The 288,358-nt window shown below is 42.1% G+C and overlaps 1 protein-coding gene and 1 pseudogene across 1 annotated transcript; both read right to left on the reverse strand.

Moving 5' to 3' along the window:
• Positions 1 to 15,209: 15,209 nt before the first annotated feature.
• LOC126456060 (acetylcholinesterase-like) lies at positions 15,210 to 209,955 on the reverse strand. Its single transcript, XM_050091815.1, has 11 exons — positions 209,923 to 209,955; positions 200,313 to 200,478; positions 186,715 to 186,896; positions 109,060 to 109,197; positions 86,786 to 86,917; positions 86,470 to 86,620; positions 83,843 to 84,028; positions 61,440 to 61,621; positions 47,236 to 47,368; positions 30,753 to 30,876; positions 15,210 to 15,366 (listed from the first exon to the last, which is right to left on the reverse strand). The coding sequence occupies exons 1-11, from the start codon at positions 209,953 to 209,955 to the stop codon at positions 15,210 to 15,212; spliced, it is 1,584 nt and encodes a 527-aa protein (XP_049947772.1).
• On the reverse strand, positions 115,456 to 115,573 carry LOC126459467 (5S ribosomal RNA; annotated as a pseudogene).
• Positions 209,956 to 288,358: the final 78,403 nt, after the last annotated feature.

Raw genomic sequence — 288,358 nt, forward strand, 5'->3', positions numbered from 1 at the left:
TATAAGATTAAAAATAATTAAAAAAAACTCGCTTCACACGCTTCAGTTAAGCTGAAGTTCTTAAGTATTTCACCAGTTAAACATAACAAAGTCCTAACTCAACCTGCTTCCTATCACCTGAAACCCCCCTTAAGAGCTACGATTCGTACTCACCAAGCGTCCACCGAAGAGTGCCGCTTCCTCTTTCGAGATTACCTGGCTCCCCGTGCAGCAGAAGCTACCAGAGGGGTAGCCCTCCGTCACCAACCTCACACACAAAAACAGCCTTCGACTAAGATGGGTAAACCTCTCCGTTCAGATATTAGAAACCTAAGTTGGTCATCCTGTGCCTTCCTGCGAACGAGAAGCAACATCGTCTGCTCCCAGCAGACGATGACCAATTCAGCGATCCCCACAAAACAAAACCGAAACCCCACATGAAAACATGTATATAATAATCAATAGGCCTTATTTTAGTGCTCAGTCTTTCTGGAAGAGTTTCGTGCTCCACATCAAAGCCTTTTTAGACCAATGGGAGCATTTCTTTCATTTCGTAAAAAATACCCCCGCCAATCGCAAGGGGCGTACCTTCAAACTGCCCTGTAACCTCCCAACTTCTACTCCGCCCGAGTTTATTTCAGCCAACCGGATATTTTGTGCCCATTCCTGATGCCTAAAAGTTACACACATATGTCACAAGAGCACCACGGACCTTTCACGTAATCAGTAAATGCGACTCTCTTTTAACCACGTCTCAGGCCTATTTGTATCCATCGGCAAATTCCCCAACGGAATTTTCTAAAGAATTTCTCCATTGCAGGCAGCGCTGGGCTGTTACCTGATACCTTCGTTGTATCACCTGGTGCATTCATTGTCTCCCTCACGATGGGTCACCGACCCTCTGTTAAAAGCCTTTCTTTGTATGTGACCCACGGCTGCATGGCCCGAGTCTGTCCCACACTAAAGCGTCTCTTCCAGCAGCTTTCTCCACATTTTCCTCATTGACATGCAGGATTTAGGTTCAGTGTATTAATACCGTCGAATCGAGTGTCATACCTTTTTGCATTACATAAAATACGTTTTGATAGGCAAATCTGCTCATTATCACCAAAGGATGTCCCGTGACATATCAAACTACTCGGTATGACATATAAACTCTCATGTAAGGTGCAAAATTAACATTCATTCAAGCTGCCACCTTAAAACTTGTTCTAATTGGTTTATAAGCAGCTCGAGCGGCGGTATACACTGACGATGTCTTCCTAGGAATGAAGAAGGAAGTAGTTTCATCACTTTAACGTTTGTCAGCATGGTTATAGGGGTAGGAAACTTGTGGGGTGGCTATTTGTCTGATGATGGACAAATATATCCTGCATTAGCGTATTAAGAGCGTTGCAATCCACGTGAATAATACTTTGGAAACCACAGGGCTTTAACAATATAGCATTTTTAGTTTCATAACAGCGAAACCATAGGATTCTGTGTTTATGGTCTACAATCATTTCTCTCATGCCGGTAGCTTCCTGGTCCTGACTGCAGACAGTGGAATAATACTTCAGAATTGATAGCACAGTTGATTTACATGGAGTGTTTCAAGCTCCATCGATCTGTAGCTCGATCAGTATAAACCACACATTTCTTCTTGACCATCTGTTATATCGCTGCAGCACTCTCTTGTCTACTACACACTAATAAGAGCAGCTAATCTCCTCGGCATGTACGCACCTGGAGAGATATTGTGCATTTGGATGGGTGCCATGGGTAGGATTGGTGCACGACAGTCTTCACTTAAGAGCAGTTACGGACACAGGCCACCTTATTCCTTCGCAGGGCATGGAATGTAGTGAGTGCAGGAGTCTCACACTTCTGGTCAGCTTCAGATTAAATGACTACCGTGTTGCAGGGAGGATTGGCCAAGGACAATATGGAAGGGATCTGACAATCTCCGACTTTACGCCACAAATGCGAGAATGCTCGGTGACGCTCATCCACACAGGGAAAGGTGGTCAATGCTAATCTTAAATTCTGCAAGATGACCGATGTGCTGAAAATATGTAGATAACATAACTGCATCGGTATAAGACGCTGTCTGGTATACTTTGGTGTATATGGCCAAATGGACATACTGCTCAGTCAGCTATCTTCATTCGTAATCTAGTATATGGTATTTGCAAAGTAGTGAAGCTGTGATTCAGCGATGATACTAAAACTGGGAAGCATTCTGCTGTGTCATTGGATGGCGTTCAAATTAGGGAACAACTGGTAAACTTTGATCTATATGACCCAATGTACGTAGTGCACTACCATCTACCTGCACTCGCAGTCTAGTATATGGTACTTGCAAAGTATTTCATACTTCATAACCTCTAATTATAGACACCAATTTAATTATGGCTCATTGTGAAATCTAGAAATGATAGTATTTTTTCCCGACATCTGAGTACATTGCGTGAAACAGCCTGTGATGATCAAATTGCTATAAAACTAGAATGCAAGAATCTGCTGCAACTATGATTGATTGTCTTCTGTATGACAGAAACATTACAGACAGTCGGTAGAGGGGAGTTAGGAGAAAAAATGTCAAATGTTAGCACTCAGACGGTATTTGATTTCGATGTATCGGAAGAAAGAGACGGTAAAATCTTATAGGAGGTTCTATTACTAGACAGGCTCTCACCATTTGTTTCGTAATCGCCAGTGTGATACAGCATTGCACTGATAAAACTTTACCTGACGTACTGTACAGAACAGCAAAGTCCTTTTGAATTATAGCTTCTTGTTGCCAAATATAAAATAATTGTGTTTTTTTTTCCGACATGTGATCAAATGGTGTGAAAGTCTCTATTCTGTAATGTTATTTCACGAGCCCGAAATGTCTGTAATACACATGTGTAGGACAGTTTATTTACAGACACTGATTTGAGTGCGAGAGGCGCTCCTATGTCGTGTAATCCCTCCATTAACCTGAAAGAAATTGCTTAAAATACACACATCAAAAAACGTTTTGCCTACCCCGATTCCCGGAAATCCTGAAGATGGACGTTGACTTTGGATATTTTATCACAGACACAGTGCCTGTGACTGTTAAGAGATGTCACTAAACCCCCCAAAGATGTAAACAACCATGGTTGAGCATCGTCTTTTAGAGGAAGGGGGTCCGACAGCCGTTCAGTTCCAGTCATTCCACCAGGAAGGAGGTGCACGGCTCGTGTTGTCTGTAGCTCAACCATGCCTAGACGGCCGATACTGTGCCAGGAAGGGCTGTCAACAAGGGGAGTGTCCAGGGGTCTCGGAGTGAACCAAAGCGATGTTGTTCGGACATGGAGGAGATACAGTGAGACAGGAACTGTCGAAGATATGGCTCGTTCAGGCCGCCCAATGGTTACTATTGCAGTGGATGATCGCTACCTATGGATTATGGCTCGGAGGAACCCTGACAGCAACGCCACCGCGTTGAATAATGCTTTTCGTGCAACCACAGAACATCGTGTTACGACTCAAGCTGTGCGCAATATCCTGCATGATGCGCATCTCCACTCCCGACGTCCATAGGGAGGTCCATCTTTGCAACCACGACACCATGCAACAGGGTATAGATGGGCCCAACAACATGCCGAATGAACCGCCCAGGATTGGCAGCAAGTTCTATTCACCGATGAGTGTCGCATATGCCTTGAATCAGAGGTGTCGGAGACGTATTTGGAGGCAACTCTACCAGGCTAAACACTTTGGACACTCTGTCGAGCGAGTGCAGCAAGGTGGAGATTTCCTGCTGTTCTGGAAGGCATTGTGTAGGGGCAGACGTTCTTCGCTGGTGGTCATAGAAGGCACTGTAACGGCTGTACAATACGTGAATGGCATCCTCAGAACAATAGTACAACCATATCGGTAGCATATTGGAGAGGTATTCGTCTTCATGGGAGACAGTTCGCACCTCCATCATGCACATCTTGTGAATGACTTCCTTCAGGATAATGACATCGCTCGACTAGAGTGGCCAGCATGTTCTCCAGACATGAACCCTATCGACATGCCTGTAATAGATTGAAAAGGGCTGTTTATGGATGACGTGACCCAACAACCACTTGAGGGATCTACACCAAATCTCCGTTAAGGAGTGGGACAATCTGGACCAACAGTGCCTCTGAACTTGGGGATAGTGTGCCACGACGAATACAGGCTTGCATCAATGCAGGAGGACGTGCTACTGGTTATTGGAGGTACCGTTTTGTACAGAAATCAGGACCACCACCTCTAACGGTCTCACTGAATGTGGTACAACATGAAATGTCTGGTTTTCTTGAGCAATAAAAAGAGCGGAAATGATGTTTATGTTGATCTCTATTCCAATTTTGTGTTCAAGTTCCAGGACTTTCGGAACCGAGGTCATGCCGAACTTCATTTAATATATCTTTTCTTTGAAGTTTAAATTCTCGCTTTTTCTTTCCTTTGATGATGCTTTAGAAATAACGAGGAGAGTCTGCTGTAATCGGTAGTTTTCACAGCGAAATAGTTGAAGTTTTTTGCAGAACCTTATGCAGTGTGAGCATGTATAGGCCTCGGCAGTCTGACAGTTTGTAATCGAAGGCGGTGCTATAGATTTAGTGTTTTTTTCCACTTTGTTGGATGTCTCAGAAAATGAGATTAATAATTGATTCTGTAGTTCAACATAAAAAAACTAAACCGATATTGCTCATAAAACTAAAGGAAAATGGACTCCTATCTTCGTGGAAAGTGTAAGTTTTTATAGTTGCAATTTTGTTTTACCTTTTAATAGATGCTTGATTATAAGAGATGCGTTTACATTAAATACAATTCTTACAGTGCAGTGTTTGCACACTCAGAATGGCGGGCATTTGTGGGTGCGGTGTGGTGACGGTCCAGTGTGTGTGTGTGTGTGTGTGTGTGTGTGTGTGTGTGTGTGTGTGTGTATGTGTGTGTGTGGTCGCCCTAGGCAGCTGTGCCCCGATCAAGTCGTGGGATATAGGGCGTGGCAGCCTTCATTTTTATCTCGTAGTGTTTAGTTAGTTTTACATCCTTTTGTGTTGGCGAAGGGCCGATACTGAACCGGGTGCAGCCAGCGACTCCGCTGGGATGGCGGTATGCCGCAGATGAATGAGCTGCACTTGCAGCCGTTCACCGTTTGAAAAAGCCTGTTTCGCCCCTCAGGTGGTTGGCGAGATGAGGGTACGGATAAGGGCCTCTAATATTTTGTTTACTGTGTGTGCTTTGCTAACACAGGCGCCTTGTAATCTTTGCACCTCAACTTATGTGCCACTGAAATAATTTGAATTTCGATGTTAACTAATAGCTGATCCAATGGAGCTTTCTACAGAAGTGTTGCATAGTATCTCCAGTATTACCATCGATCGTGTCACGGTGTACTTTCCAGTTCTAAGTGGACAGTGAGGATGTATAGACCTTTAGTACAGGAGCCAGATTTCACTCATGCCACATAACGTGACTGTCATGCGATTCGTCTTTCGTGACAGTGCTTGGGCGCACACTGCAGGTGCAATAACGAGGCTCCTGCATCGTTTGATCAGCCACCATACAGCCCTGACTTCGCTGCCTCTGATCTTCATCGCTTCGCTCACATGAACTGTTGGCTATGAGGGCAGCATTTTCGTACAGAAAGCGAGCTCCATACCAGCAGAGGAAATTGGTGGGAAGCGCCGATGGCTGCCTTCTATGACGATGGTACTGGCAAGTCGGTACCACACTATGACAAATGTCTAACTTGGAGCGGCAACTATGTAGAGAAACTGCTGGAAGGTGTAGCTGCATGTTACAAGCAAAGTATATTTGATTTTCACTGTGGTTTCCATTTCGCGACTAACCAGGGATTGAAACACAAATATCCCTCGTACTGTGCTATCTTGTTTTTATGATGTTTGTTGTTCCTTTGTTTTTCATCTAGCTTTTTGCATTTGTACATCTTCTCAAGCATTACTCAGGTAACCACTCGAAACCTGCCTTGGTGGCTGACACCATCTGCAGTGTTACATTGTGCTTATCAGAATAATAAACCTGATGTAAACATTACACCATGTATTCGTCTCCATTTTTTTTCTCACTAGATTTCGTTTAAAGTGAAGCAGAAACCAAGCCAAGATCGAGTACAGTCAAGTACGATAGTGAGAATAAGTTGTATTCTGTGCGTTAGGTGCACATCGATTGAGCAATAAAATGAGTCAACGCCTTACCGCCGCATTTACAGTAACTTGGACAGCATTGGCCAGCCAGCTGGTCCAATTAACATGCAGTGATGTGAGCACTTGCACTTACGACTTAGGAAGAGACGAGCAGAGCATTAATACGAGCTTCAAATGTCATTTAATTTTTAAACGGTATGAAATTACATTTGGCAAAACACCAATACAACACGTTCCTTACGAGACGATAAGAAGGATAAAACATGCTCTCATTCATAGCTAACATAGTACCATAATTAAAAACAGCAGTGATGGAAATTCCTAACTTAAATGCAGGGTAATTTTTCTGTGCACTATATGTGTTACACAAAAGCATATTGCAAAGATTTCACCGTGTAGTTAAATGTAGAAGTACTGAACATACATATAGTCAGTCATCCGGTAATGTCTGAATTCCATTCACATCCAAATCCAAAAATACATTTCAGTACTGCAACTGTCGTCTGCTATGGGGTGACAATTATTGAACTATATGAAATAAAGTTGGTTTGCGTTTGGACGTTCAAAATGCGCAGCTGGGTGCGGGTCAAGATGGGATTTGGTATGCGCATGCTCGGTTTGGTTTAGCGACGAAGCCCACTTTCATTTGGATGGATTCGTCAGTAGGCATATTTGAGTCATTTGGAAGACTGATGATCCGCACTTCGCGATCGAGAAGTCCCTTCACCCGCAGCGGGTGACTGTGTGGTGCAATTTCCAGTCATGGGGTAATCGGTGTGGCATTCCTTGATGGCAAGGTGACTACTGAATGGTACATGAAGGTTTGGGAAGATGATTTCATCCCCATTATCCAAAGTGACCTTTGTTTCGACAAGATGTTGTTCGTGCAAGACAAAGCTCGATCCCATCGAAGCAGGAGAGTATGTGATGTCGAGGGGGAGAACTTTGGGGACTGCATTCTGGCTCTGACGTACCGAGAGGCCACTGGCATGTGCCTCAATTGGCCGCCATAGCCTTCTATTTGTGGGGCTACGTTAAAAACTATGTGTACAGCACTAAACCTAAAACCATTTGCTGAGCTGAGAACAGCTATTCAAGAGGTCATTGACAGCATCGATGTTCCGAAAATTCAGCGAGTCACGCAGAATTTCACTATTCGTCTGCGCCACATCATCGCCAATGATGGCAGGCATACCGAACATTTCATAAATTAAATCCGAATATCTGTAGTGACTTTTACATGTTGAATAAACAGTGTGTATGCCACTGTAGATCATAACAATTCACGAAGCGATCTCTTCTTCTAAGATGTGCCATTCTTCATCCAGCCAGCGTTTATCTGTGCGCGTGACAGAAGTTTTGTCCATTAGTTCCAGTACATCCAGCAGCTTAAATGCCTTGATATTTCTCGCGACAGATCCCTTAACTTGCCTCCAAATCAGTTATATTCTGTTCGTTCAAGTCAAAGGCGATGTCTATAATAGTGCAACATTCGTCAGTAGAGAATATAAATAATTTGTACGCTGAAGCTGGTAAGAAACGACCGGGAAACAATATTGTTTAAACAGTACCGAATCAACCAGATTATGATTGTCATTTAATCAAACAAATGCCTGTCTGACTTTGGGAGCACTCTGGCCTGGTTATATAGGTTGATGCAAGGGGATAATTACAAACGGCTTCTAAGCGAGCTTTGTTAACAATGCCACACAAATAATTTCTGTCCATCATATTGTTGTGCAAGTTCATAATGTGCTGCCGGAACAGAAGTGGAACACGCTCAAGGACATGATCACTTTGTTGAACTAGAGGTGACAGGTTGTTCTTCATTGTAGAAGCATATAATAGCAAATTCATCAAATGAAGCATATAATGTGACACTAATAGGCGTTCAGTTAGTCACATTAGTAGAGCCCACTCTAAATACCGTGGCTGGTAGACGCGCAAATGGCAGGGCACGCGTAAGGACAGAGGTAGTGGTTGGTGCTGTAGCCAGGTGCTGTGGGGGAAATACCAAGCGCTGGAGGGGAAGTGCCATTCTTAACTGAAGGGTACCTATCCTACCTCACATTTTTTGGAAATATTAAGTGGGGTCACTCCATGTTCACGCTTACATGGTGCCCATTCAAAAAGATCTGTCACCTCTGCTTTGGTTAGTATCTACAAAGAATTCCTCTGAAAATGCAGCGGTTTATTTTCGCCTGGCTAATTAAACATTTGTCGCTTTCAGAGAAACGTAATGCGTGCCGAATTTTGAATAAAACCTACACATTTCTCTGATTGCCTTGTTAAAAATTGCTTCTTTTGTACAAACGCAGCTGAGTTTACACAGCCTCATCTCACTAACATGTTGTGGAGATGCAACTGCGAGATAATTCTGAAACGGTGGATTATGAAGTTTGTTAACTGAGGAACTGAGGAAAAGCAAGATCAGTAGCTTATAAAAAGCACATCCTAGCACAAAATAAGGTGTAGAATGTCTTTACTTACGCTGTTCCTTTACACATAGAATTTCTCGGTTCAACAACTATCGATGGTCATTAAAAATTACAGTCTTTTATTTAAAAAGTCTGTAGGTAGTGTAATACATGTTAGATAATGAAGTTTTGCATAATAACTATACGTCAAAACACTCTCATCTTTGCTTGTTATCATTTCCCAAAATCTCATTTCTATATCTCCAACCGTTTATGAAATATGACAAATTTTGTGGATATTTCATTCTAAATTTGTCGTTGGCGCGGTGCGATCGCAAATAAGTGTGCTACGTCAGATCAGTTTTCGCGAGATTGGTGACGGACAGAGACCTCCACATTAATCTAAAGAAAAATTTCATTATGTTAGCTAAATTTCATATGCAGTTATTTATTATGTAATATGCACCAAATGCCGGCCGAAGTGGCCGTGCGGTTAAAGGCGCTGCAGTCTGGAACCGCAAGACCGCTACGGTCGCAGGTTCGAATCCTGCCTCGGGCGTGGATGTTTGTGATGTCCTTAGGTTAGTTAGGTTTAACTAGTTCTAAGTTCTAGGGGACTAATGACCTCAGCAGTTGAGTCCCATAGTGCTCAGAGCCATTTGAACCATATGCACCAAATGCAAAATCGTAGCGACCTCTAATTTTCAATGCAAACTTTTTCGAATTTCGCGCAGTGTCTTACTTTCACCTAAAGATCACAGTAAACATGACCATTAACGAAATGATTGGCACATCATCATGAACGAGACACATAAAGATATAAATAAACCAAAAATGGAATAGTTTTAACCAATAGTTACAACGAATGTAATAATTCGCCTTTTATCATACCGACACTCAGTTTGTTTATAGTATCAGAACAAAACAATTCATGACACTGAAGATTCTTTCCACATAGCCATTATTACACGTAACCGCCATTAACCACCTGACTATTTCTTATGTTGGCGTTTTTCCTCCTCTTAAAAACCTTTTCCTCGAAAACGAATTTAGGAGCGTAGAAGCTTGAATTTGTAATTTTTCCAAATTTTTAGTTATTATAAGGATGTCGTTGTTGTTGTTGTTGTGGTCTTCAGTCCTGATACTGGTTTGATGCAGCTCTCCATGCTACACAATCCCATGCAAGCTTCTTCATCTCCCAGTACGTATTGCATCCTACATCCTTCTGAATCTGCTTAGTGTATTCATCTCTTGGTCTCCCAGTACGATTTTTACCCTCCACGCTACGCTCCAATACTAAATTGGTGATCCCTTGATAACTCAGAACATGTCCTACCAACTGGTCCCTTCTTCTAGTCAAGTTGTGCCACAAACTCCTCTTCTCCCCAATTCTTTTCAATACCTTCTCATTAGTTATGTGATCTACCCATCTAATCTTCAGCATTCTTCTGTGGTACCGTATTTCGAAAGCTTCTATTCTCTTCTTGTCCAAACTATTTACCGTCCATGTTTCACTTCCATACATGGCTACACTCTATACAAATACTTTCAAACGACTTCCTGACACTTAAATCTATACTCGATGTTAACAAATTTCTCTTCTTCAGGAACGCTTTCCTTTCCATTGCCAGTCTACATTTTATATCCTCTCTACTTCGACCATCATCGGTTATTTTGCTCCCCAAATAGCAAAACAACTTTATTACTTTAAGTGTCTCATTTCCTAATCTACACTACTTTTTGAGTCAAACGGTGCTTGGATGGCGTGTACAGGTGAAGCTGCCCATGCAGCTTCAGCACGATACCACAGTTTATCAAGAGTACCGACTGGCGTATTGTGACGAGCCAGTTGCTCGGCCACCGTTGGCCAGACGTTTTCAATTGGTGAGAGATCTGGAGTATGTGCTACCCAGGGCAGCAGTTGAACACTTTCTGTATCGAGAAAGGCCCGTACAGGACCTGCAACATGCGGTCGTGCATTATCCTGCTGAAATGTAGGGCTTCGCAGGGATCGAATGAAGGGTAGACGCCCGGGTCGTAACACATCTGAAATGTAACTGATCAAAGTGCCGTCAATGCGAACAAGAGTTGACAGAGACGTGTAACCAATGGCACTCCATACCATCACGCCGGGTGATACGCCAGTATGGCGATGACGAATACACGCTTCCATTGTGCGTTCACCGAGATGTCGCCAAACACGGATGCTGTAAACAGAACCTGGATTCATCCGAAAAATTTTTTTGCCATTCGTGCACCCAGGTTCGTCGTTGAGTACACCATCGCAGGCGCTACTGTCTGTGATGCAGCGTCAAGGGTAACGGCAGTCATGGTCTCCGAGCTGATTGTCCATGCTGCTGCAAACGTCGTCGAACTGTTCGTGCAGATGGTTGTTGTCTTACAAACGTCCCCATTTGTTGGCTCAGGGATCTAGACGTGGCTGCACGATCCGTTACAGCCATGCGGATAAGATGCCTGTCAATTCGACTGCTGGTAATTCGAGGCCGTTGGGATCCAGCACAGCGTTTCGTATTACCCTCCTCAACCTACCGATTCCATATTCTGTTAACAGTTATTGGATCTCGACCTGCCGGCCGGAGTGGCCGAGCGGTTCTAGGCGCTACAGTCTGGATCCGCACGACCGCTACGGTCGCAGGTTCGAATCCTGCCTCGGGCATGGATGTTTGTGATGTCCATAGGTTAGTTAGGTTTAAGTAGTTCTAAGTTCTAGGGAACTGATGGCCTCTGGAGTTAAGTCCCATAGTGCTCAGAGCCATTTGAACCATTTTGGATCTCGACCAACTCGAGCAGCAATGTCGCGATACGATAAACCGCAATCGCGATAGGCTAGAATCCGACCTTTATCAAAGTCGGAAATGTGATGGTACGCATTTATCCTCCTTACACGAGTCCTCACAACAACGTTTCACCAGGAAACGTCGGTCAGCTGCTGTTTGTGTATGAGAAATCGGTTGGAAACTTCCCTTTTGTCAGGACGTTGTAGGTGTCGCCACCGGCGCCAACTTTTTGTTAATGCTCTGAAAAGCTAATCGTTTGTATATCACAGCATCTTCTTCCTGTCGGTTAAATTTCGCGTCTGTAGCACGTCATCTTCGTAGTGTAGCAATTTTAATGGCTAGTAGCGTAGTTTCCTCAACATCACCCGACTTAATTCGACTACATTCCATTATCCTAGTTTTGCTTCAGTTGATGTTCACCTTATATCCTCCTTTCAAGACACTATCCATTCCATTCAACTGCTCTTCCAAGTCCTTTGCTGTCTCTAACAGAATTACAATGTCATCGGCGAACCTCAATGTTTTTATTTTTTCGCCTTGGATTTTAATACCTAATCCGAATTTTTTTTTGTTTCCTTTACTGCTTGCTCGATGTACAGATTGAATAACATAGGTTAGAGACTACAACCCTGTCTCTCTCCCTTCCCAACCACTGCTATCCGTTCATGTCTCTCGACTCTTATACCTGCCATCTGGTTTCTGTACAAATTGTAAAAGCCTTTCGCCCCCAGTATTTTACCCCTGCCACCTTCAGAATTTGAAAGAGACTATTCCAGTCAACATTGTCAAAAGCTTTCACTAAGTCTACAAACGCTAGAAACATAGGTTTGACTTTCCTTAATCTATTTTCTATGATAAGTGGTAGGGTCAGTATTGCCTCTTGTGTTCCAACATTTCTACGGAATCCAAACTGATTCTTTCTTTGGCATTGGAATTATTATATTCTTCTTGAAGTCTGAGGGTATTTCGCCTGTCTCATACATCTTCCTCACCACACGGTAGAGTTTTGTCGGGACTGGCTCGCCCAAGGCTGTGTCCGTTTAAAATTCCGAAGTCTTATATCATTTACAGATGTCTTCGTAGAAACTATCTTTGTCAATGTCGTGTTCAGTTCCCGAAATTTTTTATGCTTGTACACATATTTAGTTTAGACACGCATACGATAGGTCGCACAACATAAACCGAAAACTGAACTGTGTTCAGCTATGAGGTAGGGATGGCAGCTATCGCTAAGACTACCTGTTTTCAGTTACGTCGTTTTTTTTTTCATCCCCAGTTTATCCTGACTGTTAAAATCACTCAAAATACCCGGTATCTGAAATAACCGACCTCAGCTTTTTATTCCTATTACTTCCTGTAATAAAAGCCAAAATCGAACAAAGAGTGAAAAGTTTTGACTGCCTTAGTTTCAAGATATAAAATATTAAATTATATAGGCAAATAAAACAAAACTTACTCTGTCCACCGCTGGCTGCTTTTCTCGAAAAGTGGTAAGTGATTGAACACTACAAAAATTACCAACATTTTGCTATTGATTCTAATTTTTTGAAAGTCTACTCGAAAATCACGTTTAATCGAGAATCATACGTGTATTTGCGCATTACTAATGGTCAGTGCTAAAAGATGAAAACTGAGGGTGAAGAAGTTTCGCATGTTAATTTGTCAATTTTGAAAGGCTACAAGTAGATAAAGGCTTTTTATGTAGACACAGGCAGCAGAGCAGATACTTCCTATTTTCATCGTAAACTATGAATGAACTGTTGTAAGTTTTCTCGTCGCATGACGTTAAATGTTCTTGAGATTCATCCCGTTTTCCATCTTTTAAAGCAAATGGAGCACTGTACTTCATTGATACTGTACTTTGTAAAATAGTTGCAGACAAGCGATGGTGCCATTTTGTAATATAACTCATGACCGAAGACTACAGTGAGAAACTACCATACAGACAAGTCTCGCATAACAATACGTACGCAGTACCGTCTAAAGGGACCACGCCACATGGTAACAGGTACATTATTGTCTCAGTAACGCTGTACAACCCTTATGCCGTGTGTCTGTTGCTAATTTCTGTTGGCATTTTTACTAAAATATCACTGATCGCTTTTCCCATTTTCTATTATGACTCAAACATTTCAGAGGAATGGAAATTTTACCAAAAAGAATTAAGTAATATTTAAAAAAAAAGATTCATTTAAAAACCAAAAATTTCAGCTCTGCTTCAGTGGCTAATTGACATTTCGTTTTTTTACCTGGTTATTAGTAGAAGTTAAAAAACACCTGTTGTAACTGAGGCCAAACAAATAGCGAAAAATAACGGTTAGAATTAAAATACCGCTGTTCTGTTAACTGGTCGGTTTTACCCCTCCCCACTCTGGGGTTCAACTGATTAATGGGTGTGCGGCGTGTACTGACGGTCGCGGGCGTGGGCACCCGAATACAGAGAAATAAGGAGACGGACACCTATCAGTCAAGATCATGCTTGCATCACTCACCGTCTGACGAGAGCGCACCAAATGCGTATTGAATTGAATTTGTAATTTAATAGATAAATTAATGATATGAACGGCATTCTACATATACCGAACCACTTATATTTCTGTGGCGCACACCTAACACAGGTTTGAAATACGGAACCGTTGGATGAATAACCGAACTCTTGGAAACACAAGTGGTAGCATGGCCGGAGGCGCATTCACCACAGCAGGTGCAACATGTGCCAGGATTTCGTCCCTGGATGGTCGGCCGTCGCTGCTCACACAATGCGTATTATTGACATGTGTCCGTTCCAGACGTCCAGAACCTGGTCTACAAGTGTGCCGCTGCCGCCGTTACCTTGTGTCTAACAAGTGCAGCGATCCGTCGATATGTCCACCCAGCTTCTCGCAGGCCCACAATACGATACTGCCCAAATGGCTCAACCTATTGGACAGTTGTACGTCTAAGTGGTGGACATGATTGTACCCTACAATGAGTGTTGACAACATTGTTCAATTGTAAACTCACCACAGTTAGTGCCCGCAAAGTCAAAACAGAGGGTGCACAGACTAGCCTCCTCTGTGCAATCTCATGTCCCATGGCCATGCAAATTGAATAATTAACACTACAACCCTCAGTATGGACATATTGCACCCTGATATCAGTCAACACAGTCCTTGTGACATTGCACCTTTTAGAAATAAAACTGGTGTACCATGTTGTAATATGCAAAATGTAGTTTAGGGAAACAGAATTAGATAAAATCAGCCGGCCGGGATGGCCGAGCGGTTCTAGGCGCTACAGTCTGGAACCGCGCGACCGTTACGGTCGCAGGTTCGAATCCTGCCTCGGGCATGGATGTGTGTGATGTCCTTAGGTTAGTTAGGTTTAAGTAGTTCTAAGTTCTAGGGGACTGATGACCTCAGCAGTTGAGTCCCATAGTAGTCCCATAGTTCTCAGAGCTATCTGAACCATTTGAACCACCTGTGAAATACTACTGTAGGAAAATTCTACCATAAATAGGAGAAAACATTTCCGTTACCTAAATAAATTTACAACGTTATTTTTTTAAAGAAAAAGAAAATATCAGAGCAGTTGATGAATTCGCCCTTGACGAAAATTTCGCCAACAGTGATTTCCGTTACTTGCTGAATCGCCTCTGCGGTGTACTAAGGAAGAATGAATATAAAAATAAGAGGAAAAAAACTTTGTATTTATTGTGAAACGTGTTCATATAAAAGCTAAGGGTACATTTTAAAATGTGGAGGTATCTACCGTTTACATGTTTTTACTTGTGTTAGAGTTTGATTGGATAACTGAAGATAGAATTCTGAAGCTAATTTCAGCAGCAGCTTATATTGGACTGACATGGTCAGGCTGTGCATTTACGACGGCAGCAGATTCTGCCAGAAGATCATGTACGGCTCAAACAAGTTAGTTTTTAGGCGAAGAGGTCTCGTTATCTCCAAATAATACTGGGACGATTCATTGTATTCCTTCCACACTTCTGTCAGCAGAGAAGTCTGTTCCGGCGTTGGATTGCTGAAAAGACAGTAATTGCAACAGTTAATTATTATTCTTTGTTGATTTTCTTATGTACTAACAATGAATGTTCTTAGCATCATTAGAATTAAATATAGAGGAAGATGGCTGAAAAATACAAATGAGGTTTCTGTATTTTGAGGATGCAGCATAGTGTCAGCTTCTATAACTAGGTTTCCCAGATTATGCTGACATAACTACAAAGCATAGTCTGGCGAAAAGACTTGTGAGCTGCGGCCTGAAGGTAAACGCAATAAAATATTTACAAAGGAAATTCCCCATAGCACCTTCTTCACATTTAGTGGTAAGATGCTCCAGTGGATTGCCCGTCAAAAAGTGGCCACAGATCAAGCGTGAAAACAGGAAGAAGATGTATATAACTGTTAAAAAGGAAACAAAATAGAAACAGTGAACGGCCCAACCTTAAAATGTGCATCATCGAGGGAACTACAAGAATCACAGCGTTTTGATTGTGTGGTCACAGAGATGCACTGTAAAGCAGATCAGTATTCAAATCCCCCTCATGTATCATGTTTTTTCCACAAAATTGTGAACTTTCCGTCCGGTCATTGACGTACGTCTTTATATCTTCTGGAGTCGTCCGCTGTAAGGAAATGACACAAAAATTCACAAAATTTCTTACGTAACTAGTGGGATACTTGGGTACTGGAGTAGTGCTAGTTAGTGTAAGAAAAACATGAAACTAACGAAAATTATTATTTATTTTTTTGCAAAAATTCTGGGGAATCACAATGGCACTTTTGGTTATGACCTTAACACGTTATTTCCTGGTTCTTTTCGGAATGTGAAGTTACCTCTCAAGAATAGCATTCGAAAAGGTTCCGCAACAGACGCAACTGTACCTGCTAACACAAGACATACACAACAGAGAGGGCAGATGCGGAGTTGTTTGCGGCTCGTAATTGTTCAATGACAAACGCAACTAGTCCTCAAACACAGACAGCAGGGGTTATTCCAGTTATCAAACTTAGAAACGCCACGGCATAGCCCAGTAAACGACGTAACTGACCGAGTAGAAAACAATAGATCGAGAATACATAGTTTAGCAGTAGTTAGTGTTACAGGACAGGACGCGATAATAGAGATGTTACATAAAATGAGCGCTAGTATGACGAAACAGAATCAGTATATTAATACACAGAAAACGAAACAAAATACACAGATGAAAAAACAGTATCAGGAATTGAAACAGGATAATCAGAACTTGAGACAAGAGATTAAGACACAGATCCAACAGGTTAAAATCCAGATGGAAGAAGGGATCGCCAGAATTGATAGTCATATCACTCAGTTAAACAAAGACGCGAAAGAAACCAGAGAGAGAATTCAGGTACTAACACAAGGTCAGCAGCAATTACGCACTGACGTGGACAAGGTCCAATTGGACATCGTTGGTTGGTTGTTTTGGGGAAGGAGATCAGACAGCGAAGTCATCCGTCTCATCGGATTAGGGAAGGACGGGGAAGGAAGTCGGCAGTGCCCTTTGAAAGGAACCATCCCGGCATTTGACCGGAGCGATTTAGGGAAATCACGGAAAATCTAAATCAGGATGGCCGCACGCGGGATTGAACAATTGGACACCGTAAACGTTGATAAAACGGTGGAACGTTTTACGAAAAAAGCCACTCGAACAGCAATACAAATTTCGGAAGAACAAGCAATTCAAAGCAAGGTCAAAAAGGTTGCACTGAAAAAATATGATCAGCAGATCAATAAAATAGGACTTAAAAACAAAGATCAGTTTGAAAAGCTTCGAACAGAGTTGATACAAATTATCGAAGAAAAGATCGAGACCGATTACACCTGTAGCGAAGCAACTGACACGTCAAGCATTCATTCAGTACACGAACACGCGCCGTATAAGAAAGTTCAAGTTGAACCAAGGCTAGATGTAACACTCACGCAGTTATCGAAACAGAAAACCCCGATTAATGTAATACATGACATGCCACAGGACCAGGCACAGTATCTAGGAAAACGGAACACATACATTTAGCCGATACCAATCGAAAGACAGGCAACTGAACCAGTAAATCCAGTGACACAACGTAATAGCAGCATAGGTACTATACCACGAACGACGAGAGTAGAAACACACGAACAACACTTTTGTTCACCAGTGATACGATATGACGAGGATATGAGTCCGGAAATTGAGAATAGGCAGACAGGCAGTAGACTACCAGAGATTAAACACGACGACACAAGCAATGGCAGATTATTTGAGTCCATGAATCAGCCATAAACCGGATTTATGAGTAGATATGATACTTCCTTACAGTTAGAAAATTTCAACATTTCAAGGAAGAAGGCGGTAGCTTGCATGCACGCACATTCATCGACCAGTTTCAAGTAGGCTTACCAAACCACTGGAGCGTAGCTCACAAACTTGACTTCATTTGTGCACACATGTCAGGGACAGTAGCAGAAGTGATGCAAAAGATCGCGGCTACCTGTACGTCTTACCCACAGTTCAGAACAGCATTTCTCGAAAGATATTGGTCCAAGGAGGCGCAAAACAAAATTAAATACGAGTTACTTCAGATATGAAAACTCAGGAGAGAAAAGTGTGGTAAAATTCTTTGATACAATGGACAAAAAGAATCAATAATTAGACAAACCACACAGTAACGGAGGGCTGATACGTCTATTTAGAATGAAACTACCGGTAAAGTATCAACAGACGACAGGAGGAAAAAATGAAAATGCAGAAGAATTCAAAGAGGTTTTAAGGGAACTTGAATTTATGTTTAAAGAAGACGAGGTGAAAGAAAAAAGAAAGGAACTGGAACAGCAAAAGGAGAGGACTAGGAACGAATATTCCAATAATAATAATCGTAATCCTAACACCAATAATGTCAGGCAATTTAAAAAACAAGGACAGTGGCGCAATGGAGACAAATGGCATAGAAACAATATCCAGAATAATTGTTACCGAAATAGGAACGGTAATGGACAATCATAGAGTGGCGGATATGGGTTTAGGAATCAAAATGCTAACGGTCAAGGGTAATTCGAAAGAGGTCACGATGTTAGAAACAGCAACTGGCGAGACCAGGACGCGAATAATTATGGAGGAAATTATGGTCCACAGAGACAAGAACAACACAGCAAAGAGAAACCAGATGTAGAAGTTTGGCCACCGAATACTGCAAAACGTAAAGATTGAATTGAAAAATGCAGAAGAGGATAAGCAAACTAATGTCCATCCTATCTTGTACTAACCACTAAATCAAAAAATAAATTAAGAATCAAAAAATAACACATTAATTAAAAGAAAAAGGGACACAAACAGACTAACAATCCCTTGTAGTATCAAGTACACTACAACATGCACACAAACAATAAATGGTACACAACAATTAAAAGAATGAAGAAGTGGTAGGACATAATTAGAACAAAGAAAACAAATCATATATATACAATAATTTTTGCCACTATCAGAAATTTTTTGCAATATATAGAATCAGTTTTTTTGATAAATAACAAATATATGTAAAACAAAAATTGTAAATATTTCTACGCGTCAGATGGCCGTCGCCACCGACACCCATCACCAGCTCCCTTAACACCAGATGCTTCGAGATAGCGACGGAGAGAGTACAGAACATGAAGACCAACACCACACTGGAAATGCAGGTTGCAACCAGGTTGGACTTCAGGAGGACAACGCGCAGCATGGACATTTCATATGTCACGACACTACTACACAGCGGAAGAGCATGGGGAGAATCATAATACGACGAGATGACAATGAAGGTACAAAAAAGTTACTAAAATCTACAAACTCATCAAGTAACATTTGGAAAGGCAGTCAGATCCTACAAATCCTATATCATTCCTACACTAAAATTCACATATTCCTAGCCCAAGAAGAACAGAAGAATGCAACAAAGAAGAGAAGAACAGAAGATGCAAGATGAAGAAGGGCAGAAGACAGTAAGATACCTTTCTCTCCTATCCTACAAAGCAAATTGCTACATACGTCTTTCTATGAACTTTGAGGCATGGCAACTACTACAACCACCTCTCCTGAATCGTCAAACAAATACAAGCGAACGGCAAACGGAATATTAAGTAGTTCCAACGAACATTATCTAGAAATAAATTCAGCAAAATGAACAGTATACTCCCTACCACATCATCAAATTGCCATATCAAACCAGGTGTGAAGTACCAAGGCGTCACAGCACGACATTGGGTGAAGATCGTCGGTAGTCAACTACAATCATCGAACTGCTATACCGTCCCAGGTGAGACAGCAAATGAGTACCAACACATCACTGTTTATGCAGTAAACCACAGTCATCATCATCGGTTAAAAGTACCACTCCATGATGACAATATCAACAAGTAAGACCTTGCATCGCATGCTAGAGTGCTTCTCTCATGATTTGTGACACCCATACAAATGAGTCGACGCCTTCCAGTATTTCAGTGAGGACCGTCGAGCACAGAAACTGACGCAGCACAAAACAAAAAAAAAAAAAAAAAACTAATAAAATACAAATGTTGAGTTAAGAAAATGATATATTTGTAAAAATATTTTTTTTCCGTTTTTGTAAAAGTAATTATTTTTTCATATATGTAAAGTCCATGATTTATAGATACCTTAAAACCTTTTGTTAAGAAACTCAGTTAGTATAGTTATATAATCTCACAAACTCATGGAAAGTCTATTTATTTCTTTTATATGTAAAATTAGAAAAGGGTTTATGCAGGTTTTTTCTTCTTTAAGTAACATTCAAAAACACCTTTTTGGGGTAATAATATTAATACCGAGGATAGAATTAAGAAGAAACACTTCTTCACTCTTAAAACAGTGATACAAATAATGCCTAAATAAATAAAACAAAGTCACACAACAGAGCTTTTGCGAACATTCACGCAAAGAAAAGATATAACCACACTAAAACATGATACACTGTACACTAACGAGTTTAGAAAAATTAATATTGCAAAGACAAATTTTTGGAAATGAAAAAGAAAAACAGAGACACGTGCTGGCAACGACCAAGAATAACAACCATTGTAAAGTCTATATTTGCCTAATAACAAAACATAAATTGTAGAATTAAAAAAATAGAAACAATAGCTATAAAGAAATCATTAGAAAAAAAATGTTAAGAATGGATGAGAAAAGATTACTGGAAAATCTAAAAGAACAATTTTTGCCTTACTTAATGTTTTCCTCGGCAGTGACATACCCTAGACAAAAATTTGGTCAGAAGGAGGTAGGTATGTAAGACGTTGTGGTCTCCTGACCTTCATTGCTTACATATTCCGCCCTCGCAAGCACATCAAGACGCTTCATTCAAACCCAACTCGATAAGATAAAGTCAATGTTGTACGAATTCATGTAAACGATATGCAAATAACTAATAAATCACAAGTGCGCACTTTGGTTGAAATACTCGAGGCTGGCGTACACACATACATTCCAGACACAACGGCCACAGGAGGTTTTAGTTCGAGAGAGGCAACCGCATGCCAGGAGGCCAGTCCCAAACCATCTACGTCGGCCGGAGACTGCGCGTAGAGCAGACAGCATTTGCCAGAGTGAAAGGATGACCCCATGTTTGGCTTAAAGGCAAATTCTGCTACATTGTGTGGGAGCAGCCAGCCTACGCATTCTTTACACATAGCACTCAGTTTCAGAGATTTTCACAGGGAGACAGCAAACGCCAAACGCCGATGCTACAGATTTCCAGATTGATCGCCTTAAACGAAACGTTATTCTCCCGTTTTAGAAGAGCAATGCTGATTGGCAGACGATATTTCGGACGCCTTGAGCTGAAGGATTAATGGAAGAGACTGAAAGATATACCCCTTCATGTCTGGCTTGTAGAGGGGGCCGTTCCGTTGTCGCTCTTGGAGCGAGAACCCGTAACGAGAGCGTGCGCGCTCGTATGTGTACTCAAAGAGCGAGGAACAAGTCTCTCCTCAGTACTTCACTGGGAGAGCACCTCTGTCGAGAGCGAATCGAAGTGCCACTCTATATTGAGACCTTGCGATTAAGCGTTGTTCACTGTGTTGGCTGCATTTCACATGCGACAGCCTCGACCGTACCTAGCAACATTCTAACGGATAATTATTCAAGTTGAGTAGAAGTGGCTCTCAGCCATTCTGCCAAGTCAATAACAATCTTAAACTTTGTATAGAAATTTCATTAGCGAATCCTATCCTTGAGAGGTAACTTCACATTCTGAAAGGAACCAAGAAATAACGTGTTAAGTTCATAACTAAAAGTACCATTGTGATTTCCCAGAATTTTAGCAAAATAAATAATAATTTCCATTAGTTTCATGTTTTTCTTACACAAACTAGTACTACTCCAGTACCCAAGTATCCCACTAGTTACGTAAGAAATTTTGTGAATTTTTGTGTCATTCCCTTACAGCGGACGACTCCAGAAGATATTTATTGCTGAAAGTTTTTCAGGCATTTCTCTTTAGAACGTTAGGAGCGTCTATCTGACTTCTGTGGTAGTGTGGGGGTGGAAATTGCATCTTGCAGGACCCACGGGGTAAAGGTTACATCTCAGATTAATCCGTTGCGCAGAACAACAGAATAGCAACCCTACATGCTCACACTGAATATGAATCATTTTCTGTAGTCATGTGATGTAAAGTGAGAGGAGGCGAGATGCCACATAGACCTCTCACAGAAATGAAAATAACAAATAAACTATGTTACAACAATGAAGTTCAAGAGTCAAAACTTCCCAAACGGACGAAAAAGTCATAAATTTTGGTACCTGCGCAGATCAAATATGAGCTGTGTACGTCTGGAGATCCCTTCTTTACATGTCGTTGTTGCTACACCTGGACACAGATACAAATCGGAATACAGCGAACAGACACGTCAGTCACCGGGCAGATAGTTAATCATTTTTTGGGGGGCGCGGGGGGGGGGGTGAAGAAAGGGGGCACGAGGGAGGTTTGAACACAAATCTACCCCTTTGCAGTCCAACACCGTGACCACAACCACGACGTCAGGCCTATCCAACTATGCTCTACGTTGCATATCTCGAGCTTGGATCGTTCACAGTTTCTATTTTGTTTCTTTTTTCACAGTTAAGTACACCTTCTCCCTGTTTTCATGCTTGATCTGTGTTCAGCTTATGATGAGCTACTCACTGGGCCACCTTGCTATTAAATCTGAGATGGGTGCAATGGGGATTTTCCCTTGTTATCATATATTAAAGATTTTTTTTACTATCGCTATATACCGCTTACAACATTCTTTTTACCTTTATACACTCCTGGAAATTGAAATAAGAACACCGTGAATTCATTGTCCCAGGAAGGGGAAACTTTATTGACACATTCCTGGGGTCAGATACATCACATGATCACACTGACAGAACCACAGGCACATAGACACAGGCAACAGAGCATGCACAATGTCGGCACTAGTACAGTGTATATCCACCTTTCGCAGCAATGCAGGCTGCTATTCTCCCATGGAGACGATCGTAGAGATGCTGGATGTAGTCCTGTGGAACGGCTTGCCATGCCATTTCCACCTGGCGCCTCAGTTGGACCAGCGTTCGTGCTGGACGTGCAGACCGCGTGAGACGACGCTTCATCCAGTCCCAAACATGCTCAATGGGGGACAGATCCGGAGATCTTGCTGGCCAGGGTAGTTGACTTACACCTTCTAGAGCACGTTGGGTGGCACGGGATACATGCGGACGTGCATTGTCCTGTTGGAACAGCAAGTTCCCTTGCCGGTCTAGGAATGGTAGAACGATGGGTTCGATGACGGTTTGGATGTACCGTGCACTATTCAGTGTCCCCTCGACGATCACCAGTGGTGTACGGCCAGTGTAGGAGATCGCTCCCCACACCATGATGCCGGGTGTTGGCCCTGTGTGCCTCGGTCGTATGCAGTCCTGATTGTGGCGCTCACCTGCACGGCGCCAAACACGCATACGACCATCATTGGCACCAAGGCAGAAGCGACTCTCATCGCTGAAGACGACACGTCTCCATTCGTCCCTCCATTCACGCCTGTCGCGACACCACTGGAGGCGGGCTGCACGATGTTGGGGCGTGAGCGGAAGACGGCCTAACGGTGTGCGGGACCGTAGCCCAGCTTCATGGAGACAGTTGCGAATGGTCCTCGCCGATACCCCAGGAGCAACAGTGTCCCTAATTTTCTGGGAAGTGGCGGTGCGGTCCCCTACGGCACTGCGTAGGATCCTACGGTCTTGGCGTGCATCCGTGCGTCGCTGCGGTCCGGTCCCAGGTCGACGGGCACGTGCACCTTCCGCCGACCACTGGCGACAACATCGATGTACTGTGGAGACCTCACGCCCCACGTGTTGAGCAATTCGGCGGTACGTCCACCTGGCCTCCCGCATGCCCACTATACGCCCTCGCTCAAAGTCCGTCAACTGCACATACGGTTCACGTCCACGCTGTCGCGGCATGCTACGAGTGTTAAAGACTGCGATGGAGCTCCGTATGCCACGGCAAACTGGCTGACACTGACGGCGGCGGTGCACAAATGCTGCGCAGCTAGCGCCATTCGACGGCCAACACCGCGGTTCCTGGTGTGTCCGCTGTGCCGTGCGTGTGATCATTGCTTGTACAGCCCTCTCGCAGTGTCCGGAGCAAGTATGGTGGGTCTGACACACCGGTGTCAATGTGTTCTTTTTTCCATTTCCAGGAGTGTATTTTTGATAAAAGTTATTAGTAGCTGCAAACTTCAAATTACAACGAATACTCGATTCCCCTTTTTCTTTAACAACATCCAGTTATGGACTTGATCTTGCAAATGAATAAGTTAATTAGTGATACGAATGAAATCGTAAAAAAATCCGAATTACTTATACTTCGGTACTGAACACCGAACTCTTGGCTGAAATACCGAACACTTCGGTAAAAAATCAAACACCTGGCAACCCAGGCTGTATCCGACAGTAAAACCGATACGGAGAGCGAAGCCTGCGCAGTCAAAGAGTCGCGCCTCGCTAGAGTTCCAATGTGGTGCCCGACAGAGATGCCACACGAGAAAGCCGCCACGGGATATAAGGTGAGGTCCACACTGAATCGATACGATATTCAATGATACGATATGTGATGCGGTGTGCGATACCACTCGTCATACGACAAGCAATAGGACAGCACAAATCATGTTCTTGTTGCAGTTTCAACTGCAACCAGAAGCTGTTCTACGAGGACGTTTTGTGGCTGATTATTGCTTGACATATTGAGTGCACAAGGACGATGCTCTAAGTATGAAAGTTGGGTCAGCTGGGGTTCTTCGTGACCTCTCCCAATGGGAATACAAATTCCACCAATTCTGCAGAGTGAGTCCAGACAGTTTCCATGTTTTGAAGCAACTAGTTACTCGGGCAAAGGACGAAACAAACTTCGAATTGCTGCTTCTCCTACTGAGAAGCTGTTCATTACAAAAGCTTTCGTCAGAAACAAGGTTATCGTCAGGAGTGCCCCAGGGAAGTGTGACAGGACAGCTATTGTTCTCTACATAAATAAATAATTTGATGGTCAGGGTGGACAGAAATCTGTGGTTGTTTGCTGATGATGCTGTGGTGTGCTGTATGGTTTCGATGTTGAGTGACTGTAGAAAGATACAAGACGACTTAGACAAAATTTCTAGTTGGTGTGATGAAGGTAGCTATCGCTAAATGTGGAAAAATTTAAGTTAAATGAGGACGAGTAGAAGATGAAACCTGTAATGTTTGGATACAGTATTTAAGTACATGGGATTAAAGTTGCAAAGCGATAGAAATGGAACAAGCATGTGATAACTGCGGTAGCGAACACGAATGGTCGACAGCTGTGCATTTCGTTAAGCATTCACCGGAGCAGGCGAAATAGCCGCGTTTTTGGCGTCTACCTGCCAACCACGTCGCTACAATCTACAATATATCTACGTATATTTTTTTTTTTTAGGCAGATCGGTTGACTTGAAATTCCACTCCCTGTGCATCTTACGATAAGAGTGATGCAACCAGCACGCTCAGTATCGTATGAAACACAGAGTGTGCAATTTCAAGTCATCCAATTTGGTTTACGTAGATCAAAACTGGGCCCGTCGATGCAGATAGTTTCTCAGAAAAAGTTTTGTTTTCTGCGTGAAGAAAATAAAAACAACTGTTTTGCCACAGAGGTGTGTGTCGGTGTTGAATCGCTGTCGTCCCAGTGCGAACCAGCTCAGTTGCTTCTAGTGTGTGTCCATGCGCTCCGCCGATGAGGATTGCCTTTGCGTCGTATCCTATAGTCTCTGTGTGACCCCGCGCAGCCACAAAGCGGGATGCCTGCTACCATGACATTGGGGACTTGCACGTGACCCCATGTACCATCTGCAGGATTCCACCATCCAATCACTGTCCGATCGCCGACCTAAAACAACGCCACTCCGTGGCGGCGAACACAGATTCTGGTTGAGAAGTCTATGCCGACGGGCAGTAGTGATAGAGTGAAAGGCGCGGTGGATCGCCGTCCGACGGATATCGCTGTGTCGGTTGCCCCCTCCGGCTCGTCACGGAGTAAAGAACTCCAAGGTCTACGGACAGTCACATGCGCATACAAGCGATAGATATCACCGAAGCATAGGGTTTTCCTGATGTACCGCTACGTCGCACCCATGCCAGAAAGATGTTTGGAAGCGCGAGATGTAGCAGCGATGCTGTTTCATGAGAGAACCATTCATTTGGTTAACTCCAAACGCGAGTCAGGTATCAACACGCGAATTTATCAGTCTGTACTGAAATTCCATTTAACTGCTGTATTCAAATGAAGTGTCCAGTCTGCTGATGCTACAGAACAAAAGATCATATTTTATACGTACAACGCTAACCTAAACGCATCTGGTTCATAAATAATAATAAAATATCAATCATATTGCTAACTATCCATAAATTCGGAAATATTATAGACTGGCCAAATCTAAGACTGGTTTTGAAATCAGCATAAAAATTCCTTCAATATGAGAAATTTCACACATCGTTTCGCTGTCGTTTTAAATTATGTAGAAATTACAATTATTTTATTTTTTTAACGTGGAAGAACGAAGGGTGCGTGGAACATCTGACTCGGATATTGTTGCTACTACATCAATATAGATAAGGGTTAATTTAATATACAAAGGACAAACTCCTTTACGTAAAACCTAATATAAATTAAAATGCTGCTTGTCATCAGGCAGCTTAACTCCACATTTTTAACTTAGTTTTTGTGACCTCACATCCCTTAAACTGATGGGAACTGGCATGCTTGTATATAGAGTGAATTGGGGGAAGATGGCGGTAGAGTAAGATGAATTATTTCTTGTAGTTTCACATTTAGACTACAGAAAGCGCCACGCATTGCTGCACGCTATTAGTGAGTCAGTTGTGTATCGACAAAACTAAAGGTACCACAACTGCTCGTGTTGTTAAACGAGAATAATCTAGGAAGAAGCACTTCTCACTGCAGTGAATTTTTCACAGAGACGTGCGAAAACTGAAATATGTACTCGTATGTTTGAAATCTGGAAATATCCATTAATGCAGAAGTAGATTGAAATTCATATTTTCTGTTATCGTCAACAACAAATTACGTTGTTGATCTAAGTTTGCTCACGTGAAACCTCTAGGCACCCAACCCCACTACTTAGGGAAGTGCTAACTATACCGGAAGAACATTTTTCAATTTCGGTCGCTGTGCTGACAAATACTACCAGCAGTTCCGGTATAGATAAGCTAGGACGTTGCAAAGAGGCAGACACCATGGCGTCTGCAGGGCCGAAGAGCAGAAATGTGAGAGAAAGAGTAGCGACATTCGCTCCAGATCCAAGTTCATCTGGCATTGAGTCAGAATTTTACGACATATGATCAGTGTCAGTTCTGACACCCGTTTCAAAACGAAGGAAAGAAAGCGCAGTTGTAGTGACACAGAAAGTTAGGATCAACTCATTGCTAAAAACGAAAAGAGCGGAGAGGCTGTAAGCAGACTAAAAGAGACAAATTGACTGAATATCTATTCTGTAAAGTCTACGAGACTTTAAAATAAGAAGAAGATGCGTGTGAAGATTGAAAAAACGCATGACTGCTAAGACATTATCCTAAGATTTAGTCTAGAGCCTTTTATGTCAATTATATTTCAAATAAAGTTTTTTATATTGTACGGGTAAATGTGACATAAAATCTGCCACCTTACCCCGATGTCAGGATAAAATAGCAAAACACGATAAGAAAGAAATGCTATACATATAAACACATTAAATGGACTTTTATTTACGTATGCCGAAATACTTCTTCTACTATCTTGCAAAGAATGTTCTTTCAGTCTTAAACACAAAATTAAGTTGATTGTACCAACATCAGAATTTTAAGAGACGCAAAAGGGAATTATAAATGAACTGAGGTTGAAGTAGCTCGTTAGAACTCCAATTCTTTATTTTTCTTTGTGACAGTCGACCAGAGTTAGATTGGCAACACTGGATGGACTTGACAAACTCCTCTTGATATTGTGACTGTGTATGTAAACTGTGTTTACATAGTAAATGTTACTAACGGAGATTTGTTTTGACTAATCACTTTGTCGTGTAACACAGTTCCAGCGCAATGGAATCCTGCCTTTTGGAATGGACGGCAAACAGGTTAATTAACTGTAATCTATGGAGGCTCAGAGTCTAACTGTTTATTGACTTCGAGTTTAGGAGACGACACCAGAACTGCAGCATTCACAGTGAAGTCTGCGAGAGTTGACCAGATGAGAGTATCAGCCATGGAGGATTTTCGGAGGGCCACGAGCGATCAACTCTGGTTGATCTATGAAGGCGGCCTTTCGGTGCTTACCTCACTGTGCGAATCCATACTGCGTCCGTGAAAAGGGGGAAAATGTCGGTTCTGGTTTACGTCACTCGCATCATATATCCCAGGACCCAGATATTTTTCCCGTGTATGCAAGCAGTACTTGCAGACAAAGGAAATAACAGCAGAAACTGACAAGTGACAGGTAGCTGACACCGACGTCATAGAGGACGCTCTGAAGCACAATAGAGGACCTCCGCAGTACTTCAACTGCCAGTCGTTACGTCATGTGCGCGCCACTGTACTCTCTCTGTAGGGTGTCGGCGACAGTCCCGGCGCGGTGAGAAAGCACCGCACCCAAAGTCGCACGATGCGCTCCTCGAACTGCGATCGCGACAACGTAGAGAGACACCGCAGCTACGTGAAGTTTAAATCCTCAGCAGCATGCCAGCACGGCTTGCAATTCGATCAGCATGCTGTCACCAGCAAAGCGCGCTTTCACCAAATGCTACAGTCCCACGAGCATTTTTTCCAGCGGGATTTGAGCTGGATAAAACGCAGCATATATATAACAGCATTTTCTGAGTGAGGGTGGTCACTTAGCGCTGGAGTTAAAGTGGCTGCTGCAAAGACGCACCGCGTTTCCAAGGTCCCATGCATCAAAATGCACCCCGGCCTGTTCCACCTGCCTAAGTGCCGTCATGAGCAGTTTTTCACACAGCGTTCAGTCAGTCGCGCGCTGCCGACCAGAACGATATTATGGTGTGCGACATGGAGTATGTAGAAACTAAGCTCTTAGTTCTGGAAGTGCAAAAATTTCTATGTATTTATCATATCAGATGCCCAAACTACAAAAATAGAAGTATGAAGATGAGTCATGGCAAGCAATTTCCGTGGTACATGTAACAGAATAATCCCCAGACGAAAGTAAATTGGGATCTGGGTGGATACTGATGATTCTGTCACACTATTTAAAAAATTGTAACTGTAGTATGGCACCTGTCATTGTAATAAATATTGTGAATCTATTCATTTGATTCTATGTGTTAATAAAACTTATATTAAACTAACTACTAGTCTCTCTTATGCACTCCCATAATTCCTCATTAGTGTGTTTGTTTTACAGATATCACTTTCCACCATAGATGAAAGAATTAAGTGACATTCGATAATACTAAAAAAATTATCTGGATATTCCTTTAGTTCCTTTTATAGGAAAATAAACTTTCCCCTTTGTTGACCAGTCACTCAGAATATTTCATTTATTTATTGCTTATTTAGCCTGATCAGATAAAAAAATGGTTCAAATGGCTCTGAGCACTATGACTTAACTTCTAAGGTCATCAGTCCCCTAGAACTTAGAACTACTTAAACCGAACCAACCTACGGACATCACACACATCCATCCCCGAGGCAGGATTCGAACATGCGTACGTAGCGGTCGCGCGTTTCCAGACTGTAGCGTCTAGAACCGCTCGACCACTCCGGCCGGCTCTGATAAAAGCATTAAGGCTTGCTGTTACATCTGGCCAGGAACAACACATAAAACATGTTACATAACAATAATAATAATAATAATAATAATTTCCAATATTAACATAAGTAATATTTCCCAGTAATAATAATTATTATAAGAATAGCAAGAATAATACTTATGATAAAACACTGGTGGAATTAAGAATGATATTAATCAGTTATTGCATATCAAATTCACTAACAATAATTTTAATTTTTAACAAAAGTAATAATTTAATAGGAACAACAATGATAATAATAATAATAATAATAAAATAATGAAGGCATTGAGAACGATATTGATTAGTTTAGCATTTTGAATCCCTGTCCGGTGTTAGAAGAGAAGGAAGGCATAAAGAAAGAGGATATGATCAAAATGAAAGTGACGATGTTTGCTAGGCAAGATGAGACTTCCAACAGAGAACTCTTTCGCCAAGGGAACAGAGAAGTGGTGGCTGGTTTTCACGACAACAGTGATGCACGAGTAACAAAGACAGTGCAAAAACTGAATTGTTATCTCACGAAACGTTGCCCATTATCTTTCTTGCGACGTCCTTTGTTTGGCAAGTTTACTTGGCTAGTTGTCTGCCACTACCCGGCAGCTTTTCCTGCTCTATGTGGCCGACATACTTGATGGAATTCTTGTCACGTTTTCAGAATTTGTTTCTTCAGTTGCCAGGTTTCGATGTAGACTGAATACCGATTGTTGCAAGGATTAAGGTGATGGTACGAAAATAATTTCGAACTCATGACATTGTGGCTTAGCAAAATAAGTTTTTTTCCAGCTGAGAGCTCTAAACTTGTTGAACATTCTTTCAGCCCATGGCTTCTTGTTACCACGGGGCCTTGCACGCTACAATCTTTTAGTATGTACTTGGCGTATATTTTCATGAGATTGTCGACGTGACACCACTGTTCAGTTGTTGGCTACAAAAATTACTTACGTGTTATTATCAACTCTCAGTAAATTTTTTAAACAATTTTCATAATGGACAATGAAGCTGCATCTAAAAAACATGTTTCGGAAATAACCTCCAGAGCAAATAAAATAAAAATTAAAAACTAGCAAAAGATTACTTACTCATATTTGGCAAAATTAGCCCACATTTCTATCATCTGAGCTCTGATAATGCCTCCATCTGAATTAGGATTCAGGTCCGTGGGTGTTGTGTACATGTAGCGCATATCGTCGGCATGTGCTGCTCCTGATAAATATAAAAAGGTAAAAAGCATAAAAATAAATAAAAATTAGCACGCAGTGAAATGCAGTTAATCTTTTGAGACCTGAGGAATAATTTTCCCCTTTTTATAATTATTTTTCTTGCTATAAGAATGAGAATCATTTTCGACCGTTATCCTTTCCAGTAACATCTATGGCGTGAAATTGTTCACAGACAATTTCCACGAGAAAATATTAAGAATAAACTGAAAGTTCTGGATGCAGGAAGCACCTAACGATAATCGCTGTACAGATATGAGGGAGCAGAGGGACGCATCCCAAAAGTTGCCCCCCCTCCACCCCCCCCCCCCCCCCCCCCATCCCCGATAGAAAGGAAATTGCCAAGTGGTGATGAGTGCCACATGTTAATCTTCAGACCGTCTGCTCTAATTCCCGAATCATGGACGTTATGACCAGCGTTGGTGGTCTTGGGTCAACTTGTTATTACCTACGGTATTTCTTACTTAGAACAATAATAATACTGTAAAATACTATAAAAGTAACTCCTGTAAGCCGGCCGCGGTGGTCTCGCGGTTCTAGGTGCGCAATCCGGAACCGTGTGACTGCTACGGACGCAGGTTCGAATCCTGCCTCGGGCATGGATGTGTGTGATGTCCTTAGGTTAGTTAGGTTTAAGTAGTTCTAAGTTCTAGGGGACTGATGACCACAGCAGTTGAGTCCCATAGTGCTCAGAGCCATTTGAACCATTTTAACTCCTGTAATAACGTCAGTAGTTAAGAGCTACTTAAGAATTGTTATAGGAATTACAGTTCATTACACATTTTAACTCTTTGTCTGCCCTCTAGATAAAATTCTTGTTTTTTACTCGACGGGGTTATGGGGAATAAGAATTTGAAAATAAAAATTTCGCGTCACTTACCTTTTTCCGAAAGAAAAGATTTTATTATTTATGAAAAACCAAAGTTTTCAGGCTTGGAAAGGCGAATATTTCACCCCAGGATAAGTTTAGAAGACTTTTTTTTTCAATTTCTTTTGTATTCATGTTCTGCACTGTCTCTAAGGACCAAAAATTCTCTGCAGACATGCTGCAGTTCCACCGCCCCACGAAACGCTTTACCATAAATACAAAGTCCTGGTCCTTGTCCCTATCATGTATCTCCCAAGGTATGAGAAAAAACTAGTTCGCAATCAAAGGATTGTACCTTTGGTGACACGCGACACTTCATACGTTGGAAACATCATGTTATTCACAATCTCTTTACAACCTTGAGATTAGCGATCTCCAAGAAAGTGCGTATACACTGACTTGAAGGTACTCCGTGCATCTTTTTCAGTCTCACCAAACGAGTTAGTGAAATCTGTATCTTGCATAACCTGTCGTATCAGGTTATCTTCAGATGTGCAAAATCCCTTTCTCTGTCCAGTGGTGTCACTAATATCTTCATTACCGCATCTTAATATGTAAGGGTGGAAAACACACTTCAGGGTTTATTAACGCCTCAAACGAGACACACATTTCACCTGGAATATCGGCGTTTCACTTAGACCATTATTTACGTATGCGATGTTCTTTCTTGTTGTGACTGTCCTACGCACACAGTACTTCGTGTAAACTATTTGCATACCAGTTCATACCCCTATGACATTCTGATCTGCACACAATATCCAGTTATACATGTCATAGTGTAAGTAACTGAGCAAATATCTTTCCTGTTCACCGAGTTTTCGACTGGAACTGAGGGATTTTTGTTACAATTATGAGGGAGGACTGCTTGTAAACTTGATTTCGAAGAATCAACAAGCAGTCTCCATTCCTTAGCGTTGTGAATGTGACACAGTGCTCCAAACAAAACACTGATGTCCCTACAGTACTCAAATTCGTTGAAGAAAAAGAAAAAGGTTTCAAACACATCCTGGAACCTTGTACGCGAAGTAATTTTAAGTCCTGAGCAAGAAAATTGTACGAAGCCAGTAATTCAGATTGTGCCTGTGACAGATTCAAGTCCCTGAATAGGTCGTTACGTTTTCCCAGCGAAATACAATGAGGTAATGTTGATTGTGGTGGCAAATACTCTTACTCTGGATTTGGACCAACACGTGCTGTGCTTTTTGCAGTCTGATAGCATCTCTAGAAGTTTTTCATCAATGGTCCGAGTACTTGATGATTTGATACGTGATAAAGCATCGAGAGGAACTGGCCTCATGGGTGAAGGCAGATCTGGATACTGAACAGCCTATTTTGATTTTGCAGAATGCCCTTTCACTCTGGTCAAGCAAAAATACCAGCCAATGGCATGATGTGCCTCTACGCGACTCAATAGGTACCATAAATGGCACTGATGCTCTAGAACTCTGCAACCAATTACGCAAGTTTATTGCACCTGTGCCACAACAAAGATGAGGAGCAAAATGATTACCTTGGTCCCCTATTCCGGCGCCAAAAAAGCAACTCGTATGCTTTCTTAACTACATGACTATGACCAAGCCTTCAGCTTTTCACTGTATATGCTTCACATGTACAATAAGATCTACTTGGATTATTTTGTACGATAGTTTCTGACAGAACATACTCATATATCATAAAACTCACACGATCACAACACAGAGTACAGCAATAACAATCATTACAGTGTAGCACTAATACTATTTCTTCGAAACTCAATAAAAATTCATGAGGTGGTAGCACAAAGCAGAACTGACTCGTGTTCACGACAGCTAACATGAGATGGACAAACACAGACGTCAAAATACACATAGAAAAGGACGTTTCCCTGTTTCACGTGAGCAGAAACTTATTTCATTTAAATTAAAGTATATTTTCGTAACAGAGGACAAATTGATATCCAGAAGAAACCATACGTGATGGAGAAAAACTAAAACCAAATCTGAATTTAGCATACGATAACTACTCAAAGTGAGCAGAGTGCGAAAAGTGTGTTGTGCAATGTAGTTAGGGTATGAAAAATGCGAAAATGCTTAGTTCTAATATTCTTGTTCTGTCCTTGCTAACGGCGAACGTTCTTAATTGCCACCCACCCCTGTATCACACGCTCTCCATCCAGGATCTCATCCTCCAAGCCACCATATCTCCGCTGGCGGAAAAATGAAGTCTTTGTCCATAAAGCGCTTAGCTATATTGTGCAGAAACACATACGACAAAATAACCGAAATTACCAGAATGAGATTTTCACTCTGCAGCGGAGTGTGCGCTGATATGAAACTTCCTGGCAGATTAAAACTGTGTGCCCGACCGAGACTCGAACTCGGGACCTTTGCCTTCCGCGGGCAAGTGCTCTACCATCTGAGCTACCCAAGCACGGCTCACACCCGGTACTCACAGCTTTACTTCTACCAGTATCTCCTCTCCTACCTTCCTTTCTTTCAGGAGTGCTAGTTCTGCAAGGTTCGCAGGAGAGCTTCTGTAAAGTATGGAAGGTAGGAGACGAAATACTGGCAGAAGTAAAGCTGTGAGTACCGGGCCTGAGTCGTGCTTCGGTAGCTCAGATGGTAGAGCACTTGCCCGCGAAGGGCAAAGGTCCCGAGTTCGAGTCTCGGTCGGGTACACAGTTTTAATCTGCCAGGAAGTCTCATATCGGCGCACACTCCGCTGCAGAGTGAAAATCTGATTCTGGAAACATCCCCCACAGGCTGTGGCTAAGCCATGTCTCCGCAATATCCTTTCTTTCAGGAGTGCTAGTTCTGCAAGGTTGGGAGGAGAGCTTCTGAAAAGTTTGGAAGGTAGGAGACGAGATACTGGCAGAAGTAAAGCTGTGAGTACCGGGAGTGAGTCGTGCTTCGGTAGCTCAGATGGTAGAGCACTTGCCCGCGAAAGGCAAAGGTCCCGAGTTCGAGTCTCGTTCGGGCACACAGTTTTAATCTGCCAGGAAGTTTCATCTCAGCGCATACTCCGCTGCAGAGTGAAAATCTCATTCTGGAAACATCCCCCAGGCTGTGGCTAAGCCATGTCTCCGCAATATCCTTTCTTTCAGGAGTGCTAGTTCTGCAAGTTTCGCAGGAGACCTTCTGTAAAGTTTTGAAGGTAGGAGACGAGATACTGGCAGAAGTAAAGCTGTGAGTACCGGGTGTGAGTCGTGCTTCGGTAGTTCAAATGGTAGAGCACTTGCCCGCGAACGGCAAAGGTCCCGAGTTCGAGTCTCGGTCGGGCACACAGTTTTAATCTGCCAGGAAGTAACCGAAATTACTTTTTCTGGAATCCATCTTATTTGGATTGCGTTATTGGTAACTGTTCTGACGTTGGTGTGTTATAAGATATAATTAATGGAGTTAGTGTATAATTTCTAACTCAAATAAATAGCGCCTCTCACTGTTAGAGACCATAACGTTGCATACACCAAAATTTCTAAGTATGCTTGAACCCCGAGCCACGCTATTTGTGGTGACTCGCTGTTGGATTGCAAGTATTTTGATCGTCGAAGCTGGCAGCTCTTTTTCTGTTTACATATTCGTCGACATCAGCATGTTGGTTATTAACTAATACACAAGTGCAGTCGATTGCCACGTTGGCTGTTCCAGCTCCCATTTGTGCTTGACTTTCCCATGTGCGATTGTAGTGGTAAGAAATTTGTTCTAGTCAAACGTCAAACTTTTAGTTGTTCACGAAACATCCCAATGAGACTTCGTAGGAATTCTTCGAAGAAATTCTGACTTGTTCATCATTACACTGAAAACCAGAGTCGTTTACGAAAATCCTCTGTTCAGGCTCACATCTTAATTGTGTTCCATGAAGAAATAATCAGGAAGCTATTATAGTGTTCCAACGTGAATATGTGCGGTTCTTTACAGTTTTGTGTTCCACGATCTCTATATATTTTATCACTATCAACCTTGTGAAAGAAGTCTACGAAGGAGTATAGCGTCTCACCCTCCTGTGCTGCCATACCAATTGAGCAACGAACTTCGCAGCATTCCCAAATGCGTTAGTTGGATCTTTATTAATACCGAAATGTGCGTCGCGTCTGAGATAGACGTGTGAGAAGGTGGTGTTGAAGATACGAGTCACGTGGTACAAATGTTCATTGGTGTTGAAAAAGCCGCAGCTTACTTTTATTGATACTACGCGTTTTGTGGACTCAGTATGCGCATTCACGACGCTACTCTATTCGCCAGCTCCACTCACGCATGTTTCATGTGACATTTTTTTTTTTAGGAGAAGCGAGAGTAACGGGGTCATTTGACAGGTTTGATGCGGACCACCACGATTGCCTCTCGGGCTCAGTAACATAGCCGACGTCCTTAATTATTAATTATGTATATTCCGGTGTCAGTCTTCCGCACTCACTTTGTGCTCTCGGGGGCTTCTTCTCATATCGTGACAGTAATTTACTCATGTCTTAACACACTGTCATCATGTCGGCTCCTCCAGCGAGTGTTGTCTAGGTGTAACTTTCCTCGTCGATTGTAGAGAGAAACGCTTTATTTGTTATGTTATCGTTTCCATTGCATTGTCAACATCCGTCTGTAGCATCCTTCCGTATGGCCTTCAGATAGAAGAACCTCCTTCTTCGTCAGTTATGAATTATTTTGCTTACAGCTATCAGAATTCTTTTCACTACTTCTGCTACATGGTACCAAATTTTGTTATTAAATGCGATGGTAATCTAATATCTGCGGCTCCTCAATACTTTCGTGTTCAGTGGCTAACTTTCAACCACATTCTACGCTCAATATGTTTCCCACTCCATTTAACCGCTCCTGTATGCTTCCTTGCTTTTATAGAGAATATCGATATTGTCAACCAATCTCATCACTGATATTCTTTCACGACTAATTTTAATTCCTCTCTCGAACCTTTATTTCCGCTTTAGCCTCTTCACTATGAACAGTAGAATAGAAAGACTTTATCTCTAACTCACTCTTTTCTTAATATGATTTTTTGATCTTGCATTTTTTTTGTTCCCTCATGGGTCTTGCGCATATTGGATGTTATCCATCTTTTCCTGTAGCTCAATCCTACTTTTTTAAACGACTGCAAACACTTAGCTTACACTTTTAGGTGTCGAAAGTTTTTTTTCTTACGTCAACTAATTGTATGATAGTTCCTCCTCCTCGCAGAGACTCCACTGTACTCCTTCCACCTAACTGTTCTCATCTGCGCATTTAATAATAATATTCTTTGTGTAACATTAATGTTGACACCTCTGCTATAAATGATGTGAATGCTGCTTTTGAATTTTATATATGTTGCATCTATCCTACCAACGATACTGTTCTTTTTTATTACTTCACGCTTTTCTTGCAGTCATTTCGTTTTATGATCAATGATAAAATTCGCTACAGCTGTATAAATTATTTATTTCTAAAAAGGAAAGTGTGGTGTCACCGCCAGACACCACACTTGCTAGGTGGTAGCCTTTAAATCGGCCGCGGTCCGTTAGTATACATTGGACCCGCGTGTCGCCACTATCAGTGATTGCAGACCGAACGCCGGCACACGGCAGGTCTAGTCTAGAGAGACTCCCTAGCACTCGCCCCAGTTGTACAGCCGACTTTGCTACCGATGGTTCACTGACAAAATACGCTCTCATTTGCCGAGACGATAGTTTAGCATAACCTTCAGCTAAGTCATTTGCTACGACCTAGCAACGCGCCATTATCTGTTACTATTGATAATGATTCATGTACCGTCAAGACCGACGTTCTTCATTAACGGATTAAAGTTAAGTATTCCACCAGCTACGTCCGTTTTTCTAAATTCTAATTTCCTTGTCCTGTTCCAGACCTCACGCCAGCCTGCGTGAGCAAAAACGCGTGCCTTTCGGCCTCCTTTATTAACACGGTGTTGGCTCTCCTGTCAACGAAAACAGAAAGTCCAACCCGGTTTCATACCATGTATTCCGTCTTCAGGTGCGTATTAAATTGTGTGTCCTCAAACGACGCATAATGGAGGTTAAAATAGGTTAAAGTATGTCAGAATAGAGCATCCGGACCGTTTCCAGTTATGTACCCTTTGAGGACTCATTTTAATGCGTACCTGAGGATGGGCTACATTTCCTGAAGCCGGGTTGTCTTTCATTTTTAGAAATAAATAATTTTTACAACTTTGGCGGATTTTATTACTGATGAGGAATAAAAGTTATGGATGTCCTGTGAAGAAAAATTTCATTTTAGCTTCCTTGTGCTTCGATTTGTTATCGTTACTGCAGGACTTACATTGTCGTGTTCCTTTCCTTCCCTGAACATGTTTCTCGTTCCTCTTTTATCCATCAAATGAAACATTTCATTCGTTATCCACAGTTCCTTCACAGTCATCTTTCTTAAGCCTATAATTGTCTGTCCAGCTTTCATGAGTATCAGTTTTAAAGATGTCTGGGCTCCTCAACTGAACTACCTGCTGTGGTATTCCTTACTTCAGTATCTACAGCCTATCGGTTCTCAGTACCTCAGCCTCCTACTTCTTCATACCTTCATTCGTTGCAGAACTGAAGGAGTGTTTCTCATCTTGTTGATGATTTCTGCCAAATCCGTATTGTCTCGTAAATCTGCTATTCTGTTTCTTTCTAGCTGTAACACTCCAATTTTTCCTATTACATTTACTCCTGCCTTAATATACGAGGTTAACTGTATAATGTTGTAAAATACGTACTCTCTTTATCCGGTAATTTTCTGCTTGTGAGATACGTATATATACATGAAATGTAGCTGTAGGACTTCGTTTGGCTTCAATTCTAATTAGAATCGTTGACAGTAACCCACTGTACGTACTGCCTTTCTATTCATTACGAATCCTACTCACGTTATTGCCTCTTCGGATGCTATTAATATTACCTTATATCGGTCTGACAATTGTTTTTGTTTTTTCCCCTTTTGAATCCACTTATTCCTGCGGCATCTATATTCAGTCTTTTATTTTCATTTACCAATTTTCCACGTTATCTACAATATTCAGAATTCTAACATTCAATGTTCCATCGGGTAGAATGACATCCTTTCGATGGTTTTTCAGTCTTTTTCTAGTGATAACCTTCGCCTCGGAAGTTCTCTTCCAAGGACTAGAACGAGGGTCTAATTGGAATCTTCTGCTAATGGAGATTCAATATTGACAATTTTTCTAATGAATGCCTCAAGCTGTATGACTGTACAAGCTCTGTGATATTAATTCTGATGTGTTGGCAAATGTGCCAACACCTTGTAGATAGAGGAGGCCGAAATGCACGCTATCTAACGCAGACGGGCGTGAATTCTGGAACAGGATGAGTAGTGAACGGTAGCAAGAAAAGTATGCAGCTCCTCGAATACTTAACTTTTATTTATCCTTGTTGTGAATACAGCATTCTTGATGAGACATTTCATACGATAACTATCAAACTATGTAAGGCTAATGGCGCCTTGCTAGGTCGTAGCCATGGACTTAGCTGAAGGCTATTCTAACTGTCTCTCGGCAAATGAGAGAAAGGCTTCGTCAGTGTAGTCGCTAGCAAAGTCGTCGTACAACTGGGGCGAGTGCTATTCCGTATCTCGAGACCTGCCTTGTGGTGGCGCTCGGTCTGCGATCACACAGTGGCGACACGCGGGTCCGACATGTACTAAATGGACCGCGGCCGATTTAAGCTACCACCTAGCAAGTGTGGTGTCTGGCGGTGACACCACAAATTCAGTGTTGTCCATTCTCTTTTGCATCCGCATTCCGTTTATCATTGTTGATTCTTCCACCTTTAAAGGCAGTTAGCTTTTTCCATGCCACCCCTAACACACACACACACACACACACACACACACACACACACACACGCTAGCCCGAGAGTGTGTGCTGAACGTCCTGACGCTTCTTGGCACTATACCAGCCGAAATATAACAGTATGACCAACCTACACTTTTCCTCCTGAAGCCACGTTTCCTTCTACAAACAAGAAGCCGGTCGGTCTGGTCTGTTTGATCTAATTCTCGTGCAAGTAACTTTTAGCGTCGACGGTACGTAGTGACGTCTGCTTCCAGGGTTCCTCTTAGGTTGAAGGCTGTTCATTGCGTAAGCTTTCCATAACTCGCGCTTTCCCAAAACGAACTTTTCAAGACTTTTGTGTACTAATTACAGGCTCCCAGTTTCGTATCATTACACAGTTGCCTGTAGCTTGCTTTATCTTGATCTCAGTGAATGATAGTTCCACATTGTGTTCATTGTTAATGTAACATAAAACTATTTAATTAGTATATGGATAATTCAAATTATGCTTCAATAATCAGATATTCAGGCTGTATTACACATTTAAGATGAGTGGCGAGAATAAACTTTCGTTTTACAGTTTGTAGGGTCTGTTGTCTGTTCTTGTAAAAGGCGAAATTTTCTGATACCTTGGCAGATGTATTCATACATTTGCTTCCCCCAACACTTGTCGTAGATAAACGCGTTATATTTGAAAAACAGGAGGGAAGATTGTTACCACCAACTCTTTATCATTAATTTACAAAAATGGTTCAAATGGCTCTGAGCACTCTGGGACTTAACATCTGAGGTCATCAGTCCCCTAGGACTTAGAACTACTTAAACCTAATTAACCTAAGGACATCACACCCATCCATGCCCGAGGCCGGATTCGAACCTGCGACCGTAGCGGTCCCGCGGTTCCAGACTGAAGCGCCTAGAACCGCTCGGCCACCCTGGCCGGCATTAATTTACATGTCAAGTTTGTGAAAAGTAGATCTATTAATGTCCCTGTTTTCAGAATAAAAACAAAAGTCAGCTTACGAAATTCAGCTCATATATCTTATGAGTTATGCCACTTATTTGTGAATGTCTTATTCAGAAGACTGCTAGGTGATAATGCGGGAAGCCCCACATCTGTGCTGTGCAAGATGAATTGCGGCTTATTCACCCTTTCATTTCTCCTACTCGGCATCGGAATGTTAGGTGTATGGCTCCATTCTTCTTGAAACTGTGATGTGTGTTTGTTTGTCGTGGTGTTATTTTAGTGTTCCTGCTGCCGGAACGGGAAACTGGACCCTTCACGTGTACTACACAGATTATTCCCTGTTATTGTCCGTACGAACCACAATTACTCACTTCAATAGAAGGGTTTCATTCAACAATAAGTGAAAGCTAATACCGTATCAACTGCAGTCAACAGTAAGTGAAAGCTAAGACCGTATCGGACTGTGTAGAGATTTGGGAGTAAATGTAAGACAGTCGCAAGAAGTCCTTTGGACATGCGTGTGTGCTTTTCACATCCTGTCAGTTTACTTTCCAAACTATCCTTCCTGTTTTTTCTTTCATCATAAAGATTTCAACTAATGTACTGATCAGATCACATTTTTGAGATCTCAACCATTGTCGTGGGTAAGCGTAGCACAATAATATTTTTAGCTCAGTTCACAGTATCTGGTGGAGTGGAAAAATTCGCTAAGGTGAAAAATTAGGGAACAATATGGTAATATTGATCCTTGATCTTGAAAACCCGGTACTGTTGATTAGGACTTGTGTTTAGAATATACCATGTCTTCGGAAAACTGTGGAGGAAATATTTGTGTGTGACGAGTCATTGGCTTCGTTCCCAGTATTAGAGACTCTAGTCTTTCAGCACTACCAGGTAAATACGAAGTTTTACTTACGACGAAATGCTGCTGAGCTAAGCTTCAGTACAACATTTTAGTTCTGTATTATGATGTGCCTGTACAGAAAGTGCCCGAAGACAGGGAAAGGATGGATCTCGTAGGAAAGCGATAGGCCAGGTGTCTCCACTGACACCATTGTACCTGTGATACGGACATTTCGATTTTATGGTCAGAAATTCAGCTGCTGTAGTGCATAGTGAACGTGCCAGAGCTCTCTCTATAAGAGCTAAAAGCAGTATGAGTCAATGGGATGTACACTATCTGCGACACGTATTAGGAAACATTATTCTAGGTAGTGTACATCCTTCACCTTTTTGTCGACTTATCTTCTGCTGGGGATATTTTGATTGATGTGCCAGAATATCTATGGAGGGAAGGAAGCCCATTCTTCCTCAAGAAGGGAAACGAGTAAAGGTATTGATGTGGGATGCTAGGATCTGGAGCGAAGTCAACATTCTAACTCATTCCAAACGTATTCCATTGCGTTCAGATCGGGACTCTGGGCAGCCCAGTCAATTTCAGGAATGTTATTGTCCACAAAACATGGACTCACTGATGCTGCCTTATGACGGGCTTCATTGTCATGCTGACATGCTGATACAACCACCGTCTCCAGACTATTCCTTTACTGTACGCAGTACACAATGCTGTGAAATGTGTTCGTATCTTTCCTCAATTAGCGTTTTCTTAAGCGCAATAAATGTAACTTTGCTAAATACCAAAAGCACCCCCATACCGTAATACTTTGTCCTCCGAGCTTCATTGTTGGCACTACATATCCCAACAAGTAACGTTCTCCAGGCATTCACCAAACACATATCCTTTCACTGGATTGCCACGAGGTACAGTACGATTCATCGCTCCAGATCACATGTTTCCAGTCGTTCATTTTCCATTGGCGCCAGTGTTAACATCGCCTCAAGCGTCGGTTAGCACTGACTGTAGAAACGTGTGACTTATGAGCAACTGCTCGAACATTGCATCCTATTCTTTTTAACAGCCTACACACCGACACTGTGTTAACTGGACTGGTGGCAGCGATTTGGAACGCACGAGTGATTCCTTGCTCCGACTTCATGCGATTTTTTAAAACCTCCGTCCCCCAATGCTTGACGGTCCCTGTCCGTAAGTACATTAGTTCTTTCTGATCTTGATTATCTGTGGTTGTTGCTGTGCGTTTACTCTTCACAATCACATCACGAACTGTTAATTTGGGCTGCTTTTGAAGAGTTGAAACGTCCCAGATGGATTTGTTACTAACAGTAAGGTGAGATCCAGCGAGAGATCCAAGTTGAATGTCACTGATTGCCCCTGACTAACCCATTCTGCAATTACTGTTTCTCTACAAACTACACCAGCGGGAAGGTATCTCGTGACACGTACTGGTGAGTTCTGCGTTTTATTGGAGGTCAGAATACATCTGAGCAGACTGTGAGGAATTGACAGATAGATGTAGCGGATTGTGAAACCGGGAATTACTCTGGAGTACTCCCAGAAGTGCCATTTTTTTCTAAAGTTTGTAATTCTTAGCGTTGGTTAAGAGTGCCTCATTCAGGCACAATGAAAGTTTCTTACACATAATAAGATTTATAGGACTCTAGATCTGATCTCGCAAATCCCATCAGAATACAGATGCAGTAGGACTGGAGGCACTCCTACTGTTGATCATGTTGCTGCTGTATCAATGAGACTTTCCAGTTTCTGTTGAATGGCCGCTCAGAACTGTGATAGTGAGCATAAATGATGATCATCTGAGTCAGTGGTGTGAGACACTTAGTTCTCTATGGTATGGCCGCAGGTACTCGATATTCACCAGCATATTCTGTAGTCCAATGAATGCTGCATGGAAGCTATGCTCGTGTGGCCTCGAAGTCCTGACGAAGTAACGTCCAGGAATGGGACCCTGAGGTTATCATCAGTAGAATGGGCATATTACTGTTTTTAAATCTTTCTAGTAGAAAGATACTAATTGTTTTGATTCGAATAAATACAAGTAAATCATTAACTTATTTTATGAACTACCACCAACTTGTCAGTCGTGTCATAATAGATAAATTGCATCCAAATAAAAGTTATTATGGTGTTCATTAATTAAATTCCTGCAGTTGGTGCACCACATCCATTAAATTTATTCTCTGCACTAATGTGTGTTACTTTAATAAGTTTGTTTGCAGCTTGCTGTACTTAAATACACTATTTGTAAATAGGAAATACATTCTAAGACAAAAGAGAACGCACCACAAAGAAATTAGCTGTAATGGATAGATGTCGATAGATGTGATGTACAAGTGATTACACTTTCAGAGGAACTGAATGTTTTACTGAAGAGGGAGAGCTTTAAGAAATTGATCAAATCAATAACTCGTTGGTTCACCAGTTATTCGGCTTGGAACTGATTGACACAATTGCTGGATATCCTCTTGAGGAATATCTTGCCAAATTTTGCCCAAGTGGCGCGTTAGATCATCAGAATCCCGAGCTGGTTTGCAGACCTTGTCCATAATCCTCCAAACGTTCTCAGCTGGAGAGATCCTGCGACCCTGCTGGCTAAAGTGGGGTTTGGCAAGCGGGAAGATAAGCAGTAGAAATTACCGCCGTGTGCAGGTGGGCCTTATCTAGCCGAAATGGAAGCCCAGGATGGCCTGCCGTGAGGGGTAACAAAACGGGGCGTAAAATATCGTCGACGTACCATTGTGCTGTAAAGGTCGAGCAGATGAAAACCAAAGGCGTCCTGCTATGAAAAGGAATGGCAGCTCAGACCACTCCTGGTCTTCGGGCCGTAAGGCGGATAACAGTCAGGCCACTCCAAATCACTTCACTCGTCATCGGGGCTCAGTTCATAACAGGACCCATCACTGAAGACAACTGTACATCAGTCCATGAGATTCCATATCGAAGAAGCGTCTGGAGACGCCGTAGACAGCGGACGCTAATTGTTACACAGCATACTGCACCAAAACTAGGAGCCTTTTCATAGCAGGACCACTTGAGTTTTCACCCGCAGCCCCCGGCACCCTTATAGCATCGACGATATTAGATGTCCCGTTTTGTTGCCCTTAATGGCAAGCCATCCTGGGCTTATAGTATAGCAAGATAATGGCTGCCCTCACAGGTCGAGAATTTCTACTTGTCTTGGCACACGGCAAATTCTACTTTGACACGCAAGGTTGCCGGGTCTCTTCCCGTTTGGAGCATTATGGGCATGAGATTTTTACGATCTACACTCCTGGAAATGGAAAAAAGAACACATTGACACCGGTGTGTCAGACCCACCATACTTGCTCCGGACACTGCGAGAGGGCTGTACAAGCAATGATCACACGCACGGCACAGCAGACACACCACGAACCGCGGTGTTGGCCGTCGAATGGCGCTAGCTGCGGAGCATTTGTGCACCGCCGCCGTCAGTGTCAGCCAGTTTGCCGTGGCATACGGAGCTCCATCACTGGTAGCATGCCGTGACAGCGTGGACGTGAACCGTATGTGCAGTTGACGGACTTTGAGCGAGGGCGTATAGTGGGCATGCGGGAGGCCGGGTGGACGTACCGCCGAATTGCTCAACACGTGGGGCGTGAGGTCTCCACAGTACATCGATGTTGTCGCCAGTGGTCGGCGGAAGGTGCACGTGCCCGTCGACCTGGGACCGGACCGCAGCGACGCACGGATGCACGCCAAGACCGTAGGATCCTACGCAGTGCCGTAGGGGACCGCACCGCCACTTCCCAGCAAATTAGGGACACTGTTGCTCCTGGGGTATCGGCGAGGACCATTCACAACCGTCTCCATGAAGCTGGGCTACGGTCCCGCACACCGTTAGGCCGTCTTCCGATCACGCCCCAACATCGTGCAGCCCGTCTCCAGTGGTGTCGCGACAGGCGTGAATGGAGGGACGAATGGAGACGTGTCGTCTTCAGCGATGAGAGTCGCTTCTGCCTTGGTGCCAATGATGGTCGTATGCGTGTTTGGCGCCGTGCAGGTGAGCGCCACAATCAGGACTGCATACGACCGAGGCACACAGGGCCAACACCCGGCATCATGGTGTGGGGAGCGATCTCCTACACTGGCCGTACACCACTGGTGATCGTCGAGGGGACACTGAATAGTGCACGGTACATCCAAACCGTCATCGAACCCATCGTTCTACCATTCCTAGACCGGCAAGGGAACTTGCTGTTCCAACAGGACAATGCACGTCCGCATGTATCCCGTGCCACCCAACGTGCTCTAGAAGGTGTAAGTCAACTACCCTGGCCAGCAAGATCTCCGGATCTGTCCCCCATTGAGCATATTTGGGACTGGATGAAGCGTCGTCTCACGCGGTCTGCACGTCCAGCACGAACGCTGGTCCAACTGAGGCGCCAGGTGGAAATGGCATGGCAAGCCGTTCCACAGGACTACATCCAGCATCTCTACGATCGTCTCCATGGGAGAATAGCAGCCTGCATTGCTGCGAAAGGTGGATATACACTGTACTAGTGCCGACATTGTGCATGCTCTGTTGCCTGTGTCTATGTGCCTGTGGTTCTGTCAGTGTGATCATGTGATGTATCTGACCCCAGGAATGTGTCAATAAAGTTTCCCCTTCCTGGGACAATGAATTCACGGTGTTCTTATTTCAATTTCCAGGAGTGTAGTAGGCCCATTCGACAGTACTTCGCATGATAACCACTTGGAGGACATCTGTCTATCAATGAATTAGAAGCCGAATAACTGGTTGACCAACACGTTATGACTTGATCAGTTTGTGAAGCTCTTTGTCTTGAGCAAATCATCGAATTTTTCTGAAATTGTAATCATTTGTTTGTCTATATATTTGCAGTGCATCTGTCGATTTCTGTCCTATTCGGATAATTCCTCTGTGGTGCGCCTTTTTTTGGCCTAGAGTGTGTAATAAGAATAAATGAGCTCCTTAAAATTCAGCACTATCTGTTTATAAACGAAATGCCTAAAGCTGCCTTACGAAAAAGATACCATTTAAAATAGTTTCTCATAGCTTACTAGGAAGGTTTTCTCCACAATATGCAAAAATTAGAGACTTTATACGAAGTATGCGTGAGAGGGGTGACAGCGTTGATCATTGCACTGAGCTGTAGTCACCGCTGCGGCCAGTCGACTGCACTCGTAGTGAGTGTGAGAACTCCTTATGAAGTCCTATGGAGCAGACACCGCACATCAAGTTTCCTTACCGGAGCGGAAAAACGTTCGCAAAGACCCATGAATTGATGCTGTCGCCATACAAAACATATTTCTGAAGGAAAATATTTCTGCGACTGGCTCTACTTCCACCAGAATAAACAGAAAGTTGTTACTGATGAACCACGTCAGAATCAACCGCCAGCAATCACAATGATAGTTAACATCGAACAGCAGCTACGGGTTTTGCCGAAAATACTTTAATATTGTTTTTGAAGGAATTTAGTATCGACTGATAAATATTTGACTGTGGAGAAATTGATTGACGGGCATGTCGTTGATACACGTGCCTGAGAACCTACTTTTTCTGCGAACTACCAGGATAGTTGCTGTAGGGTGAGCGACTATCACGTGTCGAGATCACTAGTGTCAGCATCACATTCTGACTGGTATAACTTCATTACTTAGTTTTATAAACTTGAAAGAAGTATTTACTGCCAGTGCAGATTACTCGAAAAGTGAAGAAAGATGTTTAGTATAGTTTTTTTGTAGTATCGTTCGTCCAATGAATTAGAAAAATTATCAACATGTCAGTTTCTTTGCTGTGGTGAAGCTACTTAAATTCCTAGATATGGAATAGCGCTATAGAATTTCCTGAGTATGTTATTTAAATAATTGCCTCTCGTACCTGGGCCACCAGGATATAAGCTGAGGGGACCGACGTACGAAAACTGGTAGTAGTAGACAGGCTGCGAGGATAAGCGAGACATGCTCCTGACGGCGGCGTCCACTCCCTCCACGAAGAAGAGGTGCGAGTCAAACTGCGAAACGTAATGAAAGCATCATAAACATTGTTGTGTTATTTGAAGTCAATAAACACACAGCCAATGTTCTGATTCGAGTGCAATTAATCGAACGATATGCAGAAGATGCGCACAAGTGAAATGCAAATTTTGTATAGATTTTTCAAGAATTTAACATAGAAAAAACGAATCAAATGTTTTCTCCCTGTCGCTGGAAAGGATTAGATGTTACTTTTAACACTAATTGCGGAATAGAAGTTTGGCTAATGGGAAGTGAACTCAGAATGTAAGCCTCAAATGTGTTTAGGCATATCTGACCCAGTCAGACCAGCATTACGAAAACTGTAACATAAACATTCCGAATGATGTCAGTATGCTCTACCAGGACTGAGTCATAATATCTTACTTTTCGTATGGCTCTGTGATTGCTTCATGACTGTCAGTTGGCACTTCTGCGGCTTTTGCTTCCAATGCGGCACACCCAACCACTGCTTAAGTCACTATTAAGAGAGACTGGTTCTCTGGAACTTCCGGCCATCTCTGTTACTCGGGTCGGTGGTCAAACACGTGTGTTGGCAATTTTGGCCACTACTAGATATCTAACCAACCAGTCGTCCAAATGGGCCCTAATATTTCGCTATGATCTGGGATTTAAGCTAGTCTTATTCTTTTTTTTTTTTTTTTTTTTTTACTTCTGGCTTTCAGGAGGTGCCAATTCAGTCATCTCAACAGGGGACGCACGATACGATAGCCTGTTATGACAATGCAGAAGATTCATGATGACCAAACCATACCCCGATACGAAGTTAAATAGGCTTAGACTCTCCCTGTAACGCCATGCTGGCGATTTGCGTGTCAGTTAAGATGATACGAAAACAAGGACAACACAACACCTAGTTTCACAGCGGAGAAAATCACCGACCCGGTCGGGCATAGAACCTGGGCCCCTTCAGCACGTTATCTGCCCCGCTGACCCCGCGTACGGATATACGATATCATTTTCGAACGCAGGATGGTAACGCGACCTGTACGCTATTGCTTCTCCTCCTCTTTGGGCCAAATATCGAACATGAACATTTTTCTATCAGTGACTTTAATATCGGCTAAAACCAATCCGTGAGTGTCCTTAATTATCCTTCAATTGGGAAGAACTGCATTGTATATCTGGTATGTAATCATGAGTTATCGCATATCGACTTTACGTGTCTAGCCCAGATAATGCTTTAAACGAATAATGCTTGGCTTACAGTCAGGTGTAGAAGTTCGAATCTAATGTGATTGTGGCGTCTTGTGAATCAATGGCACTGCTAATTTTAACTAGGAGCTTATCATATTCACTCACAGCGCTGAGCGATGCCTCTTCCAGACCTTTTCACCAGACAAACGGTCGTCAGTGGAAACCTAATCAGTGATATCCGGATTAGATGTTACCTATGTTAGCCAACAGTCAAGTTTTACATTAAGCGCATAGGACTGTTTCTCAATAATCTTCCGTGCTAATAGTGATCTACTTTCCCATTAGACAAAACCTAAAATCGGATAACTTACATGTGCGATAAAAAACCATATTTCCCATATGAATTTGTGGAGGATAGTCCTACAAGTAAACTTACCCAGCGGATACAATTCCATTTGCACAGCTTACAATATATTGTAAAGCACAGTAAAATATGCGACACATATTCCTTTATACGTGGCCATACGGTCGTTAAGGGGGTGAAATAACCCCCTAAAAATACCGGGTTTGATATTTCTGAACGAATAACGTCCAAATGGCACCAGATGTTCAAAAACAGCTTCAAATGAGAGTTCTTTCGTTTTTGATGTACGTTACAACTGTGCACCCAGCTTTGTCGAAAGGTCACATTTTTTTCGAAATCACCTCCCTACCTCTCCACTATTTTGTTTTTAATTTCGACATTTGACTAATGGCAATATGTACAGCGTTTTTAATGCCAAATTCAATCATATATGATGAAATGGTATTCAAAGATGCATTTGTCAAAAATAAGCTAGAAATATTTCTATAGCACAGCGTGCCTGCCCCCAATGTGTGTCCACTTCAATGCGAAATGTCATGTTGGGTTGTCTGATCAGTCTTTCCGTGACAAATACATTCTAAATGTGCATTCTATACACATTTTTCTGCACATATTGTACCCACATTGTTCTGTACATATTCATTTTTCTTAATTTCATAAAATATAAAGTATCATTTGTTGGATTCGGGTTTTTTGTTTTCATTTCATGTAAATCTTTTTTTTTGCTAGTTGTAACCTTTCCAGCTTTAATTATGTTATATTTTAAATTTTTTAAGCATTATTGTGGCAACGTTATTGTAAATCTGTACAATAATGAGCAAACACAGAATTGTTCGTGTCAAAAATGCTGAATGCACTCTGATTTTGTGCACGAAGCACATAGGACAATTGCAGTTTCAGGATCACAGTTTTTAAATAAAAAGTGAAAGGAGTCTCACATTCAGGTGGTTTCTGTTCAGTATAACCACTCTCGTACCATGGATATTTAAAATGGTTGACAAATCTGGGACAAGAAAACTGTGAATGAGGTATTTAATTTTTAGAACGTTATTCCTTAAATCCAAGTTAACATCCTAACCATATAATATTGTCTGAAAAATTTTTCAAGAAATTTTTCCACAGCCGGAATGCAGATACATCTAATGCCTGAATCATACCGGCGTTCCGACAGGAATCGTTGAAATATTACATGTTTAGTAACGATGTTAAATATTTTTTCGTTTTGTCCGGTTCATGACTCTAAAGACAAGACAGGTTTTTCATTCGTATTAGGTACATAAACATGTTCAAACGATTTCCTTACCAGCTCTGCTGCCAATTCACCGGATGTAGAAGTGAACATTGGGATATTACCTGCTTTCTATAAATCTTTTTTAACTTGCCAGGTTTCTCTTTCAAAATTATGAGCAAGGGAGTCATTAAATATCCGCTTGCAGGTATCATGGGTTGTATCATGTAATTATGTTTTAAGGCATTCAGGAATTGTGCTGGAATTTCAACTCTGGATGTACATCTGAAGTATAATGTTCGTCCTGCATGCACTGAAACGTGATGGTCAAAATAACTCATTACCCGATCCAACTAATACAGTTTTCGATTTCACAGTGTCCTCATTTCTTCTTTATTCGCTGTTTGCGACTGAGTAATGACTTTATTGGTTTCCCTTGAAGCAATCCTGTGTCTTAGTCTAAAATTATGAATTCGTTTTTAGGAAGCCTTGAACGAACGTTGTGATGAATTACCATCATCCCTTCATCAAGCCTGTCTCTTTGTCTCCAGATCATGTATCGCTATTGATTTGTCCATGGCAATCCGAAATTTGTCTAATACTATACTTGGAAATACCTAATAAATTTTCATTTCGCGTCCCACGTGCATCAATTTGTGCTTCACGTTTACTGTGATCTCTTTTTGTTATCTTTGTGTTCCCAATTGCAAATTTCTTTTTACCAGATAGTCAAACGGTAACACGTTTTTGTTTCTATTCAAGATCTACCTCACCTTCGTTTTTTTTTTTTTTCAACTTTGTACATAGTAAATACAAAACGATAAACACATATACACATACGCACGTGCACACACACACACACACACACACACACACACACACACACACACACAAACTGACCACCTGTTTAATAGCTTATTTGTCCGTTTTTCTAAAGAAATACATCATTGATTCTGCGTATCAGGAATCCGACAGTTTGTTGGTAGGTTTATGGAGATATAGGGCGTTAGACGCCAACGCAAAGGTCACGTAATTCGTGTAAATATCGGGCCGCTCATTTGCGTACGTGGAGATGGCTTCCGATAGCGACCCATATGGGTTTCATTGGATTTACAACAGACGAATTTCGTCACCGAGACATCAGCATTAGTTCTTTACAATGCTCCTCAAACCACTATAGCATTATTCTAGCTCCGAGCCATGGATAAATGTACAGCTGAAAGATGAATTCGCCGACGGGGAAGACATCAAGTACGAAGGGATGCAAAGGCTTCGCAGCTGCCAGCGTGTCTTCGATTACTGCCACACGCCCCATGCAAGCGCAGGAGAATGTCTCCCATAGCACAATATTGCGCCCAGCAGCCTGCGTCCGTGGAGCGCTGCACCTTTCGAGCCGTTGTTTGTGGAGACGACGGCGTTTGTGGAGACGACCAGCGACCTAATGTAGCAAAAATGTGATTCACCCGAAGAGCCGACAAGTTTGATCGACGGTCGAGCCCCCATGGTACTGTGTTCACTGCAATCCTAACTGACGAAGTCACAGAGTCAACATGCAAACACGTAGGGGTGGTTTGCTGCGGAGCTCCATGTTCAACAATGTGCGATGAACGGCGAGCTCCAAAAAGTTATGCGTGCATTAGCATTGTGCTCTTTCGTCAGAGATGCCACAGATCATCATCTGCGCTCCTTTATAGAGCAGAAAAACATCCGAACACCAGAGTCGTAGACGTCCAACCATTTAGCGCCGTGCTAGTTCCACTGTCGTCCTACTTTTTTCGTTAGATGCTCACGAGAGTAGCACCTGAAGTTTCGACCAGCTTCGCCGTTGTCTGGATACTATTTAGACTCTGCATTATAATATACTGCCTTTGAAAAGTCGCTTATCCCAGTGGATTTCCCTATTTGCAGCCCATATCTTCGCTACGGTGATCCACCGTCCATGCTTGCTCCGCTTACATACTTCTGAAGCTACGTCACGGCCCGCAACGCCACCAAGCAGCACCCAACGTCGCGGGGGATATTGGTCATAATGTTTTAGCTTATCAGTGTATATGAACAATAAAATATTCACTCTTGAAGATGTGATCCGAGAGAAACAGCAGACTGCACGTCCAAAATACGACGCATTGGCATCACAATCATTCAACACCTTTTGACCCTAACAACACTTTGTTTCTTCATTATTGTACTGATTTACAGTAACGTTACAACAGTAATATACAAACAGTTTCAGAGGTTTCCAGAATGAGATTTTCACACTGCAGCGGAGTGAGCGCTGATATGAAACTTCCTGGCAGATTAAAACTGTGTGGCCGACCGAGGTCGAACTCGTGACCTTCGCCTTTCGCGGGCAAGTGCTCTGCCATCTGAGCCACCGAAGCACGACTCACGGCCGGTACTCACAGCTCTACTTCTGCCAGTATCTTGTCTCCTACCTTCCAAACTTTACAGAAGCTCTCCTGCGATACTGGCAGAAGTAAAGCTGTGAGTACCGGGCGTGAGTCGTGCTTCGGTAGCTCAGATGGTAGGGCACTTGCCCGCGAAAGGCAAAGGTCCAGAGTTCGAGTCTCGGTCGGGCACACAGTTTTAATCTGCCAGGAAGTTTCAGTTTCAGAGATAACACAATTAAATGTGAAAAGGCGTGAACTTGAAAAAAAAAATACACGACATTACAACAGAAAACACGAATCCAGTACAAGATACTTTGTATTTCACAACATTAAAAGAAAAAAAAGAACAGTTGTGGAACAATATGCGTAGAATATATATTTTTAATAAATTTATCAGGGAAGGACTTATTAAACAACCCAGCATGACAATTAGCAATGAAGAGACACACATCGGGCACGCATAAAGCAATATAGGGATATTTCTAGCTTATTTCGGACAAATATTCTGGAATACCGCTTCATCATATGAGACTGAATGTATTATTAATGATGCCACACATTTTGCTATTAGTCAAATGTCTAAATGGAGACCTAAATAGTGGAGAGAGAATTTCGAAAAACGAACCCCGTGACGAAACACAGCCGGCCGCTGTGGTCGAGCGGTTCTAGGCGCTTCAGTCCGGAACCGCGCGCCTCCTACGGTCATTTTAGTGCACCATTGTAATTAACTTATAAAGCATAGAACTTGTATTTAAATTTTGTTATACCTGTTATCGTTTCAACGCTGTTCATTCAGCAATTTTAAACTCAGTTTTTTAACGACTGTATGGTCATGTATAAAAGATTATGTGTCTTTTATTTTGCTCCACACTAGAACCTATTAAAAGCCGATCGCTATCGAAGGGTATCCCTTGAGCAGGTTTATTCGTTAAAATCGTGCTGTTGACTATGTAGGAATGGTATAATAATCACGAAACCGTTGAAATCCTGAAATATGTGTTCGACTTGCGGGAAAACTAGACTGTTCGTTTAAGCATCACCTTGGGTTTAACAAATGTTATAGAAGTGTCAGGGAAGCACCGAGAGCTACAAATGCAGGAATCAACAAAATACTGGCGAGGCCTTGGTGGACAAAAGGGAGGGTCACTTGGTAGTGAACATCACATAGACGACTAGCTATTCTGAATTACAGAAAGACTGCGGCACAGACTATGACCAACGTGATTTGCACATAGGACTATGAGTTACTGTCTAACGGCAGGTGCGTTACGAGCAAAAGAGCTGCTCTGTAGACTTTCGAAAGCGATGGATCACTATACAATATGTACGTCGCCGATAATGTCGAGAAACACAAAATAGATATGTTTAGTGACGAGGACTGAATTTGCCCTTGCATTGGAGACAATCTGTTGCGACTGCACTGTCGACAAGAAAACCACCCAATTACTGGACTGCATCGTGCTCGACTTGGAATACACGTAGGAATAAACCTGAGGAGAGAATGGAGCCATGCCGTAGAACGAGAGTCCACGTAAGTTGCTTAATGAGGAAACAGTAAATGTTGTAAAATACATATTAAGTATCAAACAGTCTGTTCAGCTGACATTTCTCCACGAGGATAACGCTCCTGTACAGACTACATACTTCCCTTCGTTCGTCATATACACTGATTGGCACTATCATCAGACCTCACTGCCATTGAGATTACGTAGGACGTGATACGGTAGCGTCTAGTTCAGTGCCGTTACCACAAAATCCAGCGTCGAATTTTGACAACAGCTGAAAGTAATCAAAGATTCTCCGTTATGTCTACATCTAAAGATACGTCTATAATCCGCAAATACCTTATGTGGCGGAGGATACTTGGTGTAACACACACACTTTCTGCCGTTGTGTTTCATTCGCAAATGGTGTGTGGGAGGAAGAAATCACTATGTTTTTATCTTCATACATGTTAGACCAGGAGATATGTTTCCTGACTCTTCTAAGAATGTACGCCCATGGGAATTTATTATCGCTATACCACTTCATGATGCAAAAAGGGTCTCATATAGCTTCTGCCACTGGAGTTGCATGAGCATCTACGTGACACTTTCGTGCTTCTAAACGAACCCCGTTACGAAACACAGCCGGCCTATGTGGCCGAGCGGTTCTAGGCGCTTCAGTCCAGAACTGCGTGCCTCCTACGGTCACAGGCTCGAATCCTGCCTCGAGTATGGAGGTTTAAGTAGTTCAAAGAGTAGGGGACTGATGACCTCAGATGTTAAGTCCCATAGTGCTTACAGGCATTTCAATCAATTTTTGACGAAACACACTGCTCCTCTTCGTATTTGCTCTATTTCTTCTATCAGTGCTATCTGGCAACGATTCTGGAGTAAGGAGTACACAAGTATATGCTATGTTGGACGAGAATAGCTTGTGTCTTTCCTACGATTATATTATTATGGAGTCCTTTCACTCTAAATAGGTCCACTCATATCCCAGGTATTTACTGGATGAAACTCCTTCACTCGATTGTTCGGCAATAGCGTAATCAAACAATAAAGAGTCTTTCGTCTAATTATGCCTAATACGTAAGATTTACTTTTGTAGATAGGCTACACTTATTAATGGATGAAAACTGACTCACGCGTTTCGATATTATATCATTGTCAAAGGCTACAAAGAAGTGTGTACAAGGTATCATAAACATGTTGTGGTTACAATAACGTGACAATGAATCTGCTGAACGTTTTGGAGAATTCTAACCAAATTTTTAAAAATATAAGAATCATCATGCTAAAATACTACTGACAATACTGTCTGTGGGTACAATGTGCTTCGTCATATGCTGTGTACCACAACCAAGTGTAGACAGATCGTAATGTTATGTGGTCTTCATTAGAGTCGGTTACAAGAGGGCGCTATTGTAGTGATATGTCTGCCAGCTACGTATAGACTGGTTTATAGAAAGTTCAAAAATTGATGAAGTAATCATCAGATTAATAAACCGTCTATAACATTTGTCCTACAAGTAATTGCATTATAAAATGCTCAAGTGGGGCTACGACACAAACCGTCAGAGGGCTTTGCTTATGGAAAATTTATAAGTAGAGTTGTTACATAAACCGATATACCGAGCGAGATGGCGCAGTGGTTAACACACTGGACTCGCATTCGTGGGAACGACGGTTAAAACTCGCGTGCGGCCACCCAGATTTAGATTCTCCGTGACTTCCCTAAATCGCTTTAGGCAAATGCCGTGATGGTTCCTTCAAAACGGCACGGCTGACTTCATTTCTCATCCTTCCCTAACCCGATGAGACTGATGACCTCGCTGTTTGGTCACCTCACCCAAATCAACCAACCTACCAACAAACCGATAGGTGGTATTGCTTATAATCGAAATTCTGCATGAAAAATGTAAAGCTCATATTTCTCAGTCAAACATATTTAGAAAAGAATGTGACAGGCAGCAAAAGCAAGAAGTGCAGTGATGAAATAAGTAAAATACTTTACAGTGTTCTTTCACAGATGCATGTAATAGTGTACTTCTTCATATACCGCACGTGGGTGTAGTGCATATACAAAGTTGGTAACTTTTCTTACGAAATGTATACGGCCATACCTTCATAGTAAATACTGACTACTATATGTAGTTCGTCATAGACAGCATTATGAATCTATCTGAATTACATAAAATTCATTAATTAACATTACAAGTTCGCATGTATACCAGTGGCTACGCAATTAATCCCGATGGCCCCCCACATAACCACATCCAGCACGCTCCAATTCTGAGAATGTGATGGAGATGCTAGTGTGCCCTAAGGACCCAGATCTCCCGAGAGCCACAGAACCAATGGATACAACACCACAAGCACTCAAACGGTGGCAGCAGATGACACTGTAGCGTAAACTGCTTCCTCGGTCTCTTTATGCCCTTCCGATACACTGAAAACTGAATCCTCTGTTGGAACTGTGGCGGGTTTTTCCAACACCTGGCTGAGTTACGACAACTCTTAAGCACGTCACCTGCTTTCTGTACTGCCCTTCAGGAAACCTTAGTCTCCAGCAATGTGGACCCCTGCACTTCGCGGCTGTTTGAGATATTACAAGAACCGTACTGACTATAACAGGAAGTCAGGTGGAGTATGTGTGTAAGTCCTTGACTCAGTATGTAGTGAATCAGTGCTTCTCGAAACAACTTTACGGGCTGTAGCTGTCAGGGCAAGGACAACACAGGATCTTACTGTATGCAGTATCTGTCTTCCCAAAGATGGTGAAGTACCTCAAAATGTATTGGTTGCACTTGTTTCTCAGTTCTCCCACCTCTCCTTATTCCGGGTGATTTCAATGCTCATAACTCTCTGTGGGGTGAAACTGTGAGTACTGGCCACAGCAAACATATCGAAAATCTACTGACACCACTCGACCTTAAAATACTAGTGCTTCCACACACTTCAGTGTGGCATATGGCACCTACTCAGTCGTTCATCTTTCAATCTGCAGCCCTGGTCTTCTACCATCTATTTGCTAGAAAGTTCATGGCGACCTGCGTGGTAACCATCACTTTCCAATCTTCCTGTCCCTACCCCTGTGTCACTCCTCTGGTCACCTGCCCAGGGGGGCTCCTATTAATGTTGACTGGATTCTCTGCTGCCACAGTTGGATTTCCACCACGTGGCAATATCAATGTGGTGGTCCAAAACACAACTGCGACCATTGTTTCTGCTGCAGACTTCACAATCCCATGTTCCCCTGGATCCTCCAGTGAGAGATGGTATCCTGGAGGTCCCCAGAAGCCGCCGTCGCTATTAGAGATTGTAGTTGGGCACTCCAATGTCATAAGCGGCACCCATCACTGCAGCACCCAACAGCCTTTAAACAGCTACCCTACTACCAATAACGAGGCGGAAGCAGGAGTGCTGGGAACGGTATGTTTCAACAGTTGGACCCTTACCTCTCCTCCTCAGTTTTGGACAAAGGGCAGATGCCTTTACGGATTCCGGACCCCTGCTGGTGTACCTGAGATTTCCACAAATGGAGCTATGTATACAGACGCAGATGCAATCGCCGAACATTTTGTTGCACATTATGCTCCAACATGCATCTGAGAATTATCCCCTGGCTTTTCGTATCCTAAAACAATGGGTGGAACGAAGGTGCTTATCTTTTACTGCACGCCACCTTGGGCCATACGTAGTGGAAACTCCACAGAGCCCTTGCCCATTGCCCTAGTACAGCTCCAGGACCAGACCATATTCACTATCAAATGCTTAAAAATCTAACAGTGGATTACCAGCATCACCTCCTTGACATCGTTAACTGCATCTGGAGTTAGGGCGCCTTTTCACAGCAATGGTGGGAAAGTGTCATCATCCCAGTGCTGAAACACGGTAAGATGCCCCTAGAGATGGACAGCTACCGACACATTGGCCTCACCAGTGTTCTGTGTAAATTGCTTGAATGCATGGTCAGCCAGTTGCTGTGGTGGCTCCCGGAGTCTCAGGGCCTTCTGGCTCCATCCCTGGGTAGTTACTGCCAAGGCCGCTCCACCAATGATAATTTGGTATACCTAGAGGCTCCTATCTATACATCTTTTGCCCGACGTCAACACCTTATTGGCGTCTTTTTTACTTACAAAAGGCCTACGACATCATATGAAGACAGCACATCATTGACACATTACACGAATGTGGCCTCCAGGGCCTGCTATTGATCTTAATACAGAATTTTTTGTTGCTCCATACTTTCCATGTTCAAGTTGGTAGTTTCCACAGTTCAGCCCATATCCAAGGAATGGGATCCCGCACGGTTTCTGTAGTGAGCCGGCCGCGGTGGCCGAGCGGTTCTAGGTTAGTTAGGTTTAAGTAGTTCTAAGTTCTAGGAGACTGATGACCACAGATAGTAAGTTCCATAGTGCTCAGAGACATTTTTTTGACTCTATAGTGAACGTTGCACTATTTTTAGCAGCCATTAACGGTCTAGCAGCAGTTGTGGAGTCCTCCGTTCCTCTAATGCTAACGATTTTTTATTCACTTTTGCTCCTCTAGTATTGAGGTTGCTGAACGCCGATTGCACAGAGTTATACAAAAGGCGCAGTCATCGCCCTCACCCACAGCTCTCAGTTTTCAGTTGACAAGACTGTCATCGTGTCCACCCACATCCCAAACTTTACCTTGATGACCAACTACTTAACACAGTGGACACTTATCGCTTTTTACGACTGATCTTCGACGCCCAGATAACTTGGTTTCCCCATATTAGTCAGCTTAAGCAAAAGTGCTGGTAGCATCTTAATACCCTTAGCTACCTGAGTAACACTAGCTGAGTGCAGATCACTCTACTCTTCTATAGTTCCATAAAGCTCTAATACAGCCCTGCCTTGATTATTTGAGTCTGGCTTATGGTTCACCATCACCTTCTGCATTGTGGATACTGAACCCAATACACCACTGAGGTGTTTTGCTTGTGACACGAGCTTTCCGAAGAAGCCCTACACGCATACGCTGGGGTCCCTCCACTGTCAATCAGGTGCCAACAACTGCTCGTTAATTATGCTGCACATGTCTTATTTCACCTGAACATACGAATCAATGCCTCCTCCTCTCAACCAGAGTAATTCATCTCCCACAAGGATGGCCCAGGTCTAGGATTACGACAGCAATTTGCTCTCGGTCCCTTCTTCTGAACGAGATTTTCACCCTACCACCACTCCTTCAGGAGTACTCAAATACATCTCCTTGCTCTATATCTCAGCCTTAGCTTTGTCTGGACATATCACAAGGCCCAAAAGACTCAGTTCATCCTGAGGCCCTCCACCGCCAATTTTTCTCTATTCTCGGCAAGTTACAGGGCTCAGAAATTGTCTACACTGATGGCTCAGTGGTAAATGGTCATGTTGGCTTCGCTCATGTTTACGCTGGACATACTGAACAGCGCTCCTTGCTGGATGGCTGCGGTGTTTTCAGTGTAGAGTTGGTAGCCATTTCTCACGCTCTTACGCTCTTCAGCATGTTCGCTCCTGCAGTGATGAGTCCTTCCTCTTCTGTAGTTACCCCTTAAGCGTCCTATAAGATCTCGACCATAGGACCCGTCGCGATCCTTTGGTGATAACTATCCAGTTAGTCTGTTTATGCTCTCTAGCACCGTGGACATTCAGTGCCCTTCATCTGGACCACAGGACATAACGGAATCCTGGGAAATGAACTCGCTGACAGTGTGGCCAAACAGGCTACCGGTAAACCGACTCTGGAGATCGGCTTGCATAAAACTGATCACCGATGAGACTTAAGCCGTAAAGTTTTCGGGACCTGGAATACCGAATGGCACTCTCCCACTACTCCAAATAAATTACGTTCTATAAAGAAGACAAACCAGTATATGGAGGGCATCCATGTGACCACTCGTGGGAACTCCATCGTCCTTTGTTGGCTCTGTATCGGCCATACATGGATGACTCATGGTCATCTCCTCTGTCACGAGGACCCACCCCAGTGTCGATGCCATTCTCGACTTACAGTAGCTCACATCTTGTTGGACTGTCACAATCTAGCGGCCCTGAGACGGACTCTTAACCTTCCTGACCCACCACCTATGGTGTCAGGAGACAATGACTCAACAGGTGAGCTAGTTTTAAGTTTTATTCGAAAGGGGGATTTTCATCCCTCAATCTTAAGGTTGGCCCCGGGACTTCTCCCCAAGGTTTTCACTCTACCTGAATTTTTCATTCTTCCTCGCTTTTTCTGGTGCTGTTTGCTCGACTTGATGTTCGTCTTTTCACTGTCCCTGTTTCTCTGGCCTTGTGTTTTCAGGATAGAGATTTTAGTGTGCCGCAGATCGCCTGGCACATCCATTTTATTCTTGCGATCAGACGTCTGCTAAGGTGTTTTAACACCTTCTACCGAGTTTTTCCTTCTAGTTTTATGTTTTCGATTTTGGCTTGCTATTTTCGTTTTTTTCCTTCAGTGTAGTTACTCACATAGTTTTAAGCATTTTGTTCCTTCCCAATATTTTAGCTGGTAGAATTCTTTTTGGTTATGTTTTTAATCCGAGACCTGTGTGACTAAGGACCATAGGAATGATAACCTCGCAGTTTTGTCCCTTTAATCGACCAACCAACCATACTGTTGTAACTTTCTTCGTTTTTGGTCGAAATGCAACGATTTCGGATCAAACTTTGCTACTACACCTTTCATGTCCAAAACAACTGAAAAGATTGCTTGGCATGAGCGAAAGGATCCGCTGACACTATCAGCAACCTGTCTAAAGATGATCGAGCGATTTTCCAGAACCATGTTCTTCAGTTTTTACACAGTGTCGTTAGTAACTGACGTGCAGCGGCATCCATGGCAGTCGTCGTCTTCAGCGTCTTCCCGACCGTATTTGAAACGTGTATACACTCGCAAATCTCGTCTTACTCATAGAAGATTCACCAAAAGCCACAGGGAACATGTAGAATGTGATACTCCACTTTATTCCATTTTTCAAGCAAAATTTAATGCAGATTCTTTGATCCATCTTTCTTTAAAGTAAAAATTTACCGAGCACTCGAAAACACTTATAGCCTTTTCGACTGTCAACAACAAAATAAATATACAAAACAGCGGAAAATGCAAACATATATCAGAAACATGTGTATCAACAAAATTTGTAAACCGGATGTATTAATCGAGTGAAACTGAAAAATTCCCGTTAGTTTCTGATCACACCTCGTACTACTTTTCATTTGTACTTCAACTGAAGGGGAGGAGGATAAAAGCATATCTTCACAATGCGTAGGGGACAGGGGACTAAAAAGGGAGATTGGGGTGGCGAAGTGGGGTTAGGGGCGAAGTGAGGGTGGGTATGCGGCATGGGACAGGCTGAGGTAAACGTAAATAACAGTGAGGAAGAAGACTGAGTGGAGGGAAAGGTTCGAGCAGCTCATTACACATGCCGTGTCTTACCAGAGCGGTGGTGTAGTTGTCCTTCAGCGTGATGTCGCTGCCGTTGTAGTAGAACTCTTTGACGGCCTCAGCACCTTCTAGCCGTTCTTCCTTCGTCGGAAGTCGTAAATCACAGCCCACAATTTCGCCAAAGTTCTCGTTCAGGTTCTCTATTTGGGCCTCCGTTGATAATGAACCACCAGCTGTCAACAGGAAACAGAGAGAATGCGCTGATATCGTTTGTACTTTCAACTTTGATTTCGTACAGAGCAGCGGACTTCTTAATATTTATTTTCAAAATCACCCGTAACCGATCAGAAGAAGGAATAAAATCCGTAAGCACGCATTCATTATTACGCATTCACTATCTTTTGTTGGCTTGTGGTGACAGTTCGACAGTTCGTTTGATTTCACTGCTTTTGTGGTTCTCGGTTACCTTAATTTTGCTGATAACGTTATACAGTTTGCCTCTAGTGATGATACTTCAAACGAGAAATACCCGTAGGGTTGAAAGTCATTTAACTATTACATTAAAATCAGTAAAATCTATATCGGAAAGGAAGCATTTACTGCTCTTGTTTGAAATTCAGAGTCATGTAACACTTTTTAAAAGACCTCAAAGTTGCCATTGAGTGTAAAAATTATTGGTTTTCACTCCTTTATTTTGACCTTATGGGCATTACCAAGTGGTATACTGGAACAGCTAAAAAAGGACAGAGTGTGTAGATAGAGTAGCACTAACATGTCATGCATACGGTAGTATATTATACAAAACGCTTTAGAACATGTCAAACTCGAAAAATCTTCCGACATGTATACAACGTTGTATCTGATCCTTTTAACTTTAAGGATCCATCAGCATTAAACTGGGGCATGGCTACATACATATTGAGCATGGTATTACATACATAAACTATTACCGATGTTCCAAATCACAATGTGCAATGTTTACGTCCGTCTCTATGTCAAAAAGCGACAAATAATGCTGATAATACTATGTTCGACCATTTATCTAAATACTTAAAAGTCTGGTGGGATAGCAGAGTTAAATTCGAATTTAAGCTGGACAAGTCTCTTCCGGCACGTGAAGGAAACAGCAAAGTTTTCTACTTTCTCGAACATTAAGAAGATATTGTGCAATCCATACACAAACAATCAAAATTTATGATTCTTTCCCAAAGTGACCTTCAGTTCAGCAGTGCAGGTAAGAATTTTGCATTTGCATTGAACAGGATAGCTGAATGGAAGACATACACCAAAAACTTAAAACACGGAAAAACCTGCTTATTTACGAGCTACAAGTTCATACAAATTTCTTACCAAATTCTCATTAGAAATTTTGAATTTGACTTCATTTTCTCTAGTTTTCAGAGGATTACAGGTAATGTAAATACACACACACACACACACACACACACACACACACACACACACACACACACACACAGAGACTCATGGGCGCCCGCGCGCGCGACGGTTCAAACCCGTCTCTGGCCATCCTGACTTTGGTTTTCCGTGGTTTCGCTAAATCGTTTCATGCACATGCCGGGATGGTGCCTCTGAAAGGGCCGGCCGACTTCCTTCCCAGTCCTTCCCTGATCCGAGTTTGTGCTCCGTCTCTAATGACCTCGTTGTCGACGGGACCTTAGACAGTAATCTCCTCCTTTAATCAATATGTGTCTTACTTTTCTTTTTCGGAACACTACCTCTTTATTCGTTACCCACTCAGTCTTGAGCACTCCTCTGTAACACGTTTCAAAAGCTTATCTTTTCTCGTGATCCACCACGTTTCACTTCTGCAGATGGCGAAACTCAAGACTAATGCCTTACAAAATTTTTACTTTCTTTTTTAGAACGTATCTTCTGTCTAAAAAGTGATGAGGAATATTTGCTTTACTTACGCTGTGTGTGTCCAACTCGCTCTAGGTCAGTGTTACCAGTCATGAAAGGAACCATATTGTAGCGCCCTTCCGACAAAGCTATCCATGGCTCTTCGGTCAGAAATGCTCCATCGCTTACCGGCTCGGCGCTGGGTACCCAGACACAGGTGAACAAAGTTTTGCTATCCTGTCACAGAAGATTTTGGTACATTCTTAATATACTCACGTTCAGAAAGGAAAAACAGAACATCTTGAACGACTAGAGATAGGATGTTTATATTCACAGGACATGTACATTAGTGTATTCGGCAGAAATGATTAGCATTGGAACCATACGGACACGAGGGATCCCGGTCAGCATCGGTATCATGACGCAACACCTACAGGTAAAATGTACCTTCAGCTCTCATTGTCGCTGTAAAACGAATGTAATTGATCAGTGTGACTCGAGCAGACTTGCAGGATGACTCGCAGACCTATGTACGAACTGTAGGTCAAATCATTGAGGTTGAAAGGGGGCATATTGTTGGCATGAGAGAATGTGAGGCACCCATCCGGGAAATTGCTGCTCGTGTGGGACGAAATGTTTCGGCAGTGCAACGGGTGTGTGTAGAATAGTTCACGGAAGACCGTAGAACACGACGAGATGAAGAAGAGAAGAAAACTCATCCCAATGGCATTGCGGGACAGATCTGGGTCCTCCTTGGATCTGGCGCAAGAGTGGAACAAGATAACACATCGTACACTGTCAGGGGAGACAATCCGTCGCCGTTTATTATGGCATGGGCTACGTGCACCTCGTCCTCTTCTGTGCAGAAACATGCTAGACGACAATGGTGTATGGAACGACGTCACTTGGGACAGGAATGGCATCAGCTAGTGTTTAGTGTTTTCGGACGAATCCGGGTCCTGTTTGTTTGAAAATGATGGCCGTATTTTGATTCACCGAAGACAGGGGGAGTGGCATCACAGTGACTTCATTCACACGAGATCTGCAGGGCCAAAAAAACACCTTATGATATGGGTGCTATTGGGTACAACCATAAATAATAACTGGTACATGTTCGGGAAACTGTGACCAATTTGGCCCTTGTGAATGACATCCTACAACCTGTAACCATACCGACCACGACACACCATACGCCATGTATCAGCAAGACAATGCACGACCACATACTGCTCCACGAACACGTGCCTTCGTGATGTCACAGGCTGTCAGCCATTTGCCCTGGCCCGTCAGGTCGCTAGACTTGTCACAAATCGAAAATGTGTGGAATATGGTAAAACGACGGGCGCAGCTTTGTGACTCAATGCCAACCACCACAGACAAATTTTGGAACCAGATGAATGCAGCGTGGATGGCTGTACCACAGGACACAATTCGCACCTTATACGCCTCGATGCAATCACGCACGGAACAAGTTACCAGGGCCCGTTGCTGACCCTGTGTCTACTAGGCAACATAACACATGCTGAACCGAGATGACTAAATTGCTAATAAAAAATGTACATGTCCCGTGAATATGATCGTCCTATCTCTAGTCGTTCAAGGCGTTCTGTTTATCTGCACATGAGTGTATATTTAATTTCCGACAAGGAAAGACTAATCACTATATCAATAACCACAAACATATGTCCATTATTTCATCTATTTCATGTATGCTATATTTACTCACTAATAAGTAATTGAAGTACACACGCTTATTTAGTACTATGGAGCACAATCTTTCATCCTCGTTAGAGTAGCGACGTGACCTTGGTTCAACGCAACACCAAAAGCAACTATCTATAACTCACGCAGATCGGTCAGAGGGGAATCTAATGCGCTCACGCCGCATACGCTTTCACCTCAAATGAGCACCCTGCGGTAAAGGTCAACGACCACAGTGGCGGTCGGCGTTCAGATGTGCGTTCGGTAATCCTGATTTACTTTTATCGTGGTTTCTGTAGATCACTTAAGGCTAATGTCTGGAATGGTTCATTCGAAAAAGAAGAGGCCGGTTTGCTTTTCCCGTACGAGCGTGTCTCCTGTCTCTTACAACGTCAGCGTAATGGGACGTTACATCTACCTTACATAGGACTGACATCAAAAGACGTGCCGTGGTTACGTGACCTTTCCAACCGTGGCATTTCCGTCTGCATTGCAGGTGCCACGTGTACTGTGGCCTTTCCGACCTACCGGAGTACTTGCGACCGGAGCCTGCCCTCGCTAATAATTTACGCCAGTCGTTCACTGGCAGCGGAAGTGTTGTCACCGTCTGTAAGGTAGAACCCCCGCCGACAGCCAATCGTTTCCGTGCAGTTTCGTGCGTTGCTTGGGATATATACATTCTGAGGAACAGAAATCATTATTGCAACAACGAAAGGAAGGCCATGTTGTCTCAAGGGTGGTCATCGCCATCGGATGCTCAGAAAATATGATGAGTAAACGAACTGGCTGTGCGTGAATTCCGATCGGACTAAGTCCCGAGGCCGTTTAAAAACTATAAATGGCACAATCATGGCTGAACAGTGATACTCTTGCCCATCTGACAAAGAAGATGCGCAAATCAATGCATAATTAGAGAAAAGAGTCCGTGAAGAAAATACAGTGGCTGTTTCCCGAATTGTGAAAGAGGAATTGCAGCAGTTTGGTCAGTTAACCGATGGAAAATCCTAGTTTACTAGTTGAAATGAGGGATGTTTTTAACCATCGGCACAGGACCAAGAATGCTGTCGTAGGTTGGCACGGAAACTAAATTCCTCAATCAATCAGAAATATACGAAATTGTACTCTCTGATAAATAAGCTGAGGGAGGAAGCAATAAATTCAAAATCCGAAATTAAGTAAGATTCCACTGGCCTGCCATTACAAAAGAAGAAACAACAAATTTAACGAAAAGTAAAAGATCTTATAATAATACGTAACGACTCGAGGGATTTAAGAAAATGTGTAAACTCTTCCTTCAAAATTAATGAGGAATCAAAATTGATAAAATAATACGGAAGTTTAATAATTTATTGTAGTCATGTTACAGGATGAAAAAACTAAAAAAAAAGAAAAATGCGTTTAAAGAATAGCTAATCCTAAGCCTGTATAAAACGTGAAGGAATGCTCTTACCACTAAAATAATCGAAAAATCCGCATTTAAAATATCTGTGGTCGGAAGCACCTCACTGATGTTACGGACAGTAAAGTCCACGGTCGTAAAGTGCACGACACTTGTGGCGGGAGAACAATCAAACATCGTTATGCCTGTTGAAAGATCTCCAGCCTTTTCTCGTAGCCGGTACAGTGTTGTAAAAGCAACGGTAGCATAGGTGATCGTGTAGACAAACATCCGAATAGTCGAACGTAGGTTCCTCGTACCGTTCGACGGTGACCGGCGACTCAAGCGTTCACAAGCGGAATAAATCGACTAACAAGTCTTCGAGTAACTCGCTTCCTTCCTACGGTGTTTACTATCGTGTGCCGCTACTCATCAGTCCCGACGACATTTGGCGACGTTTCTATCGTTACATTGCGCAGGTCGTGTACGCCCTGGCAAATTAAGTGCCCCATTCACAGATGTACTCTACCGTTTCTGCGTTGTGGCTCCAGATACCGTGGCTGCTAAGCAGACATTTCCTAGGATGGGACAGTGGGTGACTTGCTGCACTGCTACAATCTGCTGCAGTCGATGGCGAGCCGCCTAATTTACTCGTTCTTGCCCGCGGTACTCACTGAATCGACATACTCGCTGCACACACTTCACACGAAAGCATGTGGCAAGCGCAGTCATGTGCGCAGGTTACTACATAGCCGCGCTTATACGACGGGCGTTCCATAAGTAATGCTACTCATTTTTTTATGAAAGCTTGTTAGTTTTGTTCAGTATTTCTATACACGCTGTTATTCTCCACTCTTTTGGCTACAAGATCCTATTTTTCTACATAATCTCCGTTCAATGCGACGGCCTTATACCACCTTACTGGGATGGCCTTTACGCCCACATACCGTAGTACCAGCCAACTTACTGCATCAATAATCTCCTCATAATCCACGTACTGCTTCCCACAGAGTGTATCCTCCATTGGGCCAAACAAATGGAAGTCGGAATGTGTGGGATTGGAAGAGGAAGAAGAGTCCAATGAGGTTTTGTGAACTCTACCTACAGAGACGTCCAGTTGTGCAGCGAGGTGTTTGATTATGATCCGCCTATCACTTCGAATGAGAGTGTGTTTGTGCAAGGCGGTGTTTGATTGTGGTCTGTCGATCACCTCGAATGAGAGTGTCTGCACGTTCCAACAGTGTAGAAATGACAGATGTGTCCGGCCGGCAGTCATGTAGGAGATACAACAGGTTTCTGGGCCCTGTTGCAATGATGACAAACGTCTCGCCCGATTATTCTCTGTACTTTCTGCAAGAACGTCTGAATATCTGCGATGTCCTAGTTTTCAACGACAACTTTCTGCCTGGAAGGAACCTCCGTTACAGATACCATTTTGAATGCTACGTATAGCGACAGCACGTATTAAAACTTCATGAAACTACAGGGGCTGAAGTGGGAATATCCCACGATGTTCCACAAGAAATTACGCATGTCTTCAATTGAAACTGGACAAGAAAAAAATGTGTTGCATTACTTGTTGGAAGTCCGTCGTATAACGTGCGTTGCCCATACTGCGTTCAATTGTCAAGCCGATTCCAGGTAAAAATTGTGAAGCCATACCGATAACGCGATATGCATGTGTAATCGGAATTGCCCCAGCGACGGCAACGACTACCCTACGACTCAACAGCTATTCTGTAACTAACGGACTCATAGCTGTGAGCCATTTGAATTATTTTTGTTGTGAGGTAGAAGGCGTTTGCGATAGTAATTGTTAGATATCAACACGACTTGCTGTTTCTGCTGCGATTATCAGAAAACTATATGCTGTTTCACTATTATGTAATAGATTTTGGAATACCGAAAATTGTGTTTGATTTTGCTGATGTCTACGAAAAGACGACAGTCGGTAAAGATTACTTTACTCAGTCCAGTATTCCTAAAGATGATATTAACTTATACTAACATAGAAGCTGGTAAATATTTTAAGAGATACTAGGTACTTCTCGTTATACAGAATTGATTGTCAAATAGTTAATCTAACGTAAACTGAGACTATTTTCCGCGGTATAGCGACATCCATTTCTTAAATAGTCCAACAGTATGCATAGTTTGGTTATGGTAGTTCATTGCTGCTACCTGTACGTTTTTACATTGCTAACAGAGGGTCACAGAACGCGTAGCTCCTGTACAATACCTCATAATCTGAAAGAAATCAGTTGTGATGCCTACATACATTTCGGGTACCAAGTCCTGCAGTCCTCTGTGATGATTCACTCCGGCAGTAAATCTGTATGTGATAACCAAGCATTTTATCAGCAACTGTACCCTACAGGGTACATGGCTTACCGACACACACAGTGCAGTCTAATGGGCTGAGCAGTTACTTTCGTCTTCGCAAACGCAGTGTTTTAATATGCCCACGTATGGAATTATCTTTCTTCCGAGAACTTTTCATATGTGGCACCAGACGATTGAAATAACGGTAGTTCGGCTGAAGATTCGAGAACTGGGTTCTTGTCGTTTCTGTAACCTCACAATGACTGAGGCGGTCCACAAATAATCAGGTGTCGCGCTTGGCCGCAACGGATGCACCATCTGGGAGCCTTGGGAACACTAACTGGTTGGACAGGACTTCGTGGCACAGACAGGGAGCATCAGGTGTCAACTGCGTCTACCATGTGGAAGGTGGCACATAATGCCGTTCGACAAAAGTTGGGCATTAAGAACTGAAAAACTTAATGCACAGCTGTCAGTAAAATCACTGTGAACATTTCTGCCCAAAAACAAGTCGTACATGCTGAGCGAAATTAAAATATGTTTGAAGGCATCTGACGGATACAGTGGAGAACAAAAAATCATATTTGAAACATGAAGCTTTTTCACTTAGAGAAGTTAAAACCATCGATCGAAACTACTATTTATTAAGAGCTGTTTACTAATCTGTTCTGAATGCCGACAGAATTCTGGGTTGTGGTAATCCCAGTTTGTGTAGTGAAACAAAAGTAATATAACGCGAATAATTAACTCCTATTCTTTTCGACGCTGCGCCAATACCACACCAGAAAACTGCGCAATCTTTGAGTTCAACATCGGATGAGCACCTCAGTTGGGCAGAAGATTGGAAAAAGGATTACCTCTGAAAGTAAGTCCGAATATATCCTAAATTAACAAGTATGCCCTCTCACACACATTAGTGGGACCCATCAGTCAAACTAGTAGTGCGCTCTGACTGCACCATTTGTAGATTGTTGCTTAAATAGTCAATGCTTACTTCGTGATTCTTTAATTTCTCCAGGCGTACTTTATGACCAAATAAATCTCGGATGAACAGTCTGGTATGAGTGTGCATAGGACACTCATACCAGGCTCTTCACCCGAGATTTATTTCGTCAATGCTTACTTTGTGCAACCACTTTCAATGGACATAGCAAAAGGAAATTGAATTCAAAATTTCAGACATCCTTTTTCCATTAAAATCCATAGCGTTGCACAACAGGAACTGGAAAAAGGTCTCTGACCGAAACCGATCGTGCAATTGAAACTGAAAATAATTACACAGCAGCTTCACGTGTTACAAAATATGATTTGTAAGAAATTATATTTAGCAGGCGAGCCAGAGTAAATCGAAACAAACATGTAACTTTGCATGAGAAATGTAAAACTGTGGATTATAGCCCGGTGCCGTATAATCCAGTCTTTTATAATGGTTTACAGGTACATGACATCAGATAAACGCACTTTCTGTAGACTGAAGGGCTATGATTCTACAATGTGTGTCATGTCCAACACCTATCTAAATGTGCTAAAAGTTATGCGTAGAATCAAGACTTATACTGATTAGGGTTACTGACTTTATTTTTGATATTAATTAACTGCAGAAAGGATTCTACAAAAATGAAACAGTGCGTTCCGCATCGAGTGATCATGTACGAGGGCAGTTCAATAAGTAATGCAACACTTTTTTTTTCTCGGCCAATTTTGGTTGAAAAAACCGGAAATTTCTTGTGGAATATTTTCAAACATTCCCGCTTCGTCTCGTATAGTTTCATTGACTTCCGACAGGTGGCAGCGCTGTACGGAGCTGTTAAAATGGCGTCTGTAACGGATGTGCGTTGCAAACAACGGGCAGTGATCGAGTTTCTTTTGGCGGAAAACCAGGGCATCTCAGATATTCATAGGCGCTTGCAGAATGTCTACGGTGATCTGGCAGTGGACAAAAGCACGGTGAGTCGTTGGGCAAAGCGTGTGTCATCATCGCCGCAAGGTCAAGCAAGACTGTCTGATCTCCCGCGTGCGGGCCGGCCGTGCACAGCTGTGACTCCTGCAATGGCGGAGCGTGCGAACACACTCGTTCGAGATGATCGACGGATCACCATCAAACAACTCAGTGCTCAACTTGACATCTCTGTTGGTAGTGCTGTCACAATTGTTCGCCAGTTGGGATATTCAAAGGTTTGTTCCCGCTGGGTCCCTCGTTGTCTAACCGAACACCATAAAGAGCAAAGGAGAACCATCTGTGCGGAATTGCTTGCTCGTCATGTGGCTGAGGGTGACAATTTCTTGTCGAAGATTGTTACAGGCGATGAAACATGGGTTCATCATTTCGAACCTGAAACAAAACGGCAATCAATGGAGTGGCGCCACACCCACTCCCCTACCAAGAAAAAGTTTAAAGCCATACCCTCAGACGGTAAAGTCATGATTACAGTCTTCTGGGACGCTGAAGGGGTTATTCTGTTCGATGTCCTTCCCCATGGTCAAACGATCGACTCTGAAGTGTATTGTGCTACTCTTCAGAAATTGAAGAAACGACTTCAGCGTGTTCGTAGGCACAAATATCTGAACGAACTTCTCCTTCTTCATGACAACGCAAGACCTCACACAAGTCTTCGCACCCGAGAGGAGCTCACAAAACTTCAGTGGACTGTTCTTCCTCATGCACCCTACAGCCCCGATCTCGCACCGTCGGATTTCCATATGTTTGGCCCAATGAAGGACGCAATCCGTGGGAGGCACTACGCGGATGATGAAGAAGTTATTGATGCAGTACGACGTTGGCTCCGACATCGACCAGTGGAATGGTACCGTGCAGGCATACAGGCCCTCATTTCAAGGTGGCGTAAGGCCGTAGCATTGAATGGAGATCACGTTGAAAAATAGTGTTGTGTAGCTAAAAGATTGGGGAATAACCTGGTGTATTTCAATGCTGAATAAAACAACCCCTGTTTCAGAGAAAAAATGTGTTGCATTACCTATTGAACTGCCCTCGTACTAACTACCAGTGTTAGTCGGTATAAATCTGTATGAACAGGAAAGTGACGGCAATAAAAATTTTGTTTAAAAGAATGTTTCAATAGAAATCCATATAGTTGTCTCCAGAGGTAACTAAAGGACGAGAGGTCTTGAATCATTAACCTCAGAAAACACGTCCCACATAGAGTTCCCACATGGGACAAAAACAAATAAAGCAAAATCTATACAAGTCGACAGACATTGACAAAGCCTCACTGAGAAGAAGTGTGATTATGTACTGAATATCGAAACCTTCTCTCAGCACAAGTATCAATGATCAGATCTCCACTTCGGAGCCACGATTTTAAGCCACAAAACTTTCAGTGAAATCCTCCCACTTTAGTTATGCGAAAAGCGAAAGTAATTATGCTTGACATAGACAATTTCATACCACAAATACGCTCGAACAGGCAACCGTTGAGCCAGACTGCTAGACGAGACTTCCCGCTGTGCTCACAAGAACACCAAATCTCTATTCAAACACAGACGCAGACTTCGCAGCGAGGCGGGCTGTGACGTGATTAGTCAACTCAGCCGAAACTGAAGGAATACTTCCTGTTAACTTCATGGCAGACACAAAGATCAGTTATACTCTTGGCAATCGATGATTAGTAACGGATCTGTATCTTCTCAGACAACCTCCATTGACAATTACGCAGATTAACTGAATGGTGAAAGTTACAAATCGAAAATAGTGAAAGTTGCAAACAGAATATCCATCTTGAATGAAATTTTCACTCTACAGCGGAGTGTGCGCTGATATGAGACGAGGTACTGGCGGAATTAAGGCTGTGAGGATGGGGCGTGAGTCGTGCTTGGGTAGCTCAGTCGGTGGAGCACTTGCCCGCGAAAGGCAAAGGTCCCGAGTTCGAGTCTCGGTCCGGCACACAGTTTTAATCTACCAGGAAGTTTCAGAATATCCAACTTCCTACAAACTGCTAGATCGCCTCCCCAGTGTGCAGAAACCCCAGAACTAGAAGAACACTTCCTGTATTTCTCACGAACAGACCCAAAGTGCAACGATTCTCTTAGTAGTCGATAACTAGGAGCGGAATTATGTCTTTTTCAGAGGACCGGCGTTAACTAACACGCAAAATATTGAGTAGTGAAAGTTGGAAATTGAAATAGTGTAAATTGCAAATGTAATAGCTAACATTCTAAGTGATTATTTGTTCGGCTCCTCAGTGCACATGAATCCCAGTACCTAACATCAGCAATCGATAACCTACTACGTTAGTGGTGCCCATCCATTAAACAAAATCATTCGCAAATTCCTTCTTTGTTGAAACTTCCTGGCAGATTAAAATTGTGTGCTGGACTTAGACTCGAACGCGGGACCATTGCTCTTCGTGGCCAAGTACTCTACCCAGCTACGTCTTTGCTGGTGCTGTACGTCTCTGGAAGCGAAGAACTACCCTGCGCTTTGCGCATGCTTTATTTCCTTGTTGCTTTCATAAAAAACAGCTGAAGCATTTCCTTTTGTCAACCTCATAACTTTTTCTTTTAACATTGGCATTTATAACCAGCTTCTCTCTGTCAAACATTAAAGCAAATGCACCCATCTTCTCCCGTCACTCTTCTTTCTCTTTCCTTTACTCAGTCACTCAATTCGCTTTATTACCTCCACTCTTCATTACTTGCGATTCATCACGCCCATTGATGCCAATGCCCTCAGCTTAAACTTACCCGAGTGTAATTTGTCTGTGTTACCCAGCTATACGTGAACTAATACGAGCTGTGTACCTTGTCGTCTATCATAGCTACTAGTATTTTAACTATTTTTGTTACAGTTATTTAAGTTTACTATCCCCTATTCAATGTAAGACCTATTATAAAATCTGTTTAATAATGAACATAGTGTAAAATATGTAGAAAACTGGGTTTCATGTAAGGGACGTCCTGATGGTCCTTGTCTTGTCACAAAGAGTAGATAAATAAATAAATAAAATATACAGGGTGTTACGGATGAAGATATTTTGATGTGTGGTACTGTAATATGTACACACTTCAGTGTGTTGTTTTTCTGCGTCTGTATCGAACAGTGCTCCACAAATACGTCACAAACTTTACGACCTGATGTTTTCTGCACTGTCGTAACCATACCACTAAGAGGGCACTACCCTATCAGTATAGACTAACGGTTTTCCATCCACGTGTCCACACCGCAACATATGACCTGTTGCCCAGAAGAAAATAAGGATTTATGCATAGCTCTTGCCACGTGTACGTGGAGGTATTAACCAGCCTAACAACATAGCCTGCAAATGACGTAAATACTGATATAATGTTGTTCAGTACGCTATTCTCAGTCACCAAAACATATGTCTCCACTTACGCTCGCCACACCTTGCATATCTGAAGTAAGGCAAGCAGCCGATTATCTCGACTTAAGTTTATTAGTCACGTACACAGAAAACTTGTGAGAAGAATGAATTAAAAATGAAATTTTAGGAGAAGGTTAATAACATAAAAGGAAGCTTTGGGAACAGATTTTAATATCAAAGCAATTAAATCAAAATATGGCTTTGCAATATTTCTGTAATTCACAGTCATTATGTAGCTTTGCTAATCTGTAATTTTTCGCTACAGCATCAATTGAATTACATGACACGTTAAGTTAAGCTAGCCGGTGAATTACTTCCCCTATTTTATTATACAACAGTTGTACCAAAAGCTTTGTTCTTGAATCATGCAGTTTAAGACTTATACATACCTCTTCGGAAAGAGCAACATTTGCGTTCGTCACTAGGTCTTTGGGATCCACATTTTTCAGAAAATTTACGAGATCATTCGAAGTTTTCCCTGTGTATCCCAAATACTGAGCAAATCGAATTGCTCTATCTGTAGCATTTTTGGAAAATGCCCAAGGGTTTAACGATGACCCACTCATTGCAATGGCATTCTTGAATAGGCCTGATGAGGAAGAAAAATTTCCAATTAATTGTTGTAATTGTACAGAATGCTAACAGAAAAATCAGACACCTGTTTTCAGTCAGTTACGGAAAAATTGGAAATTTGTGATAAATTCCCGTGGGACCAAACTGCTGAGGTCATCGGTCCCTAGGCTTACGCACTACTTAATCTAACTAACTTACGCTAAGGGCAACACAAACACCCATGCCCGATAGAGGACTCGAACCTCCGACGGGGTGAGCCGATCGAACCGTGGCAAGACGCCCAAGACCGCGCGGCTACCCTTCGCGGCAGTGAATTACGTATCACTGGTATAACTTGTATTCCTATAGATTCACGTTAATAATGAAGCACAGTAACTAATGTATTGCAACTGATCAATACCAAAAATCAACGTATTTTTCTGGCTTTTTGTTTTTGTTTATCCGGAAATATAAATGGACAAGAGCTGAACATTAAAGCAGAAAATTTCGCTCGAGTTTTGTTTTCTAATAACTGCAGTACTAGCAGTTCTTTAGAGCCAAGTACGACGACCAACCTATGACCAGTTTCTCTACAAACTGGGCACCTTACGTCGCCGTCTCTAGCTAGAAATCAGTTCTGCAGTAATGCGTCCTGACCATGTTACGTGCACTCCGGAGGCAGTGTTCCACATTGCTGCTACGTACTTTCACTAAATGTCAATAGAAATTGATAGTTATACAAACTTAGCCCTACTCCATTATCACCATGTAACGCACTTTGCGAATGTTATCAGACCTGGCAGTCAGTGATTCCTAGGAGAGAGTGTTGGGTAACAAGAAAATTATGTGCGTAGGCATTGGGTTGCTAAAAGCGTGTGGGTCCCTGGCATTATAAGAATGACAAAAGAGTTTTGTGATTTATATATTCTGCACTCTCCACTGTTTCCGCAAGTAACACCATCAATGATTCTAGTCTATTACTCCGCATACCATTAAGCACGTCACGACCAATGATAGCACTGAAGCTTTCACCCCCACTTTCGCCGGCGCATCAGAGGCAGGCTTTATGATAACCTAGAGGCTTCACGAGTTACACCATTGACTGAAGCTTACCTTCCATTCCTACTGGTATGAACTGTAAAAGGTGAATGGTAGGCTGGTTCCTCTGAATAAGATACGATATTTATTCTTTTCTATGCGAACCCTGTTCTCCATCTCTAATTAGACCTTCGTCTAAGGGACGCATAATCCTACTGCTCCTCACTTCTGAATGCTATAAAGGATTTAGCCAGTGATTACATGACCCGAGAAAGGCCTCTCTCGAAAATAAAAAAGGCACTTTGGATACTACGCTACGTAACAAACGTGGACGTCGCAGCTCCCCCACCCCCCAATGCTATTATCAGAAGGACTCGAAGAAAGACGGTTAACAGTCTTTCCACAATCTATGGTATAAGAAATTGTTGTAGTTCCTATTGACCCAAAAACAAATAAACGTAAGTGATTTGGGTTTGACTGTCCTGAATGGTAAGCGGTAAGAGTTGTCCAGAAGCTGTCTACTGGACATTGTTGGCGGCAAAGCATACCTTGTTTTCAGCTAAATTCGAAGAGCAAACATGACAGCATTTCGCCTGAGAACTTCTTCCAAACACCGCAGTATGCGTCGTTCTGAACAACTCCGGTCTGCAGACGCGTTACTGATTAAACGAATTATACGTGTTATCACGGAAAAAATGAAGCACCAATTTCTCCAACACTGAAACACAGTGCACGATGGGTCGACTGAACAGACCTGCACGCTGTATCCAAGAAAGTTCAGTCTTGGTGGAGCATTATTTGTAGTGCAACAGTATCACAACCAGCCACCGTAAGTATCGTTAAATATTTTTCGTATTTCTTGTGTAGAACTGATAAAGTTGATTCAGTGGAATCGTGGATGACATTCACATTGAATAAACAAGTGGTGAATGCGTTTTGGCATTACACGTAATTGACATTTTGCAGATCGAACGTTACAAACGCGTCTCCAATTGCAGCTCATCTGTAAAAACTGACGTGTGATGTGGTCTTTCGCTGATACGCGTCCCTTTCTACATGTGCAGCAAAAAAGACAAACTAGAAGGCGACTGATATCTAATGACACTATAAAGTCAACAAAATTATATTCTAAATGAAAAGTGGGTGCGCAAAAAACGTAAGGAGCTATGGTGAAAGCAGTCCCTTCGCTAATCATCCTACACCCAGTTCATGAACCTAATTTAAAAAAAAACTGTTATAGATAATTCTTCTTCTTGACTGTTCGAGTGCAAATCTAATGTGAATTACAAAAATTACAGTGTGTTATGAAAGTTAATTGTAACTATTAATTGCTTAAATTTCATGTCACACAGAGCTTCATTTATAGCAACAAACATAGCACGTTGCTATTTCATTACTGTAGATATAGTGGAAGTATATTACGGCAGTATACGTAAGTCTTCTTCTCAATGGATTTTACAGTAATGACAGATCCTAAAATTTGCTGAAACTTGTTATCGCCTTTGCTACATACACTCCTGGAAATGGAAAAAAGAACACATTGACACCGGTGTGTCAGACCCACCATACTTGCTCCGGACACTGCGAGAGGGCTGTACAAGCAATGATCACACGCACGGCACAGCAGACACACCAGGAACCGCGGTGTTGGCCGTCGAATGGCGCTAGCTGCGCAGCATTTGTGCACCGCCGCCGTCAGTGTCAGCCAGTTTGCCGTGGCATACGGAGCTCCATCGCAGTCTTTAACACTGGTAGCATGCCGCGACAGCGTGGACGTGAACCGTATGTGCAGTTGACGGACTTTGAGCGAGGGCGTATAGTGGGCATGCGGGAGGCCGGGTGGACGTACCGCCGAATTGCTCAACACGTGGGGCGTGAGGTCTCCACAGTACATCGATGTTGTCGCCAGTGGTCGGCGAAAGGTGCACGTGCCCGTCGACCTGGGACCGGACCGCAGCGACGCACGGATGCACGCCAAGACTGTAGGATCCTACGCAGTGCCGTAGGGGACCGCACCGCCACTTCCCAGCAAATTAGGGACACTGTTGCTCATGGGGTATCGGCGAGGACCATTCGCAACCGTCTCCATGAAGCTGGGCTACGGTCCCGCACACCGTTAGGCCGTCTTCCGCTCACGCCCCAACATCGTGCAGCCCGCCTCCAGTGGTGTCGCGACAGGCGTGAATGGAGGGACGAATGGAGACGTGTCGTCTTCAGCGATGAGAGTCGCTTCTGCCTTGGTGCCAATGATGGTCGTATACGTGTTTGGCGCCGTGCAGGTGAGCGCCACAATCAGGACAGCATACGACCGAGGCACACAGGGCCAACACCCGGCATCATGGTGTGGGGAGCGATCTCCTACACTGGCCGTACACCACTGGTGATCGTCGAGGGGACACTGAATAGTGCACGGTACATCCAAACCGTCATCGAACCCATCGTTCTACCATTCCTAGACCGGCAAGGGAACTTGCTGTTCCAACAGGACAATGCACGTCCGCATGTATCCCGTGCCACCCAACGTGCTCTAGAAGGTGTAAGTCAACTACCCTGGCCAGCAAGATCTCCGGATCTGTCCCCCATTGAGCATGTTTGGGACTGGATGAAGCGTCGTCTCACGCGGTCTGCACGTCCAGCACGAACGCTGGTCCAACTGAGGCGCCAGGTGGAAATGGCATGGCAAGCCGTTCCACAGGACTACATCCAGCATCTCTACGATCGTCTCCATGGGAGAATAGCAGCCTGCATTGCTGCAAAAGGTGGATATACACTGTACTAGTGCCGACATTGTGCATGCTCTGTTGCCTGTGTCTATGTGCCTGTGGTTCTGTCATTGTGATCATGTGATGTATCTGACCCCAGGAATGTGTCAATAAAGTTTCCCCTTCCTGGGACAATGAATTCACGGTGTTCTTATTTCAATTTCCAGGAGTGTAGCATTCTCAGCCATCATGTTTATAGTTGAAATTCAGAGGTTACCATGATTACTACACAGCGTAAATGGGTCTGTCTTTTACATCTTTGCTCAGCTTCATTGAAAAGCAGCGTATTTCTGCAACAAGTTGATGTTAGTGTAGGTCCTTCAATGGGAATTTAAATGGTAGCTGGTTCACCAGTCTTCTGACTAGTTTGATGCTGTCCTCAGTCCTTCCTTTCTTGCGCTAGCCTCTTCATCTCACACTAGGTCCCCAGTTACATGCATTCCAATCTCTGTCTTCCCCTACAGCTTTTACCCTCTACAGCTCAATCTAGTACCACGGAAATTATTCTCGGATGTATTAACAGTTGTCCTGATACTCTATCCCTGTCTTATACCCTTTTCAATCCGAGCACTTCTTTCTCTGTCTTCCAGTTATATTGTGCCCACTTGGTTCTTGTACACACTGCATATTACCAGTCATTCACTATAGCTTACGCCCACTCTACTCAGAATTTCAATTATCTCGCACGAATTTACATGGGCGAACACTTTTTATAAGTGACAGAAAGTACGTGCGTTTCGTGATTTTCTTCAGTGTTGCTTCCATTAACAACCGCAACCTCAGAACTGCCCCTCTGGTCTCTTTACTTTTTCTAAATCCAAACTGATCGACCTCTAACAAATCCTCAATTTTCTTTTACTTTCTTCTGTATATTACTCTTGTCAGAAACTCGGAAACATGTGCTGTTAGGTTGACGGTGCTATAGTTCTCGCGCTTATCTGCCCTTGTTGTCTTTAAAATTGTGTGGATAGTATTCTCTTGAAAGTCTGATGGCTCATAGATTCTACAAACAAACTTAAATAGTCATTCGGTTGCCGCTTCCCACAAATGGTTTAAAAATTCGGACGGGCTCTTATTCATCCCTTCTGCCTTATTTTATCTGAATTCTTCCGACCACTTTCAGATTCCGACTCTAACACTGTATCCCCTACGTGTCCCTCATCGATATCAGCTTCATCTTCTATAACATCACCAAACATGTCCTCCTCGTCACAGAGGCCTTCAATGTGCTCTTTCCACCTGTCATATCTCTCCTCTGCGTTTAACACTGAAATTCCCATTTCCCTCTTAATGTTACCAAACTTGCTTCTAATTTCATCAAAGACTGATTTGATTTTTCTATATGCTGAGTCAGTCCTGCCAATGATAATTTCTTTTTCGATTTCTTCGTGTCTTTCCTGCAGCCATTTCGCTTTGAGTGCCGTGTTCTTACGAATTATTTAATTACTGTGTGACATATTTTGTATTCCTGTCTTTTCCTGAACATTTTTGTAATTCTTTGTTAGGTCGATCTGTTGAAGTATGTTTGTTATCTTCATTGTACCTATGGTTCCCTAGCCAGCATCTGTTGTTCCCATTTTAGAGATCTGCACTCCTCTTCAGTTGAACTGCTTACTCTGATATTCCCTATGCAGTATCCACATCTTTAGGGAACTTCAAATAAGTTTCAGCATTCCTTAGTACTTCAGTATCACACTTCCTTCCACACTGATTCTTCTGAACGATTCTCCTAAACATCAATTTACTTGTCATCATTACTGAACTGAACTGTGATCTGACAAAGGATTGGGCCAATCTGACACAGCGAAACACGCTCAGAAATTTTTGGTGTACAGAAATAATACAGCGAAAGAAAGACACTGTCAGAATGTTAGCTGCCAAGACGCACTGCAAGTATAAAAAAATTTTTAAAAAAGAGGTGCAAATTTCCATCCCTACCAGAGCCATAGCGGACTCCTCGTGCACAACATGGCAGTCGCCTATCCTTGGTTGACTGTGCATCGGTAAACAGATAACACGACTCGTCGTGATTGTAATTTCTACAGCAAATTTCAGTTTCCGTTTATAGTTTGTCTGAAATATTTGTCCGCAGTTACTGTTCACTCAAACTTGCAACTAATTTAATCCGTAATAGTTATCACTTGATTTTGCGGTAGTGTAATTGTCAAAAATGAAGATAAAACTGATTTAATATTCATTGTGTTTAGCGGTTAATGTCAAGTGGTGTCCAAATCCCGTTTCGCTACCTAAAACCTGATTGTGAACTGTATAAATGGAAGAAAAAAGAGTTACACGAAGTAACAAATACGCACCAAAGTGAAATTTGCGAAAGTTTGAAAGAAAGGAAAACTATCTGAAACATTTCCTTTACAGGGTAACCACAAAGCTCTGTTACTCCCCATCAATAATCAACTTGATGATTAAATAACGTGCCCAACAGTTCTTTAGAGAAGTTTTCTTTAGATGTGAAACATGTAGAGCCGCTCGTGAGTGGCAGTGCATCGTTACCAATGGACATCTGGAAATCTACAAGACTGGACCCCCCAAGTCGCAATTGAAATGAGTACCGCCGATTTGAACGCTTCTTCGAGCTGGTTAAGCAAATTAAGAAATCAAACAGTATACGAAGTCGTTAAACAGCCAAGTTAGCTTCAAATAAAAGTGTAGAGGAGATGCTATTAACTAACAGCTGATATTAGACAAACCTTGATGTTGTCCGTACATCTGTTGTTTCTGGCGCCAGTCTGTCAGATTTCGTAAAATGACTGCGTACAAGCCACACTTCATCATTCTGAAGCGACAGTCCGTTGCGAAACCTATTTATTCTAAGTCACGTTCATGTACAACAGTTACAGCGATAACTCCGCTTGTATTACTGTTTCCACACCTTTATACGTCTTCAGGAACCTCAAGATATATCAGGACGAAAATAGAAAAAAAGACTGTTTAGCGGCAAAAATCTCATAATCGACCCATCAGAATCTGGCAAAACAGGAAATAATAGTTTTTATTACTTCGTTCGAAATGCAGAAATCGATTCATTGCTCTTACTCTGGCTTAGATATAACAATATCTCTGTCCCTCAGGAGAATAACGAGAAGACTCTTGAGATAATTCAGATTCCACCAAGATCAACCAATTTGACACTCAACAAAGCAGGTTTTTGCATGTGAAAAGTATTTTTAAGGAGACTGCCAACAGAATTTCCAATAGCTCTGTGCCATTTGTGGTTCATCAGGAGAACAGTATTGTTAAATGTCAGACATCTATGCCCTATCAGTTTCCATTGGTACATTTTACGAAGGCTGCTCGGTATGCAGCATAATAAGCAGAGCAGCTGCTAGGATCATTTCTTACTAAATAAAACTAGTAATTACAGTACTATGAAGTACCTGAAATTATTAATTTTTCTTTTGTTAGGTGTGCCCGTTGTAAGGAAAAGGTTTGTTCCGTCATTCAAATGACACTTCACTTTATTGTGACGATGTGAGAAATAAACAAGGAACTGTTTCATTGTTACTAATATACAGATTACCATAAGAGTAGTGTCCAAATGGTTCAAATGGCTCTGAGCACTATGGGACTTAACATCTCAGGTCATCAGTCCCCTAGAACTTAGAACTACGCTAACCTAACTAACCTAATGACATCACAGACATCCATGCCCGAGGCAGGATTCGAAACTGCGACCGTAGTGGTCGCGCGGTTCCAAACTGAAGCGCCTAGAACCGCTCGGCTACACCGGCCGGCAAGAGTAGTGTAATTGGAGTTACTATAAAATCGTTTACATATAAGATACATTTCATTTCAATAAATTAAAACACGATTTATCAGAGTCGTCTGTATTGTAACATCAGGCTGTGCCTTTATTTATTGTCCCTTGCTGATCACCTTTGTAAAAGATACATATTTGTAAGAGTTACAATTTAGCTATCGATACGAACTGCGTCTTAGTCAAAACATTAACGATGTGTAGTATTTTTGTGTGGTTTAGAGGCTTCAAATCCGTGTATGTCACACCGGATTTTAGCACTACGCGGCTCTATGCTCCCATGTCGATAGCCGATCACGGGCTAGGCATGAAAGGCTGCATACATCGCTGTCATAGAGCACAAGTAACCTCAACAATTTTTTAAAAAATATTTGCAACGAGTCATAGCAGCTACAATTTTGACAGTGCGATTTTTTTTCCTTTCTACTCTTCCTGCAAAAAAAATCCCAGGTTTCATTCCTCGTGAGTCTATATCTGCACCTGGTTATGCCTTACAGTCCAGTATCTGATTTCGGAAACTCTGTCTGACAATGACGTAATCCAGCTGCAACTTTCTTGAGTCTCCAGATCTTTCCTAAGTATATCACCTCCTCTTGTGCTTTTGGAACAGAGTGTTCACTATTATCACCTGAAATTTATTACAGAACTCAGTTGTTCTCCTCTCACGTTTCTACTGCCAAGCCCACATTCTCCCGTAACCCGTTCTACTGTTACGTCGGCGTTCCAGTCCCCTTGATTATTAGATTTTCATCTCTCCTTACGTACTAAATTACCCGTTCAAATTGGTTCAAATGGCTCTGAGCACTATGGGACTTAACATCTGTGGTCATCAGTCCCCTAGAACTTAGAACTACTTAAACCTAACTAACCTAAGAACATCACACACATCCATGCCCGAGGCAGGATTCGAACCTGCGACCGTAGCAGTCGCGCGGTTCCGGACTGAGCGCCTAGAACCGCTAGACCACCGCGGCCGGCAATTACCCGTTCACTACATTCATATACTTTCTCTGTCTCTACATCTTCTACTTGCGACGCTGGCATGTACATCTGAACTATGGTTGTAGGCGTTGGTTTGCAGTGGAATCTGATGAGAACAACCCCATCACTAAACTGTTCACAATATCTTGCTTTCTGCCCTTCCTTCCTATTCATACGAATCCACTACAGTTACATCATTTATTGCTGCTGTTGATATCACCCTATATTCATCGGACTACAAATCCTTGTCTTCCTTCCATTTCACTTCAGTGGCCCACACTAAATCTAGACCGATCTTACGCAATGTATTTTTCAAATTTTCTAACTGTCCTATTGCTTTCAGACTACTGACATTGTATTCTCCGACTCGTAGAATGTCATCCCGTCGTTGGTCATTGCGTCTTTTTCTCATAGTCATCTCCCACTTGGCATTCTCCGCCCACCAATCCGGGATCGTTTGCTGATGGAGAAATCATCATGACACTTTTCCAGGGTGCTATGGTTACGCCTTACGTGTCTTTTAAGCTGTGGTTTCCATTACCTTGTGCATCTTCATGCCGTTGATCATTGCTGATTCTTTCGCCTTTTAGGAGCATAGAAGAAGCTACGTCCCTATAATGCGACGTGACTAATAAATGTAATATGTAATGGCAAGGTAGTAGTTGACTCAGACCTACGAGCATAGTTTTTAAAAAGATCCATCAGTTAATAGTTTAATTTAGTCTAGTATTTAAATACGCTTTACTTGCCTGTGCTCAGTGGAGATACGACATGATAGTGAATAGATGCACCTCCAGCGCTTTGTCCGAAGATGGTTACTTTTTCTGGATCACCACCAAACACTGCTATGTTCCTCTGTACCCAGCGCAGAGCCTCTGTCTGGTCTTTAAGACCCATGTTCCCTGGGACGACTTCGTCACCCGTGCTTAGGAAACCTACAAAACGTTTTTTTTAATATGATTTATTTAGAAATATTGCAGGCGAGATATAACATAATTATGTACAGGCCGTCCTATTTGTCTTGACCACCAAAAGTAACTGTTTGTCCAGATGCAAATTACAAAATGTTTCAAGCAAATGTTCCTTAGCCGTCAGGGGGCATCGATCAGCATGATTGCCTTCGTTGTAGCTTTGTTTTTTTACGAAGATTTGAACAGCAGTATGACTTTTTTAAATGGAACCCTGTATTTTTTATTCGGTAATGCATTTCCTTGCCTAAAGACGTATTGAAAAATGGATCACAGTGTACCATTCACTGAAACAAAACGTTATTCATTACATAACACAACATTGACGTTTGCGCTCCCAGCGCTTAGTGCTGGTACTCTGGGTAATGGAACACATCCACGTGCCGACGTTGACAATTGTAAACATAAGTAGGATGCACACCCGTCATTCCGTCAACCATAGAAGATATGGGGAATGTAAGTTAGCAGAACAGTAATTGTAGTAATGTTTTATTATGTACGGGTACATTAATACGGTAGTTTAGTCCTTTTAAGTATTATTGTGTAGAGTAGGGATATGGTAAAGGCTGTCGTCCTTCCTACAAATTGCATCGACATAATGATTCTTTTGTTGTTGTTGTTGAAGGTAGGCGAAATGCTACGCAGGCAGCGGAATTGTACAGATAGCGTTATCCTGATAAGATCCCACCTTCCCGACGGATGTTTTCTCGTCTTGCTGCGACGCTTCATGAAACGGGAAGTTTCAACTCACGACAACGCAATCGTAGTAGCACTCGCACAGACGAAGCTGTCGGAGTTATTGTTCTCGCTTCCGTTGCTATTACTCGACATGTGAGCACACGACAGCTTGAACACGTATTCTTACACGTCCTCAGTTCCATCCTTACCATGTACAACTACATCAAGAATCGCATGGGAATGATTTCCAGAATCGTGTACAGTTGTGTCAGTGGGCACAGCAGTAAATCCTCGCCAACCCGAACTTCATCTCCAGTGTTCTATTTACCGATGAATGTTCCTTCTCAAACAAAGGCCAGGAACATGCATTATTGGTTCAGCGACAACCCACGATGGCTTAGACAGGTGGAACATCAGCGTCAATGGAGAGTTAACGTCTAGTGTGGGATGCCTGGTACTACAATTATTGGCCCTTATTTAATCAATGGTAATCTAAACGGCACAGCGTATGCCAACTTCCCGAGACGAATTCTTCCTCCTCTTCTGGATGAAATGAAAGAACCAGAAAGCTTGTGTGTTGTGTGGTATCAACACGATGGATGTCCAGCACATAACGCCTTGTGTGCACGTCGTGTTCTGAACCGAAGGTATCCTGCCAGATGGATTGGTCGAGAAGGAACAGTTACCTGGCCTGCTAGGTCGTCTGATTTAAACCCTCTGGACTTTTTCCTTTGAGGATGCATTAAAGACGTTGTCTATCGGGATATTCCAACAACTACAGAGGACATGCAGGAACGTATCGTGCATGCTTGTAATTCAGTTTAGCAGGCAACACTGGAAGCAGTAAATAATTATTTCGTTCAATGAGTGCACCAGTGTATCGATGTCCAAAGTCACCACTTTGAGCACTTATGAATGTTCACTCCTGGGCAATGGTACAGGAGAGTCAAAGTCAATTTTGTGTTATGTTTTTACTTGGTTTTCATTTGTTTTCTGACAACTCCAGTAAGTGGACGTGTTTGTGATATCGGGCTGAAAGTCAGTGTTGTGTTATGTAATTAATAACGTTGTGTTTCAATGAATGGTATCCTGTGATACATCTCTGAATAGGTCTTTAGGAGAGGGAATGAATTACCGAATAAAAAATACGGGGTGTGACTTAAAAAAGCCATACCGCTATTCATATCTTTGTAAAAAACAAAGCAACAACGAAGTAAATCATAATGATTGACGTCCCCTTAACGGCTAAAGAACATTTACTTGAAACATCATGCAATTTGCATCTGTACAAACAGTTATTTTCGGTGGTCAAGATAAACGGGACACCCTGTGTATAGTGAGGTAATGAGTAGATTGAGGGTTCAGTTTATGCCAGATCTCTTTCGTAGCAATTTTTTAGTAGTGCGTTCTGCAACTAAGATTAAGTCTACCTACTAGAATGATACTAGACTATTATTTGTACAATGTACATAAATATCGCTTACTTTAGATGTAAAGTTTGGACACACATTTCAGCAGAAAATAAATACACGCACAACAGATTTTATGTCCAGACACGTAGAATTTTCTCGAACACCGCTTATCAAAAAGTATAAAAGAAATCACTAACAAACCTGGAAAAAAGGAAAGAGCACTATTGCTCACTAATCTAAATGTGGAACGAAACGTTTTTTCGTAATATTTTGTTCCCTTAAGCTAGAACTAACGTCCATAGTAATGATATTTGTTACCTAACAGACCGAGACGATAATTTATGCTGACGAAGACGATGTCTTGGTCGACGTAGTAATTTGGTATTGCGCTATCACCAGAAGTTCCTGTGAAACATCCACCATGGATCCAAACCATAACAGCTTTAAGTTCTTGTTTCTGTAAGGCCGCCTGTATAAATACGTAAAATCATCGTATTGAGTCGTGTGAAAAATTACACAAAATCTTATAACCAGTTTTTTGACATAACAATGTTTCGCTATTATTCCTAAAGGTCTCAGTCAGGTTTTGTCAGGTTAGTGATTTATGCAGCAATTCTTTACAAATTATACGTACCTCTGGACCGTAAACGTTAAGGTGCAGGCAGTCTTCGTTCCCAACTGCTTCATTGTCTTCAATTTGAGGACAGTGCGACCCTAGCGCCAGGGCGTCTCTGACATCAGACCACGCAGCTTTGGCCACTGGAGGCTGCGCAAAAGAGAAAGTTTCATGGTACGTCAAAATTTTGTGAGTGCAGAGCGTATTCTAAGAAGCAGAAACAATATTTAGCTGTCAACAGTGCAGAAACGAATTAGCGAACAGAAAAAGGAAATTGTTCGAAGAAGCTGTTCCAAGTTGATACTTGCAGAAGCGTAAATACAGAATCCTCAGTGCCTATTTCCTGTTTTCTTTCGTTTTCTTTCTTAAAAGTAACGAAATCAATTTAAAAAGACTGATTAATTACCTGAACAAATACAGCCTTCTAAGTACGTCACAATTCGGGTTACAAAGTGATGGAAATAGAGAATCAGCTGTAGTAGGATCCACAAAAGTGATACTTGATGATCTTGACAAGGTAGGGTATTGAGTACGTCATAGACACTCTCTTAGAACCGTTCGAGGGCTATGAAAATAGTGGCCATACGTTTCTACCAAATAAGCTGGAATCATTATGTATGAATAGCTGATCATAACTAGCAGATAGAGTACGAAGGGTAGAGATACCACAACATTAAAAAATCTAAACTCTTAGTGAAATACTTATGGGATTATGCATTACAAAATAATAACAGTCATCAAGAAAAATTTCTCTTTCCTGATGAGAGCATTATTCTAATCACTGAACAAAGGAAATGTAATTCTCATGGGAAAGTCAAATGGAACCTTCAAGGAATTTTACAATTTTTCAACATATAGTTAACATACATTGAGAGTAATGAAAACAAATCCATGAATATCACTCAGAGGAGGGAAAATTGACACTCTTAAACAAAATTTAAAATCTTTCAGAAAATCGCTATAGTTTAAATGATATATACGAAATTTCTGGGAATGAATACTGATGTTAAGTTGAACACATACCAGTATGTATATGATCTTCTGTCTAGTGCACGACAAGCAGACTTAATCTTTTTGCAGATGACATTAGCATTATAATGAGTTCAAACGTACATGCAGCAAAAAAGAAATGATACACAATTTCTTAATAATATGACTGATTAATATTATGCGAATAGCTTTATACTCAATTACAAAAGGCACACAACACTTTCAGATCTGCACAGCTGGGGTTTTTACACCAACGATAAGTGTAACACATGGTGAGGGAGTAATAAACAGGTTGGAAATTTCAGAATAGTTCTATGTTCGCATTGACGAGATTTAAACTGGGAAAATCACATTTTTAATTCCTTGAACAACTTAGTTGAGTCACAGTTGCTCTTGGAATAATTGCAAATCTTGGGAAGAGACAAATCAGTAGTTTGACAGATTTTGCTTATTTTCATTTAATATTATCGAGTGAAACAGTGTTCTGGGGTAACTCATCTTTAAGATAGAAAGCCTTCAGTGGTTAGAAAGGTCTTGTAAGAATAATATGTGGTGCTCACTCACAACCATCTTGCATATATCTGCTGAAATAGTTGGACATTTTGACTACTGCTTCACAATATGATTCTTCCATCATGAAGCTTGTTGTAAGTAATTCACTACCGTTCAAAAGGAACAATGATTTATATAATTAAAATGCTGAAAGAGAAAATGTTAATGTGTGAAAGCTGGTGGGTAGGAATTACTAACACAGATCTCTATAATTTTTAAAAAAAGTTATGAATGTCATAGTGTAGCAATATTTACAAATTAATTTGTGATGTGAATGTAAATCACTCGTTCCTCATCATTACAATTTATTGTGCAACATTATCCATGGAACACGAAAGTAACTAATTACATAACTAACTTAACGTCTTTAAAAATATAGTGGAGAAACTCCTGTGAAGCAATGCATTCTTTACGGTGGAGCATTACTTAGATAACACGGAGTATAAGCTTATTAAAATTCCAAAGAAGATCAGTAGTAATGAAATGTATCATTCTGTAAAAATATAAGTCTAGGAAGCCTATATAAATATTTTTTCTTCCGTCATTTTGTTTCATCTGTCATATTTAATACTAAATGATAATACATTCAAATAATATATCTAATAGATGTACCTTTGCCACAAGAGAGCAAATTTTCGAGTATTGAAATTCAACAATCAAGTTTTGTGTCATTATGGTGAGAATGCCGATTGTTGGCATGATGATATATATGAGGAAATAAACAAATAATTTTATTTGATATGTGCACAGTATTGATGCTCCCATTAATTCGATTCATTAACCATGTTTCCCAAATATCGATTTCTCATGTAGTGAATAAATATTTTTGTAAAGTGAACAGATTGGCAAACCGACATTTTACGGCATGCACACGGACCTATTATGAATGTGCTTTATTCGGACTAGCCGAGAATTGCATCCCACACTGTATTCGAATTAGAGAGCCAGTATACACATGTTAGTGGCTGATTTGTTTACACTACTATACTAGTTGTATGGGTTCAAGCAACTGAATGCATTCCTGAGTCTACGCATAGTTATTATTCAACAACATTGATGTTTTGTAGAGTAATACGTTCCGCCGCGGCCACTTTCGCCGACTCACCTCGAGTGGCCAAGGATTTCGATTCATTATTGATATCAAGTAATTGTTGGCTCCTAATGTTGGACAATCTCATTACTCATCTACTCGTCATTTAATGTCCGTCAGCAGAGAGAAGAATTCACAGTTCACTACATTGTTGGTGCCTAGCGTGGGACTACTTCATCAGTGATCCGTTCGTCATTTCATGTTCGACAGGAAAGAGAAGGACTCTCAGTTCACACGAGTAATTTCTGGAATTTTATTTAATGCCAGAAAATAAGTTCATTACGGTTTTTGGGATCATGATTTACACATGTTTTAGTAACTGTAATGGATGAGTATATGAGAACAGTTTATTGATTTTGAGCTATACAGTAAATTTAATTTCATTACCTTCAACTCAGAAGTGCACAAGGGAGCTTAATAACTTTAACTACAACGCTTAAGTTCATTTGGTATAACAGATTAGGCTACTATGTGAAGACATGGTCATTTACACTATTTAAAATTTTGTTGACCAGGTCATTGTGCTAAACATGACAGACACTCTATAATTTTTTTCTATGAGACCTTATACTGAATCTCTTTGTGGTGCCCAAAATGGAAAGAAGAATGCCACCATCATCGTCCTGATGTCAGTTGATAATGTGCCTCGAGTGAATGTATTATGTACTGTAACAGTTCTGGTACTAAATGTAACTGGGTTTTCTCTTTTTATGCTAGTCAATTGTCAGGATGAGCATTACTGCAAAGGGCATTTGATTCTAAAGCATTATGTCAGGGTGAAAATACTAAATAAATTAATTTTTCTCTCTTAACAACATGTGGCAGGGTGGGTTCTTCCTTGGCTCGGGCATGAGGTCGAATGAAACATCATTTTTACATGAGATAACTTTTATTGCAAGTTTCGTACAACTGTTTCCTTATTCGATGTTCTGGCTCAGAAAACGACAGCTGTGTCGTTTGCGAAGACTTCTGCTGCGGCAGCGGCAGCGGCGGCGTCTGATTACGCGTGGCAGTGTGTATCTCGTGTCGCCGTCTCGCCCAGCTGACTGGAGATGCGCAGCGCGAGGTGGCCCGTTTAATTATTGCGAGTGAAGTCGTGCATTAGATGGTGATACCTTGGATGTGGCGTCCCAGTGTTTCTCTTCTCTAAGCGGCCGCGTGTATTGTGCGTCGGCCAGCGGAGCGGCGCGGCGGAGGAAGGTCAGTGTCCCGGACTCGAACAACGGACTCCCGCCTGCCAGTCTTCGGCTGTCAGATCTTCATCCCAGCTCACAGGTGACTGCTGATGTGAGGCCGTCTCCTTCCCGTCCTCACGAGTCACCCGGGTATGCAAAAATCAGACTTCAAATACCTTTTAACTTCTGTCTTCTGGCGCCGAGGCTGCTGCTTGCTATTCCATTACAGCGGCGGACTTGGTGCGTCTGTGCATGGTGTAATCTCCTCTTGCACGACGGTCTTCAGCACCGAAACTGACTGAAAACTACTGCTACTCTTCTCTTCTTCCTTCGTCTGTCAGGCTCACTGCGTCTCGCGTATTTATTCACTTCAGTTTACTGGAGGTGAACGACTTCACGCTCATCTCCTCTTCTGTCACGTTGAAAAGCTTATCGAAGAATCTTCTTAACGTCGGTCATTGGCTCTTGGAATGTAGGCGAGGGCCTTTGATCACATGTGACGACTGAGAAACACGTGAGCCAGACATTGCCTCTTCTGTCACGTTGAAAAGCTTTTCGAAGAATCTTCTTAACGACGGTCATTGGCTCTTGGAATGTGGGCGACGGCCTTTGCTCACATGTGACAACTGAGAAACATGTGAGCCGGTCGGGCGATGCCCTGACGGCTGAATCGACAGCGTCCGCTTATGTGGAACTTGCTGACTTTATGGTCATTGTCTCTTGTGCTCTGCTGTTCTGCCCACTGTTTGCCAGTGTGTAATTCTTCTAAACTAAACTAAGTTTTTCATTTATATTCTAATTTCTACTTCACTTTGATTTCACTAATTTATTTACTTAAGTACCTCTCAACAGTACAGTGATTGGTGCAGAGAAGCGAATCAACAGTGTAGAACTGGGCTTTTATGTTAAGAACCAATCTCTTTGCAATAACCAATGCCATGGAGGTTTAAACACTGGACTCATATTCGGGAAGATGGTGGTTCAAATCACTATGTAACAATTACGTCATTAAGTGGTCAATAGTACTGCATAATGTTGTGCAATATGTTTGCCAGATCATTGTGAGAGGGAGAGGGTGGGTGTCGAATATGACACAAAACTTCCAGCGTGGCACCTTGGTGATGCGTCATTGCGTCAAAAACATAAAAGAACGCCATAGGCGGAGCTGTGCTGTAATATACATAATCAGACAAAATTTCCGTGGCGTTGATTGGCTGAAAAACAAGCAACCAATTCCATAACCAGTGTCGCTGGAGCTGAAGGACAGTGAGGCGAGGGAATCCATCATGAGTCGTCGTGTGTCGATCGTAGCTCCTGCTCATTACATGAATCACACTCATTGCGCCGATCATGCCATCTGTAATTAAAGAAAGAGTTATTATCGATGGCCTCCATTATCAACACGTAGGAAGCGGCTTCTTAGCGATTGTATTTTTTGTATACATTATAAATTCGCGGCCTGTGAGTGTAATATCGTGCGTGTAAAGTAATCTCTTGATTCTGTTTGCAGAGCAAACTGGATATCATTGTGTTTAGTGTAGTGTATATGACGACATTAGTGGATAAATGAAATTATATGGCATCCATTTTAAATCATGTACCTTCTCTACTGACCAAACTGTATCAGAGAATTCCATTCACATCTTAGCATTGTAGCTATACCTCCTGATCCAGATCTGGAAAATCTATGAGCAGTGATTTCACTGCAGCAAAAGAGACATCATCTGCAAGAAGCTGGTCAGTGAATTTCAGATCAACAACTGAAAGACGTGATGTTCTTATATGTGTCCAACGACGACCCCATCGTGTACAATTGCTCTAGTACTAAATTAATAGAGACTGATATTGCTCTTCCCATTCAAGTAGAGTGTCACATTTGGCATCCCTTGCAGGGTTGGATAAATATCGACATCCTGGGAATCAACTGCAGAAAAAGGGAGATCGCCTGGAAGAAACAGGTTAGTGAGTTTCAGAAAACAACCACGAGATGTGATGGACTCGCATGTCTTCAACGACGACTGCACCATACACAGTTGCTTTTGTACAGATAAAGACCGATACTTGTCCTGCCAACGCAAGAGGAATGTCGTAGTTACTATCCATCATATGTACACTTTACGAGATTTCCCTAAACCGGTGAATACCAGTGTTGTTCCTTCCTCAGTCCGATATTGCATCCTGCCTCTAATGAATTAGTCGCCCACTACATGCTATACCCTGATGTTCCTTTCTTCATTCTTTGCAAGATTATATAAATGAAATACTTTTGTATGGTAAGGATAAACGAACGATATTTCTCTATTTTCAGTGGGCTGGTGTTGTTTTGGGGAGGATGGAAGCTGTAATCCATATCATGATATAGATTTTCTGCATTTTTCGTACATTACTTGAGGAAAATGTCAAAATGGTATGAACTATAAGGCTATCGCCACCGCCAACTACACGTCCCATCCTCGTCAAACCAGACCTCCAAGCATTGGTAGGCCTGTATGTGAATTATATCGTGTTCTTAAACTGGAATACCTCGAAGTATGGTATAAACTTCTTCTTGATTTTTTCTGGTCTTAAATCTGTGTCTTCATGAAGTCGGCATATTATGTGCATTTGGCAATATTAGCTATAAGCACATTCAAACTGGCCGGCATACCATCTCCCGTCGTCAATCCACTGAGCGGATTGGATCCGGGGCCATTGCAAATCCCCAGACACCGGAAGTTGCGTCAAATACTTGTGGCATTCCGGTCGGGTTATGTTGAGGTCTACCTAAGGTTTATTTGAAACTGCATCAATACAAGTCCCCTCTAATAACGTAGAATCAAAATTAAGATGGGTAGTGCTCATGTACCCGGCTCTGCTGGATTTTCTCGTGGAAACTGTCTCGTACAAAACCTATTATGTCACGGCGAATAAGAAGTGGTTCTGACTTCGAATACATTTTAATGAAACTGAGGATAATTGTTATAAGATATACCAAACCTTGAATCAAATATGTAAATGCACCTGTGTGTCTGTGTCTGTGTGTGTGTGTGTGTGTGTGTGTGTGTGTGTCGCCCATGAGCCACGGATCTCACCGCGATGTGTTGACTAACAAGTCTCAACGATATAAACAGACATATCCATAATGTTGTCAAAACAGAAGGGCACCGATGTAGAGGTAAGGCTAATCACAGTGCTGTAGATGCGACTCACCCTTATCCGTAGATGCAGGGGCTACAGACTGGATCATTGACTGATCTGGCCTTGCAGTAGCAGCCAACATGCCCTGCTGCGCTGCTGCCGCGAACCGCTGAAAGCAGGGGTGGGGGAGTGGGGGGAAATAGCTAATTTCTTTTTATTTCTTTCCACAGTCATGCAGTCCTACTGTATAGCTTAATAATGCTGGCATCCTCTTGGTTAAAATATTCAGGAGGTAAAATACCCCCCCCCCCATTCGAATCTAAAAACGAGGACTACTGAGGAAAAACAAACTGACATTCTATGTGTCAGAGCGTAGAATTTTAGGCCCAGTAATAGCGTAGGTAGCTTAGAGAGTTTACAAAGGGAAATGGATAGGCTGAAGTTAGATATAGTGGGAATTAGTCTATTTCGACGGCAGACAGACCGGTGTTTCTGGCCAAAAGAGAAACCAAACACCGGGAATGCAGGACTGGGTGTAATAATGAATTTAAAAAATTGGAGTAGATGAAAGCTAGTATGAACAGCATAGGAAACGCATTGTCATTTCCTAGATACACAGAAATCCAACACCCACCATAGTAGTGGAAGTTTATGTTCCACATTTATATGCTAAAGAAGCGATTGAAAGAATTTATGCATGGTAAAGGAAATCATTCAGATAGTTAAGGGAGACGAAAATTTAACTGTGTGTGTTTTTGGAATTAGATAGAAGGGAAAGGAAGAGGAGAAAGAGTAGCAGGTGAAAATGGACCGAGTAAAAGGAATAAAAGAGGGACTTAACTGGTAGAATTTTGCACAGGCAATAGTATAATCATCGGAGCACTTGATTAAGAATCATGAAAAAAGTTTGTATATGTGGACTAGCAGAAGACCGTGGAACGTTTCAGAATGATTACTTTGTGATAAGACAGAGATTTCGGAACCAGATTTTAAATTATAAGACTGTTTCAGCAGCAAATGTCGACTGTGGATTAAAACGAGGAAGCTCCATAAATGTGGGAAATTAACGAGATGGTACCTAGATAAATTGAATGAACCGAAGGTTGTCGAGGGTTTCAGAGGGACCATTAGGCAACATTTAATTTTAGCAGTGGACAGTGATACAATAGAAAACGAACAGGTAGCTTTCAGAATATAGTAACGAAGTCAGCAGGGGAGCATATTGGCAAAAAGTTAAGACCTTATAGAAATCTTTAGATAACACATGATATATTGAATTTAATCGACTAAAGAAGTAAGTATAAAAGTGCAGCAAATGAAACTGACGAAAGTAAATACAGTCGTTTGAAAATTAGACTGACAGAGAGCACCAAACATGTAAGTATGATAGGGCAGAAGATGACTACAATCATTCAGAATCATGAATAACTAGAGGAAATATGGATGCCGCCTAAAGGAGAACTGAGATGTTCGGAGAAAACCGAAGCAGCTGCATGAATATCAATTGTGCAGGTAGAAAGCCAGTACCAAGTAAAGAAGGAAAAGCTGATAGGTGGAAAGGAACATAGAATCCAAAACAAAAAAAAAACGACGCACCATGAAGGAATTATCCAGATGGGGCGGAAATCGATATATGTGATGCACGTATAAAGAGAAACAAATGATTAAAACTTCAGAAAGGTTGGATAATTTATTCAAGAGAAGGAACTTCAAAAACTGAACAGGTCAATAACGCATTGGCCTTAAGTCCTCAGTTTTCTGACTGATTAGAGGAGGCCTACAACGAATTTAATTCCTCTGCCAACCGTTTCATCTCAGAGTGACAATTGCAACATACATTCTCAGTTCTTTGCTGGATGGATTTCAGTCTCTGTCTTCCCCTACAATTTTCACCCTCTGCAGATCCCTCTAGTACCGTGCATAATATTCCCTCGTCTATTAACAGATGCCCTGTCGTCCTTTACCTTCTTCATGTCGGTGTTTTCCATGTATTCCTTTCCTCATTAATTCTCTGCAGAACCTCCTCTGTTCTTACATTACCAATCCACCTAAATTTCAACATTCTTCTGTAGCCCCATGTCTCAGATACTTCGATTCTCTTCTGTTCAGGTTTTCCTACGGTCCATGTTTCATTGTCTTATAAAACTTTCCTAATTTGCTTTTTATTTTCTGTTTGCTCCGTCCATCATGGCTAGTTTTGCTACCTAAAGCAGAATTCCTTGACTTCGTCTACTTCGTGACCTTCAATTTTGATGTTAAGTTTCTCGCTGTTTTCATTTTTGCTACTTCTCATTACTTTCGTCTTCCTTTGGTTTTCTTCCAGTCCATTTTTTCTGCTCATTAGTCTTTTCATTCCACTCAACTGATCTTTTCATTCTTCCTCACTTTCACTGCCGATAGCAATGTCATCAGCGAATCTTATCATTGATGTCCTTTCACCTCGAATTTTAATCCCTCTTTCGAAACTTTCCTTCATTTCCATCATTGCTTGTTCGATATGTAGGCTGAACAATAGCGGCAAAAGAGTACATCCCGGTCTTACACCCTTTTTAATTTGAGTACTTCGTCTCGGTCTTGCAGTCTTATTGTTCCTTCCTGGTTATTGTACATAACGTATATTTCCCGCCTTTACCGGTAGCCAACACCCATTTTTTCTCAGAATTTTGAACATATTGCACCATTTGACATTGTGGAACGTGACTTGCTTTTTGTCGATTTGTATGGGTGACATTTTTCTGAAACTCTCACCCACGCCACACACCAACATGAATAGTTATTTTGTTGCCACTTTCGCAAATGATTTTATAAATTCTGATGGAACATTATCTATTACCTTCGTCCTATTTGATCCCAAGTCTTCCAAAGCTTTTTTAAATTCTGATTCTAATGCTGGCTCCCCTATCTCCTCCCTGTTGACTTCTGTTTGTTCATCTGTGATGTCATTAGAGAAGTCCTTCCCCACATAGAGGTCATCATTGTACTCTTTCTACCTATCCGTTGCATTTAACAGTGGAATTCGCATTGCACTCTTAATTTTACCACCCTTGCTTTTAATTTCACCGAAGGTTGTCTTGAGATTTCTATATGATGAGTCAGTACTTCTGACAAACATTTCTTTTCCATTAGTTTCATGTGTTTCATGCAGCCATTTAATCTTAGCTTCCCTGAACTTCTATTTGTTGTGACTTGTACTTATGACTACGCCTGAAAATTTTTGTACTTCCTTCTTTTGTCGATCTACATAAGTATTTCTTCTGTTAACCACGGTTTCTTCACAGTTACCTTCCTTCTACCGCCCATTTTACAGATTTCCAGTCCTCTTCAGCTGAACTGCCTGCTGCGCTACTAATTATTGCAGTATCTATAGATTCACAGAACGTCAAACGTATCTGTACATTTCTTAGTATTACTTTAACCCGCTTCTTTGTGCATTGATTTTTTCTGAATAGCTTCTTAAACTTCAGCCTACTCTTCATCATCAACAAATTGTGGTCTTCTCCTGGTGAGCCTTACAATCCAATATCTGATTTCGGAATCTCTACTTGATCATGATGTAATCTCATTGGAATCTCCCTTTATCTCTCAGCCTTTTCCTAGTATATTTCCTACTGCTGTGATTCTTGAATTGAGTATTCGCTATTTCTGATATTAATTACAAAACTCAATTAGCCTTTCTCTCTCTCTCTCGTTCCCACTACCAAGCCCATATTGCCCCGTATACCTTCCTTCTACTCCCTCACCTACAACCGCCGGCCAGTCCCCCATGGCTAGTAGATATTTATCTTCCATAATGTACTGAATTACCCACTTAATAACCTCACATACATTTTCTATCTCTTCAACTTTTGCTTGCGACATCAGAATGTATAACTGAACTATTGTTGCCGGTGATGGTTTGCTGTCGACTCTGATGAGAACAACGCTATCACTGAACTGGTCACGGTAACTCACTCTCTGCCCACCTTCACAGTGAAATCTACTCCATTTATACCAGTTTCTGCTGCTATTTATGTTTCCCTACGCTTAGCTGAACAGAAACCATCGTGTTCTTTCCCCATGACCCCACAATATCTAGAATGTGTCTCTGCATTTCCCTTTTCACATTTTCTGGCTTCCCTACCATGTAAACTTCTGTCACTTAATGTCCAAACTCGTGGAACGTTACACTTTCGTTGGTTATTCAATCTTTTACTCATGGTCACCTCCCCTTTGACAGTCCCCTCACACAGATCCAAGTGGGGAACTAGACAGGTATCTTTTACCAACGTAGAGATCATTATGACACTTTATTAATTACAGGCCACGTGTCCTGTCGATACACATTGTTGTTGTTGTTGTTGTGGTCTTCAGTCCTGAGACTGGTTTGATGCAGCTCTCCATGCTACTCTATCCTGTGCAAGCTTTTTCATCTCCCAGTACCTACTGCAACCTACATCCTTCTGAATCTGCTTAGTGTATTCATCTCTTGGTCTCCCTCTACGATTTTTACCCTCCACGCTGCCCTCCAATACTAAATTGGTGATCCCTTGATGCCTCAGAACATGTCCTACCAACCGATCCCTTCTTCTGGTCAAGTTGTGCCACAAACTTCTCTTCTCCCCAATCCTATTCAATACTTCCTCAATAGTTATGTGATCTACCCATCTAATCTTCAGCATTCTTCTGTAGCACCACATTTCGAAAGCTTCTATTCTCTTCTTGTCCAAACTATTTATCGTCCATGTTTCACTTCCATACATGGCTACACTCCATACGAATACTTTCAGAAATGACTTCCTGACACTTAAATCTATACTGGATGTTAACAAATTTCTCTTCTTCAGAAACGCTTTCCTTGCCATTGCCAGCCTACATTTTATATCCTCTCTACTTCGACCATCATCAGTTATTTTGCTCCCCAAATAGCAAAACTCCTTTACTACTTTAAGTGCCTCATTTCCTAATCTAATTCCCTCAGCATCACCCGACTTAATTAGACTACATTCCATTATCCTTGTTTTGCTTTTGTTGATGTTCATCTTATATCCTCCTTTCAAGACACTGTCCATTCCATTCAACTGCTCTTCCAAGTTCTTTGCTGTCTCTGACAGAATTACAATGTCATCGGCGAACCTCAAAGTTTTTATTTCTTCTCCATGAATTTTAATACCTACTCCGAATTTTTCTTTTGTTTCCTTTACTGCTTGCTCAATATACAGATTGAATAACATCGGGGAGAGGCTACAACCCTGTCTTACTCCCTTCCCAACCACTGCTTCCCTTTCATGTCCCTCGACTCTTATAACTGCCATCTGGTTTCTGTACAAATTGTAAATAGCCTTTCGCTCCCTGTATTTTACCCCTGCCACCTTTAGAATTTGAAAGAGAGTATTCCAGTCAACATTGTCAAAAGATTTCTCTAAGTCTACAAATGCTAGAAACGTAGGTTTGCCTTTCCTTAATCTTTCTTCTAAGATAAGTCGTAAGGTCAGTATTGCCTCACGTGTTCCAGTGTTTCTACGGAATCCAAACTGATCTTCCCCGAGGTTGGCTTCTACTAGTTTTTCCATTCGTCTGTAAAGAATTCGTGTTAGTATTTTGCCGCTGTGACTTATTAAGCTGATAGTTCGGTAATTTTCACATCTGTCAACACCTGCTTTCTTTGGGATTGGAATTATTATATTCTTCTTGAAGTCTGAGGGTATTTCGCCTGTTTCATACATCTTGCTCACCAGATGGTAGAGTTTTGTCAGGACTGGCTCTCCCACGGCCGTCAGTAGTTCCAATGGAATATTGTCTACTCCGGGGGCCTTGTTTCGACTCAGATCTTTCAGTGCTCTGTCAAACTCTTCACGCAGTATCATATCTCCCATTTCATCTTCATCTACATCCTCTTCCATTTCCATAATATTGTCCTCAAGTACATCGCCCTTGTATAGACCCTCTATATACTCCTTCCACCTTTCTGCTTTCCCTTCTTTGCTTAGAACTGGGTTTCCATCTGTGCTCTTGATATTCATACAAGTTGTTCTCTTATCTCCAAAGGTCTCTTTAATTTTCCTGTAGGCGGTATCTATCTTACCCCTAGTGAGATAGGCCTCTACATCCTTACATTTGTCCTCTAGCCATCCCTGCTTAGCCATTTTGCACTTCCTGTCGATCTCATTTTTGAGACGTTTGTATTCCTTTTTGCCTGTTTCACTTACTGCATTTTTATATTTTCTCCTTTCATCAATTAAATTCAATATTTCTTCTGTTACCCAAGGATTTCTACTAGCCCTAATCTTTTTACCTACTTGATCCTCTGCTGCCTTCACTACTTCATCCCTCAAAGCTACCCATTCTTCTTCTACTGTATTTATTTCCCCCATTCCTGTCAATTGCTCCCTTATGCTCTCCCTGAATCTCTGTACAACCTCTGGTTCTTTTAGTTTATCCAGGTCCCATCTCCTTAAATTCCCACCTTTTTGCAGTTTCTTCAGTTTTAATCTACAGGTCATAACCAATAGATTGTGGTCAGAGTCCACATCTGCCCCTGGAAATGTCTTACAATTTAAAACCTGGTTCCTAAATCTCTGTCTTACCATTACATAATCTATCTGATACCTTTTAGTATCTCCAGGGTTCTTCCATGTATACAACCTTCTTTCATGATTCTTAAACCAAGTGTTAGTTATGATTATGTTATGCTCTGTGCAAAATTCGACCAGGCGGCTTCCTATTTCATTTCTGTCCCCCAATCCATATTCACCTACTATGTTTCCTTCTCTCCCTTTTCCTACACTCGAATTCCAGTCACCCATGACTATTAAATTTTCGTCTCCCTTCACAATCTGAATAATTTCTTTTATTTCATCATACATTTCTTCAATTTCTTCGTCATCTGCAGAGCTAGTTGGCATATAAACTTGTACTACTGTAGTAGGCGTGGGCTTCGTATCTATCTTGGCCACAATAATGCGTTCACTATGCTGTTTGTAGTAGCTTACCCGCATTCCTATTTTCCTACTCATTATTAAACCTACTCCTGCATTACCCCTATTTGATTTTGTGTTTATAACCCTGTAGTCACCTGACCAGAAGTCTTGTTCCTCCTGCCACCGAACTTCACTAATTCCCACTATATCTAACTTCAACCTATCCATTTCCCTTTTTAAATTTTCTAACCTACCTGCCCGATTAAGGGATCTGACATTCCACGCTCCGATCCGTAGAACGCCAGTTTTCTTTCTCCTGATAACGACATCCTCTTGAGTAGTCCCCGCCCGGAGATCCGAATGGGGGACTATTTTACCTCCGGAATATTTTACCCAAGAGGACGCCATCATCATACAGTAAAGCTGCATGCCCTCGGGAAAAATTACGGCTCTAGTTTCCCCTTGCTTTCAGCCGTTCGCAGTACCAGCACAGCAAGGCCGTTTTGGTTATTGTTACAAGGCCAGATCAGTCAATCATCCAGACTGTTGCCCTTGCAACTACTGAAAAGGCTGCTGCCCCTCTTCAGGAACCACACGTTTGTCTGGCCTCTCAACAGATACCCCTCCGTTGTGGTTGCACCTACGGTACGGCTATCTGTATCGCTGAGGCACGCAAGCCTCCCCACCAACGGCAAGGTCCATGGTTCATGGGGGGGGGGGGGGGGGGGATACACATTACGTGTCATTAATGCAGTGGTTGTCATTCCCTTCAGCATACTTATCCCGTTGATCATTTCTGATTCTTACGCCTTTTGAGGGCAGTTTCCCATCCCAGGGGCAAAAGATTGCCCCGAAATTCTCTCCGCTTTTCCGCCCTCTTTGAAAAGGATGTCAGCAGATCGACGGTAATTTCTTACGCCGGAACTCTTCGGACGCCAGGCCTGACGACTTTTATTCAAAATTTAAACACTGGCATTGTCCGAACCCGGGAACTTGGACGTTTCGATTACTAGTTCAAATGGTTCAAATGGCTCTGAGCACTATGGGACTTAACTTCTGAGGTCATCAGTCCCCTAGAACTTAGAACTACTTAAACCTAACTAACCTAAGGACATCACACACATCCATGCCCGAGGTAGGATTCGAACCTGCGACCGTAGCGGTCGCGCGGTTCCAGACTGTAGCGGCTAGAACCGCTCGGCCACCCCGGCCGTCCGATTACTAGTCAAAGACACTACGCTTTGACCATGGGTGCTAAACTGGCGATAATGCAAGCTGTTATTAGGTTTGGCATTGATTAAAAGAGTTGTTGTATGTGCTCCTGAGGAATATCGTGCCAAATTCTGTACAACTGGTGTTTTGGATCTTTGGAATCCCGAACTGGTTGGAGGCTCCTGCCCATATTACTCCTAACGTTCTCAATTGGGGAGAGAATCGCCGACCTTGCTGGCCAAGGTAGGGTACTGGAAGCACGAAGACAAGCAGTAGAAACCCCTGCCATAGGCGAGCCTTTCCTTGCTGAAATGTAAGCCCAAAGGGGCGTAGAATGTTGTCGACGCACCGCTGTGCTGTAAGGGTTCTGCAGTTTCAAGGAAAGTGCACCACAGACCATCACTCCAAGCTGTCGGACAAGATGACGAGCGACAGTCAGGATGGTAGCCCAGTGCTGTCTGGGGCATCTCATACACGAGTTCTCGGTGCTCAGTCAGAAGCGAAACCCATCGTTAGTGGCAGTTCTATGTCATTCCATGAGATTCCGGGCCATATGTGCCACACACCACCGGAAACGGTCTTGTTAGTGCACAGAGGTCAATGGTAGTCGACACAATGGACGCCGCGAGTTCTGCCCCCTTTCTGTGAGTTGCCAATTAGTGGTCCCTATGGTCACTGAAGCACCAGTTGGCTCGTCGGATCTGTGATGTAGATAAATCCGTGGTTCTGAGTGCCTCTCTGACAACTGCTTGGTCCTCACGTTCTGTCGTCTCTATAGGTAGACAGCTTCCTTCTTGACGCTTTGTTCGGGCATGGTTCACCCAGTCCTGCCAATATCGTCCAATAGTGGCGTCCCACCAGCTCAAATGCTGAGTGATTCGCCTATTACAACAGCTGGCTTCTTTGATTACACGTCCTCTCTCAAACGCTGACATCTGTGTATATCGTTCACGCTCCTTTCTGAAAGGCATCGTCACTGTCCAGCGGAATATACGGAATGAAGTTCGACGATACTTTGTGCCCTGGCATCCATATGTTCCCTGTTTACTATCCCTGTTACTTGCACGGTGAAAGTGCACTGCAGCGTCACGAATTCATGCTTGGTTACGAAAGTTTACAATTTTGCATTTTTCTGTATATACCTTTATGAATATCAGTTTGAGACCAGTTTATATAACGTGTTGCGTCGTTCTTCTTTCTTCCTTTTTTGTGTCTTAAAGCTTATATAGGGTCTCTATAACTGTAACAAGGTTATAAAAATGGAAACTAACGTATGTGAAGATAAGATGCGAGATAAAATATTGCGGGAAGACAGTATTCCTCAGTCACTGAAATCCTTGGGAGAACCAACTATGACCAAACTATTCCACTCAATGTGAAATATACAGGGTGGACATTAATATAATCGACAAACGGCATGAATAGGTTCCGGACTGAAAATGGAGGGGAAAAGGTCCTATGAACATGTGTCCGGAAATGTATCGTAACCACGGTACATGGCTATGACGAATGAAATTTCCTTTGATCATGTGCCGTGTCTGTAGCCTGCAGATGACGATTGCGCAAAGACTGTGTCGTCGGCAAAAACGATTGATGACAGAAATCATATAATCGTTATGGTCTGGTGAGAAAACCATCGACAAAATCATCCCCGTAGAAGGAAACCCGATGTTGATAATCCTTACACTCGTTGCAGGATACACATAATCGTACGTTGGCTTACACCGTGTTGACGAGCCACTTGTCTGTAGCTTGCACTAAGGTTAGTCTCAATATTCTGTATAACCTGGTCCTCCAAATCTGGTGTACTCATATTCCACCGCCTCGCTGCACGTTCGTCTGTCTGAAAGGACTCATGATGACACAAACTCCCAAAAATGGCATGAAATGTTGCGTGATGCGGTTGGTGTCTGTGAGGGTACTTGTTCTGGTACAGTCGTGCTGCCTATCGACCGTTTCCATCTGCTTGGCCGTAGACAAACACCATCTCGGCATGTTCCCGACATGAATACCGGACTATTCTGCTGTTTCCAGTACAATACGTCAGTCACACTGCCAGCTACATGCAAGGAACCCACGTGCGTGGTCAGAGGAACTGTCATTTGTCAGCGCCATCTACAATGGCAACGACGCTTTTCCGGACACATGTTTAAAAAACCTTTTATACTCCATTTAGCGACAGGAATACGTCCCTGTAGTTCATCGGTTTTATTTTTTGCTTTATAAGAAAGGGGAAATGCCCTCAGACATAAAAAAGAATTTAGTACTTCCAGTTGCAGAGGTGCTGATATCTGTGAATACTACCGAACCGTTACTTTAATACGACATGGTTGGAGAATATTAACATTATGTATTCACAGAAGAAAAAAAAAGTGGTAGAAGCGGGAGATCAATTTGAATTCCAGAGAAACGTGGGAACGCCGTAGGCAATGTTGGTCTTGCTTCATTTCTTCGATGACAGATCGAAGAAAGGGAATCCTACATTTACAGCATTCAGTGATTTAGAGGAAGTTGCTAAGACTGTTGACTGGCGTACACTGTACGAAATTTTGAAAGTAGTGGGAATAAAGTACACGGTGCCAAATATTATTTGGAACTTGTACAGAAACCAGAAGGCACTTGTAAGTGTTGAAGGACAAGGAAGCGAAGAAGTAGCTGAGAAGGTAGTGAGACAAAATTTTTGCTTATTCCCGATGCTATTCAGTCTGTACATTGAGCAAGAAGTAAAGAAATTAACGGAGAAATTTGGAAAGGGGATAGAAGTTCACGGAGAATAAATAAAAACTTCGAGGTTTGCTAAGGACATCGTAATTCTGTCAGGGAGGTCAAAGACTGGGAACAATTGTTACGGGGGGAAAAGTTTTTCTGGAAAAGCGAAAGTTTGTGACATGTAATACAAATTTAAATGTTAAGAACATTATCCTGAAGATGTTTTTGTGGGGTTTAGCCTTGCGAGGAAGTGAAATGCAAACTATAAAGCAGTTCAGGTAAGAAGAAGGTAGAAGGTTTCGAAATAAGATGCTCCAGAAGAATGCTAGTGACTATATGTGCCGATCGAATTACTGATGAGGAGAAATTGAATAGAATTAGAGAGAAAAGATATTTACAATACAACTTAGTAAAAGAAGAGGTTGGTTGATAGGAGACATCCGGCAATATCATGAGGTAGACAGGTTCAGAAGGATGTCGGTTTGCAGTGGAGGCTTGCACACCATTGTTAATCCCGCCTAGTGCAGGAAAGGGGCTCTGTCCGTGGATATTCATAGTAAGTTGACACAACTGTATGGCGACAAATGTATATCCTTTCAACTTGACAAAAATGGTGCAGGGAGTTTAGTGCCGGTCGGAAGCAGGTCCACGACGAAGAGCAGAGTGGAAGATCCTCAGCTTCGGAGGCTGTTATCGAGACGGCCCAACGCGAAGTTCTTCAGAACAGGATTACCGTCCGTGAACTTGTTTCTCGGATTCCTGAGAGTTCTTACGGTGTAGTTGAAAGAGCTTTGGCGGTAAAACTGGGCTATCACAAGCGCTGCGCTCGATGGGTACCGCATACCTCGTATGCTGACAGCAGAACACAAGGAGAGGTGCCTTCGCTGTGTTCGCCAGTATCTTCAAAAGTGTCAAGATGATATGGATGATCTATTGTTACGGGAGACGAAACGTGTGCTTTATTTCACTCCCGAAACGAAAGAAAAATTCAAAGAATAGCGTCATTCAGGTTTACCAGTCGCAAAGAATTTCAAAATATCCGCTTTATGGCCATTGTGTTTAGGGATCGTACGGGGATACTGGCGGTCGATTTCATGGAACGTGGGGCAACACTCAACTCGGATAGTTATTGTGAAACACTACGAAAACGCATGCGAGCTATCTAGCACCGTCGGAGAGGACGACTGACAGAAGGTATAACACTGCTTCACGATAACGCACGACCTCGTGGGATTAGCCGAGCGTTCTAAATGCGCTGCAGTCATGGACTGTGCGGCTGGTCCTGGCGGAGGTTCGAGTCCTCCCTCAGGCATGGTTGTGTGTGTTTATCCTTAGGATGATTTAGATTAAGTAGTGTGTAAGCTTAGGGACTGATGACCTTAGCAGTTAAGTCCCATAAGATTTCACACACATTTGAACATTTTTGAACGACCTCACGTCTCCCGCCAAACCCAGGGACTTTTGACAAACCTTGATTGGACTGTTACGCACCATCCACCTCACAGTCCGGACCTCGCACCTAGTGATTTTTACTTGTTCCACAAGTTAAAAGAACACTTGGTGCCCAACGCTTCTGAATCGACGACGAAGTCAAAGAAGAGGTGAAACTCTTCCTCAAAGGACTATCGGCAAAGTTCTACGATATGGGGATACAGAAATTGGAGCACCGTCTACAAAAGTCCATAGAAAAAGATGGTGATTATGTAGAAATATTGAGTTGAGTTTTTTCTTTCCAAAGATGTAAATTTTTATGAGAATAAACAATGCTGTCTATTTGTAAAAAATGAAGGCAATCTCACTTCTCGATCAACACTCGTACTAGCGTGGAGAGTTGGATCAAGCCACTTTTCGAACTGAAGATCACAAAAGCAGCAAGACGAACGCTGATAAACTGAATACAAGTAAAAAAGTTCAGTTGTGGAAAGGGACAGATGATTTCACACAGTTTTCTTAAAACAGTGAAAGGTGTGTAATACGTTACATCAAGATAAATTTTTATTACATTAAAATTTTAGTTATACTCTACAAACAAGTTTTCGTCTAAAGAAAACGATTGTGGATAGATCGAGAGCTTACAATAGATATTAGACTGGCAAAAGTTGTGGATAATATCAGAATGAGATTTTTCACTCTGCAGTGGAGCGTGCGCTGACATGAAACTTTGTGCAAATTAAAATTGTGTGCCGGACCGAGACTCGAACTCGGGAACTTTGCCTTTCACGGGTAAGTCCCGAGTATGAGTCTCGGTCCGGCACACAGTTTTAATTTGCTAGGATGTTTCAGCGTGAATAATTCATTAGCATTACGTTACAATGTCAAATATCACTGTAAAAGAGATCCACACGTGACTAATTCTTTTACTACAACTTCTGCTGCTGCTGCTAACACTACTACTTACTGTTTCGATGGTGACGCTACTTTACCCAACGCGAAAACAATTAGGGAGTTTCAGTATTGGTGCAATTATCAATAGATGTTTGTACTCTCTATCATTACTTGTGGCCACTGTCAGTAACACTATGTTGAGAAACTCGATTATAGGGTGGCTGCACACAAGAGGTTCCTTATGTTTCCTTTTTTACTAGTATATGTTCGAAGGTTGTAATATTCATATCTTTTACAGGAAATATTTGCTCCATTACACTTCTGAGAAAACCTTAAGACGAGTCACTGGCAAACATTATGGACGATGCATTTGCGGATGGCTCGCAATTAAATAGTTAGCCTGTCTCAAGTGAACAGAATCAACCTGAGATGAATCGAGAATTTTGTTCGTAATTGCAACATTTATCAGAAGAGAGAAAGGTGGCGCTATAGTTAAATAGTTAGATTCGCATTCAGAAGAGAGAGCTTCACACCTCCGTACGCGCATTTATATTTAGGTTTTCCATGATTTTCCTGAAATGATTCAGACAACTGTCGATACGCTCCCACTGGAAAGGTCATTGCAAATTTATTTATCCATCTTGGCCTATGTGAGTTTCTGCTCTTTCTGTGCTGACGTCGTCGACAAGACGATATGCCCTGAGCGCCCTTTCTTCTTCGTTTGCGGTTAGAAAAAGAGGAACTATTCATTGATTGTCAAGCTACATTCTTCCTTATAGGGAAAGTGAGAGATTCGTACGTTCAAAACCGAGCGAGGTGGCGCTGTGGTTAGCACCCTGGACTCGCATTCGGGAGGACGACGGTTCAATCCCGCGTCCGGCCATCCTGATTTAGGTTTTCCGTGATTTCCCTAAATCGCTTCAGGCAAATGCCGGGATGGTTCCTTTGAAAGGGCACGGCCGACTTCCTTCCCCATCCTTCCCTAATCCGATGAGACCGATGACCTCGCTGTCTGGTCTCCTTCCCCAAACAACCCAACAACCCGTACGTTTAAACGAACTGGAGCACAAGTTTTATTCCTATATACGAACAGTTCAAAATGACATAAGGATTTCCAGTATACATGAATTATACACTGTGATAGTTCACCTTGACAGAAGGAGGAAATTATGTCTTCACATGGAATGCAGTGTCTGTAAAACGGTTCTGCGAAAGCCGCTATTCCCAGTCCTGGAAAAACTTAAAAAGAAGCTTGCCTTCTGAAGGGTGCAACGTCTAAGACAGTTACATGAGTATTTTTTCAAAGAGGAGTCCATGGACATCACTGGACCTTTGAGTGCAAGAACTGGTAATTTCGAATCGTTTACAGTGTTGATGGTTTGTCTTATAATTATAGTTATAATTATAACTTCGACTCTACTTGCAAACCTGGCTGTTCAGCTGCATACGAACAGAAACTATTAAAGAAGTTTGTATGAATAGGAACTATGAAAGTTGTTTGTATTTGCCCTAGCTGCAGCTTTTTGAGGTTCACACTAATTCTTTACTCACAATTTTTCTGCTCAGATTGTACGTAATTTATTCCAACATACACGTTTCCGGCAGACTGCTCTCACCACATCAGTGCCTTAAAGAATCAACTTTTCTTCATGGATATGATGACGACAGTCTGCAGGAATGTGTAATTAAAAGGAATAAAGTGCCGCCTAAAAAGAAAAGAAAAAGAGTTTAAGTGTATCATCGCCACGCACTTCTGGAAAGACTTTCTGTTTCCGATCACCACAAAAAATTTCCATCGTCCCTCCAAAACCGACCAACATTTGTTGTATTCGAAAACTCAAAAATCAATATGATCACGCCCTACAGATGGACTCAGCATCGCTGTTCTCGAATCAAGTCTTGTAGATGTCCTTTACGTTGTTACATATGCCTTTGGGCTACAGTTACTGCACTATTAGCCTGTATGCTCCCATGTTACGCAGATTTGAGTAGTTGAAAACGTGAAACTTATTGTTTTTCAAAAAGTAATTTGCCTTCAGAAAGTCAATGGACTTAAACTTCCATTCACGAGAGAATTTCTTTAACACACTAAGAAATAAGAGTCTGTTGCGTTAGTAACTGTCATTGGTCTATATTTCAAAACAAGGACGTACGGTTTGTGAACTTTTTTCTATTCGACACTCTCAGAATATGTGTAGCAAACGATAGAGAGGCGTATTTACTTACCTGGAACCGGAGATCTCCAACTGGCGGTTCGGCATATGGAATGCCTTCAAACATAAACATGGCTTTGTCTGTGAAAGTTTTTGACACCTGACCCCTCAAAGTGCCTTCTTGTATTTCCACTGTTACATACTCTTGGGCCTGCAACAAACGTAAAGAAAAATAAAAAAATTGTTACAGAGGGCAGGATGCGGAAGGTTACTAATAGCGGAAGTTCTACTTTAAGGTATATCGAGATGACTATATAATTTAAACCTGTCACCAAGCTACAAGGAAAAGGTGGGAACATACTTCTTTCAAGGAATGAAATTAGAAGATAAAAGTAAGATCTCACAAAATAAAGGACGTGGGATAAAATTTCCAAGGTGATTGTTTTTTGCAAGTTTATCTGATACGTTGGTGCTCAGGTCCAGTGTTTCTGTTTTTCATGTAGGTATTCCCGTTGCTATGGGTTTATTTATTACTGACATTTTTATTGTAATTCACTATTGCTGCAGAGTTTACATACTGTCATTTTATCATTCGGAGACAGTGAGTGGAGCTGTGGACAGTAGAAAGTGGAGAAATCGGAATATTCCCGTCATTTTCTTTTGTTTGGTTTCGGTAGAGGGCTGACAGTAGCAGAGGCAGCCAGAAACATTTGCATTGTGTGTCGGGATAATGTCATCGAACAGATCAAGGCAAGGAAATAGTTTTCTCGCTTTCAAATGGTTCAAATTGCTCTAAGCACTATGCGACTTAACATCTGAGGTCATCAGTCCTCTAGACTTAGAACTACTTAAACCTAACTAACTTAAGGACATCACACACATCCATGCTCGAGGCAGGATTCGAACCTGTGGCAGTAGCGGTCGCGCGGTTCCAGACTGTGGCGCCTAGAACCGCTCGGCCATCTCGGCCGGCTTGGAAAGTTGTTGAGAAAATATGAAATCAACTCATTTGAACACTAATGTAAATCCTTGAATTCTTTCTACACACTGTTTCTCTTCTGGTATTACTCGTACTATATTGATTTTTGAGGAAGAATGAAACAGGAAGGAAGCAACATTAGGGTTCAAGGTTCCGTCGACTGCTAGGTCATGAGAGTCAAACTTGAAGTGATCCTGTGGCAAGGATGGGTAAGAAAACTAACAGTGTTTTTTTCGAGGGTATCATCCTAGAATTTACCTGGAGCGATTTAGGGAAATCACAGGAAACCTGAATATGAATTTCCAGACGCGGATTTCAACAGTCGTCCTCACTAATGCGAGGACAGTGTGGTAACTGCTGCACCATTTCTCTCGGTGAGGAATAGCAATTAGCCCATATTGGTAAAAGTAAAGAACACTAATGTGAAAAACAATTTTGGAAGCTACGAGCAGTGCTCAATAAGTAATGCAACACATACTTTTTCTCGGCTGAGAGAATGTTGAATATGTTGTGGGACAACGTGGAATATTTCCGCATCAGTCCCTATAGTTCCATGCAGTTCTGATAGATGGCGGCGCTGAATGTAGCCTTCAAAATGACGTCTGTAACGGAAGGGCGTTCCAGCTGAGCATAACCAATGAGCCTCTTTTGGTGGAAAACCATAGCATCTTAGATCTTCACAGGCGCTTGCTGAATGTCTACGCACACCTGACAGTGAACAAAAGCAAGGTGAGTCGTTGGGCGAAGAGTAGTCATCATCGTGCAAACCTTTCCGATCTCCTGCGCGAAGGCCGTAAACAGCTGGAACGAGCGGACACTCTCATACGACATGACCGACGGATCGCACAATCCGAAACCTCGCTGCCCAACTGGATGTCTCTGTTGGTAGAGTTGACACACGCGTCCACCAGTTGGGGTCCCCAAGGGTGTGAGTCCCTTGGTTCATCGCCGCCTGACAGAAGATCATAAGGAACAACGAAAGGTCATGTGTGAGGATTTTATGGCTCGTTACGAGGCTGATGGTGACAATTCTTTGTCGAACATCGTCACAGGTTAAAAAACACGGGTTCGACATTTCGAACCGGAAACATAATGGCAACCCATGGAGTAACGCCATACCATCTCTCCTCCGAAGAAAGAGTCCAAACCCACACACTCAGCCAAACAAGTCACAGCGACGGTATTCTGGGAGACTGAAGGGGTTATTCTGTTTGATGTCCTCTCTCATGGTGCAACGATCACATTTTAAGTGTACTGGGCTACCCTCAGCAAATCGAAGAACCGATTTCAGCATCTTCGCCATCATAGAAACGAAAACTATGTTCTTATTCTTCATGACAAAGCAAGGCCTCACCCAAGTCTGCGCATCCGATGGGAGCTCAGAAAACTTCATTGGACTGTTCTTCTTCATCCACTCTACAACCCGGATCTCACACCTTTCGATTTCCATCTGTTTGGCCCACTGAAGGATGTACTCCATGGGAAGCAGTGAGTGGATAATGGGGATGCTATTGATGCAGCAATACGTTGGCTCCGACATCGACCAGTAGGGTGGTACAGTGCGGGCATACAGGCCCTCCCAGTAAGGTAGCATGAGGCTCTCGTACTGAACGGAGATTATGTTAAAAATAGTATTTTTTAGCGAAAAGAGTGGGGATATTATTGTGTTCTGGAATCCTGAATAAAACCAGACTGCTTTCAGAAAAGAAATATGTGTTGAATGTAAGCTCCTCCTATTCTGACATGTGTTGTTAGAATGAGAATTTGAAACGTATTTTTCTAATTTAGAAATGTAGCCTCACCATATAACGTTTTCTGGGAACGTTTTTCTTTTTTACCTTTTTGGTCCACGGAATTATGCAGAACAAATAGGTTTATTCATTTTTATATTGGTTTGTTACTGATAGTGAAATAAGCTACTTCATTACGTGCAGTGTTGGGGTTTCTTATGTAGGTAATGACCTACTTGTAATCTCAATAATTTCACTTTACCTACTTCTTAGATTTCACTGTCAGAACCGACCTTCTACTGTACCTCTTCATAATATAATGTTGTGCAGATAGAGTTGTCACTAATAGATCATAGATGTCTAAGAGATCAGTAACTGTATAGTCTACTCTATCATTGTGCTGTGTGCGTCACTCTGAAAATATTATGAGTTCAACAGTTGCTCATTGCGCGAACTGCAGTTGCAACTTCTGCGATCCTCATTAGGTAAAATGGAATAACAAGGAATTCAGACATAGTTCTGAAATAAATGTAGTCAGAAATATGTATTAGAAAATTAAAAATAAGCCTCCTGATTAACTTAATTCATTCCATTTAGACATTAAAAGATCAAATAGATTAATAAATTATAAGATTTTTTCATAAACATTTCCAGCCGCATATTGTAGGGAACGGTTTAACGTCCAGTCGAAAAAGAAGTCATCAGAGACGGAACACAAGCTTCCAAAGGAACTGCCCTGGAATTCGTCTTAAGAGATTTAAGGATATCGCGAGTAACTTAAATCTGTATGGTCGTACGTGTATTTGAACTTGTCGAGTGCATTGCGATGCGGGTAATTCACTCTGTCTGTAGTTCGCCTGCAGTAACTGCTACTTTTGTTGTACATGCTTCGAAATTGAACCGTACCTGGCTTCGATATGATATGAAAGCGAGATATAACGTTTGCCTGTGTAGCTAAGGGGCTGCAGCCCTCGCATGCCAACCGTGAGCATGCAGCTCCCTACCAAGCCGACTTTAGGGCGATGTGCGTGAGCCTTCACACAGTCGTTGACCACCAATGACTAGAGGGTGGCCATCCCACGACAAGTACTGTCAGTCATGAAAGAAATGGACACAAAGAGCAAGAGCCGTAACAGTATCGTTTCGAGCGAGTTTGTGCTGGTAGTCCATCAACTTACATTCCGCAGACATACGCCGTTCGGATTTGGTGGAAGGTGGTCCTCGATATTGACTTGTTATTTTTGTCTACAGAAATCACAGGCAAAGCGGAATTCTTGAGGCGTATGGACTTGTTTGGTGATCTATAAGTGTGGACTCTATGAGCTACTGTTGGGAGGTAGCGACTATACCGTAGTGATCGTTACGCTATGTGTTTCAGTGAAATAAGTGGTTGTTCAACCGTCGTAAGTTTCATTAAGAAATACCAAGAAAGAAGGAAGTAGAAATTCAGAAATACAGAAAAACAAGTCGCTGAAGAATGAAATAAATAGGAATTGAAGGTGGGTTAAGACGGAACGGCTGTATGAAAAACGCGAAGGAATCGAAAAAAAGGGTTTTCGAAAGGACTGACCCAGCAAATAGAAAAGTCAAAATAACTTTCGGTCAAATCAAAATTATAGGTGGTAACATTAAGAGCGCATGGGAATTCCATTGCATAATGCAGAGGAGAAAGCAGATAGGTGAAAAGAGCACATTGAAGGCCTATATGAGGGGGTAGGAAATGTCTGATGTGGTAGAAGAAGAAACAGGAGTCGATTTAGAAGAGACAGGGGATCCAGTATTAGAATCAGATTTTATCCGAGAGCTTTGGAGGATTTATGGTCAAATAAGCAGAAGGGACAGATAACATTCCATCAGAATTTCTAAAATCACTGGGAAAAGTGGCAACAAAACGACTATTCACGTTGGTGTGTAGACTGTATGGGTCTTGCTACATACCGTCTGACTTTCGGAAAAATATCATCCACACAATTCCGAAGACATCAAGAGCTGACAAGTACGAGAATTATCGCACAATCAGAGTAACAGCTCATGCATCCAAGGTTATGACAAGAATAATATGCAGAAGAATGGAAAAGAAGACTGAGGATTGTTAGATGATGGTCAGTTTGGCTTTAGAAAAGGTAAAGGCACCAGAGAGGCAATTCTGACGTTGTAGTTGATTATGGAAGCAAAAGTAAAGAAAAATCATAACACGTTCATATGATTTGTCCACCAGTAAAAAACAATCGACACTGTAAAACGGTGCGAGATGTTCCAAATTATGAGAAAAATAAGCGTAAACTGTAGGGAGAGACGATTAATATACATATATACATTAGTTCAAGAACCAGGAAGGAACAATAAAACTGCAAGACCAAAAACGAAGTTCCCGGATTAAAAAGGTTGTAAGACAGGAATGTAATCTTTCTTCCTTACTGTTCAATCTGTACATCGAAGAAGCACTGATGGAAATGAAAGAAACGTTCAGGAGTAGAATTAAAATTCAAGGTGAAAGGGTATCAATATACGATTCGCTGATGACATTGCTCCCCGAGTGAAAGTGAAGAACTATTACATGGTCTGCTGAATGGAATAAACAGTCTAATGAGAACAGAATACGGATTGAGAGTAAATCGAAGAAACACGCAAGTAATGAGAAGTAGCAGAAATGAGAACTGCGAGAAGCGTAACGTCAGAATAGATGAACAGGAAGTAGATGAATTTGAGGAATTCTTCTACCTAGGGAGCAAGATAACCAGTAAGGAGCAAGGAGGACATCAAAAGCAGACTAACTGGCACTAGCAAAAAGGGCATTACTGGCCAAGAGAAGTCTAATAGTATCAACCATGGCCCTTAATTTGAATAAGAAATTTCTGAGAATGTACGTTTGGAGCACGGTATGGTATGGTAGTGAAACATGCTCTTTGGGAAAACCGGAACAGATGAGAATCGAGGCATTTGAGAAGTGGTGCTACAGACGAATGTTGAAAATGAGATGGATTGATAAGGCAAGGAATCAGAGAGGAAAGGAATGTGTGGAAAACACTGACGAGGAGAAGGAACAGGATTATACGACATCTGTTAAAACATCAGGGAATGCCATCTATGGTATTATACGGAGCTGTAGAGAGCAAAGGTGTGAGTAAGAGAGAGATTGGAATACATCCAACAAATAATTGAGGACGTAGGTTGCAAGTGCTACTCTGAGATGAAGGGGTTGGCACAAGAGAAGATTTCGTGGCGGACCGCATCTAACTAGGCAGATTACACAGAAAAAAAAAATTCTTTAGTAAGTCTCCCTCATTTAATGATGGTAACTAGATTGTCACTTGTGTCCATTCTCAAACCATTCGCCTTCATCAGTGACCCAATACACTTAAGGGAACTGATGACTTCAGAATGAACCCAAGTCTGAAACTAAACACTACTAATGAAACTTACGAAGGTATTCCAATCATTTCGGTAATATATTCAGTGTCACTGTTGTTTCTGGCTATGATGTTTGAGCTATGCTCGTAATTTATGAGCGTTAGTAGCTTAGAACGCGCAACCTCGCTCGCGTTTGCATAGTAATTACCAGCACTCCGTCTTCAGGCCACGAGTGGCCTACCGGGACCATTCGACCGCCGTGTCATCCTCACGAGCATGCGGATAGGAGGGGCGTGGGATCAGCACACCGTTCTCCCGGTCGTTATGATTGTATTCTTGACCGAAGCCGCTACTATTCGGTCGAGTAGCTCCTCAATTGGCATCACGAGGCTGAGTGCACCTCGAAAAATGGCAACAGCGCATGGCGGCCTGGATGGTCACCCATCCAAGTGCTGACCACGTCCGACAGCGCTTAACTTCGGTGATCCCACGGGAACCGGTGTATCCACTGCGGCAAGGCCGTTGCCCTGCATACTAATTACGACGAATATAGTTTTATAAACATGAAAAACTGATATATTAAACAGCTGATTCTTTCTCTGTGTAATTCGGACAAGGCCGATTTGTCGTGGTAACAGTTACATTGCTTTCTTCGATTTAGTTTACAAACTGTAACACCTTCTAAACTTTTCACACTAATTAAGGCCATAGAAACATTGCCTTTTTCGAATGTAATCTAGCCTTTTTACTTCTTGTGGTGACAATTGGAAAGAAAAATATTTATCCCAAACACACATTTCCTTATTTCTCACCAAGAGATCTAATGCCAGTTTCCATGTATGCAACTCTGAAAATTCTTTAGTATTTCTTTAATAGTGATTTACTTCCAAACAAATTTTCACCCACCATTTCATCCCCTTAGGATCTGAATTTCCAAAAAACTGAAAGACGTATTTTTTACTGCTAACAGAGAAGACAAATATCAATTTTAACAGATTTAGCTACAACAATGCTTTAGCAGCTCTTTAATAATGAATGAATTTTTGGAAAAACATTTTCATCCACTCTTTCATCCACTTAGGTGTTGAATTTCCGAACAGACTGATACATTTATTTCTCTATTTGTGACAAAAAAGTATTTTCGTAGTTCTAGCTTCAAAATGAACTTAATATTACATATTTTCAAGAAAACCTTTCGTTCCCTGTCTGGAAAAACCCCTTCTTAAAAGATGCTACAGTTTAAGAACAGGCCGGCCGAAGTGGCCGTGCGGTTAAAGCCGCTGCAGTCTGGAACCGCAAGACCGCTACGGTCGCAGGTTCGAATCCTGCCTCGGGCATGGATGTTTGTGATGTCCTTAGGTTAGTTAGGTTTAACTAGTTCTAAGTTCTAGGGGACTAATGACCTCAGCAGTTGAGTCCCATAGTGCTCAGAGCCATTTGAACCATTTGAAGTTTAAGAACAACACCCTCAAGTTTCTATGTTAAGTGGTTTGAACTGACTAATGTTGAGTCAGTGAAGCAATCAGGATAATTCATTTATATGGAGACTGGTACAGCCTTTATGCAGTTGAGTGACTACTCAGGAGAACGTCGTTATCGGGAGAAAGAAAACTGGCGTTCTACGTATCGGAGCGTGGAATGTCAGATCCCTTAATCGGGCAGGTAGGTTAGAAAACCTAAAAAGGGAAACGGATAGGTTAAAGTTAGATATAGTGGGAATTAGTGAAGTTCGGTGGCAGGAGGAACAAGACGTCTGATCGGGTGAATACAGGATTATAAATACAAAATTAAATACGTGTAGGTTTAATAATGAATAAAAAAATAGGAGTGCGCGTAAGGTACTATAAACAGCACAGTGAACGCATTATAGTAGCAAATATAGACACGAAGCCAATGCCTACCAAAGCAGTAGGCAGTCACTTTTTCGAATAGTTTATTATTGCATTAACTGGTTTTCGAACCCTTTCAGGTGCATTTTCAGATGGTTTTCCGGAAGTTACATCACTATTTCTAGCATAATGCTGAGTACTGGCTCTGTGATAAGAAGATGGAACGTGCTTTAGTGTATGGCCATGACTATTGTTTATCTGTCGATATGGATGCAAATTTTGTTTTTTACTTACTGCGACAGTTTGGGCAGCTTTTTCCTGTTAGTGTCCATCTGTCTGCTTCCATTCTGATGGCGATTTCATACATTACTTCACAAACCTTTACACAAACTGCATTCATTTGCATTATGAGAGCAAAACTTTGCCAGAGTCCAGCATGTGCTAGACAATTGTTGCTTGTATCAAAGATCTTGACAAAAAGATATGGCATTGGCCTACTTTGCTCAGAGATGTATTACAGTCAATAGAAGGGCAAATAATTTAGTCAGACATGAGAGCACAAAATAAAATAAATGAATTACTACAAGAACAAACCTCAAGTGACCTGATATCTTATTTCTCTTCATGCGTTAACGTATCATACAGTCAATTTATGAGCAAATATTGTAATCAAGATTAGCATTAACAGCGAATGCCCAGGAATAAAATAATACGGAGCCAGTACCGAGCATTATGCTAGAAATAGTGATGTAACTTCCAGAAAACCATCCGAAGATGAACCTGGAAAGGTTCGAAACCCAGTTACTGAATAATAAATAACTTTTCAAAAAAGTGACTGGCTGCAGTTTTATGTATTTACATTTAACGAACAGTTACCGGTTCTAAAATATCCGTAATGGATAAGGTTAATCCAAAGTATGTCTGTATCGATTACTTTACGCGATTAATCATTCAGAAAAATCGTTGTGTACCGCTAACCTCCCGACTGTATTTGATTTAATATTTATTGATAATATTGATTTGGCCAAAGACCAGCAGACGGAAAATATCGCAAGATTACGCCCGCGGAATGGTGACAGAGATTGTTGACGCAGCACTTTAAGATTTTTATCGATGCAGTGAAGTGGTTGTGTGTCCACAGCGTCATTAGAAACAGCTATGGCAACGGCAGCGTCGTCGAATGCACTGCTGCATCAGCAAATGGCTCTGATCACTATGCGACTTAACTTTTGAGGTCATCAGTCGCCTAGAACTTAGAACTAAATAAACCTAACTAACCTAAGGACATCACACATATCCATGCGCGAGGCAGGATTCGAACCTGCGACCGTAGCGGTGGCTCGGTTCCAGACTGTAGCGCCTAGAACCGCAAGGCCTCTCCGGCCGGCTTGCATCAGCATAAATGCAGTACTGCTGTCATAATGTGTGACTACGACTACATAAGTGAAACATTTTTTAGCCGGCCCCTGTGGCCGTGCGGTTCTAGGCGCTTCAGTCTGGAACCGCGTGACCGCTACGGTCGCAGGTTCGAATCCTGCCTCGGGCATGGATGTGTGTGATGTCCTTAGGTTAGTTAGGTTTAAGTAGTTCTAAGTTCTAGGGGACTGATGACCACAGATGTTAAGTCCCATAGTGCTCAGAGCCATCTGAACCATTTTTTTTGAAAATTTTTTTGTACAGAATTGTATTACTGAGGTACGCAAGTAAAAAAAATTAATAGCGTTACATTTTTACTTACAGAGAAAGAGAGAGTAACTTCTTAATGATACGTGCCAGTATCCATAAGCTGAGGTTTCAAGTAAAGACACAAAAGAATGTCAATCCACTTCATATCTTTGTTAACAATAGGACTTTCCCTAGCTGTAAACATAATAAAGTATTAACTGTTAAACTGAAAGCAGCATTCACACTTCTTGGAGTTAAGAACAGTTGCCAATTAGCTTACGCCATTACGGGCATAATTAACAATTATGCAATCTTGGCAGCTCTTGGAATCATTAACCTATAAAGCAATGTCACCCTTAATGAAACCATCGAGATAAGACGCTACCTGGTGGCTCACAGCAGAAACCATAGAGTTCGTTGAAATGCTGGAGCTCTCACTGTCCTATAGTTACTTCACGTTTAATAACAATATTTTTTATCAAAAACAAGGCCTTGCAACGGGAAATAGCTTGGCTGGCAATTTAGGTGACATTTTTGTTAAGGACTTGGAAATAAATTTTTTTTATAAATTTACGACTGTAAAGAACAATTCATCTGTTGCGTTACGTAGATGCCATCTTAGTGGCGGACGTCATCTTAGCGCTAAAGACATCGACGTCTTCGCCCAACGGTTTTGTGCTATACATCCAAGCAAACTGAGAAGAATAGCTGTATTAACTTTTTGGATTTAGCAATCTTTGAAACTAACAATAGGCTTACATTTGGTATTTACAGAAAAACCTACATGTATTCACGCTAAATCTTGCCACCCATTGCGGTACAAGAGATACCTCTTTACTTCCACGGTTTACTGATTTATCTATTTGCCATTAGGTAAACGAGAAAATCGTAAGGAACTAAATATACTAAAACAGACAGTCGTGGCAAACGGGTACAAGGAAATCTTTGTCACCCGTCTATACAACAAAATAAAGAAAAAAAGAGCAGAACCACAGAAAACAGTAAACAGTAAGAAAAAATTAGACCTGATGACATATTACGGACAATTTTGTTAGCCCTTATAGAAACAATTAAAGAATGCAACCGTCAGATGCGGTTTAAAAATAAGTAACACTAAAACTGCATCCTAGACGAAAGATATGTGACAAACTTGTAAGTAGGCTGTTAAGGTTTTTATGTTGGTAACGCCGTGTAGCGCTCTATATGAAAATCACTCACTGTGCTGTGTGCAGTCTGTGGCTGGTTTGCATTGTTGGAATGTGCTATTGTAGTGTTGGGCAGTTGGCTGTTAACAGCGCGTAGCGTTGCGCAGTTGGAGGTGAGTCGCCAGCAGTGGTGGATGTGGGGAGAGAAATGGCGGAGTTTTGAGAGCGGATGATCTGGACGTGTGTCCATCAGAGACACTAAATTTGTAAGACTGGATGTCATGAACTGCTATATATATTTGGCTGTGCGGTTCTAGGCGCTGCAATTTGGAGCCGAGCGACCGCTCTGGTCGCAGGTTCGGATCCTGCCTCGGGCATGGATGTGTGTGATGTCTTTAGGTTAGTTAGGTTTAATTAGTTCTAAGTTCTAGGCAACTGATGACCTCAGAAGTTAAGTCGCATAGTGCTCAGAGCCATTTTGCTATATATATATTGACTTTTGAACACTATTAAGGTAAATACATTGTTTGTTCTCTATCAAAATCTTTCATTTGTTAACTATGCCTATCAGTAGTTAATGCCTTCAGTAGTTTGAATCTTTCATTTAGCTGGCAGTAGTGGCACTCACTGTATTGCAGTAGTTCGAGTGACGAAGATTTTTGTAAGTGATTTGTGAAAGGTGCAGGTTAATGTTAGTCAGGGCCATTCTTTTGTAGGAATTATTGAAAGTCAGATTGAGTTGCGATAAAAATATCGTGTGTCAGTTTAGTGTTGATCAGAAAAAGTAAAGAGCGAAATGTCAGTACGTTCAGTTCTGCTCAGCTGTTTGAAAATACAATAATGTAAGAGGTTTATCAGCACAGTAATTCATAAATTTTTCTAAGGGGACATTTCAAACTAAATAAATTTTTGAATTCAGTCGTCTTTAGAATACAGTGCACTGCTTGTGAGAAGTTTTATCTTGGGCATATGGGCTGGCATTTTAGCATTAGGTTGCAGGAATCCACACGTCCACGAAACAGAACTGCATCTGGAGAGCACTTCATCGAGCACAAGCATACCATAACTAGCATAGACTACAATATGAAGATAGTTGAAGATAGTATATACTGCACCTAAGTGACGTCCATTGAGTCTTTCGAAAGACACAGAGATTTTTGGGAAGAGGAAACGCCAGTCTTCTAAACTTCTTAGTGAACATAATGAATTATCACCCAGTGCCTTCTTTTCATTATATGATACGGTGTTGTCGGTCTCATGTGCTAGTGGAACTCTGTTTCTCTCCCGTCCCAGTGCTGCCCACTTTTTCCTGTGTTGGTTTGAGCGATCCCGCTCTGCACGCAGCCTTTTTATCGTGTTTCGCTATGTTGCTTTCATTTCGCTTAATTGTGCACTGTTTACGTCACAGACAACCACTAGCAACTAGGTTTTATAATTTTAAATGACCATTTATTATGGTATCTTTGTCTAAGCTTTACAGTTTTTATTAAATGTGTTTCTTATTCTGTCCATTTGCTTTATGTCTTGGTCCCGAGCCGCCCGCGGTTTCTTAGATCCGTTCGTAGTATGCCCGCTGTGCATGTGACCTCCTTATCCTTTGACATACTGCTGTCAGTTAATTTTGTTGTACTTTTTCACAGATGCATGTTTGCAGCTACCTTCTTATAAATGAAACTAATATTTCTATTTTGACCCATGTTAAAACTCTAGCTGTTTCTTAAAGTATATTTTAGTGTATTCGATTTAGTTTTATGCAGATAATATTTCTACTTTTTAACAGGCCGTTGGAAACTGCGCTCGGCCAGCGACATCTAGCGGCCACGCCCCCTCAACTGATCGTACTTTAGTTGCAGACACAGTACGCCAGTGACGACCCGACGTTAGGGGCCTTAACTTTCATCACTTTTATCATGATTTCATTCTATGCCATGGTGCCATTCATGAACACATATTTTATATGATTACTCTGTTAACGTCATAAAGAGAGGTATGTTTGATCGTCTTCCAGATTATGTATATTACAATACCGCTTGTAATAATTGGTAGCGCACTAATACATACATTTTTTATATTATGGAAATTTTCTCTTTTTAGATCAATTAGATGACGACCATAGTGAAAGAAACCGCGAATTGCATAAAGAAATATTTGCGGTCAGAGGCTGTTGTGGTATTCAAAAAATTACAAGTATAACGTTACACCACGTCTAGCCTCTATGCATGGACTGATTCGGTTGGAATGGGGATCATGAAGCATCTTATCCCCTCTGAGGCAAGGCGGTCAGTAGTTGTTGTATCTGGTCCCTGATATCCTGGACGCTGGCACTGGAATGGAGTGACGTTCGAGATGGTCACACAAATGTTCTATCCCGGACATATCGACGGATCTTCCTGACCACAGGAATACCCAGACAACACGCAGACAATTCATAGAGAAAAGTGCCATGTGTGGATGAAGTACTGTCTCATTGAAAACCGGCACCACGAGACTGTCACCTGAGGAAATAGCTTGTTCGTGATGTGATCTTGTGCCCTCAGAATTCCGTCAAATACTGCCAGTCCTGACCTGAGCCTATACCCGATGGCTACCCTCACTATAACTTCCGGAGTAACACCGCTCTGTCTCTCCAAAATATTATAATAATGGAACAGCTCCCCACGTCGCCATCATAGGCATCAATGTCGGACATGTGTGACAGCACAGAACTGAGATACGTTATTGAACACAGTGAAACGCCATTTATCAGCAATCCATGGATCCCAAACCCAGCCGTTTGCTCTGTGGTGTTTACGGCAGCTTCCGAGTGGGACGGTAATCCCCCAGTCCAGTTGCTACGGATCTCCGACCGATAGAGTTGTATGTCAGAGAATGTTGCAGGGAATCCATTATTTGCCCTTGGATATCAAGTGAAGGTGCGAAGAGGTTATGGTGTACTTGGTACACAGTAAAGTGATCCTTATTTGTGATCACGGGACGTAGCGATGAGAATCCTGACAACGAGTATGGCTGCCTCCACGTTTCCATGGTGTTAGACATCTGGACACTGTCACATCCAAACACCTCAGAACTCTTGATATTGCACATTTCGGCCAGCCGGTCAAATACACTACTGGCCACTAAAATTGCTACACCAAGAAGAAATGCAGATGCCAGAACTGACATGTGATTATATTTTCACGCAATTTGGGTGCTTAGATCCTGAGAAATCAGTACCCAGAACAACCACCTCTGGCCGTAATAACAGCCTAGATACGCCTGGGCATTGAGTCAAACAGAGCTTGGATGGCGTGTACAGGTACAGCTGCCCATGCAGCTTCAGCAGGATACCACAGTTCATCAAGAGTAGTGACTGGCGTATTATGACGAGCCAGTTGCTCGGCCGCCATTGACCAGACGTTTTCAATTGGTGAGAGATCTGGGAGAATGTGCTGGCCAGGGCAGCAGTCGAACATTTTATGTATCCAGAAAGACCCGTACAGGACCTGTAACATGCGGTCGTGCATTATCCTGCTGAAATGTAGGGTTTCGCAGGGATCAAATGAAGGGTCGAATCACGGGTCGTAACACATCTGATATATAGCGTCCACTGTTCAAAGTGCCGTCAATGCGAACAAGAGGTGACCGAGACGTGTAACGAATGGCAAACAATACCATCACGCCGGGTGATACGCCAGTATGGCGATGCCGAATACACGCTTCCAATATGCGTTCACCGCGATGTCGCCAAACACGAATGCGACCATCATGATGCTGTAAACACAACCTGGATTCATCCGAAAAAAAGACGTTTTGCGATTCGTTCACCCAGGTTCGTCTTTGAGTACACCATTGCTGGCGCTCCTGTCTGTGATGCAGCGTCAAGGGTAACCGCAGCCATGGTCACCGAGCTGATAGTCTATGCTGCTGCAAACGTCGTCGAACTGTTCGTGCAGGTGGTTGTTGTCTTGCAAACGTCCCATGTGTTGACTCAGGGATCGAGACGTGGCTGCACGATCCGTTACAGCCATGCGGATAAGATGCCTGTCATCTCGACTGCTAGTGATACGAGGCCGTTGGGATCCAGCACGGCGTTCCGTATTACCCTCCTGAACCCACCGATTCCATATTCTGCTAACAGTCATTGGTTCTCGACCAACGCGAGCAGCAATGTCGCGATACGATAAACGGCAATCGCGATAGGCTACAATCCAACCTTTATGAAAGTCGGAAACGTGATGGTAGGCATTTCTCCCCCTTACGCGAGGCATCACAATAACGTTTCACCAGGCAACGCCGGTCAACTGCTGTTTGTGTATGAGAAATCGGTTGGAAACTTTCCTCATGACAGCACGTTGTAGGTGTCACCACCGACGCCAACCTTGTGTGAATTCTCAGAAAAGCTAATCATTTGCATATCACAGCATCTTCTTCCTGTCGGTTAAATTTCGCGTCTGTAGCACGTCATCTTCGTGGTGTAGCAATTTTAGTGGCCAGTAGTGTAGTAGCCTATAGTGAGACGCATTTCAGACTCTGTCAGGAGCTGATAACGCTCATTGCATCTCGTCTTTCACAGTGATCATTCAACACCTGACGCTGTTCAAACGCCATGTATAGGCCACCAAGCCTGGAAACAACACTGAACAGGAACAACAGCAATGCACGCTGGTGTCCTCTGTACCTGTCGAAGTGCATTACAATTCTAATTAGTTACATCCCCCAGATGATATGTACGTGTACAAAGCTACACTGACCACGTCTACTGGGTGATTTAATTTTTTTATCAGGCAGTCTGTATTGAATATACATATAAGCAATTTTACAGATAGCGAACACTTGCTAGGCGCATTAATAGACTTACCAAGAGGTATATCGGTGATAAAGACAGGTAAAGTAAAACGGTTAACTGAAATACTATCGTAAACTCCATATTGGGCTGCTGTTGCTCTCCTTCTACTGTCTCTGCAGGGATCTGTTCGAAATATTGACACCAGGCAAATTAAGTACCTAGGCAGGCAGTTGATAAGTTATCTCATTTCATTATCATGTAGCTGAGGAAACTAGCCAGGAGTAAAAAAAGACACACAGTTAACAGTAAGTGTCTTGGCCAGATAAGGGGGATTTCAGTGTGTACATCTGTAAACACTGAAGGGGGCTTCAGTGCTGATAAAGTGCTTGAAATTTCAGGAATAAATCGACGATAATGACAGTATATGTCTAGAAATAAATGTTAAGAAACACATATTTCACTATTGGAAATAGACAGATATTATACAGGGAGGTCTGAAAGTGGTAGTTATGAAAAAAGGATAAGTGTCTGCTAACTACTAAGCAAGTAATCATCGAAAACTATGCTGAATGTGTTTCATACATGGAATTTTTTATACTTTCTATGTCAGTATGCGTGTAACTCACATTCTTCTTCTGTATTCAAAAAACAAAAATAAAAATTTTGTTTGGTTGCTAAGACTACTAAACAGCAGACCTAAACTATACTGGAGGAACATATTGTTCAAATAAATCACTCATCTCAAAGCACCTGGCTGTCGATGGCCTAAAAATCATTTCTCCACTGTTAGTATGTTACTGCAAAATCTATAAAGTTTCGGGATTCTTGAAATAAGCTTCTACCAGTCTGTTATCATCTACTAATTCGCGTGGAGAAGTAGACTGGTTTCCGAAGCATCACGTGAGATCCCTTCTTCGCCAATGCTACACCCTGAGGAAGCAGACTGAAGGTGGCTGACCTTAGCCAAAAGCTCATTCAGCTCTTCGCGAACTACGACCAGCTCGTCCTGCATCTGCACACACCATGCACACATCGTACCCGTTGTTGCAACTGTTAGTGTTGAACAGAAAGAAATTACAGACTACATTACTAGTATAAGTACCTTAGCAAATACGCTTAGTGGTTCACATTATTACCAAAATTCAATCTGTCAGATATATTTATGGCTTTTGTTCTGTAAATTTAAATGTGGAATTTTGTTTAATCTTCATTCTGAGAATGTCAGAAATAAATAATTCAACCACGAAGGAGGTAGCATGCCAGTCTCAGTCTGAAACGATACCTTAATTTCGCTAAGTGCTTAGGGTCCTCTTTAAGTGTACTTCTCGTTGTCTGCCTCAAGAGGTACAGCGGGCTATTCGCGATTCTGTCCTCTAGAGAGCTGAACGAAACGAAAATGAGCATAAAGACAGAGATGAGAGAAGCGTTCAGTGACTTTAAAAGTAATTTAGTCAACTAATCTGAGTAAAAACCCCAAGAAGTTTTAGTCTTACATAAAATTAGTAAGCGGTTCCAAATCCTGTATTCATTCACTCAGTGACAATTCTGGCACCGAAAAACTAAAGCTAACAGAGAAAAAGCCGAAATACTGAAATCGTTCTTCCGAAATCGATTCAATGTGGAAGAACTTGTCACGGCCCCTCCTGAAAGTCTTCGTATGAACGTCGTAATGGCAGGTACTGAGATAACCGGTGCCGGAATAGAAAAACAGTTACAATCGCTTAGAGCCAGATGAGGTACCTACAAGATTCTACAAAGATTATGCAAAAGAATTTGCTCCTCATCTACCAGTAATTTATCGTAGATACAGGGTGTTTAAAAAATGACCGGTATATTTGAAATGGCAATAAAAACTAAACGAGCAGCGATAGAAATACACCGTTTGTTGCAATATGCTTGGGACAACAGTACATTTTCAGGCGGACAAACTTTCGAAATCACAGTAGTTACAATTTTCAACAACAGATGGCGCTGCAAGTGATGTGAAAGATATAGAAGACAACGCAGTCTGTGGGTGCGCCATTCTGTACGTCGTCTTTCTGCTGTAAGCGTGTGCTGTTCACAACGTGCAAGTGTGCTGTAGACAACATGGTTTATTCCTTAGAACAGAGGTTTTTTCTGGTATTGGAATTCCACCGCCTAGAACACAGTGTTGTTGCAACAAGACGAAGTTTTCAACGGAGGTTTAATGTAACCAAAGGACCGAAAAGCGATACAATAAAGGATCTGTTTGAAAAATTTCAACGGACTGGGAAAGTGACGGATGAACGTGCTGGAAAGGTAGGGCGACCGTGTACGGCAACCACAGAGGGCAACGCGCAGCTAGTGCGGCAGGTGATCCAACAGCGGCCTCGGGTTTCCGTTCGCCGTGTTGCAGCTGCGGTCCAAATGATGCCAACGTCCACGTATCGTCTGATGCACCGGAGTTTACACCTCTATCCATACAAAATTCAAACGCGGCAACCCCTCAGCGCCGCTACCATTGCTGCACGAGAGACATTCGCTAACGATATAGTGCACAGGATTGATGACGGCGATATGCATGTGGGCAGCATTTGGTTTACTGACGAAGCTTATTTTTACCTGGACGGCTTCGTCAATAAACAGAACTGGCGCATATGGGGAACCGAAAAGCCCCATGTTGCAGTCCCATCGTCCCTGCATCCTCAAAAAGTACTGGTCTGGGCCGCCAATTCTTCCAAAGGAATCACTGGCCCATTTTTCAGATCCGAAACGATTACTGCATCACGCTATCTGGACATTCTTCGTGAATTTGTGGCGGTACAAACTGCCTTAGACGACACTGCGCACACCTCGTGGTTTATGCAAGATGGTGCCCGGCCACATCGCACGGCCGACGTCTTTAATTTCCTGAATGAATATTTCGATGACCGTGTGATTGCTTTGGGCTATCCGAAACATACAGGAGGCGGCGTGGATTGGCCTCCCTATTCGCCAGACATGAACCCCTGTGACTTCTTTCTGTGGGGACACTTGAAAAACCAGGTGTACCGCCAGAATCCAGAAACAATTGAACAGCTGAAGCAGTACATCTCATCTGCATGTGAAGTCATTCCGCCAGACACGTTGTCAAAGGTTTCGGGTAATTTCATTCAGAGACTACGCCATATTATTGCTACGCATGGTGGATATGTGGAAAATATCGTACTATAGAGTTTCCCAGACCGCAGCGCCATCTGTTGTTGAAAAGTGTAACTACTATAATTTCGAAAGTTTGTCTGCCTGAAAATGTGCTGTTGTCCCAAGCATATTGCAACAAACGGTGTATTTCTATCGCTGCTCGTTTAGTTTTTATTGCCGTTTCAAATATACCGGTCATTTTTGAAACACCCTGTAGCTGGAGCAACGAATGGTACCTAGCGACTGAAAAAAAGCGCAGGTCGTTCCCATTTTCAAGAAAGGACTTAAAGGTGTAGAACAGATGCACATGATTATAGGCCTATGTCGTTGACGTCAGCCTGTTGAAGAATTATGGGACACACTGAACTCGCATTCGGGAGGACGACGGTTCAATCCCGCGTCCGGCCATCCCGATTTAGGTTTTCCGTGATTTCCCTGAATCGCTCCAGGCAAATGCCGGGATGGTTCCTTTCAAAGGGCACGGCCGACTTTCTTCGCCGTCCTTCCCTAATCCGATGAGATCGATGACCTCGCTGTCTGGTCTCCTTCCCCCAACAACCCAACCCAATTATGGGACATGTTATAAATTCAGGAAGTATGACCGTTTTGGGGAATAAAAATAAACATGGGTTCGGCACACAGAAATCTTGCGTAACTCAGCTCTTTCTGTTTCTCCATGAGATCCACAGCGCCGTAGACAACGGGGCTCAGGTTTGATGTCGTGGCTTTTGACTTCAGGAAGACATTTGACCCCACCTCGCGCAGCTGTTTAGTGAAAAAAGAAGGAGCTTAGTGAGCTTCGGACCAGATTTGTGACTGGTTTCAAGACTTCCTTACAGACAGAACTCAACAGGTGCCTCCTAACAGAACAAAAGCGGCAGGTGTAAAGGTAATTACCGGACTCCCCAAGGAGGTGTCGTAGAACCGTTACTGTTAACGATATATGTAAATGATCTAGTAAAAAGCTCGGAACCTCCTTGAAGACTGTTCGCAGATGGTACGGTTGTCTATAAGAAAGTAGCTACCCCAGAAGACAGTACCGATTTGCAGAACGACCCGCACAGGATTAACGGCCGGCCGAAGTGGCCGAGCGGTTCTAGGCACTACAGTCTGGAACGGCGCGACCGCTACGGTCGCAGGTTCGAATCCTGCCTCGGGCATGGATGTGTGTGATGTCCTTAGGTTAGTTAGGTTTAAGTAGTTCTAAGTTCTAGGGGACTGATGACCTCAGAAGTTAAGTCCCATAGTGCTCAGAGCCATTTGAACCATTTAAACCAGGATTAACGAATGGCGCAGGCTTTGACAGTTGACACTGAACGTAAATAAACGTAAAACACAGGGGGCATACATAGGAAAAGAAATCCACTATTATACGAATACACTATTGACGACATACCACTGGAAACAGTATCCATCGTAAAAAGGACTAATTTTCCATAGCATCCTAATGTAGAATAGCCACATAAAACAAGTAGTACGAAAAACAGATGACAGGCTTGAAGAAGCTTAAGGAAATGTAACACATCCACGAAGGAAGTTAAGTCCCATAGTGCTCAGAGCCATTTGAACCATTTAAAGCAGGATTAACGAATGGCGCAGGCTTTGACAGTTGACACTGAACGTAAATAAACGTAAAACACAGGGGGCATACGTAGGAAAAGAAATCCGCTATTATACGAACACACTATTGACGACATACCACTGGAAACAGTATCCATCGTAAAAAGGACTAATTTTCCATAGCGTCCTAATGTAGAATAGTCACATAAAACAAGTAGTACGAAAAACAGATGCCAGGCTTATAGAAGCTTAAGGAAATGTAACACATCCACCAAGGAAGTGGCATAATAGGCCTTGTTCGACTGATTCTCGAGTACTATTCATCAATCTAGGATACCTACCAGGAGCGTCTGATACAAGAGGTAGGGAAGATCCAACGAAGAGAGGAGCGTTCCTCTACGGGATCGTTTAGTCGGCGCGAGAGCGTTATAGAAATCCTCAATAAATTCCAGTGCAGACACTACAAGTAAAGCGTTGTACATCACTGACAGATTAGCTACTGAAATTTCGAGGGTGCATTTTCCAGCAAGATACAGACAAAATATTACTACCTCCAACATGCTGTTGTGGTTTTTAGTCCTTCAGTACTAAATTGGTGATCCCTCTATGTCTCAGAATGAGTCATATAAATTGATCCTTCTAGTCTGGTTGTGCTGCAAAATCGCTTTCTCTCCAATTCTATTCAGTACCTCCTCATTAGTTACGTGATCTACACATCTAATCTATAGCATTCTTCTGTAGCACGACATTTAAAAAGCTTTTATTTTCTTCTTGTCTAAAATGTTTATCGTCCATGTTTCACTTCCATACACGGCTACATTCCATACAAGCACTTTAAGCAAAGGCTTCCTAACACTTGAACCTATATTCCATGTTAACAAATTTCTTCAGAAACGCTTTCTTGCCATTGCCAGACCACATTTCATAACCTCATTGCTTCAATCGTCATCTGTTATTTTACTGCCTCTAATATCAAAATTCATTTACTTCTTGAAGCGTCTCTTTTCCTAATCTAATCCCCTCAGCACTCTTCCACCACTTTCCATTGTCCTTGTTTTCCTTTTGTTGATGTTCATCTTATAGCCACCTTCAAACACACTGCGAATTTCGTTCAACTGCTCTTTCATTTGCTCACTCTGACAAAATTACACTGTTATCGACAAACTTCAGACATTTTTAGTTTTGCTCCCTGAACATTAATTCCTTCTCCAAATTTTTCTTTGGTTTTCCTTACCGCTTTCTCAATTTACAGACTGAATAACATCAGCGGGTCTATAACCATGCCTCACTCCCTTCTCAATCACTGCTTCTCTTTTATGCCCTTCAATTCTTGTAACTGCCATCAGTACAAGTTGTAAACAGTCTTTTGCTCTCTCTGCTTTACCCCTGCTACCTTAGGAATTTCAGTGAGAGCAGTCAAAGTCAGTATTGTCAAAAGCTTTCTCTAAGTGTACAAGTGTACAAGTGTTATAAAACGTAGGTCTGCCTTTCCTTAACTGTCTTCTATGATAAGTCGTTGCGTCAGTATTGCCTCACAAGTGCTCACAATACTCCAGTATCCAAGCTGATCTTCCCCGAGGTCGACTGCTACCAGTTTTTCCATCCTTCTGTAAAAAATTTCGTGTTAATATTTTGCGACTATGACTTATAAACAGATAGCTCGATAATGTCCACAGCTGTCGGCACCTGTTTTATTTGGAATTGGAATTACTCCATTCTTCTTGAGGTCTGGGATTATTTCGCCTGTCTCATGTATGTTGTACAACATACGGAATAGTTCCGCCGTGGCTGGCGCTCTGAAGGCTAGCAGTTGGCCTGACGGAATGTCGCCGACTTTCGGGGCCTCGTTTCGACTCAGATCTTTCAGTGCTCTTTCTAATTAGTCTATCAGTATCGTACTTTCCATTTTTTCCTCATCTATGTCCTCTTCCATTTCTATGATATTGTCTGGAATTTAATCTCCCTTGTATATACCCTCTATATACTCCTTCCACCTTTCAGCTTTCCCATCTTTGTTTAGGACTGGTTTTCCTTCTGAGCCCTGTATATTCATACAGTTTTGTTTTTTCCAAAGGTCTCTTTAATTTTTCTGTAGGCAGTATCTATCTTTCCTCTGGTGATGTATGCTTCTAAATCCTTACATTCCTGCTTAGCCATTCCTGCTTAGCCATTTTGCACTTCCTGTCATTACCATTTTTAGACGTTTGTAATCCTTTTCAATTGTTTCATTTGATGCATTTAGATTTTTTTTTTACTTTCATTACTTTAATTCAGTGTCTTCTATACCGTGTAAGGATTTATAATTGGCTTATTCTTTTTACCTATTGATCCTCTGCTACCTTTAGTATTTCATCTCTTAAAGCCAGTATTCGTCTTCTAATGTATTCCTTTCCTTGCTCTAGTCAGTCGTTGCCCACTGCTTCCTCTGAAGCTCTCAACAACCTCTGACTTCTTCAACTTACTCAGGCCCCATCCCCTTAATTTCTTCAGTTTTAACCTACGGTTCACAAACAGTAAATTTTGGTCAGGGTCCATACAGCCCCTGGAAATGTGTTACTGTTTAAAATATGGTACTGAAATCTGTGTCTTGCTATAATACAATAAATGTGAAAACTTCCGGTGCCTTCAGGTCTCTTCCACGTATGCAATTTTCTTTCATGGTTTTGAATCACGTGTTAGCGATGATTAAATTATTCTCTGTGCAAAATTCATCAGGCAGCTTCCTCTTTTATTCCTTTCCGCCGGTCCATATTCAGCTAAATTTTTTTCTTCTCTTCCTTTTCCCATTATGTGTTTCCTGTCCCCCATCACAATTAAATTTTTGTCTACCTTAAGTCTCTGAATAATTTCTTTTGTATGATCATACATTTCTTCATTATCTTCAACGTCTGCAGAACTAGTTGGCACATAAACATGTGCTGCTGTGGTAGGTGCGGGCTTCATGTCCATTTTGGTTACGATAATGCGTTCTCTACGCTGTTCATAGTAGCTTACCCGCATTCCTGTTTTCTTATTCATTATTAAACCAACACCTGTATTACCTCTATTTGATTTTTCTATTTGTAGTCCTGAATTCACCTAACCAGAAGGCCTAGTCCTGCTGCCACCAAACTTCAGTAATTCTGCTATATGTAACTGCATCCTATCCATTTCCCTTTTACGTTTCCTAACCTAGCTGCCCGATTAATGGATCTGACATTTTACTCTCCAATACGTCGAACGTCAATTCGCCAGTAGTCCCCGCCCATAGAAGCGAATTGGGGTCTATTTTCCCTCCGGAATATTTTTCCCAAGAGGATGCCTCATCATTTAACTGTATAGTAGAGCTTCATGCCGTTGGGGAAACTTACCTCTTTAGTTCCCCCTAGCTTCCAACCATCCGAAGAACCAGAACAGCAATGCCGATTTGGTTGATATTAAGGGGACAGTTTAGTCGATCATCCAGATTGCTGGCCCTGCAAGTACTGAAAAGGCTGCTGTTCAAAAAGTGGTTCAAAAGGCTCTGAGCACTATGGGATTTAACATCTGAGGTCATCAGTCCCCTAGAACTTAGTACTGCTTAAACCTAACAAACCTAAGGACATCACACACATCCATGCCCGAGGCAGGATTCGTACCTGCGACCGTAGCAGTCACGCGGTCTGGGACTGAAGCACCTAGAACCGCTCGGCCACCGCGGCCGGCAAAAGGCTGCTGTTGCCCTCTTCAGAAACCATACGTTTGTCTGGCCTCTGTAACGCGTCCTCTTATATTATTATATTTTGCTATTGTTATTGTTAGAAATATATTTATTCAGTCGGTCGTCGAAATTATAAAATAAAAGTTATTGTGGATGTCGCGTAACAAATATTTTGCGTGAAGCGGTGTTGCGAAACGGGAAAAGATCAATTGTGGAAACTAAGCCACTGAATATTACAAATAATGTTATTAAAGAATACGACCGACTGACTACTTCAAATAAGAGGGCACGTAAATTCGCGAATGAGTGGTTAAAATAAGTAAATAAATAAATAAACGTTAATACTGCGTAGGAAATGAGTCTTAAATATCTTTACACTTCTACACACAGAAATGTATGCGAAGGTACGAACGGGACAGAGCACGTACATTTTGAGTGCAATCATCCCTCTTGGCCTGGATAAAAAGAATTACAGTTAAATGCGTTTATTCATCTTAGAACGTAAATGCGTGGACTTCGAAATTAAATGAAAAGAAAGAGTGCATGTTCTGAATGTCGCTGCAGATGTATTGAAATTGACGGTAGCGGCCACGAAAGGAAAAAGGTGAACACATTCACGTTCCTCTATTGTTGAGCCTCGTCGCCGTGTAGATCGTCGCCTCCATGTAAATTCTCCGCATAAAATTAAAATAATACTAATAATTTTCCAGAATTTCAGGAGCTGGGACCCATGGTATGACAAAAGACGATATCGCTCTGCTTCAAAATCTCTTTCATTATTTAACCCAACTTTATCACTAAGAAATGGCATAACACGTCTTAACACTAAGGCAGGATGACAGCGAAAGGTAACTTCTAAAACTAATAAACGAAGAGTGAAAAGCTTCTTTTGTTCAGCAAGTGCTTTACGCATTAATCTCTAGTAGCTGAACTAATGTTATATTCATAAAAAATTTATATTTTTCCTTTACATTGCCCCCTTGGGCGAATTGTCCGAAGAAATGTCAAATTCCGGGCCATGAGCCCAACCACTTTACACACTGGTAGTTCTTGACTCCTCTACACACGTACTTAAATGGCATTGTTCATTTCTTTAATGGAGTTCTCTTCATCCCTTTGTTTATATAGTTCTGGTGCTGGCACTGGTTCTTAGCAAGGAAAACAAAACGTACACCCTGGGGCACACAAAATGCTCACATACTAGATACAAAAATTACCACATCGTCATTTACATTAAATACGTGGATATTACGTTACATCATCTTTTACATCAAATACATGGACATTACATTACATCGTCTTTTAGATCAAATACATGGATATTACATTACATCGTCTTTTAGATCAAATTTATAGTTCAGTTCAGTACGACGATTCACAGTGTCATTGTTCCTACGTACAAAAAACATCTTCAATCGCACGTTGACAATAACAATACATTTCACAAGTCTTTTCTATGATACTGCAGTTACATTTTTGTGTAAACAAGAAAGTTTTACAAGAACGTCGCTTTTTTACTGTGTCGATCCAGGCTGTATGGCTGCAAGGGTATCTGGAGTAGTAAGTGGGAGAAATTCTTCCTTATAGTTGCTTATGCTCTCCACTTCCTCCCTCTTTTATACCAGGATCTGTTTGATAATGTCCATTCTGGGTCTCATAATTGACTCATCATGGGCAAGATAAACATGTAACAAATGAAATTCACAGAGATTAGTACTTATTCTAGCTTAACACTAACATATACACAAACATGGGTACTGTTCAATGAACATGGGTGTCGTTCTTTATATTTTGTTTTGTAATGTGGTTCGTAAATCATGACCTATAGTGGTAAGACTTTATTTAGTAGGTCAGTAAATCGAGTCTCTACGCCTCTTTGCGCTACGGTGAGCGTCCATTTGAACGTAGATTTTTGCTTCCTATTCAATTTCCCTCCAGCTTCACGCTGTCAGTCAATAATGTGTCAGTGAAGCAGCCGCAAGTGCAGCAATGAGTCTGGAGGTAAGCTACGCGCCATTTGGAGTCCAGTAGTCGTGCAAACACCGCCGGATAGCGATGTTGCGCGCGTCGATCAATACATTTCCGTGAAGTGTTTTTTGCAGCGTTCGTAGCGTTTACGAAACTACTGCATCTGCTTCCACCCGTCGTACACCTGGGCTGTGATAAATGACCACAGGGCACCTCCTACGATCACTGCACGAAGGTAAGTACTGTACTTTATTATTTAGCTTCACATACTGTCGTATACTTTGCACAAACACTCGTACCGTAACAGGCTTTCTCGATTAACCAAGTCTTCTTTATTTCGAAGGAAAAAGCTTGTCGTATAATAGTATTCTCACTAGTTCCTATGCGTACGTCTCACATGTCACTGACACTGAGAAACTCACTGTCGTTGGGTAACTATACACCGTCCCGTTGATTTTCTTTCTGTCCCAAAAAAAAAAAAAAAAAAAATTGTTCATGAGACCACTGGCTGGTTTTTAGTAGTTTATGCCCACGTTCGTTATTTGCTCCTGTATTCTCTTTCAAAACTTCATCGGGGGTACATATTGCTCAAAATATTTCATTGTAGAAGTTTGTAGGTGAATGTGTTCACAGAACATACATACCTCTAGTAACACAGTTCGCTATCGCGATACTATCTGACATCTCACAGGGCATGAGAGAACACGTTTTCGTGAACAACAGCACTTCCCTAACTTAGGATCGTGCTATAGACGCAATTACACATTGAAATGACACTACAAAAAATGAAAGCACAAAAAGTGCTTACAGGAAGTGTCTCCAAAGAGGCAAAATCTGTTCATTTACTACCCGCGAGTTACTGTGGGGGAAGAATTTCATCTTAACGTCACCCAAGATTGTAACAACGCATGGTACACATCAAGAACAAGTAGAAATAAATAAAAAAAACATATAAATAAATAAATAACTATATTAAAATTCATACATAAGTAGAAAAATTAAAATGTTAGCCAGTATGAACAACAGATTGATAATGAAACTTGGGCGCTATACGCTATACTGCTTTCCGAGTCTGTGTCTGTGTTTGATCATGTTTACTTGTGTGCATCATTGTATCACTGGCACGTGTTTTTTTTTTTTTTTATCGAACGTGACCTAAGTCCTTTCTTACTCTAATTCTTCACCAGGGTGTATACGACCCGGGAGATCCGGGAAAAACCCGAGAATCGTTTCGTCCGGGAGTAAACCGGAAAAAACCTGTGAATTTTTTAGAATTCCGGGAACTTTTCCTTGTTTTAGTTACCAGTTAAATTTTTGTGATTTAGGCTAGTAAGAACTAATACTCTAACGATGGATATTACTGGGTCCCGCTTCTGCAGAATAATGCAGCAGCAAAAAAAAAAAAAAAAAAAAAAAAAACCATGAACGAGAGAAAAAAAACTAAAATAAAACTTAAGTTGCAAAGGAAATGCGCCATACACAACAACAAAACACAGTGCTCATACAAGCGTCTGCCAACCAAAGTGTGTCAAAGGCTTTAGGAAGAATACGCAGTGCTTCCTAACAGCAAATTGCCTCCGATGAGTGTGACATGACAGCTGCTTACATTTGATTCATTTGAGCAGTTGCGGGCGGGCTCTTGCGCATGCACAGTTGAGTCGCCTATGAGTAGTACCTTCTACAGAAGTGTGGTGGGGCGCCACCTAAATCTAAATTGCTCCGGTTCGGAAATATCGTAGATCCAGGGCTGATGCACAGAGCAGTCTGAGTTGTAGTGGGGAGGTGGGTAGTCTCCACGTGACCTGTGTTTACGTTTAGTGATTTTGCTGTTTCCTCTTCGTTTATTGCTCTCACATTAAATGAACGCAAAACGGTTCTCTTTGGCCGGGAGCCACTAAATGAATTAAAATACGTTCGCATAATTACAAAAATGGTTTAAATGGCTCTGAGCACTATGGGACTCAACTGCTGAGGTCATCAGTCCCCTAGAACTTAGAACTAGTTAAACCTAACTAACCTAAGGACATCACAAACATCCATGCCCGAGGCAGGATTCGAACCTGCGACCGTAGCGGCATAATTACAGAAGGCTAAAATATTTTGTTAGTTTCAGGTTTTATTTCCACCTTTCTGACTGTCAAGCATTAATCACCTTGCAGAACAATGAAGTTATTTTTGTTGATTAGCTAAAGAGATTTGGCTTTTCTTAATATTTTGCGCTGAGGCAGTCAATTTATTTTAAACGAAGTGTTTAAACTCACACTGTTGCCTAGTTTCAACTGTTCGCTGCATTTCAAGTGCACGTTTTCCATCTACTAGCTCGTATGGCATTATTCCATAATAAAGAACCAAATATGAGATAATGCAGTACTGGTACTCTAGAAAATTTACATCCAGATCTGGACATACGATTGTGCACTTTAAGCCAAATTATGCATTTTAGTATAGTTCACGAAATTCCAATGCTCCTGAAATATCCTCTGATGTCTTGTTTCTTTTGTGACATAATGCAAGATCTTTTAATATTTTACACGTACGAACATGCGGGCTTCCTGCGTCATCGTAGTTGCTGAGGCGCAGTGACGCCTGTTATCTGGCGATCTCTGGCAACTGCTGAAACGAACCAATTTCTAACAGGTCACGGAAAAATATTGCGAATGGTGGTTTGAAAAGTGTTACTTTCAAAGTAAATTTACTTTTACGCAAGATGAACTATGTGCGAGAATGTACGGTGAATTTCTTAAATCACAGAGCGTTTTACTCTCATTTAAAAACATTTAAAAATCAGCTCTTTGAGGACGACCATCTAGAAGAATTTCGAGTCCAGAAGATCAGACATTTACGTCGTTATTAAAAATTTTACTGGCACATTTGTGTGATGTATCTTAAAGTGCAACACGCGCAAGATGATCAGCATTATATGTGGAAGCTTAGCTTCTCTTGCAGCTTATTAATCTTCGAGACCAATATTATTTGTGAAAGCTTCATTTTTCTCCTAGGAAAACTATGAATATTAATTTAGACCATTAACTTTTCTTTTTGTGTATTCGCGCTACTTAAGAGTTATCTTGCTATTGGTTGACTACGCTACGTGTCCTGTGCTGTCATCAGCTGCCGAGATCACGTGACATGAGCTATGACTGGCTTACAAAAGCACGTCGCAATCTCGATTTCATTGCTTCGGAAAGTAACATGCAGTGTTTGGTGGAATTCGATTTTATACCTCCGTAAAAAGAAGAAATGCAGCGTACATGTTGATGCACATCAAAGATCTTTCCAAAAGGTGTTTTTTCCCATGGGTTTTGTTTTCTACAGTGCCCGCAAAGTCTACGTCTGTGTAGAAAACCATAAACATTCTAAGGATTGACAAGTTTTACAGCGCCGAGGAAAAATATACTATCATTTAACACAGAAAAAGTGTATTTTCACCGCCGGCCGAAGTGGCCGTGCGGTTAAAGGCGCTGCAGTCTGGAACCGCAAGACCGCTACGGTCGCAGGTTCGAATCCTGCCTCGGGCATGGATGTTTGTGATGTCCTTAGGTTAGTTAGGTTTAACTAGTTCTAAGTTCTAGGGGACTAATGACCTCAGCAGTTGAGTCCCATAGTGCTCAGAGCCATTTGAACCATTTTTGTATTTTCACCGGGGAGAAAGTGTATTTTCAACCGGGAAATCCGGGAATTTTTTTTCCTTTTCCACGTACACACTCTGTTCACAAAACGTTTCCAACTCGGACTGGACAAAATATTGTAAACATAAGAGAAAATCATTGCATACATTGCTCTAAAGTCAGCATAGATTCTTGGTACCCTCATGCCGAAGGTAAGACCAATTATTAAAACTTTCTGGTGTTACTGAGTGTCAAGTAGAGTACTTCTAAGTGATCTTGGTACTATTCTGTAACGTAGATCGTATGTCGTAGTGACGTAAGAGTAATATAGTTGCTTCTCTTCGCCGATTGAAGTATCGTAGCATCACGATAAACGCCGCCTGTAAAGAATTCAGGTTGTTTCGGCATTGTCCAATTTCTCTGCCCGTCAGTTTCCTATAAATTACCTCGTACGTATTTCTTTTACCTTATTCTAGAAGAGACGGTATTAAGTATGCCTCATATCATCTTTACAAATCGTACCTGAGCAGTGTACTTGCACTCAAACGTGTGTATAAAGTTGAAAAATTATTTGTATTTCAGTAAGATCAAACTAATTTTTTTTTCCAGTGTGTATACGACCCGGGACATCATGGAGATCCGGGAAAAACCCTGGGATTTTTTCATCCGGGAGAAAACCGGGAAAAACCAGTAAATTTTTTAGAATTCCGGGAAGTTTTCATTTTTTAGTTTTTGGTTAAATTTTTGTAACTTTGACTGGTAAAAACCAATACTCTAACAAAGAATATTACTGTGTCTCGCTACTGCAGAATAACACTGCAAATATAAAAAAAACGGACGAGAGGAAAAAGAAACGAAAATCAAGCTTAAGTTGCAAAGAAAATGCACCATATACAAGAACAAAACACAGTGCTCATACAAGCCTCTGCCAACAGCAAAATGCATCAAAGGCTTTCGGAAGACTATGCAATGTTTCATAACAATAAATTGCCTCCGATGAGAGTGACGTCACAACTGTTTACACTAAATTCGTTGGAGCTGTTGGGAGCGAGGTAATGCGCATGTGCAGATGAGTAGTAGTACCTTCTTCCGCTTCTGGCCACAGAAGTGTGGCAGTTAGCTGTATAAGCAACAGCAGCAAGCAGCCAGATGCTATCCGGAAAAATTTTACTGGTGCTCCTCAGTTGCCAGATTCACGTATGCGCAACAGGCCTGGAACAAGGGGGCGGGGGCAAACCGGGGTATCTACATCTACATCTACATCTACATGATTACTCTGCAATTCACATTTAAGTGCTTGGCAGAGGGTTCATCTAACCACAATCATACTATCTCCCTACCATTCCACTCCCGAACAGCGCGCGGGAAAAACGAACGCCTAAACCTTTCTGTTCGAGCTCTGATTTCTCTTATTTTATTTTGATGATCATTCCTACCTATGTAGGTTGGGCTCAAAAACATATTTTCGCATTCGGAAGAGAAAGTTGGTGACTGAAATTTCGTAAATAGATCTCGCCGCGACGAAAAACGTCTTTGCTTTAATAACTTCCATCCCAACTCGCGTATCATATCTGCCACACTCTCTCCCCTATTTCGCGATAATACAAAACGAGTTGCCCTTTTTTGCACCCTTTCGATGTCCTCAGTCAATTCCACCTGGTAAGGATCCCACACCGCGCAGCAATATTCTAACAGAGGACGAACGAGTGTAGTGTAAGCCGTCACTTTAGTGGACTTGTTGCATCTTCTAAGTGTCCTGCCAATGAAACGCAACCTTTGGCTCGCCTTCCCCACAATATTATCTATGTAGTCTTTCCAACTGAAGTTCTTCGTAATTTTTACACCCAGGTACTTAGTTGAATTGACTGTCTTGAGAATTATACTATTTATCGAGTAATCGAATTCCAACGGATTTCTTTTGGAACTCATGTGGATCACCTCACACTTATCGTTATTTAGCGTCAACTGCCACCTGCCACACCATACAGCAATCTTTTCTAAATCGCTTTGCAACTGATACTGGTCTTCGGATGACCCTACTAGACGGTAAATTACAGCATCATCTGCGAACAACCTAAGAGAACTGCTCAGATTGTCACCCAGGTCATTTATATAGATCAGGAACAGCAGAGGTCCCAGGACGCTTCCCTGGGGAACACCTGAAATCACTTCAGTTTTACTCGATGATTTGCCGTCTATTGCTACGAACTGCGACCTTCCTGAAAGGAAATGACGAATCCAGTCGCACAACTGAGACGATACCCCATAGGCCCGCAGCTTGGTTAGAAGTAGCTTGTGAGGAACGGTGTCAAAAGCTTTCCGGAAATCTAGAAATACGGAATCAACTTGAGATCCCCTGTCGATAGCGGCCATTACTTCGTGCAAATAAAGAGCTAGCTGCGTTGCACAAGAACGATGTTTCCTGAAACCATGCTGATTACGTATCAATAGATCGTTCCCCTCGAGGTGATTCATTATGTTTGAATACAGTATAGGCTCCAAAACCCTACTGCAAACCGACGTCAATGATATAGGTCTATAGTTCGATGGATTACTCCTACTACCCTTCTTAAACACTGGTGCGACCTGCGCAATTTTCCAATCTGTAGGTATAGATCTATCGGTGAGCTAGCGGTTGTATATGATTGCTAAGTAGGGAGCTATTGTATCAGCGTAATCTGAAAGGAACCTAATCGGTATACAATCTGGACCTGAAGACTTGCCCGTATCAAGCGATTTGAGTTGCTTCGCAACCCCTAAGGTATCTACTTCTAAGAAACTCATGCTACATGCTAGCAGCTGTTCGTGTTTCAAATTCTGGAATATTCCGGGGGGGGGGGGGGGGGGTGCAAATTCATATTACTGAGGAAAAAGACGAAAAGACTTTGTTTCACAAAGCGCCTAGCATCCAGCGCACGTTGGTCTAGCGATTATTCATATGATTTTGAACGCATACCTGTTGGTTTTTAAACATTTTTGATCAAATTCTAAGTTGATTTTTGAATGTGTGGATAGTGTACGTGATGTCTCTGCCAGAGGAACTCCGTCGCTTCTAGAAATAAACTTTCCTGCAGACAAAAGGGGACGGGTCTATACGAGCTGAGCGAATAAGGCCGAAAGTGTGAATGACAATCGCTGTTTATGTAGTTGACTGGGTTCGAAAATGATCAGCATTGTTATAATTAGTCAGAATTCCATAGATTCAGACTACCAGAGTGGAAATAAACGACTAACAGGAATAACAGACAACAAAGATTACGTATTGTCTTCTCCGTGTATCCAAGAAAATGAAATTTTCACAGAAAATTTTTGGCCAGACCGCTACATTACTAAGGGCCAGTTATACAATCCCCGGCTACCAGCCGCTAAAGTTCTATTCTGGGAGTCGGGCGGAAAACGCATTGTACGAACAGATAATAACGCCTAACCGGAGAGTAAATGGCGGGATAACTAAACCGGCGATTTTGGCAGGGTTAGTGAAGTTAACCAGAGAATAAATGTTGACACTGGCAGGAATAGTTACAGAATTAGTAATAACAAGATTGTTTGCTAGAACGAGGAAGGAGAAGAAACGGGGACTCACACAAATTGCGAAAGAATATGACGATTCCAAATTCATATAAAAATTTCGTACTACTACTTTTCGATCTCATGCCTCAGAAGCTAGAGGGTATGAAAGAAATGTGAAACTATTTCCTAAAATAAAACTTATTGCTTTTAGCAGGCCTAATAGGCATTTGATATTGGTACTACGTGAATTATATTCTGTCGTGTTATAAAAATAACCATTTGTACCAAAACAATCCCGTTTATTTGGTGTGTGTAACAATTGATGCAATATTAGTCTGGCCTATTTCGTTTTATCTAGCAGACAGTTACAAAATACACGTAATCAGATCGAGAAACCACGCCAGTCTTGGGTACTATTTGTATTAAGAGCTTTTCTAGTATTAGACAACGACATTTCGTTTTTTCAAATAGCAAAACGTTGAGGTACTTTGATGAGGTAATAGATTCTTTCCCAGAAAAAAAAGTACGCCATAAAAAGCTGTGGCAAGATCAGAGAGAGAAAAAAAGCTAGGTCTTAAGGACTGAAGAAATAGGTACTGTCTTGCTTGACTCTTTTCTTTACTCGTTTTATGTATCCTATATTTAATTTTATGATACACAAAACAGCAAGTTATTAGCTAATAGGCAGACTGCAAGTTTTATGAAGATTTCTTGTTCTGCCGGTTGCAAATAATCCCATCCAGTATTAATTGTTTTTTAAGAGGGGCAGGATGTCAAACCAGCCGACTGGGAGTAGGAGAGGCACCACAGGACATTTTAACTTCCACCTGTTGGAATATAGTTTGGTGGCAACAATTACAAACTATTACACGTTTGAGTTCCACGGAGCGAAATGCAGAGACATGCGATGGAAGAATGCTGTGTGAAGAGGTTTGGCACTGCACTTCGGCACACTTTATGACCAAATAAAATCTTACGTTACCTCGAACATAATTATATGTTTTATGTATCAGACTCTTCAGAAAGATGTGCGCTACCAAATGAAGATATTTCTGAAAAGTCATTTTTTTTTAATTTTTGGCGTCCTACCTCAAACGCTCGAGGAAGGGGGAGCGCCACTATCTAATATTGTCCCGGTTCGGAAATATCGCAGATCCGTACCTGATGCACAGAGCAGTCTGAGTTGTAGTGGGGAGGTGGTAGTCTTCACGTGACCCAAGGTTACGTTAAATGGTTTTGCTGTTTCCTCTTCGTTTATTGGTCTCATGTCAGTTGAAAACAAAACGGATTTCTGTGACCGGGAGCTATCAAGTGAATTAAAATACATTCACATAATTATGGAAGGCCAAAATATATTATTAGTTTCAGATTTTCTTTTGTTTCCACCTTTCTGACAGTCAAGCGTTAATCGCCTTGCAGAACAATGAAGTTATTTTTATCGGTTTGTTAAAGAAAATGACTTTTATTAATCTTTTCTGTTGAGGCCAATTTATTTCAAACGAAGTGTTTAATTCCACACAATAGGCTAGTTTCAACTGTTCGCTACATTTCAAGTTCACGTTTTCATCTTCTTGCACGTATGGTATTGTGCCATAATAAAGAACCAAACATGAGATAATACTGTACTGGTACTCCGAGAAAATTTTCATTTGAATCTGGACATACGAATGTGCACTTTAAGCCGAATTATGCATTTTAGTATGGTTCACAAAATTCCCATGATCTTGGAGTATGTCTTGTTTCTTTTATGACATAATGTAAGATCTTTCAATGTTTTACACGTACGAACGTACGGGCTTCCTGCGTCATCGTAGCTGCGCAAACGCGGTGACGCCTGTCATCTGGTGCAACTGCTGAAACGAATCTGTTTCTAACAGGTCGCGGGAAAATATTCCGAATGGTTGTTTGAAAAGCGTTATTTTCAAGTAAATTAAACTTCCTTTTACACATGATGATCTCTGTGCGTGACTGTCCGATGAATTTCTTAAATCACAAAGCATTTGACTCTCATTCAAAAATCAAATCTTTGACCACAACCATTTTGAATATTTTCGATCACAGAAGATCAGACATTTAGGTCGTTAAAAATTTTACTGGCACATTTGTGTGATGTATCTTAAAGTGTAACACGCGCAAAAAAGATCAACATTACGTGTGAAAGCTTAGCTTCACTTGCAGCTTATTAATCTTAGAGACCAATATTATACGTGAAAGCTTTTCTTTTCTTGTTGTGTGCGTCGAAGCATATTGGGAAAATAGCAGTACACATTCAACTTTTTACAGCACTTGCGGGCACCGTAGTGTCCCCAAGTGAAATTAGTATGCCAAATTAAACTTTTCTCACACGCTTCGGGTACACAAACGCACCACACATCGCTGCTTATGTTTCTCCTATAGAATAACACATCTTTATACAACTTGTAATGCTGTCGTACCGCTCATCTTCTTCCTGCAATTTCGCCATGTTGTTGCACATATCCAAAAAATATTTTCTAAATTTAGTGTATTTTATGAGCATAACCTAAAGTTCTGTGTACTGTTCTATCAACTCTTCAAACTCGGGTAATCCTTGGGGTAACCATGACAGTGCATCGGCGATTACGTTGTCTTTGCCCTTCACATATATAATTTCAAAATCATAAGACTGCAGAAACAAAGTCCACCGCGCAAGACGATTATGTAATAACTTACATATGAGTAAAAAGCTTAATGCCTGGTGGTCACTGTAGACTGGTATATGTTTGCCAAATAGATAATAATTGAATTTCTTGAATGCCCACACAATAGAAAGGGCTTCTAACTCTGTGGTGGAATATCTGTGTTCACATTCTGATAGTGTGCGGCTAGCAAAACCAATTACTTTATAATTGTCTGTGTCCCCACCTTCGTCCAGCTGAAACAGACAGGCTCCTAATCCCGAAAATGAAGCATTTTCCGCTATACAAAAATCTTAGCTCATGTCAGGATGTCCTAAAATATTGGGGTTTACCAAAGCATGTTTTATACTATCAAAATCAGCTTGATACTGTTGCGGCCAGCTCCACTGTTTGTCCTTCTTTAATCGGTCTATTAATGCAGGGCTATTGAGTAATTGGTTCGGAACGAACCGGCGCAAAAATGAACACAAGCCTACGAATGCCTTTAGCTGTCGCTTTGTGCAAGGGGCTGGGAAGTTTTTTTATTACTAACAGTTTCTCAGGGTCAGGCGTTACTTCAGCGGGCGAAATTATGTGAGCGAGAAATTTGATGTCTTTTCGTACAAATTTAGATTTCTTAAGGTTCGCTGTAACACCAGCTCCTGGAAACCTCTGTAACATCCTGTCTAAAAGTTCTAAATGTTCATCCCAAGTAGGTGCTGCTCTTAAGATGTCGTCTATATACACTGTGAGTTTGTCTGAGAGGTCAGGCCTTAACACGGTGTCGAGTGCAGTGATGAAAACACAAGCGCTCACGTTTAATCCGAAGGGCAAAACGCAATACTGGTGAGACCTCCCTGCAAATATGAATGCTGAGCATTTCCTACTTTCGGGTGACAGGGGAATTTGCCAGTACGAACTACGGAGGTCGACAGTAGTTAAATGTTGTACTCCGTTAAGCTTCTTTTGGTCAGCAAATGCTTTACGCATTAATCTCTGGTAGTTGAACTGGTGTCTATATATTCATAAAAAAAATTTGTTATATAATTTCTTTACACCTCTCAACAGATACCATTTCGATATGGTTGCATCTACAGTACTATATCGCTGAAGCACAAAAGCCACCCCATATGGGGGGATCCTCCAACATATATCCTTATTTATACCCCAACATACATCTCGGGAAATGCCCACGACAAGAAAATTCGAGAAATAAGAGCTAATACAGAGGTTAACTGACAGTCATTCTTCCCACGTGCCATTCGCGAGTGGAACAGGGAAGGGGGGTCAGGTACTGGTACAAGAGGTACCCTCCTCCACAAACCGTCTGGTAGTTTAGGGAATATGGCGTAGAAGTAGACAGGCGTTACACCTGTTATGTCAATGGACCAGTCAGTGTTAGTAGCACATCCAAAAATGTCACAGTTATAGCTCTATAAACACTAATTAGCTACAGTATTGTGGCAGTTACTGAAAGAGTGCGATAAAACTCACACTTGACGTCTGAAACGTGCACTTAATGTAAAAATAAGTTTACATGGTGCATTACACATTTGTCTTCTATAATCCTTCTCTGGACATACCAATTATTGATTAATAATACAAATATTTCGGATATGGAATTACAGTACTTTAAACCATTATGGCCAACGTCTTTGCATTATGATGAAAGATGCTGGTCGTTATAATATTTTTTGAGAATGGCGTCAAAAGTAGTTCAGATACTTTTGAATATGGAGATCCTTGGGACTGAGTGGCTGTTTTGTTTTAGTGGCCGTTAAATTACTGGGCTGCGATTGGGAATCTAAATGTGTATATGCGACAGGGAGAGAGGTGGAACTTATTGATACCCAGCGTGCTAGCTAACGAAACCATGTATCAGGTTGCTGATGGCTTAGCATCTCGCTTCCGTGCATAAATGATGACGTCATAGAATGTGGCGTTGTTTGTGACGTCGTGGGTACGGTACTGATCTGCAAAAGTAACATTAGAACGTAAAGAAAGTGTACCAAGTTCCCCATAGCAATACTACTGACCGGCCTACCCAGAGTTCCAACCTGAAGCACGTGGAACACCTTTGGGATGAGTCAGTACGTCGACTTCGCTTTCCAGCTCCCAATATCACTGGCTTCTCTGGTTTCGGCTCTTGGGGAAGAACACCTGCCACTTCTTCACAGACATTCAGACACCCACAGAAAGTCTCCCCCGCAGAGTTAGTGCTGTCTAAAAGCAGAACATGGTCACATCCCATATCACTGTCCATTAATAACTGATGTCATAGATTATAAATCGCCTATAAATATATTTCACTACGCGACTATAACAGTAAAATCACACAGAGACTTTCAGACAGATTTCCTTCGGTAGCATTATCATAAAAATAGCGGAAAAGGAGGAAAGGAATGAGTATTTAGGCTTAACGCTCTAGCGACGAAAATATCGTTATAGACAGAGGGATTTCTCGAATAGGGCAAAGACAAAGCGAAAAACAGACTCCACGATCTGACCCTGTTGACCACATGACACCGACCAATTGCCGTTTCATACTTTGCCATATGGCATAGTATAGCATCATTTCGATAAAATGTGGAGCGTATTGTGAAACTGAAGTTGTAATTTATATGTTCTATATGTTACATGAAAATGTGATTGTAAGCAACCGATGTTCTGTAACATATTGACATACAAATGTCTCTTCTTTTGATCTGTAACTGTCATGTGTGTCTGAACGTCCATAAGAGACAGACTATTCCATTTTCTTCTTGCATTGCGTAGATTACATCACATAATATCTTTCTGAGAGTGTCTGTTTAAGGACTCGCATGCATGCAGAAAATTAAATTACGCTTTAGGGAATATAGCTACTACATCTTAATGAAAGTGATATAATGCAGTTTCAACAGTAGGCTGCTGGCTTCTTTGCTCATTTGCAGGCGGCAGCTCCTGTGTGTTCTCTCACATAATCCCTCTTCAACATTTAATGGTGAGCAAGAAAAGACTGCCTTTCTCATTCATCCAGCCACCTGAGGTACTGAGGTCTGGAGGTGTGTGCATAATACATTTCACGATTGTGTGTGTGTTTGCTCACAAATTATAGATATGGAAGTACTGTATTGTCGATAACCTCACATATTTTTGACAAATAACTCAGATAATTCAGCTACCTTTGAACATGGAGCTAAATTCAGATCGTTGCAATAATGGAACATGGTGAGAATTTCATATCGTTCAGTTACTTTCGAACATGACGTCAGCTTACGCAGTTCAGATCACACATATAATTTTGAATATGGCAGGTGCTTAATGATAGGCTCTTCATTTTAATGACTGGTACAATTCTGCACTGTCATGGGGTATTTCGTTTTAATGACTGGTTAAATACTGCGCCACCACTGGGAGAGCACCAAATGTTCATGTCTTTGTGCATATAAATGCATATATGTGGTTGTATATGTAAATATGTGCATGCATGTGTGTGTGTGTGTGTGTGTGTGTGTGTGTGTGTGTGTGTGCGCGCGTTCATGTGAGTGTGTGTGCGTACATCCTTACATATTTTTCATATATAATCTATCTACATCTATATCTATACTCTCCAAACCACCATAAGGTGCATGGCAGAGGGTACAACGCATTGTACCGGTTATTAGGGTTTCTTCCTGTTCCGTTCACATATGGAGGGCGGGAAGAATGATTGTTTGAATGCCTCTGTGATTGCAATAATTATTCTAATCTTATCGTCATGATCCCTATGTGAGCGATACGTAGGAGGTTGTAGTATGAATTAAGATTCATTGAGACTTTGTTGCCGGCCGATGGTGGCCTAGCGGTTCTAGGCGCTTCAGTCTGGAACCGCGCGACCGCTACGGCCGCAGGTTCGAATCCTTCCTCGGGCGTGGATGTGTGTGATGTCCTTAGGTTAGTTAGGTTTAAGTAGTTCTAAGTTCTAGGGGACTGATGACCTGAGAAGTTAAGTCCCATAGTGCTCAGAGCCATTAGACTTTGTTAATAGACTTTCTCGGGATAGTTTACGTCTGTCTTCAAGAGTCTGCTACTTCAGATCCTTCATTATTTGTGTGCCATTATCCCACGAATTAAATAAACCTGTGGCCGTTTTTGCTGGTCCACTCTGTATACGTTCAATATTGCTTTTTAGTCCTACCTGGTGAAGGTGCCACACACTTGAGTAGTATTCTCGAACAGCTCACACGAATGATTTGTAAGCAATCTCCTTTTTAGACTGATTGCACTTCCTCAGTATTCTACCAATAAACCGCAGTCTACCACCTGCTTCGACCACGACTGAACTTGTGTGATCATTCCATTTCATATTCCTAGAAGTGTTACACACACGTATTTGTATGGCTTGGTCGATTCCAACAGTGACGCATTGATATTATAGTCATAGGATACTATGGATCTTCGTTTTGTGAAGTGCAAAATTTTACATTTCTGAACATCTAAAGAAAGTTGCCAATCTCTCCACCATTTTGAAATCTAATCAAGATCTGATTGTGTATTTATGCAGCTTCTTTCAGGTAGTACTTCATTACATGTAACTGCATCATCTGCAAAAAGCCAGATTCTACTATTAATATTGTCTGCAAGGTCATTAATATACAACAGGAACAAAAAGGGTCCGAACACACTTCCTTGGGGCACACCTGGGGTAACTTCTACATCTGACGATGACTCTCCATCCAAGATAACAATGCTGCGTCCTCCCTACCAAAAAGTCTTCAATCCACTCACAAATTTCCTTTGATATCTCATATGAGAGTGTTTTTAACAATAAACGTAGGTGTGGTACTGAGTCGAATGCTTTTCGGAAATCAAGAAATACAGCATCTGCTTTATTGCCTTGATCGAAAACTTTCAGTATGTCATGTGAGAAAAGTCCGAGTTGGGTTTCACAAGAACGATATTTTCGAAATCCATGCTGGTTGGCAATTAGGATGTCATTCTGTTAAATTAACTCGTTATGTTTGAGCTCAGACTATGGTCCAAGAATCTACAAAAAATCTATCTCAGTGATATTAGACGGTAGTTTCGTCAATCACTTCTACTGCCCTTCTTGTAGACAGGTGTGACCTGTGCCTTTATCCAACAACTGGGCATGTGTTTTTGTTCGATGGATCTACAATATATTATAGTTAGAAGAGAGGCTAACTCAGCCGCAAATTCGCTACAGAATGTGACAGGGACTCCATCAAGCCCTGGATCTTTGTTCAATTTTAACGATTTCAGCTATTTTTCAGTACTACTGACACTAATACTTGTTTCACTCATCTTTTCAGTGGTACGAGGATTAAATTAGGGCAGTTCTCGTGGGTTTTTCTTTATAAAGGAATATTTGACACTGGGGGTCAAGTATGTCAGCCTCTTCTTTGCTACCAGCAATTTCAGTTCCTGTCTCATTCACTAGGGACTGAACACTTTGGTGTCATTAACAGCCTTTACATACTACCAGGATTTCTCTGGGTTCTGTGAAAGATCACTTGATAATGTTTTTCTACGGTAGTCACTGAAGACATGACGCATTGCGCTCTTGACAGCCAAACGCATTTCATTCAACATCTCTTTAACTATAGCTCTACGTTTTGTTTTACACCTATTATTGCAGTAATCACTGTTACTTTAAAAGGTTCTTTACAGTGACTGTATACCAGTGAGGTTCCCTCCCATTACGAACTGTTCTACTGGATACATATCTATCCAGTCCATGGTCAACTATTCCTTTGAATTTGAACCAGAGTTCCTCCGCATGCTCCTGCCCTATGCTAAAAATTTGAAGTTCCTCATTGAGATATGACACTACTAATTTTTCTTCTAGTTTCCTGAAGCTATATGTCTTTCTGCTTGTTTTAGCTGTCGTTTGTACGCTGTTAATCATTTTTGCCACAAACGCGTCATGGTCATGATTCCAGTTTCGATGTGTACGTCATGAAAGAGCTTAGGTCTATTTGTTGACATTGGATCCAATATATTTCCATCATGAGTAGGGTTATTAAGTATCTGCTCTAGACAGTTTTCAGAGAAGGCATTTGGCAATTCGTAAGGCTTCACAGGATGTCTCATAACGCCCACCACTAACAAAACTGTAATTTTTCCTATTAACTATTTGATGATTAAAGTCTCCACCGACTATTACAGTATGACTGGGGAACGTAGAAGTGCACTGTGGTTTTCTCTAAAATTTTCGCTTACACCAGGAGATGAGCCTGGTGGGCGATAGAAGTATCCAATTATCATTTTATGCCTACCCCTAATACTGAGTCTTGAGCAAGCAGTCTGACATGCAGCTTCTATTTCTACTTCGGTGGATCTGACATTCTTGTCTACTACGACAAATACACCACATCCATTTCTCACTTGCCTATTCTTATATACTAAAATTTCCCGCCAAAATCTCACTTCTATCAAGTTCAGATTTCAGCCAGCTTTCTGAACCTAGTATTATGTGAGCTTCATTGCTTTTCATGAGCGCTTCAAACCCCGTCGATTGGTGGCGAATGCTTTGGCAGTTTACCATTAAGCTCTTAGTAATCTCACCTGCGGGATTAATTGCTTTCGATCTTACACTGATACTTCTGGGTTCTCTACAGCTATCGTTATCTGGATTGGATGGAGAGTCGCCTTGTGTGCACCCCACACACAGTCAGATGCCTTACTTGCGTTCTCTGATGTGTAGTGCACACCTGACCGATTTAGGGTGACCCAACAGTTCCCAAATCTACGGCGCAACTCCAGGAAGTCGCAGACTAGCTTATCACAGAACTCTGTTTCAGTTCTTATACGCGACTCAGAACCAAAAGGCTACGATCAGTTCTGGGAATAATGGTGCAAATTGTGAACTTCGTTGAAACTCCATGAGCAAGGCTGGTATTTCAACCTTATAACGCAGCTATGGGCTATTTCTGGCCTCTTTAACATTAAAGAAAATCATACCATTATACACTTAGCACAGCTGAGCTATTTCCGAACACTTTGCCGTTTTTTTAAATTTCATACCACCGCTGTCTTCAATGTTTTTAAATTTCTCACTACTGTCGTTTTGCATGTTTTTAAATTTTCCATCACTTCCATCTTGCATTTCATAAATATCCTACGATCTAATAATTTTATGTAGCCGACAGATTGACTTGATTGATGTGATGGTTTGTGAAGTTAGTTGCCCATATCTTCTTACATCGTTATACAAACACAATGAAAGATCAAAAATGTATTACACAAGGTAAGACCCTGAAACCGTATATATTGACATTAGTTATTTGTTCATGATAAACTAAACATTTATATTAGAAAAATTACGAACAAGTAATTTCGCGGAGAGTATAGATTGGAAAAGAAAAACAAGCCAAAGAGGTAAAATTCTTTAGGAATACGGACAAATCGCTTCAGATATTCAAGACCGTATTGTAGAATAAGACTTTCCCACACTCACAGGATCATTTGCCCGGCGACATTTGCCGAAATGATGCAACCACGGCGGGGCTGCGATTGGACCAGATGGCCCACACCAGGATGAAATCTACCGCGGCAACATCAGGTTTCCAGCGCTTGTGTACTTCTTAGTGAAATTTCGTCTTCAGTCAGCCGTAATCATGACGTCCCCTAACAAATTTCGGAAGTTTCCACTACACTCGTCAATAGCGGTTTTCCTCAAAATATGTGACTGATTTTCCCAACTGCGTTGTGGATCCAGTGGTCGAAAATAAAAATCACATTTTACCTCTCGGCCTTAGTTCTTTTGTGACACTACGCCCTCTTTCTATCTTAATATCTGAAATGCAGCAACTCCGTTATTTTTGTGGCATAATAAATCATTCTGCACGTGTAATTACTGAAAAATACTCAATATAGGTACAGGAAATTGAAATATATGTTTCTCAATATGGAAATCTTCTTCCATAAAATTAAAAATTATGGAAGTTAGCAGCATTGTGAATGAGTTACTCTGGAAGTCCTAAAATCGCGTCGGGTTGTGTTATTTACCATTTAAATATTAGTGCACAGAGTACGGAGAACAGTTGCAGGAATGACTGCTCGTTGATCGAAGTCGTAGAGGATTATCAGCAAACGTCATCATCCAGTGCTGGAGACAGCTATCTTCCAGACTTGTCCACTCATAAACACTTGGAGGTTTTCCCATCCAAGTACTCCTGCTTATTTCTTTATGTCGTCGTTCTCTAGGACTTTCCTTGTCACTGGAGCTGCAACACAGAATCTCTTCGTACATCTCCTATTATTTCTTTTCGCCAAGTATCCAGAATCTCCATTTGTACTCCGTAACCATCTCAATCCCGTCCCTAACTTAAGGCTTTAACGTAATTCGGGTGTTCATCTTTACGTTCCTTCTTATTATGCTCTGCAGGTATCTTCATGTTGTTAGTTTTGCAATCTTGAATTTATGGACTATTTGCGAATTTGGCGTCTTTGTTTATCTTTCCTAAGCAAGTAATGACTGTATGAATTGGTTGCAATCCAACCATTTATGGTACGTTGGGAATTTAGGTGTCCATCGGGTTGCTGTTTCTACTCATCCTTGGCATACAACTTCTTCTAATAATCGTTTTATAGTATAACAGTGGGAATAGAATTACAAGGTTCAGCGAAGCAGTAAGACAGTGAATTAAAAATTTCAGTCTACTAAAGATTAAGCCTCCAAAAATAGAATCACAACCTTCACTGAAGTTTCATAGAATTATAAAAGTTGTCACAAAAAAGAATATGGTGTTGATGAAATTTGAAATACAATTCGAAAGAGTTGTAAGTTAGTAAGTAGCATCCTTAGGGCTACACTGATCAGCCAGAATAATACGACCACCTTTTTAATAACGGGTATTTACCTTTGGCGGGTCGTAGCGTGGAAGAAATGAGGCTTTGGTAGGGTGATGGAGAGAACTGGCACCACATCTGCACACACAAGTCGCCTAATTCCGGTAATTTCCGGGACGGGGGCGCGAACTCTGACATAACATTCAATCACACCAAAGGTGTGTTTGATCAGTTTCAGGTCTGGAGAGCTGGGGGGGGCAGCACATCAATTTAAACTCGCCACTGTGTTCTTCGAAACACTACATCACACTCCTGGCCTTGTGCCATGCCTCATTATCTTGTTAAAAATGCCACTGCCATCGGGAAACACTATCGTCATGAAGGGGTGCACGTGACCTACAACCAGTGGACGATACTCCTTGGCTGTCTTGGTGTGTTGCACGAGCTCCACTGGAATGTGAATGTCCCGCAGAGCATGACGGAGCCTCCGCCAGCTCGTCTCAGTCGCATAGTAAAGGTATCAAGGAGCTCTTTCCCTAGAACCCGACAGATTCGCGCCGTCACATTGGCATGATGAAGAACGTATCGGGATTCATTAGATCATGCAACACTCTGGCACTGCGCCAACGTCTAGTACCAGTGGTCATGTGCCCTTTTCACTCATTGCTACCGTTGTAGTGGTGTTAACATTGGCACATGCATGGGTCGTCGGCTGCATAGGCCCATCGTTAGAAATATTAAGTGCACTGTGTGCTCAGAAACACTTATATTCTGGCCAGTATTACAGTCTGATGTTAGTTGCCGCGCAGTTAGCCGCCCGTTCTGCTTTTGCAGTCTGCGCAGCCTACGACATCCGACATCACAATGAGGGGTGGCCACCAACCCCACGACACTGGACATGGTTTCACCATGGTTCCGTTACGTATTTAAAACACTCATCACAGTAGTCTTTGAACATACGAAAAGTCGGGCAGTTTCCGCAATGCTCGTGCCAAACCTCTGGGCCATCACAATCTGCCATCCGTCAAGCTCATGTAGATCGCGCGCCTTTTCCACTCTACACACGGACAGCACACTCACTGATACTACATGCACCGCGCGTGTGTCTGACTAGCAGTCATTCCTCGTCAGGTGACGCTGCTGCCGCCTGGACGGGTTTACATCAATAGTAGGTCGGTGGCCATAATGTTCTGGTTGATCGGTGTACATGTATTGTACTGTAACATGATCCACTTGGCCCAGATGGAGAAAACTGAGATATCTCCCTCCGACAGAAAAACAGATCAAGTTAGATGACTGAGCGAAGTTTCGCCAAAAGCGTCTACTGACAAGGTGAGTAGTTGATATGTGATCTGAGGTTTTCCCGGCGTGCAGAAATCTTGAAAATTTTTCGGGTATTCAGCCGGGTAGCATCGTCCAAATGGCGCGATATTTCGGTAAGCCGACTTCTTGCCATCTTCAGGCGTTCTGATGGCAAGAAGTCTGCTTGCCGAAATATCGCGCCATTTGGACGACGCTACCCGGCTGACTACCCGAGAAATTTTCAAGGTGAGTACTGCTTGCGAGGTGCCAAGGCGATTTCTTCATGTTGTCACGCAGAGAGATCAAGAGTACAATAGTGTTGACGTGGCATGAAAGTCAAACCCAAAGCGAGTTTATGACCCGGTTATTTCACACCCAGGCCACGGACTTCTTGTGGCTTGCGTGATGAAAATCGACGAGGTAGGGAAGAAAGGACTAGCCAAAACCATATAAATGGCAGATTACAACTGTGTCCCGTACCGAGACTCCAACTCATAACCTTTGCTTTATGCGGGAAAGCGCTCTACAATCTGAGCTACACAAGCACGAGTCAGGACATGTCTTCACAGTTTTAATCCGCTAGGAAGTTTCATATTAGCGCACATTCCGCTGCAGAGTGAAAATTTCATTGTGGAAACATTCCCCAGGCCGTGGCTAAGCCATGTCTCGGCAGTAGCCTTTCTTCCAGGAGTGCTAGCCTGCAATGTCTTCAGGAGAGCTTCTGTGAAGTTTGGAAGGTAGGAGACGAGGTACTGGAAGAATTAAAGCAGTGAGGATGTGTCTTGAGTTGGGCTTGGGTAGCTCAGAGGTAGAACAATTGCCAACGAGAAGCAAAGGTCCCAAGTTTGAGTCTCAGTGCGGCACACAATTTTAATCTGCCAGGAAGTTTCAATCTGTTAGTCCTATTTGGTATGTGTCCCACACACTTGAACAATATTCTAGAACAGGTCGCACTAATGCTTTGTAAGCAATCACCTTTGTAGACTGATTGCACTCCCCAGTATTCTACTGTGGGTTCCTGTTGAAAATATTTTTTACTCTCTACCCTCTACAGCTCCTAGATGTTCAAAGAGGAAATGCCGAATAACCGGTAGTTTCTGAATGTCATGTGGTTTTTATTCGTTTTGTTTCTCTAAAATTTCAATGAAGATTTCTATGTAAATTTCGTGCTTCAAATCGATATGTTCGTTCGAAAACTTGGAAACTTACGTACATACAGATAAATGTCCAAGTGAAATCCTCAACATCCATAAATATTTGTTAAAATGAGCTTGCATGTATCACTAGCAGGAAGCGTTTGAGATCCCTGCTACTTGATTTCTATGACGTACTTATAGAAAGAAGAAGTGAAAAGAGTGTCACAAGTTATCATTAATTATTTATTGTCAAGTTTGCTTAGAGAGAAAGACAATATCCAGTCTTACAATCAAAATGGTGCGTTTGTTACGTGGTAGAATTTTTTTAATGTCACAGTTGTGTTAAATTTTATAACTCCAGTTAAAAGAATGACACTGAACGTACCAACAACTCGTACTGAATTGTTACATTCACACAACGCTTAAATCTGATGTGTGTTTACGACGGTAGCAGGTTCAGCCAGAAGTTCATGTACGGCTCAAACAAGTTTGTTTTAAGGCGAAGAGGTCTCGTTATCTCCAGGTAGTATGGGGTAGATTCGTCGTACTCCTTCCACGTCTCCGTCAGCAGCGAATTCTGTTCCGGCGTTGGATTGCTGAAACGACATTAATTACAGCATTACGTTACGATTATTAATTTAGTGATGTGCTAACAGCTAATACTCTTCGCATTACTTGAATTTAAGATAACGAAGGCGGCTGTCAAAATTTACATGAAGTTTCTTTATTATGAGGATGTCACTACACTATAGCCTCTACGCCCGACAATAACGTCGGTGTGGAGATCGAGGCAAGGGTAACCTAACGTTCACAAGGCTTCGTGTAAACGTGATGTTATTCTGACGTCACACGCTGTATCGAAAGCGTAGAGAGCTGTCTGTTGGTTTTCGCGATCGTTTGGTTCAGAACCCGCGAAGCGAACGTGACGTCCAAAACAATAATATTCACTTCAACTGGAGGAGGTTACCTTTTATTCTTTACTGCAGGGTGCGTTCATCTCATAGTTACTAAGTGACCGCGCTATTATTGCATTGACCTCTTGTGGCCGTTACTGGAAACACGTGGTGACATTACAGTGCACAAGTACAGTCGTGACAAAGGAAAATACCCCGCATTGTGAATGATTTCAGGACAATTCTCCAGTTGTTCAGCATGTCCTCGTGAAATATCACGATTAACACTCGCGATAAGCAGTCCAAAGTGCACTCACTTCCAAATCCAATAATATTGTGGTCGCAAATACATCGTGTATAAATGTGTAAAGTTTTCCTTTCTTGTGAACTGGGCTGTGCATAAGTGAGAGATTAATGTGATGACAAAATTTAATTCCGAAGCTTGCTGAAAAAAGTTGTACTAAGTATTTTTCCATCAACCCCGAAATTGAGATGACTTTAAAAAAATGATGAAGCCAGTCAGCATTCAATCCAGTAAAGTGTGTTGTGTATCTTCAAAACTGTTCATTAACGCGTCTCAACAAAAAAAGTCTGAAAACAAGTTTTAGGACTTGGCCTGTAATTAGAAAGTGTGGGTAGCCTATTTAGCAGACAAATTAAAGCAACAGTTCATTTATCTTACTTACCATGAATAAATGCACTTTAGAAACACCGAAACATTAAGATTTCTCGAGAAGATGTCACCAATGGCATAATTTGTTGTACTTTACCTGAAGACGTTTCTTTCGAAAAGACATGTTCTAAAATGTTCAAATGTGTGTGAAATCTTATGGGACTTAACTGCTAATGTCATCAGTCCCCAAGCTTACACACTACTTAACCTAAATTATGCTGAGGAGAAACACACACACACCCATGCCCCAGGGAGGACTCGAACCTCCGCCGGGACCAGGCGCACAGTCCATGACATTAGCGCCTCAGACCGCTCGGCTAATCCTGCGCGGCACGCGTCCTAAAAGAACTAGCTCGTAAACTGTCTTTTATACAGTTTATAGATGTCTGAGACATGGTTTTCTTTTAATTCTGTTTTCTTCTGGTAGTTTGCTTTACCAGATGATCAACAAGCGAGTATTTATGCTCAGTGGCGTGTCTCATGTTGAAGCTGTAAATTATTGAGAGTGGGAGCTCAGAACTGAGTGAGAGAGAGAGAAATCGCACTTTGTACACATGATATATTACAGGAGGAGAATACTTCTATTAGCTTAAAAAAGAAGTCCCAGAAGCTTTTAGAAACGCTAAGACGAAGGAAAGTGGGATACGGCAGAAGGGGCGTGAAAAACGTTAGATGCTGAGTGATCACTGACAAGGACACAGCATTATCAGCAGCTGGCAGACTTTGAAAGAAACCTTACTGTGGGTCTCCATTTGATCGGCGGGTCACTTCTCCAATACCCATATTTGTCGTGCATTCGGATGTGACAGTGCCCTGATGTTCGACTGCTTGCGAATCTGAAGGCAGGCATACTGATGGTCAAGTTATCGGTCTCCAAGTCTCACCATCAAAAGAGAGGATCACAATATTGAGCACCAAGCACATTCGAACCCCTTCCCCAGTGTACTTTAAATCCGAGAACAAATCATTGACTCCCTGCAATATTCTGTGTCATCTCGCACCATTCGTCGCAGACTAACAGCATCTGGACTAGGAGATTAACGTTCCAAGCATAAACTGTCTTCAACACCACAAAAAAAAAAAAAAACGGTTGTGATGGGAATGGTGTTGTGGCCAGGAAGAAAATACTGCTGATGAATGGTATATTGTTGTGTTAACTGTTTAATCGTGGTTCATGGTGCGGGAAACCATGGCTTACATTCATAGGTACGTCATTTTGTGACATGTGAGTGTAACAGTTCGTACCAAGACTGACGTCTTTCAATAGATCTTCAGTGTGACATTGCCTTGAAATACCATACTTCCAGAGCACGCAAGTTGTGATACGAAATTACGAAACCTAATATCCCAAGCACTGAACAACGAATTTTAATGAAAGTCGGTAGCATTTCTTGTAGTCTTCGATAAGCACGTGTGACGTCAAAATGACATCATATTTGCATAAAGTCGTATGTACTGTAGGTTACCCGTGTATTCAGTGTCGCGCCCCGCTCGCGTTCAAATGCGGTGCGCATCACAGACGCCACAAAATCCTGCAGCCGCAGGACGCACAGTGGTGACAAGACTGGAATCGCCTGCAGGATTCCTCAAGTCAGTCACTGCCAGACCGCTGCCTTTAAATAACGTCTCTGGGTACAAGCCAATCACTAAGCCAGATGGCCTGCTGCACCACTTCATCCTTATTTCAACTTTCATGCACCTCCATGCCTTATCCATCTTCTACTGCCGGAATTTCAACCAATTCCCCCTCCTCGACAATGAAATCCGTCCCGTGATATATCTCTCCTATCTACTCCTATCACAGCGTTCGCGTTCAAATGCGGTGCGCATCACAGACGCCACAAAATCCTGCAGCCGCAGGACGCACAGTGGTGACAAGACTGGAATCGCCTGCAGGATTCCTCAAGTCAGTCACTGCCAGACCGCTGCCTTTAAATAACGTCTCTGGGTACAAGCCAATCACTAAGCCAGATGGCCTGCTGCACCATCCTTATTTCAACTTTCATGCACCTCCATGCTTTATCCATCTTCTACTGCCGGAATTTCAACCAATTCCCCCTCCTCGACAATGAAATCCGTCCCGTGATATATCTCTCCTATCTACTCCTATCACAGCGTTCACCCTCACACCATCCTTCCACTTTACCCTTGCCTCTTCCTCAAATTGGATGACTTTTAGTCACCACCTGCAGTTTTACAGGGCCCCATAATCATACTCATCATTACACCTTCATCATGATAGTTGTTTTCATGCATCAGCAGCATCACCATTACACCAATGAATCATCCACATTCGTCAGTGACTATATTTTAAGTGACATAAAATCGTCAAACAATTAACAGAACTATCCATATTTTCCAGATATGTGTTTTCTACAAATACTACGTTTCTAGCATTTGTAGATTTAGAGAAAGCCTTTGACAATGTTGACTGGAATACTCTCTTTCAAATTCTAAAGGTGGCAGGGGTAAAATACAGCGAGCGAAAGGCTATTTACAATTTGTACAGAAACCAGATGGCAGTTATAAGAGTCGAGGGACATGAAAGGGAAGCAGTGGTTGGGAATGGAGGGAGACAGGCTTGTAGCCTCTCCACGATGTTATTCAATCTGTATATTGAGCAAGCACTAAAGGAAACAAAAGAAAAGTTCGGAGTAGGTATTAAAATCCATGGAGAAGAAATAAAAACTTTGATGTTCGCCGATGGCATTGTAATTCTGTCAGAGACAGCAAAGAACTTGGAAGAGCAGTTGAGCGGAATGGACAGTGTCTTGAAAGGAGGATATAAGATGAACAACAACAAAAGCAAAACGCGGATAATGGAATGTAGTCGAATTAAGTCGGGTGATGCTGAAGGAATTAGATTAGGAAATGAGACACTTAAAGTAGTAAAGGAGGTTTGCTATTTGGGGAGCAAAATAACTGATGATGGTCGAAGTAGAGAGGATATAAAATGTAGACTGGCAATGGCAAGGAAAGCGTTTCTGAAGAAGAGAAATTTGTCAACATCGAGTATAGATTTAAGTGTCAGGAAGTCTTTTCTGAAAGTATTTGTGTGGAGTGCAGCCACATATGGAAGCGAAACATGGACGACAAATAGTTTGGACAAGAAGAGGATAGAAGTTTTCGAAATGTGGTGCTACAGAAGAATGCTGAAGATTAGATGGATAGATCACATAACTAATGAGGAGGTACTGAACAGAATAGGGGAGAAGAGGAGTTTGTAGTACAAGTTGACTAGAAGAAGGCTTCGGTCGGTAGGACATGTTCTGAGGCATCAAGGGATCACCAATTTAGTATTGGAGGGCAGCGTGGAGGGTAAAAATCGTAGAGGGAGAGCAAGAGATGAATACACTAAACAGATTCACAAGGACGTAGGTTGCAGTAGGTACTGGGAGATGAAGAAGCTTGCACAGGATACAGTAGCATGGAGAGTTGCATCAAATCAGTCTCAGGACCGAAAACCACAACAACAACAACAACAACTTCGCTTATCATCAGTTTCCACGCAAAAGTCTTAAACATTCCAGAATGAGATTTTCACTCTGCAGCGGAGTGTACGCTGGTATGAAACTTCCTAGCAGATTAAAACTGTGTCCCGGACCGAGAGTCGAACTCGGGACCTTTGCCTTTCGTGGGTAAGTGCTCTACCAATAGAGCAACACAAGCACGACTCACGCCCCGCCCTCACAGCTTTACTTCTTGCAGTTGGTAGAGCACTTGCCGCGAAAGGCAAAGGTCCCGAGTTCGAGTCTCGGCCCGGCACATAGTTTTAATCTGCCAGGAAGCTTCAGTCTTAAACATTGTTCACCAACGTGTTTTCTTACAAAAATCATCTGTTCTTGTCATCTTTTTTATGCGTTTCAACCATCTCTTAAGCACATGTAACGTTTAGTTGAAGAGCGGTTTTTGTCCGCTTCGTGTCCGCCCCCTGCGTGGGAAATTGAAATAACTGTAAACAAAAACAGAAACAAAAAATACAGCCAAGGGAGAGTTTCAGAGTCAACGAATACGGTTTTCAGTTTGCCGCCCTCGGGATCTTGTTGACGACGGCATTCGAAGTAGTTGTCGACTTTATTTTTGGACATATTAGCACCAGGCTGTTTGTTTAGCTTTGTAAGTCGACGTGGCAGGATGTGGTACGAAACGCTCTGAGTAATATTTGTTGTGTACAGAGTAAAGAAGTTATCTTATTCTTGAGGATATCGCAGTTGATACCAACAGCGATTCACACTGACATTGCAGCGCAATTTAGTAACCAATTGTTTTATCCCTCCCTTGAAGTAGGAACTACATGCACATATTATCGTTTGTCGTATAGAAAAGGAAACTTGCTTTTTTGCAGCTGAGTGTTGTATCTGTGTCAACCAAATATGTTTCGCCTCTTTGTGGTAGGCATTATCAGTGGCCTGTAATATAAAGAAAATTTTTTAATTATACTAATTTTATTAGGACATCAGCAGTAATTCTTGGCAGCTCATTTAAATTATATACTCATTTACAAATATGTGGTTGAGTCTTCCGTTGTCAAAGATGAAATTTTTTCTATCTATATGAAAAACTATAAAGCATAAATCACGCAGCAGCTGAGGGTATAAGGCTGCAAGCATTGGCTATCATACACATTGTAAAATTGGGTGTATGTACGAGTCTCGCATGCGTGTATGTACGTTCCACCTCTCCTCCTAATCCACTGGAGCCATTTGAACCAAACTTGTACATATGTCTCTTAATGTTAGGCAACAATTGCTGTGGGAGTAAGCACCATCTACCTATCACAGTTCGGGTGATAAACGATGAGATGCGTTTAACGCTGCCTCATGACTTTTAACATATTTCTCACACAATATCCACGTAAGCTGCTGACTGTACCTACCAAATACATATAATTGAAGAGATGCGGTGACATAAACAGTCAGGCCGGCCGCGGTGGTCTCGCGGTTCTAGGCGCTCACTCCGGAACCGCGCGACTGCTACGGTCGCAGGTTCGAATCCTGCCTCGGGCATGGATGTGTGTGATGTCCTTAGGTTGGTTAGGTTTAAGTAGTTCTAAGTTCTAGGGGACTGATGACCACAGATGTTCAGTCCCATAGTGCTCAGAGCCATAAACAGTGAGATCCGTGAAAAAATTCCGCCTCATGCACGAAATTTAATATGTTTATTCTTTGCGCCTAACATGCTCCTACAGTCGACTAAACTTAAGGAAATACCTGACACGTGGCAACTCTTTTGACAGCTTTGAACTGAGAAGCACAGACGGCTTTATGCGAAAACAATAGCCGTGTATAAAGTTATGAACAGGCGTTGCCGTAGAGACGTTTACAAAAGCGGTTTATAGACACGCGAAGCCCAGCGTACAGAAACTGTAGGCTACATACACAGTCATTTTTGTTTTCTTTTCCAATAAAAATTGGTAAAGTTAATATTCAAACTAAGTAATGGCAAGGATGATTATGGGTGTTACTCCATAAAAAAGAGTTTACATTTTCGTACTACCTGTCCGTGCGACACACATTTAAATTATGTGAAAGTTTCTGTGTGTTGAACCGAAATTTCAATCTGTGACCTTTGCCTTTCGGGAGCAAGTGCAATACCGACTGGACCATCGAAGCATGTCTCACGAGTCACGACTCGAGTCTTACTTGTGTAGCTTAGTCAGTAATACACACACTCGCTCGCGAAAGGCAGACGTCGCAGCTTCGAGTCCTCGTCAGACAGTTTTAATGTCCTACAAGGTTTGAAACCAGCGCACACTTCACAGCAGTCTGTTAAATGATTTTATAGCTCAGCGTCCATTCTATGTCGAAGTGATTAGCGACAGATTAAATGTTGAGTGCTAGTTGATATGGATAGTGAAGGCGAATCGATAGTATTGAACTCTGGGACGCAGGTAGCCTCCAAGGACTGCGCTAAGCTGCACCCGGGTATAATATGTGCATAGTGAGGGGTTTTAGTTCAGTGATTCATTTGTCTCGGTCATTGGCGATCAACTGAGGTGTCCACTGACCCTCTGTTTTTACTTTGCAGGCAGCAGCTGTGCTGAGTTCAGAAGTGAAAAGTACAACAGTAGGGTACAACCATGCCCCACTGGCGAGAACGTGCTTCTGTGGAACAGCTTCAATCGTCTGAGCTAGGTAGCGTTGTGGGCTCACTGGAAGCTGGATGGACGTATCGCCGGATTGTTGCACATGTTGGGCCCAACATATCGGTGATGCATCGCTCCTTTCAACAGTGGTTCCTAGAAACTACCCCCACCTGCAAATCATGTTCTAGACATTCGCGCTGTACAGACTCACGTAAAGATCGACGAATTGCACCCAGCATGCGGTGGCCGACCGAACATCATCCAGCGACGAAATCTGGGCACATGTAGCACCTACTGTGTCATCAGGGACCATCGTGAAGCATCTGCTAGCACCAGGATTAGGATCACGTATGTCTGGCCAGGCGTCCACTGATAGCGCGACATCATCAAGTATGGCTACTCTGGTGTCGTGAAAGAGTTGGCTGGAGAGTGGAATGGCGCTTTGTTCTCTTCAGTGATGAGAGTAGGTTCTGTCCGTATGCGAGTGTATAGTGTAGGTCCGTTGAGCTATCTATTCCAGAGTGTATTCGCCCACAACGCACAAACCCATACCACGCATCATGGTGTGGGCGGCCCAACAGTTATAGCTCGTAGTGATACTTGATGTATGTGCAGAGTAACGTATCTAGAGCACAATACACCGCATAGGCTGCTATCCACATGAAGCTGCCATTTATTCGGCAGGAAGGTGATGTGCTTTTCCAGGAGGACAATCCACGTCCATACGTGGCCGCTGTCATGCGCTTCGTGAAGTGCAGCAAGTGGCCTTGGCAGCAAGATCACCAGGTCTCTAGCCAGTTGAACACGAATGGGACAGCCAGCCGGAGTGGCCGAGCGGTTAAAGGCGCTGCAGTCTGGAACCGCACGACCGCTACGGTCGCAGGTTCGAATCTTGCCTCGGGAATTGATGTATGTGATGTCCTTAGGTTAGTTAGGTTTAAGTAGTTCTAAGTTCTAGGGGACTTATGACCACAGCAGTTGAGTCCCATAGTGCTCAGAGCCATTTGAACCATTTTTGAACGAATGGGACATGATGTAACGGGAACTTACGAACCATTACCGAATTGCAACAACAGGCCAAGAAGCCTGGGACAATCTATCGTAGGATGCCGTTCGACATCTTTAAGAGCGTTTGCATGCGTGAATACCGTCCTGCATTACAACCACAGAGTGGTACACTGGATACTGATGCGATTGTTTGGCAGTCTTTAGTGTGTCACGTGTGTTTCATTTCGTCTGAATTTGTTGTCATATGCTCCTACAATATAAAATAGCTGTCATCTCACTTGTCAGTAAAGTGATATTGTACTTCAGATTATTGCGCTTTTTCTGCCAGTGCAGTATCGTAATTAATCAGTATTTTCTGTGATTTGTACGCTCACTTTCCATGTGCCCCCTCATACTGAATACCAATTGTTTCACGGTTGACATTTATGGTAAGGACACAATTTCGGACTCTTCTGTTGTTGATTCCACCTGACAGCTATGAACTTGATAACGACCAATTCAGCTAATGGCTCCTTATTACTAACGAACCTTGCAATCTGCAGTTTTCTTTACTACACGTTTGGAATGTATTATCGCGAGACTGACTGAACACACAGATTTGACAACATTCTTTGTGGGTGCTCAGAATTAAAGGCCACTCGTAGTTTATCACCAACACTCCATGAATCTTTTAAACATTACACACAATGAAACTATCTAAGAAATAGTGATTTGGATCTCGACACATGAACTTAGAGGTACTTTCATAGCGAAATAATAATTAAAAATTAAAAGAAAATTACTTACTCATATTTGGCAAAATTAGCCCACATTTCTATCATCTGAGCTCTGATAATACCTCCATCCGTATCAGGATCCAGAGCCATGGGCGATGTGAACATGTAGTGCACATCATCGGCATGTGCTGCTCCTAAAGGAAAGAAAAAGAATGATAATATCCAGGTAGATATTTTTTGTTCGAGTTGTATGACTAACTAAGCACGTAGTGAAAAGTATTTTAATTTTTGAGATCTACTTCTATAAAACAAATTTCCTTTCTTAAAAAATGACAACTATCGATGGCTTATACTGATAAATTCCGTGAGGAAATTTTCGAAGTAAGCTAATGGTTTGGGACGACGAAAGCAATGTAATTATGTCTGTATATCATCTGGTGATAAGTGCCACCGCAGTTACCCCATAGGCCATTGGATCTAATCCAGTGAGGTCATAGTAGTTTTTGTCCATTGTTGGTATTCTTGGGTCACCTTGTCATTAGATACAGTATATCTTGCTTAGATCAACAATAATACTGTGAAACAGTATAAATACGTACATTGTCATTAATTATGTAATTAAGATTTACTTAAAAATAATTATAGTGGTTATTTGAGTATGAAGCAATGAACATGTTTAATAATGAAATTCTCGTAAATTTCATGTAATTGAGAACCCTCTCACCTGGGCCTCTGTTCACACGTTATGTTCACAGGATTCATCTGCTGCTAATCCTCGACGCCACCATGCCCCCCGCTTTCGGAATATTGAAGTTTTCGTCCAGAACGTGTTTAGCACATTGTACAGACAAATACACGGAAAAATGACCGAAAATACTCTCTCTGCTATTCACCTTATTTCTGTATGCACTGCTGGGTGACTGTTATGATGTTTAAGGACTGTTATAGCTTGCAATCAGTTTCCTTATTCTATAATCCGCTGATTAAATAAACAGTGGTACCGGCTGTAATACTGTATTTATCAAAATTTCCCAATATTCTTGAATTATTAACTGAGTCGTGATATTTATACTGACGGTAGTGCCACGCTCTTGGTCTCTAAGAAGCTCGATCGTTCAAGCTAGCATTTCCTTTTCCGTAGACTTATTCGTCACCATATATATTTTGGTTTTTAATTGGTATGCTAGTGCAATCTATTAGCACATTAGCATTCCTGCCTTTTTACATGGGTTTTTCAAGCGCGTTGGTAGTCGTAAGATATATAACCAGTGCTTATTAGTCCGATGACTAATTTTTTCTTGTTGACATTACATCCCAAAAGCAGCTCGACACTAGTTCCAAGTAACTTTCTTGTTTTCATCACTACGCTGGAAACTAGAGTCTCTTACGAAGATCCTCATCATCTGTTGGGGGCTCACGTCATATTTTTGTTGGTTGGTTGGTTGGTTTAGAGATGAAAGGGACCAAACTGCAGAGGTCATCGGTCCCATATTTTTGTTCAATAAGGAAGCAATCAGTACGCTTTCTCATTTTTTGTTCGTGAATATTTGCAATATTTGCATATAATTTCATAGTTCATGATCCGTATGTGTTTTAGCTCTAAATCTATGGAGCGAACAACATTATTACCAAGTTTACAAAGGAGTACAGCTTCTCACTTTCCTCCGCTAACACATCAATTGAGCGAACGAACTCTTGACTCGTTCCACGACTCAGCATTTGGATTTATTAATGCCAACATGCTAGTCGCTTCAGAGATAGACGCGGGAGGAGTCCTACACCTACGTGCGCATAATCACTCTGCAGTTCATACCTTCGTATCACGCAGACCCTCTGCCGTTCCAAACTCGGTAAGTGCGCGGGAAAAAATAACACATAAATCATTTCGTGCGAGCTCCGATTTCTCTTATTTCATTACGATGATCATTTGTCCCTCTAGAAGTGGGTGTCAAGAAATCAATTCTGAGGAGAAATTTGGCGATCGAAGTATCATGAAATAATCTGTGAGAACGAAAACGCTTTTGTTTTAATTATTGCCAACCTAATTCGCGTATCAAATTCCTGACCCTCTCTCCTTTATTTAGCGATAATACAAAACGAGTTGCACTTCTTTGAAATTTTTCGATGTCCTTCGTCAATCCTACCTGCAGAGGCCGCCATGCTGCACAGCAGTACTCTGGCAGACAACGGACTTGCGTAGTGAGGGCAGTCTCATTAGTGTATTTGTGCATCTTCTAAGGATGCTGCCAATAAAACCCAGTCTTTGGTTCGCCTTATCCACAACATTTTCAATGCAATCGTTCCAGTTTAAATTGTTCCCAATTTTTGTGTATAGGCATTTAGTTAAAGTAAAAGTACTTAGATTTGTGGGATTTGTCGTGTAATCGAAATTTACAGATTCGTTTTAATACTCGTGAGAATGACCTTACACTTTTCATTATTTAGGGTCAATTCCCACTTTTCAAACTGTACGGACATGTTATCTCAATGATTTTTCAACAGGTTTTGAACTTCTGACGGCTTCACTAGACGGTAAGTGACACCATCTTTTGCAGTTAATCTTATAGGGCCGCTCAGATTGTGTTCTAAATCATTTGTATAGGTTAGGAACAGCAGTGGTCCCGTAACGCTTCCTTGCGGATCGCCAGATATCACTTCTGTTTTACTCGATGACTTTCCGTCAGTTATTACGAACCGTGACCTTTCTGACAGGAAATCACGAATCCAGTAGCACAACTGGGACAATACTTCATAGGTACGCAACTTGGTTGCTGCTGTAGAAGACACGAGTCACACGGTACAAATATTCACCGGTATGGAACTAAACCGTGGCTGACTTACTAGCGCTACGTTTTGTGTAGTCTCAGTATCCGCTCGCTTCAGGAGAGAGGAGGGCCGTGTCTAATAACTTTAATGCTGCCCACCACGATTTCCTCTTCAGCCCCAAACTCTCCATTTCAGAGCAATGTCTCCGACGTTCTTCTTTGTTTGCTGTATATGTCGCAATCTTTGTCTTCCCCCACAGTTTGTGACCTCAGCGGCTCCCTCTAGTACCATCCCAGTAATGTTCGTGAGTCTTAATACCTGTCCTATCGATATGTCGCTTCTTATACTTAGTTTTGTCCATAACCGAGCGAGGTGGCGCAGTGGCTAGCAAGGTAGTTGGTTCAAATCCGCGTCCGGCACCCAGTGTTTCAACATTTCCGTAAATCCCCCAAAGCAAATTCCGGGATGGCTCCTTTGAAACGATACGGCCAAACTTACTCATTCTTTAAAAATAAATAAATAAAAATAATCCGAGTTTGTGCTTCGTCTTGACCTTGTTATCGACGGAACGTAAAACCTTATTCTTCTTCCTTCATTTCTTCCTAGCGCTGGCCTCATTTTTTTTTTTTTTTTTTTTTTTACTTACACAGAAAGTACACCGCCGATGATAGATGGACAGGTGGAAGGGACCATCCCTCTGTAGGGTGCAGAAGGTACTTTTCATAATTTTCGCTTTGTTCCGTTCCTCCTCCTGCAAAAATTGAATGTTGCAGACGTCTCTTGTAGTTTCTCTAATTTTCATTCGCGCTGTTGAGTGTTTATGTTAATAACGTGTACATTTTTCGAGTTTTAAGGATTGGGAGCGGGTGTTTTCCACGTTTTCCCAGAAAGACAAAATAAAAAAGGAAGTGGTCTGCAGTTGCTCTATCACCGATCCGCTCCTCAGTAAATCAAACCTGAGTAGTGAATTTTGTAGTGAATTCTGCCTACTTTAATTTTGTTGAGAGTGATCATCTTCGAGAAACACATAGTTTCCGATGACATAAGCGAAAAAATGAAAAATTTTGCAATCCTTTTGAAGTTTTTGCGTTTTTACTTATGCGTCCGACCTCCAGAAAACAGTAAACATGGATTTTGGATTCAGCACCCCAAACATCATAAAGAAAAACTTAAAAACTTCCGCAATTCTGTTACGGAAACGACTGTTTTGAGCACCACTTGGCTGGGCTATATTTTGAAGTTTGGTAGAGGACAATGAAGCAATCCCCCACATCTATGCTGCACAAGATCAACTTCAATTTGTTTCGTTGTTCCAAATCGTCGTTTGAGAGTTTCTACTACTTAGGAAAATGTGGTTAGTACTTGCTCGCCATACTGCTGTGATCTTGTTCTTGCTGGCAGAATGATGAACTGGACACACCACGCTCTCTGCACAGGCTATTCCTCACCATTGTCGGTATGTACCACAAGGACTCGCGTCAATAGCCAAGTTGTTGTCAACAGTATGTGAAGGTTTAGTTCAGTACTACGTTATGAAGAGATCAAGCGTTTATAACAAATGAAAAGCACTAATATTGTTCCACCAAGAACTGACGGAAGATTCAGTTAACATTATAGAATGTGCCACAACAGCATAATTATCCGTCTTTTATAGTAGATCAAGGATTTATCATGAGGCACTCACACACTGTCTGTTGCTTTCACAGCTGATTACTTCGTTTTCCCAGTTACGATGGCAATTTGTATTTCATAGTCAGGGTGATCGAATTACAAAAGAGTCCACACTTTCACGGTCTCAGCCATCGGAGTGGGTAAGTATACCACAATAACGTATTTACGTTAGTTAGCAATAGTTGATGTGAGCCGAAAAACTTGCCTAACTCAGATGGAATGGAGCACACTTGATGATACTGATTCTTAATCTTGAGAAGGTGGAAGTAAAAATTACGCCCGTGGTTTAAGATAGACAGTTCTATCGGAACGCATGCCTGATACTATGAAGGAAACTATTTTCCTTGAAGAATCGCTGTTTTCGTTCTCAATATAGAATACAGTATTCTGGTAGCTGATAAATTTCAGCATCAGATTTCCAAAAGGCTTTCGGTTCCGTTCCTCACAAGCAGCTTCTAATCGAACTGGTTACCTATGGAATACCGTCTCTGTTGTGCGACTAGATTCGTACATTCCCATCAAATAGGTCACAGTTCGTGGTAACTGACGGAAAATCTTCGAGTAAAACTGAAGTAATATCTGGCGTTCCCATAAGAAATGTTACAGGCCCTCAGCTGTTCCTGCTCTACATAAACGGTTTAGAAGCCAATCTGAGCAGCTCACATAGATTGTAGGCGGATGATGCTGTCATTTGTCAACTTGTAAAGTCACCAGATTGTCAGAAAAAATTGCAAAGTGAATTAGACAAGATATCTGTCTAAATGATGAAGTTTTCCCCATGAGTAATAAAAGGAATCCGCTAAATTTCAGCTACACGAGAAATGCCACACATCTAAAGGCTGTCAATTTAACTAAATACCTAAGGATAACAATTACGACAACTTTAATTGGAACGATCACATAGAAGATGTACTGGGGAAAGCGAACCAAAGACTGCGTTTTATTGCTAAAACCCTTAAAAGATGCAAGAGATCAACTAAGGAGTCCGTCCTCACTACCCTTGTCCCTCCTCTGGTACAGTACTGATGTGATAATGAGGTCCTTACCAGATAGGATTGACGGAGAAACAGTGGAGAATGTGTCTCGGATAAGACACGCGCGCTGGGTGGCAATCATTAAAATAAAGACTTTTGCGTTGAGGCGAGATCTACTTACCAAGTTCCAATCACCAACTTTTTCCTCCGAGTGCGAGAGTATTTTATTGACACCCACATATATTTGGAGAAATGACCACCTTAATACACTACTAGCCATTAAAGTTGCTACACCAAGAAGAAATGCAGATGATAAACCGGTATTCATTGGACAAATATATTATGCTAGAACTGACATGTGATTACATTTTCACGCAGTTTGGGTGCATAGATCCTGAGAAATCAGTACCCAGAACAACCACCTCTGGCCGTAATAACGGCCTTCATACGCCTGGGCATTGAGTCAGAACTTGGATGGCGTGTACAGGTACAGCTGGCCATGCAGCTTCAACACGATACCACAGTTCATCAAGAGTAGTGACTGGCGTATTGTGACGAGCCAGTTGCTCGGCCACTATTGACCAGATGGGCTCAAATGGCTCTGAGCACTATGCGACTGAACTTCTGAGGTCATCAGTCGCCTAGAACTTAGAACTAATTAAACCTAACTAATCTAAGGACATCACACACATCCATGCCCGAGACAGGATTCGAACCTGCGACCGCAGCGGTCGCTCGGTTCCAGACTGTAGCGCCCAGAACCGCACGGCCACTCCGGCCGGCTATTGACCAGATGTTTTCAATTGGTGAGAGATCTGGAGAATGTGCTGGCCAGGGCAGCAGTCGAACATTTTCTGTACCCAGAAAGGCCCTTACAGGACCTACAACATGCGGTCGTGCACTATCCTGCTGAAAAGTAGGGTTTCGCAGGGATCGAATGAAGGGTAGAGCCACGGGTCGTAACACATCTGAAATGTAACGTACACTGTTCAATGTGCCGCCAAAGCGAACAAGAGGTGACCGAGATGTGTAACCAATGGCAACCCATCCCATCACGCTGGGTGATACGCCAGTATGGTGATGACGACTACACGCTTCCAATGTGCGTTCACCGCGATGTCGCCAAACACGGATGCGACCATCATGATGTTTTAAACACAACCTGGATTCATCAAAAAAATGACGTTTTGCCATTCGTGAACCCAGGTTCGTCGTTGAGTACACCATCGCAGGTTCTCCTGTCTGTGATGGAGCATCAAGGCCAACCGCAGCCATGGTCACCGAGCTGATAGTCTATGCTGCTGCAAACGTCGTCGAACTGTTCGTGCAGATGGTTACTGCCTTGCAAACGTCCCCATCTGTTGACTCAGGGATCGAGACGTGGCTACACGATCCGTCGTTACAGCCATGGGGATAAGATGCCTGTCATCTCGACTGCTAGTGATACAAGGCCGTTGGGATCCAGCACGGTTTTTCGTATTACCCTCTTGAACCCACCGATTCCATATTCTGCTAACAGTCATTGGATCTCAACCAACGCGAGCATCAATGTCGCGATACGATAAACCGCAATCGCGATAGGCTACAATCCAACCTTTATCAAAGTCGGAAACGTGATGGTACGCATTTCTCCTCCTTACACGAGGCATCACAACAACGTTTCACCAGCCAACGCCGGTCAACTGCTGTTTGTGTATGGGAAATCGGATGGAAACTTTCCTCATGTCAGCACGTTGTAGGTGTCACCATCGGCGCGAACCTTGTGTGAATGCTCTGAAAAGCTAATCATTTGCATATCACAGCATCTTCTTCCTGTTGGTTAAATTTCGCGTCTGTAGCACATCTTCGTGGTGTAGCAATTTTAATAGGCAGTAGTGTAATATAAAAGAAATCAAAACTCTCATGGAAAGATTTGTGTTCATTTTTCCCGTGCACTATACGAGAGTGGAACGGTATTATTTTAAAAATAAAAGTGTTCCAAGAAAAGTGTTTCGTTCTACAGTTTAGTCAGGTGCTAAAGCTGGTGATAATGTGGGGGAGGAGGGTAACAGATGGCAGGGGGTAGCCAGGGGTACAGCTAAACGTGTGATTGCACTCAGGGGTAATGGTCTAAGAAAGGTTGGGAACCACTGCTCTAGTGAGAGATCTCCGTCCGGTTCGCTGAATTTTCGACAATATTAAAGAAATGTCAGCACCATTAGAACAGCTTTAGTGGAGACATCTGGTGCAATATTTTTCTGTGAGATCCATTCTTACTTGCCTTCATGCTCTTCTCTTTAGGCACATCTAAATAGGAAACTAAAATTTGTAATGAAGCTCCACTCAAAAGCAATTACCGAAAAATTAAATTTCTTATTCATCTGTTAAATCTACACCTACATGACTATTCTGCAATTTACGCTTGAGTACCTGGCAGAGGGTTCATCAAACTACTTTTATCAAATCAAAATGGCTCTGACCATTATGGGACTTAACTTCTGAGGTCATCAGTCCTCTAGAACTTACAATTACTTAAACCTAACTAACCTAAGGACATCACACACATCCATGCCCGAGGTAGGATTCGAACCTGCGACCGTAGCGGTCGCGCGGTTCCAGATTGTTGCACCTAGAACCGCTCTGCCCCACTTTTATCGTCAGTAATGTATGTGACAAAGCCGAACATATGTATTAGCGGATGTGCAGTGTGAAGAATCTGTGACCTTGACTGATTAATGCTACTAATTAAGAGAAAGTAATTACTGATGATTCATAAAATCAAAATTAGAGTCTTATAAAATTGTGATAATGGTAATGATATTTTGAAAATAACTTAGTTTCGTGACTGAATCCGTATCGAATCGTTTAGTTTTTACTCCTCAGAAAATTTCATTTTACTCCTCAGGGGGTAATTACCCCAGGTTGGGAACCACTGCTCTAAGGGCTACAAGCACCAGGTTCAAAAGAGATACGGAACTGGCAGATCCTGGGAGTGAAATGGAAAAACAAACTATACACTGGAGTACTTCCAGAAGGAACATTTTTCTAAACGTGTGCACTTTTTCACGAGGGTTAAGAGTGCTTTGCTCAAGTCCAATGAAAATTGCTAGCACATTTTACGATTTGCAGGACTCTAAACTTGATATAGACATCTAATGCAAATGCATACAAAGGACAAATTTCTGCAGAATGCAAGAATTTTATGCACTCCTGCTGTTGATCATTTTTCCGCTACACCTGACGTGTGATGTTTTAGCTTGAACTGAATGACCGTTGTGGATGATGGTAGTCACCATAAATGATGATAATGAGAATAATTCGTGTTAGATATCTGGTCCTGTTTGGTATGGCTACAGGTATTCCACATACACCTGTACATACTACGGTCTGCCGGATACTGCATGAAAGCCATGTTCATTTTGTCCCAAAGTCAGGATAAGTAACACCCGGGGATATGACCCTTTACCACCTTTAATGGAAACGACATTATATTGTTTACAAATTTTTGTTTTTATAGGAAGATATTAGTTGTTTTGGTTTGAACAACTCCGATTTTGTGAACTATCATAAATTCATCAATGGTTAGAATACACAGTTTGTATCAACTAAGTGTTGTTTTGGTGTTTATTAAATAAAATCCTGCAGCGATTGCAATAAACAAAATTAATTTATTGAGTGAAAGTCTTGCGCTAAAACGATTTACTTTTATCAGTCTGGCTACAATTTGCTGTCCTTAAGTACTCTATTTGTACATGAGAAACGTAGTAAATATGAAACAGCTCCTTTAGCTGGGTAGCGTAACATATCGATCAACGTTGGTACACAAATGAAATTCCTAAAGCTGTCTCACGAAAAATCACCACATAAAATAGGTTCCCATAGTGGAGCTACAAAATTTTTACCACAATAAGCAAAAAATGTATCCGGAAAACCCGATAGCGTTGAATATACCGGGCTGGAGTTGCTTGCTGCTGGCAGTCGAATGTGCGAGTACTTGCAATGAGTGTGAAGCGTGGTTTTTTAGTTCACTGGGAAAATAGATGAACACCATGTATCTTTCCAGAATGGGTAAACTGTCGCGAAGACGAAGGAAGTGATGATGAAGAATGCGAAACATATTCCTGAGGAAAAAATATTTCTGTGGCTGGCTCAAACACCTCAGAATGGTCTGAATATTGTTGCTGATGAGCCTCGTTTGAATCAAACGCCAACACACATAATGACAGATTAACATCGACCAAGCGTTACAGTTGATGGAAAAAAGTCCTTTCACCCCAGGACGCCCAAGCGTTTTTGCTAACTTGGATGCCTAAGGGGAGGGTTCGACGAACCCACAGGTATTAAATAAGTTTACTGACGAAAAATTACAACTTTCAAAATGGTTTATGTATTTTAACTAAGGGATCGGTTCATAATGTTGTTAATTGTTATAAATATTGGATTAAGTGAATAAAAAATTGACATTCTACAATACAAAATACAGATGTGTTCATATACAATAGACTACTCTGAGTCATCAACTTTAAGGCAAGGGACACACTTCACAATTTTTTCTGAATGTGTGTTACACACATGTTTATGACACTGTCTACAATACTGTTTTGGTTTACTTAGATTGGTGTACTTCTGCTTCTTTGTTTTCGCTTCTCTTACACAAATATGGCACCGACCTTTCCCTGCAGGAGGCTGACGTGCTTCTGTTGTCAGTTCTTTGATTTTATTTTGTAGAATAGTCTCCATTGATTGAACAATTTGGTTAGATAACCCTCTTGCATTGGCACTTCTTTCTTCTACCTGCAATTTCACTAGTTCCATCCCAGGTTGCAGAACATAAAGTTTCCGTTTGTTGTGTTTCTTTTCTTTCCATCTTGGATGTTGCTGGATGAATATGGTGGTTACATTGATAGCGCAGATGTCGATGAGAGAGTAAAATACAGATAGAGGCCATCTCTTTGTTCCCCTCTTGCAGGTGTACATACGCGCCATTTGATCAATGGTATCAATTTGACGTTTTCTTCATTATGTCTGGAATATGCTTCCTGTTTCACTGGAGAGTTCCTACTGTAGTAACGTTGTAATCTTGGTATAACTCTTCCGCCAAATCCACCGATGTGTAGTATCGGTCTGTAATAATATTTCGACCAGTATTTTTCACAGGTGCTACCAGACGTTTGACGACTGCTGCTGAACCCTGTTCTTCTTTCGGTAAATTCTGAACATTACCTGCGTAGGGTTCCATGTTCAAGACGTATCGGTCAACTGCATCGGACATCATGCGTATAAGGATGCCATACTTGCCCGGTTTATCCTTCATAAATACTTTGAAGGGGCAGTGCCCTCTAAACAAGCTGAGCATCTCATCAATAGTGAGGTGAACCCCTGGTTTATACAATAGTGGAAACCTATCATTCACTTTGTTGAAAACATCACGGATTGTTGTGAACCTGTCTGCTTCCCTTCTTAGCTGGCGGGTACTCTTGTCATCAAACCTTATGAGTGCAATAAGTTCCTTGAAACGTTCTCTTGCCGTAATTCCCTTGTAAACTGGCCGACCCATTAGGTCTGACCAAAGATCGTGTACACTGACAGAATTGTCCTTATTTGCCCCCATAAGTATCAAGATTCCTATAAAGGCATACAATTCTTTCTCATTAGTCAAAGTAACATTTCGCCTAACTGCCTCTTCATTTGAATGTTTTACTATAACATCCATGATGTCAGGAGTAAGAAGTAACTTCAAGGCTTCTCCAGGTGAGTGGCAAACACGAACTGGAGTTACTCCTGCCTGCTCTCTTACTATATTAGCAACAGACCTCCGAGGAATTCTAGGCTGTGTGGTTACGTACCTTCTTCCAGACTTGGCCACAATAACATCCTGATGGTCACTGCCTGAAGCTGCGCTATCTTCATCTTCTTTAACATCCACATCACTTTCCCGATCTGAATCATACTACAAAACACCATCCTCATATTCACTTTCACTCCCCGAGTCAGAATCTTCATCTAAAATTTCATTCCGAACTCTTTCTGAAGACGAGTCACGTATTCTTTTAGTCATTTCTAAGTCTGGGTGTGAACAGTAGCGAACTGCACTAACTCACTGCAAGTTTACAAGATAAATAACAGCTGACTGACATCAATAATCACTTCCTCTGAAAGTAAACCAATTGTTGTGAATATCAAGAATACCAACCAACAAGGAACTAACTTGCATTGTTGTAGAGATGAGAAATACGAAATCCTACTAAGGGAAATTTTCTATAGCATGGAAGCCCAAGGGGGGGAGGGGGAGGGGTTTGTTGGACCCATAATAAGTTTATTTATTTTTTCTTTCAAAGCAGGAATTTTCTGTAAAGTATATTGATAGTAACATTTCATAAAATAGCCGACAAACAATAACTGAAAGGGAATATGTAGTATGAAAGTTACTTGGGCAAAATCAGGGGACATAAAAAAAATTGTGGGTTCAACGAACCCCCCCCCCCCCCCCCTTAGGCATCCTAGGGTTAATAGTGATGTTGAAGGAATCGGGTATCAGAAACGTCATTTTTAACCGCATTATCCATAAATATCTATTAATAGAATGGTTGATGGGAATTTCACCTGTGATCCTTCTTTTTCTATAAATTACCAATGTAGTTACTACCCATGACGACTGGGTGTTCTGTCATGTCCTTAGGTTAGTTAGATTTAAGTAGTTCTAAGTTCTATAGGACTGATGACCATAGATCCATAGATGTTAAGTCCCATAGTGCTCAGAGCCATTTGAACCATTTCTTTTTTTTTTTTGTAGTTACTACCACTTCTATGAAGTCGCTAACAAAACTTGAGACCACTGTTGTCTGCATCACATTTTGAGGCGCATTTCAAACATGTAACCACAGGGATTCGTTTTGGGAAAAGAAGCTTTCACCGAAAATTTCAAGCAATTGTCTAAACTTGCGAGAACTGCATTGTTGTCAGTGAAGATTAGTCGATACGAAAAGAAAAATACTTTTCTGTTTTTTGTCATTTCCATGGTATTATTGTCATAACGAATTACGAAAATTATCAGAATGGCAGTTACTTTCTTGTGGTGAAACACCTTACATTACTAAATATGATAATAAGTGAGAGAAATTTCTAATTATTTTATTTGAATACCTGGGCCCCCAGGATACGCGCTGAGAGGACCGACGAACGAAAACTGGTAGTAGTAGACAGGCTGCGAGGTTAACCGGGACATGCTCCTGATGGAGGCGTCCAGTCCCTCCACGAAGAAAAGGTGCGAGTCGAACTGCAAAATGTAATTAAAGCATCATAAATATTGTAGTGTAGTCAGAAGCCAATAAATACACATGCAGTCTTCTTATTCGATTATAATTACTCGGAAGATGTAGAGAAAATGGACATAATTGAAAGATAAATTTAGTGTCGATATTTCAAGAATTTAGCACAGTAAAAATGAATAAACGTCTTTTCAGTGATCACCGAAAACGATTAAAGGCCACTGTTAACATTAATCCATACATATTATAAAAATGGATATATGTCTGCATGTTACACATCTCTTCCTGAAACACTGGATCGATTTCAAAGTAATTCACTATCTGGGAATAATCAGTGTGCGTGTAAGATCCACGTACCTCTCAACGGAATGAATGTGGGGGTAAAAAATGAGTGTAGCTCAGATGGTCAGATAACCAGACTTTACTCAACCCCCCATTTGAGAATGGGAGCACTTCGTGAGTTGAAAACAACTTTTCACATAATTCCAAGTCCTTGCGAGATTTCTTCTCGCTGAAAGCCTCCACAAATTGGTGAAAGGAAAAAAGTTTATCCTTTTTTACACATTCGCTGTTCATGCACTAAAACTGCCGCACCAGGCCTGACATTTTAATTTATTACTTCGTTACTTCTAACACCATTCGCTATACATTTTTCACGCACTACTCACTTACACCGCTGACTGTACCTGCCTAAGTATATTAATGTACGAGATATAGTTCATAAAATATGGGATCATAAGCACTGAGACGTATGAAAAGATCTGGTTATCATTTATTAACTCTGCGTTACTAACTCTCTTCGCAACTGATTTCGCAAACAGTATCTGCATATATCACTGAATTTACCGGCAAAATTATTTCAGAGTACGATAGGTTCAAAAGATACGACTTCATAAACTTCGAGTTTCATGGAAACTGTAGGACCAAATTGACTAGGGGACCAAGTGAATTTACGTGCAATACACGCCCCACATCTTTTTTCTTCTTTTTAAAAAAGAAGCTTTGGTGCACGATGCGTGATAGTGTGACTTTGTAGTGCAATTCCACCCGCACAGCTGGAAATTATAGCAAACACTAAAGCGGGGACGATTCTATGCTAAGGCCATAAAGTCGTTCTGAATTTCATTCTGTGTACTCAGTTGGACAGTAACTATGCCTCGCAGAAAGGTGCGTGAACAATACACGTAGGCGTCATCATTTGAGAGAGGACGTGTAGTTGGGCCCAAAGAGGCCGTTTGGATAAATCAGTGAATCGCTCGACGTTTGAACAGAAGCAATGACACTGTTCGATGATGTTGGCAGCAATGGGTGAGACATAGCCGAAGACAGTGTCAACCAAGACAGACAGCAGAACGTTAGGAAGAGCAATAATCAGAGAGGCACTAGGTCCCCGGATTCATCTTATCATCGATCCGACGTGCAACTGGTGTTTCAGTGACCACACGGACCATTAATAGGCTGCTCGACGAAAGAGGGCTGGGATCATGGCACCCATTGCCCCAACTACCATTGACCATTGTACAGCAGCAAGCCCCTCGAATCTGCCACTTCGTACTGAGCCCCGAAGCCCAGCGTAGACGTGTGTAGAGACGCTCCAGAGGGCGGTGGTATACCAACTTGACTGTCAACCGCAATACGGTCCGACAGCAGAGTAATTGTTTTCGGTGCCATTTGGTTTCGTAGCAAGACCCCTTTGGGTGTCCTTGAATAATGATAATTGAAACCAACAGCTGTACTGTAATCCAAAACTGTTGCTTCTCTTTACTCCATAACTCACAGCTGAGAGGTTTGGTATACGCACAGAGGCTGGTTGTCGAGAATTTTATACCGCCTCCGCTACTCCCGTCGTCAGTCAAAAACAGTGTAACGACCCGATCGCATCGACAGTACATGCCTCTTTCTGTTTTCTCCTACAAGGTGATAATGCTAGGTGTTGCTGCAAAAGCGTTTTCTAAGTTACAGAATTAAAGCAGCGAGTGAGCATGATAATTTTTGAAAAATGTTTCATGCAAGCACAGGCCCCCACGTAGAATGTCGACCTGACGGGGAAACGTGTGTGGTCGTACGCATCGTGAGCTGTGTTGGCAATCTGGAGAAAAGAGAGAGAGAGAGAGAGAGATAGCGAAGAAGAAGAAGAAGACATTAGTTATATTGTAATGCATTTTTTCACATATTTTTTTTTCTTTTGGACCTGCTCTGATTCCTTATTGTGCCAGGTCAGATTTTTGAACATTGAGATGATCTTAATATTGTTTGATACATACATTACAGTCAGTCTACACAAGCCACATTGAGTGTAAATCTTAAATCTTCATTCAGAATATGTTCAATAAGTTTAGTTTCAAGAAAGGTCTTTTATTTTTTGGAAGGATGGACGTGTAAATGATATTATGTGGTCATTAATTTACCATTTCACAGTGCAGTGAAGCTTTTCCAGTCATTTAATGAATGTTACATAGCTGAGAGAATTATTTTACTCTTTGGTGTTTTTTACTCGTCTACATTGAACTGTAATAATTGGACGAACTGTATGTATGCAGGCAGTCAGATGCCCATTTAGGGCCACATCCGTAGCGCATGATCGGATATTTTGTGTGTCAGGCCCCTGTTGTATAGACTATTCCCTCAACCAGAATTTGCAGTTCATGAAGTGCTCCCGAACGAGACATTGGGACAGTTGTTAGTAAAATCCAGTCATCTCAGTACTCATTAATAAGAGAACCGCCGCTACTCGAGATGTCAGTTTCCCCACTGATAACTATCAAATCGGTCATATCCCTTGATTATGTTACAATGTTTCGTCGTATAAATCGGCCTCAAAATTGCGCTATCGTTTGGGGCTTAAGGAAGGATTTGTAATGAGGGCTGTTTGCTGTTACTTCTCCTCCTCTTATACGGCATTGACATTTCTCCATCATCGGCTTTTGCATCGAGTAACTCCCATTCGATTATCTTTGACTTGCGCATTTAGGCACTTAAAATAGGAAACTAGAGATCGAAACTGCAGTGTATGTCTGGTATGTACGGCCGGCCTTTTTGACCGAGGAGTTCTAGGCGCTTCAGTCCGGACCCACGCGGCTGCTACGGTCACAGGTTCGAATCCTGCCTTGGGCATGGATGTGTGTGATGTCCTTAGGTTAGTTAACTTTAAGTAGTTCTAAGTCTAGGGGACTGATGACCTCAGATGTTAAGTCGCGTAGTGCTTGGAGCCATTTGATATTCTGGCATGTAATCATTATCATTATCACTTATGAACTATACCCGTAACCTCGGTAATGCGTTAAACAAATACACAATGGTATAAAGCCAAATACACAGTGTGAAATTTAATTTAACTTCGGCGACTTGTGAATCAATGACACTGCTCGTTTTGATTAGGAGCTTGTTAGATTCACTCTCAATGCTGGGGAAGCCTCTTCCATACCATTCCATCGTAAAAAAAGTCGTTATCAGGAACCAAACCAGCGATCTCCTGATAAATATGAGCTCGCAAAAACTACATTCGACTTGTAGAAAAACGCCGACACCCACAGTTGCTGGATTCAACAGAATAACAGCGACGCGTTAGTGTGGACAGCTGTACAGTTCAGGTGGACAAAAAGAAAGAGCACGTTTCGTCATCATACGCAATCACTTGCGGGATGTCGCACATACGAACAGCCGTTATTGATTAAACGATTAACGCAGCACAAATTGCTACGAACTTTGCTCCCAGTTACGATCATGAGTAACTACTCACTTACATATGTACTATGAACATGAGAACCTCAATGAAAATTGCCTTTCGCAACGCATCATCGCGTAGCAAATCTTCGATGGTGTAGTGAAAGACGTAAAGTAATATTTAGTGACGAGGGCTGAACTTGCCCATGCGTTGGCGATAGTCACTTGTGAGTGCAACGTCGACCAGAAAACAACCCATTACTGGAGATATCGAACAGCTCCAGATAGGACCGAAGCTGAAGATCAGAGAGTAGGGAGCCACTTCGTACAACGGTTGTGCACATATGATGCTTGTTGAGGGAACAGTGAATGTTGCAAGGTATATCTTGAATGTTAACCAGTTCATTCAACTGGTGTTCCTACAGCAGGGTAAAGCACTGTACACACAACCACACTTTCCACGAGGTTATCTCCAGGGCGTTCGTTATTTACACTGATTAGCACGGTGACCAGATTACTCTCCCATTGAGATTGTCTAAAAGATGATGAGGCCAGTCTACATCACCACAACATTCCGTGATCTACACTGAGAATAAATGGAAGTAGTCAAAGATTCTCCCTTTTTTTTTTTTTTTTTTTTTTTTTGGTCATCAGTCTACTGACTGGTTTGATGCGGCCCGCCACGAATTCCTTTCCTGTGCTAACCTCTTCATCTCAGAGTAGCACTTGCAACCTACGTCCTCAATTATTTGCTTGACGTATTCCAATCTCTGTCTTCCTCTACAGTTTTTGCCCTCTACAGCTCCCTCTAGTACCATGGAAGTCATTCCCTCATGTCTTAGCAGATGTCCTATCAGCCTGTCCCTTCTCCTTATCAGTGTTTTCCACATATTCCTTTCCTCTCCGATTCTGCGTAGAACCTCCTCATTCCTTACCTTATCAGTCCACCTAATTTTCAACATTCGTCTATAGCACCACATCTCAGATGCTTCGATTCTCTTCTGTTCCGGTTTTCCCACAGTCCATGTTTGACTACCATACAATGCTGTACTCCAGACGTACATCCTCAGAAATTTCTTCCTCAAATTAAAGCCGGTATTTGATAGTAGTAGACTTCTCTTGGCCAGAAATGCCTTTTTTGCCATAGCGAGTCTGCTTTTGATGTCCTCCTTGCTCCGGCAGTCATTGGTTATTTTACTGCCTAGGTAGCAGAATTCCTTAACTTCATTGACTTCGTGACCATCAATCCTGATGTTAAGTTTCTCGCTGTTCTCATTTCTACTACTTCTCATTACCTTCGTATTTCTCCGATTTACTCTCAAACCATACTGTGTACTCATTAGACTGTTCATTCCGTTCCGCAGATCATTTAATTCTTCTTCACTTTCACTCACGATAGCAATGTCATCAGCGAATCGTATCATTGATATCCTTTCACCTTGTATTTTAATTCCACTCCTGAACCTTTCTTTTATTTCCATCATTGCTTCCTCGATGTACAGACTGAAGACAAGGGACGAAAGGCTACAGCCTTGTCTTACACCCTTACACCCACATTTACACCTGTACGCCCCAAGTCACCCTGAGTTGTGTAGCAGAGGATACTTCAAGTATCACTCTCACTTTGCCCTTTTCCGTTTCCAATCGCGAATGAAGCATAGGACGAACGACTGTCGGCAAGATTCCACGCGATCTCGTATCTCTATACTGTTATCCTCATGGTTCATTCATAACATGTATGTTGAGGTAAGTAATATGTTTGTTGACTGTTCTAGGTATGTACACTGTTGGAAATCTGAAGTTTCATGCACAAAGACTCTCTTATGGCATCTGGATCTGAACCTCTGTAACGCATTTGTTCTTTCTAAACGACCCCATAAAGAAACACGCCGCTATTCTTCGGACCTCCTCCATTTCTTGTATCAGTTCTAACTGTTAACGGTTCGAGACCAAGCAACACCAAGTACACAGGGTTTCCTAACGTGAATGGACAATACTGGGAGATATGACAGGAATGATCATTCGAAGCCAAAATGTCTAGTAAACATGGGCTCTAAACTGCATACCTTAAGAGTTATGAGCATATCATCATTGATACTGTGTAACAAATCTTTTCTACAGGAAGCTCTTTGCCTTCCATATTTTGGTGGAAATAGTATCGGCAGCAATTGAGAGATTTATACGAAATCAATTAACAAACGACGGAGCTGATTCTCCTTGGTACACAAAACGGGTTAGAACACTGTTGCAGAAACAACGAAACAAACATGCCAAATTTAAACAGACGCAAAATCCCCAAGATTGGCGATCTTTGACAGAAGCTCGAAATTTACCGCGAACTTCAATGCGAGATACCTATAACTATTTCCACAACGAAACTTTGTCTCGAAACCTGACAGAAAATCCAAAGAGATCCTGGTCGTATGTGAAGTATGTTAGTGGTAAGAAACAATCAATGCCCTCTCTGCGCAATAGCAATAAAGATACTATCGAAGACAGTGCTGCCAAAGCAGAGCTACTAAACACAGGCTTCCGAAATGCCTTCACAAAGGAAGACGAAGTAAATATTCCAGAATTCGAATGCTGCCAACATGAGTAACGTAAAGTAAATACCCTCGGAGTAGTGAAGCAACTTAAATCAAATAATGAAAGCAAGTCTCCTGATCCAGACTGTATACCAATTAGGTTCCTTTCGGAGTATGCTGATGCATTAGCTCCATACTTAACAATCATGTACAGCCGTTCGCTCGACGAAAGATCTGTACCCAAAGACTGGAAAGTTGCACAGGTCACACCAATATTCAAGAAAGGTAGTAGGAGTAATCCACTAAACTACAGGCCCATATCGTTAACGTCGATATGCAGCAGCATTTTAGAACATATATTTTGTTTGAACATTACGAATTACCTCAAAGAAAATTGTCTATTGACACACAGTCAACATGGGTTTAGAAAACATCGTTCCTGTGAAACACAACTAGCTCTTTATTCACATAAAGAGCTACTGACAAGGGATTTCAGATCGACTCCGTATTTCTGGGTTTCCGGAAGGCTTTTGACACTGTACCACACAAGCGGCACGTAGTGAAATTGCGTGCTTATGGAATATCGTCTCACTTATGTGACTGGATTTGTGATTTCATGTCAGAGAGGTCACAGTTCGTAGTAATTGACGGAAAGTCATCGAGTACAACAGAAGTGATTTATGGCGTTCCCCAAGATAGTGTTATAGGCCCTTTTCTGTTCTTTATCTATATAAGCGACTTTGGAGACAATCTGAGCAATCGTCTTCGGTTATTTGCAGATGACGCTGTCGTTTATCGACTAATAAAGTCATCAGAAGATCAAAGCAAACTGCAAAACGATATAAAAAAGATATCTGAATGGTGCGAAAAGTGGCAGTTGACCCTAAATAACGAGAAGTGTGAGGTCATCCACATGGGTGCTAAAAGGAACTCGTTAAACTTCAGTTACACGATAAATCAGTCTAATCTAGAAGGTGTAAATTCAACTAACCACCTAGTTATTGGGAAGGTGGTTCGATGAACCCTCTTCCAGGCACTTAAATGTGATTTGCGGAGTATCCGTATAGATATAGATGTACTTTGGATGGAAAGAAAAAAAAATATTGTAGTAAAATTAGGCTCTAAAATACATACTTTAAGAACTACGAGGGGCGTTCAGAAAGTAAGCTCCGATCGGTCGCGAAATGGAAACGACTATGAAAATCCGATAAAGCTTTGCACAGATGTTTTGGGTAGTGTCTCTAGTATAACCCCAGTTAGCATCACGTCGCTCTTCTCATTTCTGAGCTCGCAGTGAGTGCGTAAAGATGTCTAGAAAATAGTGTCTGCCGCCAAGTACGAGGGCCTGGTGAGAAATTTCGCCTGAAGCTATGCAGCTAACATTACATAACTGTCGCGCTGTTTCGTCTTCACGACAATTCTCAGCCGCATTCTGCAGGGGCAATGAAGATGCTCCTGCATCGTTTTCAAATGGAAATGTTAGATTACCCACAATACAGTCCGCAATTGTCTCCCCCTGAGTTTCATCTCTGGTCACATGAACCGCTGACTTTGAAGACAACATTTTGACACAGACAACGAGGTGTAGGCCAGCGTGGGGAATTAGCGGAAAGCACTGGCGGCGGCCTTCTATGATGAGGCTATTGAAAAGTTGGTACAACGCTATGACAAAAGTCTAAGTCAGAACGGCGACTACGTAGAGAAGTAGCTGAAAGGTGTAGCTAATTGTTACAAGTAAAACATTTCTGATGTTCACTGTGGTTTCAATTTGGCAATCAATCGGAGCTTACTTTCTGAACAGGCCTCGTATTTGCAGCGAAGATGACTAAGTGCACATTAGAGACGATGTCTACTTGACGTGATTTTGCTGTTTTTGTCCATAGTACCTCCTCCCAAAGTATGGAAAACAAAAAGCTTGTAGTAGAAGAGATTTCTTTCATTGTATAAGATGAAGAAGTGCTCACAGGTCTTAAGGTATGCATTTTAAAGCCCATCTTTACTTCGAATGATCGTTCCTGTCTTGTCCCTGAATATTAAATAATCATTCCTCTTGGGACGCCCTGTATGATGTGCTGAACATCTATGAACTACATTCCCTGAAACTGCATCCAATGAACCTCAGTCTGGCATGTGCCTTTCCTACTGTTAGTTTTATGTGGTCGTTCCTACTAAGTCTTTTCGTGTACATTTATCCAGGTATTGGAGTTGTTTTCATCGATTGTTCGGCAGTCGCGTAATCAAACAACAGCGTGTCTTCTCGTCTAGTTATTCGCAATACGATACATTTCTTCATGTAGTATGTCACCTGCCAATATCTGTTTCCAGCGCCTATCTTCAGCAGGCCTTTCTGCATTTTGCTTCATTTTTTAGCAGATATATGTAACGTCATTAACATTATGGAGTTTGCTCTCCTCTTCCCGTAACAGATACATCACATCTTTTCAGTTTCCAAGAGTTTTGATCACGTTTCTAGGACACTTGAAATAAAGTAACTACAAAGAGTGGAGAACTTGTTTTATCAAATAGAATTATTTAAATCATCCTGAAGGGGCATGTGAAAATGGCGAATTCTTCTGGAGACAGACAGGAATATCGGTAAGTTAGTGATGTCGATACATTAAACTCATAAATGAGATCCAGTCCAGTACGATTCAAGAAATATGTAGTGAAGATCGGCACAGTTAAAAATGTTCGAGCGCCTACTCACATGTAAGTTGCTGTGGCTTACCAGAGCGGTGGTGTAGTTGTCCTTGAGTGTGATGTCGCTGCCGTTGTAGTAGAATTTTTTGACGGACTCTGCCCCTTCCACACGCTCTTCCTTTGTTGGAAGTCGTAGATCACAGCCCACAATTTCGCCAAAGTTCTCGTTCAGGTTCTCTATTTTGGCCTCCGTGGATAATGAACCACCAGCTATCAACAAAAAACACAGGGTTTCTATGTACAGAGCAGCACATTTTTTAATCTTACCTATTAAAATCTTCTGTAGCCGATAAGGAAGCGTGACATGATCTGTAACGATTTTTTCGCTGTCTTTTGTGATCCTTTAGTGCTAGTTAGGCAGTTTGTGTGCTTTTACTGAGTTTATGGTCACCTTCGCTTTGCTGATAACATTAAACCGTTTGCCTCTGGAGCAGATACACTTGAATAACGAATAGTAGAGTTTAATGGAGCAAATCTGAAACCAGCCGAGGTTTGAAAATAAATAACTATTATGCAAATCTTAAAGAAAATACTGAAAAGGAACAATGTAGTGGTATCACCAGTTCAGCTTTCTTATTTAGCGCATTCGAAAAAGTGCCAGGAAGGACAATAAGAGATATAAAGAGCAGAATAGAATTGGTTTGCAGTGCTTTTGGTAAACAACTAGTAAATATTGTTTTCATAATTGCCGGCCGGTGTGGCCGAGAGGTTCTAGGTGCTTCAATCTGGAACCGCGCGACAGCTACGATCGCAGGTTAGATTCCTGCCTCGGGCATGAATGTGTGTGATGTCCTTAGGTTAGTTAGGTTTAAGTAACTCTAAGTTCAAGGAGACTGGTGACCTCAGATGTTAAGTCCCGTAGTGCTCAGAGCCATTTTAACCATTTTGTTTTCATAATTCAACTACCTACATATCTGAAATCTAAAAGTTTCACTCACTGATTAGTATATGTTTTCATTCATGAAATTGAGACAAAGCCTTTTAACATGAATACCAGTTGCAGAATGAGAACTATTAAGCTGACAAAAGGGACATGTATACTAATTATAGAAAGGGATAAGGAAACAGGCTGGAATGAAAGACGTAATTATGACTGCAATGAAGATGAAGTGGAAGTCCGGAGAGATATAAATATGCAAATGAAAGATTAATGGAACTGGATTGCATGACCTCAGGAAGACCGAAATTGGTTCGTTTCATTAGAAAACAAGCAGAAAGAAAAAGTATTTTTTTCTAAAGCGGTAATGTGTAGAAGAGTATAGAGCACACTAAAATCCGTCAGTTAATGTCAATGGATCACTTTGATCATGATGATCCATTAGTTATTATACCCCTCCACGAAAAAGCAACTGTTCCATTTCATTGCCATGTTTTTCAAGAAGCAAAAATTCAGTTCTTCCTGTATATGTCGGAATAAGTGGATGTATCAAATCTGTCGACTGTAGTAGTCATGTGAGCGCTGTTATTTCATTCACGTTCTTACCGATCTTGGGTATTTTCAGCCATGTGTTTGTGCGAATTATCATCTTGAAATTACAACTAATCGTTCTTTAAGAAACTCCCTTCTGCTTAGAATCGAGGTTCGGTTACGCTACTTCTATTGTAAGTTTTAGTGTTTTGGCTTCCTGTTCCTTTATATTACCCTTACAGAATTAAGAGACCATTGGGGCCACGATTGTAAATTCTTTACCAAATAGTAAAGTAAATGATTAATTCACGATAATGTTTATGATCTGAACTGCCTGAATACACTGGTAAACACTAACTTCTATCGGTGACAAGTACAATTGAGAACGATCACTCAAAATACCAATTAAAACATGTAATCCATCGACACACAACAACAGAAAGAACGACAATTGTATCTATGGAACCTACACACAATAAGTAAAAAGTTATCTTTGTTTGTGAGACGTATTTTCAAAAAATTCAAGTAAATTTACAGCAACAAAATAAATTGTAAACAGCCTGTTTGAAGTAATTGTTGTTTAGCTTTCTTAAATGATCACATTCTCACTTAAAGAAAGCTACGCAAAGGCAAACACATATTGTGTGGCTGAATGGATAAGTGCCATACTTCTAGTCCGATGGTCTTAGGTTCGATCCACGCTCAATCTTATGAGGCACTTATTACTCCCTTCATCTCTGGCAATGTATGTTGATGCGAAAAATGCTGAGTTGTACCATACTTCGGAATCCACGTTAAACTGTAAGGCGTCCTCCAACTGGCCGGGAGGTCAGTTCAAAGGCATACCATCTCCAGCAGGACCGTTTCCACTAAACCACTGTATTGTTCAAAACAGTCTTCGTATTGTGCTTTACTTTCGGCACATGTTGTACAGTTTCGCGTATTAAATGGTATAACAGTACTCACAAAATTACTACTCAGCCACAGTGGCGGATTTGCATACAGGCCCACTAAGCACGGGCCTATGGCCCTCCCTTAAGGGGGGCGGCCTGTTTTGCTCTGTACTCATTTTAATCCTTTACGTTTTAAAATAACTGCACTTACAAAGGACAAAAATTCTTAACATTGTTAAACGACTTGCTAGTTTAAATAAGCCTTAAGAATGAAATTCGACAGTACAAGCTTGGAAATATACATAGTTTACTTGGTGACTGAACGGAAATTTAGCATTGGGTTTCTGTCGGGTATCATCTTCATGTTTGTTCAAAATATTTTGAAATAAGCTGTCAGGATGGCAATCTACAATCCAATGTTTGAAACGTTATTGTCCCGAGAATGTTGTCGGCATCTACTTAACCCTACCATATTTTCCATGTGAAAATACCGAGACCCCTCAAAAGCTGTGATAAACTAATCAGCAGTTTCTTAAATACTGTAACATGTGTGGGCCTCAGTATGTAAAACCCGACTCTGCTTAAATTTCTTGTATAAATTACGATTAAGTATCAAGTCAATCCTCCATTACTGTAATGTGAAAGCTCTGTGGTCTTCAATATCTGAGATCTGATTTAATGACACCCGTTTAACAAAACATGTTGATACTTGGAATGTTTTACATTTTTAAACACTTGTTTATACGAAAATAACACAAGCAGAATATCTAATAGTGTGTGAAATACGCCCCACAACAGTTTAGAAATTTTATTTATTTTTTTATTTAGTTACTTTTTTTTAGAAAAAAGAATAAGAAATAAACTTTCGTTTGTCTCATTTATTGTGTTGCAGCCTGCATGATATCAAAGTTTCCACTAAGTGGAATCAAATAGTACGAGACATTGCAAATTTCATATTAAACTCCTTAACCAAGCTTTTTTTCTTCGAAGAAATGTTATTTATATTTTATGTTGGAATAAAATGTTCATTTGCGTATAAACATAACATCAGTGTTCACACAAACGACAACACACCACATCAACTTCCTACAAGACTACTTAAACTTCGTAGTCTGCCCACAGAAACCGCTAAAATGTTATATGAAAAAGTGTCATAAGAGTCGATTCAGCACACCTCACTGCAAGAAATTTCCCAAATTATTTGCTTTTTAAATTAAAACGACAATGTCAAGAATATTTAGAACGTATCTGCGTCCCAGTAAAAATTCCGGCGACGCGGGAAACAGAACCAAAAAAGGGACTGTCCTGTTTTCTTTACGAGACGAATTCCTGCCGGCAGGCTACAATGAAATTAAACTATTGTGCATTGTCGTTCTTTCATAGCACAGTTACGTTGGGTAATCCGAATTGGTCAGTTCACCGCTCTGTGTTCAAAGGAACAATATTTGTGATCGTATGCCGTGTTTAAAGAAAAAAGCTTTGTGCTCATGTGCGGTGTAGTACGATTCGAACTGGATACAGTCTTTCTTTTTTTCCTTTTACAATTTTTTTCTTTTTTTCTTTTTTACTGTTGGTTGACAATTCTGTAAATGCCTTAACATGAATAACAGTGAAAAGAACAAACGTGCAAAATTAAATTGGACGGCATTTCGGAAATTATCGAAGGAAAGACACGAACGACAAGCCAATGTTCTAAAAAGGCTTGGCAGAGTAGATAAATTTTTTCCAAAAACCTTGCTGGTTCGACTTCGTGTTCAAGTAATGCGAATGATATTTCTGGCACTGCAGCTGTTGTAAAAGAAGTAAATGCGGACGAAACAAAAGTTAAAAATGAAGAGAAGCAAATTGTTACTGATTTAGAGCTTCACGAAAAAAAGTCTCGGTCTTTATGACAACTCCCACTCTCGCAGGCATACGTTAAATCAGGTGCTGGAAAGTTTCTTGGGGAATGGAAGCCCATTCTTCACGGAGTGCTGCACTGAGGAGAAGTATCGATGTTGGTCGGTGAGGCCTGGCACGAAGTCGGTGTTCCAAAGCATCCCAAAGGTGTTCTATGGGATTCAGGTCAGGACTATGCAGGCCAGTCCATTACAGGGATGTTATTGCCGTGTAACCACTCCGCCACAGTCCGCGCATTATGAACAGGTGCTCAATCGTGTTGAAAGAAGCAATCACCATCCCCAAACTGCTCTTCAACAGTGGGAAACAAGGTGCTTAAAATGTCAGTGTAGGCCTGTGCTGTGATAGTGCTACGCAAAACAAGCCCTCTCCATGAAAAACACGACCACACTATAACAGCACCGCCACCGAATTTTACTGTTGGCACTACACACGCTGGTAGATTACGTTCACCGAGCATTCGCCATACCCACACGTTTCCATAGGATCGCCACATTGTGTACTGTGATTCGTCATTCCACACAACGATTTTCCACTGTTCAGTTGTCCAATGTTTACGCTGCTTCACCAAGCGAGGCGTCGTTTGGCATTTACCGGCGTGATGCGTGGCTTATGAGCAGCCGTTCGACCATGATATCCGAGTTTTTCTCACCTCCCACCTAACTGTCATAGCACCTACAGAGGATCCTGATACGGTTTGGTATACCTGTTTGATGGTCTGGATAGATGACAGCCTATTACACATTACGACACTCTTCAACTGTTGGCGGTCTCTTGTCAGTGAACAGACCAGGTCGGTCTGTACGCTTTTGTGCAGTACATGTCCCTTCACGTTTCCACTTCACTATCACATCGGAAACAGTGGACCTAGAGATGTTTAGGAGCGTGGAAATCTCGCGTACAGACGTATGGCACAAGTGACACCCAATCACCGGACCACCGTCGAAGCCCGTGAGTTCCGCGGAGAGCCCCATTATGCTCTCTCGCGATGTCTAATGAATACTGTGGTCGCTGATATGTTGTACCTGGCAGTCGGTGGCAGCACGCTGCACCTAATATGAAAAACGTATTTTTTTGGGGATGTCTGGATACTTTCTGAACGAATAACAAGAATTATCATAAGTGAAATAAAATAGGGCAAATGTTTCTATATAATAGCATATTCCACTACTGACATTTCATATACTGACAAATTATCTTTCATATTAAGATATGTGAACGAGAATGGTGAACCTGTTGACCATTTTCTTCTGTTTTTACCAAACCCGGGACACAGGTCCGAAAACTTAGCTGAGGCCGTACTAAAAGTCCTGTCTACAAATTTCATTGATATTACTGGCCGTAGAGGCCAGTCATACGACAACGCAAGCAATATGTCAGGAACCTTCGCTGGTTAATAGGCACGCATTAAAGAACGAAATCCGAAAGCGCATTATGTGCCTTGTGCAGCACAATCTTTGAATTTAGTCGGCACTAGTGCTGCAAGCTCTTGTCGGGAAGCATGTTCATATTTCAATGCAGAGTAAGACCTTTATAATTTTTTCTCTCCTTATACACAGCGCTGGGATAAACTTCTTTCTTTCATGAAAGGAGGAATCGAAACGGTAAAAAGTTTGTCAAAAACACGATGTTCAGCAAGAGAGAAAGTGAGTGTAAGTCTGTATGGAAACTGGGAGGGCAGTATCAATGCCCTCACATACAGCCAATAAAATGCTTGAAAACCACTTGTGCGAAATGTGGCTTCAGCTTTATTGAATCAACTCAGCAGACTAGAAACGATATTCGTGATGACAGTTTGGAAGGATATATTCCAGAGATTTAATAGTGTAAATCTGAAATTACAAGTGTGTTCAGGGTGTCCCATTTATCTTGAGCACCCTAAATAACTGTTTATCCAGATGCAAATTACAAAATGTTTCAAGCAAATGTTCTTTACCCGATGATTGCCTTCGTTGTAGCTTTGTTTCTTACTAAGATATGAACAGCGGTATGACTTTTTTAAAATAACACCCGGTAATTTTTATTCGGTAATACATTTCCTCACCTAAAGACCTATCCAGAAATGTATCACAGTGAACAATTCACTGAACCACAACGTTATTAATTACTAACGCAACATTGGCGTTGACGCTCCCAGCGCCTAATGCAGGTGTACTGGGGGTAATGGAACACATCCATGAGCTGACGTTGACAGGGGACAAATATAAACATAAATAGAATGCACACCAGTGATTCCGTCTACCATCGTCAGTTGAAGAGTTGTGTGAGTAGAATGTACACCAACGAAGAGAAGGTAGAAATGCTACTTATCTGTTGGGAATGTAAGTTAATATAACAGTAATTGCAATGCTGTTTTCTTATGTACGGGTACATTTATTACAGTAGTTTAGTCCTTTTAAATACTTTTGTGTAGAGTAGACATGCAGTGAAGGCTGTCCTTCCTACAAACTGCATCGACATAACGTTTCTTTTATTGTTATTGTCGTTGTTGTTGTTGAAGGTAGGCGAAATGCTACACAGGTAGCGGAACTGTACAGAGAGCGGACAAGAATCCACCTTCCCGACGGGTGTTTTCTTCTCTTGTTGAGACGCTTCAGGAAAGCGGAAGTTTCAACCCACGACAACGTAATCTTCGTATGACTCGCACAGACGAAGCTGCCGAATTTACTGTTCTCGCCTCCGTTGCTATGAATCTACACGTGAGCACACGACAGGTTTGACGCGAGACGCATTCCTAAAACCAATGTACATAAAATTCTTACACGTCACCGGTTCCATCCTTACCATGTAGAACTACATCAAGAATTGCTTGTGAATGATTTCCAAAATCGTGTACAGCTCTGTCCGTGGGCACAGCAGCAAATCCTCGCCAACCAGAAATTCTTCTCCAGTGTTCTGTTTACCGATGAATGTTCCTTCTCAAACAAAGGACAGGTTAATACAAGGAACATGCATTATTGATCCAGCGACAGCCCACGATGGCTTACACAGGTGGAACATGAGCCTCAGTGGAGAGTTCAGGTCTGGTGTGGGATGCTTGGTACTACAATTATTGGCCCTTATTTCATAAATGGTAGTCTGAATGGAACAGTGTATGCCAACTTCCACAGACGAATTTCCCTCCTCTTCTGGATGAAGTGCCGCTAAGAACCAGAATGCTTATGTGGTGTCAATACGATGGACGTCCAGCACATAATACCTTGCGTGCAGGTCGTATTCTGAACCGAAGGTATTCTGCCAGATGAACTGGTCGAGGAGGAACAGTTACTTGGCCTGCTAGGTCTCCTGATTTAAACAGTCTGGAATTTTTTCTTTGAGGATGTATTAAAGACATTGTCTTTCGCGATATTCCAACAACTCCAGAGGACATGCAGGAACGTGTGGTGCTTGCTTGCAATTCTCTTCAGCAGGCAACACTGGAAGCAGTAAATAATTCTTTCATTGAACGAGTTCACCAGTGTATCTGTGTCCGGGGTCACCATTGAGCACCTTTGAATGTTCTACTCGTGGGCAATGGTACAAGAGAGTCAAAGTCAATTTTGTGTTATGTTTTGACTTGGTTTACATTTGTTTTCTGACAACTCCAGCAAGTGGATGAGTTTGTGATCCGGGGTTCAAAGTCAATGTTGTGTTATGTAATTAATAACGTTCTGTTTCAGTGAAGGATACACTGTGACACATTTTTGAATACGTCTTTAGGAGAGGAAATGAATTACCGAATAAGAAATACGGGGTGCCGTTTAAAAAAGTCATACCGCTGTTCATATCTTTGTAAAAAACAAAGCTACAACGAAGGGAAAAATTTAGAGTCGAAGCATTTCTCCCAGTACTCGATAAGTACGCCGAATTAGTGAAGAGGAAGGAAAGCTATAGAACACTGTTGGACTCCTTCACAGTTTTCAGTAATCTTAAGTACTGTTCACCTGACGATATTGCTGAACGTACAGCAAAGCTCCAAGCATCATATGACTCAGATTTAGAGCCTTCCTTCCCTAGTGAATGTGTATATTTCGCGGAACTTTTGAAATCGGTTGAGTTTAGTGATATACCAGTCGAAATGAGTAAATTTTTACGAAAAGAGAAGTTACAGGGCGTGTTTCCAAATGTTGACATTGCTCTTAGAATATTTCTATGTATGGCACTTACAAATTGTTCAGCAGAACGCTCGTTTTCGGCTGTTAATAGACTGAAGTCGTACCTACGTTCTACGTTGTCTGAGGAGAGACTGAACGCCTTGTCCATTCTTCACATCGAAGCCGACCTCCTAACTGATAACGGTGTGAACTGTAAAGATATGATCGACGAGTTTTCTGTTGTCAAAGACAGACGCAAACTTTGATGACTGGTGAGATTGTTTGTTTATTCATATTAGTTTTAAAAATTTAAGATTACTAATTTATTTTTATTACAAAGTAGAGCACGTTCATTAAATCACCTGTTTATCTCGTTTAACTGCGGACGTGACCGAAGTCCCCCGACAACACTAAACAATACCCGAACGACCCAGGCCGCTTTGCACAGTACAGTCAAGTCACACTGATGCTGTAGCATATTACAACTGATTCGTATTCTTGGCGCCTGCTGAAATGTATAGTTATCGCGGAAGTATACGTTATCGGAGAGTACGCTCAGATGAGAAAGTGTTAATAAATAACGTAGTTCACTTCTGTCGATAAATAAGTAAAACCTCTGCTAATACCGTTAGAAAAAGCTATGGTGAGAGCATTAGCTGCAGCACAAACCTGTTCAGCCCTTACATGGATTAAAGGTATTGTGTACACTTATTATTCAGCATCTTTCTACACAGACCCTAATGCTTTACACATTAACTATTAGATTATAAAACAAATTTGATTTTTCCACACTAGTCTGTAAAATTATGTAATTGCAAATCCAGTTCTGTGTTTGTTCGTCTGTATTTAGCTATTAGTTCGTGCACCGAAATCTCTGTTTCTTTTTCATTTCTTACGCTTTCCTATAGATTCATGTATTAAAAGCCAACGTGTTTTTTTATCTACTACACATTCTAGTTATTAGATCGTAAAACGACAGTTTAGTTTTAATTTTGAAAGCATCTCTGTAAAAGTACGTATTAATTTCTAATGTATGAAATGTTCGCTTTAACTTTAGGATTGTAACACAAATTTTTTATTTTCATTTTCAACGGTTTCGTGTAAAAGAACATATTAAAAGTATATGTATAACAAAAATCGATTGTATCCTACACGCTATGCTGAATTATTCGGCCATAAAGGAAAAGTTATTTTCCTTGTGTTCGTTTCTGTTGTCTTTCGCCAGAATAATGTGTTTACAAAATGCAGTTTTAAGTTTTATCCGCTGCCGTACACCAAGCACAGTTCAGGAACCATATTATATTTTGACTGATAGTGACTAGACTGCTGAAGCGTCCTTGAGAGCAATGAATAGCAGAGTACGGAAACAGGTCACAGTGCTCCCACCCAAAACGGCAACTATGAAGTGATCAGGTAATAGTTATTATTTAAAACGTGTCTTTTTTTTTGGGGGGGGGGGAGGGGGAAGGGGGCGCATATAATATGGTGTGCGTAGGGGCGCAAAATTTTTAAATCCGCCGCTGTCAGCCAAGAAGTATATATTAAGGAAGAGTGTTAAAAATGACTGGTGTACATAATCATAAAACTCCTCAATCTATAGTTTGCTAAATAAATCCTTTAAGACATTTTTACATCTCACGCTATTTGCAAGTCTCATATAGGAAAGAAATCTGTAAGTTAAGATTCATTTTTGATTAATGTGTTGTATAATTACACTATCAAGTAGCTCATCTTTAAGGAAGCAAGTTTCTACAGCACAAAAGCGACCAGCAAATGTAATATTTGGTATTCCACGCCCCCCCCCCCCCCAGATCATATTGTAGACTAATGCATAAATATTAGGTTTTCGAAGTACAGCATCACGTTTCATGTACTAGCTCACGAAATTTGTTGTCAACAGTCGACTAAGTTTCGGAGAGAATAATGATGTCCATAATTATTAAACATGAAAAAGATATATTGAAGAATATAAGTTCATCGCTCTTCATTACCTTAGTCTCTCGGTCAGAAACAATAATGCTGATGACAGAATCTTCGATATTGTATCTAAAGACTTAAATGGCATGTGAAATAGCACAGTTACCTTCGAGTAGATGCTAAAAAAAATTTCTTGTGCCATGTAAAGGGCTAGGAAAAGTTTCCTATCCCCTCGAACATTAAGAAGTAATTTTGAAATCGACATAACATAACGAAATTCATAATTCTTTCTAAAATGATGTTCAGATCATATGTCGGCGCAAGAATTTTCCACTGTACAGGATAACTGAATAGAGCTTATGTACCGAAAATTTCCAACACAAAAATGATGTTGAATTACAAGACACTTATTAGTGTCTACTAACTTTTTACCACCTCCCTAGTAGAAATATAGAATCTGACTTAGTTTGTAAGTAGGCTGTTCTGGTTTTTATGTCGGTAACGCCACGTAGCGCTCTGTATGAAAATCACTGACTGTGCTGTGTGCAGTCTGTGGCTGATCTGCATTGTTGGAATATTTGCTATTGTAGTGTTGGGCAGTTGGATGTGAACAGCGAGTAGTGTTGCGCAGTTGAAGGTGAGCCGCTAGCAGTGGTGAATGTGGGGAGAGAGCTGGCAGAGTTTTGAGAGCGATCTGGACGTGTGTCCGTCAGAAAACGAAATTTGTAAAACTGGATGCCATGAACTGATATATATATATATATATATATATATATATATATATATATATATATATATACTCCTGGAAATTGAAATAAGAACACCGTGAACTCATTGTCCCAGGAAGGGGAAACTTTATTGACACGTTCCTGCGGTCAGATACATCACATGATCACACTGACAGAACCACAGGCACATAGACACAGGCAACAGAGCATGCACAATGTCGGCACTAGTACAGTGTACATCCATCTTTCGCAGCAATGCAGGCTGCTATTCTCCCATGGAGACGATCGTAGAGATGCTGGATGTAGTCCTGTGGAACGGCTTGCCATGCCATTTCCACCTGGCGCCTCAGTTGGACCAGCGTTCGTGCTGGACGTGCAGACCGCGTGAGACGACGCTTCATCCAGTCCCAAACATGCTCAATGGGGGATAGATCCGGAGATCTTGCTGGCCAGGGTAGTTGACTTACACCTTCTAGAGCACGTTGGGTGGCACGGGATACATGCGGACGTGCATTGTCCTGTTGGAACAGCAAGTTCCCTTGCCGGTCTAGGAATGGTAGAACGATCGGTTCGATGACGGTTTGGATGTACCGTGCACTATTCAGTGTCCCCTCGACGATCACCAGTGGTGTACGGCCAGTGTAGGAGATCACTCCCCACACCATGATGCCGGGTGTTGGCCCTGTGTGCCTCGGTCGTATGCAGTCCTGATTGTGGTGCTCACCTGCACGGCGCCAAACACGCATACGACCATCATTGACACCAAGGCAGAAGCGACTCTCATCGCTGAAGACGACACGTCTCCATTCGTCCCTCCATTCACGCCTGTCGCGACACCACTGGAGGCGGGCTGCACGATGTTGGGGCGTGAGCGGAAGACGGCCTAACGGTGTGCGGGACCGTAGCCCAGCTTCATGGAGACGGTTGCGAATGGTCCTCGCCGATACCCCAGGAGCAACAGTGTCCCTAATTTGCTGGGAAGTGGCGGTGCGGTCCCCTACGGCACTGCGTAGGATCCTACGGTCTTGGCGTGCATCCGTGCGTCGCTGCGTTCCGGTCCCAGGTCGACGGGCACGTGCACCTTCCGCCGACCACTGGCGACAACATCGATGTACTGTGGAGACCTCACGCCCCACGTGTTGAGCAATTCGGCGGTACATCCACCCGGCCTCCCGCATGCCCACTATACACCCTCGCTCAAAGTCCGTCAACTGCACATACGGTTCACGTCCACGCTGTCGCGGCATGCTACCAGTGTTAAAGACTGCGATGGAGCTCCGTATGCCACGGCAAACTGGCTGACACTGACGGCGGCGGTGCACAAATGCTGCGCAGCTAGCGCCATTCGACGGCCAACACCGCGGTTCCTGGTGTGTTCGCTGTGCCGTGCGTGTGATCATTGCTTGTACAGCCCTCTCGCAGTGTCCGGAGCAAGTATGGTGGGTCTGACACACCGGTGTCAATGTGTTCTTTTTTCCATTTCCAGGAGTATATATATATATATATATATATATATATATATATATATATATATATAAATGGGTTTTGAACATTATTAAGGTAAATACATTGTTTGTTCTCTATCAAAATCTTTATTTGCTAACTATGCCTATCAGTAGTTAGTGCCTTCATTAGTTAGAATCTTTTATTTAGCTGGCGGTATTGGCGCACGCTGTATTGCAGTAGTTTGAGTAACGAAGATTTTTGTGAGGTAAGTGATTCATGAAAGGTGTAGGTTATTGTTAGTCAGGGCCATTCTTTTGTAGGGATTATTTAAAGTCATATTGCGTTGTGCTAAAAAAAATTGTGTGTCAGAATCAGAATAAGTAAAGAGAGAAATGTCTGAGTACTTTCAGTTTTGCTCAGATGTTTGAAAATCAAACAACGTAGAAGTTTATCAGCACAGTAATTTTATAAATTTTTCTAAGTGGATGTTTCAAGTTTTATGAAGTTTTCAACAGATAAAATGCAATATAAATTTTAGCTCAGCTGCAATAAACATATAGTTTAACGTTCTTATTCTAGTTCAGTCTTGATCTCCTTCAGTGTTTAGCCCCCCTCCTACCAAATGCTTATACAGTTCACACGATAATGAGGTGGAGGGTTGGCTGATGCCATAGGATATGTCTCATGAACCATCCCTTTTTTTATTTAAATTGTATCATAACAATATCTCTTCATTAGTCATTTGATGAACCCACCAAATCTTCATTATTGTTGGGTCTGGTGGCCTAGTGGTAATGTATGTGCCTAAGAACTGAGAGGTCGCTTTCGGACCACGGAAGTATTCAGTCTGTATTTAATTTAACCTTCGCCTCTCCACGATGTGGGGTGTCGCGAGGACCGACAATTGATTCGGATTCCACGTTAAACTTTGGGTACTATTTCCCCTGCTCAATAACGGGCTGTGTAGGAACGTGCAAGTCACCGAAATGTCGTCCAGTTGCGAAACTCGTACTCGGGCACCTACACGCAATTATAATTATCTTCAGCATTCCTTTGTAGAACAACGTTTCAGAACCTCCTCTTTTTCCTCTGATGAGAACTTCTTATCACCCATCATTCGCTACTGTACAAGGCTACATTTGAAATTAATATCTTTGGGAAAGACATAATAAAGTTAAAATTATGTTCCACGTTAACAAATATCATTTTTTGGAATGAACTATGTATCTAATAAAATTATGAGAGAGGTTTATTTTACTTACGCTGAGTGTGTCCAACTCGCTCTAGGTCAGTGTTGCCAGCCATGAAGGGAACCAGATTGTAGCGCCCTTCCGACAAAGCTATCCACGGCTCTTCCGTCAGAAAAGCCCCATCATTTACCGGCTCTGCACTGGGCACCCAAACACAGGTGAACAATGTTTTGCTGTCCTGTCACAGATAATTTTGATACGTTATTAACCATTTAATTTGCTACAGTGTACCTTTAATCATAACGACATGTAAACCACACATTACTGTTTCGTTAAGTCATTAACTTTGAATGTTGTTGTGACCTTCAGTGCAAATACAGGTCTGGTGCAGCTGTCTATTCTACGCTATCCTGTGCAAGCATCTACATCTCCGAAGAACTACTGCAACCTACATCCATATGAACCTGCTTACTGTTTTCAACCCTCGGTCTCTATACGCCTCCCCTGCCCCCCTCCCAACTCCCTTTAATACTAAACTGATGATTTCACGTTGCCTTAAAACGTGTGTTGTCAACCGATCTTGTCTTCAGTCTAGATGTGACATAAATTTCTTTTTTCCTCAGTTTTGATCAGTATCTCCTTATCTGTTACACGATATGCCCACCTAATCTTCACCATTATTCTGTAGCATCGTATTTCAAAAGTTTCTATTCTGAACTACTGATTGCCTGTGTTTCAATTCCGTACAAGGCTACACTCTAGACGAATACCATTAGAAAACACTTTGCTACACTTAAATTTATATGCGATGTTAACAAATTTCAGTTCTTCTCAAACGCTTTCCTTGTCATCTATTACATTCGATGTCTCATTTCGTAATCTACTAGACGAGTTAAATAACAGTAATTCCGCTGAACATGCGATAGCTCGATTCCTGTTGTTTATGTGACCTCCCAGTAAATGGAGCATTTCACACATAATCAGGAGGTCTAGCTCACGACTACATGTTGTTGCTGTTATGTTGCTTCCTCATAAATATCGGACGCAGTTATGTCACTTCTCAAGAACAATCGGAGCAGCAGGTAACAAGTGCTGGTTGTTCAGGACTTTGTGACAGACTGGGAGCATCAGATACTGTGCCCTCTTCCGATGCAGTTCCAAAGAAATTCGACATTAATGACTGAAACACCTTCTCTAACAGTTACCAACTACTTAACTTTGAACATTTTCTCCAAAATAACATGCCATAGATGCTGAGAAAAATTCCAGTCAATTTGAGGACAATCTGAGGATACGGTGGATCAAAAACATTACGATTTAACCCTTAGTTGGTAACATGCAAAAATGTGCGCTAACGGTAACATCAGTCTGGGAGACTAAGATTACGAACTTTTGCAATTTATTTCCATTTTAGTGAACATCGAAAGTGAATAGCAGTTTCAAGGACTGATGAAATATTGATACTGGTATTTTTATCATGTTTAAATCATGGTTTTCCCTACAGTATCCAACAATTGCAAATATTTTCTTCATGAAATAGTTTATAAACTCGATTATTCTTTTGTAAAACTGAACCACTTTCAGTATTTCCTCTGAAATAAGTTTGTTAGGTTGACGTGTTTTCTCAAATAGTTTGATATATAGGGAAGTAAAGAAAAAAATTGTTCGCCAGGTTAGCCAAGCGGTCTAACGCACTGCTTTCCGGAGTGGGAAGGAGCGCCTGGTCCCTGGTACGAAGCCGCCCGGCGGACTTGGGTCGAGGTCCGGTGAGCCGGCCAGTCTGTGGATAGTTTTTAGGCGATTTTCCATCTGCCTCGGCGAATGCGGGCTGGTTCCTCTTATTACGCCTCAGCTACACTATATCGGCGATTGCTGCGCTATCGAGTTCTCCACGTACGCGTACACCACCATTACCCTACCTCGCAAACATAAAGATTACACTCGTCTGGTGTGAGACATTCCCTGGGGGGTCCACCGGGGACCGAACCGCACAATAACCCAGGGTTCGGTGTGGGGCGGCGGAGGGGTGAAGTGGACTGCGGTAGTCGTCGTGGGGTTGTGGACCACTGTGGCTGCGGTTGGGACGGAGCCTCCCCGTCGTTTCTAGGTCCCCAGTTAACATGCAATACAAAACATACAAAAGGAAAAAATTGCAAACTTTCTGCTCGTATTTTACATATTTTCATGTAGCACTGTAAGCAGTTGGGTTTATCACGTTTCACGCACTTGTATGCCGTCATTCTGTTGAGTGTAGAGACAGCAACGACAGTTTTTTCTATTTTCTAGCTTTTATTTTTCTCTGTTTTTCGATCACCCAAAATATTTAAAATTGCTTTCCTAATTCCAACAGGTACGTTTGGAACCTATAGCCTGCTCTGTTCATGCCTTCTGATTAAGCTCATTCCTATGCTCTTCATGAACTCAAATCTTGACGTTGTACACTTAACGTAAATACATAACGTAGGCGTTTGCTGAGCTCACTGATTTTAGAAAGTAACTACTGCCAGTGGACACCTCCTCTTTCAGTAGTTGGCTGAGTATGCTACACTTCATGTCTAAACCGTCTACACCAGATTTCTTGACATTATAGATATTAATTATTTCTGTTTTTTTTTCTTTTTTTTATCGGCACATGCAGAGTGGTTCATTGAAGAAAGAATTGTAAATGAATTAGACTTTTGTTTTTGAACGGAAGACTATAGTGTAACTTCTTTATTAGGACCACAAACAGCTGAGCCAACTTCTGTCTTTGTGTCGGGAAGAAACTCTTTCAGAACTTCTCTATCGTTGGATTCTAGAGTTTCAACATATGTATACTTGTTTTTAAACAGTTCCTTACACGATTCAGTGAGAAAAACCAATTGCCTGCTGTGCTATTCCTTTTTGTTCTATGTATACATTTGGAGAGACGAATCACAGACTGTGTCGGCTTTCGAAACGTTTTCTCTTCTTCCAATAGTGTTGCTCCATCGCTGTCTTTCCTCGTATAAAAATAAGCATTATATAAATATGGTGAATGTGCATCTATGAGACACATGACCTTTATGCCATATTTAGCAAGTTTCTCCGGCATAATATTCTGGATCGGCATTTTGGTACCATGCATACGGCTTCTGACATCATGGGTACGGTACGGACACGCACAAGTGACGTCACATTTTCAATGTGCGGACGTGAGCTATCTTGCATTAAAGTGATCCCATCCAAACTTCCACGCTGTTGGAGAGCTGGAATGTCGTGGTTTCGCAAAAGGCACTCATAGTGCTTACTAGTGACAGTACAGGTAACAGGACCGGAAAAGTATGGCTTCATGATAAATGATGCCGTAAACCCGCAGTGACCTTTTCAGAATGAAGTGTTACTGGTTGATCTGCATGTGGATTTTCCGTTGCCCATATTCGACTATTCTGGGTATTGACATGTACTGCCAGATGGAAGCGGGCTTCGTCTGTCCACAAAATCTTCCACAGCTAATGATTGTCCACTTCCAGGCGAGCAAGAAATTCTAAACAAAGGTCTCTCTCGCTGGCAGGCCAACAGGAAGCAGCTCGTGCACATGGGTAATTTTGAATGGATAGCTAAGAAGGATGTTTCATAGGATTTTACGCACCGTGCTCACGGGTATGTCCAATGTTTGGGCAATTCTCCGTGCACTACACGTTTGCGCACCACCACTCGTCTCCTGCTGCATTGCAGTGACCACTGCTTGCACTGACGTCGAATCAACTCGTTTCCTCCCTCTACCAAGTTGCACACCAAAAGAACCCGTCTTTTAGAATTTCCGAATCATTTTCTCCAGACCCACGGCAGTTATCGGACCAGCGCCTTTTTTCAAATCCTTCAGTGTCCTGAACTTCTGCAGACCGACGTGTGCACAGACATCATTCTTCTAACACAGCTTTACGGAGTGCGATCCTCCATTGAGACAGTCATGGCGTACGAAGGAAGAGCCGTGTACCCGGCGTGTTTATACCAACTTCAGTGGGTCGTGCGCATGACAGGCGATTTCATTTATGTATTCTGACACATACAGCACCATCTATTGATCAATTTTCACACTAATTTTTTCTTCTCCGATGATATTTCGTTGCAAATTGACGTCATTCTGACAAGTGGTGTTATTTCTACAGCGCTTTGAAAGTTTAATTATAATCACCCTGTACTTTACACAGGTATGGCTATCAGTTCTAATAGACCTTTTGAATAAATGGGTCTACTACCGAACCATATAAAACCTTATTAAAATGTTAAACAGTGGTTGAAATACCCTAACAACTCCGAACAACTGGTTCAGCAAATAATCTCAGAGAATGTGTACTGAATGTCAAATCAGTTTTCAGCCGTCAAATTTTGGGAAAGTTATTTTATATGGCTACCAATTTCGGCGATATGTTAAGCCATTCTCAGGCCCCCTGACCGACATGTGGGAAGATTCCAATCTCGGTTCCGGTCCAATTATGGACCATCACTCAAAGACTGATAACTGTAGATTTCTGCTTGATACAGCGATTACTTGAAACATTATCTGCCGAAATGCTGGCCCCTAATTTGGGCCGAACCGAGTTTCGAATTTCGACCAGGGAGCCTGAGGATGGCACAATATATCGCCGAAACTGGTAGCCCAGTAAAATAACAGTTTGGAAACTTGACGACTGAAAGGTGTTTGATTTGACATTCTGTGCAGAACGGCCGGGTCCCGCAACCATTTCTGAAAAGATGGGCATACAGAGAATATGTGAACTATTCATAAAGAAAGACAGCCTTAGTGAAAAGGATTGTCATATCCTTTTGGAATTAAAGAAACTGTGTCATGTGCATTTTAATTTTGAAACAGAGCACTCCTGAACGTCAGGCCATAATCCGAAAAGAGTAGAAGAAAATGAGATTTTGCATTAAAAAAAAGAAAGTGGCGGATACATCGGAGGGAACAAAGGTTTTTAGACACACGGTAAAGGAAAGTGGCCTCCTTTTAAACGAGAAATTGTAATTGAGGAACTATAACTTCTTTAAGGGCGGACGTACGTGAAAGCCATCAAAATTATGAAGAATTTTTTTGCTCTTCATTTATTACGTGGAAAGAAATTTAAATTCCTGAACATTATGTTCCAGTTTCACTAGTAAGTGTGATAAAAATTATTAATGACAAAAGCTTCCAAGTAGCCACGCCCCTTTCTTGTTCTGCGTTTGCTTATGTTATTTATTCCTAAGGCGCTTTCTTACAGTTTTACGCAGTACATTGCGGGGAATGTTAGTGTGACGTATCAGAAAGACTACGGAATAGCATCACTGCTAGTGACGTTGTATTCTTTACTTTATGGCGTTTGTTTACAAGTGGCTGCAAAGGAGTAACTTTTACGAAAGATTTATGTAGATTTGTTATTACCGTCTGCAGCATGCTTCGGTACAGTAAACTGTTGAAAAAGGTAAAGGAGTGTAGTCCTTCTCTACGCCATAACGACATCTTGGAAACTAGCTCATTAATAGTGATTGAAGAAGAGAATTGATGCAGCTGCCACTATTTCTACTTCATTTGAAAATAAGAAACATAAAGATAAAAAAGAAACGTCTGCTTCATGTTGAAGAGAAATATACTTTTGGTTTGTACTAGTTCACCCACATGAGGAAAGGCCTAATAAAAAGTGCCAAATCTTTGATTTTAGCTACATTTTGGAAACTTTATAAAACTCCTCATACAGCGCGTTACAGGAAAGAATTTTCATATAATGCAACATTAAGGCATTTATGTAAGAGAAAGGCCCCAAAATCTGGTGCAATTTCAAGAGATGTAAAACTGCATCAATTGAAGAAATCAAAATTCCGTTATACATATAGATCAATACATGTAGATCAAAGTTTGTACGAAAAGCCAATAAACTCGTTCTCAGAGATCAAGAAGTATTGCAATTTCGCATAGGTCCCCCCTTAATGATTACAAGTCGTTGCTCACTACCGTGTAACATCGGTACCTTTGTTCATCAACATCACTTCCTATTCGGAAGAGTTATTTACCTCAGGCACTTTTCGTAATACTTTTCTTCAATTTCATGAGTGTGCATTAGTTCTATGATGAACTAATTTATCGCCAGAGGATTCTGTTATTTACTTCCTTAACGTCGTTTTCCAAGATTAAAAATTTTTCTCTGCTTTTGAATAACATTCTGCGTACTTCTTCATGTTAATACAGATTTTAATTGCTTTTATACTGTCAAAATTATGGTAGCTAGTCCTATTTAAAATTATATGGTACCTTTTAATTCCTTTTAATCTTAGGTTTTCTTTCCATTATTGTTCTACTACTTCATAATAATAGAAACTTACAGTATAAGTAAGCGCTGCAGCTAGTTGCTATGTGCTTAGTTTGACGGTTGTCTGTTCAGTAGCTACACCAGTTTTTAATTCTTTCAGTTTTAACGAATATTTTATTCACATTGTCTGTATTTGACTTGAGTTCCTCAACATGTGGTGGATGTAATGTTGATGCACGTAAGGTTATACGAAAAATAATCCGAATAAAAAACAGTTTTTATTTTAAAGCTTTGTATTCATAGATGGGAGGTAGATACCAGTTTTACTGTAAAAAAAAATTGTGTAATGAAGATATCCTGAGCTCTATCGAAACGTGGCTGAGTTCTAAAATAAAATAAATTGTGGAAGCTGAATGGCTGTGTAATTCATAAATTGGAAAGTTACAGTTGCTGTTAACAGTCATGTTCAAGATTAGCATATGTAGGACTTCTTATAAAGTGTGTGTCATAATGAACTGATTTAAAATGCTTAGAAACCATGTTTGATGTAAGAGAGGAACTGATGCATCTTGCCTTGCCACAAAATGAAATAAATAAATGGAATGCTCAATAGAATTGATGTAAATTTGGTGAATGACTATAATTTGCTAGATAGGTTTAATGGAAACTTGTGAGATGAATGACTTAATGAGACTTTAAGAGATGGTGAATGACTTAGAAGGAAGCTTTCCAAGTAGTTTTTTAGAAGAAATAATTAAATTGCATAAATTTTTGTTGTGGGACATCCACAACTGTTCAGCAACATGTACATGGTCAACAAATCCGCCACAGGTGTAAAATTCTGTTACTGTTTTACTGATGATGATGATGATGATGATGATGGTTGGTTTGTGGGGCGCTCAACAGCGCGGTTATCAGCTCCTGTACAATTTCCCAACATTTGCTCAGCCCAATTTCGCCACTTTCATGAATGATGACGAAATGATGAGGACAACATAAACACCCAGTCATCTTGAGGCATACTTAACTGTACCACGGTTTCTGGGTCTTAGCCCCACGATAGAGACATCCTTATTTAGTGGGACTTCATGTAACTTGTGAAGCATAGATACGAAGGCCGTGACGTTATGTACTCTAGCAGGCATGGAGGAGCTATGTATCAACGTATCCGTGGTGGCTGGTTTCCAATAAATGTTAAACATAATCCTCTCATTATGGAAAGTAAGTAACAAATCGAAGTACAAGAAAGTACCATCTCGTGAGAACTCCATACTAAATCTGTGTTATGTACTTGATTATTTAGGACCTTATGCAGATCTAAAGGCTGGTCCCTGTAATCGATCAAAAACGACAATAACGTCATTGATATACCTCCTAAATTGCACAATTATGTCTTTGTACTGAGGGGTGTTTATCAAATAATATCTCCCATCCAAGTGTGACGTTAAACGTTGGCTAATGTAGTGGCTAACGGAGAGCCCATTGGCAAACCTACATTCCGCTGCCCTTCTTCTTTTCCAAACTTCAAATCGTTATATTTCAACAGCAGTATGAGTAACTTCCAACGCTCTTTAATATATTCTTCCTCTTAATTACTTAATTATTGTCTATAAGTCCAGACCTCATGTATGGGGATATTAGTATACATGCTCTCAGCATCGAAAGAAGTAAACGTAGCTTCTGAAGAACCCTAGTTGCTCGCAAGAGTTGTATAATTTCTTTCCGATTCCTAACCAAATGACGCTGCGAGTAATAATAATGATGGCTGAGGACGCTGTTAAGGTATCTAGTCAATTCATGACCTGGACGTCCTATAGAATTAAAAATTGGCCGGAGAGGGACACATTGCTTATAGTTCTTCTACATCCCTCAGAGTGAAGCAGTTATGTCGGGTTACGACGGTTCACAAACGCTAAATGTTTATCTGCTTTTTGCTTGGTCATGGACATGACGTCCTACTATTGCTAGGTGGGCTAATTTTATCATTTGATCTGATTATTTAGACTCTAATTTTTGTTTCTTAAATACTTTAATTATTTAAGGGAGTAGGTTACAAATATTGTCCTACTTTGTATTTCAGAAACACTTCATGATGAGGCTGACCTCGAAACGGTGGAAGTGTATAGCAACGTCACCCATATAAGACTTCGAGCAATGAAAGCACTTTGCAACTGTGACGGATTTGTTTGACATGCACATGACAGTAATTTAACCTAGGTTAGGCCCTGCATTACCACTCTAACTTGCAATTATAAGTTTTATTACTCTTTATTCACTACGGTAGCAACGAAAATCATGACAATCAAGTTAAGTTTATTAATGAATTATTTATTATATGTTATGCAGTGTGTATGACTGTTTGTTAAGATATTTGGTCGCTTCATTGTTCTGTACTCCCCCCTATTATCTGTGCCTAAAATAATCAACGATGATATCAGAAGCTATCTTATTGAGTGAAACAGTGCAATTCAAGTCATATACATACCTCTTCCGAAAGAGCCACCTTTTGATCCATTATTAGCGTTGAGGGATCCACATTTTTCAGAAAGTTTACAAGATCACTTGAAGTTTTCCCTGTGTATCCCAAATGTTGAGCAAATCGAATTGCTCTGTCTGTTGCATTTCTGGAAAACGCCCACGGGTTTAACGATGATCCACTCATCGAAATTGCGTTCTTGAACAGACCTGGTGAGGGACAAAATTTTCCAATGAGTTGCTGTAATCGCACACAATGCTAACACAAAAACCAGACGCCCGTTTCCAGTGAAGTATGTATCTATCGTCCTTACGTAAAGTGTTTCGAAAACCATCTGCAGCAAGTTTCACAGATGTAACGTGCACTGCTGCAGTTTCAACATAAGAAATGGGATGCAGTATTATGCAGTGGAACTGATAGATAGCAAAACTGAAGCTGTTTTAGTGCCTTAATTAGCATTTTTTTCCCAGCACTTCAAAATTCAAATGGCTCTGAGCACTATGGGACTTAACTTCTGAGGTCATCAGTCCCCTAGAACTTACAACTACTTAAACCTAACTAACATAAGGACATCACACTCATCCATGCCCGAGGCAGGATTCGAACCTGCGACCGTAGCGGTCGCGTGGTTCCAGACTGTAGCGCCTAGAAGCGCTCGGCCACCCCGGACAGTTTTCCCAGGAGTATAACTGGACAAGATCCAGGCATTACCGCAGCACATTTCCCTCGTTATATGGTATTTACTGACTGTAGTGATTCGTAAGACCTTGCACGATAACAACACACCTCAGACCAGTTTTTCTTGCAGAATGCTTTCGGCATCTTGCGCAACGACTTCTAGCTAAAAACTGATTCTACTGTAGTTCATACTTACGATCATACATGATCCTGAGAGATAGTGCTCCACACTGCTACCATGTGCTATTACTAAAGAGCAGTAGAACCTGCTGGAAATACAAACCTTGTCCTGCTCCATACCACCATGTGAGCCCATTTCCTATTGGGGTCAGTTATCGCAGTGAGTATGACCTAGGAGAGATATTTCTGTAATGAGAAAATTATGATCGTGGGTGTTGGCCAGATAAGAGGGCATTCTCCCTGTGATTATAGGTACGACCACAGTGTGATATGAATGATATGTCCTCCACTGCCTACTGTTTCTAGAGTCTATTCTACGTTGCTACCGACCCATCTACTCGACGTTACACATTTATACAACCATCGCTGAACTCACCGCCAAATACAGGTTTGCTGCATTCGTCCCTTGTTTGATAATCCATCAGAGGCAGATTGCATGATAATACAAAGGCTTGACGAGCAGCACCACTGATTGAAGCTTAGCTTCTATTCCCGCTGGTATAGATAGTAAAAGTAGAAAGACATGACGGTTTGATGAATCAATCTTCTATTCTACCCGATCCCGTAAGACAACTATAATTAGTTCGTCGTCGGAAGGACGTAAGATCCCAATCCTCCCCATCCCCGTAAGTGCCTAAACAATTGGTTATATTCCCTGAGATCATATCTCTGGCAACAAAAGGACAAAAGACGCAACAAACGTGGACGTCACAGCCGGCAGTGTAATACTGACAGAATCTCTCGAAGAAAGATAAGTTCTCGTCTTTCAAATTTGTATGCTGTTTTAAGCAGTTCATACTGTTCTTATTCACCTTGAAACGAATAAATATAAATGAACTAGTATTGGTAGCCCTGGCTTGTACTAACTATGAGTTATCTACTGGACATTGAAGGAAACGAAGACAGCTTCCATCCTGCTAAATTCGAAAACCAAACGTGACTACCTTTCGCCTGAGAACTCAAAACTTCTTCGAAACGCTGCAGTGTGCGACGTGCTGGATAATTCCGTTCTCCAGACCTGATACCGATAAACGGTTTTACATGTGGTCAGCGGGAAAATACTGCATTAATATCTCAAGTAGCTAAAATCGCTGCATGACACAGTGACAGCAGACTTACCGGCTGTGCCAGGCAAAAATCAGTTTTTGTGGAGTATCGTTTGTAGAGCAACAGCTTCACAACCAAGCAACGTAAGGGTCATTAACTTCTTTTTCATATATCTCGGGTGGAACTGAAGTACTCAGTTCAAAGTAGTTGTGGATTGCTTTCACACTGAATAAACATGGGGTGGGGTGGGGGGGGGGCGGTGGTGGTGAAAGGGATTTAGCATTAGACGTAACGAACACTTGGCAGAAGCAACTTAATCAAAACGTCACGAGTTGCAGCCTACCTCTTACAATCGACGTGTAATAGAAACCTTAGACGATAAACTTCCCTTTCTACATGCAGCCGAAAGGCCTGGAACTAGAAAGCAATTGAAATCTGAAGCCACTGTAAAGTACAATATAATTATATTCCAAATGAAAATTTAGTGCACAGAAAGAATAAGACACTTCAGAGAGAGCAATTCCTTCCCAGAACTTCGTGCACAGGATGTAGCCAGTACATGAATTGGTCTTAACTGAAAAAGAAATTGTTGTAGATGCTTATTCTACTGTTTTAGTACCTACACTAATGTAAATTACAACAACAGTAATGTATCATGAAAGATAATCAAAATGATATTCATTTAATTACTTAAGTTCCATGTCAGACGCTTTTACGTGGTACGTGACATAATACACTTACGTTGTGACTGTAGGTGTATTCATGGTGTGTTACAGTAGAATACGTAAGAACTGTAGTCACTGCACTATATGGTAATGATAGATACAAAAATTTGATGAAACATTTCATCGTCTTTTATACTTGTTACTGTCACCCAATAGTTTTTTCACTACTGTTACAGAGAGTAGCAGGATTAAATTACAGCCAGTATGGAACTAATGTGTAAGGCTTTGTGGAGCTATTCTTGGAAAGCAGCACATTTCTGTAATACGAGGTGCATTCAAGTTCTAAGGCCTCCGATTTTTTTTTCTCCGGACTGGTAAGAGATAGAAACATGCGAATGGTTTTAAAATGAGGCCGCATTCATTGTCAATACGTCCCAGAGATGGCAGCACCGTACGGCAGATGGAATTTTACCGCCAGCGGCGAGAATGAGAACTGTTTTAAATACTTAAAATGGCGACCTTTTCCTTACTTGAACAGAGTGCACTCATTCGTTTTCTGAATTTGCGTGGTGTGAAACCAATTGAAATTCATCGACAGTTGAAGAAGGCATGTGGTGATGGAGTTATGGATGTGTCGAAAGTGCGTTCGTGGGTGCGACTGTTTAATGAAGGCAGAACATCGCGTGACAACAAACCGAAACAACCTCGGGCTCGCACAAGCCGGTCTGACGGCATGATCGAGAAAGTGGAGAGAATTGTTTTGGGGGATCGCCGAATGACTGTTGAATAGATCGCCTCCAGAGTTGGCATTTCTGTGGGTTCTCTGCGCACAATCCTGCATGACGACCTGAAAATGCGAAAAGTGTCATCCAGGTGGGTGCCACGAATGCTGACGGACGACCACATGGCTGCCCGTGTGGCATGTTGCCAATCAATGTTGACGCACAACGACAGCATGAATGGGACTTCCTTTTCGTCGGTTGTGACAATGGATGAGACGTGGATGCCATTTTTCAATCCAGAAACAAAGCACCAGTCAGCTCAATGGAAACACACAGATTCACCGCCACCAAAAAAATTTCGGGTAACCACCAGTGCTAAAAAAATTATGGTGTCCATGTTCTGGGACAGCGAGGGCGTAATCCTTACCCATTGCGTTCCAAAGGGCACTACAGTAACAGGTGCATCGTACGAAAATGTTTTGAAGGACAAATTCCTTCCTGCACTGCAACAAAAACGTCCGGGAAGGGCTGCGCGTGTGCTGTTTCACCAAGGCAACGCACCTGCACATCGAGCTAACGTTACGCAACAGTTTCTTCGTGATAACAACTTTGAAGTGATTCCTCATGCTCCCTACTCACCTGACCTGGCTCCTAGTGACTTTTGGCTTTTTCCAACAATGAAAGACACTCTCTGTGCCCGCACATTCACCAGCCGTGCTGCTATTGCCTCAGCGATTTTCCCGTGGTCAAAACAGACTCCTAAAGAAGCCTTCGCCGCTGCCATGGAATCATGGCGTCAGGGTTGTGAAAAATGTGTACGTCTGCATGGCGATTACGTCGAGAAGTAACGCCAGTTTCATCGATTTCGGGTGAGTAGTTAATTAGAAAAAAAATCGGAGGCCTTAGAACTTGAATGCACCTCGTAAATCGATCTAGTAGTACATCTTCTAATGAAAATTTAAATACTTGGAGATTAGTCATACGATACAGACTTTTCACTTGACTTAAAACTTCCGGGCTAAGAGGCTGTGGTCCATACACGAACGTATTTCCTGACTTTCGTCTCCGTCTATGGGAGATATCTTTGGAGATAAAACGGTGAGATGTCTCGCGCAGTCGGAGAGGAAAAGTCAAGGAATACTTTTATATATCTACCACGGCGTCTTTGCTCGGAAGTTTCAATTGATGTTTTAGATTACGTTGCCGTGCTGCGTTCGTGAAAGCTATGCTTGCGAGATAACATGGACGATTATTACTCGGAGAAGAAACTACGGCTCCAAAATTCGATGTGATTAATAAATATAATTTTAATGACTACATAGTAGTTGACACAAAGGTATAATTTTTGAAAACCTCGATGAGTTAAAAGATTAAATTAGTAGAGTATTTGAAAATTTTTACGTGCCCGTGCTCAGCGGCGATACGACGTGATAATGAATCGATGCTCCTCCAGCGCTTTGGCCGAAAATGGTTACTTTTTGTGGATCACCACCATACGCTGCTATGTTCCTCTGTACCCAGCGAAGTGCTTCTGTCTGGTCTTTAAGGCCCATGTTTCCTGGGACGACTTCGTCCCCTGTGCTTAGGAAACCTACGAAATTTTTCTTCTTTTGTCAGTGATGTATTTAGAAACACAGCGTACGTTGTACAACATATAGATATTTAGTAAGGTAATGAACAGAGTGAGGATAGCGAAATTGCTAAAAGAGGTACCTTACGCCAGATCACTTTTGCAGATATTTTTATATTGGTGCTTTCTACAGCTAAGAACAAGCGTATGTACCAGCACAGTATTACTTCTATGATGTGTGGTAAAGAACACCAGTTTTAGATGTAAGGTGGCGTCACACACTTCAGCAAAAAAAAAAAAGAAAATCACAAAAGAAGACATTTTGTGCATAAATAATAATTAGGACCTTCACAAACACTGCTTATCACAAAATACAAAATAAATCATTAATGACAAACGGCGAACTCTGTTGTTCATTGACCAGACGTGTATATTTTTATCCTTCAAGTAAGAGGTGACGTCGATAAAAATATTTGTTACCCAGGAGTCCGAGACGATTGTTTATGCTGACGAGGATGACGTCTTGGTCCACGTAGTAATTAGGTGTGGCGCCCTGACCATAGCCTGATGTGAAACATCCACCGTGGATCCATACCACTACAGGTTTAAGTTCTTCTTTCTGCAGGGCTGTCTGCATAAATGTAGAAAATCATCGTAGTGAGTCGTGTTAGAGGAGAAACAAAAATCTTATAAGGAATTCTTTGACATAGCTTTGTTTAGTTATTATTCTTAAAGTCTCAATCGGTTTTTCATCACATTAGTAATTTATGCAGTAGCCTTTTTTATTTAATAATGCCTACCTCTGGACTAAAGACATTTAGGTAGAGGCAGTCCTCGTCCCCAGACGCTTCATTGTTATCAAGTTGAGGACACATCGATCCTACCGCCAGTGCATCTCTAACGCCAGACCAAGCAGCTTTACTCACTGGTGGCTAGAGAAAAGCGAAAGTTTCATAATACGTGAATATCTATTTGAGCTTAGAGCAAATCTTAAAAAGTGTAAAGAAAGTGTAGCTAACAACTACAGTGAATTAGCAAACATCCTCTGAAGTGACAAAAGCCATGAGATACCTCCTAATATCGTGTCGCACTGCCTTTTGCCCGGCATAGTGTAACAACTCGAGAAGACATGGACTCAACTAATCGTTGGAAGTCCACTGCGGAAACTTTGAGCCATTGTACCTCTATAGCCATCTATAACTGTGATAGTGTTGCTGTTGCAGGATTTTTTTATGTGACCTGACCTCTCGATAATGTCCCACAAATGTTCGATGGGATAGTCGTTCATAAATGCGAAGGTCTTGTCGGTGCAAGGATTTTGTGCACGATCTAATCCCTCAATTACGTCCCATAAATATTCGATGAGATTCAAGTCGGGTAATCTGAGCAGCCAAACCATTTGCTGTCAAAAATGTTCTTCAAATCAGTCACGAACAACTGTGCCACTTTAAAATGGCGCATTGTCATAAAAAAAAATCCTTTGTTGTTTGGGAAAACGACATCACATCCATGTATAGCTACAATGGTCTCCAAGCAGCCAAACATCGAAGAGGATCAATTCTATTCCATTTACGCATAGCCCACAGCATTATGGATCCACCACCAGACTGCAGAGTCCTTATTAACAACTCGTGTCCATGGTTAAGTGGGCTCTGCGTCACACTCGATAACTACCATCAGCTCTTATCAACTGGTAACAGGATTCAACTGACCAGGCCACTGCCTACCTGTCGTCTAGGATCAACCGATTTCTTCACGATCCCAGGAGGGGCGCTGCAGGTTGATGTCGTGCTGTTGAGCAAAGGCAGCGCTCGCGTCGGTTATCATAGTCCATTAACGCCAAATTTCGCCGCACTGTCCTAACGGGTAAGTTCGTTGTAGGTTCCACGTTGATTTCTACGGTTATTTCACGCAGTACTACTCGTCTGTTAGCACTGACAACTCTACGCAAACGCCGCTATTCTCGGTCATTAAGTGAAGGCCGTCGGCCACTGTGTTGTCCGCGGTGAGGTAATGACTGAAATGTGGTAATTCGGGACACTGTTGTTCCCGGAATTTGAATTCTCCAACGACATCCGAAATGGAATGTCCTATGCGTCTAGCTTCAACCATCATTCCGTGTTCAAAGTCTGTCATTTCCGTTGTGCGGCATAACCACGTCGGAAACCTTTTCACATTAATCCCCTGAGTGCAAACGACTGTTCTGCCAATGCTCTGCCCTTTTATACCTTTTGTTTGCGATACAGACAGAGACAGTATCGCTATTTCATAACTTTAGTCTCATCAGTGTTATAATTACGTTGTTAAACGAAGCTGTTCGAAGGTGTGGTTTGCTTCAGAGTAGACACAGAAAACTAGGGGCCTATTTTCTTCTTGTCTTCTTTATGAAAAATGACAGAATATATCTGATAAACAGGCTGACGAATTGCTTGAGTAAGTAGAACCTTATAAGTGAGTCGCAGCTTGAGTTCAGAAGTTGTAGAAGTGCAGAGTCAATCGTAGTACAATTGACAAAAGTGACACTGGATACTCTTGATAAGGTTTAGTAAGTCACAGATATTTTCTTAGATCTCTCCGAGGATGATTATAGTACTAACCATAATATTCTACTGAATAAACTAGAATCACTATGCAATAGAGTTGCAGCTGACAACTGGTTTCAGTCACAATTAGCAAATATGGTAAACGAAACGAAATGATCTTATGGCATTGCGGCCGGGAAGTCCCATTCGGTTTCGGCCGCCAAGTGCAAGTCTTATTTCAGTCGGCGCCACATTGGGCGACATGCGGCCGATGATGAGGAAGAAATGATGATGAGGACAACACAACACCCAGTCCCTGAGCGGAGAAAAACTCCGACCGGATCGGAATCGTATCCGGGCCCGGTGCTTGGAAGAGAAGCACGTTATCACTCAGCTAAGCAGGCAGAAAGCAGATATGGTACAAAAAGTAAGCATACAGGGTGAACCGGAACTCCATCGACAAAGTGTCAGAGGTTGTTCAGGGAACCCTTCTAAGTATTTAGGTATAACGGACATACGGTCTCCGGCAGTTCGTTACAGGGTAATCATGTAATTATTATTTAATTGGTTTGCTATCGCAGTCACACTTGTTTCTGTGACAATAACTTCACAATCTTAAAAGGATCTGTAATACTCGATCACCAATACGGAAAACATATAACAAAATTCAATGCTTCAGTCTTCAGGAGATACAAAAGTACTATAACGTTGCCGTCGGTTCGGGAACAGCTCAGCATACAACCGTTAAGCCACTCTGCTATTTTACTTAATGAGCCCATAAACGAAGCCCATGTCTGTCAACTCTTCATCAGTAAGCCTAGACATAGCACTCCTGTCTATCACTGTCAAACCACAACTAACATTGGGGAAAAACAAAGTCCTAGACAGATCAGAGCAGTACTGAATACACACTTGAGGGCAACGAGTTAAAGAGGGCGTCACTGTTGTCAATAGCAGGTACTGTGAACGAATGTAAACGAGACACTCAATGCATACCGTTGACATTTGCACTGTTTTGCACTGATTTCAATGCGAAGCAGACGCTCGTACAAAGTTAACTGGGGCAAGAAACCGAAATCTGTAACAACCCTCGGAAGACTGTGGATCCCCTACACCAAAATACATAGAAGGTATACCTGAAGAGCCTCTGAAAGTTTGTCGGTGGAGTTCTGGTTCATTCATTAATGACTTTTCAAATAGTGTCAGTCATGAATAAAATTTTCTCTTTGATGATGACATAATATTATGCTCACTGAACAAACCAAGTGAAATCCTTGCAGATAATGCAGTAAAGGAAAAGGAAGTGAATTAAAGTTGAAGGAGAAGAAATCTAAATTTTGTGGTTTGCCGATGACATTGTAATTGTGACAGAGACAGCAAAGGAACTGGAAGAGCTGTTGAATGCAATGAATAGTCATAAAAGTGTAACAAGGTTAGTGGAATGCAGAGGAATTAAATCAGGCGATGATCAGGAAATTACATTGGAAGATGAGACACTAAAATTAGAAGAAGAGTTTACCTAACTGGACGGCAAAGTAATTAATTATGGCCAAAACAGAAAGGATACAGAACACATATCGGGGACAGCAAGGAAATCATTTCTGAAAAAAAGAATTTTTGAACATGTAATACAAATTTAATTATTAGGAAGCATTCTCTGAGAGTATTTATTTGGATTGTCGCTTTGTGTGGAAGTGAAACGTGGACAATAAGCAGTTCAAACATAAAGACCACATAAGCTTTTAAAATGTGATTTTATATATGTGCAAGAATGCTAATAGTAGATAGAATAAGTAATAAGAACGTATTAAACAGAGTTGGGGAGACATGCTGTTTGTGGTCAACTTGACTAAAAGAAGGGACCAATTGACAGTAAATATCCTAAGGCATCACGGAGTAATAGGTTTAGTAATGGAGGGACATGAGGAGTCTAACAGTTGTAGAGGGAGTCCTGGGCATGAATACATAAGCAGGTTGAAATAGACATAGTTTGCAGTAGAGGTTGCATAGAATAGACTACTCTGGAGACTGTATCAACAAATTAGTCTTTGGCCTGAACTCCAAGAAAGCTGATAAAGTAATATTTTGACAGTACAATGTGGGTAACTTTGTAGAAAAAATGTGGTGTGGCTAGTGTGTTTCAGGTAACTTTGGGGATATACAGTTGAAATCTTTGGACTGAATCTACTACCACAAATCTATGTGGTTCCTTCTCTTTGAAACTGTGGAATGAATCTACAACTACAAACATATCAGCTGCATCACACAAACTACAAGTCTTTATGAATTGTTATGTGGGTGATGGTTTAAGAAGAGAGCTGTTAATGTACGATTATTACTTCCAGATTTCTGTATTCACTCATTGAATTTCATAAGTTTCTAAGCAAAGTATTCGTTAGTTACCTCAATGGAATGTTTCCAACCTCCATTTATTATTTTTCGAATTGTCTTGTGTTCCTTGTATCCAAATTCGTCCGTTGTATGTGAGGAGTTACTTGACAGTAGTGCTTCACATTCCTGTTGAGAGAATCTTCGTGTGTCTGCTGTAAGTAGTGTTGCAGGTTGTAAGTCTGAAAAAGCATGTCTAAGGGCTTTCTTATGTACAACTACTGGTGAGTGAATTACAGGTTTCTGCCTGGAGGAGAAAAACGTACTTGCACCTACTAAGTGGATTTTCTTGTTCTGGAAAACAGGTCAGATACAATGAGCTGGCATCCCACCAAGTTACTAACTGTAGAACAGAAGTAGCATGTCTATGTGCATTTTCTAGTTGGAATGTGTTACAGGTTTCAATTTGTCTATGAGAAAAATAATGTTTGCGTTAGGTATATATAATATCACAAAATCTCTGTAAATTCTGACTGGACTATGACTGTGATCTCATAGGCATCAGCACATTGACAGACTCACGCATTAGGTATGTCACACGACTCTAATTCGGCAGAGCAAAGAGTAGTGGATTAAACGCCACTACGTAGCTGTTGTGCCCTGTCGCAGTCATTGGGGCATGTCAGACAGTGCCAGGTGCCAACCAAATGTATACAGTGGGGTGGGATGGGAAGCTGGCATTCTAACATCACATGGTCTGGGCAGAGGTAGAAAGAGGCAGCAGCACTGCCAAAGTGTCAGCTTGCACACAGCAGACTGCTGAGGTTGTCACAGTGACTGGTGACTCACAGTGGATGACATGGCACAGTGCTTCACAAGTGGATGGCTGCTAGAGAGTGTGATGCAGAGCTGTGTAGTAGCTGAAGTCTTTGTAGGGACTCCCTCTGCATTTTTTCTTTAAATAAGGATTTAGTTGTTCCCATCTTACTCTACATGTTTCAATTTTAAATATGAGCATAGTACAATTAGTCTTAAACTTAGGGCAAGTCAGCGCCTGTGTTGCAAAATCAGAATTGAAATTCTTTAAACATGAAAGTTGAGTGAGTTTTAAACTTGGGACGTGAGAGGAGCAGAGAAAACCAATGATTTTTTGAATATCACACTATTTTAAACTTACACCGGATTCTAAGCTTAGTCCAAGTGGCCTGGCAAGCATGCAGGCTGCGCTATTCAACTGGAAAATCTGACAACTAAGTAAGCTGCACAAGCCTTCTCAGGTCCATCATCATGGATTCTGATGTCATAAGACCAAGGCAGTATCCTCAGGTCAATCATCTAATATTTAGATGTGACAGATCTTACTGGAAACCTGTCAATCATTGTGGCTCCGCCTGTGTTGGTAGGTCAGCCATGCTGGGTCGCCAAATCGGATACTTTTTTCATTTTACACCTGTGGGATAACTGTCCATCTTTGAATTTTGAACTTCCCGAAATGTTATATTTAGGACAACTGATCTGTGACATTAGAAGGTTGAGAAGAACACAGTGTTTTTTAATTTCCCATCATTTTTTTGAATTTCTTGTGGTTTCCACGTAGGGCAGTTGGTCTGTGGCCACTATGACATCATAGGAGTGAGGGATGGATTGGGAGAGAGGGGATGGGTTAACAGATGGGAAGGAAGAAATTTGACAAATCGGAAGGATGATGCCATTGTAAATCTAGCAGCAATGGAGACAGTACCAGAATGTACTCAGTACCATTACTTGTATGTACGACATACGAAAAAGAAACATATATACTTGCCTGGAAGCGAAGATCTCCCACTGGTGGTTCAGCATATGGAATACCTTGAATCATGAACATGGGAATGTCTGTCCATGTTTTCGACATCTGACCCCTCAGGGTACCCTCTTATATTTCCACTGTTACATACTCTTGAGCCTGTAACAAATGTAAAGAAAATTTAAAAAATGAAGTAACAGATGAGTTGTGAACACTTGAAAAGTGGAAGAAGTACTTTAAGGTACGACAAATGGACTGCAGAATTTAGACCTGTTACACAAAATTAATGAACCTCTCACAGAAATAAGGTAATGAAGCAAGATTATGTATCAATTACCCAGCAACCCAGTCCCCACCAGAAGATAAAAATTAATGTGTCACAACATAAAAAAGTGAAATTTCCTATAAAGTCTCTAAGTTTATTTTCAAAGTTCTGTTTTCCATATAGTGTCTTAATATAGGGAATATTACATTCTACTTCATACCACAATCCCTTAGAGTATAGTCAGTGATGTCTCTGGGGTATATGAAGAAGTCAAAGAAATGAATTTTATGTAGAATGTATCTGATAATTAAAATGTTATAGAATATTATAGATGCAGCTGCCAGGAAAAATATTGTTACAGATGTTCAGTAAATCTCGTATAAGTTTTATGTTTTATATGCCCTGTGCATGTACCTTTCGTTGGAGTCCAAGTAACTGGAAAACACAGGGTTCTTAAATTCACTCTGAAACTTAAAATATTCCTCATAACACTAGTAATATGCTTTGGAAAATTGTTGATCAAATGTGAAACCACATATTTCATCCCCTTTTAGCACAAGCATTAATTCTTTGTAAACATTGATTCGACTTCTAATATTAGTAATATTATGTACTGATTGTTTTGTTAGAATAAGGATTGGTAATGGTAAAAAAAATGAAAATGAAAAATAATTGTCAAAGTTGGATTTTATTTTTAGCTACACCTAATGTTTTCTCAAAAGGTGACATTTTTAACTTGTTGATTCATGGGATCATACAAAACAACCAAGTATTGCCATGAATCTGTAGTTCATAGCATTCCTAATTTCCCACCCTATCCATCCAGACACATCAGCGTTGCTCTAGTACTAAAAATCAGCAAGAAGCGCTGTGATCCAGGTTTGCTGCGCTGATGGTGACGGCTTAAGGTATGGTGGACAGCACAAGTAGTGAAAACGGCATTGACCTGTTCCCCTTCAAATACAGATCTCAAAGAAGCAAACATCATGTCATTGTGTTCACACGTGAAATCTGTGGACTGTTGTCAGTAGTCACTGTGGCATATGGAGAACTGTAGCAGCGCCAGTGCCCTGTCTGTGGTCCGAACCTGTGGTGCATAGTCAGCGATCATTGTAGTGTTTAGAGGGCAGTCATGGCGCCAACGAAGCGGAATGGTTACTCTCTTTACCTCTACTGACACACAGAATTTTCAGAGGAGTCGAAGAGTGCGCTCTGCTGGTCATAAGGAGCACAGCCTGGGGGCTTTCGCAACTGACTTTGATAGCCTGTTAGCTTTATGAACAAGGTACTGCACCACATTAGATGCAAATGTGCACTGAATGCAGCCACTTGTAAACAACTTCCCACATGGGAGACTATGAGTCAAGACTATAGAGTTGTTTGTATCTGTGGCATATGAGAGGTGTGGCAGTGTTTTTTGCCAGACAGGGCAACCATAACTATTTTTGTATCTACCAGGGGTGGACTAAATATACGAACCACAAGTTTTGTTTTTCGCTATTAGCGTGAATCAGTTCTTTCTCAATAGATGTAATAGTTGTGTTATTGAGTTAATTTGATTGAACCAGTGGTTCAATCCTGTGTATTAGGATTTTACTCTGTTATTATCTTACATGAATCATCTCTCACATATCAATTCTATCAAAAGTCATTTAGCCATAAGTATTGGCAGTGTTGTTGGTATTTAGTTTCTTAGTTGTCTGGAGATAGTAACAATAGTATATCTAGGTCTAAATAGAGGTCATCAAACTGATCCAAAATAATACAAAGTAGTCATTCACACTGTAAGCTTTTCAATTCTCATTGCAATTTGTTGTGTTGTTGCCCAGTTGCTCACAAGAGTGCAAGACTGAATTTGGTTTACATTTGAGTTTTTTATGTTAACGCTAAATATTTAATTGTTCTGTTAGCTATTTTAGCCATACTTGAAATTCTTTTGGCCTAAAAAATGTATATTTGTTTTATTGTAAGGGCTTTAATGTTCTGTTGAAATTTTGTTGTTAAATAAAATAATATTGTTCAATATGCCTCACTTCTGCACAACCCTAAGCCAAAACCTCATTCCACTAAATTCCCATGTGACAAGTTAATTAATTTTAAAATGACTAACTTGCTACTGGTAATAAAATAAAGTATTGCACGCTGTATCGTGTGCAGGTTTTCTTATTCCTGTAATGAGCTACTATTATTCTCGATAAATGCACTGTATCTATCTCTTAGACCTCGATGTTAGAACCGACCTAAGTTTTACTGTTGCATTTCATAATGGTATGATGTACTGATATATTAAATATCAGTTGTTAACCATCATTGCCTGAGGGAACAGTAACTACATAGTCTACACTATGAATATGCTGTGAGGGTATGTCTCAATATGTTACCAGTTTCAGAGAGCTGATTTCCATAAGTATAATTACACCTTATGTGATGGTTCAGTTGATGCGGTGGTCTTTAGGTTGCACGCAGTAACAAAGAATTGAACCACAGTTCCGAAATAAATGTATTTTAAAATATGTTTTAGTAAACTAATGATGATCTCCTGATTAACGTTAACTCATTCTATTTTGACTTTAAATGCATACATTGCTTAATAAATCATCACATTGTTGCACAAACAACACTAACTGTAGCATGTAAGGAAGATTAGATTTTAAATTCCCATCGACAACAATTTCATTAGAGACAGACCACAAGCTCATGTTGGAGAGGGATCGGTAAGGAAAGTGAAATTCGGCTTTGGGAAGAATCATCCTGCAATTCTCCTTAAGAGATTCAATCTGGGACAAATGAAAGTGGTCTGGAGAACAGATTTCCAGGGTAAAGAGAAACACAGCAGAGGAAAGGAAATACAATACTAACCTGACTACAGACTATTTTGAAAGTGACTACCGGTCATCTCTTGGGGCACTTTCTGGCCTTGGTTTGGAACACTTTTTTTGACTTGTTCAAAACAGAGTCAGTGTGACGCCCTTTTCGGACTAAGCACCAAACGTCTCAGCGAACAACTGACCACACCATTTCCACGACTTTGATGTCACATAACTTTCGACAACGAACAATCACTGATTCATTGTGAGTACCATCGCCTCATTGCACTGTTCCACTCACACTGACACTGCCCATACTATGCTCTGAGCCAGTGTGGATCATGTGACAGGTGTACTCGTGTTGTGCACACAACGAGACATCCCCCCAGGGGGTCCACAACTCTTTTATGGATACGTGCGTAGCGAGCACGGGACCCCGAGCTAATGTGGCCCTCCTTCCTTTCCGGGTTGCATACCTTCCTTTTCCGCATCCTTCCCTATCCCCCATCTTCGCCCCCCCTCCCCTCACCTCTGGCTCTTCCCTTCCCTTTCTCCCCCTCTGGAAGTATGGTTTGTGCCTACGTCTGGAGACGAACGCTCGTAAATGTAACGCATTCTTCGCCTTCTCTGCTTGTATGTCTTCATCCTTCCTTTGTCCTTCTCTTTTCCTTACCTCTTCTCTTTACCCTTTTCTCCGCTGCGGCGTTTGAGACCTCTCTTCTTTCCTTTCCCTTTCTTTGTTTTTCCCTTTCTCTTTCTTTCTCCCTGTGCGTGTCTGAAGGCCGACCCACGCATTTTCGTGCTTAGCCGGTGACGGGGTAACGCGTAATTCCCCGCCCCGGGTAGACAAGTAGGACACGTACATACCCTCTGGTAAGGGCCGGGCCCAGGGAGGGGTGATTACCCGAGCTGATACCTTCCGAAAGTGCCGATAGGTCCCTCCGTCCGTTTGTCGGGAGGTGTGACCTGAGGTGTGAACAATCACCTAAGGCAGGAGTGCCCTCAGAGAGGGCCCACACAAGGGAGGAGCGCGCCATCGCAGACGCCGGTAATCATGGGGGATTCTTCTGCAATGGCTTCCTCATCTTCCATTATGTCTGCTCACAAGCGTAAGTTCACTGAGTCTCAGCCACAGACAGTTCTTCCATCGTTGCCACAGTTCCTTGTTGTTTCTCGGTCTGACGAAAGTCACGACTTCTGCACGGTCAAGCCTTTCATTATTCAGAAAGGTGTCGACGCAATTGCAGGTCCTGTAAAGTCTTGTTCCAGATTACGGAATGGCACCTTGTTGTTAGAAACAGTCAGTGCCCTCCAGGCACAAAAATTGCTGCGTACTTCACTGCTCCACACCTTCCCTGTCCGTGTTGATGCGCACCGCACTTTAAATTCCTCACGTGGAGTCGTTTACACACGCTCCCTCGACGGATTGTCTGACAAAGAATTTCAGCACTACCTGTCTGACCAGGGCGTAACGGCTGTTCATAGAGTTATGAAAAGGGTTGACACAAACATCATTCCAACCTGCACTGTCTTCTTGACATTTGACAAAGTTCAACTCCCATCGAAAATCAAAGCAGTCTATGAGATAATTTCCGTTCGCCCTTACGTCCCAAACCCTACGCGTTGCTATCGATGTCAGCGGTTTAATCACACCAGCCAGTCCTGCTCCAATCCAGCCAAATGTCTTACGTGTGGCAAAGATGCCCATGAGGGTGCTTGTCCACCTCCATCCCCTCCTTGCATCAACTGTATGGGTGACCACGCTGCTTCCTCTCGAGATTGCCTCATTTTTAAAGACGAAAAGCTCATTCAGGAAATCAGAGTGAAGGAAAAGGTGTCGACCTTTGCTGCTCGAAAATTATTCGCCAGTCGACAGCCCACCGTGCCTCAGAGAGGAAAATACAGCACTGTCCTAGCTTCTCCTCGGCCAACAAAGCAGGCGGCCACGCAGACTTGCGACCTCACCTTTAGTGTCACGGTCGTCAGATCGGCCAGCGCAAAGATCGCCCGTTCAACCTCAGCACTCTCGCCTGCCCACTCCATGGCTCACCCTTCATCGGGTTCTGCTAAATCTCGAGCCCAAAAGTCAGACACCAAGACTTCGAAAAAAGAGCATACTCGTGAAGATTTTTTACGTACCCCAACTTCACAACCATCGGTTCCTCCTTCATCTAAACATCATGTTTCCAAGAAGGCTGATAAGAAACCCAGTTCCTCTCCTTCTCCGCCACGGCATGTCTCATCTACAGCACCACCTGGCGCCAATGGCCCTCGGCCGTCTTCTGTGTCGCCGAGGCGCACTGCTGGCGGCCGATCAACCGGCCGATCGCTGATGGCAGGAGCTGCTCCTGAACAACCTATGGATCAGGATCATCTGCCTTCGGCTGAATGCCACTCCATGCTGTCGGTCGCAAGCTCTGAGCAGTCGTTGAGCTGACGGCAACCTTGGTCACATTCCTCCATTTTCTGTCCACCCTATGTCCATTATCCACTGGAATATCCGTGGCATTCGAGCCACTCGGGATGAATTGTCGATCCTCTTACGATACTACTCGCCCGTCATCTTCTGTCTTCAGGAAACAAAGCTGCGTCCCCATGACTGCTTTGTTCTCCCCCATTTTCAGTCCGTCCGATTTGATCTGCCCTGTGTTGAAGGCACTCCAGCCCATGGAAGACTCATGATTCTTCTCCATGATACTCTCCATTATCACCCAATCCCCTTAAACACTTCCTTCTAAGCTGTCGCTGTCCGTCTTTCCCTTTCTGGATATACCTTTTCTCTTTGTACTGTATACATTCCATCGTCCCCACCAATGGCACGAGCTGATCTCCTTCATCTTCTTGGTCAGCTTCCACCCCCCTATTTGCTGGTTGGGGACTTCAATGCCCACCACCCGCTTTGGGGATCTCCACATCCTTGTCCACGTGGCTCACTATTGCTAGACATCTTCCACCAAGCGGATCTAGTTTGCCTCAACACTGGGGTCCCTACATTTTTGTCTGCCTCCACGACAACTTTCTCTCATTTGGACTTTTCGGACGGTACCGTTCCGCTAGCTCGGCGCTTCGAATGGTTCGCCCTTGATGATACACACTCGAGTGACCACTTTCCATGTGTCCTTAGACTGCAGCCTCAACTGCCATATATGCGCCCGCGACGCTGGAAGTTTGCCCAAGCCGATTGGACACTTTTTTCGTCTCTAGCGACATTCGATGACCGTCACTTTCCTAGCGTCGACGATGAGGTCACACATCTTACCGACGTTATTCTTACAGCTGCGGAACGTTCAATACCACGCACCTCCGAATTGCCCCGACGCCCCCCAGTTCCTTGGTGGAACGAGGCATGCCGTGACGCAATACGTGAGCGGCGACGTGCTCTTCGCGTTTTCCGCCACCATCCTACTTTGCCCAACTGTATCCGCTATAAGCAGTTCCGTGCGCGATGCCGTCGCGTCATACGCGATAGCAAGAAGACAAGCTGGAAATTCTTTATTAGCTCATTTAACACCTTCATTCCCTCCTCGGAAGTTTGGAGTCGGATTCGACGGTTATCAGGTGCGCCTAGTTTCTCCCTGGTCTCTGGGTTCACTGTCGCGCGTGATACGTTAGTGGACCCCGTCGCAATTTCTAACTCATTGGGTCAACACTTTGCTGGGGTTTCGAGCTCTTCAAATTACCCGCCAGCGTTTCTCCCGAAGAAACGTGCAGCGGAAGTGCAACCTCTTGCTTTCTTCTCTCAAAATCGCGAAAGCTATAATACTGTTTTCTCCATGCGGGAACTCCAACATGCAGTCTCTTCTTCTCGCTCCTCCGCCCCAGGACCGGATGGTATCCATGTCCAAATGTTGCTGCATTTATCAACCCATAGTCTGCGTTACCTCCTTCGCCTTTATAATCGATTTTGGACCGACAGTACTTTTCCCAGACGATGGCGGGAAGCTATCGTCGTTCCTGTTCCGAAACCTGGAAAGGACAAACATCTCCCCTCTAGCTATCGCCCCATTTCTCTCACGAGTAGTGTATGTAAGGTTTCGAGCGTATGGTGAATTGCCGTTTAGCTTGGTGGCTGGAGTCCCGCAGTCTTTTAACACCTGCCCAACGCGGTTTCCGAAAGCATCGTTCTGCAGTTGACCATCTTGTTGCTCTCTCCACTTATATCATGAACAATTTTCTCCGGAAACCCCAAACAGTAGCAATATTTTTTGATCTGGAGAGAGCATACGATACCTGTTTGAGGACAGGCATCCTCCGCACACTGTTCTCTTGGGGCTTTCGAGGTCGGCTGCCCCTTTTTCTTCGCGAATTTATGGCAGAGTGCACATTTAGAGTGCGGGTGAACACTACTCTCTCCCGTACTTTCTCCCAAGAAAACGGGGTACCCCAGGGCTCCGTGCTAAGTGTTGTACTGTTTGCCATTGCCATAAAGCCAATTATGGATTGCCTCCTTCCTGATGTCTCAGGCTACCTCTTTGTGGACGATTTTCTGATCTACTACAGCTCTCAACGGACCAGCCTTCTTGAACGACGTCTTCAAGGATGTCTCGACCGCCTCCACTCTTGGAGCATCGAAACCGGCTTCCGTTTTTCTCCCAGTAAGACCGTTTGTGTTAATTTTTGGCGACGTAAGGAGTTTCTTCAACCCTCCTTACTTCTAGGACCTGTCAACCTTCCGTTTTCGGACGTCGCTAAATTCTTGGGTCTTATGTTTGACAGAAAACTGTGCTGGTCCTCCCACGTTTCCTATCTTTCGGCTCGCTGTCTGCGATCCCTCAACACCCTCCGTGTCCTAAATGGTACCTCCTGGGGAGCAGACCGAGTGGTCCATCTCCGCCTCTATCGCGCCTTAGTGCGCTCGAAATTGGACTATGGAAGCATAGTCTACTCCTCTGCTCGGCCGTCTATTCTTCGGCGTCTCGACTCTATCCACCACCGTGGATTACGTTTAGTGTCTGGAGCTTTTTACACCTGCCCTGTGGAAAGCCTTTATGCTGAGACTGCTGAACCTCCGCTGTCCAATCGGCGAGCAGTCCTTCTGAGTCGTTATGCTAGCCATCTGCCTTCCATGCCTGCTAATCCATCGCATGACATTTTTTTCGACGCCTCCTTGGATGTAGGGTATGCAGGCCGCCCTTCCTCCCTACTCCCACCGGGAGTCCGCTTCCTTCAACTGCTCCATTCTCTTTCCTTCTGCTTTCCTAAAATCTTCTTGACAACTTGGAGTACAGCACCGCCTTGGCTCCGTCCCCGGATCTGCCTGCTCCTTGACCTTTGTCAATTTCCCAAGGATGGTACCCCTTCACTTGTTTATCGTCAGGCATTTGCTGCTCTATGTGCACAAATGAAGGAAGCCACATTTATTTACACTGATGGCTCGAAAACATCGTTAGGTGTAGGGAGTGCCTATATTGTTGGCGACACCCCAAATCGATTTCGGTTTCCCGACCAGTGTTAGGTTTATACTGCGGAGCTTTACGCTGTTCTCCAGGCTGTCCAATACATCTGCCGCCATCAGCGGATACAGTATGTTATCTGTTCAGATTCTCTCAGCTCTCTCCTCAGTCTCCAAGCTCTCTACCCTGTTCACCCTCTGGTCCACCGGATTCAGGACTGTCTGCGCTTGCTCCACCTTGGGGGCGTCTCAGTGGCGTTCCTCTGGCTCCCAGGACACGTTGATATCTATGGAAATGAGGCGGCCGATATAGCGGCCAAGGCTGCAGTCTCTCTTCTTCGGCGAGCTATTCGATCGATTCCCTTCGCCGATCTACGGAGCGTTTTATGTCGTCATGTTGTTCTTTTATGGCACGCACATTGGTCGACACTTCCCCATAATAAATTGCGGGACGTGAATGCTCTTCCCTGTGCTTGGACCTCTTCCTCCCGAACGCGTCGTCGGGAGGACGTAACTTTAACTAGACTCTGGATAGGGCACTGTCTTTTTAGCCATCGACATCTTTTAAGCGGCGATCCTCCCCCACTCTGTCCCCACTGCTCTCAGCTGTGGACGGTAAGACACCTTTTAATTGAGTGCCCCTATTTTTCTCCGTTACGCGCCCGTCTACAGCTGTCGCCTGATATATCGTCCATTTTAGCAGATGACACGCGCTCGGCCAATCGCGTTCTCGAGTTTATTGGTGCCAGTCATTTGATGCTTTTTCTGGGGACAACCAACCCCTTTCTGTAGTGGATTTTTAAGCCTTCCCTCTGCTTTTAGTTTCTCCAATTTTTTGAGTTTCGTTCCCATTGCTGCTGGTTTCCATTTTCGTTTTTTACTGTTTCCTAATTCACGGACCGGGCGCTAATGACCATAGAAGTTTTGCGCCAGAAAAAAAAAAAAAAAAAAAAAAAGACGAGGCATGGTTATATGTATACATTAATGCCCAGTCGTATCCACTTGTCTGGGTCACTTTTATTTGTATATGTAAATCACGAGATACTTAATTCTGGTTGATTAAACCGAAATTTGAAAATGTCGAGTTCAATACTTCGGTGCCAATTCACTTGGTCTGTAGTTTGTCTGCCGTGACTACTATTTGCATAGTTAGTGCTTCAAAATATTGACCCACTTCAGTAGTAGGAAACATCAATCATTTTATGTTGTCCCACCTCCTGATGTATGTTAATATTTCCTTTCTATACATTTGATATGCAGTAATTCGTACATATGTGGTTTAATGGTGATGGGGATGATAGATACTCTGGAGGCTGTGGGAAAAATCGACAAGCCGTTATATAATGCTTTCATGTCCAAAATTCAGCTCTTTATTACTGAGAATGCACAGTGGGAGACGAGATGTAGTTAGAAGCATTAATGACACCATGTCCATTTGGACAAAATAGAGAGTTCCTCACTTGTGATGTAGACTTTTGTACCCAACGGCAAAATGCTAAATTGTACTGCTGCTTGGTTTCCTGTCGTTCTCTGATTTTATGTGCTGTGTTCTGTGTTCTGTTTGTTCTCTAATAAGCGGATACCGACGGTTACCTTGTTAGCAAATCCTTGTTACTGACGGTAGCTGTGACTGTCACGAGTTTACCTCCAGTAGAGATACTATATGTATGCCTCATGCCCCCCCCCCCCCCCGCCTACCGTCATGGTCATATGGGGAAAATCGTAGTTGCTGCACTCCATAGGAGGTGGAGTCTCCAGCGCATTGAATGCCCAAAATCTGACCCTCATCAAGTGTCCTGGTATCATACTCTCTGCTGTTACTACGATGGTCAGAGCAGTTTCTGAAGCAACCCCGCTCGTCATGTCGACTAGAGCAGTTTTCTCTCCAATACAGCAGCTATCTGTATTTGAGATGCTCGTGTAATAATGCGTATTACAGGCTTTTCAACACTGAAAACTTTTGATTTACGAGAAAAGTTATCGCAGAATGCGATAAGTTAAGAGACAATTGGATGTCTGATAACTTTCGCATTGGAAACAAGGATTTGTTTGGACGTCTGAACAGTTGTGGAATGTTCCTCCAAACTGAATTTAGTATCATGTTTCTACCCCACCAATTTAACACTGTCAGCTTCTTCTATTTCCACTTCTTCTTACTTTATGCTTCTGCTGGTTGGGAATCTCTGACATGTTCTGAACAGCGCATATTGAGTCTTTCCGAGGTTTAACGAAAATGAGCTGGCTGTAAGCCATTTATTAATGTCTATGAAACTGTTAGTAGTAGCCCTCTCTAAAACTATGCTTGACCTGCTAATTATTGCAGCACTCATCTGCAAATAAAATAATCTCTCGTTATAGTCGACATAATCGTCTTGTGAGCTTGATCAATTTCTCAGATAATTAAGATAATTCTCGTTTATTGTTCTGATTCAGTTGCACATTGTTAATTAAATTACATATTTCGATCACTCTGGATGATCTTTAGATCTAATACAAAGTCGAGCTAAATCAGTGTATATGTCGGTGGTAGGTGGAGAGGGTAAGGAGAAATGGAGTGAGGATGATTTTGGAAGGGCAAAGGAAGCAGGAAGGAGATTGTAGGGATGTGATGACTTTAATAAGAGACGTCGAGCTAAAATAATAGAATATACAATAATGTAAAAATTCTCGTTGAAACACTAATAACGTAGAATAACAGTTACGTAAAATGTAATCGGCATAAAATGTTGAAACTGTAGAATGGAGCGAATACTCATTTAGAGTAGTCAAAGGAAGTAAGTAACGTTAAAAGGGGCGCGGTTTGTGAAAGCGATGCTATCTGTTCAACAAGAGAGGGTCCTGTACAAAAATTACAGAAAGTCAGTACTGTAAAATACCTTCTGTTAAGATATCAGAATGGATACGTGAAGCTGTAAAAAAGGATAAAATAATGGATTATAAATGTGAAAGTAAAGTAATGAAACCTGAATTACTACCTGATGATGAGTCATTAATGTACAAAAGAGAAACAGTGGTCCTTGTGGACTTTTAATTATGTCCCAGCGTGATGATTAGCGATAGCTTAATTTACTGGTCCCGGCAGGGACACTCTTTGTGTCCAGTTTACAAGGCACTGGAATATTTCAGCACTGCCAGTGAACTCACAGCATTCTAATTTGCTTAACAAGATGTTGTGATTTACGCAACCAAATGCCTCTGACAAATCACAGTATCGGAAACCTCCAGAAATCCTAACTGTGTCTTGCATAGTACAGTCAGTAGAGATAAGACTACTTTGAATCGTCAGCAGATAAGACTCAATTTCACATGTGACCCTGAGAGTGCATTAGCTACTTTTAGAGATCTATATACAAAGGGTGATTCAAAAGTCATGTCCCATAAGACAAAGTCTACATCGTTATTCAGTAGTCTTGGCCCACTGAAGAAAGTCAAAACCAGCGATACGACACGAACGATAATTCGATGCAAGAAAATCCAGTAAACATGGGCTCTAAATAGCGTACCTTAAAGATACAGGGTACTTATAAACGATGAAAAAATCGAATTTTTTATGACTTTATTAAATTCTATTGCATTTCCTGTTTCTAATTAGATTCCTATATACATTATAGGGTTTCAAGCGAAAAATGACCTATAAATAACAAATTTTAAAGCTACAGTCATGTATGCCGCCAAGCCGCCCCCCCCCCCCCCCCAATTACTTCTGTTACAGAAACCAGTATTATTTTGGAAAGAACTGTGAATTTTCTGTTTCCAGCAACTATATGTATGATACATTGTATATGTCGGTAACAGTGCAGGTTTCTAGTGTCTGTAAATGATTATCTTTACTATGTCTGTAAATGATTATCTTTACTATATTTTCTTTTATTTCGCTGAAGCAGTCTGTTCACGTGTTACTGAATTTTTGTTACCGAAGTGCTATATAGATTTGTGGAAGCACATATCCTGCAGTGTGTAGTAAATACGAACTATTCCATGGTAACCAGTTCACAAACAAAGAGAGCCACACTGTTGAAAGTAACCTACGTATCAGTTCATCAGGGAAGAATCTCCCACATGGGATGCCTCCTGGTGATTAAAATTTTTGTGTTAACAATGACGCCGTTTGTAGTGGATTTGTTGTTTTTGATGTGGGCATCTTATCTTTTTTGCTAAAGGAAGTGCTGAAGTGTAAACAATGTGATGGTGTACGCTGTCTGGAAATAACTGAACTGCATAGTAGCAGGAAGGGTTTAGCGTCAAAATTAGTCGTTCTGTGTAGATCCTGCAATAAATCTATCATGAATATGACTTCAAACATTGGGCATTATTTGTATGAAGTGAATTTGAAGTTAGTGTATGCAATGCGTGCAATAGGAAAAGGAAAAAAAGGCTGCTCAAAAGTTTTGTGGTTTGATGGACCTTCCTCCTCCTACCAGTAGGTTCAGAAAGCACATAAAAATACTTTTAGGAGCCTTGACGATATTGTCTAAAGCATCTATGTAACGTGCAGTAGAAGAAACTGTAATATTAGTGGAACCAGGGACATTGCTGTTGCACTTGATGGAACATGGCAACGTCGAGGACATCGGTCCTTGAATGGTGTGCTACTTCACTGGAGAATGGAAAAGTAGTTGATGTTGAGTGCTTATCTAAGTACTGCCACACCTGCCATCGTAACACTCAAGGACATATTGAACGTCAGTGTTCTAAGAATTATGATTGTTGTTTTGGTCCTTGCTAGCTCATTCAAAATCATTGAAAGCAAAGACCTGAGTTACGTAAAATGTAAACGGCATAAAATGTTGAAACTGTAGAATGGAGCGAATACTCATTTAGAGTAGTCAAAGGAAGTAAGTAACGTTAAGAGGGGCGCGGTTTGTGAAAGCGATGCTATCTGTTCAACAAGAGAGGGTCCTGTACAAGTAGAGTGAATCTTCTAAGAGTTTGTGCTTTGAGCGGCTCCTGAGAGACCAGTATTAGATTCCGATGCACCAGTGCAGGTTTACTGTATCCCTTGGACCTTCATATTGACCATGAAACACAGAAATTGCATCGTAGATGAAGAGAGCTCATAGCTGTAAAGGTATGCATTTCAGATCTCACGTTTACTAGACTTGCTTCAAATGATGGTTCCTGTCATATCTTTGTATATTGATCATTCATCTTGGGTCACCCTGTATACTAAAGTATTGCTTCTCCGTCTGAGACCGTTAACAGATAGGACATCCACAAGAAATAGAAGAGATCCCAAGAAAAGCAGCACGTTTCATGATGATTTCGTTTAGAAAGTACCAATAGCGTCACAGAGGAGCTCATCCAACTCCAGCAGCAGATGCTATATGAGAGGCTTTGTGCATCAACCTTTAACTTTCCAAGGGCGTACGTACCTAGAAGAGTCAACAAACACACCGCTTGCTCCAACAAATATCTTATGAAAAAACCGTGAAGGGAAAAATATAAGAGATCCTAGCATATGTGGAAACTTGCCAACGGTAGTTCATCCTACGCAACATTCGCGACTGGAACAGGAAAAAGACGAAAGTGAGAGTTATACAAAAGTATCCTCTGCTACACAACATAGGGCGTCTTGCGGAGTACAGAAGTAAACGTAGATGCGAAGGAGAATCTTTGATTAGTTTCAGTTGTTCTCAGAACTGGTCACGGAATGTTGTAGTGTTGTAGACTAAGCTAGACACGTTCTACACAATCTGAATGGAAAACCGGTCTGGTCACAGTGCTATTCAGTGCAAATGACGAACTTCCTGGAGAAAACGACGTGGGAAACTTGGGTTGCGTACAGGGAGGTTATCTTACGGGAGGAACGCCAGTTGACAGGAAGACAAATCTGTTAACATTCACTGTCCCCCGAACAAGCAACATATGTGAAGACTCACTGAACAATATTGCTCCTTTCTCTGTGATGTTCAGGTTTAGTCCTATGTGGAGCTGCTCGACTCAGTGCAGTAATGGGTGGTTTTCTGCTCGCCCCTGCACTCACAATTAACTACCACTAACGCAGGGGCTAGTTCAGCTCTCGTCACGATACATTACTTTTGCTAGACCATCGGAGATTTATTGTGTGGTGATGCATTGCGAGACGCAATTTTCAAAGCGCTTCCCATGCTCACGACGCAGCTACTAGAGGATAGCTACTGACGGTCTTAATTACGCCGTCGTAATTTGTGCTGTGCTCGCCGCGTAATCAATACTGGCTGCTCGTCTGTGCATATTTTATAGGTTATTGTGCATTACGGCGACACGTAGTCTTTCCTCTTGTCCACTGGGACTGTACAGTTCTCCACACAAAGACCTCGCTAGTATTTTGTCGATTCCGGCTACCGGTGCTTCTCTGATATTCCTACAAAGTTCACTGACCTAAAGTGATGCTGGAACCAGTTTTACTATAAGTCGAATAGAGTTGTTCTGAGTTGAGCGGCTTGTTCTTACACAGTCAACAGCATGATGGTTTGAATTGGCGTGCATCAGTTCACTTTGCATATTTTGGGTTAACATCTTGAAGCAGAGGTGATTTAGTATTGTCTTGCTATGGAAGCTTCTCCCTTTGAGCTTACTCGTAATGAGTTTTGAAAAACGGAAGTAGAATTGAACACTCTTTCAAAGACGAAACTGCTGGGAAAAGCGGACTAGTATTTTTCTTACGCGTGACAAGAGCAAACCGTTAGAAAGAAAGGCTTTAGGAACAATCTGTAGCAAAGGACACGCCGAGATATACTGTAACTTTTTGGAAGACGATATCCTATACGTACTTTGAGGCTACATTATTTTTCCTTTGATTTGAAGCCTGTTTCTAATTTTTGAATATTTAGTGCTATTTTGATTATTTTTATAAGTGCTCCTATTTTGGTGACTATTTCTCAAACTCGCAATGAATAACGTTTCTTATTTTTGTTTCCCTTGATACCTTTTAATAATAGTTTATAAGAGTAAAATGTGAATGTGCACTAAGTTATAGCGCGAATATTAAGTGCTTTTAGAACATAATTTATTACTATTTGCTATCTTTTCAAAATCAGAAACAAAATGGATGCTGGTTTTTGGGACCTCCCCCTCCATCCCACCCTTTCTCTCTCTCTCTCTCTCTCTCCCTCTCGCTCTCTACAATATGTTTGCCTATATACTAAATTTGTCAGATAATTGAGCGAGGTAGGTGGCGAAGGAAAAAGATGGTTCAAATTTGGTGACATATTGTCCTTGTTTGCGTGTCTGTGTGATTCTCGAAATGGACAGTTACTAGGAAAATCTGATGCAGTCAACACCAACTGAATGGGAATACTGAGAAACCCCACACGTCCATTTAGTTAAAAAACTGAGTTATCTGTGATTTTGTATTTTAAAAATATAAGTCGATCACGAAGTAGAGAAAATATATATGTTTTGACGTTTCCTGCGTTTTTATGTAGCCACTGTATCACATTTACTGAAGAGAAACCCCACATACACAAAACATACGTTTTTTATCAAACTTTTAATTTGTGAACACTGTTATAAATAGAGAGAATAATACATATTTTCTCTTACTTTTTGGTTTAATCGATTGCTGTTGTTATTGGTGGTAAAATGTCATTGGAGGCCTCTTGTCTGAATTCAAGCAGCACCTGCAAATGTCCCAGATGCCAGTGCAAGACAAATTTTACTTGTGTCAGCTTTCAGTAAATGCCTTTAATGTACATAGCTTACAGAATGGAAGAACCAGGTTTTACCTCTATCATGAAGAAATAGCACGAAAAAGCCTTGATGAAATGTGTTCATTTGTTCTTGATTATATAAATGAAAATACTGGAAAACGTGCTGGACGCCTTTATTTGTTCTCTGGCTCTTGTAGAGGCAACAATAAAAACTATGCAATGATAAGATTTTGTTTAATGCTTGAGGCACAGGGAAGATTTCAATTCATCACCCATTACATTCCATTAAGAGACCACACCTAGCTTCTACGTAAGAGAGATTTCAACATGTTGAAAAGGAAAATTAGAAAAGTGGATAGAATGTATTTACGGAAAGAGTATGCAAAATTAATAAGAGTTCAGCACAGAGATGAATTGGGAAGTAAAAATACCAAAATGATACGAGATGCTAACTTTTAATCAATGATAGCTATACTTCTGCCAAAATGACAACATTATAGTTGAATCTCAAGGAACAGGTACACAAAGAAACAATAAAGAATACTTTCATGTAACACAGTTCATGAAGTTCTCCTATTGAAATGAAAGTCTTAATGTTGTTAGGGCCTTCATTGATGGAGCAGAAAAAGCACACATTATGACTGGCTGATCCATCAGTAATTCCACCAAGCCCTATACGTACAGGCTTATCAAGATCATGGGCCTATAAATTAGATGAAAATGAATGACCTAAGACGATGTCTACCATTCCTACTAACAAAAGAAATCATCCAGAACTTCTACTCTGACCTACACAATTTACCAATATACACTCCTGGAAATTGAAATAAGAACACCGTGAATTCATTGTCCCAGGAAGAGGAAACTTTATTGACACATTCCTGGGGTCAGATACATCACATGATCACACTGACAGAACCACAGGCACATAGACACAGGCAACAGAGCATGCACAATGTCGGCACTAGTACAGTGTATATCCACCTTTCGCAGCAATGCAGGCTGCTATTCTCCCATGGAGACGATCGTAGAGATGCTGGATGTAGTCCTGTGGAACGGCTTGCCATGCCATTTCCACCTGGCGCCTCAGTTGGACCAGCGTTCGTGCTGGACTGCAGACCGCGTGAGACGACGCTTCATCCAGTCCCAAACATGCTCAATGGGGGACAGATACGGAGATCTTGCTGGCCAGGGTAGTTGCCGTACACCTTATAGAGCACGTTGGGTGGCACGGGATACATGCGGACGTGCATTGTCCTGTCGGAACAGCAAGTTCCCTTGCCGGTCTAGGAATGGTAGAACGATGGGTTCGATGACGGTTTGGATGTACCGTGCACTATTCAGTGTCCCCTCGACGATCACCAGTGGTGTACGGCTAGTGTAGGAGATCGCTCCCCACACCATGATGCCGGGTGTTGGCCCTGTGTGCCTCGGTCGTATGCAGTCCTGATTGTGGCGCTCACCTGCACGGCGCCAAACACGCATACGACCATCATTGGCACCAAGGCAGAAGCGACTCTCATCGCTGAAGACGACACGTCTCCATTCGTCCCTCCATTCACGCCTGTCGCGACACCACTGGAGGCGGGCTGCACGATGTTGGGGCGTGAGCGGAAGACGGCCTAACGGTGTGCGGGACCGTAGCCCAGCTTCATGGAGACGGTTGCGAATGGTCCTCGCCGATACCCCAGGAGCAACAGTGTCCCTAATTTGCTGGGAAGTGGCGGTGCAGTCCCCTACGGCACTGCGCAGGATCCTACCGTCTTGGCGTGCATCCGTGCGTCGCTGCGTTCCGGTCCCAGGTCGACGGGCACGTGCACCTTCCGCCGACCACTGGCGACAACATCGATGTACTGTGGAGACCTCATGCCCCACGTGTTGAGCAATTCGGCGGTACGTCCACCCGGCCTCCCGCATGCCCACTATACGCCCTCGCTCAAAGTCCGTCAACTGCACATATGGTTCACGTCCACGCTGTCGCGGCATGCTACCAGTGTTAAAGACTGCGATGGAGCTCCGTATGCCACGGCAAACTGGCTGACACTGACGGCGGCGGTGCACAAATGCTGCGCAGCTAGCGCCATTCGACGGCCAACACCGCGGTTCCTGGTGTGTCCGCTGTGCCGTGCGTGTGATCATTGCTTGTACAGCCCTCTCGCAGTGTCCGGAGCAAGTATGGTGGGTCTGACACACCGGTGTCAATGTGTTCTTTTTTCCATTTCCAGGAGTGTATGTCAAAGAATGAAACACATGCTAAAGAGAACGGAAAATCGGAATAATTTGTTTGATTCTCGTCCATATTACCAGTAATGTATGAGTTAGGCAATGATCTATGCTTATTTGTTACAAAACATTGAGAAAGCCCACATTCTCACTAAATAAATTTTTGCTTAGCGTCACGAAAATGTGCTATGATTGTCTGCAATGCATTGTCATTCTCCAGTCTACATTCATTTTAACGAAAAATGAGAAGATAAGCGGAATTTCAACGTAATGTTAAGACGTGGTGTGCTTTTTTTACCTCCTGAAAAAATTAGTTTCTTTGAACTTATGGGGATTCTCAATACCCCCAGTATGCTGTGTAAGACGCGAGGAGCCAATACAGGAGAGTCTTTGAACCCAACCGCCAAATAAAGGCCAATGGTTTTCGAGTTTTAACAAGAAAGGACTTCTGGGCACACATAGCAGCATAGACGTTTCGAGTGACTGTCTCTGTGAATGATGAACCTCTGCTTACTTCCGACGATTGATCCATGCGCTAGTGAGCATTACAGTATCAAGCAAGCCTATCTGTGCTAGAAAAACCCTGGTGCAGTCGGTCCTCTGCTTTCTCCCATGGTCAACGGATTTCTACACATTCCTCTCGTTACAGACTGTATACTGAAAGTCGTTTACCAGTTTTCACTAGGATTCCGTTTTTCATAAATGGTTTTGCTTGGCGATCCCAATCACGGATTTTGCTATCCTCTTCTTCATCATTTTACAGCTCAGAATGCAGTCCATGTTCACAATATTTCGGTCCAATCCTGCAAGTAGGAAAGAACCGACGCCCTTTCAATCTAAACAATTACTCTTGCAGAGGAATTATTGAGTTTCTTTAACCTGTCGACAGTATTTCATTCAGGACTTATTCGCATGATTGATACCGGACAAAGACAGGTAGAGGGGTTCTATCACACTATTATGCTTTCGGTGTGATGACGGAGCTTGTTGATGAAGTACCGTAAGGGCTGTATCGATGCAATGGAGTGTTTTTGTGTCTACAGGTCCATCAGATACAACTACGCCAACGACAGCATAGTGGAGATGCACTGCTGCATCTGCCGCCGTAAAGCAACAGTGAGCAAGTTACGATTACCTGTTAGCTACTAGGACAGCATCCGCAGGAACTGTTGCAAGGAATACGGACAATATAACATCAGTTACCACAGGTAATAATACGGACTGCCGTCAAATAAGTACGTATTTACTGGTGAACCACGTAAGTTGCTATAGCAGTAATAATGAGAAGTAGATTATTATAGAGGTATACGAGGATGCGGCCTCAAACATCGGCGATACAGGCACTGTACCACCGGCTACTATTAACGTACATAGTTGACTTCAGCAAGTAATGAACGCAGGGGCAGTGCAAGGCACTTTTCAGAGTAATGCTAACTCAGTGACGTAAGTCTATGTTTAGTTGGAATTCTTATTTTACTACAACTACTACTGTTATTGTTATTCTACTTGCATTAATACTTCGGTGTTTGAACTTCGTCTTCGCTTTTATTGAGAGTACTATGTATAACGTCTTCACATTATGCCTTACTGACTAAGAATAAATGATGTACATCCATCTGAACATTTGGTTGAACTGTACAATCTAAATTGCATAGTTTTAAGGAAAATGGGCCAATAGTTTTGAAAGTAGGAGGCAGACTCAACAAATAGTACTACAACCAAAATATCGCTATGTTGCCAGTTATCGCTACTGACGTCTAAGCTCATCTATTGCATGTTTTCCCGTGACATCAGACCCGTTTCTGTACAGTTATTACTGGCAAATATTTAAGTTACGCTACGAATAGAAGCAACTGCTAGGCTTGTTAACAGACTTACCAACAGGTAACCCAGTGATAGAGAGAGGTGGAGTAAACCGGTTAACTCAAGTACTGTGATAAGCTGCATAGCGGACTGGTGTTGCTCTCCACTTAGGGTGACTGGGAATCTGTCCGACATTTGGGAACCGGTCCACGTTTTTTATATCTTAAGAACATCGCCCAATTGCCGTGGCAGCCAATTGATAAGTTATCTCACTATGATACTCCTGTGGAAACTTCCACGGAATGAAGAACGTGAAGTTAATAGAAATTTTGCTGAGCAGACGAGGTGCATCGCCGAATATACGTCCTAAGGATTAAAAAAATAAAAAATACAAAAATACAAAATAAAAAACCGTGTTTTAGAAATAAATGTTTTGAAACTAATGGAAACAGATAACTACTGCACTTGTTAAGATGAAGGTGATACTTACGAAAATATCAGTACGTATCCGATAAAGATAGACTGTAAGCAACTGAACCTTGTCCTCTTCAGGGGAACCATCCTGTAATTCGTCGTAAGTGATTTTGGGGAAAACATTGTATACCAGAAATGGGTGGCCAAAAGGGGAGTACACCCTGGATACTCTCAAATGGAAGCAAATCTAGTGTGACAACTACCATGTCGTCATAATAGATAGGCAAAAAATAGTGGATCGAGGGAGCAGGCGTGGATCGAAAGACAATGGTGAGTAGTATTCCCGCTTCGACATACTGCAAAGGAGATTACTCAAAATACAGTGAAGCGCCAAAGAAACTGGTATAGGCATTCGGATCCAGTTACAGAGATATGTAAACAGGCACAATGCGGCGCTACGTTCGGCAAGGCCTATATAACACAACTAGTCTCTGGCGCAGTTGTTAGATGGGTTACTGCTGCTACAATGGCAGGTTATCAAGATTTAAGTAAGTTTCAACGTGGTGTTACGTTCGGCGCAAGAGTGACGGGATACAGCATTTCCGAAGTAGAGAAGAAGAGGGATTGCCCCGTACGGCCAGTTCACGAGTGTACAGTGAATGTCAGGAATCCGGTAAAACACCAAATCTCCGACATCGCTGCGGCCGGAAACAGATCCTGCAACAACGGAAACAACGACTAATAAAGAGAATCATTCAACGTGACGGAAGTGCAACCCTTTCGCAGATTGGTGCAGATTTCCATGCTGGGTCATCAACAAGTGTCAGCCTGCGAACCATTGAATGAAACAATTGATATGGGCTTTCTGAGCTAAAGGCCCACTCGTGTACCCTTAATGACTGCACGACACAAAGATTTACGCCTCGCCTGCGTCCGTCAACACCGACATTGGACTGTTGTTTACTGGAAACAGGTTTCTTAGTCGGACGAGTCTCGTTTCAAATTGTATCGAGTGGATGGACGTACGGGTATGGAGACAACTGCATGAAATCAAGGACCCTGCACGTCAGCAGAAGACTGTTCAAGCTGGTGGAGGCTCTGTAATGGTGTGGGGCTTGTGCAGTTGAAACGATATGGGACTCCTAATACGTCTAGATACGACCCTTACAGGTGCCAAGTAGATAAGCATCCCGTCTGATCACCTGCATCCATTCATGTCCACCTACAATTCCGACTGACTTGGGCAATTCCAGCAGGTCAATACGACACGCTACACGTCCAGAATGCTACAGAGTGGCTCCATAAACACTCTTCTGAGTTTAAACACTTCCACTGACTACCAAACTCCCCACATATGAACATTATTGAGCATATCTGGGATGCCTTGCAACGTGCTGTTGAGATGAGATCTCCGTCCCCATGTACTCTTAGGAATTTATGGACAGCCCTGCAGGATTCATGGTGTCAGTTCCCTCCAGCACTTCTTCAGACATTAGTCGAGTCCATGCCACGTCATGTTGCGGCGCGGCTCTACACGATATTAGGCATGTGTACCAGTTTCTTTGGCACTTCATTGCAAATTTATGTGGGTATACAAGTAAGTACGACGAGTAATTACACGCACTTCAACAACAAGCTAATGTGAGTCGAACAGAGCCATTGTTATTGCTATCTCTTACATGTTCTCGGAGCGATTGTATGCACTCTTATATTTAGTGGAGCGTCGATTCCATTTCATAACGTAATCAACGACTCGGTTGCACAACACAAGGCTTCCCGCGAAGCATTTTCAATTGCTGACAGACTAATCTAACGTTGTTACGATTTATCATGTGTGGGAGCTACCATTATATTCTTACATCTGTGTACTAGAACATCAGAGTATTACATTAATGAAACTTCGAAACTGCGCTAAACAACTGGAGACTCTGCAGCTATATATCTAGAAAAAAAATGAACTTTTACAATAAAATAATTACTGAACGAAATTCCCCCGAAAACGTAGACGAGGCAAGAAAGACAAAACAGGTCAAAAATCCTTAGGGATCATGGAAAAACAGTAATCACCTTAAGAGTACAATGACCAAAAACATCAGGTTTTCAAGATCGAATTTCAGAATGACGCGTTTTCCCTCCTGGCACCCTTATTTGTCGAGTGAAATTTACTGTTCCATTGGTTTCACCATGTAGCTGCAGATTGACCACATGCAGATGGTCTATACCAGGATGAAATCTGCCACCGCAGCACCAGGTCTTGAGCATTTGTGCACATCTTAGAAAAATATCATCTGCAGACAATTGTAATCACGACATCATCGAAAGAAGATTGGTGGTTCTATTACACTCCGCAAACGTGTTTTTACCCATGGTGCGTGAATGATTTTCTTAGTTACTTGTGGGTTCAGTACTCGAAAATAAAATCAATTAATACTCATTAGTCTTAGTTCCCTTCTCACACACTACTCTCTTCCCATCGGAATCATTTAAAATGCAGGAATTAAACTATTTGCTGTGGCTTAATATTATTGTACTGTAGCTATAATCGTTGAGAAGCAGTCGACTTATGTTTGGGGAATGCATGTCTCTCAGTTCCAACATCCGCCTCCAGAAAATAAAAAATGATGGAAGTTTACGAACGTCGCGGGATAATTTGCATTGAAAGACCTACAACACAGTGTGTTACGTTATTTATAATCTGTAACTTAGTATAGAAAGTACTGACAACAGTTGTTGGAAGTTAGTGCTTGGTGGTATGATTGTAGAAGGTTATTCCTCGATCAAAAGTCATCGTTGGTTCTGGCAACATCGCAACTAGAGCTCGGGCAATTGGGCTTATTATATTTCACACAGACATTGTTGAAGTCCTGGCATACTAGAGTATGGACAACAGCAGCAAAGCCACGACATCATTGCTATACAGACTCCGATATCATGGCGTCACTGTCATTTGAGGGCGACGCTCTCCCCACCGCTCCCCCATCCAACATCTTGCGCACCAACTCCCCCCCCACACTTCCACCCCGTGCAGCCACGCCACAACTAGTCGACTTCATCATCCTACCTGCCCATGGCATGCAAGCTCGGCCACCCACCCTTCGAGCAATATTAATTCTTATAATTTCACCGTGTGTGTACTTCGTCCAGCAAGTAACGCCGCCTGCAACAGCAGCAAGGCCATGACATCATTGCTATACAGACTCCAATATCATGGCGTCACTGTCCTGTAAGGGCGACGCTCTCCCCACCGCTCCCCCCTCCAACATCTTGCTCACCACCCCATGCAGCCACGCCACAAGTAGGCGACTTCATCATCCTACCTGCCAATGGCGTGCAAGCTCGGCCACCCAACCTTCGAGCAATATTAATTCTTATAATTTCACTGTGCGTGTACTTCGTCCAGCAAGAAACGCCACCTGCAACAGCAGCAAGGCCATGACATCATTGCTATACAGACTCCGATATCATGGCATCACTGTCCTGTGAGGGCGACGCTCTCCCCACCGCTCCCCCCTCCAACATCTTGCACACCACCCCATGCAGCCACGCCACAAGTAGGCGACTTCATCATCCTACCTGCCAATGGCGTGCAAGCTCGGCCACCCACCCTTAGAGCAATATTAATTCTTATAATTTCACCGTGCGTGTACTTCGTCCAGCAAGAAACGCCACCTGCAACAGCACCAAGGCCATGACATCATTGCTATACAGACTCCGATATCATGGCGTCACTGTCCTGTGAGGGCGACGCTCTCCCCACCGCTCCCCCCTCCAACATCTTGCTCACCACCCCATGCAGCCACGCCACAAGTAGGCGACTTCATCATCCTACCTGCCAATGGCGTGCAAGCTCGGCCACCCAACCTTCGAGCAATATTAATTCCTATAATTTCACTGTGCGTGTACTTCGTCCAGCAAGAAACGCCACCTGCAACAGCAGCAAGGCCATGACATCATTGCTATACAGACTCCGATATCATGGCGTCACTGTCCTGTGAGGGCGACGCTCTCCCCACCGCTCCCCCCTCTAACATCTTGCGCACAAACTCCCCCCCCTTCAACCCCGTGCAGCCACGCCACAACTAGTCGACTTCATCATCCTACCTGAAAATGGCGTGCAAGCTCGGCCACCCACCCTTCGAGCAATATTAATTCTTACAATTTCACCGTGCGTGTACTTCGTCCAGCAAGAAACGCCGCCTGCAACAGCAGCAAGGCCATGACATCATTGCTATACAGACTCCGATATCATGGCGTCACTGTCCTGTGAGGGCGACGCTCTCCCCAACGCTCCCCCCTCCAACATCTTGCGCACCAACTCCCCCCCCCCCTTCCACCCGTGCAGCCATGCCACAACTAGTCCACTTAATCATCCTACCTGAAAATGGCGTGCAAGCTCGGCCACCCACCCTTCGAGCACTATTAATTCTTATAATTCCACCGTGCATGTAGTTCGTCCAGCAAGAAACGCCACCTGCAACAGCAGCCAGGCAATGACATCATTGCTATACAGACTCCGATATCATGGCCTCACTGTCCTGTGAGGGCGACGCTCTCCCCACCGCTCCCCCCTCCAACATCTTGCACACCACCCCATGCAGCCACACCACAAGTAGGCGACTTAATCATCCTACCTGCCAATGGCGTGCAAACTCGGCCACCCACCCTTCGAGCAATATTAATTCTTATATTTTCACCGTGTGTGTACTTCGTCCAGCAAGAAACGCCGCCTGCAACAGCAGCAAGGCCATGACATCATTGCTATACAGACTCAGATATCATGGCGTCACTGTCCTGTGAGGGCGACGCTCTCCCCACCGCTCCCCCCTCCAACATCTTGCACACCACCCCATGCAGCCACGCCACAAGTAGGCGACTTCATCATCCTACCTGCCAATGGCGTGCAAGCGTGGCCACCCACCCTTCGAGCAATACTAGTTCTTATAATTTTACCGTGCGTGTACTTCGTCCAGCAAGAAACGCCGCCTGCAACAGCAGCAAGGCCATGACATCATTGCTATACAGACTCCGATATCATGGCGTCACTGTCCTGTGAGGGCGACGCTCTCCCCACCGCTCCCCCCTCCAACATCTTGCACACCACACCATGCAGCCACGCCACAAGTAGGCGACTTCATCATCCTTCCTGCCAATGGTGTGCAAGCTCGGCCACCCACCCTTCGAGCAATATTAATTCTTATAATTTCACCGTGCGTGTACTTGGTCCAGCAAGAAAAGCCGCCTGCAACAGCAGCAAGGCCATGACATCATTGCTATACAGACTCCGATATCATGGCGTCACTGTCCTGTGAGGGCGACGCTCTCCCCACCACTCCCCCTTCCAACATCTTGCTCACCACCCCGTGCAGCCACCCCACAAGTAGGCGACTTCATCATCCTACCTGCCAATGGCGTGCAAGCTCGGCCACCCACCCTTCGAGCAATATTAATTCTTATATTTTCACCGTGCGTGTACTTCGTCCAGCAAGAAACGCCGCCTGCAACAGCAGGAAGGCCATGACATCATTGCTATACAGACCTCGATATCATGGCGTCACTGTCCTGTGAGGGCGACGCTCTCCCCACCGCTCCCCCCTCCAACATTTTGCGCACCAACTCCCCCCCCCTTTCTCCCCGTGCAGCCATGCCACAACTAGTCGACTTCATCATCCTACCTGCCAATGGCGTGCAAGCTCGGCCACCCACCCTTCGAGAAATATTAATTCTTATAATTTCACCGTGCGTGTACTTCGTCCAGCAAGAAACGCCGCCTGCAACAGCAGCAAGGCCATGACATCATTGCTATACAGACTCCGATATCATGGCGTCACTGGCCTGTGAGGGCGACGCTCTTCCCACCGCTCCCCCCTCCAACATCTTGCTCACCACCCCGTGCAGCCACGCCACAACTAGTCGACTTCATCATCCTACCTGCCAATGGCGTGCAAGCTCGGCCACCCACTCTTCGAGCAATATTAATTCTTATAATTTCACCGTGCGTGTACTTCGTCCAGCAAGAAACGCCGCCTGCAACAGCAGCAAGGCCATGACATCATTGCTATACAGACTCCGATATCATGGCGTCACTGTCCTGTGAGGGCGACGCTCCCCCCACCGCTCCCCCCTCCAACATCTTGCTCACCACCCCGTGCAGCCACGCCACAAGTAGTCGACTTCATCATCCTACCTGCCAATGGCGTCCAAGCTCGGCCACCCACCCTTCGAGCAATATTAATTCTTATAATTTCACCGTGCGTGTACTTCGTCCAGCAAGAAACGCCGCCTGCAACAGCAGCAAGGCCATGACATCATTGCTATACAGACTCCGATATCATGGCGTCACTGTCCTGTGAGGGCGACGCTCCCCCCACCGCTCCCCCCTCCAACATCTTGCTCACCACCCCGTGCAGCCATGCCACAACTAGTCGACTTCATCATCCTACCTGCCAATGGCGTGCAAGCTCGGCCACCCACCCTTCGAGAAATATTAATTCTTATAATTTCACCGTGCGTGTACTTCGTCCAGCAAGAAACGCCGCCTGCAACAGCAGCAAGGCCATGACATCATTGCTATACAGACTCCGATATCATGGCGTCACTGGCCTGAGAGGGCGACGCTCTTCCCACCGCTCCCCCCTCCAACATCTTGCTCACCACCCCGTGCAGCCACGCCACAACTAGTCGACTTCATCATCCTACCTGCCAATGGCGTGCAAGCTCGGCCACCCACTCTTCGAGCAATATTAATTCTTATAATTTCACCGTGCGTGTACTTCGTCCAGCAAGAAACGCCGCCTGCAACAGCAGCAAGGCCATGACATCATTGCTATACAGACTCCGATATCATGGCGTCACTGTCCTGTGAGGGCGACGCTCCCCCCACCGCTCCCCCCTCCAACATCTTGCTCACCACCCCGTGCAGCCACGCCACAAGTAGTCGACTTCATCATCCTACCTGCCAATGGCGTCCAAGCTCGGCCACCCACTCTTCGAGCAATATTAATTCTTATAATTTCACCGTGCGTGTACTTCGTCCAGCAAGAAACGCCGCCTGCAACAGCAGCAAGGCCATGACATCATTGCTATACAGACTCCGATATCATGGCGTCACTGTCCTGTGAGGGCGACGCTCCCCCCACCGCTCTCCCCTCCAACATCTTGCTCACCACCCCGTGCAGCCATGCCACAACTAGTCGACTTCATCATCCTACCTGCCAATGGCGTGCAAGCTCGGCCACCCACCCTTCGAGAAATATTAATTCTTATAATTTCACCGTGCGTGTACTTCGTCCAGCAAGAAACGCCGCCTGCAACAGCAGCAAGGCCATGACATCATTGCTATACAGACTCCGATATCATGGCGTCACTGGCCTGTGAGGGCGACGCTCTTCCCACCGCTCCCCCCTCCAACATCTTGCTCACCACCCCGTGCAGCCACGCCACAACTAGTCGACTTCATCATCCTACCTGCCAATGGCGTGCAAGCTCGGCCACCCACTCTTCGAGCAATATTAATTCTTATAATTTCACCGTGCGTGTACTTCGTCCAGCAAGAAACGCCGCCTGCAACAGCAGCAAGGCCATGACATCATTGCTATACAGACTCCGATATCATGGCGTCACTGTCCTGTGAGGGCGACGCTCCCCCCACCGCTCCCCCCTCCAACATCTTGCTCACCACCCCGTGCAGCCACGCCACAACTAGTCGACTTCATCATCCTACCTGCCAATGGCGTGCAAGCTCGGCCACCCACTCTTCGAGCAATATTAATTCTTATAATTTCACCGTGCGTGTACTTCGTCCAGCAAGAAACGCCGCCTGCAACAGCAGCAAGGCCATGACATCATTGCTATACAGACTCCGATATCATGGCGTCACTGTCCTGTGAGGGCGACGCTCCCCCCACCGCTCCCCCCTCCAACATCTTGCTCACCACCCCGTGCAGCCACGCCACAAGTAGTCGACTTCATCATCCTACCTGCCAATGGCGTCCAAGCTCGGCCACCCACCCTTCGAGCAATATTAATTCTTATAATTTCACCGTGCGTGTAATTCGTCCAGCAAGAAACGCCGCCTGCAACAGCAGCAAGGCCATGACATCATTGCTATACAGACTCCGATATCATGGCGTCACTGTCCTGTGAGGGCGACGCTCTCCCCACCGCTCCCCCCTCCAACATCTGGCACACCACCCCATGCAGCCACGCCACAAGTAGTCGACTTCATCATCCTACCTGCCAATGGCGTGCAAGCTCGGCCACCCACCCTTCGAGCGATATTAATTCTTATAATTTCACCGTGCGTGTACTTCGTCCAGCAAGAAACGCCGCCTGCAACAGCAGCAAGGCCATGACATCATTGCTATACAGACTCCGATATCATGGCGTCACTGTCCTATGAGGGCGACGCCCTCCCCACCGCTCCCCCCTCGAACATCTTGCTCACCACCCCATGCAGCCACGCCACAAGTTGGCGACTTCATCATCCTACCTGCCAATGGCGTGCAAGCTCGGCCACCCACCCTTCGAGCAATATTAATTCTTATAATTTCACCGTGCGTGTACTTCGTCCAGCAAGAAACGCTGCCTGCTACAGCAGCAATTAACCAGGCAAAGAAATCCAACAGCGTCTATTCTTTATTTCTTTTTTGTTATTACCGAAGTCAGAGAGCGTGAGGACAGTATCTAAAGTTATACTGCTTCCTCAGAGTTATGAGAGAGCTATTGTATTTTTACGGACCTACTTTGATTGAATAACAACGTTGTGATATTCCATTATTCAATGCATTTAAAGTTTAAATTTGTTGCTACTGTTACAGCGCAATTCCAGTGATGGTAGAGTCATAATTGCCTATTGAATTTAGATGCAATATGAGAGAGGTGGACGGTGGCCTGCGATCGGTAAGATGCACACTATGTAATCTGGAAACCCATCGTGCCTGGGAGTGCCAACAATGTATACTGAGACGGAGGGGGAGCTTTCGGTCATATGTTGAATGCATGAGCACTTGACGAGCGACTGCCGTGAATGTGGGTGGCCGGCTGTGCAAAGAAGAGGAAAGAAGTATTAGTCAGATAGAGTTTGCGGGAAATATATGTGTACGCTACACTGACGGCAAAAAGGCGCAACACCAACAAGGATTTGTGCTACGTAAACGAAAGTTAGTAGTCATCTGCATCTGAAAGATGATGTATCATCAATTAGAATTTTGGTCCAGTCGCATGACAATGGCGCTAGTACACTACAGGCCATTAAAATTGCTACAACTGGAAGAAATGCAGATGATAAACGGGTGTTCATTGGACAAATATATTATACTAGAACTGACATGTGATTACATTTTCACGCAAATTGGGTACATAGATCCTGAGAAATCAGTACCCAGAACAACCACCTCGGGCCGTAATAACGGCCTTGATACGCCTGGGCATTGAGTTAAACAGAGCTTGGATGGAGTGTACATGTACAGTTGGCCATGCAGCTTCAACACGATACCACAGATCATCAAGAGTAGTGACTGGCGTATTGTGACGAGCCAGTTGCTCGGCCACCATTGAACAGACGTTTTCAATTGGTGAGAGATCTGGAGAATGTGCTGGCCAGGGCAGCAGTCGAACATTTTCTGTATCTAGAAAGGCCCGTACAAGACCAACAACATGCGATCGTGCATTAGCCTGCTGAAATGTAGGGTTTCGCAGGGATCGAATGAAGGGTAGAGCCACGGGTCGTAACACATCTGAAATGTAACGTCCACTGTTCAAAGTGCCGTCAATGCGAACAAGAGGTGACCGAGACGTGTAACGAAAGGCACCCCATACCATCACGCCGAGTGATACGCCCGTATGGCGATGACGATTACACGCTTGCAATGTGCGTTCACCGCGATGTCGCCAAACACGGATGTCACCATCATGATGCTGTAAACAGAACCTGGATTCATCCGAAAAAATGAAGTTTTCCATTCGTGCACCCAGGTTCGTCGTTGAGTACACCATCGCAGGCGCTCCTCTGTATGATGCAGCGTCAAGGGTAACCGGAGCCATGGTCTCCGAGCTGATAGTCCATGCTGCTGCAAACGTCGTCGAACTGTTCGTGCAGATGGTTGTTGTCCTGCAAACGTCCCCATCTGCTGAATCAGGGATCGAGATGTGGCTGCACGATCCGTTATAGCCATGCGGGTAAGATGCCTGTCATCTCGGCTGCTAGTGATAAGAGGCCGTTGAGATGCAGCACGACGTTCCGTATTACCCTCCTGAATCCACCGATTCCATATTCTGCTAGCAGTCATTGTATCTCGACCAACGCGAGCAGCAATGTCGCGATACGTTAAACCGCAATCGCGATACGCTACAATACGACCTTTATCAAAGTCTGAAACGTGATGGTACGCATTTCTCCTCCTTACGTGAGGTATGACTACAACGTTTCACCAGGCAACGCATATCACCGCATCTTCTACCTGTCGGTTAAATTTCGCGTCTGTAGCACGTCAACTTCGTGGTGTAGCAGATTTAATGACCAGTAGTGTAGATCCACTACGAGAATGCAAATCGGGGTTTCTTGAAATACACACTGTAACGTTCGTTACCTATGATATTGGACGTGGTTGAGTTGATGTTAGTTTGGAATGCCTTCAAGGTGTCAAAGGCGCCATTATCACACACCTCACTGAGTTTGAACAAGGTCTTGTCAGGAATGTAGCAACTGTATGACTGCTGGGAGCAGTGTTCACGAGAACGTACAATAGCAAGAAGAACAGACTCCAGACGGCCAAATACCACTACTGAGGGTAAGACCATCATGTTCGAAACACAGCTCTTACACATCATACTGTGTAGGCAGCAGTAATTTGAGCACTAGTTGGCACCACAGCTGTTGTGTTTTTGTGTTTCCCAAGGAAAGCTGGTTCTGCTTGAGTGCCAGTGAAGGCTGGGTGTTGGGTAGAAGGAGGTCAACCTGTCTGTGCGATATACACACTGGACCTGTATCTGGAGTTATGATGTGCAGTGCAAATTCGTCTGACACTAGAATCACTCTCGCAGTCAATCCATGCCCCCTAATTGCAAATTTCTACGTCAATATGGTGATTCGACCTATTGTGCTGTCTACAGAGTGTCGACGTCTTGCCTTGTCCTACTCAACCACCAGATTTATCTCCAATCGAACATGTATGGAACATCATTGAACATCAACATCATTCAGAAACAGCAATAATCGTCCCTGTATTGACCAACCGAGAGGAAAAGGATCGAACTCATTCTCACAGACTGACATTTGGCACTTGTACAACGCAATGCATGCACTTTTGTGTGTTTGCATTCAACATTCTGCTAGTTACACCTATTATTAATGTACCAGCATCTCACATTTGCAATGTCTGATATTGCACTTACGTTGACTTATGATCTTTCAATGTTAATCACTTAAATATGTTACCCAGGCAAATGTATTTCCGAAACTCTGTCGCTCTACATTAATTATATTATAATTAATTTGCCTAGGTAACATATTTAAGTGATTTATATATATATATATATCAAATTGCCAGTTATGCGAATTTCCAGATGTTGTGTCCCATCAAATTGTCAGTTTCCTACTAATTTCCAGATCTGGCATCCTACCAAACTACTGCTAAGTCACCATTTTCCAACCAATTTATAAAACTTGACAAAGCTGACAGCTACAGGACTCTGTTGACGCTTTATGTTTAACTTTAAAAGCTGTGTTTTGTTATTGACTGATAGTGTTAAAAAAGTAAAAACAGGCTTATTATAGGATATTTACCTGCATATACACAAGTATATATGGTGGCTTCCAGATAGTAGCTGTAGAGCTCCACTACTCTTAGGCAGTTTGATTTTACTCTCCATTCCTGGTCTATCCTCTTTAGTCAGAGAATTGGGGTGTGAATATGTAGTGCAAGAAATAATTTTTTTATTATCATTCTAATTACTTGAGTTTAATCCACTGTAGTGAGAGGTAGAGTTAAAAAGATGGTGAGATGAGTTATTCTAAGACCATAGGATGTATGATGTCATAGTAAATTCTGTAAAGTGTGATTGGTATTAACATATCACTTTGACAGTATGGTGTATGTGTGTGTGTGTGTGTGTGTGTGTGTGTGTGTGTGTGTGTGTGTGTTTGTGTGTGTGTGTGTGAGAATTCTAAAACATGTTGGTCCTCTAGGTGACATGTGTGTCTGTGTCAGTGTGTGTGTGTGTGTGTGTGTGTGTGTGTGTGTGTCACCGAACCTAATGAGATAGTCAGTACTAGTATAATTAACACCAATTGTATCTAGCAGCAAAGATCTGTAAGCACTCCAGAAATATTGAGACTGCATAATGCATTTACATTAAATAATTGAGTGCTGTGGATATGCGCTAGCTGTTGTGTATGTTAGAGTATTGATTTTTTGACATAATAACTCTATCAAGGGACTCGTACTTTACTGTCCATACACACATGGATTGCTACCAGGTAAGTGATTACTAAGAGTATTGACTACATACTTTTGCAACGGCATGTCAGGCGAATATTCTGTTTACTCCTGTGTGTGCTTATGCCAGATTGCAGATGGTGTGTTAATGTAATGCTATTTCTTAGCCCTTAAAGAAAATAAATCTACTGTGTATGAAGTAAAACTGTGATCAACCTGGCTACAGAAACAGAAACGCTGTTGTAACATGTCTGCAGCTTATGGTCGACCTATTATTGTGTGTCAAGGGTGATTTATAAACACAGTGAGCTACATATACAAGGAAGAATATAGTGCACTACTGCACTTTAGGAGCACCAAAAATGACATTAGCATGTCCACATGTTGCCTTTGTCAACTGTGACCAACTATAAAACTTGTGAAACTGACAAAAATACAAGTGTAAAAAAATTGGTAGAATTAGCTTTCTCACATTAAGACAACACATCTGATTAAGTAATTACATAGGCACCTGTAACACAGTTGCACAGCTGCATTCTTCTTTCCGTTTAACAACACGCAGATAACTATAATGGCCACCACATTTCTATGAGAACTAAAATCTATTGCTTGAATTGGAAAATTTTTGATATGAGATTTGAAGTGCTCGGCTGTGTTCAGGAAGTACCTAAAGACTATGGCAACGAATAACTATAGTTCGAATATCGTGCATCACAGCATAAACCCAATTCAAATGGCTCTGAGCACTATGGAACTTAACATCTGAGGTCATCAGTCCCCCAATACATCTAAATGAGGATGCAGTTAGTGGATTTACACATCGGTACTAAGACCGGAATGTAATGCACTCCGCAACTCATAGGTGCTACTTGCACTCGTGTCAACCAACAGAAGGAATAGGTATAACGAATTCGAGACTAATACGAGATCAGTCAACTGAAAGCGCCTCATGTTAACTAGATAACAATACATAGTGACTGAATGAGAGTGCCTTGGATACACTACCAGCAAAATGCTATACATTGACAGCACGATACTACAGTTCATCCCACCCTACACATTGTTAGTGGTATGTTAAGCTCCCATAGACCTATGCTCCAACAAATAGCCTCCAATCAATATTTTGAATATTTTAGTCAGTCAAGAGCCATATACGAGTACCTATCGCGTGTCTGAATCATGGTCTATGTTAGTGTAAGCCTGTTAGTACATGAACATGACCCAGTCTGTGTGTCAGCCCACAAATAGACATTGTAGGCAGAATCGTCAGTCTACAGAAATGGTTAGCGTGGGAGAGAGACACTATATAGCAGCAAAACTTTAACTGTAGCTTGAGGCTGTTAATACAGTCCAATTAATTTAGGTACGGATTTGTAATACCTCTAACGAAATACGAGAGAGAACTGTTGCAATATGCTCCAATAATAACATTAATTTTGTAATGCAGGCCTGTGAAAAAAAGATACGCAACTGTCAATATATGATACCTCCTCTTTATTTTGGAAGTGAAGCGTAGCGACCTCTCCACTCAGCACTTAGTCTTCCAGTTTCCAGTTGTCACACAAACACAGCCACGGCACACACCTCCCACCAGTGTGGATGCAGGCTGCAGTGAGTAAGCCAGTCAGCTCTAGCGTAATGCTCTTGGAATGTACTGAGACACGCCACAGCAATTTTTTTCATGGTACAGATAATTAGTACTTAGCTGCACAGTTGACCTCTGATATGTGTGTCTCCCTACTCCTGGCCTCAGTTAAGTACCGCCAGAACTCTGCTACAGGGTGCTGTTATTAGTTAACTAAAAAATTTTTCATTGTTACAGTTGTACATTAAGGTTTCTACGCCGTGATGAGAACAACATTAGCAGCATGCTTAAAAACTCGTAATAAACATTACATTGTGTAAACATACTCTCCAAAAGAAGCCTAATATTAACTTATGACACTTTCACCTTACAGTGTGTGTATGAGACAATGATAAATTATGTGAAGTGGTGGAAAATAATGATAGTGCTCTAGGCAGATTTTATATGACAGTGAGTGATGGACACATTGCGCTGTTGGCGTTTGTATGTTAGAGGAGCATACTTTGACATTGTGGAAAATCTGTCGATTAGGTAGCAATAAACCTAGACTAAGCACTTTTGCTGATCTCAGCCATACCTGAGAAACACAAACACAAATATCCGCCTAGTCAGTGAACATGAGCTGACTAATCACTTTCACAAGCTCCAACTTGTTTAGACTTGTCAAGATGGTGGGATACGAAATTATATACATAGGAAACGTAGCACCACCGCAGTAACGTTGTTTGTGGGTACCAGTCCTAATTTAACGGTGCTGAGGTGAACAACGATTTTCCTCCTTTAATATAGCACTTTTATGTGTTATTTGTTGCAGTCAGTGAAGCTCAATAATGCTATATGCAGACAGAACATAGTTAATAATAATCTTGACAGGATGGATGGCTTACCTGTACACCAGCAGACAAATGAAGAGTGTTGGAAAACCCCACACAGCAGCTGTTCCATTACTTATGTATTAGCTAACATCATATGGAAATACATTGTAAACACCACTTGTTCACATTTAAAACACATATAGGTTATAGGAGAGAGTCACACACGTGCCCACTGATAACACTGTTCACTTATGGGCTTGTGACTTGGCATATATAGACTATTGATTATATGCTTCACTCTACAACTGGATGTTACATCCAGTTAAATTCTAAATCGTGTCGTAACGTATAGACCCTTATGCGTGATGTCAGCTCAAAGTGAACATTACTCTTCACCTAGGCAACTCTGTAGAACTACTCATGCAAACAGTTTAGCATTTCTTTGTGATAATCCACCTCACAACAAACAATGATACACTCCCAAACAATATTACTGTATAATAAATTGTCTGTGAGCTACTGTGTAATGCTTATGATACAGAGTATGTATAGTGTAACGCTATTTTATCAGTGTAAAGTAAATATAATACAGCGACGTTGCATCAGTCTTCCATCCAAGTGAAAACCATCTTTGTAACAGGGAATTAACCTTATACTTTTTAAAATTATCCTTCTTCTCCTGCTGGACATTGAATAGCGTGGTTGTAAGTTCAATGTACCGTGTCTCTTCTGTGAATAATAATTTTATATTTAACCTCAAACTACTTCCATTTCGGTAACTAAGCAACCTATTGTTCCACTCATATCACTTCAGTTAGGGAAGTGATTTTTGACCATTTTAACTGAGTTGAAGGAGATTTGTTTGTTACCAAGATCGAAGGGCATTAACACTTTATCGTTAGCTGTCCATTTACTAATGGTGAACTTGCATTTTCATTAGAAAGTTTGATATTGCTATATAAAATATTTTATGTGTGTGAGAATGTTAATTTACTTTCGCTGTTACATGTTACCATGCAGACTGACGACCAACATGAAACTTTGGCTTGTACTTCCTTTTGGAACTAAAAATATTAAAAACAATTTATTAGAACATTTAAGAAAGCAAAATATTTAAATGACTCATTCAATTCAAAATATAAAGAAACTGTATTCCATCGATGTTCAAGTGAATCTTTTTATTAAGTACTTTAAAATTTATCAGGACATGTATTCCATCGATGTTCAACCTTTTGTTGAGTACTTCAAAATTTGTCAGGACATTAAAAACTAATTTTACCACAGAAGGAGAAACATCAAATTCCGACCAGTTTCCAGGATGAATTCTTTTCGTAACATCGTTACGTTATATGATGTGAACAATTTTTTGTTTTTTTGGGAACAAGTTGTGTTACCTCTTTTTCAGGTTTGACAGTCAGTTACTGAGACAAGCTGAATTGGAAGAATGTTAATGAACTAACAAACCAGACACAGCTAAAATCAAGTCAAGGATACTGAAATATTTCAGTGAAGTTATTTTTAAGACTTTATTAACTGAAACTATATTAAACTATATTGCAATACCGATGCTATTATGATTGAAACTATATCGTAGTACCGAAGGTAAGCATACAATTGTTTGTGCACCTATCTTTCCATTTACTAAAATTAAATGTTTATTGGTAGATTGTTCATAAGGCATGACATATCTCAGATTTTTCGTTTACATTGTATTAAATAGTCGAGTAGAAGATCATATAACTGTCAATAAAATGGCTGATTTGGTGTGTCACATGCGCGATATTGAGCTACGCCGTCAGTTTGTTTGTCTAGACTGCGCATTTCTTGTAGTAAATTCAATCAGTGATTTAAAGCTGTGTACATATTATCGTGTTGAAATGCCCTTAGTAAACATAATAGAACAACCCTAACCATTTGACGTACGGGAAAAATAGGCACAGTCTGAAGTATGGAATCTCTTGAACATAGTGATCACTATTCATTAGCCGATGGCAGTGAATTTACTTTTCTGACGGTGGCTAATATGGGAGCCTCAACTATCGAAATGAAACCGCAAGGTCAAAGTTAGGAACTAATTTCGCAAACTAGTCACATCTTAAATCTGTTTCTGGAACTGTGCAAAGGAATTTGATAAAAACAAATTTTCATAGCTTACCATAAAAATAGAACGTACTTCAGAATGCTTTTAAGTCCTCTCAGGACTCATTTCAATCCAAAGAAGACAGTTTGAAGTCCATTCTGCACAATATTCAGTCTAACCAGGACGGTTTTGTTCTAATTGGGTGCTGTTTCCGAGGCTGTAACAAAGTTGATGGGGAAAGTGAGTTCCATAAAATCAGAACAAACTACTTTAAAGGAAACTATCCAGCAGCTAACAGAACTGGTAAATAACTTAGTCACTCAACTGGAAGAAAAATTAAAACATTGTTTCAAAATGTAGAGCAAAAATTTTCCAACGATAGTGTAAGGTGGATAGACAAAAGGACAGGCAAATCCACGAATAGCTCGACTCTGTATTAAATATTGTTATACACTAAGCAGATGCTGCAGTGCTATAATAAAAAATGCTTCAAAATAAATAATTTATTCTGAATTGCTTCAGATAAAAAAGACACTATGGATATCCCAAATTACTTACTAATATATGTGCACAAATTAACGAAGTATAAAGGGATTTATCCACTGTGCAAGAAATAGTACATGAGACACCACCTCATGGTTCCAGGGTAGGTGACACTTACAACTTTACAGGTCAGTTTGATAAAATAAACAGAGACGGCATATATCTTAGTAGGTTGTCATTCAATCATGTACGATATGGGATAGTAGCAGATCTGACCTTGTCGTCAATTCTTTTAGAAGAAACATTATTAAAACACTGGCAATTACAGGTTCTTTCACCTGAAAAAAAGACAACACAGCCTGTAGTTTTAATAAAGTCCTGCAAGGGAGTACTGCCTAAGGCATGGATTGATTTACAGAATATGAAATCAACTACACCTTACATGGGAGATGCGGCACTATGGGCGATCGAAATCATGGAGTGTTTTAGATAGTATGGGCTTTCTGGTCGAAGAACTGGTTCTTGAAAGGACATTTAAAACATTGAATTGCACATTAGTGAAAAGGGCAGTTTGTGCAAAAATTTTGAACGATATCCATACAAAACAAAAAAGTCTTGGAACGAGCCACACTCGTACTGAGGTGTCTCAAAAGTTGTTAAAGCTAAGTTACCTCGTGACGTTAGGAAATAGCTGGTGCATATCACGGAAACTAATTTGGAACTTTTATATGGAGTTTAGATTGTGTTGAATTGATACTTTAAGATTCGAACGTGTGTAATGGCAATGACACCGGCCAGACTGCTTCCATCAGGTAGCCATCACAACAGAAATGATGACCATTGCGTCAACTGTGTGCTGCCACTGGTAGAAACCTTGGTAGCTGTGCACAGACCGGCCACAGTTCAAGCTACTTTGATAAAAGAAGGCGACATGACACCAGATACTATCCTGGGTATCATCCAAATCACAGAAATACATGGGACTAAAGCCATTACTACCAATGGAACCTTAATTTATGAAATTCCACACAACCAAATGTGAAAATAGTTATCCATGATAATCTAATAACTTAATATTGTACAACCAAATGAAATTGATGCACACAAAACCCAGGTGTCGAGTGGTTGAAACGTAATAGTACGGTCAACCAGCCATGTCGAAATCGACACACTAAATGCAATCCCATTTCACCCTCAATGTTTGCTCCCGGCCAGAGAAGGGAGAACGAAAATTAACTAATCAACTTGTTGTGATATAATGATGGTGTGGATACCAGAGAAAAGTTATGTACTGATCCTACTACGTATAAGGAACAGTATGGAGATTTAGTTCCAGCAGCAGCCAATGCAGTGGTGGGAAACATTCCAGGTACTGCTGTGTTATACCCTTGAGCTACTTCAAATTTCAGTTCCATTGAGTTTTCCAAAATACCAACTTTGCTAGTTCAAAATTGCCAATTTATAGATGCTATTCATATCAAGTCATAAAATGTCAGGGTGCTAGCATAAGTTAATGTAAATGCAGGAAATGGAGGTTTTTGTTACATCTTATTATAGCAAAAAGCTTAAGTATGAAATGTGTTCCCAGTACTGAATTTTTATGTGAAAAGAAGCTACAATTGACCTCTCTTGTAGCAAATGCTACATGCAGATTGATGTGAAGAATGTTACATTAGATTTGAGAAGAACAGAGGCCAAGCATGGTAAGTCATATAGAAAGGTAAAGGAAATGTCTATTGGAACGAATGTGCTGATATTAGCATTCCTTCATTTCATTCATTGGTGATGAATCATAATCATTATAATGATTAGCCAGCTACTCAGGCTCATATCAAAGATAAGGTTTCTCAATCTGTGTATCTTAACTTAAATCATCAAGCAGAATTAATTGCTTTACTATCAAAGTACACAGATCTATTAGCTGAAAAACCAGGAATTTTCAGAGGATATGTATATCATATGGAGATAGTTCCTCACATAACTTATTGCTGTACCATTTACTCTGACCCATGGTCAAAGAGAGGGGCACTCAAAGAATAAATCCATAAGTTGTTACAGTGGAACGTAAGAAAATCGTCATTGTCACCACACAGTAGTCTGTTACTGGTAGTAGCCAAGTCCAGCAGCAGTGTTCATCTTGTGCTCAATGCCTGAGCAAGTAATGAAATCATCATTCCTGTTCAGACAAGACCAGAAACCTAGATGCCTAGAAACAGCTGTTCAATGAAGCGAAATTTCTAACTAGCGCTACTTTGGAGGTCTCCTATTGCCTGATTCAATTTGGCCTAGATATAAGTGTAAATGTTTCTATGACAGTCCTAGACACAGTCCTAGGACCCAAACTAATACACAAGATAACTCTGTATGTTTATGATTTGTTTATATCCATATCTGCATGGGAAGAGCTTCTTAATTTAATAAAGAAAGGACTGAAAAAAGTTTCTTGAGGCAAGTGTAACTGCAATTACCCAGAAATCAAAATTTGACAAAGATAGACTGAAACACATATGTCTTGTAATCTCACCGACAAGATGCTATGGGGATATGTGAACTTGAGTGCTATAAAGAATTTCCATCCATCTAGTACAAAAAAAGCAACTTTACATGTTTCTGGCTCATTTTTAGGCGATTGGGGGTAAGTCTTAAACAGTAAAGCACTTGTAAGGTTGTTGAGGAAGAACACCGTTTTATTTTGGGGAAAGGATTGCCAAGTAGCCTTTGACACTATTAAACGTGCTTTACTAACTTCTAAAATCTTACATCATCCAGATATGTGGAAAGACTTCTGCACTGGAATAGACACTTCTTGTAAGGCTTAGGCTTTTCTCTGTTCCAAATTGATGAAACTGACAGAAAATCAAGTAGTCACACAATAAGATTTCCTAGCCACAATCTAGCTGAATGTGAAAGACAGTACTCTGCTACTAAGCTGGAAGCTTTGGCAGTAGTATGAGCATTTAAAAATTTCATTAATATGTCTATGGTAGCCATGTTAAAGTCTTCTGCAACCCATCAATCTCTGAACTCTCTCTTAAGTCGTAAATTAGTGCATGCACTCCTCAGACATTGCCCTCTGTCATTATAAGAGTAAAAATTTGAAATAATTTATGTTAAGGGAAAATACAACATAGTTGCAGATTCCATAGCTGGCCTTCGTCAAGATAACTCTGTATATTCGGAATTAACTGAGCAAATCTCAGATTTCCAAGTTCTACTAATAAAAGTCCTCACTTCATTTCTTATGTATCTGCAGAAGTATGGAAACCATACAGGACTCTAATTGGAGACTGCGTAATGTTAAACAAATGGTGTGGCAAAGCCCTTCTGAAAAACTACTGCGGCATTACAAGACATGTAAAAAGTCTTGTCTTTTGGTCATAACACATAATCCGGTCCCTGGAGGGTAAGTATTCCTTCCGTTTTTTCAAGCTAATTTGCATTGGCTCACTTAGGTGTTACAAAATATTCAAGAAATATCGGTCTCATTTGCTACTTTCTAAACATGCATTGGAATGTAAACCAGCTTTTGAGAACTTGATAACTTGTCAGAAAGCCAAACTATTAAATACATTGTGTCATTCAGTCCTACCATATGTTTCTACCTCAGGTACACCAGCTGAAATCATGCTTACAGAGAAAGAAGCAAATTAATATATAGATCCACTTACAGGTTCCACGAAATGAGGGCTTGGAAGAAAACATACGAAAAACATGGTTTCACTAACAAAAAATGGTGATCTGAGAGAGATTTACTTTGATACAAAGCTGACCAAAACGAAAACATTCCAGGCAGGTGAAAAAACACTTATAGTGACATATTCAAAAATTGGAATTTGGAATCCTGTGTTATGGATCATCTGAGATAGTTAGTACACCACATAAAGGGAGTTGCTTATGGCTTTCCCTGAATCCAATCAGATTAAAGGATTATATCTTAACTAACAAAGATTTGAGAAAGTATGAGCAATGATGATAACTGTTTCTATATGTATTGCATTTGTTATGTAAATAAATGAGTTTATAATATACTAAAATTATCTATTTGAATCACCTGAACAGTGATGTAACTGCACTAGTCTGAAATAGAATGCCAGTATGTACATAATGTAGGATAATCAACTGATATCCAGGTATATTTCATGCAGTATGTAATAACAATTAATTAGTACACAATACAAGTATGAAACTCAGAAAACACGTCCTTTAACCAATCAGAAGAATGTAATGAGAAATTTGAAGTAATACTAAATAGTAACAAAAGTAATTAATATACCACGGAATTTTAGGTTGTGAAAAGTGGATTTTAGGCGCCTAAAATAGACTCTTTCAGTGTCTCATATAGGCTATATATAGCCTAAAATAGGTCCTAAAATGTATTATCAGATAACGGAACATAATGTAAAATACACGGTGTTCGTATACAAGCATATTATTATTTGCTAACAACAAGGAAAAAGAAAATGTGCCAAGGTGCACGACACAGCAAGCATTACACTACTTTAATTCTGAAACTGGTTGAAAATACAGAATAAAACACATATAACCATGTGTTGAAACATGTCTCATATTTAATTTAATAAATGCTCGGTAAACCAGTAGTTTCTAAAATTCAGAACAGAGTTGGCTTCACATAACCTAAATCTTTTCTAGGTTTTCTCACAACGTTCTACATCAACGGATGTGACAGGGGTACACTTCGGCACATGTGGGATAGGAATGCTGCAATGAGAGAAGTTGGCTTTTCTGCTAAGTATGTATGCTACAGTGCACAATTCCTTTGGACAGGAGTTCTTCTGTAAAGCATTTTGTATGTTTCCCTGTGCTTTTCTCCCACTTCACTTTGCACTCCATTAATTTTCTTTCTAACCCCCTACAACAAAGAAATGTTCACGTAGACAGGTCTCCTTGACCCTTACAATTCAGAAAAGATTCTTGCCATAAGTGTGTAGTTGGCTGTAACATAAGTCAAGTCGTACTGGATTGAGGGATCTTTCATTACCTTTTTGTTGAAGTCACAGAGGCTCAGTCACCTTGAATGCTGGAAGATGCTTACTGTGGTACTACGCTGCTGCTAACCAAGTGCCCCAGCAGATAACAACTGGTTTGGGTGACAAGGCGACATCAGGAAGTTGTTCTCTGAATGCCTGGATGCTTGATTGTGCATTAACAAAAATTTTCTTTCGAGTGGACATAAAATTATTTACCATGTCGAGTTCTAGCCTTACTTGCTCTGCTATACAGTTGACCCTATGTGCTACACATGTTACAATGTAGCATATCAAAGAGCAGAACACTTGAACCAGTCGAACTGCTGTAACCATGTATGCGGCGGCATCACTGAAGGCTAGAAGCACCTTCTTCTCATCTGTACCATTTGGATACAGCAACCATTGTTAAAAAGTGTGCATTCGTCTGCTTTCTGGTCTTTTGGAATTGTTTTGAACAAATCAAATAAGCCGTGCATGGTGCATCTGGGTCCACCTTCCCAACAATTAGATTTGCAGTGTACCGGCCAAGACTGTCAACAGTGTAAGCAACAGAAATCCATATGCAAGGCTCCCCAATATCTGTCATTCTGTGCAGTGCGTCAGTGTAAGATGAATCCACATAATTTTGACGTAACGTTGGCTCTGCTGGAACAGAAAACTGTTGAAAATGTTTTTTTTTTTGTTTTCTAAAAGAGGTGGTTGCTGCCACTAGAGTATGACACAAATCACCGCAGGATTAGTTCTTCTTCGTGAATTCTCCGGGTGTCTTAGTTAAAAGCATTTGTTTCAATTTTGTTTATCGTTCTACATTTACCTTAGATAACGCTCCATCTGCTGCTTAGTTAAATGGCAGTTTTTACGGCTGGAAACATAATACAAGAAAGATAGGTTATGCTATGATGAAGTGGGTATAACAAGTATTTGGTGTTATTAAGGGTATTTAACTGTAGCCAAATAAAATAAATATACAATACATTTTAGCGAATTTAGGTTTCATCGCCTCCTGTGACTGAGTAGATTTTTTTACAACTCAAAACTCTTAAGAAATCGAAAAAAAATATTTGTGCTTTGTACAATGGGTATAACATTTTCTCATTGTTTACTTTACCTTTATATGAAAGTTGAGCTAAACAGCTTAAAATTAATTATAAAAGTGAACACCTGAGTCTAGTTTTAAACAATATTTACAAAATAAAGTGTTTCACGAATACTGTGGTGTCGAAAGACGTGAAAAGAAATTCGTAATTCCGAAATGGCAGAAGAAACTAAAAAGCATGTTGGCATTACGTAATTTTTCCATCTGTCGTATAGGGCGGAAAATTTGGCAGCCACAGTATTATAAGACTAGACTCTGAACTAGCTGGTTTCCGCATTTTCTTCTGTTGAACTATACACTATCGTGGACCTTGTGTAAAGGTGATAGTGCTTGAGTTCAGTAAGGCGAACGACTGAGACAATCCTGCGATTGATACTAGCAGATGAATATTGAATTAAAGTCTACAGTAAAAATAAGTCAACTCTGATTTTACTCTTAACTTACTTCGACTTGTAATGCAGTATATTCCTTTAAATCCTCAAGTGGAAAAGACTCGAAGTGGCCAACTGACCATTGGGGACAACGGTGTCTATGGCTGTGCAGACGATTTGTTTCCTAGCTCTCGACGGAGTAACGTGAAATTTTGGAGAGTGTTATTTGAAACTATTGTTTTTCTATAGAAATCTTAAAACAACCATGTAAAAATGTGGAGTTTATAACATATGCAAGATGCCTAGAAAACTACTGCATCCCCTGTTTTTACGGAGAAAATCGCATTCGGAGGAGAAAGCTGGTGATAGAAATTTCGTGAGAAGATTCCGCCGCCACGAAAAGCGCTTTTATTTTAATGAAGTTCACTCCAAATCCTGTATCATGTCCGTGAGACTCTCTCCCCTATTTCCGGAAAGTACAAAACGCGCATCTCTTCTCTGAACTTTCTCGATGTACGTCATTAATCCTTTCTGCTAGCGATCCCACACCATCCAGCAGTGTTTGTACTCCAAAAGTGGACGGAGAAGCATAGGGTAGGCAGTCTCTTTAACAGATTTGCTGCATCTTCTAAGTGTTTTGCCAATAAAACACAGTCTTTCGTTCGCCTTTGACACAACATTTTCTATGCGTTCTTTCCAGTTTAAGTTGTTCGTGATCGTATTCCTAGGATTTTAGTTGCATTTACGGTCTTTAGATTTGATCAACAGTACGCGTACCGTCAGTTTCCATAATGATTTGTTACTTACTCCATGCATTTTAGAACAGCATAGCCAGTCGAAGAAAATCCTTAGCTGTGAAACTGATTGATGAAATCGAGAATGGAGCTAAAATGGTTGACGTGTGTCGTCAATGTGGCCTCGTAAATTCCACAGTCCAAACGATTTGGAAGCACAATGATAAAATTGTTACTGCGTTTGAAGAAAATGGATGAAAATTGAGTGGTTAAGAAAAGCTGAACAGAGCGACGTGAACGAGCCCTGCTTGAGTGATTCAAACAACAGAGAAGCGTCAATGTGCCCACTTAAATTCTGATACCAGAAAAATTTGCCAAGAAGTTAGAAGAGCAGGAATTTGTGTGCAGCAGTGGCTGGATTGACAGTTTAAAGCAACGTCACGGCATTACTTTTGGCAAAGTGAGCAGTGAAGCCAACAGTGTGAATACTGAAACAGTCCAACATTGGTTCACTACTGTGTGGCCTACAATTCGTGAAGGATATGAAGACTGTGACACCTTTAATGCAGACGAGACTTATATTTTGTTTAAATTTACACTTGACAAAACTATAAAATTCAAGGTGGAAAAATATGTTGGTGGCAAGTTATATAAACAACCAATAACAGATCTGATTTGTGCTAATGCAGTGAACTGAGAAGGAATAAAAGGGTCGTTATAGAGAAATAAAAAAAATCTAGCTGTTTTAAGTATGTAAAAAATTTATCAGTGCACTAAAATGCAAAAGGAAAGTCCTGGGCGACCTCCGAACAGTTTGAAGTTGAAATAAAGCTTTGGAATTGGGAGCTTGCAAGTCAGAATAGGAAAATACTGATTCTTGTTGACAACTGTCCAGCACCTCATGCGCTCTCTGGTCTGGAGACCATTAAGCTTGTTTTTCTTACTGCAAGTGCAACAAGCTTACTACAGCCCGTGGACAAAGGGTAATTAGCAGTGTGAAATGGCACTGATACAATGCACTGTGAAAAGGCAGGATTATTCTGTTGCGCTGACGGGTGCGATCAGATGCATTACCAAAGCTGAATGAAGTTGTACGTGTGCTAACACGTAATGTTCCTTAGTTTTAGCTGTTCTCTATTTTGAGTGCATTTTACCACGTATTCGTGTCTGTGGTCTTTTGGGTGCAGGTTCCTATTTCGTGGTATAGGGAATGCCTGTTGCCCAAACCATAAGTAGTCATGAACCTTCCTAGAAGAGAACTTTAAATTAAAATTGGCTGAACGTGACCTGAATATTTGCTCATTAATTATAAAGTCCAGTGTAAATATTCTTGTACAGGACAAGGACAAGACTTGAAAATAAATGTGAAACACTCACTTTCTTATGTAAATAGAGTGAAAACATCTTTGATTCATGATTAACCTCGAGGTCTGCAGGGACGAGATGCATTTTAAAGTGTGTAATGTAACAGACAAAGCTGTGAATTAAAAACTCTTGACTTAAGTTTCAGTGGAGTAATTGCGTTTTGAAAAAGGACGATTTAAGTGTAGTTTAAGTGGAGAACCTACAAAAAGCATCAGGCGTGAGTGAAAGCCTGCGTTTGGCAAGCATTACTGTGTGTAACGGCAACATTTCGCCGACACGGGCTCATACGAAGGCGAACACTGGGCTTCATCCTGTGAGCGTCTGGCTGACTGAGGTTTAATATGTGGAAGACGGTCTAATGACCCTCCCTTGGTAGCTAGAAAAATTACTCAGTATTCCTGACAAGAGCAAAAAGAACAGACAGGCAGCCTCTAAACTTTCCGCTGCAAAATTAATTGTAACTGCTGTTCCCTACTCTTACCAGATCCTCTTCCATTCCTAGTATTAAATGATTTATATAAATCTGTTCTTTGGTGTTACTTTTGAATATGAAAATTGAAACTGACCTTTTCATCAAAAATAAAATATTTAGTGCTATGGATCTTAATTACTGTATCTTGGCTGAAAAAGAGTAAATTATTAATTTCTCAGTAATGCGTGGCGTCTCCGGAGTGTAATCGAGCGAACTCAAGGTTAAAAGTTCTTCTTAGCAGCCAGCGTGAGAAACAGCTTCTCTAAGATCTGCGTCGTAATGTAGCTCTGGAAAATTCTTGACGCTGTTATTGAAGAGCAAATACGATTCTGAACAACTATGATGGTCTGGGTCGGTAGTGCAAGTTCCACAAATGTTCGCTTTTCACAAAAGAGAATCTGTTCATTCCAAAAGACCGTTTTATTCAACAGGTATCGCACAGTACTATATAGCATTCAATATCCTAAGACTTCTGCTTGCTTGCACTTTGTGTCGTAATTAGTCGGAGAGGAAAGATGAGCATAATATTCACTTCGGAAATGAGAAAAATTTTATCTTCTGAGATAACTATTATTTCATAAAAACGCTCTCGTCAGTGCACAACTTTTACAGTATATATTATGCTTCTTACAAGAGCGTATACTGACAAACATGACTATTTTCTTATATCTCGCAGCAAAGGAGGCTGTCCTTTTGTTTAGCAGTAGAAGTGTACCCACTTTGAAAATATGTCCTTCCGTAGTCAAGTCTACTATTAGAAATAAAATCATTAGCTAAGTAACGGAACGCTAACAAGTCAACGATGTTATTTACAATGCTGCGCTCTCACAGGCGAAGGCGATAATTCAGCTCATCAAATGATACTATAACCGATAGCCTTGGAAGATCATGGAAGACATTCCGTACAAAAGCTGTCCACTTGACACCAGTAACGAATTACCTGTCGCGCCAGCGCAGCACGAACCCTATGGCAGTTCCAGCTGTGCAAGCAGGCTTAATTCTCGAGACAGATTAATGCCTACACGGCGAGGCCTTGAAAATTCAAATGATGTAAATGAAATCAACACCTTATGTAAACCTAATATCCATACGAACTGTGCCTAATGCAATTTTTTTAACATGTAACTTTGTCCATTCACTTCTTGTGCTGTGTCATTAAAATAAACTCACGCTTCTGAATAAAACTTAGCGGACCTCCTAGGAAATTGTAGAATCTCTTAAGATCGCGTGGGATTTGAAACAGTACGGACAAGAACGCCGCCATCTAGATTCCCTTCCGCTAAGCCAGTAGTTCCCAACCTGGGAGTAACTAGCCCCTGAGGGATAAAATAAAATTTTCTGAGGAGTAGAAACTAATGAATTAGATTCTGCTTCAGTCACAAAAATAAATTATTTTCAAAAAGTCTTTACTATTATGCCAATTTTGTAAAACTTTAATATTGAATCAGTAATTTTTTTTTCTCAATTAGTGGCATTAACGTGGGGGAGGCTAGAAGTTCCTCACATAGTCCACTCACTAGACACATATGTTGTGCTTTGTCCCGTACATCGCTGATGAGAAAAGTGAGACATATACGTAACGAATGCTAGACATCTGAAGAAAATATCTCCTCCAATTTATAGTATAGTACCTGCTTTAGTACTCGCTTCAAACAGATGAATTAATCGACGGCACGGCACAGCAATAACAACAAAAGGACTACAATAGAGCTTTACACAGATTTATCATAATTATTATTAGAGTGGTTAGCCACAAAGCATTAACAGCTTTAAGTCGTCCAATTTCTGCCAGTTTAGAAGTACGTAGTGCAGCAATGAAGAGATTCACGAACAGTAAGCGTAGTGCACGCAGCTGAACTTGCTTGATTTTAAGTGGGATTGTAGTGTGCAGGTCAAGCAAGTGCCGCAATGGATAGGAGTAATGCAGGGGGAGCGTGTTTTGTAACAAGTGTGTACCCGCACTGTGGATAGTTAGCTTCTTTTTCTGAGAAGGACTTGTGGGTAGTACTTGCGATGCACCGTGAATTTCTTCGTCATTCATTATAAGAAACACATACGCACACACAAACACACACATACACACACACGCGCACACACACACACACACACACACACACACACACACACACACACACACACATATATATATATATATATATATATATATATATATATATATATATATATCATTTTAAAAATAAGTGTTACAAGAAACGTTTTTCATTCTACAGTTTAGTTAGGTGTTAAAGTTGGTGATAAAGTGGAGGAGGGAGATGGGGCGAGGATAGTAGTTAATGTCTGCTCTCAGGGATGTCAGACTGTCCTAACTAGAACTGTGCACCAGCCTTTGTAGCCTCCTGTAAGCTGTCTTCCCTGAATGTGAGGTTCACCGTTCAGTGATTAAACAGTCTGTGTCACTTAATCTGACATTCTTAAACATTGAAACGTAAAAAGAAATGAATAGTAACCCTTTCAAAAGAAAGAAAACGTTTTTCTTTGTGTATGAACAATTTCTGCCTCTCTAAATGGAATCATTATACTCTTTGATTTTTGTAGATGATAAATTGTGCTAAGTGCTATGAGAGTTCCGAATAAAAAAGGATGAACATGCATTATACAGTGACTCGTTGAATGACGTTGTCAAATTCAGAAGGAAGCATCTTTTCGGCCAATCAAGTCTCCCGCGTGAGTATGTAGAATTTGTAGCATGGCACCATCATCTTCGAAGGCAACTTGTAACAAATGGAATTTATAAAATTCATTAAGTAAGTGGCTACGACCACGTTTAATGCTCAAATTAGGTTCGACATTCACAGCACAACTTTCAGAAAACTATTGGGCGCTCATATGCTGTCGGAGACTCCTGACGTTGTTGCGTAGAACAAACCTAAATGCGACCGTCACCGTTCATGACTCCATCTGCAGTACTGTCACAGCTCCCCGACCTCAGAGATGTGTTCTGTAGCTTATTTACGATACGATTTTGTTTTTTAACATATGGTAGTGTCTCGAGTCTTTCTTGTACTCGATCTCTTCTGTCGTAGCCGTCTTAGTGAACGGTTTAAATAGTTCGAATTATGTAAATCTGAAGATTTACTTTATTTGCTTTTATTATTTAATTTACTCTTTGACATCATCTAATAATTTTTTAATGTTTTTCAGCAAATATTTATTGTTGCTCGTCTTAATACAATGATACAATCGATCGGTCACCATTGTCGCAGCCTTAAGGGCTCACAGCATGTTCCAGATAACGTAGATGATAACGAAGTCCGATGCCGACTTATGACCGTCATTTCCCTGAGAAGTTAAATCTGATGCACAGATCTGATTAATTATCTTCCCACGGTGACGCTTCATCCTGTTAAAGACACGCCGCCGACCGGGTGGCCGAGCGGTTCTAGGCGCTACAGTCTGGAACCGCGCGACCGCTACGGTCGCAGTTTCGAATCCTGCCTCGGGCATGGATGTGTGTGATGTCCTTAGGTTAGTTAGGTTTAAGTAGTTCTAAGTTCTGGGGGACTGATGACCTCAGAAGTTGCTCAGAGCCATTTGAACCAAAGATACGCCTACAAGACAGTCTTCGCCGTTCGTCTCATCATTATAATCATACTTTCTCTGTTTTGTCTTTTATTTTCTCTACAACAATTTTTACCAACTCACTAAAAGGAGAGAGGGATTCGAGGCCCTTCGTCTTCTTAGCAGCATTTGAATGTCACTACCGTAAATCAATGTAGAATATTTGCTATCAAACGACACGTTTCACAAATGTTTGCCTTCATCTAGTCTGCACATCCAAAAACATCTGTTCTCGTATGCTGCTGAAATCGTGAGCTGTAAGTAGTTATGGAGTAAAAGAAAAAACGTAACCTTCATACATCACTTGCAGGAGGCACTTAGGTTCCCTGCAGCTTGATTTCTACAACGTGCTAAGGGAAGAACAAATGAGAAGGCTGTAAAAATTTATCGTTATTTATTGTCAAGTTTGCTCACAGAGAAACAATGTACACAATTATGTAATCGAAACGATTTTTTCGTTACATGTGTGACTTCTTACTCTATAATACCGCATTTGTGTTAAATGTAATAACTTAGAATGGTAGAATGACAATCTAACAGCAGCGCGTACTGTATTTTTAGCCTCACGTAACACATAAACCTGGTATGTGTTTACGAAGGCAGTAGTTTGTTCCAGTAGGTCATGTATGGTTCAGATAGGTTCGTTCCGAGGCGAAGAGGTCTCGTTATCTCCAGATAGTAAGGAGCGGATTCATCGTACTCCTTCCAGGTCTCCGTCAAAATGGAAGTCTTTTGTGGCGTTGGATTGCTGAAATCACAAAAATTATAAGAGTCAGTCATATGTTCTCAGTCTGCACAGTTATTAAGGAAGAGAAAAATGTTATCTATTAAAAATTACACTGTGAGAGAAGGACCAGTAAACGTTAATATACTCCTTGTTTTAGGGCACGGATTAGTAACTTCGGTGCACATTGTATTGAAGTACACTTTAGTAGGAACTAATACTGCCGTTTGATCAATGTATCTCATTTCCTGGAAGCTACACATTATGCAATGTCGTAATTCTGGGATTAGGCAGCCATGATTAGGAAGTTACCCGAGGATAAGCAACTCCCGAAAACAAAAAGGGCTGAAACCTAACAATTCCCAATCTCTCCTAAGAATGTTAGCTATGATACTTAGAAATTGAAGTATACATTTTGGTTTTATAAGGCGAGATAAAATATTTCATATACACGTATTTGTGTTAGTGAAATATTTTTTTTTTATTGTATGCTTAATTTGACTTGATTCGTCCTGGAGCCTCGTTTTCACTCAAAAAATGATGGTTTAAGAGAGAGTAGCAATTACGATGGATACCGAAGGTGAGAGAAATACACCGCAAGTCCTCTCTAAATTCACTTGAAATCATTTGCAGAAAATTCAGAATAGCAACATCCAGATAGCAAAGATGGAATCTGAAGTCAGTTGCTACTGAATGGGGGTCAACGATCTGCGTTTCTAGACTATCTCACCTATTTTGAAATTGCTACGCCCAGATTTCCTCGAGTGTAAGCCAGCACTTCCTGAAGAGATGATACAAGAATCACAGACTGCTAATACGCTAATAGCTAGACTCATAACATTCTGGAGGTAGCATCAAGTAAGGCGTGGCGTGTGAAGCAGATCTAGAAAGAAATGGCACATGTAGATGATATATCGTCATAAATGTTTAAGGCTATAGGTAAAGCAATACAAAGGAACTGCTAAAATCACGTACTAAATGCAGCACGAGAAGATAAATTCACGCAACTGGCATAAGGCTATAAATGTTCTACTTCATAAGTAAGAAGGCAGGAAACCTGCGAACCTATGAGCATCCTCTGCGAAATGTACAAAATAATTGGTGACACATGTTGTTTGTTGAAATACGTGTTTGCAGCCCTCTGCCGCTGGTGGGCTCCAAATGTTAGCTTGTAGCATGTCGGTGTGTAACGTAATACTGTCGGTACGTGAGAAACAGTGTGCTATAACCGACTTTATAATTCGAAGAGTTTGTCCACTCAAGGACAATGCCAGACAACACACGCTCGCTGCGACATCTGCAACAATCCGACGCCTTGGATTCAATGTAGATCATCCTCCATACAGTCCAGACTTGGCCCCACCGATTTCCATCCGTTTCCAGAAACTGAAGAACACATTTAAAGAAATCAGGAAAATTTCTTCCTCATTCTAATTACTATTCGAGGTAGAGCTGCATCCTTAATTGTGTCATTGTCGATGGGACGTTGATGACAAATGTCCTTCCGAGTTTTCTAAAATTTTAAACGTCATAAACTGGTGTAGCGTCACGAACTAGAACCAAGAATATATGCACCTAGGGCAGCTAGACGAAGAAACAAGACCACAGAAAAAAGCACAGAATCACCTTCTTAACTTATCCTGGCTCAGCCTCTGTAAGAACCGGTCAATCTCTGAAAGGAGAAAGGAATGGAACAAATGTTCAGATCATCAGTGACAGTAGGAAATCCTTAGGGCATTTCGAAAGATAACGAAGACCTTCGTACATATGGAGTACAATGGAGAAATTGGAATTCTTTGAGTGTCCGATGAGCTATACATTGGACAGACACAGCGCTGCATCTGTGTGAGCTGCACTGAACACATATGCAACTTGTTTTGTAAATAAAACTGCCTTTTCCTGTTGCTAGTTACTTTATTTATCCAATACGCGTTTCGAATTTTCCTTTTCTAAGGCACCATTAGTGGGATCTACAACGATAAAGTTTTGTTAGTTTTAGATTATTAAACAGTTCACGTCGCCATTTTTTGTAAAAAAGTAAATATTTACGATTTGCTGATCTGCGTTCCCTCACATCTGGTCTGGAGGTCGCACTATCACTTTTATTACTGCCATACAATCACAACTTTGTGTTCTGACTTCCTCAATCTGTCCACCATGTTTCTCACTCTTTTTTGTGGAGTAGTATTGTTCTTTTGTCACTCAATACAACAATTTCGCCGGATACTAGTTTTCATAACGTTAATATTGCGACTCCATTACGTGTTTCCTCCTCTTTCGTATGTTTACCTATTTGTTGCCAGCCTAAAGAAGTATATGTTCGCGACTAACTTCTGGTCATGAAGTTTATAAAGTGTGTGAGTATGAGCGAGAGGGAGAAAAAGGGATAGAGCCGACGATTTTTCTTTTTAAAGGAAACTTTGATAACAGCTTTCTCCCTCTCGCTCATACACACATACGGTATAAACGTCATGAATAGAAGTTAGTGTTGAATATATACAGGGTGTTTCAAAAATGACCGGTATATTTGAAACGGCAATAAAAACTAAACGAGCAGCGATAGAAATACACCGTTTGTTGCAATATGCTTGGGACAACAGTACATTTTCAGGCGGACAAACTTTCGAAATTACAGTAGTTACAATTTTCAACAACAGATGGCGCTGCAAGTGATAGAAGACAACGCAGTCTGTGGGTGCGCCATTCTGTACGTCGTCTTTCTGCTGTAAGCGTGTGCTGTTCACAACGTGCAAGTGTGCTGTGGACAACAAGGTTTATTCCTTAGAACAGAGGATTTTTCTGGTGTTGGAATTCCACCGCCTAGAACACAGTGTTGTTGCAACAAGACGAAGTTTTCAACGGAGGTTTAATGTAACCAAAGGACCGAAAAGCGATACAATAAAGGATCTGTTTGAAAAATTTCAACGGACTGGGAACGTGACGGATGAACGTGCTGGAAAGGTAGGGCGACCGCGTACGGCAACCACAGAGGGCAACGCGCAGCTAGTGCAGCAGGTGATCCAACAGCGACCTCGGGTTTCCGTTCGCCATGTTGCAGCTGCGGTCCAAATGACGCCAACGTCCACGTATCGTCTCATGCGCCAGAGTTTACACCTCTATCCATACAAAATTCAAACGCGGCAACCCCTCAGCGCCGCTACCATTGCTGCACGAGAGACATTCGCTAACGATATAGTGCACAGGATTGATGACGGCGATATGCATGTGGGCAGCATTTGGTTTACTGACGAAGCTTATTTTTACCTGGACGGCTTCGTCAATAAACAGAACTGGCGCATATGGGGAACCGAAAAGCCCCATGTTGCAGTCCCATCGTCCCTGCATCCTCAAAAAGTACTGGTCTGGGCCGCCATTTCTTCCAAAGGAATCATTGGTCCATTTTTCAGATCCGAAACGATTACTGCATCTCGCTATCTGGACATTCTTCGTGAATTTGTGGCGGTACAAACTGCCTTAGACGACACTGCGAACACCTCGTGCTTTATGCAAGATGGTGCCCGGCCACATCGCACAGCCGACGTCTTTAATTTCCTGAATAAATATTTCGATGATCGTGTGATTGCTTTGGGCTATCCGAAACATACAGGAGGCGGCGTGGATGGGCCTCCCTATTCGCCAGACATGAACTCCCGTGACTTCTTTCTGTGGGGACACGTGAAAGACCAGGTGTACCGCCAGAATCCAGAAACAATTGAACAGCTGAAGCAGTACATCTCCTCTGCATGTGAAGCCATTCCGCCAGACACGTTGTCAAAGGTTTCGGGTAATTTCATTCAGAGACTACGCCATATTATTGCTACGCATGGTGGATATGTGGAAAATATCGTACTATAGAGTTTCCCAGACCGCAGCGCCATCTGTTGTTGACAATTGTAACTACTGGCTACGAAGTCTTTCGCGACGTATTTCTTGAGTAAAAATCTCTCGGTGTACATGCCGCGTCAAATCAGGATAAATCTCCAAGCTTTCGACCACTACCTCCATGGTCGTCGTCAGGGCTAAAACTGTTTTAGCCCTGACGACGACCATGGAGGTAGTGGTCGAAAGCTTGGAGATTTATCCTGATTTGACGCGGCATGTACACCGAGAGATTTTTACTCAATTGTAACTACTGTAATTTCGAAAGTTTGTCTGCCTGAAAATGTACTGTTGTCCCAAGCATATTGCAACAAACGGTGTATTTCTATCGCTGCTCGTTTAGTTTGTATTGCCGTTTCAAATATACCAGTTATTTTTGAAACACCCTGTACTTCGTTAGGTTGGCAACAAATAGGTAAACATACCAAAGAGGAGGAAACACGTAATGGAGTCGCAATATTTACGTTATAAAAACCTGTATGCGGCGAAATTGTTGTATCGAGTGACAAAAGAACAATACTACTCCACAAAAAAGAGTGAGAAACATGGTGGACAGAGTGAGGAAGGCCAGAACACAAAGTTGTGATTATATGGCAGTAATAAAAGCGATAGTGCGACCTCCAGACCAGATGTGAGGGAACGCAGAACAGTAAATCGTAAATAATTGTTTTTTTTACATAAAATGGGGACGTGAACTGTTCAATAATCTAAAACTAACAAAACTGTATCGTTGTAGATCCCACTGATGATGCCTTAGAAAAGGAAAAGGCGAAACGCGTATGGGATAAATAAAGTAACTAGCAGCAGGAAAAGGCAGTTTTATTTACGATACAAGTATTGATAAGCTTGCTGCGGAGGATGACCACACAAACAAACTTGAAATCAGTACAGCTTAATACACCCTTTCGATGTAGAAACGGTATCAGTTATCTAGGTTATTGTTTTTAAGGAAGTAATTGAAAAATTGTAAGGAGAGAACAAGAAGTCTCCGTTCGAAGGGCTTGCAGTTCATAATCGTCAAGCAATTAGCAACAATCGCTGTAATCATTGATGCAATGATTCCACCGAAGCACCAGGTTGAAGATACCCGTTCGGTAAAACATCGTGTCCTTCGGCTTGACCGAGCAAGGTGGCGCGGTGGTTAGCACACTGGACTCGCATTCGGGAGCACGACGGTTCAAACCCGGGTCCGGCCGTCCTGATTTAGCTTTCCCGTGGTTTCCCTAGATCGCTTGAGGCAAATGCCGAGATGGTTTCTTAGAAAGGGCACGGCCGACTTCCTTCCCTGTCCTTCCGTAATTCGATGGAACCTGTGACTTCACTGTTTGGTCCCCTCCGTCAAATCAACAACCCATCTTCTGCTTGAAGAAGCCCTTAACTGACCGCTGCACATCCTTGTCCGACAGGAATCGTTGACCCTTCAAGACAGTTTTAAGGGACCAAAGCCGTGATAATCGAATGAGAATAGATGATAATTATACAGTGGGTGCTTTAGTGTCACCCGCTTGAGTTGGAGTAACTTCTGAGTTGCCACATTTGCAATATACGGACTTCCTTCGAAGCAGTCATGCTGTCCACACACGTTCTTTATTCTCCGATGAATGTTTACCGGTTTTTGTCCCTCGGCAGATTAAAAAGAAACAGCACTTTGGTCGTGTTTGGATGCATTTCGTAACGACGTGATCACAGTTCACGTTTCAGCATTTATCGCACGCACGTCGGAAAAAAATGAATGCCAGACTAATCCCTCGCTTACACGTCGGTGCTTATATACCGGCATTGGAGTCACGGTACGTTGCATGTAAGCCGCAGCGACGCTCTCGAACGGAGACTCCTCGACATAAAACCTGTTAATAGGGGTTGGGAGATTGCTCTCAGAGATTCTTAGAAATGCTCATTGCAAGCTATAAGAGGGTAACATAAAATATCTGCATTTCTTGAGGCGGCAGTGGACAGGGAGTGCACGTTGTCGACCACTTCAACACAGGATAAGGCGGCGGCTAAATCGGTACAGAGCGGCCGTTGCAGGAATTTAAATGTCACTTGCTTGCGATGACTGTCGTGGAGGGCTTGTCTGTGGTGATGAGCTTGTCGCCCGCAAAGAGGTTTTGCCGCTACGTCGAAAACTATGACAGGCGCTTTCTCAGGAACGGTCGAGTATCTGTGGATAAACCGAGACACATGTTCACTTATTTTGCCTCCTCTTCCACTGAGTGAAATTTCTGGGAAGTCGGGTTATGGACCTCGCCGTGTACTCCTCATAAACAATGGAAGAGACTGCGGGACTTCGGCACTTCGTCAAAAAATCAAAGGGGAGGACGTGCCTTCTGAAACATCTCAGACTCACTGCATACTGATGCGGCAAGAAACACGATAACATTTTATTGCACTGACTAGCTGCCATTTGTAAATGAAGAAGCTTAAATACAGAATAAACCACCCACTCTGCAGGGGAGTAGGTGCTCTTTTGTAATATTTTGGCAGATGAAAACTGCGTGCGGAATCGGGACTCGTGCCGGGAACCTTACAACCTCACAACCCACCAGAACTAAAGCTGTAGGGCAGATCGTAAATCTTGCCTGAGAAACTCTATCAGTAGAGAATTGCTCACGAAGTAAGGTTCTGGGTTCACACAATTTGATCTGCAAGAAAGTTTTAAAGCTTTAAGTTTCTATAGAAATTATAATTGATTCTGTAATTTGCGATTACGGAATAAGCTATAATGGTACATCATAAATGTACCCTGAAAACTGAGGGCACAAAATTACGAAGGTTATAACAAGCAGGTGATACTGCAATGCCTCAAGAATTTGTTCTACGTGTTGCACCACAAATAAATGACTTGACACGGCTAAAGCATGAAGCCAGAGAAGCAGATCAAGTCAGACGACTGGGCATAGGTTACACCAGGGTGCCCACTGACGTAGCGAGCACGGCTGCCAAAGCGTCAGGGAGGTTACTTCACGTCGTCGAGAAGCAGAACAAATAATATCGACGCACCACAAAAGCAAAGACCCCACGGTCTAGATAGTCTGTTTACTTCACACCAGAACCACAGACTAGTTGTGGTTTACGTCAACACACTCGATGCAATAGCAGAACAAGTACACACCGAACCAGTGTAAATAACCTTCCGTTTTAGTCAAAGGGGTCGCAGTCTGCCATCCACCATGTAGGAGGAGAGGTCTACGCTGGTCTACGAAGCGACTTGGTACCATAACCAGCCACCCCGCAATTTGGCCTCCAGTAACTGTGCAGCTACTGTTGGCTCGAAGGCCAATGTTCTAGACGTAATGCCTTCCTACCCCTGAGCCACCTGTGAGGGTACGTCAGCACCCACTGGGCTTCAGCCCTGGAGGACAGCTGTTTGAGACCAGGGCGTGCAGCTGTTGGACCACCCTCATCTGTGCACACATACTGCCGCCATCTGCTTCCACTGGCAAGGACAGACACTGCTGCTGAGGGCTGTCTCCATGCTCGGGCTCCACAGCAAGGCACGATGTCTTCCGGTGCATCCTGCCCTGATCTGCAAACCTGTGCCCAGACGCCACATATGCTCCCTCATACACCACACACCAGCATTCCTGCTGAGTCGCCGGCATCAGTTCTGGTCACAAACCGCCAGCTGCGTCAGCGCCTTCCCACTCGCTGCCTTCAGCACACGCCAGGAGGGTGCCGCCACCACAGTGTCGCTACGAGAGTTGTAATTTGTTCTTCAGTAAAATATATGACTAATAATTAAGTTTCTCTGAGCAACCGCCGGTCATTATCTATAGAGTTCATTCTCCCTGGACCTCCACACAAAACAGCACTTCAAGATTTCCACACGATTATGTAAGATGGCAAGAACTATGCCCCCCTGCATGAAGTCAGTAATGATCGCCTCACTCACGTTGAGCGAACAGTAGGGCTGAACAAAAATAACTGACAAGGAACAATGCATCTTGTAGAGGGTATACTATGGACATATTGGAATAATTAATGTCGGGTGATGGTTTTAAAGTAATTCACATGACATGAAAACTTTGTGGAAACGCGTCGATTTACTGGAGGCTGGTTTATCCCAGGGAAGTATTCAGAATTGACCGTTGCCGGGTGGGGAGCGGTGAAGGGAAGCGACAATAGGCAGCTTAGGGCGGCTCAAGCTCTGAGAAAGCGGTAACGGGGTGCAGCCTCCAGCTGCCTTAAGATGAGTGACAGTGAGTGGGTGGTTGACCCCATGCTGGTGTACTGGGAAGCAGACGGAGAACTTGTAAGCCTGTTGATAAATGTCCATTGTCCTGTTTTCAGTGAAACATGCGAGAAAGCAGCGCAAAGCTATGGTGGAGTGGTCAACAGAGGCCAAAATATGCGTGTTTGCGACTATAGCAACTTCACACTGAATTCACGGTCCGCAGAGTCTGAAGTAAATCAGGTGAAGAGCAACAGAATGAAATACGCCAGCCTCCAATGGGAACGTAGGACCAAGGAATTTGAAGTACTCTCCTGGGAGTCAGAATTCCGGAAAAACTGGTGACGCTAACCTTGATGGGTGGCCTGAGAGGAGCTCAACAGCAGAAGTTGAGAGGACGGGAAATTTTGTGGGAATTTGTTCACTTCCCAGAGAAGGCATTGGTCAGCGCTGGGAAGCGACGCATAATTAACGTGACTTGTACTGCAATTGGCGTAAGTGATGTTGCTAGAGGGGAAACCGAGGTGAAGAGTAGAGTGGGAAAAGTCTCCGTAGTGGTCTTTCGTTCCCAACTTGCCTAGAGTGCGGACGTGGCGTTCTTTACTCGGCTTGCCTGAGAGAGAGTGAGCATCTCTGCAGTTTAGGACTTAGCAAACAGAACGATTGAGCTTGGAGATAGAAAGTTTGCATTCAGATATGTAATCAGCAAGATAGCTAGAAGTGAATAGACGAGCACAGCCTTGCAGCACCACAAGGTCGGCCAACGTCTGCAAACGACGACACCCAGCCATGCTGAATTCGATGATATTGCGCCCGCTCTGGCCACTGATTAATTTGTTGGATCACATCGGGAAAGTTTCCACGAGGGTTTCATGGGCCGTGTATTGTAGAATTCCTCTCGCACTTCACATTACGCCTGGGTCAGTCGATAGGAATTACTTTTGATTTATAGCACTTTACTACACGCAAACGCAATTTATTACCACTGCCTATTGGGAGAGTCACGTAATGTGATGATTGAAGGTCGTGAATTAAAATAAATCTGTGCTAATCGACTGCATCTGTTTTCAATCACGTAGTTGAAATCCCAAGTCACTTTCTTAATTAATTTTATGTTCAACATTTGCATCTGGTGTTCAATAGCTGAATATACCATCAATGTGCACCCTTTTTTAATTAAAAGGGATCAATTCTGAATCAATCAATGCAACACTGCGACCGCAGTTCAATCAGGAGTCACAGGGCCTTATTACTTTCTTTGCGTTATCCGACATTGCGGCAGTTTTGCACTCTCTGTTGATCTGTTAGTCAATTACATGGGGTGAACACACATCAAAACCAGATAAGTGATGGGTGGGGTGTTACAACTACACAAACTAAGTTTTGCTCACTGCAGTTGCAAAGGCATCGACGACAAATAGAAAGCTTCCAAGGATCACCAGATATGTGTGACACATGTCAGAATGATAACTCCTGAAGTATTTTGAATTTCTAGAAATACAGTGAACGTCGAGGTTTATCGTTGCTCACTCATCACATAGAACTTTCTAACAGGGCTAGATTGTCGGTAACCTCTTCGCTGGTTCGTCCGAGAAACTAGTCGGAAATCTATTAGCGCTACCTAGATCTACCACACATTTTTGCGGACAGCTTGCGGAGCTCGTGGAGAAACACAGATTGTTAAACATAATTGTGGAAGAAATCTCATCATTCTGTCAGAGCAGGAATATACAAAAGAGAATTTTACCTCTAATACTCTGTATACAGGGTGAACATTAAGAAAACCAACAACCTGCCAGGACGGATTCCTGACTGGAAGTGGAGGAAAAAGGTCTTATGTACATTTGTCCAAAAATGTATCGTTGCCATGGTAGATGGCACTGACGAATGAAAATTCCTCTGACCATGAACCGTATCTGTAGCCCACAGATGACGATTATGCAGACTGATGATGCCAGTTCTGGTACAGACTGCTTCGTCGGTACAGAAAAGTGATGACATAAATCCAATAATTGTGGTAGACTGGTGCAAAACCCATCGACGGAATCCTACCCACGGGGGGAAATCTGCTGCTGATAATCCTGGAACTCGTTGCAGGCGACAGGGATAGTAGCCGTTGTCATGCATGATATACATAATCATATTTTGGCGGGTCACTTGCCTAGAGCTTGGACTAGGGTCTGTCTCAACATCCCATAGAATATGGTCCTCCAAATCTGTTGTACGCACAGTCTGCCATATTCCTGCACCTTCGTCTGTGTGAAAACACCTATGATCACACTAAAGCCCAAAAAGGACCTCAAATGTTGTGTAATGTGGTTGGTGTGTATGAAGGTACTTGTTCTGGTATAGCCGTGCTGCTTGTCGACGGTATCCATCTGTTTGGCTGTACACCAACACCACCTCGGCTTATTTCCGACAAGAATACCGGACCGTTCTGCAGTTTACAGAAAGCTGAGTCAATCAAACAGCATGAAACACACAAGGAATACACGGCACATGGTCAAAGGAACTTTCATTCGTCAGCACCATCTGCCGAGGCAACGATCCATTTCCTAACACATGGTCATTGGATCTTTTTTCTTCCATTTCCAGTCAGCAATCTGTCCCTGAAGTTCGTGGTTTTCATTAATGGTCACCTTATAGAGCGGAGCATATTTACTTCTAATTATTACACAACAACCTGGCTACTAGTGGTTCAGGTGCATGCCTGAATATTCCGTGCCTCTATCATACTCACCTGTAGTGGCCCTCTGCTCGAGAGTAGCAGGAGCGAATACTGAGGCAGACACGATAAGAAGAGTCAGTGGCGTAAAATTTATGCTCGCCATGTTGTGCCTCATTGTCTTGAATTAAAGATCTCTCCGCAGCGTCTCATGGATTGGGGTACATGCATGATGGGGTAAAGATAAAGTGGCGGCTAGATTAAGAACCATGGACCTTGCCGTTGGTGGACAGGCTAGCATGCCTCAGCGATGCAGATAGCCGTACAATAGGTGCAACCACAACACAACGGAGGGGTATCTGTTGAGAGGCCAGACAAACGTGTGATTCCTGAAGAGGGGCAGAAGCCTTTTCAGTAGTTGCAGGGACAACTTTCTGGATGATCGAATGACCTGGCTTTGTAACACTAACCAAAACGCAAACAGCTGAAAGCAGAGGGAAAATACAGCCGTAATTTTTCCCGAGGGCATGCAGCTTTACTGTATGGTTAAATGATGATGGCGTCCTCTTGGGTAAAATATTCCGCAGGTAAAATAGTCCCCCATTCGGATCTCCGGGCAGGGACTACTCAGGAGGACGTTGTTACCAGGAGAAAGAAAACTGACGTTCTGCGGATTGGAGCTTGGAAGGTCAGATCCCTTAATCGGGCAGGTAGGTTAAAAAATTTAAAAAGGGAAATGGATGGTTAAGTTAGACATAGTGGGAATTAGTGAAGTTCGTTGGCAAGAGGTGAATACGGGGCTATAAATACAAAATCAAATAGGGATAATGTAGCAGTAGGTTTAATAATGAATAGGAAAATAGGAATGCGGGTAAGCTACTACAAACAGCATAGTGAACGCATTATTGTGGCCAAGATAGATACGAAGATCACGCCTAACACAGTAGTACAAGTTTACATGCCAACTAGCTCCGCAGATGACGAAGTGTTCAAAGAAACATATGATGAGATAAACGAAATTATTCAGATAGTGAAGGGAGACGAAAATTTAATAGTCATGGGTGACTGGAACTCGATAGTAGGAAAAGGGAGAGAAGCAAACGTAGTAGGTGAATATAGAATGGGAGTAAGGAATGAAAGAGGAAGCCGCCTGGTAGAATTTTGCACAGAACATAACTTAATCATAGCTAAGACTTGGTTCAGGAATCATGAAAGAAAGTTGTATACATGGAAGAAGCCTGGACATACTGGAAGGTCTCAGACAGATTATGTAATGGTAAGACAGAGATTCAGGAATCAGGTTTTAAATTGTAAGACATTTCCAGGAGCAGATGTCGACTCTGACCACAATCTAACGGTTATTAACTGTGGATTAAAACTGAAGAAACTGCAAAAAGGTGGGAATTTGAGGAGATGGGACCTGGGTAAACTGGAAGAACCAGAGGTTGTACAGAGTTTCAGGGAGAGCATAAGGGAACGATTGACAAGAATGGGGGAAAGAAATACAGTAGAAGAAGAATGGGTAGCTTTGAGAGATGAAATAATGAAGGCAGTTGAGGATGATGTAGGTAAAAAGACGAGGGCTAGTAGAAATTCTTGGGTAACAGAAGAGACAATGAATTTAAATGATGAAAGGAGAAAATATAAAAATGCAGTAAATGAAGCAGGCAAAAAGGAATACAAACGTCTCAAAAATGAGATCGACAGGAAGTGCAAATGGCTAAGCAGGGATGGCTAGAGGACAAATGCAAGGATGTAGAGGCGCATATCACTAGGGGTAAGATAGATACTGGCTACAGGAAAATTAAAGAGACCTTTGGAGATAAGAGTACCACTTGCATGAATATCAAGAGCTCATAGGGAAACCCTGTTCTAAGCAAAGAAGGGAAAGCAGAAAGGTGGAAGGAGTATATAGAGGGTCTATACAAGGGCGATGTTCTTGAGGACAACATTATGGAAATGGAAGAGAATGTAGATGAAGGTGAAATAGGAGATATGATAAGGCGTGAAGAGTTTGACAGAGCACTGAAAGACCTAAGTCGAAACAAGGCCCCGGGAGTAGACAACATTCCATTGGAACTACTGACAGCCTTGGGAGAGCCAGTCATGACAAAACTCTACCATCTGGTGAGCAAGGTGTAGAATACAGGCGAAATACCCTCAGACTTCAAGAAGAATATAATAATTCCAATCCCAAAGATAGCAGGTGTTGACAGATGTGAAAATTACTATCAGTTTAATAAACCACGGCTGCAAAATACTAACACGAATTCTTTACAGACGAATGGAACAATTGGTAGAAGCTTACTTCGGGGAAGATCTGTTTGGATTCCATAGAAATGTTGGAACACGTGAGGCAATACTGACCCTACGACTTATCTTAGAAGAAAGATTAAGGAAAGGCAAACCTACGTTTCTAGCATTTGTAGACTTAGAGAAAGCTTTTCACAATGTTGACTGGAATACTCTCTTTCAAATTCTGAAGGTAGCAGGGGTAAAATACAGGGAGCGAAAGGCTATTTACAATTTGTACAGAAACCAGATGGCAGTTATAAGAGTCGAGTGAGACACGGTTGTGGTCTATCCCCGATGTTATTCAATCTGTATATTGAGCAAGCATCAAAGGAAACAAAAGAAAAATTCGGAGTAGGTATTAAAATCCATGGAGAACAAATAAAAACTTTGAGGTTCGCCGATGACATTGTAATTCTGTCAGAGGCAGCAAAGGACCTGGAAGAGCCGCTGAACGGAGTGGACAGTGTCTTGAAAGGATGGTATAAGGTGAACATCAACAATGGAGTGTAGTCGAATCAAATCGAGTGATGCTGTGGGAATTACACTCCTGGAAATTGAAATAAGAACACCGTGAATTCACTGTCCCAGGAAGGGGAAACTTTATTGACACGTTCCTGGGGTCAGATACATCACATGATCACACTGACAGAACCACAGGCACATAGACACAGGCAACAGAGCATGCACAATGTCGGCACTAGTACAGTGTATATCCACCTTTCGCAGCAATGCAGGCTGCTATTCTCCCATGGAGACGATCGTAGAGATGCTGGATGTAGTCCTGTGGAACGGCTTGCCATGCCATTTCACCTGGCGCCTCAGTTGGACCAGCGTTCGTGCTGGACGTGCAGACCGCGTGAGACGACGCTTCATCCAGTCCCAAACATGCTCAATGGGGGACAGATCCGGAGATCTTGCTGGCCAGGGTAGTTGACTTACACCTTCTAGAGCACTTTGAGTGGTACGGGATACATGCGGACGTGCATTGTCCTGTTGGAACAGCAAGTTCCCTTGCCGGTCTAGGAATGGTAGAACGATGGGTTCGATGACGGTTTGGATGTACCGTGCACTATTCAGTGTCCCCTCGACGATCACCAGTGGTGTACGGCCAGTGTAGGAGATCGCTCCCCACACCATGATGCCGGGTGTTGGCCCTGTGTGCCTCGGTCGTATGCAGTCCTGATTGTGGCGCTCACCTGCACGGCGCCAAACACGCATACGACCATCATTGGCACCAAGGCAGAAGCGACTCTCATCGCTGAAGACGACACGTCTCCATTCGTCCCTCCATTCACGCCTGTCGCGACACCACTGGAGGCGGGCTGCACGATGTTGGGGCGTGAGCGGAAGACGGCCTAACGGTGTGCGGGACCGTAGCCCAGCTTCATGGAGACGGTTGCGAATGGTCCTCGCCGATACCCCAGGAGCAACAGTGTCCCTAATTTGCTGGGAAGTGGCGGTGCGGTCCCCTACGGCACTGCGTAGGATCCTACGGTCTTGGCGTGCATCCGTGCGTCGCTGCGGTCCGGTCCCAGGTCGACGGGCACGTGCACCTTCCGCCGACCACTGGCGACAACATCGATGTACTGTGGAGACCTCACGCCCCACGTGTTGAGCAATTCGGCGGTGCGTCCACCCGGCCTCCCGCATGCCCACTATACGCCCTCGCTCAAAGTCCGTCAACTGCACATACGGTTCACGTCCACGCTGTCGGGGCATGCTACCAGTGTTAAAAACTGCGATGGAGCTCCGTATGCCACGGCAAACTGGCTGACACTGACGGCGGCGGTGCACAAACGCTGCGCAGCTAGCGCCATTCGACGGCCAACACCGCGGTTCCTGGTGTGTCCGCTGTGCCGTGCGTGTGATCATTGCTTGTACAGCCCTCTCGCAGTGTCCGGAGCAAGTATGGTGGGTCTGACACACCGGTGTCAATGTGTTCTTTTTTCCATTTCCAGGAGTGTAGATTAGGAAATGAGATGCTTAAAGTAGTAGATGAGTTTTGGTATTTGGGGAGCAAAATAACTGATGATGTTCGAAGTAGAGAGGATTTAAAATATAGACTGACCATGGCAAGAAAATCGTTTCTGAAGAAGAGAAATTTGTTAACATCGAGTATAGATTTAAGTGTCAGGAAGTCGTTTCTGAAAGAATTTGTATGGAAGTGAAACATGGGCGATAAATAGTTTACATAAGAAGAGCATAGAAGCTTTCGAAATGTGGTGCTACAGAAGAATGCTGAAGATTAGATGGGTTGATCACATAACTAATGAGGATGTATTGAATAGAATTGGAGAGAAGAGAAATTTGTGGCACAACTTGACTATAAGAAGGGATCGGTTGGTAGCACATGTTCTGAGGCATCAAGAGATCACCAATTTAATACTGGAGGGTAGCGTGGAGGGTAAAAATCATAGAGGGATACCAAGAAATGAATACACTAAACAGATTCAGAAGGATGTAGGTTGCAGTAGGTACTGGGAGATGAAGAAGCTTGCACAGGGTAAAGTAGTATGGAGAGCTGCATCAAACCAGTCTCTGGACTGAAGACCACAACAACAGCTTAGGACGTTAACCTCAGTGACGTACTTGATACCATTCAAGAAGTGTACACTTCGGTTCTCAACAACTGAAACGATAACAACACTAACACGTACTACTATATACACACGCTTTTTATAGTCCCCTCCCTGAGACAGTGACCATGACGTGCGTGCCATGTAAATGGTGTCAGCTAGAACAGTAAGCACAACGCGAAAAAGGGGCGCACTGGTGCGCAAACTAAATTTGATACGGGTATGTAAACTACGGCCTTGCCGCAGTCGTAACACTGTTTCCGTCAGATCGCCGAAGTTAAGTGCTGTCGGAATGGGCTATCACTTCGATGGGTGACCATCCGATTTGCCGAGCGCTGTTGGCAAGCGGGCTGCACTCTGCCCTTGTGAGGTAAGCTAAGGAGCTACTTGATTGAGAAGTAGCGGCTCCGGTCTCGTCAACTGACATACGGCCGAGGGAGCGATGCGCTGACGACATGCCCCTCCATATCCATATCCAGTGATGCCTTCGGGCTGAGGATGACACGGCTGCCGGTTGGTAAGGTTAGGTCTTCGTGGCCCTTTCGGGCGAAGTTTAGCTTTTATGTATAGTACGGTGTTAACGACACCAGTTTGACATTACACCCATCAACAAGTATTTCTGGCTGACCTCTTACTATCTAGCATATTGCAAAAGAGTTGAATTCAAAGAAGAGAATTCATGTGTGTGCCGAGCACAATACCTGTACTACCGACCAACGGAAATGTACAGTCTTATAGGGTTAGTCTACCTTCCCGTCATAAAATGCATTCACGCAAAGACAAGACCAGAGAAAGCGCGGTAGAAATTCAGTAATCAATTGCGAGGTCGTGTAATATTTTTCAATGCTGGAACTAAGTGTATCTGAAAAATTGTATGAAAGTATTTAATGTATCTGCGTTCTCTCACTGTCATAGGAATCATTCCAAATAGGAGGTTGGAACTTCCAAAATGACGATGCATTCATATAAATTGTCCACCACGACCTTATCCACCGCCATTGTCTAAAGCACATCTCTTTAAGTGAACTGAGATACTTTTAATTTGTTTTGTGTAG

This window comes from Schistocerca serialis, chromosome 2 (assembly GCF_023864345.2).
Source record: "Schistocerca serialis cubense isolate TAMUIC-IGC-003099 chromosome 2, iqSchSeri2.2, whole genome shotgun sequence".
Classification (NCBI taxonomy): Eukaryota; Metazoa; Arthropoda; class Insecta; order Orthoptera; family Acrididae; genus Schistocerca; species Schistocerca serialis.

Bases quoted from the DNA above. Each gene is read 5' to 3' on its own strand.
- LOC126456060 (XM_050091815.1), bottom strand. From the start codon at position 209,955: ATGGGCTCACATGGTGGTATGGAGCAGGACAAG. The intron at 109,198-186,714 runs GTAAGCCACAGC...CGTTTGTTGCAG, and splicing joins ACAACTACACCACCGCTCTG to GCCCAAGAGTATGTAACAGT. The intron at 30,877-47,235 runs GTACGAGAGGCA...TATATTTATCAG, and splicing joins CTTATATCCTGGTGGCCCAG to GAGCAGCACATGCCGACGAT.